The sequence below is a fragment of the Manduca sexta genome, chromosome 4 (genome assembly GCF_014839805.1).
Source record: "Manduca sexta isolate Smith_Timp_Sample1 chromosome 4, JHU_Msex_v1.0, whole genome shotgun sequence".
Classification (NCBI taxonomy): Eukaryota; Metazoa; Arthropoda; class Insecta; order Lepidoptera; family Sphingidae; genus Manduca; species Manduca sexta.
In genome coordinates this window covers 7034225-7322582 of record NC_051118.1, presented here as the reverse complement: position 1 = coordinate 7322582, position 288358 = coordinate 7034225, and the positions used below count along the sequence as shown (strand labels likewise).

Sequence of the window (288358 nt, the reverse complement as noted above, 5' to 3'; positions counted from 1 at the left end):
GGATATCCTGTTTCAAGTCCCCAAGTTGACATTGGCGTAGCACAGCAACTCAGTGCTTGTAGCCATATATCAGAAAAAAAAATCCCTGAGGCTCTCACTGTCATACAGTTCTTGTAATTTCAGGGATATTTTAATAGTACGTAAATATTGACAAAAAGCCTATTATGATTCATCCTGGCTTTATTAAACTCTAGATTGATAATACTTTTTTTGTCACTTATTTGGTCTTGTACTATCAATATATAAAAATTATTCAATTCACCAGTGGCAAATTTTTAAAATTTTCTGAAAACGAACACTACACAACATTTAGGTACTAATGCATAAATATAGTTTGCAAATCATACTAATGATAATTACATTTAAATTTTTTATATAAATTATAAAAGGGAAGCTGATAGGAATTTTGTTATATGGACCCTTGGCTACTGCTATTCGCCAAGACTCTCACATATAACATACCAATAATTTCTTATATCCTATATTTCTAGGTGTATGGTAGAGTATCAAAAAAATGCACAGCGAAATTCAGCCCACCCAAGCTGACATTATCAGGAAACTTTACAAAGGATAGCAAGCTGTTTGATATCTCTGCACCATTGAAGGAACGGCGCGAGAGCATGCGCCAGGATATCTTGGAGGCAGTCATGAAGAAAACTGGAGAGGTGATAAGTCAGCGTGAGGATGATATGTATGAGGATCCGAGGGATGTTATAGGTGTGTGATGCAGGTTTTATCTTTACTATACTACTCTTAAACGCAAAAAAATAAGTCCTCAATTTTAACATTAGGCCTTCTCTGAGCCTAATTTTAATATTAGTTATTTATTTAGTTAATAAATTAATGATCTCAATTGTCCCTTAGATTTGGTAATTTTAAAAGAATTATGATGCAATAAAACTTTAGACTATTTGCAGCCAGACTCTGTCAATCTATTCCTTAAAGTAATTGCTATATGTTAATAAATATAAACAAAAGCTTAATCTAATCTGGAATTTAAAAATTTGGATGTGAAACCTCTTATATCCATCAGTGACAGAAAAACCAGCAAAACCACCTAGAAAGAGGAATGTTCAAGGCATAGCTGTGAGTTCTCCAAGACAGAGCAAAGAAGGAAAGTCTCTTCTTAAAGAACAGAAGAAGAAGTTAACAAAGAAGTATGAGAGTTTGATTACAGCATTGATGGAAAGATGTGAAGAGAATGTACTGGTGGTAAGTCTTCAGCAGTTTGTACTAATAAAGTATTTGTAATGCTAAAATATTGCAAGCTAAATTAATTCTATTAGAAAAATATCATGTGTATATATTTTTTATATTTGCAAATGAATGATGACTTAAATAAGATTGTTCCGCAATCATTAATGGCATCATAAACACTAGCAACACTGCAATAATTTTGAATTATATAGCACTATGTGGCATTATACTGCACTGTTTACTCTGACACATTAGATATTAAAAAAAATATATATTTTTTAACTTTATTAACTTTGGCTAATAAATATATTATATATTCTAAAATATAAAGCTGAAGACTTTGTATGAACTATGAACGAGATAATGTCAAGTACTACTAAATCGGTTTTGAAAGTTTCTCTAAATGAAAGCTACATTACTTCTGAGTGCTATAGGCTATATTTTATACCAGGAAAAACTTGTTTACATGGGGCAGAGCTGCAAGCAATTACTAAATAAAATTATTTTAAACCTAAGCACATAGCAACATCAGTCTAATACAACTAAACTTAAGATTTCAGAAAGAGATGCTCACATAACAAAATTGCGGGAGAAATTGAAAAGCGTATTGGAATACAACAAGCTGTTTGCAGAAGAGAATGATCAATTAAGGAATCAATACTCAACTCTAGTCAAATACGTGGAAGAGTGTAAGACAGTGATCAAAGAAGAAAGAGAGAAGAATAGGGATTTGGAAGAGAGAGTTAAGAAGTTCGAAGTTCCTGATAGGGGTTAGTATTTTTTGGATGTTGTTCTTTTTGATTAGTTTAAATTAGTTTCCAAAATAAACTTAAATCCATTGATATATATTGAACTGCAATCCATTCCAACTGACTTAATATTGACAGCTTGTGGTTGTGTGCGGAGTGCTGTTCATCATATAAGAATTCTAGTCTAAATGTAAACCTGGATTTGAATAAAAAATATTAGTCAAATAAGTAAAGGTATTTGTTGTTCAAATGAATAAATAGGTTATAACAGTGACGTTTTGGTTTCTATTTTAGTTCTGATTTTGAACAGTTAGTTTATATGGACGTTCGTGTCTATACAATATATGTTAATGCTTAAATCTTAATAAAATCCACAAACTAATTTCATTTCAATATCTAACATTCAAAACTACAAGAAACATACCAGTAATTAGACAGCTTCTCATTTCAGATGGATATCCGGAGCCGTCCACAGCTATACCGCTAGTGGAAGTGTGCATGAGCTGCAGTAGCCGACAGATAATACTCAACCAGGCGAGGGAGCAAAACACGAGATTACAAAAAGACATGCAGGCTCTGAAGGATGTCTTGTACAGGTGCAGTGCATTATTACATAATATCAGCCCTGTATATACTGTCGCACTGCTGGGCATTGGCTTCCTCTACTATCAAGAGGAGTTAGGCCTTAGTCTGCCAAAGCTACTACTAGTTGTTGGATAGAATATATTAGAAAGCTGATATTAAAATTTATTATTATTGTTGAAGTCTTACCTCCTTATTCATAGACGTTATTTATCTAAGGACGGAGTATTCCTGTGATAAAGTCTGTTTTTCAGTGCTGACGGCATGGCAGCTTTCGCAGTGCGTAGACGTAGGGCCGTTGTGATTGGCTAATATTGAGATACAACTTGAATCTAGTTGGCTGTCAGATAAACAAAGCTGAACAAACAACAAGCCGTCAGATAAATAAAGCTGAGAAACAGACTTGTAATCACAGCAATGCTCCGTCCTTAGATAAATAACGTCTATGAATAAAATATAACTACTGATAATATTTTAGACTAAATGTCCAACTATCACGCTATCAAGAGAAACTTCGAAGTCAAGGCACTTCTAAGGGGGATGGGAAAACTGAATTCAAACTACGCGACAAATACGACGGTCTGGATTCACTTATCAATGCCAGCTTAGGATATAAAGCAGGTACGGTTTTTTTTTAATTCGCGTATATTAAGCAGTATTTCTTTAGATTACAAATATAAAGATAGTTTATATAGGGTGTTGTTAAAATGTGGTATCAATAAAAAAAAATAAAATTAAAACAATTATTTTTTACATTTATAAAAAAAAAACAAAAAATAAGTATAAAAAAGCATATGTACAGCTAAAAATACTTTACAATGGACTTACAAGTTTTTAACAGCTGAAAGAGATTTTAGGCCCGAGTATTTGATATAAATTTTAATTTGATACCTTGAGGCTTTCCTAAGAAAAAGTCTTCACACACAGACAGGTGTAACAAAGCGATACTATAAGGCAGGGATGGCGAACCATTGGCACGCGTGCCAGTGGCGGCACGAGACAAAATAATTTGGGCACGCGTTTAATATGTTAATCAACAAATATAAAAAAGCTAAATGGGAGCACTCCGGTAGATAATGCCGGCCCTGGGGCCTTATTCTATATCCCGCACGTTATTTTGACAGTGCGTAACAAGCACATAACACAACGCGTCATGTTTAGGACTATAGAGATTTGACTTACAGAATACCATTCCACGCACATTTCTCGGAGATAACATGACACGGCCGCGTTACGCGTTTACACTATCATACAGAATAAGGGCCCTGGATTGGCACTTTACCGGCACATTATTATTTTTAAATAATGGCACGTTAACCAATAAAGGTTCGCCATCTCTACTATAAGGGTTCCTTTTGAGGTACGGAACACTAAAATGATTTTTTTTTCCAGAGACAGGCACTACAGACGAAGCCCAGTCACAGAAGAGCGAAGAACAACCCACCACTGCAAGGCTTGTAGATCTATCTGGATTGCTGAGTGCTCAGGCGATAGGTAAGTGGCGGAGTTTCTTTAAGGCCGATTAGTGCCGGCTTTAGGACACATATTATATTAGGGGCAGCCATAAACAGCACTAATTATAGTATAAGAATACTACTTGTATTTGTGTATTGTTTTAATTACGAATAGTATGTATTTTATTTTGCAAATTATTATTTTTTTTATCACAAATAGAGCATGTTGTGACTGCCTTGAGAAGATGTTAGTTATATTTTATAATAGTGTTTTCCTTTTATTTATTGTAAGCAACTACTGGCTGTCCTAAATAAATAAACAAGACTGGAAATATTTAATGACACTAAGGGCCTGGGCCCTTATTCTCTATCCCGCACGTTATTTTGACAGTGCGTAACAAGCACGTAACACAACGTATCATGTTTAGGACTATAGAGATTTGGTTTACAGAATACCATTCCACGCACATTTCTCGAAGATAACATGACACGGCCGCGTTACGCGTTTACACTATCATACAGAATAAGGGCCCTGTTTCATAATGTTTAAGTAAATGTCCATCAGTTAACGTATAATACAATTATCGCGGATGGTTATCTTTTGTTTATTATTTATTTGGGAACATGACTTTTGTATTTGATCGTCTTATATTTGACGCTTGGCGTTTATTCATACATCGTGAACCAGGTCCTTCTTAGGTTTTATAGGAAAAGAAACGAAGCAAGACCTGTGTTTATATAAATATATGGTTGTAAGGCTAGAAGGCGTAGTACAAACATGACAATCGAGTAATTCTAATTAGTCTGTCACATATTCTACATTTCTTTTTCTAAGTTAACAAAGACGTTTTAGCAGCCGTAAATGTACCTAAAAACAAGCTTAACGGCGGGAACTGCGATAATACAGGGTGTTCTTTTTTCTAAAAATACCGGGATTTATTGTCTTGCGTGTTTAAGTTTTCTAAATTTAATTGGGAAGCTCTAATTTTTATGATAATCATCCACAAAGCATAGTATTTAGATTTACACAAATCAAGATAATTTACCGTGGTAACGATAATGTAGATATACATGTTATTGTATTTTCCAGCACCCCTATTCGACGCCTATCAAGAAAACCTCCAAGAAAAAGACAGTCTTATCCACGATTACGAAAAGCAATTCGAAAATATGAACAAAAAGTCCAAACAAATAGTTTCTGAGAATAAAACGCTGGCTGATAGAGTAAATAATTTGGAGGAAGAGTTGGCGCAAGCGAGACAGAACTATAAGAAGATGCTTGTTGAGAAAGAGACGGCTGATATCGAAAAGGCGACGTTGGTCGAACGAGCGGAGAAAGCCGAGATGAAATTGAAGGAGGTCTACGAGTTATATGAAGACAAAAGTAAGTATCAGCTATATTTAAATCTTTAGCATTTTTTTTTCATCTAAGACTATTGATTTATCGAAAATTTCAAGAGTTTTATTTTTTAATAACATAGGTCCCGTTGCTCCTTTTGTGTACATACTTTTTGCTTTTACTCATATTATGAGATTTCGTTCTGCATGCCTATTTGAAAACTTCAACCTATATTATCGGCGCTTTATGTTCTTCTGGTGCGTTATGTGCTTCCTGCGTTCCTTATATATCTATTTTTAAATATTATTACGGCAATTTGACCCTATTGCACTTGGTGGTAAGCGTGGTGGGGTTCATGAAGATTGTTGACTGACGAGAAATGATTACTCTATGTCAGTCTATATAATTACGCCGGTCTGTTCGAAAACGGATAGGCACAGGGTGAACATAGGCCACTATAGAGGGATACGAATAACCGACCAGCATTCTGATGTGTATTCTTTGTGAATTTATCGTTCGCTTTCACGGTGAAGGAAAACATCGTGAGGAAACCTGCACATCTGAGAAGTTCTCTATAGGAATTTCGAGGGTGTGTGAAGTCCACCAATCCGCACTAGGCCAGCGACTAAGGCCTAATCCCTCTCAGTAGTAGAAGAGGCCCGTGCTTAGCAGTGGGCAAGTATATAATACACGGCTGATATTATTATTATTCTGATGTGTTTGTGGTTCCCCGCCAGTGTCGGCCATGATGCGCGACTACGAGACGGTGCACCGCGAGTACTTCAGCGTGAAGAGCGCGCTGGAGACGGCGGAGGGCGAGCTCGGCGCCGCCCGCGTGCTGCGCGCGCGCACCGTGCCCGCCGACCTGCACGAGCGCCGCCTCGACCACTGCAAGCGGTGCGCGGTGTGCCACACACTACACGTACACACGCACACGATCATCTCATTATCATACCTATTACTACTGAACGTCTTCATATTATTCTTCTATCAATAACGTTTTTAGATTTTCGTCAAGCTTTAATCTATTTTACATAATAATATAATAATTCCATATTTATCATGTACAACCTTTTGGTATTCCAATGCTGAACAGAAACTTCTCCTAAAGGATTCCAGACCATGTTATCCATATTATAAAGTATCAATCCTTATATTTTTCTAGGCTTCTAGAAGAATTAAAGCATCAATACAACATGGAGTCGGAAAGGAAATCGGAGCAAACAGCGAAACTTCAAGAGCAGTTGAAGGTCGTCGAAGAGAAATATACGACGCTTTGCACAGAACACCAGAAAACCAAAGATGAGCTTGAAGCCGCGCTGAAGAATGTTAGGTATTTAGCTTATTGTATTTAGCGCCTCATCATTTTGTCGGAGCTCGCGCACTATACCTGAAGCTTGGTCTGGTCTAAAAGGTCCCCTTTGTATCCGCAGGTTGTACCGCAAGGCGGCGGTGATATTCCGGCAGCGGCTGAAGTCCCGCAGCGCGCGCCACTCGCGCGTGCGCAGTGCGGCCGCCCACCCCGCGCCGCTCGCGCACGCGCTGCACGCGCTGCACAGCATCAGACACGAGATCAAGGTACGGGGTGTATTCACCATTCAAAATAAACTCTCATCATGATGACAAAAATAAACCTGGTCACCTGGCAGTACCTTAAACCAAACAATGTTTTTGGATGCCGACCGGCGCTATGAATTTAGAAAGGTTTGTAGCGGGCATATCTTTTCACGTGGGAGAAACCACGAGCAAGACTTATTAAAAGAAAATAAACAGTTTTTATTAATTTGGACTTGAAATGTGATGAGCTGTGTTTTCATTTTCAAAAGTCAAAACGTGTGTGATCGTGTACTTAACTACAAATGAAAATGATTGTAGTTTAAAAAAATTTTAAACGCCAATATAAAAATTATATTATGAAAAAATATTTTAATGGTATATTTCGCCTGCAGATGGTGAAATCCCGCGCGTACACGTCGCTAGAGGAGTTGGAGCGTCGCATAGTGGAGCAGGAGCGCAGAGCTGCGCACGCGCATGTAGAGTACAAGCGCGAGCTGGACCGCGCCGCGCTGGCGCTCGAACACAAGGAGGCCATCATCCGCAGCCTCATCGACAAGGTCGCTGACGTGGAGGAAGTCAGGTGAACGTAGTACTATATCATAAACAAAATTTCGCTCGCGGTTTCACCCGTTTGGAAGTATTTCCCCGAAATAAAAGTCTTCGTTCAATATTAGTAGCAGTTATGGTTATCTCTTACCAGTCATCTCAATCATGCCGGAATCTTTAAGACCAAATATACACGGATGGATCCTACAAACCGACCTTTAAAAATTCCCACCTAAAAGGCCGGCAACGCATGTCTATTCGCACTGGTATTGCCGATGTGCATGGACGGCAGTGATCACTTACCAACAACTGACCCGTATGCTCATTTGCACCTTATAAAAAAAATAAAATTGTACGCGATATATTTAGACAATATGGCGGGTTAAACACCTTGTGTACGTTGCTCGCTATCCGGGCGTATACAAAAATATTACCACCAGCAAATCTATCATTATTCTGTTCACAGATTGAGTCAAACTAACACGCACAGGTTGCAAGGTATAGTGTCGGATTCTTCGCCCGAGGGAGTGTCCCCGAAACTCGAGCGGAAAGAGTCGAAGACCAGCGTGAAGTTAGTGCCGGGGTCTGGCGGGTACTTCCAGGAGAAGAGGAAAGGAAAATAGACTTTATGAAGTAGGGGCCAGAATGTTATTAAAGTGGATTATTGAATAAAGCAACATTGATTTGAACTGGTGACCTCAACACGATAGTCGTACGGCGCACGTAACATAACTACACATAATAGGTAGATATTTAGAATGGCAAATAGGTTCCCATTTCTAGGAATAACATCTATTAGGGATTGAAAATTAAACTAATTTTCCGGATTCTATCGCGGATTTTGTTTTTTTTTTTTCTTCCGTGACCATGAAGGCTGCAAAGTCTTCGAAACGTCGGGAGAAAAATAAAAAACAAAAACCGCGATAGAAAATTAGTCTAATTTTCAATGTCTAACATTCGCGTAAACATAAGAAATCATTATCTATTAGGGAATTAAATTATTAATAAAAATATGGAGTACTAGCTTTTGCTCGCGGCTCCGCCCGCGTTATAAAGTTTTTCAGGCTAAAGTTTTCCGTTATAAAAATAGTAGTTTCCCGGGAGCCTATGTTCTTCCCAGGGTCTCAAACTGTCTCCATACCAAATTTCATCTTAATACGTTAGGTAGTTTTTGAGTTTAACACGTTAAGGCAGACAGATGCAGCGGGGGACTTTGTTATATTATTTAGAACTTTTAAGTGAAACAATCCCGTCATACATCATTGTTGCATAACTTTAACCGTTTACGCAGCGCAGGCAACGGAAGCTCTCAAAACTCATAATTTTCCCCGTTTTTGCAACATGTTTCATTACTGCTCCGCTCCTATTGGTTATAGCATGATGATATATAGCCTATAGCACTCCAGGAACAAAGGGCTATCCAACACAAAAGATTTTTCAGTTCAAACCGGTAGTTCCTGAGATTAGCCATTACTGCTCCGCTCCTATTGGTCATAGCGAGATGATATATAGCTTATAGCGGTACACAAATAAAGGGCTATCTAACACAAAACGAATTTTTCAGTTGAAACCGGTAGTTCCCGAGATTAGCCATTACTGCTCCGCTCCTATTGGTCATAGCGTGATGATATATAACTTTGAGCACTCCACAAACAAAGGACTATTCAACACAAAAATATTTTTTCAGTTCGAATCGGTAGTTTCTGAGATTAGCCATTACTGCTCCGCTCCTATTGAATATAGCGTGATGATATATAGCCTATAGCTCTCCACGAACAAAGGGCTATCCAACGCAAAAAGAATTTTTCAGTTTGGACCGGTAGTTCCTGAGATTAGCCATTACTGCCCCGCTCCTATTGGGTATAGCGTGATGATATATAGCCTATAGCACTCCACGAATAAAGGGTTATCCAACGCAAAAAGAATTTTTCAGTTTGGACCGGTAGTTCCTGAGATTAGCCATTACTGCCCCGCTCCTATTGGGTATAGCGTGATGATATATAGCCTATAGCACTCCACGAACAAAGGGCTATCCAACGCAAAAAGAATTTTTCAGTTTGGACCGGTAGTTCCTGAGATTAGCGCGTTCAAACAAACAAACAAACAAACAAACAAACAAACAAACTCTTCAGCTTTATATAATAGTATAGATTCGCTAAGTATGTAGTATGAATGCAAACTATTGGAATGGTTGGTTCTTGTAAGCTATTTTAAGATAAACAATATATAGGGTGTTCTAATTTTGATGGGCCTGATTTCATTGGCAGGATACGAATTATTTTCTAGAGGAGACAGTTGGTAGGAGGGAAGGGGATGAAATAAGGTCACCGAATTTAACGAAAGGTTTGCACCAGGCGCAGTCCCTGTAAGAGTAATGTTTTTTCTACAATGCGAGGACTACCCTCCCGCGCAGAAAGGGGGAGGCCCCTTCTCTCACCAGCTACACCCATGCCTGTTTTATAATTTTCAAGTAAATTACATCCCGCAGTGTATAACACAATCAATTACTCGTAGAGATGCTCTTTTTTTTTAAATTAATTTGGGAGCTAGAATTTTTATTTGGTCACCTTATATTCGATGATTGGCGTTTACAGATGTTTTTTTTACACGTGCGCGGCAGTGATCCTACTGCAGCTGATAGTGGAGTCCTATAGAATGTCGATTGGCGAGATGATTACTACTCAAGACAGTTACGCCGGCCAGGGCCCTTATTCTGTATGATAGTGTAAGCGCGTAACGCGGCATGTTATCTTCGAGAAATGTGCGTGGAATGGTATTCTGTAAGCCAAATCTCTATAGTCCTAAACATGACGCGTTGTGTTGCGTGCTTGTTACGCACTGTCAAAATAACGTGTGAGATAGAGAATAAGGCCCCTGTTGGAACAGCATATACACAGGCTGATCCCGGAACGTGAAACACTTACTTGAGCCATCATAGGGGTTTTAACACCCTGTGTACGGTGGTCGCTATCCGGGCGGATATAAAACACATCCTACCACCAGCCAGATATTGTGGAACATGCTCTATATAAAGTATATTTATAGTATGAACTTTAGTATTAGCAAATTGTTTCCAAAGAGTTTAAATAGTAAATAATATTGTCTAATTTCTAGTCATATACAGTCTTACTTATAAACTTGTTTTAGTGTTGAGAGGTGGTTAAGAATTGCTTATATAGCTGTCAAAAACATCGAAGGCTCCTAGTTTAAACCTTATTATAAGGCAAGATGGCGGGTTTTGCCCTACAGCTGAACGAATAAATTTGTGTTTCAACTAGGTGTAGCTTTGCGAAATTTTTATAAGTAAGACTGATAAGTTCTTAGAAAACGTATGCTTAGCATGTAGTATAGCATAGTTTAAATGTAAGAATGAACCAATCAAAATAAGTCATTTGAAAGCATGTCAAAGAATTACGAAAATGCACAGAAGATAATAAACTTTGTTACGCTATTTTTAAAATTTATTATCTATATATATAAAAATCAATTGCTGTTCGTTAGTCTCGCTAAAACTCGAGAACGGCTGAACGGATTTATCTTATCTTGGTCTTGAATTATTCGTGGAGGTCTAGGGAAGATTTAAAAGGTGAGAAAAATTCGAATAATTGCCGGGAAAATCCTCAAAACAGCATTTTTCTATTTCCCATACAAACGTTTTCTAAATAAAATGGAGAGTCAATTTGTAATTTATTACCGCTGCATAAAGTTCAAATTCGCGTGCGCGTTGGAGGATCTAATATCGCGTTCTGAAACTCAACAAAAGTGAAAGTGAATCGCGAACGCGACAAAATTGCATAGTCTCAAAATACATAGTACATAAATAGTGGTCGGCTTCGAGAAACTCAATTTTAGCTAACTTCAGTTGTTAATATAATATATAACTCAAAGGTGACTGACAGTGATATATCAAGGAACAGCCCAAACCATTGGACGGATCGGGCTAAGACTTTACATGCATAAAGCTACATGACGTAGGCATCCCCTAAGAAAGGATTTTGATAAATTCTACCCTTAAGGGGATAAAATAGGGGATGAAAGTTTGTATAAATGTTCTTAGATTTTCGACTGATTGAACTGAAATTATAGATTGGGGATAAAATTAGTTTGAACCTATAAGTACCGGGAAAATATGTAGCAAGACTTTTATCAAATAGTGGAATTTTATCCTGGAAAACACCTTCACGCGGGCGAAGCCGCGAGCAAAAGCTAGTTTAATGATATAATTTGTAGGAGTTATATACGAGACAATTTAAATAACTATGTAAATATCAATCCATTTTCAAAAATATTTTTTAGATCTGTTAACTCACGGTCGCTGGATGCGGGCCGCTTCCAATATTTATTAATTATTTTATTTTTATTTTTATGGATTGCCAACAAAATTCACAATGTTACAATTATAATTAAAGAATAATTAGAAAACGCAATGCACTATTGCAATTTCGATTACAGGCAACCACAACATACTCTGTAAAACAATAAAATTAGAATAACAAAAACGAACTTAATAAAACTCTACACAATCAATTAAACAACTAAAAAAATGAATTATATTAAAAAATTAAGATACAAATTACCGTTATCAGAATACTATAGGTCTTCAACATTGTCAGATAATATTTTTTTTAATGAGAATAGAGGGTTATCGTAAATGTCGATGTTATTTACTTTAGAACAAAGATGGTTACAGTAGGCAGACATACGTGGGATGGGAGAGTGTTTTCCTACATTGGTTCGACAACGGCGAACGTGTAGTACGGGACGTGGTCGATCTGGAAGTCTTTGGTTGAGGCCCTTGTTAGTGGTGGACATCCTGCGGCTGATGATGATCATGATGAACTCTTTGACACTTAATTAATAATATTATTTTCATTTAGGTAACAAAAACACGGAAATAAAAGATGTTATGAAATATATAATTGTACTTATTTTAACCCTAATGCTTACAGCTCATCATAAAAAATATAGCAGCTTTAAAATAAAAAATAATTTTTATATTACATCTTTGTAAATTACGAATTTGGATACATATTCGTTTGTATATTTTTGCATGTCTCAGTAAATACACATCATCCACCAGTTTTCCTTGACCTTTTGTTTTTGTTAACCCTTTTACGTGTTATCCCGTATATACAAGTAAGGGTTTACCATTAAATATTGCTGATTATTCTAAATGAATAACAGAAAAGTTTTTGACGCATAAATCGACCTTATGTACGAGCCTAGTTGAAAATCAGTTGATACTTATGTTTTTGAGTTAACCCGAAAAGTAAGCTTAGGTTAACTTCTTATGAGGGAATTTTCGCTCTCTGGATCAAATTAACAATATTAAATAATAATAATATCAGCCCTGTATTATATACTTGCCCACTGCTGAGCACGGGCCTCCTCTACCACTGAGAGGGATAAGGCCTTAGTCCACCACGCTGGCCTAGTGCGGTTGGTAGACTTCACACACCTTCGAAATTCCTAGAGAGAACTTCTCAGATGTGCAGGTTTCCTCACGATGTTTTCCTTCACCGTTAAAGCGAACGATAAATTCACAAAGAATACACATATGATTTTAGAAAAGTCAGAGGTGTGTGCCCTTGGGATTTGAACCAGCGGACATTCGTCGTGGCAGTCCGTTTCACACCCAAATAGGCTATCGCCGCTTAATTTTAAAGCAAATTAACAATACCACCTTGCTACTGCGCAAACGGATCCAATCAGGAAACGTTGCTAATAGCTAGTAGTTACAGCTTATAATACTAAACACGTGCTTGTTACATTCAGTTTACTTGAAAATATTGAGCGGAAATTTAAAAAATCAAAGCAATGACCATTTAATAAAATAATATAGCAAATAGAAAATTTGCGCTAATTAATATTAAATAAATTTAGGCGTAAAGAGAATATTGGTTATTCATAGTCACTACATAGTATAAAACAAAGTCGCTTTCTCTGTCCTTATGTGTGCTTAAATCTTTAAAACTACGCAACGGATTTTGATGCGGTTTTTAATAGATAGAGTGATTCAAGAGGAAGGTTTATATGTATAATAATAACATCCATTAAGGTGGTAGCTCAAGGTCCATTTTCATACATTTTGTTTCGGCTTTAATCTGGGTAACTAAACAAGTATTGGCAAGTAAAGAATTTAAATTCACGTCTAGTTAGTGAACGTAAAATAATTAATAATCATGGATATTTCGGCCTTTAAAATTTAATATGACGAAATTTTAAAGGCAGAAATATCCATGATTATTAATTATTTTACGTTTTTCTTCAACTGCGAGAACTAATCACTAACTAGACGTGAATTTAAATTCTTTACTTGCCAATACTTGTTTAGTTACCCAGATTAAAGCCGAAACAAAATGTATGAAAATGGACCTTGAGCTACCACCTTAAATAGTCAGCATTGCACCCGTGCGAAGCCGGGGCGGGTCGCTAGTGATATATAAAAATATATTTAAAAGTAGCTTCCGCCCGCAGCTTCGCCCGCGTGGATTTCGGACTTCAAAAATGGAGGAGGTGCTCAATTTGTCAGGATGTTTTTTTAATGTATGGTGGTATGCAGGTGGTCCGATTGTCCGGTCAGGGTCTGATGATGGGATCCTGGTGAAATCAAAGGAAGCATATAGCATGATTCAGTATCCACGCGTGATGGTTTATTATTAGCGTATTTCATATATAATTTTGGTGTTTCTATACCGATTTCTATGATTCTTTTTTATGGAATATTTAATAATGTTAACTTTTTTAATTAGGGATGACTGAGAGTGTTATAAACGTAAGAGTAGACAAATATAATGAGAAAGCTTCGAACTGCTAAGCTATAGGGAGTTACACGTGTTATTGTGAGTCAACCATAAAAGATAGACATATGCTGTCGTGGGATATTTTTTATATAATTTTAAGGAGAACATTTCCGTCATACATGATTTCTGTGTAGCTTTAACCAATAAGGTTGCACACGCGACGGAAGCTTAAAAAATGGAGTAACTTCTCCCGTTTTCTCAACATTTCCCTTCACTGCTCTGCTCCTATTAATTGTAGAGTGATGAAATGTATACTATAACCAGCTCAGGAGTATGAAAAAGTAATTGTACCAAGTTTCGTTAATATCCGTCGAGTAGTTTTTGTTTCTATAACGGTTATACAGACAGACAGACAGACAAAAATTTTACAAAATGCATTTTTGGCATCAGTATCGATCCCTAATCACCCCCTGATAGTTATTATTTTGGAAATATATTTCATGTACAGAATTGACCTCTCTACAGATTTATTATAAGTATAGAAGAAGAAGAAGAAGAAGATAAATAACACAAGGAAGCCAGGAGGAAGGGTGCCTTTTCTCTCTGTAACTCGATGCATTTTATACCAACCAAAGCTCCGTGGAGGCCGTTTTCAGCGCATTAGAGATTGCTCCAGGTTATTCTGGTAAGGAGTCCCTAGTCTTCTACAGCCACATCTCCTGGGTTCCCTTCCATGAGGTCACAGCACACTGCCGTCTGTCCCGCCTTCCGGGGTTTGTTATCTGTCCTGAGAATCAGTCAGCACTTTAGCCAGCATTTACAATACCGAACTTGCCCCGATTTCAATCAACAACTCCAAGGTCTTTTTTGATCCGTAGCAAAAATGGATTAATCCGAATATTGTTTTTTTTTATTGATTCAAATCGAAATTTAAATTGAAAGTAGAAGTTTATGTTTGGAACAAAAATAAAAAAATAAAAACACAATCCTACGTAACTTAAACAATTATTGTACCAAAAATGGGCCTCCCATTTAGCTATATACTGCAATACCACCTATGTAATACTGCAGCGCTTATTTTCATTGAGCTGCCCATGTGACGTACAAACATCAAATCGGTGTACAGTAGTAGTAACTTAATAATAATAAAAAAGTAAAAGCATGTCCAAGCACTTGCGAACATTTATTGAAATTAGCTGTTAAGCAGCATATTTACACTAAACTACTATTAGATAAATAAGTTGACCCAAATACTGCAGAGCCATATAGCTAGACGAATGACAATATTTTTTCACAAAAGCAGCTGGCGTTAATTTCTTCATGATAACTGAAAACGGTCAAGGGCAGCACTAAATTTGGAGATAAATGACTATATTCGCCCATATGTAGTAATTAACTCAGATTAAAACCGAGGTTGGTTTGTACGTCACACCTTTACTGTAGAGGTAGGCAGAGGAACATCTATATCGAAAAAAAATAATTTTAGACTCTGATAATTCGTTCAGAAACGATTGTCTGAAGTGGGGGGCGAATGTAAGCGTTGCTGTCGTGGATTACAGCGAGGAAGAACAACGGACGCTTGTGGTATGAGTATGAAATAGTTTCCGCAGTAATAGGAGATATCGACTAATACCTGGTGCCACTTGGATGCCGATTCTTATGCGTCGAAGAATGGTACGTCAAGATTTTAGGCATGGCGCAGACGTCGATAATTTTTTCAATAGAGAATATTACAATATAACTAACAGTTGCCCAAACTGAGGCAACCGATTTCATGATAGTTTCTCGATAACTGGTTGACGGCGTTTGCGCGTCCTACGTCTAGTTTCTATAAGTCTATATCAGTCAAAGTTACTCTTACTTTTGCAAAAAAATCTTCTGTGATGTGGCAACTCTTATAACTTTACTTTTACATTAAGAAAGTGACTGTTGGTTTTTGCTTATACTAGCTAGGTAAAGTGACCGCACTCTACCGGAGGGTATTTACCCTCTAATACACTTGAATTCGGGTACAGACAGTATCGACTGACGAGAGATGATTACACAGTGTCCACACAACTATGCCGGTCTGTTTATTGTGTACATTATAAGCGTAGGTAAGCCAGAAAGCCCTACATACCCTTTATAATCCCCGTCCGTCTATACTCCGTGATAAGTGTTAGACTACGCCCAAAGTAGTATAGCGTGATTCCATTCATAGATTTTCTTCAACCAGGTGACTATCTATATGTTATCAATGGCAAAGCCTTCACTGTTATCAGTAATTGTCGCGAGCGTGCTTGTATTTATAACAGTTGTTTGGCTCATTTGTGCTACGTGCGGTGGTGGTTTGGTTTGTGGGATTGGTACTCGAATTAAGGTAAGTTGAAGTGATTGTTTTCTTTTATTACTACGTTCATATTGGGTGGGAAATGTTAAGTCAGTGTTCCCAGCAAAATAGCGCTACCCGTATTTTTAGGAGCCATCTATTCGCAATTTATTTAATAGAGAAAAATGAAAATTAAATATATGTCTGTAATATTATGTTTACTTCGGTTGTTACAATTTTTTATAATGTGATATTGTTTTGTTTCTTTTATAAATTCTTCATTTCGGAAATCTTCTAGTTGACATATTTTAAATTTCAACCAACACTATTAAATAGACAATTTAATACGGCTCATTTGTTAGTTTAAACTTTTCAAAAACACCTTTTTTTTATAAATTAATCAGAAATCTTTGCATATTCCCGTGATTCATGTGCCGTAACTAATAAAAACCATATTAAATAGTAACTAATGTCAAATCAAATATCAAAATACGTCCAAAGAGACGTTAAATGTGAAACGCCTGATAGTGATTTTAAATTATTGCGATTTCGTGTCAACAGTTCTATAATGCGTCTCGATTACTTCGATAATTAATTCCATTAGTTGTGAGGGTGTCTCAGCTTTGTAAGGACAGTGATGTATGCGAAATCACTTATTTGTATGTATTAAAACGACTAAAAAAGATAATACATAATATACCTCAATGGAATTTCGGTGTTGGCTAGATTTAATGCTGGCACTATGTAGCTGAATTTAGGCCACGGCGACCAATTTCGACGGTGATCAGCCAGATGTTTTTTTTATATTTTAATAGGCAAACAAGCAAGCAGTCCGTCTGATAGTAAACAGCATCCAGCGCCCATAGACTTTGCAATGCCAGAGGCACGACCAAGCCGTTGCCAAAGGTGTGCAGAAGATATTATAGTGCACAAGTGTGTGCGATACACATGCACTCTCTGTTCCTTTACTTTCATAGTCGGATGAGACGGCAATCCGACATGACGGGAGAGAGATCAGGCGCAGGACCAACGGCTTTACGTGCTTTTCGAGGCACGACAGTATCACACCGCCGACTTCATGACTCCGAGCTACGACTGAGTAATGTTTAAGATGGATGAACCCAGTCACAAATATTTGTGGCCCAACGCTTCGAACCCAGGACCTCGTGTAAAAGTTTTATGGGATAATTTTTTTCACTGGATAAAAAGTAGCCTATAGTACTCAGGACTACTGTGACTTCCTATTAGTGACCAAAAATTTTCAAAATCCTTTTAATAGTTCCTGTATTAGAACGTTTAAACAAACTAATTCTTCAGCTTCATACATTAGCGTAGATGTCGGCAGTGCTTTGGCTGAGTCCCTGGTATTACCCAGACTGCCTAAGTGGCGTAGTTGTAATTGTATACGGGACAAGTACGACCGCGCTGAGGTCCTGGGTTCGAATCCCGGGTCGGGCCAAAATAATTGTGATTGGGGTTTTTCACCTTAAAAATTACTCAGTCGCAGCTCGGAGTCAGGAAGTTGGTGGTGTTATACCCGCGTGTCTCGGAAAGCACATAAGTTGGTCTTGTGCCTGATCTCTCCACGGTCATGTCGGAATGCCATCTCAATTATGAGAGTGAAGGAACAGAGATTGCATCTGTGTTTTGCGTACACACCCGTGCACTATAGCATATACCTATATCCTGCGTACCTGGCCGATCTCCGTTGAGATTGGCTGCCGTGGTCGATATTCGGCTAGGAGTGATTCATTCATTCATTACCCAGTCCGACGTCCACGGGCCATGGTGGCCAATTACCATCAGGTGGCGTTAACTCGTCTGAATTCCAAGGCAATAACAAAAAAGATGTTTCGATCGGTAAAGCTATTATTTTCATTTAAATTTGATACTATTTTTCTGAATAATACGTTTAATTTAAATTTAAATAACAACACATGTGTCAACACTAATTAAAATTCAATGAAGTACCTAAATAATTTAATATATATATATTCTAATATAATATCATTGTATAATAATTATAGGAATGTCAAATTCAAGAATTCAATAGATATAATGAACTCGCTAAGTATTATGAAGAATTATTCCAGAGGTCTATAAAAGATCCATAATTAATTATAATTATTAGGAACTTTTTGCGGCGATAGCCTTATTGGTTGTGGAATAGACTGCCGAGACGAATGTCCGCAGGTTCAAAAACCAAGGGCACACACCTCTGACTTTTCTAAAATCGTGTGTGTATTCTTTGTCAATTATCGCTTGCTTTAATGGTGGAGGAAAACATCACGAGGAAACCTGCATACCTGAGAAGTTTTCTATAAGAATTTTGAGGGTATGTGAATTCTAAAAATCCGCATTAGGCGAGCTCGGTGGACAGGGCCTAATCACTCCCAGTAGTAGAGTAGGTCCGTGCCTAGCAGTGGGATATTATAATACAGGGCTGATATTATTATTGTATAGGACCTCTATTGGACATCGGACGTCCATCTGCAGGACAGACGTCGTTATAAAGGTCGCTGGAACATGCTGTATGTAGGTAGCTTTTGAGCGAGGGGAGGGGAGGCCTATGTTCAGCAGTGGGCTTCATATGACTCATAATGGTGAGCCTGACCTTCGGCCTTTTGGCCAGTTGGTAGATTGAGGATCTGTAAATATTTCTACTTCGTTATCCGTCTGAGCCGACCCATTCATTTAGTAATGTAGACAAATAGGTTGTCTCTGCCATTCAATTCAAGGCAAATTATTTAATCAAGTGTTTTTAAGAGTTGAGTACCATTCAATGAATGATATCGAAAGTTTCCATAAATATATGATCTCGGTGGAACAAGTTAATATTTGAGCGAGTCGCAATGCTGCTTATTTCGATTTCCATGGCGTAGCGTCGGATTTTTCTTCTGGGGCGGAACCAAGATTAGCTGCTCCTTTGCGCTAGATGAGAGAAAACAAAAGACTCATTCAATAAAACAAAAAAAAAAGACTTGCGCCCATCTATCTATGAAAAAACGTATGAGAGACTTAAGATTCCATTTTTGATGCATATGCTTACCCCATAACGTCTTTAATATTTACTTAGGTATTTATCTAGTTTTGAATTGCACATGTAAAATAAGCCAACTTGATAAACTATGTACTGTCAAAATTAGAATAATTAACGCTTAGCTAAAATACCTTCTTATATCCTTTAAAATACAGTTCATCTTTAGTTAACGCCCTTATAGAGGCCTGAAATATACCAATTTATTATCTACCTAAAAGTTTAAAATAAATTACGATCAGAAAACAATCTTTGGCCATCACCTTGTCTTCATACATTGTGATGACGCTGAAAACGTCGTTTATTCAGATGTATTTGTGAAACAAAGCCATTTCATATTGTAATATCATTTTATATATTATACAGACTCTACAGTCAGCCACAAAAAGAACTAAACAAATTACTAAAAACATTTTTTTTGTTCTTTTCGTCTTTTCATATTTTTTACAATAAAACTTAGAATAATAAATAATCCTTTATTCTACTAAAGAAAAAAAATATTTACTTTCTTCTCAATAAAATGTGTAATGACGAATTTAAACAAATAAATTGGTTAATAAGTAAACTGCGGATCACAGTGATGTTTTTCAAGCATGACCTCAGTACCACACTCCGTCTTCTTATAATAAGAACTATAACAGCAGTGCCGAAAATACAATATACACTGTGTTTAGTGTAGCCGATCTGCTCACATCTACTATTTGCCGCATGCTCGTAGCACTTATTTTGACACGCTAGGTGTGTGGAGACCCTGAGTTAGTGTTGCTACGCGTCTGCGGAACAACACACCTGGGGCTTTAGACAGGACCCCTTTCTACAATCATTTACTGTGATACAAATAAAAAAAACTATAGGAATGACGTATCCCACCAATATATCACGTGGTTAAAGCGAACGAATAGACAAGAGAAAACTAGAAATAGGATAAAAACGTTTGCAATTTGTTTAAGAGCTCTGGGGCTAACGATACCTATTATGAGAATGATATCTCAGCAATACCCCCATCGTTAGTATATGCTATTCCACCGTAATTATTAATGTCTCATCCTCTCCCAGTGACCGTCCTGAGCCGAGGTTCGTAAATCGTTAGTGAGTTGCCCGCAGCAGTGGCGAAAGGTGACATTTTCCCAAAAGGAACCCAACACAACATTTAGGTACTAATATGAAAGCGATCTGTAAATCGTTCTAATGATAATTAGATTCTACATAAAGAGAAGCCGACACGAATCGGGTTATATGAATACTTCACCACTCGCCCGCAGCATTATTGCTTAAAGCGCTCCCAATGGCGAAGGGTCTATATCAGGGATGTTATGGAGCTCCGTAACTGTAACCGAAACTACCGGATATCCGAAATAAAAGTATATCCGTAACCGTATCCGTTATAAAAGTTTCGGATAAGTTACGGATAATATGTTCCGACATATGTTGTTTCACTGCTCACGTGCTACGTGAATTTTGTAAAGCTTGTTTGTTATTTTTAATCATAACATAACCTCATTCAAATATAGTATTTTTTATTTAGTAAAGTGAAGGAAAAATTTTGTGATTCGTACTAAATTCATTAATAAGAACAATATGCGACCAAAGTAATTTAATTTTGTTCAAGTGAAAGGTAATTTTGCAAAATGAACACTGTGTGATAAAAACTTTTCACGGAGAGGAGGTGGCACTACTTCACTGAAACTTCATCTCAGATTGAAACAGAGGTTTTCCGAACACCCATGTCCTCAAATTAGTTCATCGATAATTAATAATCGACGATGACGACGAACGATAGTTAGTATTCGTCGCCCTACTGTATTACACAATATTTTTTTTTTATTTATTTTACTTTTACCTTATATCCGTAAGCGAAACTATCCGAAACTACCGGATAATCCGAAATAATTACATAACCATAACCGTATCCGAAACCGATATAATTTTATTCCTATATCCATATCCGAAATTTCATATCCATAACATCCCTGGTCTATATAAGTGGATTCCTACCGGCTTCCCTTTCATAATATACATATGTAAACAACTATTAAAATAAATTATACAATTAGCTAATAAATGATTAATATCTATGGCATAGTGGCCTAAAATTTAATTATAATTAGTATCAGTACCTACATTGTGTCGGCTTACCTTTCGGAAAATTTCACCTTTCGCCACTGTAGTGCTCACCCAAAAGTCCGGTCTTTTTGTATAAGCCGGACCTTGCCAGGGTAACAAGCGTATTATCAGGTTAAAAAAAATCCCATTTTATTTTTTTTATTTCCTATTAGCATTAACGATTGTCGTAAGGCATTTTGGCTACGGAATCTGGTGTTAAGCCGCGTGGGTGGTAACTATTAACTCTGTCTGACTGTACATAGTGTTTTCTCTTCAGTATGATTGACAAAGAAGCACATCTTCCAGTATATTATAGGTTGTATGAACGAGCTGTTTGTCTCTATCTATTGAATAGTGTTTTGTGAAAAAATCGTGAACACACGGTACGTAATATATTGATATTGAGAGATTAAAATTAATATTATTTTTCGCATATATTCATGTTTGGGCAGCTATTGTTTTGTACATTTTATGCTCTAAGCACTAATGGAAAGTTTTAATATAAGGAAGTAGTCAAAGATATAACATATTTCTATTTAGCGTTGATTATTAAATCAACATTTAAATACGTTCTTATTTTTTTAAAATCGAATGTAAATTAGTTGAAAATAGCTTTATTATAAATAAAATAATTATTTATCTTATTTTCACATTCAGCCAGTTTATGCGTTTTTTTTAATCTTTATTTAAGGAGTTTGGTCATTATTTCACGTTATTTTTTTAATAACGTCCTAGCCTCTTCCGATACAGGAACCGACAAAAAACAATGAAGCTCAAAGCATACCGCACACCAGTATATGTCTTATTTTTGATAGTTTTATAAGACATAAATCAACATCGAGGCGGGTATGTCAGGGTTACTAGTCAGCATTCTAGATAGGAACACTTTAACTTTAACTAATAAAATTCCTAACACTGATTGTCAACATAAAACCAGTGGCGTTATAATTCATAAACATGATTTTTTGAACATAAATTTGTTGTTTTTTTAAACATTTAAGTACATTTATTTACTGGAGGTTAGAGAGGCCATCTGATTCATTCGCCGCAAAAAAAACACATACATACCAGATAAAAGCTAAGAAAGTTTTAAATCCATCTCTTATAGGGTATGCTGAGATGTGTTAGGGGAAAAGCTCCAGATCTAATGCAATTGATGATTTAAGTCATTGTATGTAGTTTTATAGTGGTCCCCATATATAAGAGTGCATACTGTGTCCGTTAATCGATTTTAAAACATACTTTAATTAAGAGATTAAGTTACTCGGGATTTGTGTTAGATACTACGATTAGCTCGGCAGTTATCATGGCGTCCGTACGAGACGAACCTATCTCGGGGCTCGTCAACGTGTAGCACTCATGTTCAAGTACTCCAAGAAATAGATTATTTGAAACAGTACCTTTTTCAGATGTTCACCTTCACACTGTTTGCTTTTTTCGTGGTCCTGGAATTCACATCAGCACAAAATGGTAATTGCGACTTCTTTCAAAGGGTAAGTATAAATGTAAATAGCTAGTAACTCTGTCTGTCTGTTACGCTTGCTTCGCTCAACTACTGAATCGATTTTGATGAAATTTGATTTGGAGTAAGCTTGAAAAGCGACAAAGGATATAAGCATATATTTGATTTTAGCCGCTAACCAAATTGCATCGAACGAAGTTTCAAGTAAATTTGATTACAGTTATCGTATTAAACAGCTTATGTAGATAGTACTCATTTTATTATCATTTATTTGGGAGCATGGATTAGAGTGAGGCTTCTGTGTATAGTCGGCTTTTGTATTTATGTGAAGAGTGTAATTTACTCACAAGTTGTGAAACAGACCCTTAGTATACATACTCATAGATAGATGAAGTTCTGGATATATTTTTTAAATTTATTTTATTGAAGTTGATGAAATATACATCTATACATATTATAAAACGAAATCTCCTTTTCTGTCTGTATGTTATCGATGTTCTCAAAATCCATAGATCGGGTTTTTATGAAATGAGGTATGAAGATAGTTTAAGTATTGAGATAGTTGCAAAACTTATATAAAATATCCTGAGAAAACCCGAGAGATTTCCATAATAATTTCGAAAGTTTGTGAAGTCTGTCAATCTGCATTAAGCCCAAATCCCCCCGAGGCTCGCGAACATTTCCCGGCCTTATCCTTCCATCCTGAGAGGCTTCCTTATCTTTCCCCAACAATTCCTTGCCAATTATCCCCTCCCAACTATCCTCCAGGGCCCTGCAGTCGCTAATCCAGAGGATTCCTGTATCCCATCTGCAGGATCCCTCCGGTTGACTGCGAGGTCCGAAACAAAAACGGATTAAGCCAATGGTAGAGTAAGACCTGTCATCAGTAGGTAGTATCTCAAACTTACTCATAATAAATCATTGTTTTATCATATTATCGTATAATCACCTTTTAATCTTGATCTTGGTATTATAATTCTCGTCAATGTGTTACTCTGACGATAATTGTAATCGGGTGTCATTATAATAAGGAATATCCTGATGGCATCTTTTCATGTCGGATACACAAGATTCCGACTTTAATTATTTCAATAGTGCCATCTATTAGCTTTTGCCTGCTGCTCCGCCCGGGAAAAAAATTATTTACAGGAAAAAAAGGAGTAATGTAGCTTTCTATTAGTGAAAAAAAAATCAATATCGGTTTAGTATTTCCTCAGATTAGTGCATTAAAACAAGGTCTTCAGCTTTATATATCATTATAGATATCTAAATATATATTTCCTTAGAAAATGATAGACAAATCGTACTAGATCTAACGATAAACAGCATTTTTTTACAATTAAAATTCTAGATCATGCATCGAATATTTCCATTCCCAGGTTCAAGTTGGTGTTGAGTACGTAGTAGAAAGTCCCAACCACCCAGCCAGCTACCCTCCGGGAGTAACTTGCAGGTGGATCCTATCGTGTCCTCCTGGATACAATTGCAGATTGGACTGTAATAATATGAAGATGCCAGCGGTAAGTTTGGGAGGGTAGGCAATGTCAGAGATTAGTTATCGATTAAAAAATAATGTCATGTGTCCCATCCCTACACGGCCCGCTCTCTAGTTCCGGTGCTCATGCATGTAACATGCCTGTACAATAAGATAATTGTAATGTGTATTAATCATAATAAACTAATCCTAATCATAAGGCTATCATTATTTTATAGACAGGTCTAGCACATTTTGCTATGTAGATATATTCGTTTAACGTTACTGACATATGTTTTGAAAACCAGACGATCGTAAATTTCCACACAACTGTTTTTAAATTTACGTCAGTTTACGAAATTGTAATTGTAGCATAAAATTTGGTAGAGGTTGTGGGGTCCCTTGAGGAGGACAAGCATGAACAAAACACTTCTCTATTCCTATTTAGGATCCATGATGATGTAGTCAGCTGCAAAAAAAAAAACTATTTTATAACTTTTTGCGCGTTTATCAATATTTCTCCACTAAAACAACCTGCCTCGGTGTCGGTTGTCTTGCGGTACAACTAACTCGTTAAGATCACGGGTTCGATCCCTGGGATAAAAGAATATCAAGTTGTTTTTCTCAGTATCAGCCTGGAGTCTAAAAATGTCCGATATACCAGTAGATTCGCCCCCTATCGCATCACGGCACAAAGTACATGGAAGGTGGAAAATATGGAAAAATGAGTGCACTACATGCGCCTCTGCTTGCCTTTTCTATAATGCCGTGCTAAGATCAAAAGCGGTTTCTCCACAAAAAAAAATACTTAATCAAAATCTTGATTTTTATGTCCTCAGATAGTTTAAAGAAATACCCATCCAATGAACTTACCTAAATAACGGTATCTTAAGAACTTGTTTAAAAAAAACTTAAAAGAGTTTCTCTATCTCAGTTTTACATACAAAACTATATTTACAAAACTTCAATTATTTCGAAATAAGGTTTCCCTGACATACCAATTTTGCGCTTAGCACGGCAGCAGAGACCAATAAACTAGACACGGCAGTATAGGTGTGTGTTTTATTTCAGACGCCATCATGTAGCGGAGATAGACTCCTGGTGTCGGAGACGGGGGACCCTTACTTATATGGAGCCACGGCGAGATGTGGCAACAATCCTTTCGTTGTGGTGTCGACTAACCAAGATATCAGTATAGGTGAGTGTTTTATTTCTTCTTTATTTCTTTCCATTTTAACTCGTGTCGGTAATAGAGGGGTGATATTGTGTTACTTGTTGGCAGATGATTGCTTACCTGACACAATGAACATTATTATTACCTTATAATTTGATTTATTTGCTGATGGTAGGATATTTTTCATATCAGCCCGGATAGCGGCCACCGTACACAAAGTGTTAAAGCCCGCCATATTAGCCCACGTAAGTGTGCCGCGTTTCGGGATAACCGGTTCCAACAGGCCGGTGTTATTGTGTTGACTGCCAAAGGGTAATCATCTCTCGTCAGTCGACATTCTATTGGACCCCATTTCACATACGATTAGGTGCAGAGGGGTCCCTTTGCTGTGGAGGTATATAACAAAATAATAATAATAATTTCATGTTGGTATTTCGGTTGTAATCAACATTTGCATTTGATAAAACTACCAGCGTCATGAATGTAATGATAAGATAAGATAAGATGATGGTTAGCATACATCTTATTTTATTGGCACTTGGCATAAACGTAGATAGAGGGGGCTGGGAGGGCGTGCCCAACCCAGAATAACAGGGGTCATGTCCATGATGTCAAGCCTACTAATAACTTTAAAATCACCATGATTTTCTAATCTATGATTATGAAGAAAATATACAGAAACAGTTTTCGTATCACAAGCTACGCCCATAGTTCCTACGTGGGAAGGAGCATATTTGCTGGTTCGCTTCGTGGTAGTTTAGTGATGCTGGATATAATTTAAAGTATTTTCAGACTTCTAAGTATGTCTAACAAAGTGTTTTTAATTTTTTCTAAGGTCTTATAACGTCCACATCGAGTCCTGGCGGTGCTTTTCGATGCACGGTGAGGGCCCAATCTGCCGCTCCTCCTACGACCAGCTGCAGATGTGGAGAACGGAAACAGGTATTACAATTATTCGTTGTGGGCTTTTAGCGACGTAAATGTTGACGCCGCTGTAGAGGAACAGATGGTTACGTTCCTCTATGGAAGGGGAAGATTTCCAGTCAGGCAGATGTTGCGCCTGACCGGCCGCGGCCCCTCCGACAGTTCCTATTCGGAGGTGGTATATATTCTACACGTTGCTCAAATTGTGCAAGCGTGATTCAGGATCGATGTCGCCATCTATCGTGATTGCTGTGTGATATCACTCCAGTTGTGTCACTGCATCGATCCTCTTGCAGTTCCGGCGATGTGATGTGATATGAGCTAAAACAACCACCTCCCTTCCCCCCCCCCCCCCATAGGAGAGAGGCCACAAAAAGCGGCACCGCGCAGGGGTGGCTGCGGACGACGACTTAGACACTTCAGTCAGAGGAAGTCTGGAGCCGTCTCTAATGCGCCGAAGAGGGCCACCGCGGAGTTTTAGTTGGTATGCCGTGCGTTGTATATAGGTTAGGGACTCGGTCCGGCGGTAGCTTAAAGGTCATCATGGAATCCGGGTTCACCGCCGGGACCTAAGGTACGGTGACCCCAATATAACCGCTTAGTCGTCTGGTAGTCATAAGGCACTTTCTGCGCGAAACAAAAAAAAGGTATAACAATTATACTTTCAGCGCCACTTTTTAAATTGAAAGATACAATTATTCACCTAATAAACTATAACCTGACTGAAATTAAAAGTAACACAATGGAGCAATATTATTCATGCAACTTTTATTTTTAATTTGGTCAGGTTTTATTTTAACCTACGAATAACTTTACGGTTTAAACAGCCCATGCAAGTTATTCGTTGGAGAAAATACATCACAGACAAAATAAAAATTACAGTTGTACAAATAAAATAGTTCAAGAGTGTCACACATATTTTCAGTCATCATAATTTATATATAGACATTGTAGTCAGAGTAATAAATAGTAACGGGGCTTTTGTGAGACAGGGGCGCTCGAGCTGTAGAAGCCCTTTCTGGCCCATACTTACATTGAACTAAGCCCAAAAGTTCGTACTGCTCTGAAGGGGCCCCCAACAGATTTTGAAGTACAGTTCCTCTATAGAAAGTTACGCCACTATTATAATACTTAACATCAAATCTTAACATAAACCTAGAGCACCAAGCTATGATTATCAACAATTCCAAAAAAAGGACGACGTTCTTAATTTGGTTTTTAGATAGGACAAGGGTTTTTAATTATCTTTTTCTTATACATATTTTTCATTATCTCTCTAGACCAACATATTTCTATATATCTTCTAATTTACAGGTTATTCTAATCTATGTATCATATATTATATCCTATTACTAGCTGTCGAGATGCTTACAGGCGAGCAGTTTGCTCGTCTCTTCATTCAATTGTGTATCCAAGTAGATCTTATCTAAGCTGGGTAATCATGCCACCGAAAAATAATCAACCGTTAAACGTTTCTGAAAGGAAATACTAAACGCATTTATCAATATCGATAATCATTAGATTATTTATAATTTATTATTTACATCCTCTGTATGAGGTAACATAATAAAGGATAAAAAAGTGATCTTATCTGTTTATATTTTACTTGGATTCTATATCTATGTTGTGACTTAAGTATAAACGGATGTAGGTACGGTTTTTAACCCCGCATTAGGTTTGAGATAATATTTTTATAGCAGAAGGTTTGAAAACGAATATCAGCTAGAATCTTCAGTAAAAGTACCTAATCTTGAAATCTAAAAGAATCCCACAACACAAACAGCGCCAAATTAAAAGCCTTAGGAGTAACTACGACAGAACTGTCAAAGCGAAGGAGCGTGGCACCAGGTAGAAAACAAAAAAGGTCCCCAAATTCAAAAAAATCGTAGGTTGTTAAGAGTAAGTTAACAGGGAGGTGATCTAAAAGAGGTCATTAGCTGAGGCATCATGTTAAAACCCTAGTAAGCGCAAGGGCTTGGGTTTTTCGCACCCCCTGCGCCTCCCTTTCAAGACTGCCGCTGAAGATCTAGCTGTTAGAGTCACCTAGTGGTAGAGCAACGCTGTACTCCATGAATACTTCGTAATAATGTTCTATTGCTCTCGAATGACAAGGCGACTATACCGCCTGATGGACTTTTATAGAAGTCTGAAAGCCTGGCATGGCGTAAAATTATTTACGTTAGTGCACAAAACCAAATATGGAACAATAACAATAATTTTACGGTAAAAATATTACGAAATATCTTTAAAATGTAGAAATTCCCGCGCTATGGGTCGCTGCACCGGTTCTACTTGATCATTTACAAACATACCATCACATCCTATCACACCATCACCATATTCGTATATAAGCATTTAGTTTATAATACGAAACACGCGCATAAAGTATATTCTTCACTCTCTCTCTCGTTGGGTTTTACGGGGCTTTGTGCCTCAATACTTCTATCTCTTTCACCCTTATATATAAAATATGGGTTAGATGCTACCGTGTATAACCATAGTAGGTTTCTAGAGCAATCAGTACTAGAAAATAAAAAAGTTTAAGGTGTTTGAATCTTTGAACACAGATGTTATATGAAACGGAGACACAACCTTTGGGTGTTGCTTTGCCTTGCCCATACCCAAAACTGTAGACACGCTGATTTTGCCAGTATGAACGAAGGCCTAAAATCTTTCAGTACTAGAGGCTCGTACTCAGCAACGTGCAATATACCCAGGGCTGGTTCCTACTAATAGCATCATAATGACATATATTGTTTCCCCCTAGAACCGCATCGTAGGCGGCGAGGAGACGGGAGTGAACGAGTTCATCTCGATGGCGGCTATTGTCACCGTCGCTACTGCTAGAATCAAATGCGGCGCCACCATCATTGATAAACGTTGGGCTACCACCGCCGCACATTGCAGTACAGGAGAGACGATTAATACAATTGTATTGCTCGTCGGTGACCATAACGTGACTACTGGTAAGAGATAAAGGAGTACCAGCACAATAACTGGCTTAGAATTTCTTATACACGCCTTTTTTATCCCCGAAGGAGGAGGTGCGATTACTGCAGGGATTTCGATATGTAGTTCTTCTCAGGATTGATTGATTCCTTCCTAAATAATTTCGGCCACGGCGGCCAATCTCCACAGTCAACCAAGGAGATCACCCAAGTATGCAGGTAATATTATAGTGTACAATTGAGTGCGCAATACAAGTACACTCTCTGTTTCTGCACTCTCATAGTCCAGTGAGACGGCGATCCGACATGACCAGAGAGAGATCAGGCGCAAGATCAACGGCTTTAAATCATCAAGGAGTTTGCGTGCGTCTCATGAGGCGGTGAACTTATCGCCTTATCCGCTATACATTCCAGACTCCTTGCTGAAACTTAGCTTAAAACCCAACATCACCCGAACCTCAGGGCGATAGTCATGAAATTAAAGTTTTTTGTATGATAAACTGCAACATGAACAAATTATATATATTATAACAGTTTTTGAAACAACCAATCAATTATCTCACTTTTATAGAATTTATTTGACAGATATCGTAGATAGCAAAATGTAAATTATACTGATTTTATAATTTAGTACCATTTATCTTATGTAAAATCTAATTAAATTATAATTAGAACGATTTTCAGACCATATATATTTATGCATATTAGTACCTCTGTGTCGGGTTCCCTTTCGGAAAATTTGACTCTTCACCACTGAAATGGGTAGAAGTCAGCTTGCCGCTCAACGGCGTCGCCAAGGGGGGCCAGGAATAGGCAGCTGTCCCCCCCGCACCCGAGAGATTCTAAAACTCGAATGAATTCACCAATTCCGTACGCTCAGTTACGCTCTGCTTTGTTATTGTTAAAGCGGGAGAGGTGTGGGGGAGGAACATGTGCTCTCGACTTTACCTGCAATTCATACTTTTCTCATTCTCCATATCAACTTGCCCCCCCCCCCCCCCCCCCCTCCGGGCCATCGGCTGGCGACGCTCTTGTTGCCGTTGTTTAGACTATCAAAATGGTTTGCTAAAGTTGTTTTTTGCAAATTTTCTTTCTAATTTCTCTCTTCTGGTCCTAAGTCCCCACGACGGGGCAGAGGGTAGACACAAAGTTACGCCATTCTTATCTGCCTTGCGCCTTCCGCTTAACTTCACTCCCGGTGAGCCCGAATCTTTCTAATCTAAACCTCGTCTAATAAAAGTATATTTCAGGTTCAGACACAAGTGCAGCGAGAGGTTATCAAATACAGTCTATCATCATCCATCCACAGTACGACGCGTAAGTTAAACATGTTCAGAAACACCATTAATGTCAGAAAAAACGCGAAACTACGGATTTGATTTGAGTTAAAAAGCTAAAGAAGCGTTCACATAGAAGTTATTTTTTATACGCTGGTCGTATTCCACATTGTTTGGTATTAAACTGCGCTCCCCATCCTGAGACGTGAGATGTTAAGTCTTATTATGTCCAGTAGTTACACTGGCTACAATTTTACCTTATAATTTGCTTTATTTACCGGTGCTAGCGCCCGGATAGCGGCCACCGTACACGTGGTGTTTAAATCTGCCATAGTGGCCCACGTAAATGTGTCGCGTTTCGGAATTAGCCTGTGTATATCCAGTTCCATAAGGTCGGCGTTGTGTCGACTGTCGAGGGGTGATCATATGTTGTCAGTCGACATTCTATTGGACCCCATTTCACATACCATCAGATGCAAGAAATATTAAAAAATATATATTTAAAATTAAGTCTTAATAATATAAAAAATGTCCTAGATAAAAAGCGACGCAGAAGTCTAGCAATTACTTTTTTTTGTCGTTTAAATATGATTACATTTTAAGCGTCGGTATGTAATTCTTAATTGTGTCTACAGGTCCACATATAACAACGACATAGCCCTGGTTAGAACAGTGACAATCATAGAGTTCAGCGGATTGGTTGGGCCCGCGTGTCTCCCGTTCAAATACTACGGGTACAGCTTTGCTGGCGACTATGTTACTTATTTAGGTGAGTTATGTCCCGATGCGGGCAATAGACTGGACATATATGGCATTCCGTATTTCCTAAACTATACGGTGAATTAGGGTAACCCAAACACAAAGTTTTCTTTAGTGATTTGTTATGTTTGCGCGAATGTTAGACAATTAAATAAAACTATTTTGTGCATTTGGGGAAGAAAATTATATTTACTTAATATAAAGAAACTGCGATAAAAACCGAAAAATTGATTGATTTCAAGGTTTAGTTATTTTGACTCTTTTTAATCGTCATCTAACATGATTAGATTATCATGCTTTGGAAGGTCTTTTTGCTGTGAAAAAGCGACGCAAGGAACTCCCTTTGCAACACGATCTGTCAAAATGATAAAATATTATTTTTTTAACTAAATTTCATTGTTATATCTACATCAGAATTTTTTAAACAATAAAACACAATAGTTTAATCTTGAAGATAATCTATGATGAGCTATTTTGTGATAAGATCGGATTACAGGGTACGATCATTAATTCAAAATAACTCCTAAACCCGATAACATTAACATGGAGAACACGGCATTAAGTGCTATTATAATATAAATTGTTTAGCCATAGATTAGTTTTAGTTACATATTAGTAATAATATTACAACGGCTTTACTCCGTAATCCGGTGTTACCCCAAGTCACAGATATAACAAATACCAATGTTGCCAGGCTGGGGGACGCTGTTCCCTGGAGGGCCGACATCCAACGTGCTACGGAAGGTGAACGTGGCAGTGATCAGCCAAGCGCAGTGCCGCGCCACCTTCCCTCAAGTCACCAACAACCAGATATGCACTTACACTCCTGGAAAGGATGCTTGTCAGGTATCCTACTATCATAATCTTACTCCTCACTATTATATACTAGCTTTTACTCGAGTCTTACCCCCTTATTCATAGACTTTTTTATCTAGGGACTGAGTAAAGCTGTGATAACGAGTCTGTTTCTCAGTGCTGTTTGCTTGCGAGCTTGTTTATCACAGCTTTACTACGGCTTTAGATAAAAAATGTCTATGGATAAGGTGGTTAGTCTTCCGGGATAAAAGTGCCACCATATATTTTCCCGGGATAAATAGCCTATATCCTTCCCAGGGTCTCAGACTATCGTCATAACAAATTTCATCAAAATCCGTTCACTAGTTTTAGAGTTTATCGCTTTCAGACAGAAGGACAGACGTGATGAGGTGCTTTGTTTTGTTATATGTAGCGTTGGGAAAGTTAGTAAAGTTTGGATGTTTCTTAAAAAGGGAGAAAACGTTGAACAGATATGGAAGAAACTTGGCTCATGGATAGATCATTTATCCCGGGAAGCCCATCAAGTCCTGTTTTTTTTCGTTGTCTTTACTTCTAATATCCCAAGTGAATTAACATATTCACAAACTTTCCTATTTATAATATTAGTGAGAAGTAAGATAAGGTTATAGCGGTCTTGATGGTAAGTACTGCCAACCAAAAAAAATAAAAAATAATAATAAATAATGTGAATAAAGCATCCACATTTTACATGATCAAAAAACAGTTTCCTGTCCGTACAAAATCTATCGGCGCCATGGCCCAAATTTGCACCGCTTCTCGCATTTGATAAGCCTTGAACTAAACTTCTCCGATAAAATTTGGCAGTTCGACTCCGGCGGCCCTGGACTGTACACTGAGCCTAACACTGGTCGGCTGTACCTGGCACTCATCATCAGCTTCGGTCGTTTCTGCGCCTCCACCGACCCCGCGATCAACACGAGGGTCACGGAGATGCTGAATTGGTTGGTGTACGCCACTGGAGCCGATTTCTGCAAATTATAATTGAGTGTAGTAAAAAGTTGCCAGTAATAAAAAAAAATCAAATTCCAAGTAGGTATATCCAACCTTCTTTGATAATGTTTGGTTAAAGAGGTGTTAAAACTATGTATTTATTTTGTAATCTATTAAAGTTCCATTGCTTGAACTTGACAAACTATTTAAGGCTGATTACTGTAATGTCATTGTAATTGGCTAAATAAATTATTGTAAAGAAATTTGTTGCTTTGAAAAATTGCATGTTCCAGCTATATTTAAAAAATATATATATCTACATAAATGTGTTAACTCCAAATCAAAGATGGCCAAAGGGATAATACGTATCGAAAAATCATATACTTACCTACCTATATCCTATTGTGGAAAATTAAATGTTGTAAAAAAAATATAAATTGAATTTTTATTTATGCTAACATAAAAAAATACCTGCCTAGATGTCTAGATCTGTCTAGATCTAAATACCTAGATATCGCCATTTTTGTTACTCGGGAATTACACAATTCACAGATTCTGCAAACACGGTGGCAGTTCATCTTATGTGTTGAGATTTCATAATTTAGAATGACGAAGCTATTTGGATAATTTATTACCGATACGATATTGAGAATGCCTATAATATTTGCATTGTGATTGAAGTAAACCTTTTGGGTTAATACATAAATTCCTGAATATAAATATTTTACAACGAATTGCTTAATTACCCTCATATGTAATTATAACTATAATATAGCCAATCCATGCTACCTAATCAACCTTCATTGTATTTCAATGTCCTATTGACAGATGGCGTTAAACGAAGTTGTAGGTTGCGCGATACATTTTCTTTAGGACGCGAAGACAGCCGCGGTTTTATTGATCCGTCTGCAGACCACTTCCCAATTCGCGCTAACTTCGTCCCTTCGCATCATTAATACAAAATTACACGAATTATTTATTCGGAGAACTCTTTAGTTTGTTTTAATTTGTGATCCGGTCAGCCTAACGTAACAAAATCATGTAGAAAAGCGATTCCAATCAAAATTTCTTTTTATAATGCTGATTTGACAAAAGTATATATGTGTTTATATTTTTACTGCAGTGTTCTTTATTTTTTTTAAGTGTAGCAATGGAAGTCAATATAACATCTGAATTGAGAGTCGACAGGTAGAAACTGTGAAAAATGCCGAAACGAATACCGTTCCACGTCGTTTACGCAACTAGTAAGTAATGTTTGTTTTTTAATTAATATAAATCTATGAAAGGAATAATAAAAATATTTTAATTTTTATTTGATACGGATAAATAATTTAAGCATTATTTGTTTAATTGTACAAAGATATTAAGTATTTAAATGCTAATAAAATTTACTAGTACTTCATTATATAAAAAAATCAAAAATAAACCAAAGACCGTTTTAAAATAGGTTAAACAATATTTGCTCACAGCGCGCTAGGGATACGTCGTTTCAAATCCTAAATGGAGACATATAAAATTGATTGAAATCTCTTTGTCTAAGAGCAAACACGATTTTCGGATGTTGCTAAGAAAACTTTTGAGTGGGAACCCTGGGCGTTATACTGGCCTTAAGAAATATAAGAAAATACTCTCACAATAAAAAAAATTGTACGTGCCTACGTATTAGTCGCGAAGGGTTCATATATTCCGATTCCTGCCGCCTTCCCGTACAAAGTACAAATTGTTCCGATAATTAGACCACATAAAGATGTAGAATCAAATTATCAGAACAATTTGTACAATAAGTATTGTAGATTTATACGTATTGTACCTACATATTTATCGGGTTCCCTTTTAGAAAATAGCATCTTTCGCCGCTGCTACGTATTATTGTCTATTACTTTAAAAGCAGTTGCATAAATGTACTGTTTCAATATCGTTTTCAATTTCTTGTTTTGAGGTTCTGCCACAGAACTAGTATCAAGTCATCTTAGAGTATATCTGTAAAGAGATGCTTTAATCGCCTGATTGATTTTTCTCCGTGAATTTAGACCAACTTGTCCCAGTATCTTCTAGTCAATTAATATTGCATTAAAATGTATAAACAGTTCTCTAAGCGTATAAAATGACTTTAAAAATAAAGTTAAACTGTATGGCTTGCCTACGACTCATGATTGTTTTTTATATCTTTGTACTTTTAAATCTAGCATCGATTACATCATATTATTTTTTTATAATTTAAGTGCCGTACTTTTATATACTTATATTATGTGTAAATACATAAATTATGAATTTAATTGGGCCTAGGTGGCGTAGTTATGTTACAATACGATTGCTGAGGTCTTGGGTTTGATCCGGGTCGGGCAAAGTGATACTAGGAGTATTTCAATTCAGTGTTAGACTGGTGTTTGAAAATTGTGTCTGATAATAGGCTCGCTCTCTATCAAATGGGACGGAAAAAACATGATGGAAAGTGGGTGTACCAATCGCGCCTCTGCCTACCCTTTCGGGGAAAAAGGGAGTGAGTGCATGAAATATACAAGTTCTTGAATATGTTTGTTAAATCTAAATTTATAAGCCGTTGGATGGATTCTAAATCCATTAAGTAGGTTCCATTAAGATTAGGGATGTTATGGAGCTCCGTAACCGTAACCGAAACTATCGGATATCCGAAATAAAAATATATCCGTAACCGTATCCGTTATAAAAGTTTCTGATAAGTTACGGATAATATGTTCCGACACGTTTTTGTTTCACCGCTCACACGCTACGTGAAATTTGTATAGTTTGTTATTTTTAATCATAACATAAACTCATTCATAAATAGTATTTCTTTTTATTGAGTAAAGTGAAGTGAAATGCGTCCAAAGTATTTTTTTTTTGGTCATGTTAAAAGTAATTTTTGCAAAATATAAACAGTGTGATAAAAACTTTTCACGGAGAGGAGGTGTCACTACTTCTAAAACACAGAGTTTTTCCGAACACCCATGTCCCCCAATTAGTTCATCGATAATTAATAATCGACGATGACGATGAACAATAGTTAGTATTCGTCACCCTACTGTATTACATAATATATATATCTATTTTTTTTTTTATTTTACTTTAGTCAAATATCCGTAACCGAAACTATCCGAAACTACCGGATAATCCGACATAATTATTATCCTTAACCGTATCCGAAACCGATATAATTTTATTCCTATATCCATATCCGTATCCATATCCGAAATTTCATATCCATAACATCCCTGATATAGATCAATCCTGGATTAAGTTAAAAGCAATGTAATTATTTGTTCATTTGTTTTTTTATTCATTCATTTTAATCATGAAAAAGACAATGCGCGGTCTTTTAGGCAGGCAAAGACCGGAAAACTACGCCAAGGGAATGGGAAAAAACTAAAACATGACTTACGTGTGAATTTGCGAGCAAAATCAAATAATCAATAAACATCAATCATAATAAACGTTAACCGTTTCAATTTGTTTAATAAAGCCAATAAAGATTGAATTCGCAGCAAGATTGATCGTGCCTCGTAATAAATTGATTGTTTTGTTATTTCGAAGGGTTTCTGTAAGTTGATAGAGTTTTAATCATTGTGTAAAGGTTATTAGAAATAATATCAGCCCTGCTTCGATGGCGTTGTGTGTAGCTGAGGCTCCGGGTTCAAATCTCCGTCAGTGATTTTGGCTTCTTCTGTTCAGTATCAGCCTGATATGGCGATAGGCTCGCCCTCTGTCACATATGGGAACACAAATGGTGTTAAGTGAGAGGCCTGGTTGCACCTCTACCTATCCCGTCGGGTATAGAGTCGTGGTGTGTGTTGTATATTAGCCATGTGGTATAAAGATTTAGGTAATATCCTGAATGGGCTACTGAGAAGGATATTACATAATTTTGAAAGAGATGATATGAAAATAGAGAATAGATTAATGGTTGAGAAAATCGCAGCCGTTCCAGCTGTTATACTGAGACTAAACTTGGTATATTTGTGAAAATATTTACATACTTTGGCCAAAGCAAAATCGACTTTGTAATATTTTTACAAAAATGTCGGATTGGCCTAATAAACAAACTTTCACTGAAACGCGGCGAACATGGTGCCACTATAGAATGAATACGAAATTACGATGGGCAACTAGCCGTCTCGCGTCAGAGAAAACCGGGACCAGACCCAAATCATCATGCAGACCACCACAAAAATTTGATTGTCACTGTGTAGGGTGTATAATATTATACTTAGTAAGGGCTCGATTCAGCAGTCGCTCGATGTCTACCGTCTCTCCGGGGATCAATGCTGCGTCGTAAGACCGGTGACTTATATAGTTGCTCAGTCGTCTGGTTGATAAGGGCGTCTGAGCGGGGAAGTGCTCATGATTACCAGGCGAAAATAAAAAAGGTAGTACGCAGGGCCCTCGTTTGCGTGTTTCCAGGCTCCGGCTGGGTAGATGCCATGACAATGTTTATTTATGCCGTGAAGCATCACTATTCAAGTACTGTTATCAGACGAGAATTGTTTCTATCGTCATTAACTTAGTTTTTCTCAAATTTTCTGTAAATATTAATAACTCATTGAGTACAATAGCAAATTTAATATTTAATTAATAACATCAGATTGTAAAATCAATATAACATGCCATGCCTTGTCATGTAGGACACAGGCCTTCTGTCGACTATTGACCTAGTTTCATTGTTGAGAAAAATGCGATTAGGGCCAAACACATTTATTTTCTTTATGTTGCTGTTTTGGCGGACAGGAACAATGATATTGTCTTATGATGTATTATAATATGTAAATAACTTACTAATGATATAACCATAGATAAATACTATGCCATATTTATGAAGGAAATTAACTCGAACCTTATAAGATCTTCGTTTCGATTGGTCAGCTATTATCGTACTTATGGTGAAAACGAGTTTGCAGTCTGTAACTTTGAGATTACCGCCATAGCTTCGATGTTGATTATAGCATTTTAATCAGAACAACAGTATTTTTAGACAAAATGCCTCTCAACAATTGTTAACACTAATGCAAATCAACAAAGTTATGGAAATGACATAATATTATTGTTTTCTATTAGCGTCAACGATGATAGAAAAATAGTGTTGTAATAACAAGATGACGGGCAATATGTCCCGGACCTCTGGCTTAAGAAGCCCAATAAATTTTAACATTTAAGTACGATTTTTTGTGTCTGAATACCTAAGTAAGGTCGCCTGTAAAATATAGGCATTAAACAGGTGTTTTACTAGGGATTCCTTATTCTAATAATTTGCCACGGGCCCTTCATGATGTGGTTACGCTAGTGAAAAGCCATTTTGTCTAAAGCCCGTTTCTCTATCTTTTAGGCGAAGACAACTCGTACCCAGCATGCGAGCTGAACGCGCAGGGTCCGGCGGCGCGCGGCTGGCGCAGCGAGGGTCCGCCTCCGCACGAGCTGCTCCTGCGCCTCGCCTGCGTCACCAGCGTGCACAAGCTGCAGCTACTGGCACATCATCAGCTCATACGTCAGTATCAGTCATGACTCAAAATATTGCTTATTTTAGTTATTGGTAAGCGGTTGGATGAATTAAAAAAAATACTTTTTAAAAGTTAGAAGAACTAGAAAATGTGTATTTAGGTGATAAATAGGTTTATTGAAAAAAAAAATTGTTGATGTCTTCATTCATGTAAAATCTTCTGTAAAAATAAATATGTTTAAATCCAAAAAAAAATACTAAACGAAATTAGTTTATTTTAGCCCTCGTAGTTGAGAAAATTTTACACAGAACATAAAATAGGTTAGTTCACTTTCATATTTTGCGATCTGAACACAAGTATGAAAAAATATCTCAGCTATCCGAGCTAACCTAAACTTCTTAGTTTTTGGTCTGTAATGTTGATATCACTCGATATTAGTTGTGGGTTAGAACTTTTATCTATTTCTCCAGCCGCTTGCGTGGAAGTGCTGGTATCTGGAGGCCTGGTATCCGAAGGGGCAGCAACACCATGCGGAGCCACGTACACCAGTGTTGGAAGGGTCACCCTCGCGAAACCGGCACCGCAAGCAAGAACCAGGGAGCTCAGGTAAGTTCCACATTTGTATTCAGAGGTATGTGACAGATCCCGAAGGTGCCAACGGAGCCCTGCTTCTAAACCTCCGCTTTCTACATCAATTGTCTATCTGTAATACCTTCATAAGTTAGAGGAAAAGTTTGTGAGTTTATTTGTTTGCATGGACCAATCTGTGGAACTACTGAACCAATTTGGACAATTCCTTCACTAATAAGAAGCTACATTACTGCGACGTGCTATACAACTTTTTTCGCGGGAAAATATAAAACGGGACTTTTATCCCGGAAAAAATGTCACGTAGCCGCGGACAAAAGCTATTATTAAATACATAGAAAATGTATTTTTATACAGATCAGCGGCGCTTCCCGAACCAACAGTGGCTCGTTTCGTCAAGTTAAGACTCTCAGGACCGCATCCTCCTGCGAAAGAAAATGACCAGGTCTGAAAATATTGGTTTTCTACTTTATTTTATTTTGGGTTATCGTAGAGTTAGTTGTTTAATAGGTCTAATGGGGATGTACCAGGTTTGTGGACCAAGTGTTTTGAGTTAAATTCCTACGACAGGAAATGAAATCTGTTATGTGTTTCATATGAGCAGTCGTCGCATTTATCGACTTCCGGAAAATATTTGTTTGACCTCGCAGCAACCATAACAATTTTGGTAAATTCAAGTTTTGCGAAATATTTTCATTGTACTTCAAATAAGACTCAACAAAAATGTCTGCTAAATGTTTCAACAAAGAATTAGAACCTACTCACTAAAGAGCTATTCCAGGTAGCGTTAATGGCAGTCAACGTGCTTGGAGAGGAAGTGGAAGATGCAGACAGACCCACTCCTACAGTCAAATCAGAGCCTTCGTACTCCCCCTACGATGACCTGGCCTTCGTCATGTACGTGGATAATGAAATAGCTGACCTGGTGAGGAGTTTGGATGAGAAGAAAAGGACTGCTGTGGCTGGTAAGGCTGTCTTTTATAGCAAAGGTCTAGAGACGAATTTTATTATCTGGTGGTTAACGCACATGATAATGAGAAATTGATAGTATTTTGAAGGAATAAATGTATTAAGGGTAATTGGGACTTAAAAGTGAAAAGACTTGCGTAGATAACACACACTACCAGTATTTATGCGAGATGTGATAAGAGTAAATAACTATAATTGTATTAGACATGATTAAATAATTTTGTATCTTCAGTATGCATTTTTAAACAGATCTTTGTTCTGCTTTATTTTTAATTTATACTGATTAAATACGTTATAATAAAACTATAAACATAAGAAATCATAATGATATTAAGTTATAATCAACTATGTTTTTCGCCCCATGATGTGATAGGGGTCGCTTCCTATCGCCATTTCGGGTACAAATTTCAGACTCCGGGCTGATAGTAAACAGAAAAACTCAATATCACTTTGACAAAAAACCCATACAATGATAATACTATATTCTTTCAGAGGAGCGCTTCGAATATGCTCGACGGTTGAAATCGGCTGGTTCAGCGCTTGCCGCCGCCGGGATCAGAATAGGAAGGTGGCGTCTTCGCAAACGCACTGCAGCTGCGAGGGATGACTTCGAGCTGGCGAGACGGATGAGGGACAGGATCGCTGACGCCCTCGCTGGAGTCAAAGAGGATCCGCAGCTGTGCCGGCTGTTTGAGGATGACGGGGTTAGTAGAAAAAAGATATAGAGAATTTACCATTCATAAATCATGTCTAGTAGGTATTACACTTCCCACAAGGAACTTTTGTGGCAGAATAATAATAAACACTGCTTATCACTGAGCCTTAGAAACTTTCTCAGTAACATAGGATGACGGGCATCCTATGTTACTGAGAAGGGTTGGACCATGGGTTGATACTGAAAAGCCTCGACGACCATCTCTAGAAGCTCTTAATAGGCCTTTGAGTCAGAGACTAGATGCAGAAGGGAGTATTCTTGCACATGGCACGCTTTGTGAAGAGATTCCTCACTTTGAATCCCTAACCACTGGTGGCTTGGGTTTTAAGCCTGGCCATTAATGAGTGATGAGTTTCTTATATTTTTATATTCATTAATGTATTAATATGTATAGAAACAAGAACAAAATACTCGAAATAAAAAGAATAACAATAAATAATGCTCCATTTCCATTCTTAGCATGACTCGCGCAACGATTCCTCAATGCCGCAAGAGTACGATTTCTCCCACCATCTGTCACCATCCGTCGTAGCTGGGTCCTTGAGCTTGGACATACCATCACCAGTACCTCCGCTGGAGCCGGCCCATGGACACGAATATGTTAACGGCGATGATGGCGACGATGAAGAAGAGATTAATCATGTGGAGAAGGTAGCCAGAAATGTGGCATTAGATTTTTAATAGGAAACATATCTTTTTTGTATAGCGATGGACATAAAGGAACAAACGTCCTAAATGATGTTAAGCAGTTGCCACCGCCTATGTATTTAAACAATGCTTGGAGAAAAGCCAAGCTGCTAACGCTCATTATGATGTTATTGCTTTCAATGAATGATTAGTTAATTCAGTAGAAGCTAATGTCAAGTAATCTGGTGATTAATTTCAAATTATATTTAAAGCAAGTCTGCCTTTCATGTTAATGGTAAAAAACCGAGATATTGATGGCTTGCTAATATAATTTTGTCATAATTCAGGCCTACAGTTGGCCTTTTAAGACTGCTTAGAATCTAAATCTTATTTTAAGTCTAGATTCATTATATGCCTATTCGAACTTGTTGCCGAATACCAAACTCTTATAAAATTGATAGTTGCTGAAGCACAAACAAATAGTTGACTGTGCGGCGCCTTTCATACAAAATATTTTTTCGCCATTATAACCTTTAAAATCTAAGCCGTAAATACCAAATTACAGTCGCCAGCTCACATACTTCAAGACGACATACCACCGCAGTACATAAACCAGCCGATACAACCCGTCCAAGCGCAAGAGGAGAAACTAGACGAGCAGAAGAAAATAGAAGAAGAAGAGTTAAGAAAAGAGACTGACAGTCCGCGTAGAAGTATCACTCCTAATGCTGCTAATGGTATGACTTTGATACCTAAAATCTTATAGCTGATAGCATCGTAAGATCTAAGGAATTCGAATGATGTTTTTGAAATAATATAGAGGGATTATACTAAGGCGATATTCATTAAATTCTATTCACTTTATTAGAGATTTTTTCCTTAACATTTTGAGTACTATAGTTTCACTTCCGAAGAAACGTTGGAAGTAAAACCTAACCACAGGTATATACGATATTATGATTATACTAGCTGACTCAGAAAACGTTGTTCTGCCATATAAATTATTTAAAGTTATGATAATGTTTTCACAGACACAATAGGGTCCAAAAATTTTTGTAATGGCGATTGCATATTTTTTAACGGGCTCGGTAAAATGACCTCACTGCACCTAAAGCTGCCTGGAAATAGATCTAGATAGTCGACTGACGAAAGATTGCCCCTCGCCAGTCAGCAATTCCCAAAACTGAACTGTTGTGCATTTATTCCCTTACCAGGTTCACTAATCAGAAGAAGGAATAAAAGCGCGGGCCCACGCTCTACATTCGAAGCTTATGAGGAGCGGCTTCTACCAGCTTTGAGACAGTAAGATTAAATAACCATCTAAACATAGATTTTCATTCAATCTTACAGATAAATATATGAGACTCCTAGATACAGTAAACTGAAAAATACCTTAAGATTTCTTTATTGACTCGCTAGGCGGTTTATCTATCTCCAATACGTTAAGAATATTTCGAGAATTCGCTATTGTCCGCGTCCTATTCTGCTAGCTTCATTCTTTGAAGCAGTACTGATATCACAAAATATTATGGTTTTCTGGATTCGTTTTTTGTCAACTATTATCAGCTGTGAATTATATTTCATTGACGCTGTATCCCAAATACTAACAAAAAATTATCTATAAATTGTATTTCATTTAAACTCTATCCCAAATGCTAAAAAAGAATTTCTTTAAACACATGGACTGAATCACATCATCTCACATAGAACTAAATCGTCTTTTTCTTTGGTTTATTCTTATGGTGGTACAGCTCTCACACCAACGAGTACCTCCGAGAGGCGCGGGAGGAGGAGTGCAGCGGAGGGAGCGCCACCTCACACGCACGACCTCCGCACAAACTCAATGAGAGGGAGAGAAAACAAGCTGCTCTGCCGATATTGATATTTGGATATCCACTGGTGAATGTCTATTTTTTTATAGTTTACTAGCGTTGTATGCCCGATGAGGTTTGATTCCAAAAAGGGGATAAAATTTAAAAATTCGTTTTTAAGCCGTTGCATAACTAACAAATAATTTATTCATCACGCGAATATTACAAAAGCATATTAATAGTACGTCCCGTACTTAATAAGATCAGATCTTTGTCCCCGAAAAGGTAAGCATGGCGTCTAGTGCACTAGCTGTTCAATTTAATTTCATTTCTTGTTATATGTATGTGGCGATCGCGGCCACATTTCGCATACAATAAAATGCCTGGGTAATTTATGTGTGATAATTCTGGATTGTATAATCAAAAAATTACAATTACTGATGATTGGACATATTAATTGGAGATAAGTAGTGTGGATTTAATATTTTCTTTTCAGTCCTTACTTTCTAAGGAGTAATTTTATCTTCCACCAAGTGCATATCATGTTTTCTACATAGGTAACTCTTTTTTATTCTAGGTAGAAAAATTCTTCTCCAAAAACTACCTGGACAAAGAAGAAGGGTTGGCACGACTGCGGGCGGAACTGACCTCCCCCTCCAACGGGAGTACGAAGACCTCCCCGAACAAGACGGCCAGAGCCGCGGCGCTGCTACTCCAAAGGGCGCTGAGGGACAAGGTCTTCTCGGTCTACTCACAGGCTAACGAGGTCGTTCGAGTGCTGTTTCAAGAATTCGTGCCGGATAGGTGAGATATTTAGTTGGTTATCTAATACTCGCTTTTAATAGCAGGACAGAGAAGTCAGTCTTTAAATATCGCCGTCTCCGTAACGTTATTATTGCATTAATAGAAATGGAACATAATTATACTTACGACATATCGAGAGTATTTCGTATTAGAAGATAAAATCCGTCGCACCACAGATATTTCCATTTTTGCTGACAGTGGCGTAACTATTGGGGTGTATGACAGGCAAAATGTTAACATTAGACACACATGTCGCAGGAAACTTGCAGCACTGGTGAGGGATCTCATTCGATGAATTTGCCACGGACCTTACCACTGTCTGTCGCTAGATTGTACCACTAAGAGTTACTAATATAATTACTGAGCATCGTATGAGCGCAGTGCAGATTATAATTGTGGTGTAACTATTTATGGGCAAGCCCAACGATTATTATATCTGAACGTCTTGTTCATCAATTTTTTTTTGGAATTACTTACTTTGTACATCCCAATGATTCACAATTTTGAATTCTAGACTATCTCTGTTGAGACTTAAAAAAAAACTTTTTAGAGTATGTGCAGCGGAGATTGGTAGGTGTTTGGAAAAGATCCTCCCAGAGCTGCTGCGTGCGTGCGGTGACCCCGCTCCGAGGGTGCACTCCACAGCCCAACATACCGTCCTTACTCTGGCTGACTGTCCACAAGTTCGGTAAGGAAAATTTTAGATTCCACTAACTTGTAGTCCGGGAAGGTAGTCTTGTAATGCATTAATGGAGTCTTAAAATTGTAAGGTCGATGGTGTAAATGGAACCACAGTCGTATCAAGTGACCTTTACCGACTTCGAATTCTTTCTTCTATGTCCATATTTTGGAAAAACTGACTGTTTGTTGAGTTTGACGGAAAACATTCTTGTATTACGAGTTGCGACCAACAGCTTTTAGTTCCTTTACTTCTTTGACATTTGTGATCTATTAGGCTGTGCCATGACTAAAATTGCTTAAATTAGCGTTAATAAGTAGTGTCGATAACGAAGGCTTAAATTGTCTCCCAATAATGACCACAGTGCTTTGTAATTCAAAGTGCCTAGTGGTGTTATAACTACAAGGGCAGTATCAATCTAATCTGGAAATAGGACAAAAAGATATTTCTATACGTGCTTAGTATGTATGATATGTTTTCCAGGGCTCTCCACATAATTCCGCAGCAATTGGTGCGACCAGTGACTGCATCCATGCACCCACGTCTCGCGCTGTCGCGGCTGCAGATGCTGGAGCAGTTGATACTCACACACGGCATCTCCACTGATAAGAACAGGTAACAAATGTTTGCAAACACTGGATATAATCAACTTTCAAGAATGGAGTACCATTTGGAGTAATATATTGAAATGCTCGTAAACCCTGGAGTAAGAAGTATTTTACCAAAGGTAATTCAATCTAGTTTCGTATAAAGATGTTTGTAATTAAATGATTTTGAAGAAATGACGACTGCAAAGATTTTAAGTATTACTATATTTGAACATTCACTTAGGATTCGCAAAGGTAATGAATTAAATATGAAAAAGAATCAAATAAATTGAAAGTACGATTTAAAATAAGACTTATCGTTGCCAAATGGTAAAATAAATTTTGTGTTGAAGAATTACGGAGTAACAACTTAATCACACTTCGTGATACGAGAGTATAATGAATAATGTCGTCATAAGTTTTTAGGAATTTTGTAAAAAAAACAACTAGGGGACACCCGGATTTGAACCAGGGACCTATCGATCTGCAGTCGGTTGCTCTACCACTGAGCTATATCCCCACTGTCTTTATTGTAGAAATTAAGAGACGTATCCAAAAAGCAAGTTTATATATATCAAGACTTGTGACCATATTTGATCGAAAGAGGTCATCTGTGGGTGGATAGTAATGTAGAAATATTTGCATAGCCTACTTAGGTAAAAAACAACCATTTTTTTACTTCTTTTATATTATAAGGATATAAGTAAACCTAGGACGCACATCCTATTTCTACAACTTCAAGATCCAAGAGTGCAGCCGTTGGTCATCAATTAGTCACAAAAATGTAATATAAAGCCCTTGGTTTGAGAGCACTGCTTATCCAAGTTTATGTAGTCGCTGACTGCAGCCATTTTTTATACGGGCACAGCAAATTGACCCCACTGTACTTTATGGTAAGTGAAGTACGGTACAATGGAATGTCGACTGACAAGAGATCACCCTCCCTCACAGACCCCTCGGCAGTTGACACAATTATGCCGGCTTGTTGCAACCGGATCTACACAGGCTGACCCCGGAATGCAATACACTTACATGGGCCATTATGGCGGGTTTTAATACCTTGTGTACGGTGGTCGCTATCCGGGCAAATATAAAAATATTCTACCACTAGATAAGTGTTCTAGCGCTGGTAATTTATCTGGAACGTATAGTTTTTTAAAATCTACCGCCTTCCAGCGGTCTGACGGTGCGTCGCATCGCGGAGTGCGGCGCGGCGGGCGCGCAGCACGCGGGCGGCGCGGTGCGCGCGGCGGCGGAGCGGCTGCTGCTCGTGGCGTACGCGCGCTCGCCCCGGCTCGTGCGCGCGCAGCTCCCGCCCGACGACGCCGTCACGCGCAGGAACCTCATCTACCGACATCTCTTCCAGCAGTTCGATAGGATTGATATGCAGGTATGTGCTGATCGAGTTATTGGTGTCCTTATCGTGGTCCTAGGTGGTGTGGTGTTTTATGACTAGCGAGTAGATAATTGTTAAATATAGCTCTTGATGGTGAAGAAAATGTTTTAATATACCCATAATGGGTAGAAATAAGTGAGATCTTATACGAACTATATTCCGAAGGACAGTTACCGATAGTCCATAATTGTTTTACCAACATGTAGAATAGTCCTTAGGCCTGTTATGTATGTATTATAGATATTATAAAAACATGCAAAAAATACTTAATTAGATAAATATAAAAGACAAAGGTACCGACATGAAATTATTTTTTCCTCTTTAGAAAATGCTCAACCAAGTACCAACAGAACAACAAATTCTAAATCCTGATCAACCGACCGATAATCAAGACACTGCAAGCGTAACACCGTCCATTCGTAGCGGAACAACTAGTGGCATGACGACTTCATTAGGGATGACATCATCCATTGGAGCCACGTCATCGTACAGCCTTAAATCCATGGCTACCAATACCAGTGGAGTGACTTTAGCGCCTTCTAGTCTGAGTGGAAGTTATACGACTAAATCAAAGAGCAGTTTGAAGAAGTCTCCAACGAAGAGATACACTCCAAGCAGGACCGCTAAAGACTTCTCAAATTATCCGGGTTATAATAAGCTGAGGCTGGATAGTGCTGTCAGTCCGAAACATTCTCCTAAGTCTACTGCTTCTGGGGTCGAGAAGGTAGATATTATATTATTATGATTAACTTGTTCACATTTTTCAATAAAATTTTATATTGAGATTAGTATATTATGTAAACATAAATAGCATTTGAGCGATTGGACCAGTCGTTGAGAAAACTACCTAGAAACCGTTAACTAGTGCAGTTTTGTATAAATTCCTGAGTTAATAATGATTTCCAAATGGAATATCACTGTCGAAAACATGTAATTTTCCAACTTACCTATTATTTAATGCTATCAGAAACATGCATCAACAATTTGAAGGAGGATTTTTTGGTATTGCATTCATGATTCGCGTTTGTTTTAAACAGGTCCACTTCCAAGAAAACCAAAACGACCAGGAAGTGATCTTTAGAAGAACCAACCGCAACTCCGAGAACCGTCACTCTATGATCCACTACGACCACGAAATCTCGAAGCCACAGCTCAAAGAGCGACCCGTTACCGTCTACGAGCCCCTGCATTTGGACTATCGGGAATCTCCCACTCTAGGCTCCCCTAAAACCTCCAAGAACGACATAAGAAGCATGGACTCCTTACCTATGGATTCTCCCCAAATGTCCAGAAATGATATGAGGAGAGACTCGGATTGCAGGAGCCTTGATTCTCCGAAAGTAAAGGCCGAATATTTTAGAGAGGGGGTGTTGGAGTCTCCGAAGTTGGTGGCTGGATTGAGGAATCTGCATTTGGATGAGAGCAGTCAGATGGACGAGAGCGGGTATTATAGTCCAGGTAATTTATTATACTCATCAAGATTGTAGCACTGAATGACAAAACAAGGGGCCTTATTGTTTACGCCATACTTTATTTAAATAGTGCGTAACACGTAACACACCGCGTCGCGTTGGAAATAATTGAAATTATAAAACAGAATACCATTACACAGAAATCTCAAGAAGATAAAAAAGCAGCCTTTAAGAGTTTACACTGTCATAGAGGATAAGGCCCAAGCAAGTGCACTAACAATATCCATAACTAAGGTTTACAAGATATCCATTGCAGGTCCTCTTAACGTACTTTCAGAATGAAATTAGTTCAAGCAGCCTTTAAGTTGAGACTGGTCTAGAATTTGAAACCGAATGAAATTAGAATTGTTTGTTTGCAGGTAGAAGACAGCAGGTGGCGAACAGTGAACCTCCATATGAAGGGTACGATGGCGCTGATTGTGGTGATCATATGCCAGAAAGCATCAGTTTGCAGTGAGTAATATGCATTCATTTGGGTTACCAGATTTCCAGTTTCTTTAGCTGATGCGTTTATAGTTACCGATATTTATAAAATTTGGATCAGAAGTTTATAATAATTAAAATATGACCAACAGTCAATATTATCCGTTAAAAACGTAATTTTTAGAATTACATATACCTACGACAGCTTGTATAGCCCTAAATAAATTAATCGGTACTAGATTTACTTCGCCGGTCGACAAATTGCAATATTCCAGTACCATACGATAGCGTCAGAACCCCTAAAAATAGCAGCTATCAGGTTTGTGATCGTCACATTTAATAATTTCCAGCACAACATGCACGTGGTGCGGCCGGCGCGTGCGCGCGGAGGGTCTGGAGGCGCACTACTGGCGCCGCTGCGTCGTGCTGGCGCGCTGTCCGCACTGCAGGGTCGCGCTGGAGGCCAGGACCCTACACGTGCACCTGCTTGGTAAGCGTCTTTTGGTATGGAAGGAGAGCTTCCAAAATGTCAGAAAGAAACAAATGTTTCACTACTATACTTAGCCTGGATGGATTCCATGATGTGTCTTTGTTTTGTGTTTATACTTCCCTTTTTTAATAACAAATTAAAAATAATGGTTATTAAGGTTAACTTTGCCTCCTCAGAAGAATGCTCAATGAGCGAGGGATGCTGGAAGGCGTGTCAGAAGTGCGGAGCGGCGCTCAGGGCCGACGAGAGCGACTACCACATTAATTGTATTCGTAAGTGTTAAAAATTAAAACAGTCTTTATAAATCAAACTTAAATAAGAAAGTACTTCGGACGTCTACCGATAGATGTCACATTTTTCATTTTTAGAACCTTAGTAAATGCATGACAAAATATGTTCTAGTATATATGCAGCAGTTATATGTCCTCAAGATAAGAGGCACTAAAAAGAAATATCAATGTTCGTATTTCCAATTTACATTTGTCGACTGTTCTGTAGCTTGACCAAGAAAATAAAAATCCGCGCCATGTGTTTAAATATGGATTTTTTTATACAGATAACGATAGCTTAAAACAAAAACCTAATGTGCCGACCCCAACTCAGGTCTTTTATTTTCTTGGTCGGGTTAAAGCAGCTTACTAGTAACTGTCCATAAATGTTCATTTATTTATAGCACTCGGTCTTGACGAATGGAAATGTCCTTACTGCTTCACGAACGTCCTGGCTCGAGACTTGCCGTGGCAGCGCCACCTCATGCAGTGCCCCAGGAACCCCAGGCTCACGCAGTCCTCCTAGACTTTTTATTTAGCAACAAAAGTTATTTGTGAGGTATTGATATAAATGTTTTAATTATAACCGAATTTTAATAAGAAAGGTGAGTTCTAATTGCAAAGATAAAGACTAATACATTATATGTTTTCAAAACTTTGACCATCAAATATTCGAAATTATATATTTACAATTCTAACGGCTTTTTTTTTCTATATAAGTTGGGTATAAGTGCCTACTTGAATATGAGCCTAACAAACCCAATGACTCAAGAAGTGATGCCTTTCATTAGAAAAATATTAAACACCATTTTTTACCCCTAAATTATTTGTTACTACGAAGAGAAAATTCAACAAAAGAAGTATTTTACAAATAACAAAATTAATAAATTAAACAAAATATATTCAATGTCAGATAATCGAAATAAATTAAAGGCTATTTATATTTGTTACAATTAAGAACTAACCATAGTATGATGTAAATACTATGTTGAATATTTCCTCACAAATAACTTTTACGTAATGGCTGGCCATCTTGGTCTAATTTATTATAATAAAAATTGTTATTGAAAGAATAATTAATGGTAAACTACGCAATCATCATGCTCATCATAATAACTTTTTGCAAAATTATACACTTACTAACACACAAAATACAAAGGATTTTTGTTAGTTTACCAATTTTTATAGGATTTGTGCAGATAAAAAATCTTTAGTATAATTCTATATTCTTTTTAAAGTGTATTATTTAATATCTGTTTTATTTAAAGTGTTATTCGTTTAACGATAAACCATGATCTCATTAGTTAAGTAGTTAAAATGATTTTCTCGTTGCGCAATACCGTCATTTTACTAAAAATAATAAAAAAATCGATGCCGTCATGAATCAAACAAAATATAATATGCTTACTTGTGCACTATTTTATGTACTTTTCAATAAACTTCTATTATTTAAATTATAATATGTTACGGAGACTTTAAATCTAAAAATCGTTTTCAGAATTGATTTTGAATACCTTGATTAAGTATTTTCTTCTGAGTACCTCTGGCTTGATGACTTACACCTTTGAACTACTTTTAACACAGATTTAATGACATATAATTAAACTTTACGTACGCCTTTGCTGAATTGATTTTTATGTTTTAAGTTATCATCCGTAACATATTTTAACTATCGAATAATCGATGACAAACTGTAAATTTAATAAAACCTATTTGCAAGCAACAGCTCAGCTTCTTAGTCCATGACTACCGTCCATTGGTTATGAAATCCGTCTTGTAAATGCTCATTGCTCATTCTAAATGGAACCTTTTTGGTGTCAAAATCGATTTTTATACTGTTCTGCGGATTTTTATTTGACATCAATATTTACTCGCTAGTTGCGTAGATTTTTTACTTGAGGCTACTTTTACGGTTGAACTTGCGAGCTGTATAAATTAGTTATAGTAATTAAACATATTATTACTATTTTTACTTTTCATTAGCGCTTTCTTAAGCTTATATAATTACTACAGATTGTGGAAATAATTGATAAACTTATAGAGTTACTTTTAAACATTAATTTTGAATAGATTTTTCAACTCGCTACCTACTATTACAAATATATGATATGATGTAAAAATGTTCTTTTTATAATTTAATTTAGAGCATTTAAGCAATGAATAGGTTGTTTTATGTAGATAAAATTCGTTAGTCAAATGGATTTTATACGAACTTATTTATTGTGTTTATTTATTAGTAGTAGATAAATAGATATAGTTTTAATTAGGTTTTCATCTCTGTAGTTGTCATAATCATATAAATGCCTTGTTGGCAGCGATTTTACATTGTACGAGTAAACATGTACAGTTTGGGTTTGACCCGGTTTTGAATTTATATGTGAATATCTATCCAAATTTGAATTGCGTAAAAATATTCATACCGTCAGGAGTAATTACATCTCTAATTACTTAGAGATATCTTTAAATATATAAATACGTAAAAATCCATTGTACCCCCTTTTAAACACATGAACGCGCTCGGAGTAGTGTGAATTCGACGTTAAAATTTCGACCCATGGGTGACTCTTAGTGTATACTTAAGATCAAATTTGGTTTAAATTTGGTTATGACAACAACATCGAAGAATAAGTACCCCTAAATACATAAGATATTAGATTTTCTTTCTCCATACTATCTCTACACTGTTCCTATTTGCACCGTTCCTATAATATATTACAATATTCGTAAGCGCATTTTTAGATCATCAACATTTTGTCTAAAGTAGTGAAATTGATGTTTCGACCATTATGGTATAAAAGAAGTATTTATGACATTCTTTACATGTCTCTGAGGAATTTTGCCTGATTATTTTTAATTGAGGTTATAAAATTAAATTGTTCTATATTCTTTATAACGGTTTGCCAATTAATCATTAAAAAGACTAAACAAAACTTAATTTCATATCTACAACAAAAATTAAATAATGAACGTCTTACAAATAAGTTGTGTACTAAAAATATTTATTTTCAAAGTCCATCTCTCTCTTATATTTTAACCTAATAATTAGTCATTATGTAAGGTAAGTAAGTCAGTATATAAGATTAGTTATATAATATACCACATCACCCCCTGTGATATTGGGTTGAGATGTCGTTTCGGTTAAGGAGTGATCGTGAGAGTTATAAGCAGTCGGAATTAGATGTAATTTAAATATATAAGATGTTTTTACATGGTTATATATCTACTTATGGCTATTAGGGTTACTTGTACGATGATACGACGATGATGCTTTGTTAGACATTTTAGGCAAAACCTATAACCTATATTCTTTGACTAATCACCGATTTCAATATCTCAATTTTTATCGTCGCATTAAACCTGAGAATAAAATAGGCAAACTATTGTAACCACTATGTCAAACAGACTCTACTCTGATTGGTCAATTATTTCGATCGATCTAAAGATAGCGATTGCGTTATTGAAGTCGGCCGTAAATATAACTATTGATTTTCTCGCTTGTTAGTTACTTATATTAATATAAGTACATATAAAATCATGTAAAATTAGGCTAGTGTTAAAACTTCAGTATCCTTTGACATTTTTCCATAGTCTTTGTTTGAAGGTTTTTGTTTGCAATTAGTAACTGTGAAGTTACGAAAATAAATTGTACATGCACACCCAGAATAGTACTTTAACGAGTGAATATTAAGAAAAATAAATGGCAAGGTCCAGAAATGTGCAGTTTAAAAACATTAAGAATATTTATCAAATTATCATACCCTGTCTATAAATTTCACAAATAATAATGATAGATTAAAATTATAGTAAATGACCTAATTATGAATACAGGGAGCTTGAACAAATATTTATTTACTTATTCTAAAAATATACAATCCATTTGACTGATGCATTTTTGATACATCTATATGACAATTACTTATATGTATGTACCTATGTTTGTACTTTGTATGCATTCCTATTGAGGTAATTGGAATTTTCATAATGATAATGAATATTATTTATAGGCGTAAAGGATTTCTGTAATTATTTTAAAAATATGTTCGACTTTGTAAATTCCGCCATACTTATTTTTTGAAAATCGAATTTCGATGCTGGCGAGAATGTCTGTATTAAATATTTTTCATTTTTATTTTTAAAGTGAACAATCATTGTCAACCAGTATGTTACTGTAATTTAAAAGTTTTTTTTGTTATATTATTCCTTATTTTTGTAGAAATATATGCGATTATGAAGAAACTTAGATGTTTTGTAGATACTCAAGTTATTTATAATGTCCCCAAAGTAGTCGTTACGACTAGTTATAGGTATGTTTTATTACGAATTTAAAGATGCACATAATATTATTTATTTTAAAATAAACTAATTACCCATAATTTGTTTAATAGAATTTGTATCACTTATTGTTAATGTATGCATGATCGTATTAATGATGCGAATGACGAAAATATATTTTATTTTATGCACGCAAAATCAATTTGCTTTTCCTAAAATAAACGGTAATCGTCCATTAGATCTGTACATTATTTAATATTATCATTATAAGACATTATTTTCGCATTCGTAAAATCAAAGCCTGTCTTCGCTTTCGCAACTGTAAAATTATAATATTGTATTCGCATTTATCACTCATTGCATCCGAGCCACTTATTATCGGAAGAAATTTCATCGTTTCGCACAAATTATTACGACAAGAGTGAATATGCCAACATTTGGAAAACGTATTTGAAATTAAGTATTATTGTAACTAATTGGACTGATTGTAAAAAAATATATTTAACCTTTTTCATTTGTCTTCGTCAATATTTTCAAAATTTATACATTATTAAATAACAGCAATATTTCACTTGTAAGTATATAATTTTAATCTCATATTTAAGTGATTTTAGAAAATCACTTTCCAGTTTCAATATTTTTTTTATTTTGCAGTGGGTTGATACTTGATTCATTAAATTTAGAATTGATTATATTTCAATAATCTAAGTATGGAGATATAATGGAAAAGGTTCGTAAAATAGAAAGCAGGCGCGGTTAGTTCGTACGTTATAGAATATCAACAAATGATTTAGGTATTATAGCCTTACAAGGAAAAATAAATATATTCGTCATGTTTTGGTAAAACGTGGAACTTCTTGCACTGGTAATATTAACTTTAAAAGGAAAAAACAAAGACGGCGTCCCCAAAGCAAGGTTATCCTGGTTAAGCTATAAATATGTTCTGTATTATAAAGGGATGGTAAAGGTAAATCAGTAGCCTGTGAAAGTTGTAGGTATAATTACAAATAGACTATAAATACTGTACTGTAGTCGAGAGTGGAACGGACTGCCGAAACAAATGTCCGCAGGTTCAAAACCCAAATGCAAACACCTCTCAATTTTCCAAAATGATGTGTGTATTCTTTGTAAATTATCGCTTGCTTTAACGGTGAAGGAAAACATCGTGAGGAAACCTGCATACCTGAGAAATTCTTTATAGAAATTTGACGGTTTGCTGAGTCTACCAATCCGCATTAGGCTAGCGTGGTGGACTATGGCCTAATCCCTCTCAGTAGTAGAGGAGGTCCGTGCCCAGTAGTGGGACAGTATATAATACAGGGCTAATACGATATTATATGTATAAATACTGTCATCGATGAAAATGAAGTTAAAAGCCGTGCTGAACCGCGTCTGATAAGTTAAGTCGGGATGACGAGTCAGGGTTAAGGTTACCCTCATTTGTAGTATGTTGTTTGAAACGCAATGTTTATAAGGCTCTTGGATATCCAGGCTAATTCATATTTGAGAAATATTAATAAAGGTTGATTATGAAATTGCATTACTAAATAAATCCTCATACTTGTCTTCTTGAAAATAACACTGTATAATTAATAGATGTAAAGTAAAAAAGTGAAAGTTTCGAATATAAATAAAAAGTAATTTGTATATATTTGCACCAAACTACGTGATCAAAAATTCAGAAAAGATAAACCGCGATTATTGGTGATAATATTCGTATGGATGTTTAGTTATTCAACGATTAGGCACAATGTTAGCAGAGGTAAAGACGACTATGTGGTTCCATTTATTAAGGCAATATCAAAATGCTCCTGTAGAAGATTCCGCGCGCGAACTCCGAGGAATTTTATGGAATATTTTAATATTACATTATCGATGTTGTAAAGGTATTTCGCACTTTTAGCGTCTGACCGGATTCTTCGGAGCTCGCGCGGACATTCAGTATGTATGTACATACCTACTATTTAATATTTATATTGTGTAAATAATTTAAGTTATATTATTGCTATATTAAAATATATGTACAAACCAATGTATAACAAAATACTGTACGCATGTAGATATTATTATTTGATATATTATATTTACTTAACAATATTTGTTGACGTCCAAGTCGAATTTGTCTGAGTACAAGAGTCTTATAAAATATTTTATTTGTTAAAAAAGTTTTGGAAGCTCGAAATTAAAGTCAATTTAAATTATTAACGAATTCAAGTCGTTACATACCCCATAAACATATTCATGTTATAAACAATTCATGCATTAAAAACAAAATTAAACCTTGAGATATTGTTGAATGAATGAAAAATAATATTTTTAAGGCGATACCTCAAGGTTCATTTTCATAAATTTTTTTCACCTTTAATCTGGGTAACTAAACAAGTATTGGTAAAGAATTTAAATTCACGTCTAGTTAGTGATTAGTTCTCGCAGTTGAAAGAAAAACGTAAAAATAATTAATAATCATGGATATTTCTGCCTTTAAAATTTCGTCATGTTAAATTTTAAAGGCCGAAATATCCATGATTATTAATTATTTTTACGTTTTTCTTTCAACTGCGAGAACTAATCACTAACTAGACGTGAATTTAAATTCTTTACTTGCCAATACTTGTTTAGTTACCCAGATTAAAGGTGAAACAAAATGTATGAAAATGGACCTTGAGGTATCGCCTTAATGTTATAATATAATGATCTTTGTCATAACTGATATAATGATTTCTTATGTTTACGCGAGTTTTAGGCATTAAAATAAAACTATTTTGCGGATTCTATCGCAGTTTTTATATTATAATTCTCTCCCAAAGTTTCGAAGCCTTCAGCCTTCGGGCGGCCTGCCCGCCCCGTGAACACGAAGGCGATTTTTGACCGTAAAATAGTTTTATTCTAATAACTCTTATTTATATTTTTGTTTATAAAAAATATTCAGTAGGTATTTGTGTAATATAAAGTAATTGTGTATTGTGTAAAATTATTATTTTATTATAGTTTTTCATTCATTCAAGTCAAATTAGCGGTACCAACTGGCACTATTTATCAAAATTTTTACTATATTGGAGATGTAAAATTGTGCCATAAGTCAATAATCTCTTGGTTTAAATTACATAAAACTAGCAAATTTTCATATTGAGCTTACATTGTAGCGTTCGAGATTGTTATCGCTAGTTGCGAAGTTGGAACGAATAAAGGAAGTTTAAAGTCGATGTTTTGTTTTATTTTGTGGCAACACTTGTCTTAACATACATGGGTGTCGGGAGGGGGATGCAAGGAGGTGCAGATGCGAACCCTGCCCAGAAATATATAAAATAAATATGCCACTGAATGAATCTGCCACGATGAGAACTATCGACCACAGGGGTATTTTTAAGATAAAGCATTTTCAACAACCCGTGCGAATTGAATTTGAAAAAAGAAACTGAATAAAATTGCATAAGTGCAGATGCACCAACCTAATACTAATCTTAGCGGCGAACATATTAGCACTATAGAAGCCGGGCTTTGTGAACCACTATCAGCGTCATGGGATGCTTAAATTAGAAAAAAAAATAGCACTATCATTTTTTGTATACTCCTAAATCAAATCAAAATCAACAAACGATTCCTATCCCTATCTGTTGATAAAATATGTTTTTTTATATGTGCACGGCTAAGTGACCTCACTGCATCTGATGGTAAGTGGGTCCAATATAATGTCGACTGACGAGAGATGATTACCTCTTGACAGTCGACACAATTATGCCGGCCTCTTGGAGCCCGATATATACAGGCTAGTCCCGGAGCGTCACACTTACGTGGGCCACTATGGCGGGTTGTAATGAAATAAGAATTCGAATTTCATTTATCCGATATTCTTATTAAAGGCCAGGTCAAAAGAACCCTGAACCGGCGGAAATGAAAAGATTGAAGGTGGAGAAAGCGAGAGAAATTCCAGAATCGTGCAAAGTGGCAATTCAGTCTCTGCCTACCCATATGGGATAGAGACGTGATACTATGTATGTGCAAAAATCATACCTACATTGTCCCTACAACACATTCGTATTCGTGATTATTGATTATTACTTTAGTTATTACATTTATTGTACAATTCATTAGGCATTAACACCGACTATACAAAATTTGACCTGGAAAATGAAACCTATTACGACAGCGCCAGTTTTGCCTTTTCGATTTAGTTATTGTCAATACAAAAAAACTTTTTACTGCTAAATGACGAGGTCTTTTATCTTTCTGGTCAGGCTATACTGCCGCGCTAAGCTCAAAAGCGGTATCTTAAAAAAACAAAATATTGATTTTTATGTCCTCAGATAGCTTAAAGAAATACCCATCCAATGAGCTTACCTAAATAACGGTATCTTCTTTAGAACTTGTTAAAAAAGCCTTAAAAGAGTTTCTACCTCAGTTTTACATACAAAATTATATTTAAAAAACTTCGATTATCTTGAAATAAGGTTTCCCTGACATACCGCTTTTGCGCTTAGCACGGCTGTATGCATGGTATATCAAAGAAAACAAATAGTTTAAATAGCAATAATTTTATTATATTTGTCAATGCGCAGGTCAAACAGATACATTAAATAGCATCCAACATCACGACCCGCGCCTGTACATTATTTGCTACTCTGAGCTTCTTCTGCGTCTTCTATGCTCTCAGTCTGCGTATCTTCTTCGTTATCTTCTACGCTCTCTGTCTGTTTCTCTTCAGCGTTTGACACTTCCATTGCGTCGACATTCGAAACGTCTGTTTCCGATTGTTCTTCTGCCGCTTTGAATTTGTTTACCTCTGAAAATATATCAATGAATTATAATCTTACTTCTTGGTAATATTAAAAGTGGATGTAGAAAGTTTTGTTAATTAACTAATGATGAAATTTGATATACAATGTCTTGGATTGATATACTACTAATATTATAAAGGCAAAAGTTCGTGAGGATGGATGTATGTTTGTTTCTTTTTCACGAAAAATCTACTGAACGGATTTGGATGAAACTGTACAGGATAATTAGTTATACATCAGAATAACATGTAGGCTACAATTAATAGTGATTTTGTGTATGTTAGTCATAATAATACATATCAAGTAAGTCGCAAAAAAATGTATCCCGAAAAACTCCTTCACGGGAGCGATGCTGCGAGCAAAAGCTCGAACTCCTTTATCTCCGAAGGGGTAGGCAGCGGTGTAATTAGTGCATTAGCTTTTCGTCACGTGTCTCCTGCCATGATGTGATAATTGGCGAGCTTATCGTCATATCGAGCAAAATTCAACACACCGGGCTGATTCTGAGAAGAAAAACTTATCACTTTGCCCGACTCGGGATTCGTGCCCGGGACCTTAGAGCGGAAATCGTACTGCGCGTGCAATACAACTACACCACCGACGTAGTTAAAGTTAGAATTTAAAAATATTTTTTATCCGAGCCTAAACTCTTTCAGGAGTTTGGTATTTATTTTAAAATAATATAAGTACCATATTTGCTTGTATCAGCTCCGAGTAGCCTCAAATAATGCACGGTGTCGGGTGTGGCCGTATAGGCTCGTAGCGAGTGAACCCCGCGCCACCCCACCAACGTCAGCCGCAGGTTCGATTCCTTATCCTTGTACTCTAGCACGCAGCTGCCGGTTGCTGTAAACATTCATTTGTATATAGATCATTTCATCCACGAAGACGCGCCCACTACCTTCCCTAATCGCTTACAGTGCGCGTGAGCAGCATCAGTGCACACATACACTACGTTGAATAGCGACGAGGTTGTGCCTTGGATCAGTCCCCTTATCTTGCAACATTTCCTTTAAAAACGTGGTGACACATATTTATGGATGAAATGACTTATAAATCATATATCCTCTAGTAAAATATTTTTCGTGGTATAACTGTTGGAAGTCATTTCTGCACACAAATACACAGCACTATGTATAGAAATTAGTTATATATACACGCCTAGACATGCGCACGCACAGATTCGTGTATATACGCACGCGTACACACGCATACGCACGAGCGTCACAAGTTATATTTAGAAAAAAACACATCGATGTTTCGGTACATTCATAAATTTATAATTAATGTTCAATATTTTTTCGGATCGATATAAATAATTTAAATCGATGTTGCGTGTCCGAATAAAAATTCTTCAAATACTACACTATACTACTTTAAATTAAAAAAAAAAAACTAACCTAACTCCTTGAGCTGGTTTTGCGTGTGTTCAGTAAACCTGGAGATGTCGGGCGGTGTGGAGGGGTTGTCGTTTTGCAGCACCACGATCAGGTCTTCCCTTAGGATGTCCACCCGCCTCTTTGTTCCTATGAACTGTATTATGCTTTGCAGACCTTCTTGGGATAATCTGGGAATGATTTAATTAAATTAGTAATTTTACATAATATGTATTTCACGACTTGCCCTGTTTGGTGTCACCTCTCCTGTGGAATCACACACACATCACCACGCATTTATATCCCGAAGGGGTATACATAGGCGCAACTAGGGCACCCACTTTTCGCTAAGTGTTCTGTCCCATGATGTGATAGGGAGCGAGCCTATCGTCATATCGGGCTCCAATTCCAGACTCCGGGCTGACATTGAGTAAAAGTCCCAATATCACTGCCCAGCCCGGGGATCAAACCCGAGACCTCACCGCAGTCGTACCGTAATACAACTATAACTAATACACAAACTAATAATAATTTTTTTTGATAAAACCTCACCTGAACGGACATGTCATATTCTTATTGTCACACCTTACAAACGTCTTCACACCAGTGTTTATCACCTTTATATTAGCCTCATTCTTCTTTAGAACATCTTTCACTATCGGTGACACCAAATATATATTCTTCTTTTTGCCTACATAACATCTTGTTAGCAGGCATTTCGCGTCAAAATCTTCTTTCATTTCATAGAACTCTTTTATCGACGGGTATACATCTTCTTGATCGCCAGAGAAGAATACAAAAGGGTCTTCTCTGTAGCCGCCTATTCTTCTTTTTTTCTGAGGCGGTTCTTTTTTCGACTCTTTTACTTCTGATTTTTCTGACTGTGGATCTTTTTCGTTTGTCCACGGTACGGGGGATACCTTCTCGAACACTGCTACGAAGAATCCACCTGTGTCTTGATGGTGTGGCAGTATTCTTATGCTGAAAATATATAAACACTATCACGTCTGAGGGGTAGATAGTATTATATCAACGGTTAAAGGCTAATTTACTTAAGCTACTTTTTTTCAAAGTTAAAATTTTCGAAAAAGAAATACCGCTCCACTTACCATCAGGTGCAGTGGGGTCACTTTGAAGTGTTCATATAAAAAAAGTTTTATATTGATCGGAATCGGATTGATTATTCAGATTGGGATCGTTTATTAAAAACGATTGATAATAGTGCTATCTCTTTCAATCATTACACAATACACATAAGAGAGAGAGAGGAAGAGAGAAAGAGAGAGAGAGAGAGAGAGCGAGAGAGAGAGAGAGAGAGGGAGAGAGAGAAGAAGAGAGAAAGAGAGAGAGAGAGCGAGAGAGAGAGAGAGGGGGGGGAGAGAAAGAGAGAGAGAAGGAGAGCATACCATTTGTCCAAGTGGAACTTTTCAATCTCCTCAGGAGTCGGCGGGAACATCTGCGGCCGCACCACAGTCTGCCACCGCTCCGGCACGTCTTCGTATTTGTCGTAGAACACCATGTCTTTGGATGCTGGGCGCCAGTGGGTCATGCCTGAAGAAAATAGATTAATTTATGTTCGATAGTCTAGATGGGAGTGGAACGGACTGTCAAGACGAATGTCCGCAGGTTCAAAACACAAGGGCACACATCTTTGACTTTTATAAAAAAAATATGGCAATCATTGAATAATTTTGGTTTTTTCTGTACAAGGTAGTACAATGATGTACTACCTTTTCCTTCTTAATAATAAAAATAACCAGAAAAGCGGAGCATGAGTATTATTTTCCCATCATATCCCTACGAAACAATGGCGAAGGGTGAAAATTTACAAAAAGTATTCCTGAGGCAAAAAATGACTTAGTAAACATATCACGGCTAATTTAACGGGGAACAAAAACTAAGACAAAAAGGGAAGCTGGCACGAATCAGGTAATATGAACCTTTCGTCATTGCACTAAATACCTATTTCTAAACATTTACAGTCGTATACTTAAGCCGTTCGCATCCACACTCCAATATGCATAACTGACCTTTGATGTATTTGAGTCCGGGCAGCTCCCCGGCCACGTCCCGGAGCTGGAGTGAGCAGTCGGCCTCCCTCAGGACCCTCGCCACCACCGCCTCGTTCTCCACCGGGTTGAAGGAGCAGGTGGAGTACACGAGCCGCCCGCCCACGGCGAGCAACTCGCATCCGCGCTTCAAGATGCGGTATTGTATGCTGTGGATGCCATAAATATTGGTAAATTAAATTGCGCAGTCTTTTTTTGGTTATAAAGTGCAAATTTTGGAGCAGAAAGGTTGTCATTTATTAATATATAAATTACACAGAAAAAACGAAAATTTGGTTATAAACAAAGACAAATTCTATTTTTAAAATCATCAAATAGCTAAAATTTCATTATTTAAGAAAATAACCTTCGATTTATTCTGATTTTTTACACTAATAGTTATGGTTCAATGGCTGTATGGATTCGCTTCCTTTACCAATTCAGAAAAAAAAAACATTCACCCAAACGTAAATAATAATAATTACCCATGCAAATTGTTCCCGTTGCCGACGGACCACTTGAGCCATATGTCTGGGTTCTTGCGGAGCGTCGCGTCACCTGAACACGGCACATCGCACAGCACTCTGTCGAATTTTAACGGAATTGTTTTGCTTGGGTCCTGGAATAAGAATTAAGGAAGTTTAAATTGTAAGCAATTAGGTTGTTCATGGTCAATTTCATTATAGAGCTCGTAAAAATGTCTGCTCATGTTTCCTGATAATTCTTTAGTGCATAAAAGAGCCTAATAAAAAACAATCAAACGAAAAAAATGTAGTAATATTTTTTTTTTATTTAAAAAAATATTTTTGTTCATTTTTATAATATTTTTTGTATTAAGAAATAACCCACATCCACAAAAAGCCAAAAAAAAATAGCAATAGATTTTTTTTTGCATTAAAAAATCAAATTATTTTTCTTATTCACTTTACCTAATATATTTTTGGGATCCAAAGATACTTGCATCCAAAATTTTTTCCTACCAATATTACTCATTTTCCATAAATCTTACCTGCGGATCGGTGACTCGCAGCGCGGGCATCACCGCCGAGTCGTGGTTGGTGATGATGATGCACGGAGAGTTGAGCCGCTTGGCCTGGTGCACCAGCATGTAGCACCGGGAGTTGTCCACATCGTTGGCCATCACGAACCCTGGAACATTCCTGTATATAGACTGCTTGTCGATGTATAATTTTTAAAAATATATGGGTTATATGTTGAAGGGCCCCTTTTTTCCCCACTTAGCCAGTAGTAGGTTGTGCGTTGAGAGAATATATGGGTGAGGGGTTTTCATTTTTTTTTTGAAAGGCACAACTAAAACAAACTGCCCCTGATGCTGATGCTAATTTGGAGTACAGTCCAGATAGTGTGGACTGACGGGAGATCATTATACATTGGGGGTCGTCCATTACATGATGTTTTTTAATAACTTAAACCCCCGCCCTCTCCTTGTCATATTTCGTAATCTTATTTCTGAACTCCTCCGCCCCTTTCGAGCGTCACGTGATTATTGGACGACCCCGTGCCTTAAATAGGCTGATGATAGAACGCGAGATAGTTACATGGGTACTGTTATTATTATATTGAGTTTTTCTCTTATTGTAACTCAGAATATGGTAATAGGTATCATGGGACAAAATCACACAATAAAAAGCATGCACATTGGTTACACATCTACTCTATTAGGGGAAAAAGGTGTTAATATATGTGCTATATTTGTACACTATACCTGTAGGCATCTTGTCTTCTTCTGCCTGTAGGAACTCTATCAATTGGGCTGTTTTTGAACCGGGAGCAGCGCACATATCCAATACCTTAAAAAAAAGGAATTTTAGAATCATGATACAAATTTTACAAATTGCATTTTGGTTATTTTAACTTTTTTGTTTACTTATGACAGCATGTGGGCTGTGGAGAACGAGGCTTTGACTTCAATATTCCACTCAGAAAATATTATACTATATAGTTTTTTATAACACAATTCGCCCAGGATTGAGAGGATAAGACTCATTCACTTAACCTTCCATAAGACACTTTTCACGCTTAAAATATTTAGTCTCTTTGATAAAGATTAATTAAAGACAGCAAATTATTAAGTAAAAGGCAGTGAGCCAGTATGGGATGATCATTTCGTAATAAACAATCTACCTTGTGATGTGGTTTGACATCAAGAGCCACAGGTGGTATCATGGACACCTGCTCCTGCCTCGACACACCGCCCGCAGCGGTCTCTGCTACCAAGAAGTTGTGCAGCTTGTACAGAGTCTCGCTACGTCTGATGTCTGTGCGGGACAGCTTCACTTGCCATGCAAAGCCTCCAGGATACCTGGCGAGATAACGGATTGTAAGGCAATATAATAAATATAATATAACAAGTAATTATTGAGATGTGACCAGCATGTGCTTACTCAATCAATAAACATTATTAATAGCATAATATTGTATAACAAGAAACTAATATTAAATGTAAAATTTAAGTTTAAAAATGTTTGATTGATCTCTTTCATAGATTGGAAATACAAACACTGAAGTGTTGTTTGTTATCCAATTGTTTTCAAATATGATATGGAATATTTTTTTCTACTAATAACCTATACTAATATAAAAATAAAGTTGTTTGTTTGAATGCGGTAATCTCAGAAATTTGTAAACATTTTTTTTAATAATAGAAAGTTACAACAGTTCTAAATGTTATAGACAACTATTTATCCTAGGAAATATTTAAAACAGATTATTTTTCACAGACGGAGCTGTGGGTAAAATATAGCTATAAGAAACGAATTAACATTCTAACCATGGCACATTGACTGGCTTGATTATCTCATTGGTCCCATCATCTTTTACTTCTCCGTTCAACAATGCAGAGAAGTAGTTACTGCTGATAACCTTCATTAATGCATCGGCTTCCGCTTTTGAACCAGTTATCCTGAAGGCTGTCGGGAGATTCTCCTTGAGGGATGCCATGAAGGTGGACCATTCTTCATCGGGGCATACTTTTTGAGTCTAAAAGATTTTTTCAATAATGTAGTTATAGCTGAATAGTCTTATTGAGTGCCAATTTAACAAAAAAGTTGTTTATCTAAAGGCTAGTATTTTTAATATAATCAAATTATTTATGTGAAAAATAAATAATTTTTGTTTTTTTTTGGGTTGTTTTTTAAAAAATATTTTTTAACCAAAATTACCTTATAATACTGTTCAAAAGTCGCATTTTCTCTCACTATTTCTTCGTAATCCTTTCGTGTGTCACCACTTGGTTTTTCTTGTGGATTTTTTTCCTAAAATACAAAAAGATTTTAGAGTTTTTAAGTATGTTTACTAAATTTTAGGTTATGATTTGTACTTACCTGTTCTCTCTTTTCACGTTTACGTTGAGCAAATTTATTGACATTGCGATTTTTCCTGCCCATTCTTCTTAAATAATCACCTAATGATACTAATCTCTTTTGTGAAAAATTATAAAAACATAACATAAAAGAATACCCAGCGATGTAGCAAAGAATTGACAATAATTGACATTTGCAATAAAAGTGAGGTTATGTTTACGGATTGAGTTACGTTCAAATATTGAAATTTCATAAAAATGTTATGCGAAAAGTTATAAATTTTTACATGAGAAAAATATTTTTAAGTAAATAGGGAAAAATAATGAAAATTTGAAAGGATGGAATAGTCGTAAGTTTTATTTCACGTAAAATAAAAAAGAGTCAAAATTTTCAATTGATCAGCTGGTCTATAATAGAAGATTCTCAGGGATTCCATTAAATAATATGTCAGTTTAATGACAATTGACATAAACGTCGAGAAAGAGATAGCTTATCAAAAACTGCACTCGTAAGAAAGAGAAAATCGAAATAGTAATTAAAAGATAAATGATTACATTCAAATCCTTTGTTATCAGTTATCTCATATCAGTTCAGTGCTTGCTGTCGACACTTGTATGTGGTGATAATAGTGGGCTATTAGAGTTCAAACTGCGAAGGACTGTTCTCATAGAATTAAGGAAAGGTAATGAAAAAACAATTTGTAACCTTGTAATTTTACTAGGTTTTAATTATACATTGTTTGAGTAATTAACTTTTGTATGAATATATTGAACTTATAGTAATAAAAAGGAAAAGCACATATTTTTCAAAATAGTTTATAAGACAATAAAGGATAAATTGTATTTTCTATGTTAGGAAAATATATTTAAGGATATATTTTGGGATAAATACCTTCTTACACATGTAATAATTAATTGTGAAAGGTATTTAATGATTACCAGTGGTTGTAATTCGACTTATTCTTTTCTTATACTTGTATCAATTTACTTATATAAATTTAACTTTTTTGCACTTCTCTCCATTTGAACTTCACATTTTCCAAATTTGTAAAAGCCTTCATGTACACAATATGTACTGACACAAAATTTGCCAAAATTTATTTATTATAATTAAGTAACTCTTTAATAATGAAAAAAATGCTACTTCGACATTTCAAGTCTTCAGGCATTGACTAAGATAGTTAATTACAAGCAACTATGTGAGATATTACATTAAAAATATAATTTATTGTTTAACTTAAGTATTTGAAGCCTGGTTTTTGGAAGCCCACGGTTTATGTTGCTATAGTTTTTGTCAATGGCTGAATGCATCTTAAAATCCAATTGTTCAATCAGCTGATATGGCGCTCAAAAATTAAGTGTGTCTGTCAAAATCCATTCAGCAGTTTATGATCTACCAAACATACTTTTTTTCCCCAAATTTTCAAATTTTTACTATAACTATGTGCTCTGATTTCTGAGAAATTTATCAAAATTATTGTGTAATAGAAATAATCACACAATACCTTCTTACAAATCAAATAAGTCTATTTTAGAAACAGCATATTCATTCTGTTATAAAATGGCAAGCAAAAATATTCTTTATCAAACTATAATAGAGTTTAATTTCCTTGTCCCATTCTTTATCAGTACAGATTCAGTTTCATCTTATTAGAGCTCATTGTCAGATAAGTATGTTGTAATACTCCATTGAAAATTTAGACTTTTATGAGGTTTGTATATTGATTGATATCAAGGATGAGTGTTCTTTGTAACAATTCAGATAGTATCAGATTTGTACTATAACAGTTAATTCATATCATATATAGAATATAAATATTGATGTTGAGTATAATCTTGTTTTCACCATAATCAACTTGGTAAGTAGTCTACATAAATAAATAGATGTAGTAAATTTAAACCTATTACGATAAGGTTTAAAACAATATTAATTATTTTTAAATCAGGAAAATCTATAATCATAACTACATTGAGCACCTTTTTTTGTTGAGCATAAATTTTCTCGGGTCATTTATGGTACATAACTGAAATGATATTATATTTTGTTTATTATTAATTACGCTCAGAATTGTAAAATAACTATACCCAATTTTTATTTCTTAACATAGTTATTATTCTATGCTGTTGGTGGTAGGATATAGTTTATATCCGCCTGGATAGTGACCACCATACACAACGTGTTAAAACTCGCCATAGTGGCCTACGTAACTGTGTCGCGTTTCTGGATCAGCCTGTGTGTATCCGATTCCAACAGGCCGGCATAATTGTGTTGACTACTGAGGGGTAATCATCTCTCGTCAGTCGACATTCTATCGGACGCCACTTATCATCAGGTACAGTGAGGTCGCTATGCCGTGCCATTATCAAAAAAATGCTAACTATAAGTATATAATATTTATTGTTTCTTGACATGACACAAACAAGCTAAAAAAATCAAATAAAAATCATTATTTTTGGTATAACATTACGAATTACAGTATAATTTCGTAGAATAAATAGGGGGTGAATTCCTTCTTTCAGATTTAAATAATGGGTACCAAAGGTTTCCAGTTTGCCTTAGACCGTGGAGGCACTTTCACAGATGTATATGCCAGATGTCCCAATGGAAAAGTTCGCGTTATGAAGCTGCTGTCTGTCGACCCACAGAACTATGACGATGCTCCTAGAGAAGCGATCAGACGAATTTTACAAGAGGTATCTTAACACTAACTGCGTATAAAAATATATCCATCCCTTTCTCTTGGTTAATTCAAATGACTTATTTTTGAGTAAAAGAGTGATGTTCTAAAAAGCTCTTTTTGAACATTGGTGTAGTTTGTCGTAAAGGAGCCCTACATCTAATTCTTAGCCCTATACCTAAGTTATATTTTGAGTCTATGCTTAGATATGACATTCTTAATAGTTCCCGTACTGATTCGCTATCACATCATGAGACGGAACTCACTTGGCGAAAAGTGGGTGCCCTGGTTACGCCTATGCATATCCCTTCGGGGATAAATGTGTGATGTGTGTGTTTAATAGTTCCCAGAGCCAATACGTTAATATTAGATTAGGCGTATTCAATTATATTAAATTCCACAGGAAACAGGTAATGCGTTAGACAAAGACGGCAAAGTGAATTCTTCGCTGATAGAGTCTATAAGAATGGGCACAACAGTGGCAACTAATGCGTTGTTGGAAAGGAAAGGAGCCAACATGGCGCTGGTTATTAACAAAGGATTTAAGGATTTACTACTTATAGGAAACCAGGCTAGGCCGCATATATTTCAATTGGTGAGTGTTCCAACTTTGACCTGCTTGCCAAACCGCCATTATGGGGTGCTCTTATGAATCTACCAGTTATGGTTTATGATTTTCAATTTGGCGTCAAGTTAAAAAATAATATTTCAGTCACTGTTTTGTATTGCATTAATAAAATGTAGTTTTTTATGGATGTATATAGAAATACTATGCAAAAAAATATACATAATAATATTACATATAATTGTCATAAATTACAGTTGATAATTCGAAATAGTAATAATTCTAGATGTAAATATTTTAAAGCGCAACTATTTCATAATTCATTCAACTGTTTAAATGTTTCACCTATTAGCCGAGTTATTTCATATCTCTTTAAACATCTGGGTAATTTTTTGTACATCACTAATTTAATTCCAGGATATCAAACGCCCAGGAATTCTATACTCCGAAGTCGTAGAAGTTGACTGCAGGGTCATTCCAGCATTAGAAGATAGATGTCAGATGAAAAAGGATGTTAACTGGAAGGCAGTGGTAGGCACTACCGGAGAGAAGATGTTGGTAATCAAAGATTTAGATGAGGATGCTGTGAGGAAAGATCTGATGGCATTAAAGGAGAAAGGGATAGAGAGTGTGGCGGTGGTGCTGGCTCATAGTTATACGTATCATGACCACGAGCTGAGGATAGGGAAAATCGCTGATGGTATAGGTGAGATAATTTAAATTTAAAATATCACACATGGACTCCCAATTCCACAGATTTTTATTTTAAATATCTAATCACACGAGAGTTTAGTAAAGTATTATAAGCAGTTTGGATGGGCTGCCCTGCTGGAAAAAAATAAAACAAAAAAATCACTACCTTTTTTGTACACATAGGTAGAAACCTTAATATTTCTTGATAAAGAACTAAACAATGTAAAAACCAAAACGCTTATCTACTGATATAAATATTACTACCAGGCTTCAAGCAAGTTTCCCTCTCACATTCCGTGACCTCCATGGTCCGCATGGTGCCACGAGGGTTCACAGCATCAGCAGATGCTTACCTTACTCCTCACATCAAAGAGTACGTGAGGAGCTTCGCTGATGGATTCTCAGATGGACTGAAGGGAGCCAATGTGCTGTTCATGCAATCTGATGGCGGACTGACGCCTATGAATTTGTGAGTTATGTATTGAAAGATGTTTCATCATTACTATCATAATCATCTTTATCATCGTCATTATTGTTACCATAATAATCATCACCTTCATTATTATTATCAGCCATTGATGTCTGGTCATAAATATCTATATTACCGTTATTATCATTATAATGTAAATCAGAATCATTAACGCACACACTTGTGCACTATATCTCCTGGGTACCTGGCTGATCTTCGTACTGATTGGCCGGCGCGGCCGAAGTTCGGCTCGAAGGGATTCACATATTTAAGAATTTACACATGAAAATAACTATGCTTATTGTAATCACAATTTTATTTTTAGATTTAATGGATCTAGAGCTATTCTGTCTGGTCCAGCGGGAGGCGTAGTTGGTTATGCTATGACGTCATATCAAAAGGAGACTGGCTTACCGGTTATTGGTAATTATTATATAATATAATACCAGCCCTGTATTATATACTGTCCCACTGTTGGGCACGGGCCTCCTCTACTGCTGAAAGGGATTAGGCCTTAGTCCACCACGCTGGCCTAGTGCGGATTGGTAGACTTCACACACCCTGGAAATTCCTATAGAGAACACCTTAGGTACGCAGGTTTCCTCACGATGTTTTCCTTTACCGTTACAGCATGCGATAATTCACAAACAATATACACATAATTTTTATTTGTAATTACAATTTGATATTTAGTTAACTATATTAAAGTATGTGTTTATTTATATAGCTCTATCAAGTAAGAAGTGGCAACACAAGAGTTAAAAAGGTAGTTTCATAATTTTCTAACTTGAGAAATTCAGTTCCTGATAATATTATAATAGGGAGTTCTTGACGATCCGGGCTAACCAGATTTGCAGTGTAGCGTATAGTGGTGGGCTGCATACCTATTTCGTACTTAGATAATTTACTAGGAGTGATGTTTATTAAATTTTTTAGAGGTGTTTTAGAAGTTATGGTACCAAATATTCTAGGTTTCGACATGGGTGGTACGTCTACTGACGTGTCAAGATACGCTGGTGCGCTAGAGCATGTACACGAGGCTACAACAGCCGGAGTCACCATACAGGCACCGCAGTTGGGTAAGGAATATAAGCCTTGTGTACAAAATTATTTATTGTATAGTAATAGATAATGTTTCTTATGGAACTGAATGACTAATGGTGTATTGTTTTTGATGAAAGTGCAATGTTTTTCTGGTATTATGAAGAGACACTTAGAAATTACTACATAGAGCAGCACTGCATTAATTACTACAGTAATACTCACTATTTATTCATGATTCGATGGTTTTCAGCTAAAAAAGGTTTGATTTTGATTGCTTGGAGTTTGATTGTAAAAGTCCATAAGGTAAGCCTTAAGAAATTCACTCCATTGGTTACTAAAGAAACACATATCACGCCTTTACCCTCGAAGGAGTAGGCCGAGATGCAACCAGAACATCTGCTTTTCACTGTGTGTGTTCCGTCCAATGAAGTGATAGGGAGCGAAGTGCGAACCTTTCGTAGTAGATAGAAAAATCCAAATGTCACTTTGTCCGACCTGAAATTCAAGCCTAGGATCTTAAAGGGGTGCCACAACGTGCTGGCAATACAAATATACCAAGAAGACACTCAAGAAATAATGACGTTAATTATTCTCTTCCAGATATAAACACAGTAGCAGCAGGCGGAGGTTCGATGCTGTTCTTTCGTTCGGGTCTGTTCGTGGCGGGGCCCGAGTCCGCCGGCGCCGAGCCCGGCCCTGCTTGCTACAGGAAGGGGGGTCCGCTTGCTGTTACTGATGCTAACCTGCTTCTAGGTAAGATATATGTAGTGTATTAGGGAACCGGCCTATGTTTGATTTTGTTCATTATTCTATATGTAATGGTTAATAATACGAAAAAGAAGCACGTCTGCGAAAACTGCATAAAAATTGGTTAAAGAATGGACTAGTAATTCATATTTCAAATATTGTAACGTGCAGGGCCCTTATTCTGTATGATAGTGTAAACGCGTAACGCGGCCGTGTCATGTTATCTTCGAGAAATGTGCGTGGAATGGTATTCTGTAAGCCAAATTTCTATAGTCCTAAACATGATGCGTTGTGTTATGTGCTTGTTACGCACGGTTAAAATAACGTGCGGGATAGAAAATATAGCCCCAGAAGTGGGCGCGTTGTGAGGATATCGCTTCATCTCTTTCTTTCGAACGCGTCGCAATAGGGGACCGGCCTGTGTTCGATTTTGTACATTATTCTATATGTAATGATTGATAATACGATAAAGAAACCCTCCTGCGAAAACTGCATTAAAATTGGTTAAAAAATGATCCAGTAATTCATATTTCAAATATTACTATGTGCCGAAGTGGGCGCGAAGTAGGGATATCGCTTCATCTCTATCTTTCGCATGCGTCGCAATGCCCGATGACGTCACACGTGGGTATTGCGCCTCTTTTCTGTTTCTTGTTACTTACCCCTTCTACCGAAATTAAAAGACTTATAACTTGTTAATTTTTTACCGGATTTAAATAATTCTTTCTGTGTTATAATTTATATAACGTAAATATTTGATAATAATAAAGAACAAAAATGAGTCCGGTCCCCTATTCCCGATGACGTCAAATGTGGGCACTTCGTCTCTTTTCTGTTTCTTGTTAATTACCCCTTCCTCCGACATTCCAAGACTTATAAGTTGTTGATTTTTATTGGATTTTAATAATTCCTTCTGTGTTATAATTTATATACAGTAGGTAAATATTTCATAATAGTAAAGAACAAAAATGTGTCCGGTACTCTATTGTCGTCAAATTTCGAATTTATTTCAAAATTTTAGTTCTATGCGTGTACTATATGAAACCTTTAATTCGAATTAGGAATTTATCTATACAATGATTTGGGCTTAAATTAGTTTTGATATTGTTCACTGTAGATGGCAGATGACTATTAATAAAATGCTGGTGGTAATGTTGATAACGAATATAACAATAATGATGATGTCATGATGACGGTAATGATAGTGCGCATGATGGTATTTAATTTTATTAATCATTGTGATGACGGAGTTTATATTATATTAAAGTTTGTTTACGATCAAGACAATGACTGGCGATTGTGGCGATTATAAGTATTTTTGTTATAATGCTAGCAATAATTATGTTTGAATAATTAGTCATCGGATTTTTTGTTACAGGTCGACTTCTCCCAGAATATTTCCCGAAAATCTTCGGTCCGAATGAAAACGAAGCGTTAGATAAGGACGCTACGGTCGCAGCGTTTAATAAAATGACCGATGATATAAACACTTTTTTAAAACAAGATGGCGGAAAAGAGGTAAAACTTTTTTAGTTTTTATAGACTGGATATTGGTCCTTTGAGGCAATTTAAATAATATGGTTTTTTTTTGTTATTATTAAGCAATATGGTTTTATAGAGTTGTGATGAAATAATTGTCTATGTTATTTGAATTTCAGATGTGTATGGAAGAAGTGGCAATGGGATTTATCAATGTTGCGAACGAAGCTATGTGTCGTCCTATTAGGTATGTTTTTTTTATTTATTGAGCGATTTTTTTTAAGATCCTTTGTGGTAGTATTGTTTCCTAGGTTTTAGTCCATGTTGCACTTATTGTATAAGTAAATAAAGTTACATAAGAAATGAGAGGCGTAAAGTTTTACGTAATGACATGGCAGAGTTTGTGTTTTTTGACTTTTTAAACTATCTTTATATTTTGTCAATGTTTGTTTAACAAGAGAGAAATGGAAAATTATATCAGAAGTTTATTCGTTATCATTCTTTTGGTTTATATAACAAGACACACATCACCTTTTTTCCTGAATGGGTAGGCAGGAGTTCAAAAATTCAATGCCAGTTAACTTCAGTATGACTTTGCTTATGCGAGATTGGTATCTGAGATCTCAGAGCGGTGTGCAACCGCATACGTACCCAACTACGCCATCGAAGCAGTCCAGTAGGATTGTGATCGAAACCAGGTCCGAAACATCTTGCACATGTCTTACTAACAAAGCAACTAAGAAAAGATTATAGATTCAAGGCCAGGTGTAAAACGCGTTGTGCCGCAGGAATGGAAAGTATATAAAAATCCGCGTCGCTTCGAAAGTGTTAAGATTGTGTGACGGTACAATCGATGTATACCATCTCAACATCGATGGCGACATCGATCCTGAATCATGCTTGCACAATTTGCGCGACGTGCAGCATATATACCACCTCCGAATTTCTTTCACCTTTCCGCCGCTAAAATAGTATTTATAATAATCCCTCTAAGTCTGAGTCCCGTCCTTCCTCGATAATAACAGCATGTGTTCCCAGGGCGTTGACAACAGCGCGTGGTCACGACGCGGCGCAGCACGCGCTGGCGTGCTTCGGCGGCGCGGGCGGGCAGCACGCATGCGCAGTGGCGCGGCACCTCGGCGTCCGCACCGTGCTCATACACAAGTACGCCGGTGAGGACTCCACTACATAGTATAAAACAAAGTCGCTTTCTCTGTCATTATGTCGCTTTGTATGCTTAAATCTTTAAAACTACGCAACGGATTTTGATGCGGTTTTTTTTAATAGATAGAGTGATTCAAGAGGAAGGTTTATATGTATAATAACGTCCATTAAATAGTGGAGAAATACTGTTATTTTGTTATGTTATACCCGATTATATATACAACGTTCACAGTTTTTCTGTAGTGTATTTAGTATCAGCATTGCACCCGTGCGAAGCCGGGGCGGGTCGCTAGTCTTTAATATTATGGCTTCGATTATCTTTTTGTTATGAGGTACGGCAAAGTAACCTCACTGTACCTGGTGGTAAGTAGAGTGGGGTCTACAGGGCCGTAGCGAGGGGAGTGCATTGTGGGACAATGCCCTACCTTAAGGTTATAGCTTAAGATCCATTTTTCGATATTTTTGGATTTTTTTTTTGGATATTTCTGCCTTTAAAATTTAATATGACGAAATTTTAAAGGCCGAAATATCCATGCATATTAATTATTTTTACGTTTTTCTTTCAACTGCGAGAACTAATCACTAACTAGACGTGAATTTAAATTCTTTACTTGTTAATACTTGTTTAGTTACCCAGATTAAAGGTGAAACAAAATGTATGAAAATTGACCTTAAGCTATAACCTTAACATACTAATTTCCTACCTTAATAATCAAAAAAATTATACATAATTACTCAATCAAAATATATGGACTAGCGGGTTTTTTATTTTACGATTTGGAAGTCCCATAGTAAGAGAACTCTCTTTCGATATTTAAAGGAATTTTGTTACAAGTTGTTGCAAGTATTAACCTGAAGTTACAACTCAAGAAAGCCAAAAATCGATAAACCAAATCATATCTAGTAACATTTTTACTTCTGCCCTAGCTGTAACCACTGCTGTCCAATCTTAAATTCAAGTCTAGCTACGGCCCTGGGGGCTAATAGAATGTCGAGTGAAGAAAGTAGAAGACAAAAATAGTCGAGACAACTATGTCTGTTAAGCTGGTGGTAGGATGTATTTTATATCCATTTCGGATTCCATTCGGATAGCAACCACTGTACACAAGTTAAAACCCGCCATAGTAGCCCATATAAGTGTCTCGCGTTCCGGGATCAGCCTGTGTCTATCCGGTTCCAACAGGCCGGCATAATTTTATCAACTATCGACGGGTAATCATTTCTCGTCAGTCGACATTCCATTGCCCCTACTCACCATCAGGTGCAATGGCCGCACCAGTATAAAAAATACCGTTAAAAAATTTCTTAGGTATATTATCAGCGTACGGCATGGCCCTAGCCCACATAGTGCACGAAGCGCAGCAGCCGTGCGCATGCGTGTACAGCCCAGACAATTACGCGGAGTTGGACCGACAGTTGGACGTGTTGGGAGCTGTGTGTAGAGACAAACTGCGGGCGCAGGTGAGTGTCGACTGAAAGAAGGGTTAGTCTTTTATAACTGCTTTGTTTTATACTTCCACTGCTGGATACGAGACCGAGATGATCCAAGTCACAGCTGGGAATAAGCTTCCTTTACTGCTGCAAGGGATTAGACCTTAGTCCATCACGCTGAACCAAACCGGTTGGAAGACTTTTGTATTTAGACTTTATCATATATCTTTCGAAAAATTCTGTCACCTTGATTCGATTGATCTGTCACTAAATCTGTAATTTTTACATGAGTAACTGAACTATTTAGGTCAGTATTTCTCAAATCTAATTTTTTTCGTAAAAGTTTGCGTTTTTGTTAAAGTTCGTTTTGAAAAGTATTTTTTTTTACTTAAAATATGATGAATTATTGCTTGGGTGTATTGTTTTAGTGCCTCGTCGGGGCAGGGAGAATTATGCCAAACCACTGAGTTCCAAATATGATTTATAATACACTAAAAACCAGTTTTACAGCATTAAGTAAGAAAAACAGTGTAGGCTCAAGCGTACGAAGATTATATTTTTGTTTTGTAGGGTATTCCAGACGCTCAAATAGTACTGGAGCCGTACCTCCACCTGCGGTACGCGGGCACCGACTGCGCCCTCATGGTGTCGCCTGCAGCTGGAGAGTCGCCCACCGCCTGCAAGCATGGCGACTTTTACACTGCTTTTATTGATAGGTAAAATTGATTTTTATTTTATATGCCTATAGGATCCTTTTAATTAACATATGAGTGTTGGTAAAAAAAAATATGCATTAATAATAATATTAGTAATTAATGTTTCTAATAAATTTTATTTATTTCTAGACGGTTCTTTATTAGTGATGTAAAAAATGCATTAATTATTAGTATTTTCATAGGTCTAAAATGACCCGTTAAAATCTGCAACGGGTCTCGTATGACCCGGACCAAATTCCTCAATATTTTAAGTAAATATAATATACAATAAAGGATTTCTAAATTGTTTGTAGTTTTTTTTATAGTAGGCTCGATTTTGTCGATTTTTTTCGACAACCCTGTATTTATACTGTTTTAAATACCTATTTCTTAGATACAAAAACGAGTTTGGCTTCACTCTGTCCAAACGCGATGTTATCGTGGACGACGTGCGCGTGAGAGGTATTGGCATGAGCGAGGTACCGGCAGAAGTGGCGCCGCCGAGCGGGAAAGGGACGCAACCGGCGTCTGAGAAGGTAAACAATCATTTTTGTTTGAAGATTACCTTAGAACTAGTTTTAATGATTTTGTCGTGGTTTTATTTTTGACTTCTCGAAAGTTTACAGCCTTTAAATGTATGGATATTAACAGTCTTATAAAAATTTCGCAAAGCTATGCTTAGTTAAAACACAAATTTACTCGATCAGCTGTAAGTCAAACCCGCCATCTTGCTTCTTAATAATGTTTAAACTAGTAACCGGTGATGTTTTTGACAGCTATTTGAGCAATTCTTAACCACCTCTCAACGTTAAAACAAGTTTATAAGTAAGACTGTAAATGTATGTACACACGGACTCATGCCTTTTATCCCCGGAGTGGTAGGCAGAAGCGAAACTGGCACACCCACTTCACACTGTGCGTATTCCGTGACATTATAGGGATAGCCTATCGCCATATAGGGCATAAATTCCAGACGCCGGACTGATAGTCAAAAAATCCAATATCACTTTACCCAACTCGGGTATCGAACCAGAGACCTCAGCATACGGTCTTACCGAAATACAACGCCACCACAGCCTGAAGGCAGTCATGTCTTACTAATCTAACTCTTTATAGTCAGTGAAAGTGTACTTCGAGGGAGGGTATCAGGACACAAGTATATATTTGTTGGAGAAGCTCCTGCCTGAGCAGGTCATACCAGGTCCTGCTATCATCATGGATAGCTTATCGACTATCCTGGTTGAGCCTGGTAAGTTTAAACACCATTAAGTAATTTATATGAATTGTTATATAAAAAAGCTGTAAAGGTATATTTATTAAGTTTCGAAAGGAAATTTGGATTTTTTTTAGATCATAATACGGAATTTGAATGTGTTTTATTTCAATATCAATAATTTATTAGGGTAATAAATTAAATAATATTTTATTATTTTTCTATCGTTGAATAATAGGCAATTAGTTTTGAAGTTACGTAGCATGGCTTTTGTGATCGATCAATTGATTTATGTTTGTGTGTTTTTAAACGACTTGCTTAAATTGTCAGCCAAATAATAAAAGAAAACAGTAACGAAATTTTGCATCGTTGAATAATAGACAATTCATTTTGAAGTTACGTAGCATCTTATTTAAGACCAACAAATAAATTTTTCCTTGGTAGTTACCAAGGATTTTTTTTTATAAAAGTTTATTTATGATAACACTTAATTAAGGTATCCAGAAAATTGTTAGCTAAAAAAAACAGTAAAGAAGTAAGTCATTTACAGACTGTCGTGCTGAAATAACAAAGTTCGGCGACATCAAGATCACGATCGGTTCAGGACAAGCGAAGAAAGTGACAACAGAGCTTGACTCGATACAGCTCAGCATTTTCTCGCATCGCTTCATGTCGATTGCTGAGCAGATGGGCAGGTTAATAAAATATCATTTTACTTTTTAATAAGGGGTTGTCCATTAATCACGTGATGTTTTATTAGTGACTTTTTAATCTTCCTCCCCCTCGGTGGTATGTGGTGAGGTGTTAGACTACCCCTACCCAAAATCATGTGTTTTTTTTTGGTACAAAGTATATTGAATTTTTTAGAATATCAACGAAAAATATATACAAGTGATATCTCATTACCCCACATTTCGTGATTTTATTTCCGTACCCTCATTTCGAGTCCCACGTGATTAATGGACGACCCCTATTAAATCAAATCTTGGGTGTTTTTGGACAATTAAACCATTGTCTAGTGGTGGGTTATTTGTATTCGCCCGGATGGCGACCATAGTTAGGATTGCCAGCTATGTATTTCTTCACGTATTTTTCGTACTGTATATTTATTCAACAGTATATAATCCGTAGACCTGAAATATATAATATAGAATAAAATATACATATATAATATATACTTAGTACGGTTGGCAACTCTAACCATAGTGTACGACGTATAAAACCTGCCATCAGTATCATCAGTGGTCGACGTAAGTCGCGTTCCGGGATCAGTCTGTTGGCATATATCTGGCTGCGAAGAGGCCAGCATTGTTGATTAGCGAAAGATCTTTTATCAGTCGATACTTCATCTAGACGCCCTTTTATTGACCATCGAGTACAGTTTAGTCACTGCCGTAATCGTGTAAAAAAAGAAAAAAATAATAAAAAAAGTTACGAAAAAAGCATATCTGAGTCTGAGTGATATAACTACACACGTATTATGCTAAAAAATGTATATATATTTTATTTTACATTTTTTTAAATTTTCATATACAGGGTGGTCCAAAGAACATCAATATCGGTCAACATAAAAGAGCGGTTGGACTTCTCCTGTGCGCTTTTTGGAGCCGATGGCGCGTTGGTATCCAACGCTCCGCACATTCCAGTACATCTCGGTGCTATGCAGGACACTGTGCAGTACCAGGTACATATCCTGTGCATCTTTAATACTTTTGGAACAGTATATCTGAAGAATTAAACCAAAACACGAGCTATACCTCAAAATAGGCAGCCATAATTAATTATTATGTTATAGAAAATTGAAGTCATAATAACTGCTTCGTTTTCACATTATCAGCTGGATAAATTGTCAGAGAATAAATAATACTCAACAATATCACGGGGGTTGGAGTTGGGTTGCCTAATTACACCTAATAAAAAATCACCATCTATATAAATGTTTTGGTAATGTTTAAAGCAATATCTCCATTTTATTTCTAGATGCGGCGATAGCCTAGTTGGGTGTGGAACGGACTGCCGAGACGAATGTCCGCAGGTTCAAATCCCAAGGGCACACACCTCTGACTTTTCTAAAAAAAAAAATCATGTGTGTATTCTTTGTGAATTTATCGTTCGCTTTAACGGTGAAGGAAAACACCGTGAGGAAACCTGCACATCTGAGAAGTTCTCTATAGGAATTTCGAAGGTGTGTGAAGTCCACCAATCCGCACTAGGCCAGCGTGGTGGACTAAGGCCTAATCCCTCTCAGTGGTAGAGGAGGCCCGTGCTCAGCAGTGGGCAAGTATATAATACAGGGCTGATATTATTATTATTATTATTTCTAGATGAAAGTCCGCGGTGATTCTTTGAAACCAGGTGATGTGTTGCTTGCTAATCATCCGAAGGCTGGCGGCTCTCATCTGCCAGACTTGACCGTCATCACGCCTGTTTTCCATAAGTAAGTTTATTTTGATCCAAATTTTGTATTATTAGGGTCTTATACCAGTTTTTAATTATTTATTTTCTTTCGAGAAGTTAATAATCTAATTTATACTTGTGTTTTTCAACAGAGTGTCGGTGTCAATCATTTCGCTGTTGATTATAAGAAATGTTGAGTTTAAGACGTATTTTTTTTAAAGCAAGTTCAATATTATCTTATATCCCTCTATATTAGGACACTCTGTATACACCCGGGTTTTATCATTAAATCCCGTCACTTCGAAACACCCTATACAGAAGTCAGTCCCGTCCGATCTTCTTCGTGGCGTGCCGCGGCCACCACGCTGACATCGGGGGGCTGACCCCAGGGTCGATGCCGCCGCACTCCACGCGGCTGGCGCACGAGGGCGCAGCCTTCAAGTCAATGTTGCTTGTCAATGGGGGAGTATTTAATGAAAAGGAGCTTGTTGAAGGTAGGTCGATAAAGGCGTTTATAACAAAGCAGGGAATTCGCTGATACAAGGATTTTTTTTTTATTATTACTTTGAATGACGAGACGAGCTTGCCGTTCGGCTGATGGTAATACGACCGCCCATAGACAGTAGAAACACCAACACCTTGAATTGCAAAGTAATGTTTGGTAATCACCGAGCTCGCCATCCTGAGACATGAGATGTTAAGTCTTATTATGATCATTGGTGTGTGGTCAAACATACACATGTTTAATGAATAAATTGTACGCTAAAGTTTTTAGTTGACTTGGTTTTTTTCTGTAGAGCTGATGAGGCCTGGCCAGGAGCCAGGATGTACTGGCACCAGAAATTTGGCTGACAACCTCTCCGATTTGAAAGCACAAGTTGCTGCGAATCAAAGGGTAAGTGACAAGAGTATCTTTTATCTATACTATTATATAAAGCTGAAGAGTTTGTTTGTTTGTTTGTTTGTTTGAACGCGCTAATCTCAGGAACTACCGGTCCAAACTGAAAAATTCTTTTTGCGTTGGATAGCCCTATGTTCGTGGAGTGCTATAGGCTATATATCATCACGCTATACCCAATAGGAGCGGAGCAGTAATGGCTAATCTCAGGAACTACTGGTCCAAACTGAAAAATTCTTTTTGCGTTGGATAGCCCTTTGTTCGTGGAGTGCTATAGGCTATAAATCATCACGCTATACCCAATAGGAGCAGAGCAGTAATGGCTAATCTCAGGAACTACCGTTTCGACCTAAAAAAATCATTTTGTATTGGATAGCCCTTTGTTCGTGAAGTGCTATAGGCTATATATCGTCACGCTATGACCAATAGGAGCGGAGCAGTAATGAAACATGATGCAAAAACGGGGACAATTTATTAGTTTTGAGAGCTTCTGTTGCGTGCGCTGCGTAAACGGTTAAAGTTATGCAACAATAATGTATGACGGGATTGTTCCTCTTAAAAGTTCTACAAAAATATATCATAAAACAAAAGTCCCCCGCTGCATCGGTCTGCCCGAACGTGTTAAACTCAAAAACTACCCAACGTATTAGGATAAAATTTGGTATGGAGACAGTTTGAGACCCTGGGAAGAACATAGGCTCCCGGGAAAATATATAGCGTGACTTTTATAACGGAAAACTTTAGCCCGAAAAACTTTATAACGCGGGCGGAGCCGCGGGCAAAAGCTATTTAAAAATATAATAGTAAATAATATATAGGGTGAAGTATTTTCAAGGGATTTTTTGCAAAGTATAGCAATTATTGGATGTGAAAAAAGTTGTTTTATAAAGCTATACAGAATTTTAGAGTTATTTTATGAAAAAAGTAATAATAATAAATGCAGCTGCTTCGAGAAATATTTTTTTACGTTTTTTAATAACTGTTAAGGTTAAAATCTAAAAAAATCTGTAAGTCACGAATAGTATAAATAATTTATTTCCTTTTTCCTGAAACTTGATACGTGTTGGGGAATGATAGTTCGTCTTGAAAATAAAGTTTATTTGAATTTGAATTTATAAAAATTGTGCATTGTGTTCGTGACCGTTGTTGGCTGCCAAAGAGACGCTGCGACGGGGGTTCCCGGCCGATCCTCACACCCGACGCGCCGACGCTCCGTTTTATTGGCCATCACCGGTCCGCCAATCTTGTGTGCGCGTCGGTTCAACTGATGCCCGCGAAGCGACGGTGATTCGTTGTTTTAAACTGCCGCGTCGACTGCAAGGTCGTCGGTGCGGCCCGTTGATCGCCGTGTCACGGCGCAGCCCGCCGTGTGGCAGAATAGCGGGCCGCATAGAGCTTATTAAATTACGGCGCCAACATGCCCCCGCCTTGGAAGGACCCTCTTCCAATGTTGAGTCCTGCAGGGGCATATTGTAGAGAACGAGCGCCGTACAATTCCTGACGCGGTCTTTATGACGGCTGTCCTGCTCACGCCGTCTTTGCCTGGAACAGTATACAAAATCCGCCCGAAACTCCATTTGAGGGGCGGAATGTTATCTTGTTTTAAAACGACAAGTGTGTTAGGTTTCAAGTCGGGTTTCTTCGTTTTCCATTTAGTTCGAATTAGCATTTCCGAAATGTATTCACGCACCCATCGTGCCCAGAAATGTTGCCGAGTTTTTTCGATTCGTTGATAACGGTTGAGATTCAATGTCGGAGTATCTATGTAATCTGCCACAGCTGGTGCGGTGACTGGTCGTCCAATCAAAAAATGGCCAGGACTCAACGGCTCAAAGTCGGATGGGTCTGAGGACATTGGACTTAAAGGACGAGAATTAAGGATTGCTTCAATTTGTGATAATAATGTGGTTAACTCTTCGAAAGTTAAATGCGAATTGCCTAATGATCGCAGCAGGTGATGTTTGCATGACTTCACACCAGCCTCCCAGAGGCCACCAAAATGGGGTGAATATGGAGGAATAAATTTAAAATTAATATTTTGAGTAGTTGCGTATTCAACGATATCAGCTGAGCAGGTTGATATGAATTTAGTGAATTCTGTCATTAAACCTACAAAATTTCTACCATTGTCTGAGTATATATCAGAGGGCTTACCCCGACGTGAAATGAATCGTTTTAAAGCTAATAAATAAGCGTCTGTGGAAAGGTCACTGACCAGCTCTAGATGAACAGCCCGAGTTACAAAACAAACAAACAGACATATGTAACCCTTGATGAGCTTAGCACCCCTACCTTTCCGATTCAATATAAGAACTGGCCCAGCATAATCAACACCGCAGCGCAAAAATGGAAAACTGGGTGTGATTCTATCCTTTGGCAGATTGCCCATTATAGGAGTCAGTGTTTTACCTCTAAATCTACGACAGGTGACACATTCATGTACAATTTTCCTTGCCAGGTTTCTGCCTGCAACCGGCCAGTATGAATCACGCACGTTGTACAGAAGTGCCTGCGGCCCTGCATGCTTCAACCGTTGATGCTCAAAGCGAAACAAAAGCACTGTAAACCAATGTTTGGAAAAAATTAAAATAGGATGTTTTTTATCATACATAAACTCAAGCGAGTTGGCTAAACGACCACCTACTCGCAGTATCTTGTTTTCATCAACGAACAAGTTTAAATTTGACAAATTGCCTTTTACCCTGTTTACATTATTTGTGTTGGTATTCAATTTCGAAGTAAGTTCAGTACCAAATGATTCTAATTGCGATAATCGAGCTAGCATTAATTCAGAGTTTCTTAGTTCGGCGACAGAGATGGCGCCACTGAGACGGTTGTTCTTGTGGCGTGTATTGAATATAAAACGAAGTACATAGGCAGCAGCACGTCGCATACGATTGTATTGTGAAAATCTAGAGAAAGGAAACAGAGACTGTGGTAATTTCACATTGGCATTTAATGAAATTGTTGCTTTTGATTTAAGCTCTGGTAAATTTTCACTCTGACATAATTGAGAATTATTATATTCATAATTATTATCCATGTTAGGCTCACTTAAAAATGATGGACCATGCAACCAATGGTTAGAAGTTAAACACTCAATTCGCGTTCCGCGAGAAACTATGTCGGCAGGATTGTCCGTGGTACGAACATGACGCCATGGATGTTCCTTTGTAATTTCATGAATTTCAGCAACTCTATTTTGAACAAATGTCTTTAATAAATTAGGGGTCATACGCAACCATCCTAATACTATTGTGGAGTCACACCAAAATACTACATTTCGAAATTCGGTGTGTAATGATTCGCGTACCTTGTCATAAAGTCTAGCCCCGAGTAAGGCCCCACACAATTCTAGTCTAGGTATACTCACTGGTTTTAAAGGAGCAACCTTGCTTTTAGAACATTGTAAATTGCATGATACAGTTGAATCGGTGTTAACGGTGCGTACATAGACACATGCGCCGTATGCCGCTTCTGAAGCGTCTGTAAATATATGCAATTCAATATAACTGGGATTAGAACTTACTACATGTCGTGGTATCTTTATGGTGTTTAGCATAGGCAAAGAACTAGCAAACCTATGCCATACTTGAGTAACATCATTGGGTAACTCGTCATCCCAATCTAACTTTAGTAACCATAATTTCTGAAGCATTATCTTGGCAGTAATAATCAACGGGCTAAGTAGGCCTAGTGGATCAAAAATTTGTGATATTATGGATATAATGTAGCGCTTTGTAATCTTTTGCTCAGTGTTAATATAATGTGAATTAAAATATAACTCATCACTTGAGTTATGCCAACCTATACCTAAGGTTTTTGCATTGACATTTTCGCCTAATGTTAATGATTTCAAATGACTTGATAAGTCTAAATCTACTTCTGTTGTATTGCAATCAAAATTGTACATCCACTTGCGTAGTGGAAAACAACCAGACTGTAGTAGCTTAGAAATTGCCAAACAATTATTTAACAAAGTTTCTTTGTTATCATGTCCCGTGATCATGTCGTCTACATAAAAATCCTGATTTATGACGCGCTTAATTTCAGGATCTTTACTTTCGCATGCGAGCTGCTTTAGACATCTACAGCTAAGAAACGGCGCGGACGCGGTTCCGTAAGTGACTGTATTTAAGCGATAAATGCTTAACGGCTCTGATGAATGATTTCGCCATAAAATAAGTTGCAGGTCGCGTTGATCGTTATCAACTAAACACTGCCGGTACATTTTCTCGACATCTGCGCAAGCAACGTACTTGTGTTGTCGAAAACGTATTAAAATGGATACTAAATCTCCCTGAATGGGTGGTCCTACCATTTGCAAGTCATTCAATGAGATGCCGGTGCTGGAAGGACAACGGGCATCAAATACTACACGCAGCTTAGTGGTGGTACTGTGTTCGCGTAATACGCCGTGATGCGGCATGAAATAATGATCATTTCCGTATTTCTCTACACGAGTCATGTGCCCTAGACTAATGTATTCGTTTATGAATTCTGTGTACAATTTTTTGTAATTAGGATCGCGCTCTAAACGTTTTTCTAATGATAAAAAACGTTTCTTAGCTGTGCAAAATGTTTCGCCTAACTTGTCAGCTGATAATTATTAAAGGAATACGTACAGAGAACCTTCCATCATCACCACGCGTTGTAGTTTTGACGTAAAGCTCCTCGCACGCACGTTCCTCTGGAGTAAACTTATCAGCACCTGACCTGGGAAGCTCCTCCAGCTCCCAAAATTGTCTTAAATGTGTTTCAATAGACTGTGAAACGTTACAATTTATGTGATTATTTTGTAAATAATTTTTTATTGGGCCTGATATAATCCAGCCTAGATGTGTGTCTTGTAAGATGGGACCGCTGGACAATCTTATCCTATCAGTTTTTAATAGGTCCCAGAATAAGTCTGCGCCTAACAATAAGTCTATCTTGTGACATTTATAGAATTCTGGATTGGCCAACTGAATATTGTTGGGTATGTCAATAGACCGTGCACATGTATTTGCTGGTAGTGTAGATGTAATGTTGGGCAAAACAAAACATTGTGTTTGTGTGGAGAATTGATGATTGTGTGATTTGAATTTTATTTGACAGGACTGTGTTGAGTCTTTAAATGATTGGAAACAGATTGTGTAGACTCATCGCTATTGTGTACTAGTGTGTTGTGTTTCTTGTTGCATAGCCTACATGACCCAAGTTTGCAGTTGTTGACAGTGTGCCCGGAGCGCAGACAGTTAATACATAAATTGTTTTTCTTAATTAATGACAACTTTGATTCTAAATTTAAATTATGAAATTTTTGGCAAGAATAAATAGGATGATTAGAGTTGCATGCTAAACAAAGTTTCTTGTGTTGATTATAACTGCAATACTGCTGCGGCTTGGTGTTTGTAACATGAGCATGAATTTTATTGTTATTGTGCATAATAACTTTATAATTGCTCTGCTTACCATGAGAAAGCTGTAATGATTCTAACATGTCTGCTCTGTTTTTTAAGAAATTAATTAAATCTTGAATATTTAATTTTGAGTCACTTTTACTAGACAATAAATCACCTTTTTTCTGCTCCCACTCACGTTCAGTGGTTATGTCAAGCTTAGAAACAATTAAATATATTAATAGAGTATCCCAGTGTTCTGTGGGCTCACCTAATATGCTTAAGGCACGTAAATTTTTGAGAACATTGTCAATGAGTGCTTTAATTAAGACGGGTGACTCTTCATTCAATACATTCATAGTAAATAGTGATTTTACATGACTCTGTGTAAGTAACCTGCTATTGTTAAATCGGTTCAATAGTAACTCCCAGGCAACATTGTAGTTGTCACTAGAAAACTGTACTGAATTGATAACTAATGCTGCACTGCCCTTTAATGATGATCTAAGATAATGGAACTTTTGAATGTCGCTAATATCTTTGGAACTGTGAACTAGAGACACGAATGTATCGCGGTACTCGAGCCAGTCCTCACATGAACCATCAAAGGTAGGCGTGCGAATTGTGGGCATTTTGATGTGTGAGTTTGTGTGCTTGGTATTGTTACCCTCGTCATGATTAATAATGGGTTCACTTTTAAAATTGTACGCACATTCGGCTATAGCTACGGTATTGTAATAAATGTCTTCAAATGACTCCCTAAGTGTTAGCTATTCATCTATGTCTGATTCAGGTGCACATTCCTCTATCCTAGACTGAACAGAGTTGAATTCACAAAATAAGTTCGCGGCACCTTGAATACGCAACTTTCGGTCCTCGCGCTTTTGATCCGTTAATGCGACACTTGAGTCTAATGAGTTTACGAATTTAGTGAATTTAGTTAACCTGCCCTTTAGAACACCACGCTTTCTAATGAGTTCCCGGGGTATGGCGTCATAAGTATCAGTAGATTTTTGGGGTGATTCACCGGACAATCCCATTGTGGCGGCCTAAGTAAGGATAATGCAAAGTTCTTACAGTGAGCGAGTTGATAATTCCTGGTTGCGTCTCACGATGCGCACTCGTAGCTCAGCAAACACACCGCGTCTCGAGCTGCCTCGCGATGTGCACGCGTAGTTCAGCAAACACACCGCGTTTCGAGCTGCTGCTGCGATCACTCGGCAACCCGAACCCGGAAATACCGCTGGAATCAATTTATTGTTGCGATTAGTATGAAGCAAAACTGATCGGGTATAGGTGATGGGATGGGTGGCCGGCCGTATGTATGGCTGTGAAGGTGATCGGGCTGCTCGATGACGGCTTTTTGATACTTGGCAGTCTTGACTCTTGAATTGTTCGGCTCGACGACGGTTCTTGCGATTAATAATGTTCGGCTCGAAGGTCCAGCATGTTGGGGAATGATAGTTCGTCTTGAAAATAAAGTTTATTTGAATTTGAATTTATAAAAATTGTGCATTATGTGCCTTCATAAAACACACAGCGTTGATGTGAAGAAGCTGTCTATGGTTATGCTTTGTCTATAGTTATATACCTGTATAATCTGTGGATTCTGTTTACTTACACCTTCTTCTCACCAGAGGCGCCACTGTCGTGACGCTTGTGGCGAGTTGACAGTTATTTGAATCATAGCGTTTGTGGTTTTGCTGTGTTTTGCCGCGAAGTTTCAGTGATAAAGTAATTGCAAACAACTTTATGTGCAAAATTAGTGCATCAAGTCCAAATTATTCATCATTTACTTCGGTAAGTCTTTAGCATATTTTAAGATGAGTGATAATCGTGTTTATGACCAAGATAAGCCTGATTTTGTTGCTCCGGAGGGGAGAACAAAACAGGGCTACGGGCTCGCGTGAAGATTTACACAGTTCATCTTCTTCCTCATCTTCGGAAGATGAGGAGGGTTTCGCTAGCCCACCGCCGAATAAGCGATCAAAACACGATCACCGACATAGCTCATCTACCGTCAATGATCCACGAATAGACGCATTAATGACTCAGGTAGCTTGTATATCAGATTATCTTACGAATTTACCGTACCATTTACATACTGCAAACCAACCTTCGGATAATTTAATAGGAACTCCATCAACATCACAAACACCTTTTTAAATAATCCTACTCAGACGGACGTTAGTTTGGGTGAAATTCACGTTGATTTTGATAGTAAGATGGTTATTCCTGTAGCCGATAAAGATCGTCTCAGGAATCTAGAACAGTTGCAAATGTTTGATTCACCGGCTTGGAAATCGATCCGTTATAAAAAAGGCATTACAAACGTGTGTTGCTAGCCCAGGGTTTACAGCATTAAAAGTTAATGAGGAACTCTGTCATTTCAACAATCAGAAAGATTATTTGCAGTCCACAGAACAGGTGTTAGCAGGCTTGTCAAATTCTGTCTTGGAGCAACGGCAGCTATTACAAACAGGTCTTCAGAGTCTGGTAAATTGGGCTGCCGCTAACCCTGAAAATATAAATTCTAATACCTTGGTAGAAAAACTAACGGGTCTTTTGGACCTAACTCAGAGAGTAATAAGAAGTGGGAGACTATAATGCAGGTTATTTGTGGCAAGCGGGGAGAATGTATACAGACTAGGCGTGATAGAATTTTAAAAGAGATAGCCAATCCCAATTTAAAAGCCACATTACAGAGAATCCCGCCAAGCTCTGAGTATTTATTTGGACGTGAGAAATTGTTGCCAGTCATACAGTCTTTGGGTGGTACACAGGTTTGGTTAAATACTCCAAGCTACATAAAAGAGGACAAACCATCAACATCTTCTTATTCTAACCGTGTTACACATAATAAGGATGTTAGGAAGAACAAATATCATGATAATAAGTTCCACCGCACTCCAAAGAATAAGCCAGATTTTAAGAAGAATCAGCCCTTTCGTCACAGTAAAAAAGGCTCAGAATACAAGCACAATCCAAAGACATCACAAAAGTGACTATCACTTCGAAGGGGGTTGTTTAAGAAATCATTTAAAAGTTTGGAAGGAATTGGGCGCAGGCCCATTTATTCAAAAGATTATAACCTATGGCCGTATACCTTTCAAACGAAAACCCCCTTGCAGTATCCATACAGCCATATACAAAGAGCTTTAACAACCAAGACAACGGACCAAATGTCAGAGGTCATAATCAAATTAAAATCCCAGAATATTCTAGAGAAACCATTGGTAATAAATTCTGGTTTCTTTTCAAAAATGTTTTTGATTCAGAAGCCAGATGGGGGGGTACGTCCTATTTTCGACCTCCGGAACCTCAACAGTTATGTTGCTACAAAAAGATTCCAATTAATTTCTCAGGTGGACGTTATGGATTTCCTTCAAAGTCAGGATTGGTTAACGAAGATAGACCTTCAGCAGGCTTATTTTCATCTACCCATAGCGGAAACACACAGGCGTTTTCTGCGCGTCATATACAAGCAAGAAATCTTGCAATTAACAGCCTTACCTTTCGGTCTATCCTCTGCTCCTCAAATTTTTGCAGCCCTATCAAATTGGATTGCGGAAATCCTTCGGGCTCGAGGAATCAGGATTATAGTATATTTAGACGATTACCTTTTGGCCCACCAGAATTGTCTCAGCCTTACCAAACAGGTTACGGAAACCGTGACTCTCTTAGAGTCTCTAGGATGGCATATAAATTACCAAAAATCAACACTAATCCCTACCCAGCAGTTAGAGTATCTGGGTCTCAGGTGGGATACTCAAGTCCAGACAGTAAACTTACCCTTCAAAAAAGTTCAGTCAATACAAACGAGCATTCGGGGCATTTTAGAGGTAGAGAGTTGTACCTTAAGACAGGCTCAGAGCTTGCTAGGGCAACTAAATTTTGCCAACCATACAGTACCCAAGGGCCGTTTACATTGCCGCCAATTCCAGGTTTTTCTCAGACAGTTCAAACAGACCAGACCTCGGGAGAGAAGGCTACTAACCCCCTGTGTGATACAAGACCTAAATTGGTGGCTGAAAGAGATAGAGCACAGTACGGTCTCTCTTCAAAGAAAGGAAATTACTCATTTCCTCACCACAGATGCATCGGATGCAGGCTGGGGTGCCCAACTAAATGGGGTGTTCTTGGCCAAGAGGTGGACATCACGCCAGCGGAACTGGCATTCCAACGTAAAGGAATTGTACGCAGTTTTGCGGCCATAGAGAGTCGGCAGGTAAATTTGTCAAATGCGCATATCCTAGTGCAGTCAGACAATCGTACACTAGTGGCGTATATAAACAATCAAGGTGGCACTCGCTCAATAGCACTGCTAAATCTCACCAGCAGGCTTCTGGAGCTAACCGAGCAGCTCAACATAACGCTGTCGGCATGTTACCTCCCGGGGAGGCTAAACGGCATTGCAGACCGCCTGTCGAGGGGTCGGCCAGTACCCGAGTGGCACTTGTTACCCCAGGCCACGGAAGCCATATTCAGACAATGGGGAGTTCCGGATATAGACCTGTTCGCATCCGAAAGCACCGCCGTCGTTACCAGTTACGTCACGCTGGATTCACAAGATGGATCAGCAGTATACTGCGACGCATTCAGTCGCGAGTGGGACTACAATCTTGCTTGGGTGTTTCCACCACCCAATCTAATTCCCAGAGTTCTATCGCACCTCAATACCGCGAAGGGTCTTTACATAGTGATAGCACCCCAGTGGACCCAATGTTACTGGTTACCAGACCTACAAACTCGAGCAATAGAGGATCCAATAACCATATTGCACCTGCAGAGGGTACTCATAGATCAGACCACCAGGCAACCACCTACCCAGGTGGACAAGATACATCTCCAGGCTTGGAAGGTTGGGGGTGGTCGGAACACATCTCGCATTGGAGTGTAGATGAACAAAAATTATTAAATAGCAGCTGGCGTTCTTCAACTCTGGAAACATATAAGGCTCCGATTAAGCGCTGGCAATCCTGGTGTAAATCAAATGACACTAATGATAAATCTCCAAAGGGTGAAGATATTGCTCGATTTTTAGCAAACCTTTTTCTTAAAGAAAACCTAGCATTTAATACAATTCTTCTACACAAGTCAGCCATATTTACTCATTGTAGACCGTGGAAAGAAAATTATAATAAAAACTTTTTATTCAGCAAATATTAAAAGCCATATCGCTGGCTAGGATACCAACTAAAAAGACGCCTATCTGGGATACTAAAATATTATTTGACTGGCTGTTAGCTACTCCGCATTGTGAGACACTTTTGACATATCAAGGCGTACAGCTTTAATATTGCTTCTGGCATCTGGTCGCAGAATACATGACCTAACCTTGCTAGAGGTGACTGAGGAAAGTCTTGTTATTGAAAATGACAAGATTATTTTGTGGCCTAAATTTGGTTCAAAAACTGACACAGGAACACATCAACAATCAGGTTGGCTTTTGTTAAAGAACCAGAATGTTAATATTTGCCCAGTCCGACATGTCATGAAACTCTTAAAAATTTCCAAGAACCGTCGAGCCAGTGGTGGTAATATAATAAGCCTTTTTATTTCCATTATGGGAGTCATTAAACCAGCTTCTAGGACAATTATAGCTGGATGGATCAGGTCCATTTTCAGGGAAGTTAAAATAGATGCACCCCTGGCAGCATTCGATCAGCAGTAGCATCAAAGAGTTGGGTAGAAGATAGACCTGTACAAGAAATATTAGACAGAGGTAATTGGAGGAGTATGTCAACATTCACCAATCATTATTGCCGCAGAGTACAAAGACGGAATGATCATTCTGAAGATTTGTTGCAGAGAACATTCTCAGTTATATAAACAATAGTTATTATTTTATTATTATTGTTATTTTTGTTGTGTTTTGTTTGATTATTTTACCTTATAATAAGGAATTGTTATTTTATTATTATCCTTTTGTTTTGTTTGATTATTTTACTTTATAATGAGAATAGAATTTATAACTGTGATCAAAATGATAGAATTATATGATTTTCATTTTTATATTTTCTACTTAAATAAAATATATATATATATATATATATATATATATATATATATATAATTGTGGTAAATATAATAATCACATAGCGTTTGGGTATTTAATTTCTCCCTTCTCACCAGCAGATAACAAACAGGTCTTCACATCAACGCTGTGTGTTTTATGAAGGCACATAATAGCACTGTTTTGCATTCCAACAAAACAGATATTATGTGTAGAATAAAACACACAGCGTTGCAGCAAGACTCTTGCAGGTGAGTGAAGACACGTATGATTCAAATAACTGTCAACTCGCCACAAGCGTCACGACAGTGGCGCCTCTGGTGAGAAGAAGGTGTAAGTAAACAGAATCCACAGATTATACAGGTATATAACTATAGACAAAGCATAACCATAGACAGCTTCTTCACATCAACGCTGTGTGTTTTATTCTACACATAATATCTGTTTTGTTGGAATGCAAAACAGTGCTATTGTGTTCGTGACCGTTGTTGGCTGCCAAAGAGACGCTGCGACGGGGGTTCCCGGCCGATCCTCACACCCGACGCGCCGACGCTCCGTTTTATTGGCCATCACCGGTTCGCCAATCTTGTGTGCGCGTCGGTTCAACTGATGCCCGCGAAGCGACGGTGATTCGTTGTTTTAAACTGCCGCGTCGACTGCAAGGTCGTCGGTGCGGCCCGTTGATCGCCGTGTCACGGCGCAGCCCGCCGTGTGGCAGAATAGCGGGCCGCATAGAGCTTATTAAATTACGGCGCCAACAATACGTTATAAAAAATACTCATTTTTAACCATTCAAACTATCCTGTCATCTAATTTGCAAAAATCAAATTAATATTATTATATATTCAAGGGTATACAGCTAGTGGGCGAGTTGATAGATCAGTACGGCTTGGACGTGGTGCAAGCTTACATGTCACATATACAGAAGAACGCTGAAATTGCTGTAAGGGATATGCTTAAGGTATATTCGAATTATATTTTTAATTACTTTGTTTTCTTAATGTATTTGTGATTACAGGTCAATTTAATTAGCACTGTTTCTGTTGATTGAATTTAATAATTTTTAATAGAAGCGGCATACAGACAGACAAGCCTTTAATATTTTTTTTCCTGGTGGTAGGATATATTTTATATCCGTCCGGATAGCGGCCATACAGATGTTAAAACCCGCAATAGTGGCCCACATAAGTGTCGCGTTCCGGGGTCAGCCTCTGTATATCCGGTTCCAGGCCGGCATAATTGTGTCGACTGCTGAGGGTAATCATCTCTCGTCAGTCGACATTCTATTGGACCCCACTCCACTTACCATCAAATGCAGTGGGTTACTTTGCCGTTCACAAGAAAGTTTTAAAAAAAAGAACAGAGAAATATGCGTGTTTTTAAAAAAATATTAATACATGTATCTAAAAGGTTACTAAAATGACCGCTAGATGTCGCTATAATAAATTTCAACTACGTATACCTTTTTTAAATTTCACAACCGAGTACCCTCATAATGTTATTATTATTAAAGGAGATAGCAAACAATGCTCTAGCGAAGACTGGTACAACAGTTTTAAAAGCCACTGAATATATGGACAATGGGACGCCTATAACACTCACCGTAACACTGGACAAGGAGCTGGGCAGCGCTATCTGTGATTTCACGTAAGATAAAATCTTTAACTAGTTATTTCCCGCAGCTGCGCTTGTGTAAAAAACTATTTCCGTAAAAGACCTTCCGTGTGACAATTTAAAAAAAAACGGTTCAGTTTCAACATGTTCAAAACTTCAATTGTTTCAAAGTTTTCTAAGATAATTTCCTTTATAATATTAAAGTATTTATAAGTAGAATAGAAATGGTATCGTGTGAAGGGTCGTATGTTTGAAAGTTATAGCACAAAACCGCTGATTTTATTTCGATGTTAATCAGACTAAAGGACATATTATCATGTTAAGATTATATTATCTGTTGGCTGTTTTGTTTAACTCAAAACAATGCATTATGGGACTCTTATATTGGGAGAAGTTTTACATACAGGCGAAGATGTGAACGAAATATTTTTTTTATTTAATATAGATTATATTATTATTAACTATTAGCTGTTTTATTAACTCAAAGGAGTACGCTATGGGACTCTTATATTGGGAAACATTTTACACAAAGGGGAAGATGCGAACAAAACCTTTTATTATTTAATAGATAACCAGAATAAAATACTATATTTATTGTATTTTCCAGTGGCACCGGTGTGGAAGTGTGGGGCAACCTGAACGCTCCCAGAGCTATTACTATGTCGGCTCTCATATACTGCCTGCGTTGTATGGTCGGACACGACGTGCCACTCAACCAGGTATTTATACTATAAATTATTTAATACAATTTATTTCTATGCCTCCTCCTACAAGTTGAACGGACGACCTGGCTAACGTCGCAGGAAGTCGCTGGATGCAGGCTTCCAACAGATCGAAGTGGAGATCCTTGGGGGAGGCCTATGTTCAGCAGTGGACTTCCTGTGGCTGAGATGATGATGATGATGATTTCTATGCCTCAGAACCAGAATTTTTTTTCGGATTGAGAGTTCTTTTATGTGCACGATAAAATGACCCATTTGCACCTGATGGTAAGTGGAGTGGGGTCCAATAGAGTCGACTGACGAGAGATGATTACCCCTCGGCAGTCGACACAATTATGCCGGCCTGTTAGAACCGGATATACACAGGCTGATCCCGAACACAGTAACATGGGCCACTATGGCGGTTTTTAACACCCTGTGTACGGTGGTCGCTATCCGGGCGGATACAAAATATATCCTACCATCAGTAAGGTTCTATATGTCCTGTATTGACAACGTATATCCAAAATTGATGTACGAATTATAAGTAACTAGTTGACCCGACAGACGTTGTCCCGTCTTAATTATGAATTTGCAGCGCGCATTCTGTCAATCGCCGACAGTTATCTCAAACAATTGACAGTTATATAAAATCAATATTGTCGTTAAGTTTTCTTAAATTTTCTAAGTTTCCGCGCAATTTTTTGATTTTTTTCTTTTATAAGAACCTTCTCCTGACAATAACAAACACAACAAAAATAAAACAGTGAAATCGGTCCAGCCGCTCACACTTGATGCGATGACCAAGGGAAATAAGGATTCATTTTTATATATATAAATTAATAAGGATCGTATTTTTGTAATTAGTACATTCGTTTGGGCTGACCATATATTTGTGTTTTTTTACAGGGTTGTCTGAACCCGGTAAAAGTTATAATTCCATCCGGGTCCATTTTGGACCCATCGGAGGGCGCGGCAGTGGTTGGAGGGAACGTACTCACATCACAAAGGATTGTAGACGTCGTTCTCAAAGCATTCCAGGTGACAATAATATCATAATGTTATATTAGGCATGAGGAATTTCTCTGTTATTTTATACTAGCTTTTGCTCGCGGTGTTACCCGAGTGAAGTGATTTTCCGGAAAAAAAATCCGACTTGATATGTATCGTTATATTATGACCAAAGTATACAAAATCATTATAAATTGTAGCCTATGTTATTCTGATGTATAACCAATATTATTGTAAAGTTTCATCCAAATCCGTATAATGATTTCTTATGATTACGCGAATGTTAGACATTTAAATTAAACTATTTTAAGGATTTTATCGCGGTTTTAATATCTTACTGTGAGCTCATTCTTCGTAGATCGGACCACCAACAGCTAAAAAATTTAAAAAGTTGTAGATATATTTGTGAAATGTAGGTAGATATCAGTGGCGAAGGGTGAAATTTTTCAAAAGGTAACCCGGTGTGAAATATTTGGCGTCAGTTAAGATATCGGGAGCAATTTATGGGAAAACAAAAACTAAGACAACGCATTAGTCTTGCTTCGAAATCGTCTAACTTTGACATACCTACTAAATTACCTATTATGCGTAAATAATTGAAAAATTTATAAAATCGAACAATAAATGTAGATAATTCTCCTTCCATTAATCACAAACATAAGTACTTACCTATTAATTTGTTATAAAAGCAACAAAAGTAAGTATTAAAATTATAACCACACTACCTCCAAATAAATATCTGTTATTTTTTTTCAAAATAAAACTTTAAATGTAATTACCCCATATAGAAATAGGTATCACGATCGTCAAACAGACCAACAGTTTAAAGATACTTTCATGATAAACGTATATAATTATCAATTAAAATAATAAAGAAAGGTTATTCGTTAACTTTTGCTTCTATCGTTTTAAATTCAGTAAAATATAATAAGTAAGTGCTTATTTTTTCTAACACACATTTTGTGTCTAAAATCAAAAACTTTCAGATCTACTTTTAATATTTAACCATCTAAATACTAATATGTGAAATTACAGACTAATAATATACTTACGTAAAGGTAGACATTAAACTGATCACAGGTAGTTAATTCCATTATAATACACATTTACTTGTAGTTTCTAAATAAACAAAGCGCTGGTTACTTAATATCACAAAACTATCAAAAAATAAAATGAACATGACAATTTACAAACACCGCAACTTAGTAGCATAATAAATTATGATGTTTAATGGACGTAAAAAGTGACAACTATACAAAGTCGGTTAACATGAAGCCGAAAATGCTCGGGTTACCTTTGCCCATATCTTCCGCGCGATTCCGACAAACACTGGCATAGAAAGTCATACAAAGTGCTGCCATCTATATTAAAAAACATACTACGACATTAAGCCGCTTGACAGCGGGTTACCTTGCGCCAGTGGCGTCACAATTTCACTTTGGTAACGGAATTTCTGGGGAACTAAATACTAAGTGCGCCATCTAACGTTATTTAAAATAGGTAATCGATATCGATTAAATTAACAAACAATGGGCTATTCGCCGATAGATGTCATTATTAAGTGATCATTAATTAATAAGTTAAGCTATTATAATTATTGTCCACTGTCTGGTATGTTGTAAATTTATATTTGCCTATTAAATATTTTGTTTAGTATTACCGAAAACCTAAAAGGGAAGCCGGTGGGAATCGGCTTGTATGGACGCTTCGCCACTGGTAGATATTATAACTTTGACTTTACGGATGAACAACACCTCAGTCCCCCCCGTGACCATGAATGCTGCAATCTTCGAAACGTCGGGAGAAAACTAAAATTTTAAAACCGCGATAAAACCGTAAAAAAATAATTTAAATGTCCGTTCAGTATTATTTTCGTGAAAGAGGAACAAACATACGTACATCCTCACAAACTTTCGCATTTATAATATTAGTAGGATTTTCTGTTGAAAATAATACGGCGCATAAATATATTGATTATTATAACCCTTTGTTTCTAGGTGTGCGCGGCTTCACAAGGCTGTATGAATAACTTGACGGTCGGTGAAACTGATTGGGGCTATTATGAAACTGTCGCCGGAGGCAGCGGGGCAGTAAGTATACATTTACTTTTATAGGCACTTGTGACATCACTACATAGTATAAAACAAAGTCGCTTTCTCTGTCCCTATGTGTGCTTAAATCTTTAAAACTACGCAACGGATTTTGATGCGGTTTTTTTTAATAGATAGAGTGATTCAAGAGGAAGGTTTATATGTATAATAATAACATCCATTAGTCAGCATTGCATCCGTGCGAAGCCGGGGCGGGTCGCTAGTAATATAGTAAGTGAAACATGCGTGTTACACTTTTGCCTCTAAAAATGGAACATGGATAATACTCTGGTTAGTAATGTTATGTATATTATCGTACACACTCATTGCGTTCCTTTTCTGTTTTTTACACTCAACCCTTACACCTAATTTCAATGGTTTATAACTTGAAGATTTTTCATCAGATTTCAATGATTTCTTGTGTTTCAGAATAAGACGTACGTATTTTTAAAAGTTATAAATAAAAATAAGTCACATACCCTATTGTAAAGTTACCAACTAAATCATCATTACTATACCAGAAATGGTCAATACAATCATATCATCCCAACGTACTACTGTGGGAAACGAAACGTGACTTGTGGGAGTGAGAGGGATGTATGGGAAAGAGGGAGTAAGGGGATAGGGAAATAAGATGGCGTGTGTGGGAATAAGTCAGGGGAGGAGGACGTGATTTTATTAAAAGACGTAGTTTAAATTGAGTTAATTATAGTGATTTGTATGAAGATGGTGTTTTGTCTCGGCATTTTATCCCACACTATTATATAATCCATGTCCTCCCAGGGTCCAGGCTGGCACGGGACCGGCGGCGTGCACACACACATGACGAACACGCGCATCACCGACGTCGAGATTGTGGAGCGCCGGTACCCCATGCTCGTCACCAAGTTCTCGCTCAGGGACGGCTCGGGGGGACGAGGTACGACTCTAGACTTAAAATAGAGTAACTTAAAGTGTATTTCTCTTAAACTTAAAATATGGAATCGATGTATAATGGAGTACGGGTCCAATTGGTCCAAGTGGAACCGGGTTAGGGTTGCCATCTGTCCGGAATTCCCCGAATTCGTCCTAGTTTGAAGGGCATCCGGGAGCCGTCCGGTAGGGGTTGTTAAAAAGTGGACACTTTTGTTATCAGTGGATTTTTTTTTTTTTTTGTAGATAAGCGATAAATTGAAATAAATCTTAGTTAAAAATTATTTAATAATAACCCGAATTCTAGAAGGCACGGCAGAATAATCGACGATCGAACATCCACACCTGTGCCCCGTGCGTTGCAAAAAATATTTTTTCAGAGGTGCCCGGGGAAAAACCCATATTTCCCTCAAATGTCCGTGATTTTTGCAGTGTTTGCCCGGCGTCGGCAATTTAAGTGATGGCAGCCCTAAACCGGGTCCAACGAGACCCGCTGTACGTTGTATTAATGTGTAAACAAAAATAATTATAATTTTAAGTATATAATTTTTCAGGCCGTTGGTTAGGAGGTAACGGTGTGGTCCGCGAGCTGGTGTTCCGTCGCACGGTGCAGCTCTCAGTACTCACTGAGCGAAGGGCCTTCCAACCGTACGGAATGAACGGTGAGATGAGATTTTATCATCTAATAGCTGACCCGACAGACTTTGTCCTGTCAACTATGAATTTGCTGTCAATCGCTGATCTAACGTCCGCTCAACTTCATTGTATTTTTCTTTCATAAGATCCTTCAATAACAAAAAAAAATTGTGACTTCGACCCAGCCGTTCACGCGTGATGGCGTGACCAAGGGAAATAGGGATTCATTTATATATATATATATATATATATATATATATATAGATGATGAGTTATTTCTGACTAGTTGATAATTAATAACTATAAATAGTAATTTCTTGTTTTGAAACTGTTTTCCAATAGCAACAATACTATAAAAACATAATATGAATCTGCAGAATTTGTTAAAACGCGCTTTTTTCGGGAACTATTAAACCGATGTTGAATTTGTTTTTCAATTGAAGCTACATTCTATCCCGTGAAAATATAAAGACGGACTTTTATCTCGAAAAAACTTTTTGAGTCAAAAAAAAAATACATTTTTGCAAAAAAAAAAATTCTAGGTGGCGAGCCAGGCGAGCGTGGTTTGAACCTGTTACTACGAACGGATGGACGTCTCATCAATCTAGGCGGGAAGGCGTCTGTAGAAGCGTACCCAGGGGTGAGTGACTCGATCACTGTATTGTTAGGAAATGAAGCGATTTTTATTAAATTAAAAAGAAATATCACTTAAATAATTGTGAGTAAATATCACTAATACATCTTAGTGCTATTTCTTTTCATTTTAAATTTTTTATTAAAATAAAGAGAAATATCATTAGGATATACTTCCACAAATATTACACAAACCGACCAACCGGTACAATTGGTAATGAACAACTGCTCGCTGCTGACTGACGACTGCTTCGGTCTGTCAAACGTTATGTGTTTTATAGCAAAAGGTATCAAATACCCTCACAAAAATATTTATATCCTCACAGTATTTATAATGTATATATGGTTTTTATTATGAGTTTTTTTATCTCGAGGGATCACCTCTCGATATTCGAAGATGACGAGAAGTATGCCTGAATTGTACAATGTGGTAATCCACAGTCTCTGCCTACTATGGGATATGTATGTATGCTAGTCGATACTCTATCTGGACAACACGCTACTTACCATGAGCCGCAGTGAGAAAAGATCGTGTGGACATAAAAAAAAATATCGCATACTATACGTACATAAAAATGATATTCTAACATTAGTCAGCGCGGACATAAAAAAACGTCGCAAAATACGCTCATAAAAAATATATTCTCAACTTTATTGAGAAATTTCTTGGTTTATAAGAACAACATCGATAATGTAATTTTAAACAATTATTATACACGCATAAAATATTTTCTTCACAGGACAAATACATAATGAACTCACCCAGCGGAGGCGGTTACGGGCTTGCAACAGACAAACAAACTGACGAACAAACAGACAAGCAATTCACTGGATTTGTAGAAAGGGGCAGTATTTACGAGTACAGAAGTGCGCAGGAGTCTGTTTGAATAACTTTAGATGTAAGGTGAAGGAAATTAAGAACAAAGTTAAGAAATCCAATATTTAATCATAATTATAATTGGTGCTATATTTAAATATCTTAATGTTGAAACATCAAATTCAGTTTCACATAGATATCCGTTCTAAAGTATATCAGGCTTAAAACTGAGTAAAACAGCATGGAACAAAGATAAATATCCTCATGGCAATATTTAAAAATTGTTTTAAATTATAATCATAAGCTTCGGGTCACTAATGACCCGTTACGTGTTAAAAACAGTCATCGGGTCATAAGTGACCCAATTTCATTGTTACAATCATTAATTTTAAATTGTTTGCCAATTTACGTGATTTAAAAGCATAATATTACCTTTAAGTACAATATAGACATTGCTATGTTAATTTTATGTTAACAAAGAAATGTTAAAATAACATCTAATGTTTTTATATCTGCATTATTGCATACTCTAAAAATGTGGTCAGTAATCTTTGTAATATTGTTAAAACACAAATTTTGAATAGCTTTAGGTGCAATATTATTTGTATACAATCGCAATACTGTTACAATATTGGTGCTATTTTATTTTTAATACCCAGTTTTACATTTTTCTTTTAAAAAATAGGAACAATGAGTCAAAAGATTTTAAAGTAATTTTTAAATATACTCTATATACAAATGAATCACGTGATTTTTCTAATATTATTTTGATTTATCATAATTTTAAGTGATCAAATATTTTTAAATATTACTTTCTACTTTATATTTTTATTGTTACTCGACAATTGTTTACTTTAAACTTTGGATGGAATCGTTTCTTCGAGCTATTGTTATAAAAATATATTGTTTTAACAAAAAATTGTTTAATTTTCGAAAACCTTTCCTTACTTAATATCTCAATGCTTATTTTTTACCTTATACTTCACTCTACTTTTAAATTCTACACAATTATTCTACTATTATATAAATTTATAAAGATACCAAGTCTAAATTGATAGCGCATTTTTGAAACAGCGAATCACACACGAGCATCATTAACTTACTTCTCAAGTGGCCAATAAGGAAGCAAGCATTTCGTGACCTTGAAATAGCCATATTATTTTTTTATTAACTCTTAACATCTTTCAATTATTTTTTTGTTTATACGGATACTAAAACATCAAGAATACACTCAATATCTCTTAGCAATACAAGTAACCAATCATATGCGAGCATTCTGAGCCCATATTTGAAACGACCAAAAGGAAAACACGCTTTACATTCCGTCTTTGAAACAGCCAATGACATAACCGACTTTCAAAATTTTTAAAATGCTGTTTTAAAATTTCATAGCTGTCATATCAAAACGTATGTTTGGTTTTTATTAAAAAATGCAAACAGTCATATGTTTCATTACCATATAAATAATTACAATCAGTTTTTAAGGATATTATGATTGAATAGACTCAGCAAACTATGCCTTTACCGAAAAAAAAATACTCCTTATATATTACCATAAAAAAAGTGTTTCCTGAAACAGTGAATTTCAACGTACATTTTGATATGAAAGCGATGATTTGTCTTTGATATAATATACCACTAAAAAAAGCGGCGATAGCCTAGTTGGGTGTGGAACGCTCTGCCAAGACGAATGTCCGCAGGTTCAAATCCCAAGGGCACACACCTCTGACTTTTCTAAAATCATGTGTGTATTCTTTGTGAATTTATCGTTCGCTTTAACGGTGAAGGAAAACATCGTGAGGAAACCTGCACATCTGAGAAGTTCTCTATAGGAATTTCGAAGGTGTGTGAAGTCTACCAATCCGTACTAGGCCAGCGTGGTGGACTAAGGCCTAAACCCTCTCAGTAGGAGAGGAGGCCCGTGCTCAGCAGTGGGCAAGTATATAATACAGGGCTGATATTATTATTATTATTATAATAATCAAGAGGACGCTCAATCAATCTTCCTCTTGGCAGTAAAGTCCAAGTGTCAGGAGTTGTGGTCACCAGCTGCAGCCAACGCTTCCCTGTTCTCATACGCCCAGAATCCGTGGAGCTCCAGCAGAATAGACACGGCCGTGTGCCCGTGCCCGCTGCGGACGAGGTCCTTCAGCGTGATGCGAGCTGGATGTTCAGGTCTCACCATGTCGAAGATCTCGTCTTTCACGTCTTCGAAGTTAACCGGTTCGGCGCCGTGCGCTATCATTTGTTCCTGTATGGCCTGTGGGGATATATTGACATAAGATATTTCAATTCTCTAATAGTATATTGACCGCGCATTCATTGTTCAACAATTGCGTGTAAAATAAGAACTTGATGTAATTTATTTTGTTCGTTATACCTATTTTTTTTACATCTACAATTCAAGTAACTTATAATAATTATTATACAAATCATAAAGGAGAATTCCCATTTTTGTATGAAAGTTGGGCTACGCTTGCGTCTGTACAAAACCTTCACTAAACTATAGGGAATATATCCTAATTCTTATACAAATTGAAAACAATTGGATATTCGATGGGAGTTCGGAGTATTCAGAATTTTTATAACGCAGTTATTTTGAGGTTAAGTATGGACTGCAATAATGTACGGCAGAAAGTAACTACGTGCCTAATTAAGTTCAATATTGCAGAACCTACTTGTTATTGCTATAAGCAATTATTGGACATTCTTTTCACCCAGCTTTAATTGCCATCATAAGAAACTGATAGATACTAACATATCTGATAAGACGAAACTCCAATAAAACTTAAAAAGATAGTATGACGGAATATTAGTTTTTCCACGGAGCATATTATGTTATCTGACCTTTTATGTACTAATATATTTTTCTGACTTACGACTTATTCTATTACATGGATTACCTAATCTTTAATTCCCCCTACCATTATCTCATTCCAATATGGCGTCAACACATATTGTAGAATAGATTCAGATTAGTTTTTATGACCGGCCTATGCCTGACGCCAACCCTCTTTGGAGGATTCCGATCCCAGGCAACTCATGTTAGAAACACCGAGATAAAATGTTGCTTGGCCTGGAAATTGAACCCAGGAACTCACTTCACAGCCTGATTACGCTAATAGTTAATTATCATAGGGAAAGAGAAATAAAACGAGAAATACGAAATCGGATGCATATTTTTATATAGATGTATATTTTTATTCGAGGTATATATTCTTGGCTTCCTAAAATAAAAACAAGAATTTGATATAGCTGCAGCATGTTTATATATACTCCTGAAGTGAGTGCATGACTTCTTGCAGCGCTGGTCGGGTCATGTCATGTTGTTGTCTGTGAACCTCTCTATTAGCTGATCTCCAACAAGCAGCACAAACTAATTCCCGCCTTGAAATCTAAAATATAACGTAAAAGTTGATTAAACATGTTCAGATTATTATTATTGTAAAACTGTTTTCTTTAACTTTGGCAAGATGTTTCCCACATTGTGGGTATGTTAATAATAATCTACAAAACTTACAAACGGGACAGCTCGTCCAAGAAATATACGTGTCGTTGCTGTGGCACCGCAAAGGCGCAGTTAATACACCGCCGGGATATGCCGTCTCGATTAACTGTCCTGGGTCTAGGTGCTAGACGACATTGTGTTGCTAACTAAAAGCCTTCCGTCTCAAAGTTCGAAACACACACTATACACGTTGTTTTTTAACAGAGGATTTCTCGACTCAACATTAAAATACATAAGAAAAACACTCCGATCTTGAATAAGATAAATATTATAATATTTTAATGATTTAACATTCAAACAAATCTGAAATGTCAAAATGTCATTGATTTCAGTTGCCAGTGGAATAAAAATCTCTACCCATATATTCATAATTTAAAAATAAAGTCCAGACATGTTTTAGCTGACTTTAGTATTTCTGTCAATGCAAGTACAAGTCGCCATTTGTTTGTTTTTGGAACGATTAATATTTTCTCTTTTTTTCCAGCTATTTGGTCATAATTATTAAGTAAAATATATTATTTTATAACAATATATTTGAGATGAATAAATATATTGTTATAAAATAATATACATATATTAATAATTCAAGTACAAGCACATTTTTTGTACATATTTACTTTTTTATTCCATCTAAGATGGGAATTTGTTATAAATTGGTATCATTTCGCCATATTGGCAGTAAATTATCGGATGTTTCATTTGCAACAATTAAACAACTTTTTTTTTCATATCTTTTAAACCCCCATTCGCTTATGACTGAAATAAATACAAATAAAGTAATAATTAAAATGATGATTTTTTGTGGATATTTGGTTGAGACGCATGACTGACGCAAAGATAGCCTGGTTTTGGGCATTGTCCTTTACATATCTCATAAATTATACATTTCAATTGGCAACTGTGGCGGAAAGCTGGAGTTTTGATAAATTATTTTGATTGGTAACATTGGTCTGTACTTTTGGGGTGGGCGTGTTGTGAAGGTTAAAAGCAAGTTAAAACATGACGTCTTAAAACTAAACAAGTTTTGAGTATTTTTTCTGTTTGGGGTCTAATATCTTAAATAGTACATATTTATTTCATAATTAATAGCAAATTATTAAAGTCGCGAGTGAAGGAATCACTTGTCGATAGATAAAAATAAATTATTCATTTTTATACAAAACTAGATAAAACATCCATTTATAAAAAATAATCATAAACATCTTAACCACATAAATAATAAAATACCAAAGAACTCACCTTAAAAAAATAATTCAGCGTGAACGCATCCAAATACCCCACAGAGTTGATATCCAGCACTCTGAACAGGTACGCTAGTGCTGCAGGCTGTTTCCTGTTCTCTAGTGCCAGAACTAGGTCTAAATAGGTCTTGTAGTCCATCTCGCCGTCGTAGGTCAAGCATTGTTGGAAAACGCGTTGCAGGAACGCACGGGTGAGCGTGCCTGAGCCGTATCTATGGGCGAGAATGATTGGTTATCAAATTTTTTCATATGAAACATATCGTTGTAATGTAAGTATAGTACGGCACAAGAAAGAGAGAAATGATTGGCCCATTGTTGAGACAGATCGAAAAAAGGGATTTGGAATCGATTATTGTAAACAGCGGTAAGAAACTAATGGCCTGTGTCATCAGCGTGTTGGACGTGAAACTGACCAATCACAAGTGTGCTCACGACTTGTGCCTTTATCTGTGTCTCTATATTTTTCCCTTGTTATAATATATTATTTTAATGTCGATACTTATTAAAATATCTACATTCTAAAAACACATTATCCTTCAAATATCCAGCAATATTTAAATAGATTTCCTTCTATTCCGTTAACACATTAAACTGTGTGCTAAACCTAGAAAATAATAAATGTTTCTGAAATTCATTTTTTTACGCCGTTTCAATTTTCCTTTTTATCTAAACAACATAACTGTCAAGATATCTTATAAGTGAAACAAATATTATCTAGAAGAAATGACTGAAAGAAATTTATGAGATTTCTTTTGTCTCCAAGGTCCATACCCGGCCAGCTCATTGATGCTGAGCATCCCGTTGTGGTCCCTGTCCAGGTTGAGGTACTGTCCGTACACGCGCAGGGCAGACGCCGCGCTGAACCAGTTCTGTTCCTGCAGCTCCATTGGGAGATCTTCCTCGCGTAACTGTCAAAGTATATTAACCATTGATATATGTACTATGTACTAGATTTGGCGATCGGAACATTCACTGTGTTCAACTGTATTGAACTGCAATCCATTCAAACTGACTTTAGTATGATCATTATTGACAGCTTGTGGTTATGTACGGAGTGGCGCTCATGATATAGGAACTCGAGTCTAAATGTAAACCTGGATTTGAATAAAAAATATTATTTGTTGTTCAAGTGAATAAATATGTTATAACAGTGACTTTTGGTTGTCATTTTAGTTCAGATTTTGAACAAATAGTTTATATGGACGTTCGTGTCTATAGAATATATGCGTCAATGAAATTAACAACATATTCTATCGGTCTGTTTACGTCAGTGGCGTAGTTGTATTGCATGCGCTGTAGGACCATCGCAGCAGTGTGCACGCACTGATGTTGTCAAATTTATAGGACACTAGGTTTTGGCCGCGGCTCTGTACACGTTAAATAGTTTTGCCGATTTGGGATAAAAGACTATAGCACACAGGAGTAATGTAGCTTCATATTAGTGAAAGAATTTTCGAAATCGGTTCAGTAGTTCCAGAGATTAGCCCCTACAAATAAACTCACATATATATTTTTTTATAGTATTAGTACAGATTATATTGTTCTTCTTTTAAAAAAAAGCAGACGCTCCCTTTCTCACCTCAAGCAAATCATCAAGGAAAGAGCAGGACAGCACATCCCTTATCCTGACTCGTCCGATCCGCAGCGGGTCCAGGAAGAACAGGAACTTCCTTGCAGCGGTGCACACGTAGAACGACGTGAAGGAAGAGTCCAGCCCATCGAGCGCCGCTAGGGACGGCACCAACTCCGCTATGTAACTCTCCAGGTCCTATGGCAAATGGACAGGTAGGTTATGTATTATGCATTGTGTAAATACAACTACGCCTAGGTATGTATATATATATATATATATTTACAGACCCCGCAGTCTACACCCAGGGAAACCTGCGAACGGTATACTGGTTCCCCCCGGCTAAACGACTGCGGGGCCCTGGAGGAAGAGAGGAAGAGGAGAAATAGGGAAGGAAAGACGGGGAAGAAAGAGGAAGTATTAGGATGGGCGCAGTGAAGTGGAGAGGAAATGTTCACGAGTCCCTCATAGGCCTCAATGTGTTATGCACCCAAGACTGCACTGTGTGCCTAGGGCCGCGACAAATGTCCCCCCGTGCATGGGCGTGCATTCGGTGTGGAGACCGAGCGCACAAGAATTGCCTCAGGGGGGAGAGGGGGGGCTAGATATAATAGGTGCATATTACTACTTTCCGAGATGTTAATTTCAACTAGATGGTGGCATTTCCAGCCTCACATGAAAGGAACAGAGTTGATGAAGGGGATCGGCTTGTAAAAAAAAAAAATTATTTACTTAATACTTGCCAAACTTTACTAGGTGAGAATGCTTAGTGCTAGACTGAGTGCTAAACTCTCTAGAAGTAGATATTCTGGAGAGGGTTTAGTATTCATATTTATAGAGCCCCACTCCTATATATATATATAGGAATATAAGTAAGTATATTATATGTCTAGGATGAGAAGCAAACACTGAATATCTCTCTTCAATAGGAGTTACCTTACACTGGACTTACCTTATACAAATACAAATAGCCTGTATTTCTGATAGCAATATATATATATACATTTCTTAATAGTTCTTATTATAATTTTCTACTTTTTTGAATTTTTGCAAGAGAAATATAATAATAATCAAAATATTTTTTTTTTTTACACCGGTAACATTATTATCAGCTTGCCCTTTGACATACCTTACACTCTGTATAATACAAAGCAGACGTAATAATGTTTACTATAGAAAATACATAATTATTAACTTACATGTTCAGTTAGATACCCTTGGCCTGTAACATCATACAGAGACAGGCCGATCCTGGTCTGCTGAAGCCACACTCGTCTCATTACATAGTTGAACAGGGATACAGCACGAACCCTGCCCACACCGCCCTCAGCGGCCTGCAGCCTTCCGAATACTTCTGCTGTGAAGTATGGTCTGAAAAAATAACATTAGAGAAATTGTATTTCCTTTTTTGTTATTATAATAAATGATATTTAAGGTGTTTGATTATTACATAGTATTGCTGAAAGATGAAATTTTTGGATAGGGAACCCGACGCAAGAATTAGACGCTAATATGCATAAATGCAGTCTGCAAATCATTGTAATGATAATTAAATTGTACATCAATTCTACATAAAGCTGGCAGGAATCGGGTTATTCGAGTCAGGTATATCGAGCCTTCACCACTGTTATTTAGTATAAAAAAATGGATGCATTTCTTAAAATATATAATTTCAGTTTAAAATAAGTGTTATGGGATCAATAGATCACTTTCAAAGATTCTGATACTTATGGTACTTAAATAAAGTAATTTTATATTGTAGTATTAGAACTTTGATAAAGTTGAACGTTTTGTTAATAATTTATAACGCCAAATAATAACTACATGGGAAACAATATTAACATCACAAAAAAGTAAATTGTAAGAAAGTTAAAAATATAAATTGCAGTATACAAGCATATCAGTTAAACAAACTGCCTGCCTGATAACCAATGATAATAATCTTCTTCAGATGCCTCCATTACTGTAGGTTCGCAGTCAGTTCCGTGAACCTCTCTCTGCTCATGGCTAGACAGTTCTTCAACTGTTTAAATAATAATAATAAAATAAGAAATACCTATATTTAGGCCCAGCTTCATCTCTAATCTTTTTAAATTGAAAATAATCTATAACAAGTTCATCATTGTTAGCTGTGCTGTAACTCCCATTAGACTTCTCCAATAAACTCCAAAGCTGTTTCAATTCACAATTATCGAGCAATTCTTTGCTTTTTTTCTGTAGGAATTGGGCTCTTGTCTCCTCTCTGAGTTTTTGTGAAAGCGTATCGTCGTTTCGTGGTAGTTTGTAGTAGAACTTCGGTATTGTCCTGTACGATTCTGCATCTGCATCTAGTTTTGGTTTGTAAAGTTGTCTGAATGTGTCTGCTTCTATTTTCTCACTCTCTTCTTTTGTTATGCTTGTATTAGTTTCTGTAAATAACATCCAGATATAAGTTTTAGATGTAAGAAAACATAATGTAGAATCTTGAGATGCAATTCCCTATTTTGATCAACCTTTTTACTTTGAGTACAAAGCATTTCAAATCTTAATGTTACATTCATGAGTTTGGATGTTCAGTTGTCTTTATTCTATTCCAATGGGGGTTTGGTGCAAGGTTGAATCATTAGATCCAACTCAGTTTAACTCTGAAGGGTAATATCAGCTGAAACAATGTTAAAGTCAGCATTTAAGATGTGCTATTTAATAAAATCAACATCTTAAGTCAAAGCATATGACGGATTTTGACTGCTTATGTTTAAAATATTGCTGACCCAGCTGAGAACAAGATCTTGAGTGACAACTTCAGTTTTGTTTATTAAATAGTTTCATACATAAATCTCTACTAGAAAACTTAATTTAAGGTAAGATTGACGTGTTTATACGGCCCTTAATGTTGAGCCTGCAAATATAATACAGGACCACACTGTTCACAGTCTATATCCTCCTCTTAGCATTATTTTCCTTATTGCTGAGAGTCCTGGAGGAACTAGGAGTAAACTTTATTTTGATTAAGTTATCCCACCTGTGACTATCTTTGGCATCGTGAAGAGTACCATGAAGTCACAGCTCCTATATGCCGTCATGAAACCAAAAAAGCAATATAAAGAATCGAGCTAAAAAAATTTGATTTCATTTTTATATGTAATATAACCTAATTAATATATTTAGTTCCTTAACTTTAAGGGAAATTATATTATATACCATCTAATTTCTTGATGTACTTTCTCAAGCGATTCTTCAAATCATTGTTGATTTTTATGTCTTTCTCACTCAGCGGTTTCGGTTCGGGGCTGGATACTGTTGTACTTTGTTCACTTTTGTCTTTCGTATTTTCCGACATGTTTCTAGAAAAGAATTATAATTTGAAAATGTTTCTAGAAATTATAATTGTTTTGGAATGTTTATTTACGCCATGTTGTCATAGCGACCAATTAATGACAGTTTGTCTTGGTGTGACCAGAAAATTAAATGATGTATATAAAATGATTTTCGTTTTTATTTTCAAGAAAAATATATTATGTTATCTGTAAAATAGTAATATAATTTTACAAATATTTGCTATGTTATGAAATTATACTTACAACATAAAATTGAATGTTCTTCATTAGTTAAAACTATTGGCCAGCAGATGGAGCTGTATTCAAAATGGAAAATTGCCAAAAATCGAGTTCGTTTAAGTCTTTTCTATCACCAATATGTATTTTATATACATTCCAATTTTCTAGTTAGTTGTCGACGAATTATTGCTATTGTACATTTCTTTTTACCTTATCAAACGTAAACCACTGCATTGTCTTGAGCGTCAATCGCAGCCACAAATTGTGGTTAATTTTCCAATTTAAAAACTAACATTACACCATTGGCGACGTGACGCGTTTGATGCGAGTGAAAACTATTCATTGGCTGAAATCACGGATTTATTAATGTATTGAAGTAACTGATTTGAAATATAGTTGTGTAATAAATAGATAAATGAGGTAACGTGGATGGGAGGAACATTCTTTCTTCATTATCACTATCATCAGCTCGTCGCAGCCCACTGCTGGACATAGGTCTATTGAACATTCTTTAACTAGTTTTTATTAAATTGAAAGGCATATTATATCGCTCATGTCGGTTTATGAATTTTAATTGTTTCTTTAAATATACTAAAATTTTGGAAAGTAGATGCTATTTGATTCTTTAAAATACTATTTTTTAAATAAAACATTTAATACGCGGTTGTAATTATTTGTCTGAAAGCTACAACTCCGAGAGCAAACCCGAGAGCAAAAGTTAGTACCAAAGTATCACTTCTAGAGATTCCTATTCTCTGTAACAAGAAATGGCAATATTAAACGCTTTCTTTAACACTTCTTTCGTTTGAAATTTCACTTGATGCGTATGTTGTGAAATGTTTATATAGCAGATTTTTATGTAGGATAGAGTCATGGAGAAGATCAGTCAGAGTTTCTTCATCTTGGGGAAGGAATTAAAATACTTGACCACTGGGTGATATATTGTCAGATAATTATTAGAATAGAGCGGTAGGCAGTTATAAATGTCTCAGACGGGTCAGATTTACCAGGATGTTACTGTTTTCAGTAAATAAATGTAGAGCAGCTTTACAGTTACATTGAAAATTGGTGGTAATAGAGATAGTCAGATAAAATTTGTCCCTTGAAACTTTTCCATGAATATTAGCTGTAATTTTATTTAGGAGCTCTTCTATGTTAGGTATTTTTACCTGATACGCCATTCAGAATCATGGGAAGTCCCGAGTATACGCTACGTCGTTTGACCTTCCAGTCGTATCTGGTGCAAAACTGAGATCGAACTATGATGCTTCTGCTGCTCTACTAAATATTTTTAATTTTAAAATATATTGACTTTTAGAAAATCATTCGATTATGGATTGCAATAAATATTTTCTATTTAAATGACGTGATCAAACCATTTTTATAACTGCAAGACGTTTCTCCCACCTCTGACTATTTGAAGAGTTTATGCAAATTAAAATTCCCACTGCGTATTTCTCACGGCTAAAAAGTAGCTTATTTGTTAATCCACTACCGATCCTATCTGTTTGCTAAATATAATTTAAACTGGTCTAGGGATTCCGGAATTTTCCTCTAATATACATCCAAATATACAAACATAATTGTATTTAAATATTCGTAAGAATTAAGTACATTCTAAAATCTTAACTCATTGTGTTACTATACATCAACATGACAGGTGTCGGAACATTATTGAAGTATACGTAACGTTAGTAGGTAGTACGTATGTAATACAAATGATTTATAAATCGACATTGTTATGATTATTTTTAATCAGGGATTTGTAATGGAACTATATTCTTTAGGCATTTTATGTATTTCTAGTCTCCAGAGTTTTAATGAAAATTGATAGACTTTTTTAAATAAGATTGATTGGTAAACAAACTAAATTTTTATTTTTTTTCATGTATTTTTAGTCTCCATACCCTGATTAATGCATGCTTCCCTTTCGTAATTGATGTAATATCTAATTACCATTAGAATTATTTGCAGACCGCATTCATCCATACCTATAAGTTGTGTCGGGGTCCCTTACACAAAATTTCACGCTTCGCCACTGCTCTGTAAATTAAACGTAGCTTTAATGCCTTTCTTAAGTTAGATCGAAGTTTATAATACTGGGCATTACGAGATTTATGAAGATGTTTGTATGTTTGTAAGAGGTCAACTTTAAATTTGTATGAAATTTGATAAAAAGAATAATCAAGTGGTAGTTTAACGTGTTACAAAATACAAATAGAATATGTGTTACTGTTATTGCAGAAAAAAAATTCTTGCGAGCAAACCCGCAAACAAAAGCTAGTACAGTATAAATCAAAAATGGGGTTCCTATTGTTTACTACCGGAAATGTGACCTTTTTTATTAGTAATAAAATATTTTACTATTACTATATTGAGTCATCATAGATCTTGACCTGGCCAAATTCGACCCCGATTGATGCAAATGTATGTTACATAATGTCATATTTCACGCCACAAACACGGTTAGCGCGTTATAAATAACGTTATAATTAGCGTTGAAAAAATACGTTATGCGAAATGAATGCTTTCTATTCGTTCGAAATTCTTCCGATGGTTATGTATGTTTGTTCACGCGTGTTTTGATATATTTATGATTAAAGCCTGTTTCATAATGTTTTTAACTTATTACTTAGACTTATTTTGACGCGATCCGGATCTGCTCGATTCGGGCGGGCTCAGGTCGTGTCAATGTGGCTAAAAACTTAAAACTTAAAACTTTATACTTAAACTTAGCATGATCATCACTTCTTTTTAGATATTATGTTACTATAAGTGAAGACCTTTTATTGGGTGATTGTATTGCAATATAGCTCCTAAGCTGTGTCATTATGTAACCTGTAGGACTTCAGATTAAATATAAATAAATTACAAAGGTAATGTAAATACATTTCTGAATGTTACTTAGACTTGTCGGCTTCAGCCGCATGAGATCTCATTATAGAAGTCGGCCTGTTAATGCGGGATTAAGTAAAAAAATATGTTACTTTAGAAGTATATGCAGAAAACACTGAATAAAGTATGGAATTTGGCACAGAGATAGACCAAGTCATAAATGTAGACTACTTTAAAAAAATACACAGTGAGACTTCTACAGCGGGGTTTCATTCCAGTGAAGGCGACAATAAAAGATATTTAAATTATCTTAATATTTACATTACTTTTATAATATAGTGTATAAATGTTTAGTTCGACTTATAAACACTGGGCAGTATTGCCAGCTTGCATTAATTATTACCCATAATACGTGGCTAGGCTGACAGTATGCCCCAATTACCATCTCAAATGCTAGGCCAGTGTTGTCATCTGATAAATGGCACTTGTCCTCTGCCCTGCGATGGATGCGTTATTTCAATAGGCCTTAAATACCGTCACTATATATAGTATTTATAAGTCCACGCCTCAATCTCCGATGGGTAGATTGGAGTGAAATGAATTGTCAATAATTTCTTTTTATGATGGGGATGACGAGTTTATAATTATGTAGAGCTCAAATTACAATCATTTACAATTTATAATGGTTTTCGTTATTTTCACAAAAGTTGTTAAAATCATTAAAATTATCTAGAAACTGGATTACTTGATTATTGGATTCTACAGAATCAAAGATTTTTTATATCAAAACACTAGTAGTCTATTTTTTGTCAAAACTCAAATAAAATGAATAAAACTAAATTGATTTATGACTGACAAAATTTACAACTAATTCCCCAACCGGTTGGTCAACAATTATGTAAACATCATAAAGAATACACAAAACGACTAGACATTTTTCTGAGAACGATGACAAATTCGGTTTCAAGAAGTATTAGATCAATATGAATGACTGAAACCAATCCAACAATAATAAAAAAAAAAATGCATTTTTTTCTCTATTTTGTACTGTAGTTTTTAATTAAAACTGATTTTTAAAAAAGCAACACCAGGGTTTCTTTGCCCGTTCTTCTCTGGTGAGAACTGCTTTATGAACTGGTGGTAGAGTTAATATTGAAGGAATCTAAATAATGTATAACATATTAAAGGGTTTAATAAATTATTTCATTTTATTTCAATGGCTTTGTATAATTAAAAAGGTAGAGTTTGAAATAAAATCTTAATTTCTTATTCATACTTACTGATATAAGGAATAGTTTTTAGATCTATGTATATGTACAAGTTATTAATGCAATAAGCTTCTACGGAATGTACAAAATCAATAAGGTACATAGAGCTTAATTAATGAATGGTAGAGCAATGATAACCTTAGGTAAAAAAAGTAACATGATTCACGACCATTTAATAAGAAAAAATAGGCAATGAAGGACCAATGTTCTGCGTAATTTCTGATGCTAGTAAAGCTTATTCATAGGTTTAAAACTATGTTTACAACAGTGACCTTATAGCTTCATTCTATAGGAATGTGCAATGTCACATTCTATTAAAGAAACTACAAAGTTAAAATTGACAGCGAAATTCACGAGCCACAAAAGATTATCAAACCGAAATGACATAATTTTTGTATATATTCAGTGTGACAAAAGGCTAGGTAACCGAAGGTAGAACCGGCCGATCCGTTGGGTGCGCGGGCGCATACTTACCGGACAAGTTTCTGAACCGCCACTCAATAGTTGCTAGTTACGCGTGTGCCTCTGCGGGGAGAGGTGGTCCGCTTAGCCGTGTGGAAACAGTGTATGTGTCTAACAATTTGGCGTGATATTAAAAAATTGTGCCCTGGTCAATGGATAAATGCGCGCAGTTCCACGGGAATCTTTAAAGGTAAGATAACCCTGTAAAATTACGTAGGTCATCGTACCCAATTCAGCCAGTGTTATTATTTTGATATTGTAACTTTTGCAAGGTATCAAAAACGTTTGTCAAGTGTTGTGCAAGTATATCACGGTGTGGCCCTGACGATAGAGAATGCTTAAATACCTTTCCTGTTTATGTTCCGTTTGTTCCTGTTGGTTTAGAAGAAATATAAGAGTTGCAAGTGTGTAATGTGTTTGCCAACTGTTGCTAAAGAATTCGTAGATAGACTTAAGTTATATACAACTGCAATTGTATTTGAAGCGTATATTTTTTGGGTTTAACTCTATCATCTACATTTTGGATTTTAGATAAAAATATGGTTAATTTAATCGCAGGTTTTTTAAATCAGTGATTTTTATATTTTTGTATTCTTAGTTGCAAATTGACGTAGATAGATTTGACTTATAAGCAAGTGCAATTGTGTGATCTGTATGTTTTTGAGTTTAACTCTATCATCTACATTTTGGATTTTAGATAAAAATATGGTTAATTTAATTGCTGTTTTTTTTTAAATTAGTGTATTTTATTTTTCAAATTGAAATCCGTAGATACAGCGTGGGAATATGTATAATAATCATAATGCTATTTGGTCATTCTCATCTGTCAATGGCCTCAATTAGTTCAGGTGTTTTAACATCACTGGAAGCATTTTCTTATTACACATATAACCTAAATGTCTTGAATGCTTTTAACAATTTTAAAGTATCAAAATATCTCAATTCGTGTTGGATCACCTTTGGTCCTTCAAAATTAATCCGTAAGTTATTTTAATTGGGAATAAAACAGCTTGCTATTAAATGATCTTAAAAAATTTAAAGCATCAAAATATCTCAATTCGTGTTGGATCACCTTTGATCCTACAAAATCAATACTTAATTTATTTTGAAATAAAATAGTTTCTATTGAAGAATTGATTCAAACATTAAATATTACAACATGACAACGTTTACCCAACTCTCACATCCAAGCCAATTTTTGCTGTGGAAATGGATAATTAATATATCTAACTCCTTCATAACTATTTGATTAATTTCGTTGCGTGCAAGACAGATTAGTGTTCTCTGAGAGTAGGCGAGCTTCATCGCTCGGTGTGACCGAGTGTCATTGCCTACCCTCTCTTACAGGTGTAGTGGATGGCGTGATAGTCTAGAACATAGGCGTACCTATATAGAGCGAGGAGGGTGTGAGCCTATTTCAAAATGGCGTGATACCAACTCAAAAAGTTTTGAGGCAGTCTACTACTACTATAAATTTTTTAAACGAAAAATAAAATTCGTCTGCAAGTACACAGAAGTAATTTTATTTTTTTAGTCTAGCACTCTGCCTCCTGGAAAATAAGTAGGTATGTGGTCTCAAATAAAGAAAATTTTATTACAATTTTATATCAATCCATAAAATCTTAGTCGTGTGGTCAAATGTGTCGGTTTTGATAGAGCTGCTTTTTCGTAAGCATTTATGTAATGTTTATCTAAAATCAGTTTTGCGCTCACGAGTGCATTTTACGTGCCTAAGTTTTCGGTTATGTGGAGTTATGTAAAATCAACGTGGGAGCGTTTAGAATTAGGATAATGTCTGGATACAATACCTATAAGCATATACATAGCAATGTATATAGGTTCTTAGGATGTTATGGTGAAGTGAGGATGTATTTTGTTTAGTGTTGGTTCTTTTGTAAAGTTAGATTCAAAGTTGGTAAATCAAAATTAATGTTAGTTTGTTTGCAAAATACATGTTGCCCAGGATTGTATTTATGGAATTACCGATCATTTCTTAGGATTAAAATTACTTGGATAAATTGTACCATACCATGTCTACTTTAAAAAGTATGCACTAGTCGCTTTGTGTGTTCAAATTTCAGTGTATAAAACATGCTTTATTATACTTCAAAATGTATTATTTTACTTTTAACATTTAGAGTTACAAAATACAAGCGAAAATATACTTTAAAACCAGTGCAATTAACAACGTGGGTTACAATTTAAAACGTTAATTTAATTAATAAATAATAGACGTATTTAAGATATAATAATTACGTTTATATGTCACTATCGTATACAAGGTTATATCCTGCTGAGACAGTACGCAGGATGTATTACACATCGTTGAAGTATTTGTAACAAACGGACTTAGGATTTTAGTAGGGGGCAAAAGATTTTATAGGTGTTTATTATACGTGCAGGGCATAGTAACTCCACTGCACCTGATGGTAAGTGGAGTGGCGTCCAAAAGAATATCGACTGACGAAATATGACTATCCGTTGACAGTCGAAATAATTATGCCGGCCTGTTGGAAGGCTGGCTGATCCCGGAACGCGACACACTTATGAGGGTTAGTATGGCAGGTTTTAACACCTTGTGTTGGAAGTTGGTGGTCTTAGGTATGTGGAATTTGGAAAACGTAGCTGAGTCATCGCTTTATTGTTTTGAAGCATATAAAGTAACTTAGGCTTACTCACCTTAAGTGATCTCCGCCGAATTCCGAATTACAAGGCTTACCATTCTGTACTAAAATTATTTGAATTGCTTGAGTTCCGATAATGGCTTCTTTACAAAGTTTGTTACAAAGTTTTGAGTAATTTTACACTATCCTTCAATCCAGAATCGTGTTTGTACTTTGTACAGTGTTATTCATAGGAAATGCAAGACATTGTTACCTCCTACAAGGATTCTTAGATAATAAGGATCTACCATATAGTAAGCTAATAAATGAGGACGGAAACACGTGATGTACATACAGAAAACTAAAAACGTTGGCTTATATATTTCCTTATTTAATATTATAGGGGGCAATAATCCCCTTAATATTTTTCTAAGTACGTCCCTGATTAACGTAGGATATAACAAATAAGAAAAAATATTATGGATTATGTCCTTTACATGATAGAATTGGAGTTTTGTGGTCAATTATAAACTAGAAATAATTAGATAATAATCAGTTGCCAAGCAATATCAAATTACTGATTAGTTTTATCGACATTTTGTTTTAAAACTGTCAATATAGGTTATGTACACGACAATGCTTTTAATGGTCTTTAAATTGTTTAATTATTTTGTTTTTTCTTTAAATATCGTCCTTTACTTATAAATCTAATAGATGTTACATTCAATCCTCAAGTCAATCAAGCAATATAAAGAATCTTTGAAAAAAGATGTGTAAGTCATAACGTACACTCTTCAGAAATTATCTCGGGAACAATTGCCAATTGTGTTCTATACACTTGTAAAGGTTTGTCACCTAGAATAAGAGCCTATTATTGTGGATCTTTAACATGTAATTTTTGTGTGACAAATCGTTGTCTATTAATAAATAAGTAAATTTCATAGCGTTTGCACGATGCCTTAGATTTCCGAGTTTCAAGAATATTATCGTTTAAGAGATATTCTGTCGCATGAAAGTATTTGATGTGGGCATTATTTTTGGGCAGGCATTATCATTGCATCTATGAGTCATTACACCTGTCCGCCATTTTGAGAAAACTAGTACAATGGACTGAAAAAAATGAATTTAATTGTTGGATTTCGGATGAGTAAGCATTATGATAAGTGTAGTGGTCAGTTTGGAGAATTTTAACATGGTTTACTGTAATCTAGATACAAGATAATGTGCATGGTACAGTGAATTAGTTTCTTATAATCGACCTTGACATTAACATCTTTTAAAAGATAGCTCGTGATATTTTTCAACTCATCTCTTATTTTAATGATATGTAAGATATATTTCTCAAATATTTTCTAGAAAGGATTTGGATTCGTTTTAGGAAACGTGTGATCTAGTTTCGGATAAATTGTAAAAAAGTGTTTCTCGATTTGAAAATGGAACTCGGAACACAATCCTCTGCCTATACGGTACCCTTAAAGGTAAAGTGACCTAACTCAAAAGTTATATATTCAGATTTTGTTAAAAAAGATGACCATCCAAAGCATTCTCTATAACCCTATGTCGAGAAAAAGACAAAATTATAAAATAGAAACAGAGATTCTCGCTTTCGACGACCGTTCAAATCACAGCTTTATATTGTTATCAAATCTTTTTATTCGTTTTCATCAAATCGCCATTATATCGCCATATATATTCTGCCATATAACCAATGAAGCGACTGCTGTCATTGATTATAAACAGGCTATATGTAGGTCTAAGCTCACTATGTAACCTAAGTTACCTAACATTTATTTGTCTACCAGAACTGGTTGAGTTAATTGCCGCGTAATCAGACTCTTGCGTGCAGAAGGATGCAAGTTGCGTGACGATACGTTTAGGCTTTTGGTAAATATGGATTTTATTACTTTATACACAATGGATTGATGACGTCACAATATTTACCTTTAATGTATAGTTTTTAAAAATAGAATACTGATTGGTTTTTTTAAATTGATAGAGATTGCTTTAGACAAAGTTATTTACACTATGGATAGTTTTTAAAAAGAGAATATTGGTGTTCTAATTTTGAAATTAGTTCAGTCCCTCTAAGGATATATTTGATCGATAGCTTAAGCTCTAACTCGACCCCCCAACCATCCAACATCCTGGACAATGCAACCACAAAAAATAATGTGAGCAAATACAGGATTGTGATCACCTCAACAAAAAATAATAAGCTATATTAATATTTTAAAAATAAAATACCGAATTTCAAATTTTGAACTGGTAGAGCCATAGACAAAATATATCCAAAGAATAAATGAATCACCTTAATTGGCTTGTTATGATATACAGGGGCATAAATCTCTTAAGAATTTATCAGGTGTTCTTGCACGATTTTCAAGCAATCGCACAGGGAAAATTATTAGATTCTCTCTACCTAAAGTTTTTATGAGGCTGTGATGTTTATAAAAAATATGGCTTTGAGGTATCAAATTTAGCGCTAACTCGCGATATTGATACATCGCATTCAATTAACTTTTAAATCCATGACAAATATCGTCAACGATCATAAAGATAGAACGAAAGAAGTAATCGGTAGTTAAAAACCTTTCGTGACTAATCGACGGCGTGGTCGAGACAAGGCCGCACGGGTTGATGATCTTTGCCTATGTCAAATATTAAATTTAAAAGTTAACATTGATTTGAAAAAAGAATTCATGTACCTACTAACAATATTCTTTTTTTAAAAAATGTTTATGAATAAGACATGATTGTAAAGAAATATAAATGGCAAATAAAGTATTTAAAATTTAAACTGGCAGTTAATAATGTTGGCGAGTTTTGGCGCGAAAATCGGCGATGCAGTTGGCTGCATATTTTAATTATTTAATGAACAATTTTAAATGTGTTTGTATGTAGTTGTTATATTACTCAATTAACAATAATTAGCAACATAGAATTTGAATTGAAGTCAGGTCATTGAAAATAAAAGATATTTTAGGCATTAATGTTTTATTCTTTGAGTTTTTTCGGACATGCGAGGCCGTACAATCTTATTTTTTTAAATAAAAAAAAAACACAGAGCTGAATGAATGAGATGCCTAACCTTTGTGTCAGACGTCGATATTCGTTAATCAATTCGGAAGCGACTTGGACCTCTTTCGTAGTTTATTTTTAATGTGTTTTTTTTTTTTATTTAATACGCGCCGTAAACTGCCCCTTATGCTAAGTGGAGTAGAGTCCATATAGTATCGTCTGACGAGAGATGATTACTTCTCGCCAGTCGACACAATGCTGGCCTATTCAAATCCGATATACAATGTTGATCCCGGAACGCAACACACTCACGTGGGCCACTATGGCGGGTTTTAATTCTTGAGTACAGCAGTGGCGAAAGGTAACAGTTTCCGTAAGAGAACCCGACATAATTATAATTAAACCCAGAAGCAAGGCATTGAAAATTAAATGCAATATCTTGAAGCAACTTCTTATTCAATTCGACTGTTCTTTACGAGTTTCGAACACAGCATACTTCCGTGTCAACCGTGTGCTATATAGTCATGTCGAGTCAAAACACTTCTTTTTTTAAAAATAAATTGTACCCACCTAGTCAATTGACTTTCTCAAAATTATTAAAACAGTCAATTGAAGTACTTTATTAATTATTGAAATATTACATTTTTATTAATCTCTCGTATTTCTTGTTATTTAATTGAATACATAAATATTATCAATAATACTACTCAATTCTTAATATATAACATAATATAGGTACTAATACGCATATTTGTGGTCTAGAAATCGTTCTAATGATAATAAGATTCTACATAAACTCTACATAAAGGGAAATTGGTAGAAATCGTGTTAAAACCTTCGCTACTTATTTATGGTGATAGTTAACAAATAACCTACAACATATGACCAACTTTCGTTTAAATAATGTATGTAATATTACGTTTAGGATGCTATTGCGTGTTTTCCTGTAAGTTATAAATTGTAAAAAATTAAATGTTAATTGTATCGACCTTACTAACATCCTGCTGGGTTTGTGGGTCATAGCATTAGAAACTCGTGATTCTATGGATGGGTGGTTACGTTTGATATAAATTAATGCAAATAAGAATACGAATGACCTTCCGCCATATTGGATAAGGAATTTGCAGGAGATTAAGATAGATGGCGCTGCATACAATGGCCGTAGGTGTCCGTTATGTCATTGGTGTCAAAAAAATTATAAACGAGGTTCCAAATGAGGTAAGCAGAGGTGCATCCAGGCGTCCACTTTTCGCTGTGTAAGTTCCGTCTGATGAAGTGATAGGAGCGATCCTATCGCCATATCGAGCATACATTTAAGACTCAGGGCTGATACTGAGCAGAAAATCTCAATATCATTTAATCCGACTCGGGGAATGTGATTACTCAAAATCGAGATGCCTGGAAAAAGTAATCATTTCGCTTATTATTCCGTGGCGTTATAGTAAGTATGCTGGTATGTAACATAGTATTGAATTTTAAAAGCTATGAATCACTTTTAGTCGAATTTGGGCCACGGCGTTCCACCACAGCGGAGATCTATGCAGGAGATACTATAGGGTACAAGTGTGTGCCCAATACACAAGCATTCTCTGTTCCTTCGCTATCATAGGCAGGTGAGACTGCAATCCGACATGATCGGAGAGAGATCAGGCGCAGGACCAACGGCTTTACGTGCTTTCAGAGGCGCGGGAGTATCACACCACCAATTTCTTGACTCGAAGCTGCGACTGAGTAATTTTTAAGATGGAAAAATCCAGTCACAATTATTTTGACCCGACCCGGGATTCTAAACCAGGACTTCGGCGCGATATATTCGTGCCGCGCATTACAACTACGATACCGAGACTATATAATTAACTATTCCCTCCCACTTCATAATTTAAATAGATAACACTTATATGTAAATATTTATCAACATAATGGATGAACCCTGTTTCATTTTCCAGTTTTACAAAGCTAGTCTATCGTAATTTGCAAAACGTCGCCATATTTATAATTTACATATTAGTAGGCCTTTTATAAAAGATATAATATTGGAATTTCCTTACATAATTATAATAACAATACGATCAATCTATCGATATTGGCAGCAAATCTAACTATACATTATATAAAACAAAGTCCCTAAAAGCTGTCTGTATGTGATCGATCTTCTCAAAATCTACTGAACGGATTTTCTAAGATTTTCACTAAAAGATAATGCAATTATTGCGGAAGATTTAGGTCAATAGTACATTACAGTTTTATATAAATTGACTGAAATATAACGATTACTGTTAAAGAGGTTGCGTGGTTGTAAAAAATCTCGTAGGTCGTGATTTACGCGGGAAAACTTTGGCACATTAATTTACATACGGGCAAAGCCACGGTCACAGCTAGTAAAGAATTAAAAAGAAGAAGCCTTAATCTTAATATATGAGTATTATGTAACAAAATGTAAAATACCGATATTCGTATATTTTTATCGTCAGCAAAATATCGTAAAATTCCGGTTTTTTCAATGCGCTCGGGTCACTGCACTATAGTCGTGACAAGTGACATGTGTTGCGATCAAACGTACGAAATAGGCAATTAGGTAAATTACTATTTAAAGTAACGTGCATTGGGTTCAAATTAGCTTTTTATCGTGGATTACTTGAATTGTTTAAAGATTTTAGGTTCGTTTTGTGAAAAAAAATTACTTGTTATTGTTATAGAGAATTGTAAGTATTTTTAAAAGTAGTCATTGTTTTTTTTATTTATGCCATCAAACACTTGTTGGCTTATTAATATTAATCATAATTAAAACGTTTTTAATCAGTTTATTAGTAACTACCGTTTGCCCGCGGCACCACCCGTGTTTAAAAGTTTTTCTGTGATAAAAAGGAGCCTATGGCATTAAGGAGTAATGTAGTTTCTTATTAGTGAAAGAATTTTATAAATCGCTTAAGTAATTCAAGAGATTAATCCCCACAAACAAACTCACAAACTTTTCCTCTATATTAGTATAGGTTTTCATGTTCTTAATTTAAAGTTTCCAACCCGTCTAGAAAGTTCTAGAACTGCATCGTCCCCAACATTGCTCAGTTAAGCCATTGTACAAAATTTGGGTGCAAGTGGTCTTGCGATTTTTTATCATTTAACTGTACCTCCGATGCAATCTTTTGTGAGTTCATTTATTTTTAACATTTAATGTTATTTTGTATTAAACTTTTTAAAAAGTTATTGTTATTGATTTTATGGTTTGGGACTTCATTTTTACTGAGGTGTGGCTTCTGGTTTGATTTCGATGTTGGGTTGAATTTGTTTGAGAGCAATAAGTGAAAATGTTAGTTCATAAAAACACTCCTTAAAGGAAGGAACCCTTAAAATACAGATAGACAGAAAACTTAAAAATTAAGCTATTGTTTTGATTTTTTCGCGGAATTTATATATAAACACCACGATAAAATTTGAAAAATAGTTTAATATTAATGTCTAACATTCGCGTAAACATAAGAAATCATTACACAGACACCTTGACAAGTAATGTTACTAATAGGACAAGCATTTAAGTCCGAAATACTAATTTCATAAAAAAATATCTCCCATCAATCTGATTGCTGACTGATACTGAAGTGAGGTTTCGGGTTGGATCCCCGGGTCGGGCAAAGTGATATTGACTTGTTCTTTTAGAGTCTTGAATTTGTTCGCGATATGGCGATAGGCTCGCCCCTATCACGGCGGAATACACACGAAGGGTGAACATGTTACGCCTCTGCCTACACCTTCGGGGATTCCCTCATTCCTCCCTTACTCTTCCTTCAATCCCTCCCCATTTCCGGTACCCTGCAGTCGTTAAGCCAGGGGAATCCAGGATCCCATTTACAGGTACTCCTCGGTGTTTACTGCAGGAATACCATTAAAAAAAAACATTTCGGGAATAAAAGGAGAATCCTACTAACATCGTAATTAATTATATATTTGCATTAATAAAGTTATAATGAAAGATTTATGCGTTCGATGCGAAGTTTTATAGTCCCCTATAATGTATTTAACTATTATTTCTACTTAGTTAACTCGGATCATTGGCCAGTCATAAAATTATCTTACACTGGCTCCCAGGTATGGGGATTAAAATAAAACTGACGGTACTAAGGGTACTCGATTTGCTGTCAGTTCGTATCGAGTTTGTTTTACGTTTGACGCAGTACATTTATATCTTTTTTAAAATGAGAAAGGAATGTGTGAATTAATGTTTGAAACATGCTGTGTTATACATTTTTTTTTGCGAAAAATATGAAATGATCATTTTTGTAACTGTAAGTAAAATGAATTCTATTTTTTTCTTTTCGATCCACCAACACCTGTCCTCCCCGTGACCATGAAGGCTGCAGTCTCTGAAACGTATAGCTTTATTTCACTGGTATAAGTAGAATAGAAATCTGGGAGAAGAAATAGTGTACGTCCCCTTTTCTGTCTGTTTGTATGTTATAGATTTTCTTAAAATCTGCTAAACGCATTTTTATGAAATTTGGTGTGGAGATAGTTTAAAATCATGGAAAGTTTATAGGCTACTTTCCATCCCGGGAAAATATAGAGCGGGACTTTTATCCCGGGAAACTCTCACAATCCCTATACGTAGTGTATAGGAATTGTGAGATAATGAAGGTACTGATATTTGTAACGTCTATACAATCGAGTTCCAGTGGTAAGGGCAAGCGAGCTCATCTCCGCTAGGCCATGTAGTGAGAAAAAAAAGCAGAAAACAAACAGCGAATTTGCATTAACACTAAACGTAATATCGTTGCAAAAAGTCTATCATTCACGTAACAAGACCGGATCGTGGACAAGGCTTTTTATATAGATTATCTTAGCTATAATGTAAATCTCTCGGATGGTTATGGCGTCCTGGTACCTTCGGAACTCTAATTATTCTGGAATGGATTCTTCAGCAATGAAATCATATTGTTGGGAACCTAATATGTCATTTATTTAATTATCTGGGATAAAAAGTAAATTAATCCAGTACAATATGATCTATTTAAATCTCTTGAATGGTTATGGAGTCCTGGTACCTTCGGAACTGTAATTAATCTGGAATGGCTTCTTCAACAAAGAAATTATATTGTTGGGAACCTAATAGTATAAATATTTTAAATAACTGTTATTTTTTGTAACCGTGAATTCGTAGGTCTTTCTCCGATGCCTTTTAACAGTGACTTTCTGGGACATATATTAGGATATATCCTTATATAAATTTCTCGGTGATAGCGACACCCTGCATATTAAAAAAAAAAATCTGGTTTTAATGTAGTGGTACCCTTCACATTCATAAAAGTCCTGGTTTAATGTCTCCTATGTAATTATGTGGGATAAAAAATAAATTCATCCAGGGCATGATCTATCTAACTCTGTGTCTGCATTCACTTCTAACAAACATCCCAACATTCAAATATTAAAAATAAAATTATGATATTAGTAAGATATGAAACAAAAAATATGTAATTCAAAGAAGCTTTGGTCCACTCTAGTCATTTTGCAGAAATGGGAAACGTCATACATTACATAAATCGCGCAACATTACATACATTAATGTAATGTATCATCACGCTAAGCGGCTCGGGAGCTGGCATTTAATGATCATCATTACACAGACTTAGTATCTAACTGTAAGTTACTAGGCAGCTTTCGTTTGCGAGTAGCTGTTTTGTGTATTTCGGCAATAAAGAAGAATTGTATGAAACTCTATTTTTTTATTGATTTTGTTAGCCTGGCAAAGGCCGGCTTATACAAACAGACTGGACTTTTGGGTGAGCGCTTTAGACGCTCGCAATCCAAACTCCTGTGATATTGCTAGTTATTATCGCGACGCTTACCATTAGGCAAGTAGTTTGCTCGTTTATACACTTATTGGTATAAAAAAAATCAGACAGTTAAGGGATCCAGCTTTTGATAAAGATAGGTATAGAGTATTGCACGAGAGATGTTTATTTCTCGCCTGCTAACATCATGCCGGACTGTCTTATTTTTTTACTTTATCATAATTTATTTCCTTATGAATTTTAATATAATTAAGCATAATAAATTGTATTTAACTTAATTTGTAATTGGCTTATTTTTGGATTTAGTTTTTTACAATATTTTCTTATATTTACGCGAATGTAAGTCATTAAAATAAACCTATTTATTGATTTTAATGCGGTTATTTATAATTTTTTAATGTACAAGCTTATAGATGTGAGTCACGCTAATAAAGTAACATATAAATTGTCGATTTAACGTTACTTGACCATAGTGAAAGGGGCTTTATAAAATAATTTACTAACATAAGTATGCGTGTAACACAAAAGCCTAAGGCTGTGTCGCATTCCACACTGCGTCGGTTTTCGTGCTTCTCTCACTTACTCATTGTTTTACCCGCCCCGAGCGATGCGCTTTTTTCGCTCGCTAAACGGTCTAGTTGTACGTTGAGTGGTGCGCTTTTTTCGCTTTTTACGCGCGGGATAAATAGATAAGTTGCAGTTTTGTGCCACGGGGCATAAGACGGTACGCATGCTAATGTGTGTTCTTTGTTTTTCAATTATAATATTATGTATTTATTCGTTTTGTGATTTTTTATTTGCATGTTGGGAATATTCATTAGTTTGTTTATAAATTATTATGATTTTGTTATGGTTAGTCGAAGTTTAGATAAGGAATTAAACACTGTATTAATCTTTAATAATAATGCCGTAGCTTTCCACAGACGGGCCCTATATCAAAATTTGTTGGGAGTCTTCAGGGCAGTGCGCACTTTTAGGCGTCCCTTTAAGTGTAACGTAGGTTTTGTCTAAGAGAGGCCCCTAAAGCCTACGGGTTATGTATTATTGGCAGTGTGTATTTTAGGTGCCTACTTAAGTGTAACGTAGGTATAGTCTAACAGGGGTCCCTAAAGCCTAGGGGCTCCACGTCATTGATACCATTATACATTACTGTCTCACTGAAATGGATTGTTTTTTAGATAGAAATAAATTATGGTTATTGCTTGTGACTGAAAGGGATTCTGCAATATTTTGGGTGCTCGCTTAAGTATGGTGTAAGTCTAAGAGGAGCCCCTAAAGCTTAGGGGCTTCGTACCTTTGATAACATTATGTAGTGATGCCTCATCGAAATTGATTAACGTTTTTAGATAGGAAAATCATCATGCTTATTGCATATGATTAAAAGTGAATTTGTACAGCTATATTGTTCTCTGCACAGTGTGTACTATGCGTGCGAAATCCACCAATCAGGTCGCTGGATTTCCAACTTCCCTTAGATTTAGCAACTTCACTAAAAAATTGAAGATTTACTGGTATGTTTCGCATTCTCAGCATAGTAGTATTTGTTGAAAGGATACAAATATAAACATATGTCTTTAGAAAGCTGGCCATTTACAAAATTGTCACAAACATGACACTCTCGTAACATAGAAAGTGCGTGAACTACCACGTAAGAAGGTTTTTAGTGGGAGTACATTAAAGGTATTGTGTCCGGTAATGAAACTTTCGCTTTATTTGAACTTATGATAATGACAATGTCCGCAAAAGGTTTGAAGAGTGACGTCAGAAACGGTAGTCATTTATGTAAAGTTATATTTAAAAAAAACCTTTTTGTGTACATTTTGGTATGAATAAATAATTACAATTATAAATTTTACTATCATTTGAAATAGAAAAGAAAGCAATAATTCACAAAGATACACACATAATTTTTAGAAAATTCAGAGGTGTGTGCCTTTAGGTTTTGAACTTGCGGACATTTGGCTCGGCAGTCCGTTCCACAACCAACTGGCTATCGCAGATTAAGTAGTATAAATGACTCCTTTTAAAAGATTAATCTTTGCTAGAAGTAATTATTTTATATTTGTTAGCTCCACTATCTTATTCATTGTAAAATATTGTCAACATTATGATATTTTGTGCACGCGAATGTTAGATATTAAAATAAATTAATTTACGGATTTTTCGCAATGTTTTGTTTAGTAAACAACTTTGACTGCCGACGTTTCCAAATTGCAGCTTTCATTTATTGTTAATATGTAATTACGATCTCCATAATTTCATCTTTGCTTTCGAAAAGTAAATATAAATACAAGTTCCCCACTTAACCTAAAAATAGACGATCTGATATAACAAATATTTTTAATTAAAACGTTCAAACAATCACATTCAGAGATCACAAAACGAAACTAAAGTAATCGCAACACGCAATAGCATTCGCTTTAAAGTTTAAATGAACTTGTTTAAGTAGAGAAACACATTGTTACTAAGTGTTGTTTGCGGTTTCGTTCACATCTACCAAACCCATTCAATCACTATACCTATCCAAAGCGCATCTATACGATGCCAGCGCTATCTATTTGAAAAATTACATAAAATATTTTGATCTAAAGCGCCATCTACATGCCTGCGCACACAATTTTTTTTTTTTTATAAGGTAATACCCACGGGAGTAAGTTACAAGAATAAAAATATATCTTAGTCTTAATCTAGGACATGATTTATGTGTGTGTCAAATTTCATCCAAATCCGTTCATTCGTTTTCAAAATGAAACATACAAACACTCGAATATATTCACAGACTTTCTGATTTATAATATTATGAATATCTTTAATATCTTTGAAGCTATACTAAACTTTTGGCTATTGACTTCGAACCAATGGCGTGCTTCTAAAGACGGCTGAATACAAAAAAATCCGCTCGTTGACCTCGGCCTGAATCTGTTAACTATTTGCTATGACCTGCTATATATTGTAGACATTTGAACTCATTTTAACCCATAATTAGGTTTGGTAATAGATTTGTTTGATTTAACATTTACTTTATGTAAAATTGGCATATTGACTAGAGGTCCTACACTGTTATTAATATGAGAATTGCTTTAGTAACTTCAGCCACGATAGCTTTAGCAGCAAGTCTAATAATACGGAATAAATCGATAGACAATCTAGATTTTATTAAGTGTTTGATATATTTTTTGTCAAATTTCTATCAGACTTCATTCTAATGTTAATGACATCGATATTGTCAAGCCATCTCTCTCTAACATTGAATCTACATCTTTTTATCTATGCCATCTTTCTTATTCTACATGTGTAGATATTATAAAACAAAGTCCCCATTTCTGTCTGTCTGTTTGATATCGATTTTTTCAAAATCTACTGAACTGATTTTTATGAAATTTGGTGTGTAGATAGTTTGAGACCTTAGGGATGTTATAGGCTCTTTTCTATCCTGGGAAAATATGTAGCGGGACGTGTATCCCAAAAAAACTAATTTACGCGCGAAGCCGCGAGCAAAAGCCAATTTTCTAGATAATTTATATTCAAATTACGAATGTCAACGCTATAAGTATGAAAAATAATTTTACGAGATCTTTTAAACAGCTATTGGCTGGCAGTTTTTCTTTTTAATTTTTATCCTGTCCGGCCACCTGCCTAGTAATGTTGCCAGGATTAAAGCACATTTTAATTTCTAATTACAGTAATTTGCGACAGTGTATTTTGACATCGCGTGGGAAAGTCTTGAGCAGAAAATATGTCTATGCATATTTAAAGTAGGTTTTTATAAGTAGACATAGGTTAATTAAAAACGTATTAATTCGTACTGTATGTCTGATTTGTGACATAATACTATAACTTTGAAATTTAGGTTCAAACTTTGATTCCTTGTTCACGGTACATCAATAACATTGCTCGACTTTGGGAATTAAACCAACAACCTTCAAGTCTACTACCCATTTCGATTACTTAAAATTACACTCTTTTTTTTGTGTTGAAATTTCCTTACCTTCCACCATTTTGTTTCAAAAACACAGGCTCAAAGAACCTATAGCCTATTTGTAGCGATTAAGTTATTATAAATTCATCATGTACTATTACCGGCCGGTAATATGCTGCGGTAATTAGCCAGGATGGGTATGCATTTTAAAGGATACTTCCATTAAAAATACATACGCCTGGTGCGGAGGGGCAATGCTCCCTATTATCTCCAGTATTGTGGATAGTATGGCGTATTCATGTCACGTGATCGTGTGCTGTTTAGTGTTCGATTTTCGAATTTGTTGCGTTTAGTTATTGCACTATGATTTTAAATTTATTTATTGTTTTTCAATTTTGTATTTTACGTTTAGTTAATACCTCATAACAACCTTCTTATTATAATCAATTGGACAGATTTTACCAAAACCATACATAAGTCAGAATCGATAATTTTCGATAAATCTAAATCAATACTTTGACCAATTGCGAATAATTAAGTAACACAATGCAATTGTTACTCATTACTCGTTTCAATACTATCTCTTAGAATTCCTGGACTCTAAAACGGGAACTCAAGTACCGTCACCATTATAATCAGTTTTGCACATAAAAGGACTGTCCTTTTAAATGTTTCCTTCGGGACAGGTTAGCCAGGATGCGACTTGTCCGTCTGTAACGCGCTCATTTCCTTAGCTTTTTATGTTCGAGATCTGTTTGATGTATTGGAATGCGATACCGGTAAACAGGAAAGAGTATACAAGCACTTATTGTGTTTAGGTTAGAGTATTATTTTATTAGATCTAGCTGTGCCTACGACGTCGCCTGTGTGGAAATCAGTGTGTTATAATAAATAATAATAATAATATCAGCCCTGTATTATATACTTGCCCACTGCTGAGCACGGGCCTCCTCTACTACTGAGAGGGATTAGGCCTTAGTCCACCACGCTGGACTAGTGCGGATTGGTAGACTTCACACACCTTCGAAATTCCTATAGAGAACTTCTCAGATGTGCAGGTTTCCTCACGATGTTTTCCTTCACCGTTAAAGCGAACGATAAATTCACAAAGAATACACACATGATTTTTTTTTTAGAAATGTCAGAGATGTGTGCCCTTGGGATTTGAACCTGCAGACATTCGTCTCGGCAGTCCGTTCCACACCCAACTAGGCTATCGCCGCTATAAATCAGTGTGTTAAAAAAGTTTAATATTATTATTATTATATAAATCACGACCCACGAGATTTTTTTACAACCATGCGACCTTTTTAACAGTAATCGTTATATTACAGTCAATTTACATAAAACCCTAATGTACTATTAACCTAAACCTTCCTCAAGAATTGCACTATCTTTTAGTAATAACCACACAAAAATCCGTTCAGTAGATTTTGAGAAAATCGATCACATACAGACAGCTTTTGGGGATTTTGTTTTATAATATTTATAGATAATTATAATTTTATAAGTAACAATTATTAAATTGCACTAATGAATTATTTGACAATATTTAAGGTAGCGGGCGAAACGTGCGTTCGATTTCTGCCTACCCCGAACAGTGTAGGCGTGATGTATCTGAAATGTCTCAGACAGGAAGATCAATGTCAATATTACGAAATGATTTTGGGTCGGACCGTTATGTTGCATTTGTATGAGTTAATTAACTAACAGCATCCTGTGTTCGCTTTCCGTTTGCGTATACTCGTTAGTAAAAGTATTTAAGTGCTGCGCAGACGTCTTGTGTCGAGAAACACTTAAGAATCAGTCAGTTGAAGTTGCAAATATTGATTGTAGTGTGAGGTTTCGTTAATAGACTATGTTTGATTTTATTATTTTTTTAATATATAACAGCAATAAGTACAAAATGAAATCCTTCTGTGAAAAATGGCTAAAATTCGATAAGAAATGTGGCAGTAATTCAAATTTCAAATGTTGCTACGTGCAGGAGGTACTTTCTTTCGCTCGCTGACGTCATTTGCAAGCATTTCGTCTCTTCGGTTTTTTGACACTCGGTCAATTCAATTTCAATGGCTTATAACTTGTCGATTTTTCATTAGGTTTCAATGATTTCTTCTGTTTTAGAATTTACACGACGTACATATATTAAAGTTATAAAAAAAAAGTTAAAACCCCTATTATACTAATCCAGGGCATGGTCTATCCGTCTGCTAAATTTTATCCAAATCCGTTCAGGTTTCTGCGTACTTTGAACACACTTTCAAACGTCATTAAGTAGTGTATTTGGAATACGCAAAAGGTTATCATTGAAGTACCAATTTAGATTATTTAGCATTACATTAACATTTTATAATCTATTGTATTATTTTTCTAAATAATTTCAATATAACAAAAGAATCGAATGTATTTATTCATACGAAGCAACAGCTGGCATTACAGCTGCATAACCGTGATACGGAAATTTAAACCTTATTGTTATTATGTCAGAGTTAAATATTAAGTGTGGTATGTTACCAAAATATTTGATCTTTGACGGTACTTCAATGTATCTATGTGTACATATTTGGTGATTGTTGTTTGTTCATTGAATATTTATTAAGCCGATTTAGATAACAATTTCCTTTACTTAGATTTACATTTTAAGTAAATGGTTTAATGGAAACTAGTTTATGTCATCGCTTCACATTTGTCAAGCAACTTTCACTCTTATTATTAATAATAATAACAGTCAACTGTCGAATATTTACATTGTGTTTCTGTCATATTAAATAAGTAAGATATTTCACTATCATATCTTTCTGTACCTATATCGTTATCGAAAATCGTATTTTGACAAGATGGCAATTATTTAATAAGTCTTTTCCCAAACAAGAATTAGCCAAAAGTCTCTCTAAATCTGCCCCTACAAATAAAAAATACATTAGTCTCAGCCCTAGAACCGAATCTGTACCCAGCTGGCTACAATCGCAAACATTTGCGGCACGCGCCTTCCCGATGCTTTGTTATATTCACATCTGTTTCCAGATGTTACTTTTGTTATAACACGTGTCTTTTTTCTTGCTTTGAATGAGGTGACGAGCTTGCCGTTCGTCTGATGGCAAGAATACTACCGCCCATAAACAGTAGAAACACCAACACCTTCAATTACTTAGTATTGTTTGGTATTCCACTGCGCTCGCCATCCTGAGATACGAGATGTCTTATTATGACCTGTAATTACACTGGCTATAATGTCCTTCAAACGGAACACAACAGAGATAGTTTCTGCTGATATACCGCTGCTTGGCGGCAGAAATAGACATTGCGGTGGTACCTACCCAGGCGGACTCTCACATATGAGAGTCCTACCACCAGGAGAATTGAATGAGAGTGTCTTTTGTATTTGTCCATTTAGGCTATGAACAGTTAGAGAGTTCTTCAGAATTAATGACAAGACTTACATTTATATACCGCTGTCGACAAAACGCCTTTCTATTTTATTAATAACCTAAATTAATTAACCGACTTCAAAAAAAACGAGGAGGTTCTCAATCTGACTGTATGTTTTTTTTACTCATTTATTTTTATTTATTTATGCACTTTATATACAATGTATATCGGCGAATTTAATGCCAAAAGCATTCCCTTCCAGTAATGATTTATTGTTATTTGTGTTATTGAAGTAATGGTGTGAATGTTTGATCAATTTGTAAAGTAGTTTTTATTAACGTCATGATGTTTCTTTACTTGCTACACTAAAGTACTTGAATGTTGATAAAAGCAAAGACCAAAGGTCTGCACGCCATTACACAAATAAACTCGAAACAGTAGATTTTTTATGGCAACACTGCGTAACGATCGCTGGCACGTTCGCTGTCATAATTTTATTAGGGTTGCCAGCGTAACCGCAAAACTACTATTTAGTTTTTTTGTATTTTCAAGTGTTATTGAAGTAACGGTGTGATGGTTTTGATTAATTTGTAAAGTTGTTTTTATTAAGGTCATGTTTTTTTAAATTCACAGTAGAAGCTTTAAGAATGACGATGCTAATTATTCTATTATAGTGTGCCTAATTCTTGTAAGTTGACTGGAGCTAAAAATAGTTGGATACAACTGTATTCTGGTATAATTCAACACATTTTTATATATAAAAAAAGTGATCATTGATTTAAGTCGATTTTAGATCGTTGATGTATTCCCAGTCATGTAGTTTGAACGTCCTTAGTTTGTTAAATACTATGATCTTCAATTATATGTTTTGATCGTACGAATAGACACTCTTACGCCTTTTCAAGCGGTAGGCAGAGGCGCAACTAATGCATCCACTTTGCGTCGTGCGTATTCCGTCCCATGATGTGATAGGGAGCTTAAATTGTACAAATTTCAGGCCCCGAGCTGATATTTAATAGAAAAACCCAATATCTTTGGTAGCATTTTTGCATATATTGAACTTGAACCAATGTTTAATTTCTCAAATAAACCGTTGTCATAGCTCTTCATAAATATAACTAAACAGAGGGAAGATGATATGAAAGAGGTTTGTTCACAACAGTTCAGAACGATTGTAAAAATGTTCTTAGTTGATCATAAGTCAAAACTACCCACAATTTATTGTAAGTTTAATGACCTTCGATGTTAAGTCCAATTTACGTTGAAGAATTGCCAATATGCATGGTTAATAAATTTTACTTTGGAAAGAAATCGCATGGCTTAAAGTAATGGATTTCATACCGAGCCTTACATATTCCGAAAAAAAAGTAATGAAATAGTCCAAAGCAGCTGTTTTGCTTGCATCCATTGCTTATCTGTGTCAAAGTCATAAAAAATGCAATCCAAAATGGTTTTACACAATATTGAACAATTCAAAGTCAAGTGTCAAATCAATCCAGTTTTTGTGAATGATATCCAATTGAAAGAAACCATTCATCGTAATGTCACGTACGTAAATTTCTTATAATCTTGCAAAGAAGTATTTACTGTTAAAATCTGTTTTTATTCATTCAATTTTATGCATTAATATATTTCATTTAAAGCACAATTCAGCTTGCAGAGCTATCGAATCAAACCGCAACGCTATCTTGGTATGAATTAGTCCATGTAAGATTTTCATTGCGGTCATTGTGGTACTTATAATGATAGATACAAAGTCTATTTCCGCTTGAATAGCCATTATTCTCGTACAAGTTCAATGAACCAAATAAAAGCTAAGTAAATAAATAGGTCCGACGGATGCAAGTGTGAAAAAAAAAATGCGACGCGCGTACTATTACGGTACTTTGAATTCGTTGGATGAAATTGTGAAAAGGGACAACCAATGGACGGATAATTAGTTTTCTATCGCTAATTAATATTGGTTTGTCTTTTTTGCGACGTTTTGCAATGAAATGGGAACGATTGGACTCACAATTAATTGGATAAACGGAATCTATTTAGATATGACGATTTAATTAAATCAGCATGGGGCTGATCGGAAAACGTATTTGTGTTTATGTTATTGATCTGTTTAATTTAACGGCAGGGGTACATTGATAAATCGCAACTTTAGAATTACAATGACGCGAGTACAAAAAACTGAGAAACTGACTTTAAAATTCACAACATTTGAAAAGTGACAAACTATCGAATGCATTATCATCATCGGCCTCCAATATATGCCATTTTACCTTGTCTTCGGCCTGTCGCATCCAGTTCTTACCAGCGACCTTTCGCAGATCGTCACTCCACCTAGCTGGAGGGCGTCCTACACTACGTTTGAGCCGCGTTCTCCATTCAAGATCTCGTTTACCCCATCGGTTATCGGTTCTTCGACAGATATGCCCTGCCCCCTGCCACTTCTGTTTGCTAATCCTGTGTGCTATGTCAATGACTTTGGTTGCAACATCTACTATCGGTAATTACACGAATAATTCCGCGTAATTATTATTCTAAAGTGTGATATGTACTACGTATATACCTTAATGCAGAGGTATTGAATAAAATTGATACTTTTTCTGATCTTGGATATATTTTGAGGTTGTTTTAACTGATTTATTTATAAAAAATATGGGCTGTTGAAAAGAGAAATGAACATATATATACTATAGTTAGATATAAAGTAAATATTTATGACATAAAATAAAAAGAGAATTAATACATTCAAAAAATAATTCAAGTTATTAGTTCTTCATTTATTTTAAGTTTGAAATTTGTGCTCGATATGGCGATAGGCTCGCATATATCACATCATGGGACGGAACACACTTGACGAAAACTGGGTGCCCTGGTTGCGCCTCTGCATACCCCTTCGGGGATGAATGCGTGATTTGTTGTTTGTTTGTTTAATTTTAAGCTGGAATTGAAACCATTACCGAAGATACAACTAAGAGTAATAAAACCGGACCCGCAAACATTCAAACAATCTGAAATATGTGCTGATAGTAATATAACGATAGCCTATTTAAATAAACAAGAATACATTCATATTTATATGGGCAGCCGGCGTGTGTTATCGATTTAGGAGACTCCGAGTATCGCGGTTTGGATTCCTGATTAAAGCCCCATATGGATTCCGGTATTTCTTGCCTTTACTGCAGTAATTTTGTGTTTGCACACTATTGTATTGAATGCATATAAATATTATTGTGATTTAATGATATCAAGGTGGATACATCATTTTGATTTATTTGTGAAATTCGGGTTTCATTAATCAAAGAATTTCTATTTTATTTGGCACACACATCACGCTTTTATCTCCGAAGGCGTATGCAGAGGTGCAACCAGGACACCCACTTTTCGCCAAGTGTGTACCGTCCCATGATGTGATAGGAGGCGAGCCCATCGCCATATCGGGCGCAAATTGCAGACTCCGGGCTGATACTGAGCAGAAAAACCGAAATCTTACTGCTACTTTATTTAACTTCTTGGACAATGACCGTTACGATTTTTTATTTTCTCAAAACAAAGTTTTGAATTAGGACTTTGGGTTAAATAATTTGCTGGTGATAGGATATATTTTATATCCGCCCGAATACCAACCAACGTACACAAGGTATAAGTACCCACCACAGTGGCCTACGTAAGTGTGTCGCGTTCCGGGATTAGGCTGTGTATAACCGGTTCCAACAGGCCGGCATAATTGTGTCGACTGTCGAGGGGTAATCATGTCTCGTCAGTCGACATTTTATTGAATCTAATTTTGCCGTCCCCGTATAAAACACAATGTATTTCAGACAGGACCTGTATGTAAGCTATAGCATATAAAACATAATTGACACGTTATAAAATGCTAAAAAACTTGAAGTCTTATAGACATAATCTATAATAAATTATCTAAAATTTTGCCATAGCAAAAACATTAACGGATGCAGGAAACATCATTACGGGAACTTAAAATCATCGCATGATCTATTGACATTACTGTTATAATGCAGTTATCTGTTTCCTCTTTACTGTTGGCTGTACAATTTGTACATCACTTACCGGTAAAAATAAGAGTGGCAACCCTGATAAAGATCGCAAATGACAGCTAATTTAGTGTTGCTATGCTTTGTAATTTTCTACCGTATTGTCTTGGCCGGATGTCTTAGTAGATTGTTTTAAGATATTTGTGAGTTTTGATGACGGCTTATAGTTTTGCAATTGTATTGTATTAGCCTATAATGTCTCAATGCTGGGCAAAGGCCTCCCTAAGATCCTTCCATGAATTACGATCCTGCTTTATGTAATAATATCAGTCCTATATTATATACTGTCCCATTGCTGGGCTCGGGCCTCCTCAACTACCGAGAGCGGTTAGGCCTTACTCCACCGCGCTGGCCTAATGCGGATTGGTAGACTTCACACACCTTCAAAATTCCTATAGAGAACTACTCAGGTATGCGGGTTACCTCATGATGTTTTCTGTCACCGTTAAAGCAAGTGATAATTCACAAAGAATACACACATCATTTTCGAAGACTCAGAGGTGTGTGCCCTTGGGATTGGACCCTGCGGACATTCGTCTCGGCAGTCCGTTCCACAACCAACTAGGCTATCGCCGCTAATTTTGATAAGGTTTTTTTTGTATATTTTGCAGGACCATTTGATGTGTTGTCATTACTATCAAATTAAATTTATAATAGTATGCGATTTAAAACGTGTTTTTGTTCAATAACATATTTTTTGCACGTCAAGAGCGTTTAGTAAACCTGATGTTTTATATTATGTCAGATTAGATTTTTTATCAATATTCGAGACACGTGTTTTATATGTAACAGTCTCGGTGGCTTCAAAGTTTAATTTTCTCTTTAAATATATAAAATAAAGGACTATAGAGCTATAGTTATCAGTCGAAAGATCAATATCAGATGCTTTTGATAATGTTTATTAGACTCTATTCTGTTTCACGAAGGTAATTATTTAATCAAACACGTCATGCCTTAATCCTCGAAGGTTGGAGGTGCAACTAGGTCAGCTACTTTACCACGTGAGCTCAAACTTATGATGTGAAGGTGACCTATCACAATCGGGCACAAACTGAGGGCTGATATTGAGTAGACTAATTCTATACCACTTCGCCCAACTGGGCCCTTATTCTGTATGATAGTGTAAACGCGTAACGCGGACATGTCATGTTATCTTCGAGAAATGTGTGTGGAATGGTATTCTGTAAGCCGAATTTCTATAGTACTAAACATGATGGGTTGTGTTACGTGCTTGTTACGCACTGTCAAAATAACGTGCGGGATAGAGAATAAGGCCCCTGGGATTCCAATCCAGAATCTCAGAGCGATTCGTACCGTGCACGCAAAACGACTGCGCTACCAATGCAGTAATAAGCAAATTTTAGTTAATTACTGCTTTGGTTGTAATTATTGTTGTAATTGTTTTGGTTATGAATAAATTAGGCCAAGATGGGTTTATCGATCCTGAAGACATGCCAGTACCAATATTCAACTCAGAAATCACAGCCATTAGCAAAATTAACTAATTCATTTGCACAGTAATTCAAAAATATACTTCGAACAAATAAGGCTACTTTATTGCCTATAGCATTACCTATAAAAATAATTCAATTAAAGTGCCTCCGTACTATACTAGTTAAAACAAAACACTATAGGGTCCGATTTTATTGCTATTACAAAATTACGACACAAGACAAGATGGCACAGGCTCACGATAAAACTGCATGAAATACTATCACTTTAAAATCGTTGTTGTTGAGAGTTTCATAAAATTTTATTTATTAAGGAAGTGAAATTACGAGTTTGTAAACTTGAGAATGCTTGCTTATTTAACATGGTTTAGTTTTTTTGGGTAAATCATTATGAATATATGAGGCTGAAGAGTTTGTTCGTTTGAAAGCCCTAATCTCAGGAGCTACTGAACGGACCATTATATAACCAGCCCATTTCTACGTGACTTTTTTATCTTACAGTTAGATAAGTACATCTTAAATTTTCATACGTTTCTTGATAATTGTTTATTTTTTTTTTTGGGGTAAAGCAATGTATTAATGGAAGGACTTGCAATCAATAACAAATTATTATTGTTGCTCATACATCATTCTCATAAATCTAATCAAGACGCAAAGGTCCTAATTGGATCTTCGAAGTCGGCTTGTAGTCATATATTTACTTATGTTAAGGTAAAAGAGAGAAACATTTGCATAGAAGTATAATGTATACTATTGTTACCCAATTTAAATATGATTTAGAGCGAAATTGTATATTTACCTGTATCATAATAAAATAATATAATGCAATAGAAAATACTAGTAATTTTGTTCTATTTACACAATTACAAACAAATTAGTTGTCTTACAAAATTATTACCAAATCACAATTATTTTTTTAGTCTGGCAACATATTGAAACTGCGCGGGAACCGTCTGCCGGTTATTTGCTATTGTTGTTGATCTAGTTCAAATTGTAGAAGTGGTGTAAGTTAGTGAAATAATGTAAACAATGCAAGTTAATGCCACGGTGCCGCAGTTGTAAAATTGCCGCGCTGTGGTCTTGGATTGGAATCCTAGGTCGGATAAAGTAATATTGAGTTTTTGTGCTGTATAAACTCGGAATCTCGAATTGTGGTTGATAATCTACACATCTATAGTCAATACTCATATAGATATAGAAAACAGTGTGGGGAGACAGAACAGTGTGGTGCGCCGTGCCGCGTTTCGCGCCCGACTCCCTTAGCTCGTTTTCGTAGCTTGGCCCTAACATACGAATTTCAAGTATATCGTGTTTAAAAATTCGTGCAAAATGTTTCTCGACTTAGGTATTGAATTCAGAACCTCCTATAGCATATCCAATACTTGCTCCCACTGGGGCCAAGAAGGCATCGGCCACCACCATAAAACTCAGTACGAAAATAAAAACAATTAATGACTGATGTGCAATCATTACTGACGTAACGCATTATGTGATGTTTCCCACGGCACCGCATTGTCTGTGATCTAATTTTAGGGTTTTTGCATTACCGTAATTAGAATGAAAGTTTCATCTTGATACTTCCTCTATTGTTATGATACCCTGGTACTTGATAGGTATTCTGAGTAAATGATTTATGTGGAATTGCAAAAGACGAGCGAAGAAACAGCAAAAGGCTAGTGCAATTATAGTTTAGTAAGTAGTAGTAGACGAACTATGGACTGAGAGGTCTTAAGTTTGATACCCATCAAGATTTACGTTGGTTTTTCTAATCCAATTTCCTTTAAATTTTTTTCAGTGACGGTTAACGTCAAGCAAGCAGCTGGTCAAATAAAACAGTTAATTGCATTAAATCAGGTTTTCAAAACAAAAGGCGAGCAAACGAGCAACTGTGTCATGTGTTATAATCACAGACCATGAACACCCACAATACCACATGTGGGTGAGCCGACCTTTGCGTGAAGGAATGGCTATTTATGTTAGGTTTTGGGCTTGCTGCAATTTGATAGAACAAAAAAAAACATGTTGGTCTGTAGTAAAGTAATACACGGATATCGTAGTTCATTAGTAGTATTGCTTTTGCTCGCGGCTTTGTTCGGCTGAAAGAGATTATCCGGAATTAAAACTAGCCCATGTCCTTTCTAGAATCTCAAGCTAACTTCATATCAAATATCATCAAAATCCGTTTTTTAGGTTTTGAGTTTACCGCGTTCAGACAAACGAGACGGGGGCTGTTTTATAATATGTAAGAATTCTGAAGTGGCTATCCGTATGCTTGGTTGTTTAATGTGGCACAGCAAGTGAATTTTTGTTTTGAGAAGTAATCATCTATTGACGATCTGTCTAAACGCTGTACTCCATTATTACGCGGTCACTTTGCCTCCCTAGTCTTATTAGATGTTTAAGTTAATTTAAATAACTTATTAGTCTTAAGGCTAGATTGTCGAAATGGTATATTGCCTACAGTACATCATAGACAAAAAACTTTGCCGACTTCAAGTATAAACATGCGCGAATGCAATTTTCGGGAATCAAAGTAATTTTATTAACCCAGGAAGCGGTCCAAGAGTGCCGAAGAATTTGACCCAAATTCATTGGTGATTTATACATGACTAAAAAACAAAATATTAAAAAATGTACACATATTAATAGTATTAATGAATTAGGCTAAAGTGCTTAAGAATGCGCTAACACGAATCACTTTCCTCATCAGGCCATTGTGTTGCGTCAGCTCGTGGAAACTGTGACATTCTGACGCGAATGTGAGATATGGTTTAGGGATTCTTGGATTATAGTATAAGAATCCTATTAGAATGTAGGTACATATGTCACGGCTTTTTCCATTTTCAGAGGTAGACAGAGGTATTTTGACTTCATTGCCGGTTATACTATAATTGCAAGTTCCATGTTGCATGGACCGATTCCATTGCATTTATCGGGCACTGTTCCAAACTTAGACAAAAATTGACCAGAAAACACAACACATATAATTATACTTATTGAGTATATCAGCGGAAAACCCTAATTATGATGACACCGGCCGGGCCGTTTTAACACTTCGTTTAATAAAACAAATACGGTAGAAGGAACGTGTGTTGAAGATTGCTATTTCGATGGGCTCTAAAAAGCATTAGTTCAAGTCAAGATAACGAAAATAAACTTAAACCAGTAATATAGATATTGCAAATTGATCTAGACTAGATAGTGTCGTCTAATTTTATTACAAGCATAAACAACGAGAAACAAAACACTTACAAATAACGAACACGCTTCGTATATTTCAAAATGAATGTCGTAAACCGTGTAGGCGTGTTACACGACTAAATTAAGTAGGTGATCGTTGTATGTTAAATGTTTAGGGTACGGGTAATTTTGCATTGTCCGAGTAATCGCAGTGAGGTGTGCAGACGACCTGTATGCAAACGAAAGTTTGATACAGCTTTGTAAATCTGATATTGCGTAACCTGTGTTCATTGTAAGCATGTAGAGCTACTTATTTTATAAATGTAGCATTGTTTATGTTTACATTTTGATTTGTAAAGGAAATATGTTTCACGCCTTTATTTCGAGTCTTTTATAGCGAGAATGTCTTTTCACACGGGCAAAAAGCCGGGCAAAGTCGAGGTCAAAACCTAGTATTTGATAGATAGAAAGTAAAATTACTGTTTTTAATTTTCATTCCTAAAACTATGAACATAAAGACGTTAATAATTGTTATTTTAAACTTTTGAGTACAAAAATTTGCTCGTCAGAGGTCAAGCCTAAAATTATCGTATTTTTTCCAGGAAACATTTGTAGTTTAAAATTGCTGTAATAAGCAAGAAAAACAGCACATTTTTTTAATATATATAATGACATTGTTTTTTCATAGCTCAATTGTTTGAAACAGTTATAAAAAATGTGTTTATTAATGTTTGTTTAAGGCCACAGATATAGTACTTATGTTTATTTTATTTGAAGACGTTGATAATTTATTAATTTGACAGAAAAATATATCGCATGATTTTAATGCCAGTAGATTTTAATTTAATTTGTCGTAATGTAATGAATACCTACAGGAGTAATGTAGCTAGCTATTAATGAAAAAAATCAAAATGGGTTTAATAGTTCAACATTAGCGCATTCAAACAAACTCTTTAGCTTTATATATTAGTATATATACATACAAATCTCAATTACGTTGGTCTGTATATAGGGAATATACACGAAACAAAATATCAAGCAAAAAAAAAAACTAAGTTCTATCAAGGAAGATAGAAGCAGCCATGTTTTTAAATCTCAATTACGTTGGTCTGTACATCATAAGGGAATATACACGAAACAAAAATACAAGCAAAAATAAAACAAATCCAATTCCTATCAAGGAAGTTACAAGCTTGTTTTTAAGAAACAGCATATTGATGACAAAATGTTACAATGTAGCCACCGATAATGTCTAACAATGTAAACCTCAATAAACATGTAGAAGGAACCATAAAAGCAGTAATTTAAGGCTTAAAATGCATTAGACCTGTCATAAACTTTCTATAACTTCTATTACATAATGCTCTGAAAGGGTGCTTGCTCCCTGGTGGGTTCATTAGGGATAGTGCATACAACTGGATTTGAGAAGCAAAAATATTTAACAATATTAATATAGACTAGCTTTTGTTCTAGATTTGGCCACGTGAAATTGTTTCGGGATAAAAGTCCTGCTATTTTTTCGGGATAGAAGGAGCCTATTGTACTTCCGATGGTCTTAAACTAAACAGTTTCAATCTACCCACCGGATTGCGATGTTTGATATGGAAACCCATATCAAACATCGCAATCCGTTGGGTAGATTTTGAGTTTATCATTTAGCAGGCAGATGCAGCGTGGGACTTTATTTTATAATATCACACTCTTAATAAAATAATGACCCATTTCAAAATTGCCAATTTATGGGAATCGTCCAACTACCAATTTCTGTTTGCGACCTTTTAGTTTTCTTCCTTTTTTTTTCATGTTATAGGTTTCATTTTTTACCTATCTTTAATAATTTCAATTTTATAGCGACTACAAAAAAAAGGTAGTAAACAAAAATTAGTTTTCCGACGACTGCCACAAATTATCAATTTTGAAATAGATCATTATTTTATTAAGAGTGCGATATATTTTTTAGATTTTTTTGAGAGAAATAATTCCGTCATACATAATTGTTGCGTAACTTTAACCATTTACGCATTGGTGATGTGTTTTTTATTTTATTTTCATTAAATATTGTGACTGGCAGTTTGAATTATATTTAACAAAAAAATAAAACAACGTTTACATAGTTTTATTTATCTTAAAACCGTATCTCGACCAGCACAGTGTGTAACGTCTAGTTACCTAATGGTGCAGTAACTTGCGTCATTACTGGCTGTACACTGGGCGTGGATCACTCATCTGTTACGTGGAGGTAAATGAATTAAATTAGGGCCAGTTAAGCTTTAGAAAAAGATATATTGTATACACAGAATGGTGTGCAATGTATTAGTTAAATATAATTTGCCATTGACATATATTCTATATTGATTGGTCCGTTTTAAAATTGTATGTAAACAATTGTTGGCTAGTCAAATAAATATATATAATACTAGCTGGCAGTTGTTGTCCCGTCTTAACTATGAATTTGTAGCGCGCATTCTGTCAATCGCTGACAGTTATTTCAAACAATTGACAGTTATATAAAATTAATATTTACGTTAAGTTTTCTTAAATTTTCTAATTTTCCGCGCAATTTTTGAATTTTTTCTTTCATAAGAACCTTCTCCTGACAATAACAAACACAACAAAAAAAAAATTGGTAACATCGGTCCAGCCGTTCACGTGTGACGGCGTGATCAAGGGAAATAGGGATTCATTTTTATATATATAGATATATCATAATGTAAAGACATCGGCTTGTTACAGTTTTATTATACAAATAGTTGTTAACGCAACAGCCGAGTAGTCAACTGTTATATCACAAACAAGAATGAACAGTGCTTACCACAAAAACAAATCCATTCTCATTTCCTACGCAACCTTTAGATTCATATCATAACTCTGGTTGGTAAAAACTCAAGGATTTTCTTACAATTATGTTTGTGGGAACTCACGTGTGATTGTTTATTGTTTGCCGGCACAACAATTGGTCAGTTGCGAACGAGGAATGCGTAAAACGACGGTTCTTAGGTGTTAATTGTAAGTAACATTTTGGTTGACATTTTTTTACGAGTAAAATAATAATAATATCAGCCCTGTATTATATACTCCCACTGTTGTCATCCGTCCCTACTATGTGTGCTTAAATCTTTAAAACTACGCAACGGATTTTGATGCGATTTTTTTTAATAGATAGAGTGATTCATGAGCAAGGTTTGTATGTATAATAATAACATCCATTAAATAGTCAGCATTGCACCCGTGCGAAGCTGGGGCGGGTCGCTAGTTAATACTAAAATGACATGCCTTATTGCATGCTGTGATTACCTTAGTGTGGTTGTGCATTTAGCTGGATTTACAAATTTGTATAATCTTTTTGTAAATGTTTTAATGTACCAATTGTTGGTAATCAAAATAAATAAATAAAAAAACCGTGTTAATGTTGTATTCACATGTAAAGGTTTATCCCCTAGTATAAGTAAACTTGTTGTATTAGCAAAGATATAGTGGTAAGCCGAAGGTGATAACTTGACTAGTCGAGAACGACTAGTCAAGTTTCGCTGGTGGTAGGATTTATTTTATATCCGTCCGGATAGCGACCACCGTACACAAGGTGTTAAAACCCGCCATAGTGGCCCACGTAAGTGTGTCGTGTTCCGGGATCAGCCTGTGTATATCCGGTTCCAAGAGGCCGGCATAATTGTGTTGACTGTCGAGGGATAATCATTTTTCGCCCGTCGACATTGTATTTGACCCTACTCAACTTACCATCGGGTATTGCAATAGCTTTGGCGCGCCCGTATGAAAAAGTGTATGTACCGGTTTTATTTCTGCTGACCCCTTCAGCAATAAAAAGCGTGAGCTTATGTTAGCCCAGTAATTCTAAATGCGTTTAAGTTTCTCGCTTCAGCATATTCCCGTTCCTAAAGTATAGTTTCTAAAATATTTTCCTTATAATTTTTTAGGACTCCCACGTCGTTTCGTCGTGGATTCAAGGTTACCTAGATGGTCTGATGGACGGCCTTTTTGTACCGTCGGCAAAGGCGTACAAAATTTTTGGATACGGTCTGCAAAAAAATGTTAATTTGTTACAGGATAGTCTGAGAAATCCGGGATCGGCGTGACCGCTTTAAAATTAATTGTTATGCAGACGTTACTTTTTATGAGCTGCTTTTTTTAGTATTTGCTTTATGTGTTTGTTATATTTCTATATAGCTTTGCCCAAAAGAGTTTTTCTGGTATAAAAGTCCGCTATATATTTTCTGAAGTGTAGCCTATATTCTTCCGAGGGTCTCAAACTATCTCCATGCCAAATTTCATCGAAACCTGTTTGGTAGTTTTTGAATTTATCACTTACAGACAGACACAGACAGGTGGGGGAATTTGTTTAATAATATGAAAGATTTGGAATGCGATAAATTTTAGAAAAAATGCAATAGCTGCTTACTTACATAAATCAGCGTCCTAATATTGTGGCGGATGGATGAAAATAGTATTAAAATTTTTAACCCGGTTTTTTCCTAATTAACTATAATATTATCTATCTACTATTGCATTGCGATATTTAAGAAGCATTTTTTATAATAAAGCCTGATGTACACGATGACGGATTCTCGCAGGACGAATAAATGATTATAATATTCGATCTTAAGGCCATATCACAAAATTCTTGCGATATATTTCAATGGTAATTAAAGTAATTTTAAACAAATATTGGAGATTTTTATGTAATACTCAGCGTGTGATCCAATACTGCTCACGTTAAGAAAAGAAACTTAGAGCAAATTTTCATGCTTTTAAAGCCACATTAGACTCAGTGTTATATCATGTATGCCAGTCAGCCTGGTGATTTTAGAATTTTGTAAACTAAATTTCCGCTCTTTCTAGCGGGAAAACGTTACTGTACAACCAGCCTTAATTTACTGTCAAACTCACTTCATTACGATTATGTCCGTCATTTTTTATATAATCATAATACATATTTAATAGGAGTATATATTATGACAAAAAATATGTTCAATGTCAAACCGATATAATGAGTCATGCTGATATTATTTATATTATAATGATGTTCAGGTTTTTGTACAAGACAATAAAGTTTTTATTTGCGTGACGTCACGTATTATCTATATTTGATATTGTTATGACCTATGCTCAGCTGGCGAGTAGCAAAAAAATCAGACTAATTTCGCTGTGGATCAAATGTTTGTCGGATTCGCAAATATTGGACGTTTGAGTAAAGATTGATATTATTTTCGATATTTTCGGAAATAATTAAATTTCTTTGTGAATTATTTCTTGCTTTAACGGTGAAGGAAAACATCGTGACAAAACCTGTATACTTGAGAAAGGAGGAGGAGTTTTGAGGGTGTGTGAAGTCTATCAATCCGCACTAGAACAGCTTGGTGGACAAAGGCCTAATCCCTCTCAGTAGTAGAGGAGGCCCGTGTCCAATAGTAAGACAGTATATAATACAGGGCTGATATTAATTATTATAAAATAATTAATATAAAAAATTTAGAATTTCTTAAAGTAAACAAAATTTGAAATGAAGACTCCACTCCCTTGAGGTATGCTTATATATTAAGTTTAGAGTAGCCTGAATGGATGTTTTAGAAAAAAAACTGCTCAGTGCTCGTAAATTCGAAGACATTACGCTTAAAATCAAGTAATGTAACCTTATTGTCCACAATCTCTTAAATTAATATGACCTCTCCACCCACCGTCTATCGCATTTCATCCTGACCGCGTCTAATCACTATAATTCACTGAAATTTGCAATAATTTCGTATAGATTTGTGTATTATTATAACGGATTACGTCCTGGAAAGCCCGGATACGTGTTTTAAAATTACATTTTATTTATTAATATACGGTTACAATTTTTTCATGAAACTTTATTTTTTTTTATACAAAGTGACCGTACTGCACTTGATGGTAAGTAGAGTGGCGTCCAATAGAATGTTGAGTGACGAGAGATGATTACTCCTCAACAGTTGACACAATTATGCCGGCCTGTTGGAACTGAATATACACAAGCTAATCTCGGAATATACACTTACGTGGGCGGGTTTTAATAACTTGTGTATGGTGGTCGCTATCCGGGTGAACATTAAATATATCCTATAACCAGCAAAATTGAATGGTTAAAACTACATATAAGAAAAGTATGATAAGTATAGGTTAATTGTAATTTAGATTATAAAACATTGCATCATTTGAAGATCATGAAAACATTTTGCAGGAAGAAAAAGAAATAACATAGTTAATAATATTATTTTAGTATTTATACAATAAAATTTCAGGACTGTACAATGAAATTTAAAATATGACATTAATGACTGGACAAAGGGATTTTTAAGTTTTTTTTTCATTATTTATGATTTAGGCTGTTACTGTAACCAAGCTATTTCCAACAGATTGGCTTGAAAATCGTGAAGAGATCTACATTCAGTAAGGAAGAGTCTGTGGCTGATGACGGTGATTGACGATTTATGAATGACTCCTGTATGCGAAGGAATTCCAACGTTTCGTCAATCAAATATGATCATCAAAGACTTATCGACTAACAAAAATATTTCACGGCCATGAATACATAAACAATATTGAATGAAAAAACACGTTTCAAATTACCTTTGTTCGGGTAAACCCACATTTTATGCATTTGGAAGCTTTGAGGTCGTAGAACTATGGTTACGTCATCTCGAATTTTTTGCTCCACAATAGAGATGTCGGGATGTCTGGTTCGTTTGTTGCGTTCTTTTTTGAATGGTTGATTGGGGTTTATATATACATATGTATAGCTATTGCGGCATGGACTTATAGATCAAAAAGTTTAAAAAACTGTCTTCAATTCCTTTAGTATCCTGGTAGGATATATTTTATATTTGCCCGGCTAGCGACTACCGTTCACGAGGTGTTAAAACCCGCCGTGGCTCACGATAGTGTGTCGCGCTCCGGTATCATCCTGTGCATATCTAGTTCTAAAAGGCCGGCATAATTATCTCGACTGCCGAGGGGTAATCATCTCTCGTCAGTCGACATTCTATTGGACTCCACTCCACTTACCATCAAGTGCAGTGGATACAATTTGCCGTGGAAATATAAATAAAATTATACAGTTTTAAAAAGTAGCCTGGAAAAGTAATTGACTGATCGATAAATATTGATATAATTGGTACTATCAGAGGGTGATATTTTGGGGTCTCTAATGAAATTTCACATATAAACCAAAAATATAATTAATTAATTACAGTATAATGTTCTTAACGTATATATTTTTTTGAAAATTTGTGCCTTTTTACAGAAATAATATTACTCATATTGTAGTTATAACAATGTAGCTAAAACCACAGTCAACACAATATATATTATGAGCAGTCAAGGAAACTATTATGTTCATATCGAATACATCACGTAGGAATTCTATATAAGTAAACTGAAGGTCGGAGTTGTTTAACTTTTTGTCCGTCTGTATATGAGTATCAATTAAAACTGCCAATTTTGAATATGGAATATACAATTGTAAATCATGTGTAATATTGTATGTAGCATTATTCGCTAGATAATTAAGTATTACGTGAATTAACATCTAACATATGATTAATTCTATATTCTAGTTTCTTAAGCTATCGCGTCGTTTACCTTTATTGGAGTAGCTTGACTGCTGAGATATAAATTAAAAAAAAAATAAGTTAACACAAAAAGGAGTATTGTGCAATGTACTGTCTCGTAGCATTTTAACATTTAAAGTTCTTGTCGATGACTATTGTTCCTGGGCGGTCATGTCGCTTTAATCAGAGACTTACTAGTCTCAGTGTTCAATTATATATATAAAAATCTGAAAGCAAACCCGCGTATCTAAGCTAGTACAATACACAGGAAATCTTTTGATTGTCTATAAAAACAACGAAATCTAACACGTGCATCGTACCTTTTATTTGGTTTCTCACAAAGCCTTGACAATTTTTGTGAATCTCGTTTATTAGAATGTATAGAATCTGATTGGGGCCTTTGAACTGAGTAATATTAGAGGTCATTGATTTGTTTTTTATTTCGTTTATATAATATTTTCCGGCTGATGATTTATTTGGATTGATTTGCTACTGGTTGAGAAATAATATTCTTTTTTTGATCATTTTTTTATTAATTGGTTAAGGAAAGAAGTAGATCATCTTACACTAGGTAATATAACATCCATAAACACAATTTAAAAGAATCAAGATCTTGCTGTCGTTTTTATAAAAGAAATATGGGATAGGAATGAGAACAGACTTATGAGAGTTTCCGAATATTCCTTTTACCGCATAAAATGAACAACAAGCTGTCACTAAGTGATTTTACGAGCAAAAGTGACATTACCTTGATCTAGGCAACAAAATCTTGCTGTAAATAAAGATGTTTAATCGTGGCTTAAACACTTAAAATATCAAATGGGTAATGATTACTACCGTCCATACATAGAATATGAATTAGTGTCTAATATGGCGATGCATAGTTATCCCATTATCGGACAATAATAAACTAAACAGTGGGTATTCTTTACCTATCCTTTTAGGAGTACAACAGTGGGCATATACTGTGCATCAGATCAAATATGTATCAGATAGAAAGCGGTACCAACCTTTACATAGCACAACACTTTATTAAACCAAGTCACCTGCCGCGTCTGTCTACCGCGGTAAACTCAGAACATACGCAACAGATATCGATAAAATTTAGTATGAAGATAGTTTAAGAGCCTGATCAAGACATAGGCTACTTTTACTTTCGAAATAATATATAGCAGGACTTTTATCCCAGAAAAATTCTTTCACGCGGGCTAAACTACGAATAAAAGCTAGTTCAATATACATTTTAACGGTTAATTACGGTATAATTGCATCGTTGGATCTTTACGATCGTTATCGTATGTCGAGAGTCGATACTGCTCGTGCACCGATTACAAAATTGGAAGCCGTGCGGCCACGACCTTAGCAATTAAGATCATTTGTCGGAATGAAAGCAACTATGTATTCTTATGTAATGTTCTACCTGCTGATGAATGGGGCTTGTTGAAACTAATAAAATTCCTTTAAAAATATGTTATACTTTAAAACGACCATGCATCGGTGTTCTCCGAGTGCTATGACTTGTTCTTTAAACGAGGATTAAAAAGAGTGTTCACCTCCCAGTAGACAACGGTTTGGCTGTGCGATGGCACTGCAAAGTCCACGGGCGATGGATGCTGCTTACTATCAGGCGGACAGGTCACAAATTTTGCTAAGACAATTAAAAAAAAATATATGTATACAACTGTTTATTTTTATTTTTGGATTTGGTTGGGTTTCAAATTGTTTTAAATTGGTTTCAAAGCTATTGATCTTTTCGATTTTCTTGTCAAGTATAGATTAGTTAAATAAAGCTAGCCAAATGATTGAAATCTGGGTACTTATTTATTAGTTTGTCGCTAGTAATATAGGTTCATCGTTTATTTCGTTCAAATATTAATATTATTTTCATATTTTAGTGCACACTGCATTTGGAATGTATTAGTTGATAGTTTATCGAGGCTTGAATTTGTTACCGATACAACGCCAATAATACTCTTTTTCTTATCAGCATTTATTATAACTTAAAGGTTATAAATAAAAAAGAAAACCAGAAATCACGTACAATATCGCATATAATTTCTTATATTTTCTATTGAGCGAGAAACTTCTCTATCGTACATCAAGCTTTAATCATACAAAACATTAATAATGATGTGTTATTAATCTATGTCCTGTTTTTTTACGAAATAAGTTGATTTCGGCGAAAAGGCTAGTTCGTTATGAGTCCAAATGATTTGCTATTTTAAATTAGTTCATATAGAATTAATAACAGATTAACATAACAATAAAAGGAAATATATTAAGTATATCTATAGAAAAACAACCGGCCGTGCGAAATCTCCTGCAAACTTGTTTTTGCACCTGCGAAAGTCGTTGGTCCACTTAATTATTCATTATTCTAAGGGATTATGGTGTTCTATCTATAAATCGGACGGCATTTTTAACTTTACATTAAGCCAAGGACTAGTTCTACGAACGAGATGATTATGTTCTTCGAGAATAGAATCCTGATTTGATTGGCTGGTTCTCCGTTTGATTTGGATTTAATTAAAATGTAATTTATGTCTTAAATTAATAAGTTATTAAGTCGCTAATTCAACGATCGCTCCAGTCCGTATGAGTGGTCGTACACGGAGCGATATCAGTTTAATGCGATTTTGTATTTTTTTTTAAAGTATGCTCATTCAGTAATGAACAATGTAGTCCAAACATAATGCCAAGAAGACATGTTACTCCGGTAGATGATTGTCAAAATTAAGCCGGCCCGTCTTACTGGATGCACATTGGGTGATGACATATCTCGACTATTCAAATTGTAACCCGGATTTTTATACAATAGTCAGAATCTGATGAATATCCCACTGCCGATTTCACTAAACGATATCTTAACAATTGCATTTATGTCACCAAGAAGTAAGATATGATAACCTTTACCTGTTCTTTGGATTTCAAGATTACCCTTTATCAAATTTCATCAAATTAAGTTCAATAGCTCAGTCCAGCGCAACGTATACAACATTGGAACAAAAACACCTCAGCTCTACTAATAATAGTCTATATACAGAAAATCGGATACTAACACTTGTATAATTAAAGGCCCCTTCACATGTCGACACATTTTTATCTGCGTGCGAATATCGTAAATAGACTTTTGTCCCTTCGTTATTACGCGAAGACATCCTCTGTATGCAGATTAGATGGAAAATTGGTAGGTGCCACTAAATTGGATGTAATCTAGACGGTTCTTTCCCAAGGGGCTGGAAATTGCCGTGGAATTGGGCCGTGGTGATTATAGAGGCTGATGGCGGCTGCCAGCTTCCTAAGGCGCTGCGCAGACGCTGTATTGTCGCGAATCATTGATACTTCAACTTTAGCAAGGTTTCAGCTAAATAGTGATAGTGGTATGGTACTGCAATATAGGCATATGATGATATTGAAGGTTGGCAGGTTAATTGACTTTCGTTTTTGTTTTTTTTATTTTTATGTACTGAGGAGCGGTGATAGCCTAATTTGGTGTGGTATGGACTGCCGAGACGAATGTCCGTAAGTTCAAATCTCAAGGGCACACATATCAGACTTTTCTAAACTTGTGTGTGTATTCTTTTTAAATTACGCTTGTTTTAACGGTGAAGGAAAACATCGTGAGGAAACCTGCATACCTGAGAAGTTCTCTATAGGAATTTTGAAGGTGTGTGAAGTCTACCAATCCGCACTAGGCCAGTGTGGTGGACTAAGGCCTAACCCCTCTCAGTAGTATAGGAGGCCCGTGCGCAGCAGTGGAAAAGTATACAATACTGGGTTGATATTACTATTATGTACTGATTAGGATGTTAAAAAAATATTATAATTTATTGTTACACCTCATTTTTCTATTTTTGAAGCTGGCTTAGATTGGTCAATTTAAGTAGACAACACGAAAGCGCACGCGCATTTCTTTGATAAGGTATTAATGACTTAAATTATGCATTTGAGTAAGTCTTCCATATTTCTAGTACCCTTATACATTATAGGCCTCCTGTACCCTCATATATTATACTATAATCATTATAATCGCATAAAACTGTTGTAAAGAGGTTAAGATGGTTTATGATGCCGTAAATATCTTATTAGATGGGTCCAGGGTTCAAAACCATGGCATGATTAGGTCTATGAGGTTAGCTGTGTCAGACATTACACTGTCACGCCTTTTTTTCTCAAGGGTAGGTAGAGAAGCAACTCGTGCATCCACCCCTGTGTATTCCGTCCTGTGATGTGATAAGGGCCTATTGCCATAACGGGTACAACCCTCAGATTCAGGGAAATGTCAACAAGTGGTCACAATGTCGCTTGGCGGTAAAAATAGACAATTACAGTGGTACTCACCATGTTCTTATTACTAACTTTAGACATGGTGAAAAAGCAGCCATAGTGGCCCACGAAAATGTGTCGTGTTCCGAGAACAGCATTTTTGCTACACCTGATGGTAAGTGGAGTAGGGCCCAATACAATCGAATGACGAGAGATGATTACCTCTCGGCAGTCAATACAATTGTGCCGACCTGTTGGATACAGATATACACAGGCCCATCCCGGAGCGCGACACTTACGCGGGCCGCTATGACTGGTTTTAACATCTTGTGTAAATTGGTCGCTATCCGGGCGGATATTTTAATATATCCTACTACCAGCATGTATATATACGGTTCAAACAGGCCGTCATGATTGTGTCAACTAGCTAGGAATAATCATAACTTTAGTTAAACGTTTTCGTATTTGATTTACTGAAGTATTCAAATAAAATAAGTCCGTGGTAAATAATGGTTATTAACACAATGATTATGTAACCTTCATTGTATTTCCGCAAATAGTCCATTATGTTAGTTCCCAGGCTTGAAGTAAATTACTTGTAATACTATATATGAGTCACATCCCTAGGTCGTTCAGAATTTTGGAAGGACATACCACGTGCATACAGGGTCATTTTGACATTGCGTTAGTAAATGAAACCACATATTTTCGTGAAAATAACACTACAATAAATTTAACAATTGTAATCATCTCTCAACAATCGACATTCTATTGGACCGTATTTATATAAATCGCTGTAATATTTTAGGGACTTGTAGCAAGAAAGGATTATGGATTGTGAACAACACCTTTTTATAAATAATTTTGTTCTAAAATATAACAATATCAGCCATGTATTATATACTACTGCTGTATATGGGTCCCTCTACTACTGAGTGGTATTAGACTTTAGTCCACCACGCTGGTCTAGTGCCGATTGGTAGACTTCACACTCTCTGAAAATTCATATAGAGAACTCCTCAGATATGTAGATTTGCTCATGTTTTCCTTCACCGTTAAGGCAAATAATAATTCACAAAGAAAACACTCATAATTTAAGAAAAGTTAGGTGTGCCATTGTGATTTGAACTTGCAGACATTCGTCTCAGCAGTCCGTTCCACACCCAACTCGGCTATCGTCGCTCTTATTTCTTGTTATAAAAGAATAATTTACAACCCCTTGTACAGTCGGCCATCAAGAAATTATCACAGAATCTGAATGCATAAACATTTGAAGGTACGTAGCGTTGTTTTAATCGCATTATCCAAGTTCTTGGAAGTGGTTTACACGTAACAAATTATGTAAATTACAGCAATTTTTGATCTCAGATAATTCAACGTAATTAGTCAACAGCAGAATGTAAACGTGAATTGCATTTGTTTAAATATTACATTTTTCTCGAGGCTTTGTTTGAAAATCCTTTAATATTGGTTCTAGGTCTTTCACATGTGAGAGTCCGCCTGGGTAGGTACCATCGCAATGTCTATTTCTGCCACAAATTAGTAGTGTGTAGTCACTGTTGTGTTCCGGTTTGAAGGACATTGTAGTCAGTGTAACTACTGGACATAATGAGACATCTCATGTCTCAGGATGGCGAGCGTAGTGGAATACCGAACAATACTTTGTAATTCTAGGTGTTGGATGGTGCTTCTACTGTTTATGAGCGTATTGCTTACCATCAGACTAACGGCAAGCTTGTCTCGTCATATAAAGCAATAAAAAAAAAAGCGTCAGGCGAGCTGTTTGCTCGTCTCCTTATCAAGTACAAAATCCTTTCCGCTCATAAAACGATTCCCAACAGGTCGCCAGTCCCGTAAATCCCGATGCAATTGTAAAGGTTAATTGAAAAGTTAATTCCAATGATGGAGGATCTACGTCAATGGGTTAGAGTTCAATATCGAGTCGTGCATCTCGTGGCGTTAATTATATAGATGTCCCATATAGTTTAGGGATTTAACGCGATTTTTTTTATCTTTTATTTCTATGAAGGCAATGTCTTTGAAACGTCGAGAGAAAATCTATATATATAAAAGAAAGTCGTGTTAGCTACACTATTTATAAGTCAAGAACAGCTGAACTGATTTGGCTGAAAATTGGTGGAGAGGTAGCTTAGAACCAGGAGACGGACATAGGATACTTTTTATTCCGTTCCTACGGGAACGGGTCGTGACATAACACGTGGTATAACAAAACGAAATTTGGTATGGAGATAGTTTAAGACCCTGGAAAGGTATAGAATATTATCCCGAGAAAATATATAGTGGGACTTTTATCCCAGAAAAATCCCTTAACGCGGGCGAAGCCGCGAACAAAAGCTAGTTATAAAATAAAGAACCGCGATAAAAACACGGAATACTTTTATTTCAATGTGTTCAATAGTAATTTTAAGTTCCTAATATGTTTAAATTAATTATGTTTTGTTTGTTTTTGTTTTGTAACAAAGACTTACTCAATACTTATTTATTTCTGAAGCTTTCCAAAATAATCTCATATTAGCAGTGTTCTATATTAGTAGAGCGCGGTTACCAACGTAGCAAACAGAGGCGCGTCTAATGGAGCGTTAATTGTGTGTTTTGTATAGATGTATGTATTTAAATAATATATGTTCAACAGTTAATCACATAAGTAACGTTGAGTCCAAGAATATCGAGCCCGCACGCTTCTTTTTCTATTTTGTTTTTTTCACGCACTGCACAAATACCATCCGTTCGCAAACCTTTATATCCTCAAATGTTGCACCAATTTTGTCATGCATCCACTTTGAACTGGCTTTTTTTTACTATTTTATTTTTGCAAGGACAAATAACATTCGTGCGCGCTTGTGCACCTTTATATCCTCAAATGTTGTCATCATTTTATCATACATGCGCGCTGAACCATCAATTTTTGTAACTTACAGTATCTTTATGTTTAACCTGTGCAGAATTAACAAATAAATATCTCTTGTTCCAGGAGGCGGGAGTGCCATCAATGGCCTGACACGATGTTCAGAACGGCGTCAGTCGAGGGCTCCGGGCCGAGGACGCCGCCCGCCTACGCACCTCACCCCCCGCACCCCCCGTACGTTCCACCCCGCTTCTTTCCCCCGCGGATACGACCACCACCCCCCCAGTACTGCTTCGATGCTGCACGCTTCGCCTGCGACGCCTCGAAACCAAGATATCTTGACGTCGAACGGGAGAGACTTGTAACGCGATGGCTGGCGGAAGCCAACGAGGCTCTAGTACGGAGGGACCGTCCTCCAAGGTACAAGCCTCGGAGCAGCGAGAGAAGACCTGACTATCTCGACAGGAGAGGGCCGGAGTGGTCTGACAACTTTCTGTTAGGGAGGAGGAATGGGTCAGTAGAACCGGAAGACGATGGCAGTGAAGTGATGAGCCTCAAGGAGTTTGTGGATAAGTTCTCGTTGCCGCGTGTTGTGAAGTTCGAAGGGGAGGATAGGCCAGTGCTGCTGTATAGGGTGTTGGAGGCGCATCGGAGAGTGGAGGCGGTGCCGCTGTCGGGGAAGAAGGGGAAGCTTGTCGGCAAGCCGCTTTACATACCGGACTCATATGATGGTAAGTTTTGTAATTTGAATCTTATTATTAAGACAGAAGAATGGAAAATACGGTTTGAGGATAGAGATTTTATTCTGCTGTAATTTGTAGGGTTCGTAAGCATAGAGTTTGGCCGAGTTCCAAGGAGTTTATCATCTCTTACAAGTTACTACTATTGACAACATTATAGTGAGCAGCAAATCTCTCTTGGTGATATCTGATATTCCTTCAATTTACTCTTAATGAATGCCTCGGTGGTGTAGTTGTATTACGGTACGACGGCATTGCTGAGTTCACGGGTTCGATCCCTGGTCAGGAAGTGTTATTAGGTTTTTCTACTCAGCAACCTCAGAGCCCGGAATTTGTTCCAGACATTGCGATAGGCTCGCACCAGTTGCGCGTCTGCCTATCCCTTCGGGGATAAAAGGCGTGACTGTTACTTTGTCGACTGATACCTACTGTTATTGCACTTAATCCAAAAACAAAATAGGAAGTCGACATTCTCGATGGTTTTTTCTAATACAATAATTGTCTTTATAATGATTTCTTATGTTTATACGAATATTAGACATTGAACTAAAACTATTTTACCGAATTTTATACCTAATTTCAATGGCGTATAACCTGTAGATTTTTCACCAGATTGATTTCTTCTGTTTTAGTATTTATACGATGTACATATTTCACATAGGTTATAATTATAAATAAGTCAAATACCTTATTGTTACTGACATTGTGATATTTAAATATTGTTTATAGATCAACATACTCATCGATATATAAAGAGTATGACTAATGTTACACAATAGACAATTGAAGCCACAAATGGTACATAAACGACACAGTAATGATCATCGATTGTAATATTGGAGCGAGGATAATTGTTAATGCATTATCCATTGCCGTAATGTCAGTGGTCGGTTGTTTTGTTATGACGCAATACGGGCAATGTATATCGATTAATCTGATTAAACACTTGGTAGGAAGCGATCCAGGGTTTGAGAGAAGGATGTCGTATTGAAAATCCAATTATCCAAGCATGCTAATAATTATACTTAAGTGCAACCTGAAGGATAAATGATGGAAGAATGAACAAATTCCGTTCCGTGACGGGTTGGAGCTCAAATATTCGCATTTGGATAGAAATACGTCTATTAGAGATGCTTTGTTTTAGTATAGGACTCCGCAGTGAATACCGGGAGAATCCTGCGAATGGGATACTGGAGAACTCGGCTTAGCGACTAGAGGGCCCTGGGAAGGGATAGCTGGGAAGGCAGTGTGGGAGATAGGGAAATCTCTTAGGATAGGAGGAGGGGGAATGCCAGTAAATATTTGCTAGCTTTTATAGGCCTTAATGTGAATTGGCCAGCATGATGTATATACACTTAACTGTGTGGGTGATAGGGGCTAGCACAGATTCCAAACTCCCGTCTGATACTACGTAAAAAAATCCAATATCACTTTACTTGACCTTGGAATCGAACCCGAGACCTCACCACTACAGTCGTACCGATGACTACGCTACCACGGCATAATCAACAAAATAATTATTAAATAAAATTTGGTCGAAACAAACTCATAATATCCAGACGAAGCTGGGCCCTTATTCTGTATGATAGTGTAAACGCGTAACGCGGCCGTGTCATGTTATCTTCGAGAAATGTGCGTGGAATGGTATTCTGTAAGCCAAATTTCTATATTCCAAAACATGACGCGTTGTGTTACGTGCTTGTTACGCACTGTTAAAATAACGTGCGCGATAGAGAATAAGGCCCCTGTTTATCCAAACCGAGCAGATGGTCGCCTGGTATCCTTGGTTGCAACTCACCTTGAAATATGTATGAGCTGTGACGACCCGCGCGGAATACGTTATCATATCATATGCACTAACCATCTAGACTTATAAAGGAACTAGTAAGGATAAGGCATCGCGCAGACGCTACCAACTTGTTATCAAATATATAATAATATCAGACCCTGTATTATATACTGTCCCACTGCTGGGCACGGGCTTCGTCTACTACTGAAAGGGATTAGGCCTTAGTCCATCACGCTGGCCTAGTGCGGATTGGAAGACTTCACACACCCTCAAAATTCCTATAGAGAATTTCTCAGGTATGCAGATTTCCTCACGATGTTTTCCTTCACCGTTAAAGCAAGCGATAATTCACAAAGAATAAACACATATTTTTTTAGAAAAGTCAGAGGTGTATGACTTGGGATTTGAACCTGCGGACATTCGTCTCGGCAGTCCGTTCCACACCCAACTAGGCTATCGCCGTTGCTACTGCCAGAAGACTACACTAATATGAAACTGATCATTACTTTTAATAACTTTAAAACTTATCTTTATAACTGTCTTCAACCGTTACAGCATAGTATACTGTCATCTTAAAGTCGAAATTAACGTTTTAAATCCATATCCTTTTAAGAACGTAATAGGAATAATTAAGCTTTTATATTATTCCAAAATAAACTTTAAAGACTTAATATTATGATATAAACGAATTCACCCTCTGGCACTTCATGGCATGGCATGACAAATTAGTTTTCCCTGAGACTCGCTTCACTGCTCGGTGTCACAATGCGTGCCACTGCTGATCCTGGCTTACAGGAGTTGTAGTGGTGGGTGTGAGGGCGGGAAAGTCTCTGTCACTTCAGTGGACGGAATGCACATGGCTAACAGGCTGCATTGGTTGTTTTCCTACCTATTCCTTTGAAGCATTCCGTCCCATTATGTGATAGAGGCCGAAACAATATATCAAATATGGTGTTCAAAGTATAATTTGAAATAACTTAAAAAAAACATTTATTTTACATGCTTGAAAAAAATATGGATTAAGCTCATTTCGAAAGATGAATGTATTCTGTGGCGGTTGAAATTACAGTCTTAAATAAAGCTAAAAGAGGGTGCCTAGTTTCGCTTCTGCCTACCCTAATAAAATGCGTCTATGAGTATACAGGGGTCTCATTCTCTTTGCCACAAGTTATTTTGACAGTGAACAAGCACGTAACGCACCGCGTCGCGTTTACAATAGAAATTGGCATACATAAGGGCCGGCCTATATATGGCGAGTGCAGAATATTTTACTGCCAAACTATTATCGACATTGTCTTCATTGAAATAATATTCAAAATCAATGAACACAATAATAAATTGCATTACATTGTTGTGTTAATTCATTTTGAATATTATTTCAATAAAAATAATATCGATAGTAGTTTGACAGTAAAACATTTTCTCCGCTTCACTCCGTTCAATTCTCACTAATTTCACGAAGATAACTTAACACAGCCGCGTTACGCGTTTAAATTATCACAGAGACTAAGGCCTTTTAATTAACAATAACTGATGATATTGCAAATATTCCATGAATAAATCCGATATAACATTCACAAATTGAATAACCGAAGTTGCTACAATTATCTCTAAAAACGTAACCAAAACCCGTTTCCAATTCTCCTTAAAATTCAAGGCCTACGCGCAAATATTTGTCGAGTTATTGCTTTTATAGCCCGAAATGGGACAACTATATGTTTTCGATAGTTATGGTGTAAGGTGTCGCGTAGACGGCATGGATTTGTTTTCGAGAACTCTACTCTACTATAAACTGACAGTATCTGAGGGTCTATTTCGAAAAATGAAATCCGCAGTTTCGGATGACGAATGGAAAAGACGGGGCGGAATAGTTCTGGAGTGGCCACCACGAATCGAAAGACGCAGCGTAGGCAGGCCCCCATGAGATGGACCAACGACCTGGTGAAGGTCGCCGGAGTCCGATGGATGAGGGCGGTCCAGAACCGGTCCCTGTGGCGCTCAATGGAGGAGGTCTATGTCCAGCAGTGGACGGTTCCCGGCTGAAATGATGATGAATGATGGATGACGAATCGCACGTTTTGTTACTATGAAGTGTTATGGATCCGATGACGGATTCGACGACGGATCCGATCGGTTCATCGCAATATTTCAGACATGGAATTTGTAAGAACTTATCGTCGTCCCTTTTTAAAACCATCTGCGAGGATAAAGTTCTACTGCTTACTCAAAAAAAAAAATAATACTGGGAATTGATCCCAAGGTAAACTACAGAACGGTGACGGATCCGAAGTAATTTGGTAGTAGAGTTAAATCCGGAGTTCGTCGTTCCTTCGTTTTTCGAAGAAGACCCTGTGATATTGCCGATGTTTTTCTGTTTCATAATTGTTTTTATTCTAAGTAAAGACAAGGCGGTGTATGGGCGCTGCTATAATGTTTGAAACTATATTTTCAATCAACAAACCAAATAACGTGTGTTTTTAGAGGTTTGATTTAACAAAAGCCAAAACCATATAAATGAAATCTTTTGCTACATATTAGTTACGATTATAAAAGATATAAAATACATTTGAACAGACCTCAACACGAATCTTGTATAAGTGTAGACTTCAAAATATCTTAAAACCAGTACGAATGCTATGCCAATTATGAGAGCCGGTTGGTCATTGGAAATTCTTTACATAACCTGAACGAGTCAGAACGTGGTTATGCCAGAGGAATGAGTGGGATTGGACTTTTTCTTTATATGTGCAAGGCATAGTAACCCTGCACCTGATGGTAAGTCGAATAAGATCCTGATAAAAAAAAAATGTAATTACAAATAATAAACCAATTACTTGTCTTTACATTTGCTAATAAATTAGTTTTTTTTAATAAATATTATTGTTTGGAGGTCCATGCTATCTATATCCAAACTCTAAAGAATAATATCAATATAATATCAGCCCCGTATTATATACTGTCCCACTGTTGGGTAGGGGCCCCCTTTACTACTGAGAGGGATTAGGCCTTAGTCCACCACCCTGGCTCAGTGCGGATTGGTAGACTTCACACACCTTCGAAAATGCCTATAGAGAACTTCTCAGGTGTGCAGGTTTCCTCACGATGTTTTCCTTCACCGTTAAAGCAAGCGATAGTTCACAAAGAATACACACATAATTTTAGAAAAGTCAGGGGTCTGTGCCCCTTGGGTTTTGAACCTCCGGACATTCGTCTCGGCAGTCCGTTTTACAACCAACTAGGCTATCGCCGCTTTCCTAAAGAAAGTAAGTCCTTAGGAATGCAAATGTTAAATTAAAATATGTGACATATATTTGTTTGTTTTACCGTTTGTATACAGTTCGTTGTAACAGATATTACAATGGTAATGTTTAGAAAATAAAGCATAAACAAAACATAGTTATACAGATGAACCTTTTCAAAGTGGAAGAACCACTTTGTTGACATATTTGTGGACAGCATAAATATGTCCTAACCGGTTCAACAAGGCAAAGAAAACTAAAGAAAAGTGACAATTTCTTGCGTTTAAAGAAAGAAACCATTTATTTTTATGAAACGTGTAAACATTATCGGAATAAAATAGGTACAAAATTTACAAAAGAAAGTGTGAGTTGTGTGTTGTGTTGTACAGGGTGTTCAGGAATAGATCGATATTCCTGTACTTGCAGATTGCTTACACCATGCCCAATTACACAAACATTTTGTTTTTGTAAAAGTTCCATTTGGGAGATTTGATATATTTTGATATTTTTGTTTTTGAGATTTGTCTTTGACCACTTTATGTCATTTCTACAAATGTTGACTTTTTGAACTCTGTTTCTTTTTAATAATAATATTAATAATATCAGCCCTGTATTATAATGTCCCACTGCTGGGCCGGGCCTCCTCTATTACTGAGAGGAAATCTAATCCTCCTCTATGCCTTAGTCCACCACGCTGGCCTAGTGCGGATTGGTAGACTTCACACACCTTCAAAATTTATATAGAGAACTTCTCAGGTATGCAGGTTTCTGCACGATGTTTTCCTTCACCGTTAAAGCAAGCGATAATTCACAAAGAATACACACACAAAGGGTGAAAAGTGTAAGAAAGGTCAGAGGTGCGTGTCCGTGGGTTTTGAACCTGCGGACATTCGTCTCGGTAGTCCTTTCTATAACCAACTAGGCTATCGCCGCCCTGTTTGTTTACTCATATATATGATAAACTAGTCGCCGCCGTGTCTAGTAAGGATGAAAAAGGTCATTAATCTATGGAGTAACCCGCGCGCTAGGTTGCCAAGCCAAAACCAAGCGCTGATTATCAGCCGGGACCTTACATGTACGGGTGTCCCAAAAAATAATGTTAAGCGAAGGTCCGGAGATAGAGCACCCCTTGGGCTATCCGAGTCATCCTCACCCGCGATTTTTCATAGATGTCGTGTTAAAAATATTTTTGAAATACTTGAAAATTGTGGATTTGAAAAATTTAAGGTTTTTTTTAAAGTAGAAGACTTGTTCATAATTTTTCTGTTGCAACAATATTTTCATTAGTTGTACTTTTTTGCAAAAACCTATCAACTTCGTAACTAATGAAAATTATGAAAATGTTGGTGTAAAGTGAAAAACATGTTCTATGAATTATGACTTAAATTTTCTACTTAATAATATGTATAGATATATGTATCAGTAAGCGCTGTATGAGCGGCGATAGCCTAGTTGGGTGTGGAACGGACTGCCGAGACGAATGTCCGCAGGTTCAAATCCCAAGGGCACACACTTCTGACTTTTCTAAAAAATCATGTGTGTATTCTTTGTGAATTTATCGTTCGCTTTTACGGTGAAGGAAAACATCGTGAGGAAACCTGCACATCGGAGAAGTTCTCTATAGGAATTTCGAAAGTGTGTGAAGTCTACCAATCCGCACTAGGCCAGCGTGGTGGACTAAGGCCTAATCCCTCTCAGTAGTAGAGGAGGCCCGTGCTCAGCAGTGGGCAAGTATATAATACAGGGCTGATATTATTATAAGCGCTGTAAAAACGAAACGAGTTGTACTTGCTAACTACATGAAGTTAATGCCTTTAATCGCAATATCCGGTTCCTAAAAGCTACTGTAAGATAAACATCTAAATGATGAAGATATTCGGAATATTAACTGCGCATCGGGAGTTGAACCTGTGACCTCGCGGGGCGCGCCGTTACCTCAAGAAAATTGTAAGTGTGGGGAATAGTTTAGCGATTATTATTTTGTATGAAACATAATTAGGTCTTAAGTTTAAGTTTTATGAGCATTATTTTGTGTAAAATTAGCTATACAAAAATAAAAAAAACTAGTTATTTGCATGTCTAAATATTTGTACTTACACCATTGTATTCAATAATAATATTACCCCTGTGTTATTACCTCTACTACTGAAAGGAATTAGGCCTTAGTCCACCACGCTGGCCTAGAGCGTATTGGCAGACTTCATATACCCTCAAAATATCTAACCCTTATAATGCGTAATAATATAAAAAAAAAACAAAGATAATAAAATAACCAATATGTATAATATTGTATTTTTTAATTTCCCTGATAGCAGCATTTAAAGGCTTTGGACCAGAAAATTTAATCAATAGTCAATTGCTTTTATTGTCCTTGCAAATGACAGGATAACGGTATAGTGGTCTGAAAACTAGAGGTCACAGATTCAGTTTAAATACAGCACAATCTAAAATCGATAGGTAATGACTAAATTCCTTGAATCTAGAATCTGTACAAATAAGAAAAATAGTCATAAACTATCAACTCGAACAGAAAGTAAATGTTTAAATTTCAGAGTCATCACGCAACTTTATATGGATTTTCGAACGTACCCGCGTTGCTTGTGTCTGGATTTTGTATCCTCCTTAACCTGTCAGGAGTCTATGCAAAAATACCCTTAATAAAGTTTACCATTCAACTCTGTCAGCTAAGGGCCATCAGCCTTGTCGCGGCCTTACCGCGTGGGAGAACCGACTTAATGGTAAGCCTTATAAGGCTGAAGGTCGCAGCCTTAGGATGTACGCGTAATGTCTCATGTGAATTGTTTAGGCTATTATTTTTTTTTAATTTGACGTGACAAAGGTTGATTACGTTTTTTTTTTTTAAATAGAAGGAGGCCAAAGTTAACTGCAAATAGACGTTAAAGTTAGGTAATTTGTGAGTACGAATATAATTATTGGTATTTGCCATCAGTCTAGATATATCAGTTGAAATCATTTATATTCAAAGATTTTCATATTTTTTATTTATTTATTTATGTTTTAAATCATGCATTATATTAAGATCATTTGTGTCAGCATGTTTCTCGTTATGTCGCATGTAATAACAAAGAATGCCTACACAACTCTCAGTAGTCAATACTTATATGAATTAGTTGCCTATGGTTTTTATGACTTAGCCTGAATTTTTATACTATACTAGCTTTTGCCTGCAGCTCCGCCCCAGTGAAAAAGTTTAAGGGATAAATATATTCCTGGGATAAAAAATAGCCTATAGCACTCAGGAGTAATGTAGCTTCCTATTAGTGAAAAAAATCAAAATCGGTTCAGTAGTTTTTGAGATTAGCGCGTTCAAAGAAACTCTTCAGCTTAAATGACTAATAAGTATAGATTTTAAACTTAGACAGTCTAACTCATAAACTTGTTTTAGCGTTAAGAAGTGGTTAAGAATTACTTAAATAACTGTCCAAAACATCACCGGTTTCCTAGTTCAAACATTAAGAGGTAAGATGGCGATTTTGTGACAGCTGATCGAGTAAATTTTGGTTTTTAACTAAGCGGTTTCCTAATTTAAACATTAAGAAGCAAGATGGCGGGTTTCGACTTACAGCTGATCGAGTAAATTGCCTTTAACTAAGCATAGTTTTGTGAAATGCTTATAAGTAATACTGATATTGTAGCTGGTTATTCTTCCAATACTTTGAACTGTATTTACTTAACTATAATGCTGTAGAGGTAGCGTGCCTGCATTGGCCAGCCAGTAGGGCTAAGGTCGCGACCTCGGCATACGGTACTCCTAATAGTACGTTGCACTCGACCCGCGGACTCTGTAAACAAAAAATGTTACGTTCCATTACACGTAATTAAATATTGTTTATGGTATTTTTGGGATTGTGAGGTAGTAAAATAGTTTTGCTTCTACATTATAGTTCATTTATAGTACATTTATATTGGTGGACTTAATGCCTGATGTTTTCTATAACAGTTAATCTTTGGGTAATGCAGATGAGACAATAATAATAATAATTTATTTATTACACACAAAATTGGTTATAATTTGGTCCAGTCTCCCTATTCTGTTTTCTAAACTAATAAATTTGTATTTTAGGAGAACAGTACTTTCTCATACAATTTTCAATATTATGTGGCCAATACCAAAAATAAAATGAAAAGGAAAACAATAAAAAAAAAACAAAAGGCGATAAAAACATTTTAGAAGATTTTAGTATACTATACACGCTTGTGTGTAAGTGTATAATAGTATACTGTTGATACTTAAATAAAGCAAAAATGATTTATAATAAGCTTCAACAAGAGTGAGACTATACAAGGCAAATACCTCTTTAATGCATGTTTCCTAGTACGTCCTATATAGAAATACACGAACACTGAAAATCAAGGATCTCTACATAATGTAAAGCGGGCGTTATTTATTTAACCGACTCATCACTAACTAACTAACGGTGAAGAAAAACATCGCAAGGAAACCTGCATACCATAGAAGTTCTCTATAGGAATTTTGATGGTGTGTGAAGTCTACCAACTCGCACAAGACCAGCGTGGTGGACTAAGGCCTAATCCCTCTCAGTAGAGGAGGTCCGTGTCCATCAGCGGGATAGTATATAATACAAGGCTGATATTATAATTATATATACTGCATACTCTGATTCAAGTATTTTTTACTATTACGATTTGAAAAACTATTATACTTGAATGCCAGGCTTTTTATGCCGATTTTTCGACTTGGCGTCTCACCGAACTATGAGAGTGAAAGAACAGAGAGTGCACCTGTGTACTGCACACACACTTAAGCACTATAATATATCCTGCGTATCTGACTGATCTCCGTTGAGATTGGCCGCCGTGGTCGAAATTCGGCTAGGAGGAGGTTATGGCGATTCAGGTATTTTTCACAATTATGATTTAAAAAGGTCTACATTATGCTCAAATTCCAGGCTTTTATCCCACCAATAGGGCTTTTACATGTAGCCGCGAGTTCTCTACATAAAATGGCATAAATTCTTTAGCACGCGTGACGTGGCACCGTTGGTTTGTTCATAAAACGTAACTTATCGTAGTGCACCTCTGTTTACATGTTGTCGTAAAGCGAAACAATTGAAAGAAAGGCAGGGGTGGACTCAGGGGATATGGGGGATATATGGGGGCTTTATTTCGCGATATATAGACGTGGTCGGTTATTTTTCCGAGTATTTTACTGAGATATGATTTTTCTGAATGGTGGGAAGTATATATGCAATTATTATAAAATGAAGTTATAATCAATGGTAAAAAAGATAAAGTGTAAGAATCGATTTTTTTAATACGTAATTATGTGCTTTTATAAATGTACTAAGAAGAATAATCTTCCTTCATAACCACAACTTGTAGAGTAATATTAAATTAATTCTAAACTCTAATTCCAAAACTATTGGAACTAGCTCGCAAATAATGTTAAAGTGCATAAAACGCCCACATATCCCTAAACTAAATCCGTCGCAACTTAACTAATTATGCATGCGCCGTCATGATGTACGAGATGAATCATTTTATGGGTTGTAAAAATACAATAGACACTTGGAAATTCCAGTCTTAATTATTTCCTTATAATAATGAACAAGTCCTTCGTCACAGGTTACTTGATAATCTAACAAACCTTATGGCATTAAAGAATGAACGGTTAAGAAAGTGTCAGTATGTGGGGCAATACCCCCAGTCTTCCATCTAAATACCTCCCACACAACAACGCATGCCCCGTCAAAGCCACACGTTTATAATCAAAGCGCTGTAGCCGGCCATGAATTTCCTAATAGCCCCCTTGATGACAATCGATAAGTAAACACTAACGTTTTGATTACTTACATGTTATCAGAAAATCTTAACCTCAGTTTGATTACAGTTTACACAGAATTTGTGAATACAAATTATGCTAATACTTTTGTAATAAGAGTTATAGATAGAGAAAGGAACTCTAAAAGATAAATAATGAGAAATAAGTAATAAAGAGAGATACGCAATATCTATAGGAATATGCAAATTGGCACACAAACATACACTAAAGTCATACACTCACACACCGCGCCTTTATCCTCGAAGGGGTAAGCAGAAGTGCAACCAGGCACCCAATTTTCGCCTTGTGTGTTCTGTCGCGTAATAGGAGCGACCCTATCGCCATATCAGGCACAAATTCCAGACTTCAGGCTGGTTCTAAGAAAAAGAACGCAATATCACTTTTCTCGACCCGAGATTCGAACTCGGAACCTATAGTTGCCGTGCACATAACACAACGCACCGAGGCAACGAAATCACTAAAACCAAACCAAAAAATGACAATAGTCAAAAGAACTAAAAAACAGGGGGTCACTACCCCCGACGTCCTTCCAAATCCCTCCCACAGCGACAATGCATGCCGGGACACGGCTCGAGATTCATTTTATAATCAAGGCGCGCTATGGCCGGCCGTGGGTCCCTTAATGGCTCCCTTAATGAGAATAAATAACCATTTGAAGTACTCTATTCGATGAAGACTTTATTACTACTGGATATAAATGAAGTCTGGACTGAACAGGTTCTGGGTATAGGGCTTTTAGCCATTTAATAGGCTTCGTTCTATCATGCTTAAGGAATATAATATGGTACATTTACTCTCTACTAATACCTCCGGAGTCCAATGACAAAACTAGTTAGACGGTGGTTTTACTGAATGCAAAGCACGTAATACTTAAACAAATTAACAGTTTCCACGGCCTCTAATGAACTACTTCATTCTCGCTCATGAAAACCGTTAATATACGATGAGATATTCCCGTTCTTCTCCAAACAAAATAAATTAAACATAAACAAATCTAGAGCAGTTCGTTACACAACCCATAGACGTCCAAAAAGTTCCGTATAAAAATTACCCCGAAGTCGGCGACCAAAGACTGTATATCGTTCTTCCAAGTCTACGATCTTTTCTCATTAAAAACGTCCTTAGTGTCGCGGGGCGTGAGAAGTATGCTAAGCAAGCATCACTCGGTTCCCGCCATTCCCTTTCGTAGGCAGAACAATGGCATTCCCTTGCCTGTATCATCGGACGATCTGAATCACGCGTGCGCTGCCCGGTGAATACAAATATATTTTTACTAACTTTAAAATTTATTTTGAATTCTATTTTCATAGATGTAAGAGTCGGTGTAGGATATTCGGTTGTAAAGTTATGTTGGTTTTATGCAGTCGGAGTTGGCACGTCCAACCCTCTGGTTAGGGATGTTGTTGAATTTAAAAAGTATAAATTCGAAATTTAAATTTGTTGTTGTCTATGATTTAGGTTGGTGTACGGGATTCTGTCGGGTCAGCGAGTTTTAAATCAATTGTACACACTTAATATACAATAACGCCATCTATTAACTGTGGCACGAAACTAAAATAACCGCGAAAACGAATGAAAAGAGAAACGAATTACAATTAAAAAATAAGTAAATAAAGTTGTCGTCGGGTTGTGAAATGTAGGATTCACGCACATTAAAGCTAAGGTTGTAGGATGTAGACAAACAGATAAAATCCACGTTTCCTATGGTTGCAATGGCTTCCTAACTTGAGCAATGCTGTCAAGGATGCCCATTTATTGTTTGCTTGACGGGTCAAGGAAAATTATTTTTGTGCCATTGATTTTTTGACAATGGTGTTTTTTGTCTAGCATTTATGGGTGGACCGGGAAGTCCTTGGTTCGAAGTCGCATGAATTCTGGACTAATTCCTTTAGATATAAGCCACCAGGCATGAAAATTAACCCTTATTAGTATTGCAACATGGAATATAATCGACCGCAGTCGCCGATGCCACCCGGAACTCTAAGTTTTGGTCATTAGGGGTCATTGAGGCTGGTCTGCATCAACCGTACAGTTACAAGAGATAATATTGCGTGTCTCGTATTTACCCGCGTTACTACGCTGCGAGTGTATTGGCATTTTAGTGGGGCAATGGTACACAGCTTTGTAAAGTGACGTTTATGTAAAACTGCTGCAGCTATGGGGAAATTTTAAAATGCGAATTCGTTTTCGAATTTCGAAAATAATATTTTTATTTTTCGAACAGTAAAGTGTCGTTTATGTGAATAAATAAACTGTAGCTATGAGGGAATTTTAAAATACGAATTCGTATTCGAATTTTGAAAATAATATTTTTATTTTTCGAACAGTTTAAACGTGCCAGAAGTTGACAGAAAGCATCTAGTATAAAAAAAAGCTAAACCATTTCTGAAAAACACAAAAAAAATGTCACAAGCCTTTGTACAGATTAAGATGTAGATAGAAGATACAGTATTAATTAGGTAGCTTTCGGTAGGAGCAAGTTAATTTCAAAATATCCCGTAATGTTATCCCTTTGGAATCCCGCATCTGAATTTCAAAATATCCCGTATTATTATCCCAATGGAATCCCGCGTACAATCTCGACACTGTCCCGGCGCGCACGTGTGCCAGTAATGAGCATACAGTTAGTTAAATAGCGCGGAGCTGTAAGTGGCGACGCGAGGCTGTGTTCCATGCACGTTGAGACGGATTTTAGGGTTCTATACTGGGTACCTAAGGGACTTTTGTAATAGCAGCTCTGTGTTGAAACATTAACGTATAAGTTCGTAAGTGAACAGTTTCTATAAAATTTTAATATAATGTATAACTTTTGAGACGGATTTTAGGATTTTTTACTGAGTACCTAAGGGACCTTTGTAATAGCAGCTCTCAGTCACGAAACATTAACGTATTAGTTCGTAAGTGAACAGTTTCTATAAAATTTTAATATAATGTATAACTTTTGAGAAAAATTTTAGGGTTCTTTACTAAGTACCTAAGGGACCTTTGTAATAGCAGCTCTGTGGTGAAACATTTACGTATACGTTCATAAGTGTCAATAGTTTCTAAACAATTTTAATTATACCAGCCTTAAATAGTATCAATTTATGAAGAACCATATTAAGGTTAGTACACGACATAAAATCAAAGAGGTACACTGCTTTTGAAGGTTGCCACAGCATGCGGTGGAAAAGTTACAGTCACAATTATTATTAAAATAAATAAGACAGGAAAAGTTACATGTATAATATGTAATACATATAGATGTATATATTACTATTAAGTTTCAATGATATTAATACTGACAATAAATTAAATACAAATATACTATCTCAGAGCTGGAAACCGGCTTTGATTACTTCTGGAATGGTTTGGGCTTTATTTCGCCACGCTGGCATGATACGCTTTGGCAGACTTCACGTACTTTCATAATTCTCATTGACAATTTATACGTATACATAGTTTCTTTGATGTTTTCCTTTATTCATCATCAGCCCTGTATTACACACTGTCCCACTGGGCACGGGCCTCCTATACTACAGAGAGATTAGGCCTTAGTCCACCACGCTGGCCTCTATTCCTTTATTGTCAAATGATAATTAACAAATACAAACATAACTTCGAAAAGTCAGATATGCAATGTCGTTTTACAAATAGACGCGTCATACACTAACAAAATTGCACATAAAAACAGCGCAGTATTTACTATAGTCACAGCCCTAGCGGTTCGCATTGATACGGCCCGAGTGTGCCCGAGTATGCCCGAATGAGCCCGAGTGTCGACCGCCCCGTCGCCATGACAGTCGAATAAAATGCATTTATTAGTTAAAAAATAGTGTATACCTATTACTAACATATGAAATGAAACGTTTTTTTTCATTCACAGTTGGAGTATAATGTGTACATCGTTTAAAACACAGGAAGGCATTTTATTTATAAAAATACAAAAGTTAGTAAGCCGACTAGCGGCGACAGTGGTCGGAGGTTGACTAAATGAATGTCGGGCAATTACCTTACTTTCGTCTTGCCAGTATTGAGCTCGGACAACGTATCTATGTAATAAAAACATCTTAGCAGATATGTGTTTTGGATTTTGATACTGCGGTTTTCGTTTCAGCGGTCCGTTTGTCCTAACTAGGCTATTCGTTTTACAGTGCCAGTAAAAAAATAATATACGAAAATATAAACAAGCCGAATTTCTCATATGTTAAGCCTTGCGACACAACAACAATGGCATGAGACAAGTCAAACGCGTTACGACACGCAACACAATGGCCAAACATTCTGATTCAAACTGTGTTGTACTTGCTTTCCTTGAGGTATGAAACGATGTTTAGACTCTAGGTAATAGTTATATCAGATTAGAAATAAATACGAGTTAGCATTCGGTAATGGTTGATGATACATTTTACACCAACTTCAAAACTTTTTATGTTATTAGAAAAATTTATGATTTCTGGTTTGGTGGCGTAGTTGTATGACAGCACGACTGCAGTGGTGAGGTCTCGGGTATGATCCCCGGGTCGGGCAGTGGTATTGGATTTTTTTACTCAGTATCAACCTGGAGTAACTCGCTTTTATCAACACCATGGGATGGAATACGCACAGCGTAAAGTGGATGCACTAGTTGCGCCTCTGCCTACCCCTTCGGGGTGAGTGTGTGGGTGTGTGTGTGTGTGTGTGTGTGTGTGTAGATAAATGAGACGAGCAATTTGCTCACATGATGGCTATTAGTAGACAGGAATATCATTATTTATTTCACATCATATTTGCCATAAGGTACCAGGGCAGCATAAAAACAAAGCAAGTTAAGGCGTTGTCCGGAACAACGCCAACACCCCGTGACGACCTTACGCCGATTTCTCTATTCATTATCTGCAATTAATCATAATTCACTTGGATTAATTCTGTGGGTGCGCCTTAAATGTATGCGTTGCGTAAATGTTATTGTAGTAAACATACTTGGCATGAAGTTTAAAACAGCGAACAAAAGCTGTCAGTGAATGTCGATTAGTATGATTAATGTAGGTTTTGAATCTATCCACTGTTTTTATTTAGTACAGCAATACACCAATAGAATGTAAACCAATAATTTGTCTCGCGTTGGCAGCTTGAGTTTTGTCTAGGTGTTCGGTAGCTGTATTGCTATACAAAACTCTCCCGCCAATTTAAACCAATCATATTTCGAAAATTAGTCATATTTTTTTTACACTAAAAACGCTGGCTGGCTAGCACCCGGGATACATATAAGAAAAATAAATATTTTTGTCATTTAATTTTCTATCAAATGTTTTAAAAAAAGAACTTGTTATGACAACACAGATTAAAAATATTCAAAAGGGTGTTACTCGGAACGCACGTGCGCCACACGTAATGCCAACATTCTAATGATTGGCGTATTTAGCAAAACACTTTCGTTTACGCGCGCACCGGAACGCTACACGCTTCTGGTTTTAATTTACATCGTAACGTAAAATAAAATATTCCGATCGATATTACAGTTATATCACGCGGCGATTTGTTTGATTTGTTATTCGGTATGGCATGTAGATTTTATTGGGCTTTGTTGTTACTATAAGGAACCGTAATGTCGTTAAAAATCGTATAGTGATATCATATAATAATATCACACCTGTATTATATACTTGCCTACTGCTGAGCACTGGCCTCCTCTACTACTGAGAGGGATTAGGTCTTAGTCCACCACGCTGGCCTAGTGCGGATTGGTAGACTTCACACACCTTCGAAATTCCTATAGAGAACTTCTCAGATGTGCGGGTTTCCTCACGATGTTTTCCTTCACCGTTAAAGCGAACGATAAATTCACAAAGTTTGTGAATTTTAGACGTACTTAATAAAAATAAGGACTAGAAGAACCGGGTATCGCAACTTTAAACCGGTTCTTTTAACACCCAGGTTTTTTTGAAATGGGTTGAACCGGATGCATGCTTTACTCACCCTAATGCAACAAGTTGTCAAACCATGTTGGTTTTTGTGAGACAGTGCTATTACCCCTGCCGAGCTGGCCCTCTTATGCCACAGAAGAATATGTTACAGCATGGCGTTTTTGAAAATTAATTTATTATTTTTATATACTTGATATTACAATATAATATATACCTGCTCGCAACTGAAGATTACATCAATGTTAAGAAGTAATTAGGCTCGCCGATGTGGTCACCGCCTACGGGTAACATTGATCATCAGACGTTATGAAGTAGTTCAACTTGTCATCCAAATGTGCAACATTGTGTTATATTTATTTATTGCATAACAAGCAGGTTGGTCACCTGATGTTAAACTCAGGCCAAAGATAAACTTAGCTTTTACGACGACACGTTATAATCCGCACATTTTTAAAAATAGACATTTTAAAATGTTGGCATCATGATTTTGGATATAAAAATGAGCTGTATAAAGAAACACATTGATTTTGATTATTTTATTTTTAACGCGCTGTATGAATATTCCATTTTCAATTTTGAAATTCAAAATACGAATTATTTAATTCTATTTTCAAAAATCTAATCCTTTAACCGCGAACGTAATCTATTGTCCACGTAACTAAACGTAACGTGAGGAATGCATAGTTTTTAATGCGTTGCGTAAGCGAATAATCGAGTAATGAAGTCGCATCGGACAAACCAGTTCTAGGTTCGAGTGTGCTTGATCTGAAACGGGCGCGGAGGTGTGAACGCGATAGAATGGATGCGGTTTGGGCTAGAGGTTGAATGTCAAAACAACAACTACATTTGCAACTTATTTCTTTAGAATACCTGACGTAATATGCTCCAAGTTAAATTAGAATTCTACTAAAATCTTAAAGACGTTGTATGAAAGAAGTATTTACTGTCTTCCTCTATCTCGAATGTTTGATTTACTCAATATACTTTTATCAAACGCTGGAGTAACATGTCATATACAAGTTTTCTGATTTCTCAATAAAAGTTTTTAATTGTGGCTTAGGTTTGAAGCTTTGACAGATTTCTCAATGTGATTGTTCCTGCAGTAGGCTATGGTATATTTCTAAATACGACTTTGTCTGTCTATTGCTTGGTGCGAGTCTCGCCGTTCAGACGCATAAAAACAAATACCGTATCCATTTATCGAAAAGTTTTCCCACTTCCGGACTCCGGCCGTCCTACTTCTGCTGTCGCCGACAGTTTCGACTAACGGTGCTTCGCTTAACTAGCTCGATGCGATAACGCAACGCTGCCATGGTAGGGGTCCCGCTTTCTTCGACATGCGCCTGACCTAATTGGGCTTATGCTATCCTGGTACTAGGTATTTGTTTATGGAGATTTGTATGCTAGAAATGGAAACCTTTTATGGAGAAATGTTTTTATAAAGGCAAAGTGAGTGTATTAGTTGCTCGATGGTGATGCTCTCCTGGTAATAAATATTTTTCCAGAGTACTTATGACCTTTGATGGTTATATGTTTTTTGTTGGCACGCCGTTTCTAAGTAAGTACAGTCTTGTCCATTAAGTTTTAGTTAGAAATTCTTCAATAGTAGAATAATAGTTTCTTACTGTACACCAGCTAATCAATTTGCTCGTCAGGTCAAGTGTCTACGGTTTTGATGGTAGATGCTAGAAGCGCATTACTTTCAAGAATTCTTGAACTTCCATCTCTTATCCGCGAAACATCATTCTGGGAACAAATTGAAATGCCTAGCATATCACTTTAGCTATATTTTTTTGTTATACAATTAAAATGTCGACTGATGGGAGATGATTACCCCTTGACAGGCGACATAATTATGCTGTCCTGTTGGAACCGGATATACACAGACTGATCCCGGAACGCAACACACTTACGTGGGACGCTATGGTGGGTTTTAACCTTATGTACAGTGGTCGGTATCCGGGCGAATATAAAATATATCCTACCAGAATTTCGAAAAAGGATATTGCCATGATCTACTCAAAGCTCCATAAAACACACACTACCACCCACGGAGCTATGTGCAAATATGTTTAAGGAATTCGGTACATGAGGAAACTGACTCAAACCAAACTGTCATGCATAACCGGCATTCGGTTGCACAAAGCCGCGCCATATGAACAGTTTCATAAGTGCTCAGAAATCTGTCACCATTATATGCTAATAGCTAATTGTGCTATTAACGAATTAGTTGTTCGCCACCTGCGTTCAGATATATATACTATTATGTTGCTATTTTTGTCTTGATGTGTAAATGACTGAACCTTATCCGAATTCCGTTCAAATTATTTATTTATACACTCTAATATTTACAGAGACGTATATAATTAATGTCTAAGGTATTTTCTACCAGTCAACTTTATCGTAGTATCGAGATAAACAAGGTGCATTTACAAATGGTGCGATAAATAATTTTACTAAATGTATGGCATGTGTATAATATAAATATACCTATATTATAGCATGATTTAAATAGATATTACGCATATAAGAATAAGATAAATACATAATGTATTGGGCCGGACGTTCATCCGCGAGGTGGACAGATGACCTAATAACAGTGGCAGGAAGTCGCTGGATGCGGGTAGTTTCCAATAGGAACGATCTAGATATTTTTAGGCGAGGCCCATGTTCATGAGTAGACATTCTACGGCTGGACATTTCCCGCGTAAATTCCGACCCACAAGATTTTTTACAACCACGTGACCTCTTTAACATTAATCTTATATTTCAAAAAAATTACCTAAAACCGTAATGTACTATTAATTAAATCCTTCCTCAAGAATTGCAACTATCTTTTTAAATTCCAACCTCGCAGGAATTGTGGGATAAAAAGTAGAATTCAAGAATCATTTTGTAAGAACCGTACAAAAATCCGTTCAGTAGATTTTGAGAAAATCGATCACATACAGATAGACTTTTGGGATCTTTCTTTAATGTAATGTTTAGATTAATCTCAGTTTATTCATAGTCTAGCGACATTAAGCTATTGTCATTTATTTTGTTTGTTTCAGGTAAATACGAAACGAATCGTCCACGTAATATAACTTTTGTGACTTAGATAATCAACAAGCAGATCTCCTTTCCGCCCGTGTTTTGGCGGACGGGTATAATTCGATGTAGTGACGGTTCCGTATGTTTTTAGTTGATAAAAGAGGTTCTCAATGAGCCCCGTATGTTTTTTAATTTGAAACAAGAAGCGGTTCCCAATGTGGCGTGAATTTGATGTTTGTTTTAATGTGGTCATTTGCGTATTCTTTTATAAATTATCGTTTTGTTTTTTATACCTTAGATCACCTGATGATAGATTAACATCGCTGCTAATAAAAAATGCACGGTGATAAATATTTTTTTAATGCTTTTATGTAATTGGATTTGTCAAAATACGAACTCTGAAATTATATATGTGGGAATGAAACGGTGTGATGCGTGAAATGGAATATAAAGTTTGTGAGTGAGATGAAAGAGAAAAGTGATTGACAGACGAAGTTTGGCAAAGACAGACAAAACACTTTAGACTTGAAAAACATTAATGAAACAATTTACTTGAAAACTACATTTTTATTTTGAACAATTCTCATACGGTAGTGGGCATCTAAATTTTATATCAAATTAAGTCAAAATTCATTCGCCTAGTTGTAGTACGGTACAATGGTAATGCCGAGGTCTCGGGTTCGATCCCGGGGTTGGGCGAATGATATTGGGTTTTTATATTCAATGTCTTCACGGAGTCAGGATTTTTTTCCGGATATAGCAATAGACTCCTATCACATCATGGGACGGAATACGCGCGACGAAAACTAGATACACCAGTTGCACTTGAAAAGGCATGTATTTATTTTTGTATTAAGTCAAAATCATGGAATACGTACGGCGAAAACAGGATGTACTAATTATAATATTGAATAAAAAAATCGTTCGTAATAAATCAATATAATATATATTATAACTAAGCGGCGATAGCCTAATTGGGTGTGGAACGGACTGCCAAGACGAATGTCCACAGGTTCAAATACCAAGGGCACACACCTCTGACTTTTCTAAAAATCATCTGTGCATTCTTTGTGAATTTATCGTTCGCTTTAACAATGAAGGAAAACATCGTGAGGAAACCTGCACATCTGAAAAGTTCTCTTTAGGAATTTCGAAGGTGTGTGAAGTCTACCAATCCGCACTAGGCCAGCGTGGTGGACTAAGGTCTAATCTCTCTCAGTAGTAGAGGAGGCCCGTGCTCAGCAGTGGGCAAGTATCTAATACAGGGCTGATATTATTATTATTATTATATTATAAATCAATTTTAATATAACTACACATTCAATTATCACAATCATGTTTAATAATTAAAGGTTTTGTTAAACCGTCCACGGATCTCCACCACTATTTCCACGATTAAGAAATCAGGAAACACGGATTGGCAATCGCATTGAACACTAACATTTTTACACATGAATATTTAGAACTTTATATTAGTTTCAACAAGGTGGACGGACGACCTGGCTACGGTCGCAGGAAGTCGATGGATGCCGGCCGCTTCCAACAGGTCGACGTGGAGATCCTTGGGGGAGGCCTATGTTCAGCAGTGGAACTCCTGTGGCTGAGATGATGATTAGTTTCAACTATGTAGTGATATATTTGGGTTTTTCTGCTCAGTATCAGTCCGGAGTCTGGAATTTGTGCCCGATATGGCGATAGGCTCGCCCCCTATCACATCATGGGACGGAACATACTTGGCGAAAAGTGGGTGCCCTAGTTGCGCCTCTGCATACCCCTTCGGGGATATAAATGCGTGATGTTATGTATTATGTATGTAGTGATATAAGTGGCCGACTACTTGGTGATGGTAGGATATATTTTATATCCGCGCGGATAGCAACCGTACACAAGGTGTTAAAACCCGCCATAGTGGCCCACGTAAGTATCTCGCTCCGGGATCTGTCTATACCCGGCTTCAACAGGCCGGCATAATTGTGTCGACTGTCGAGGGGTAATCATCTCTCGTCAGTCGGCATTCTGTTGGACCCATTCCACTTACCATCAGCAGTGAGGTCACTATGCCGTGTACATATTAAAGAAAACACTTAGTGCTGCCAGTACAGATTTATTTGTATTTAAATATGTAAATTGTCAACACAAGGTACAGATTTGAAATGAATATAAATTTTGAGAATTCGTGAATAATTTATTTATATAGGTTTTACAATTCGTGAGTAATTTATATAGATATTATAATTCGTGAGTAATTTATATAGATTTTTTCTAATATAGATGTATTTTTCGATAATGGTGTAGAAGACAGCGCATGTTAAGGGTAATGCTGTATGTTAAAAAATAGGCGCGGGAAAAAATTGATACAGACTTTTGCGGATGATCAACACCTCAGTCCCGCCATGACCATGAAGGCTGCAAAGTCTTAGAAATATCGGGAGAAAATTAAAATATAAAACCGCGATAAAATCCGAAAAATAGTTTAATTTTAATGTCTAACATTCTCGTAAACATAAGAAATCATTATGCAAATGTTTCATGTTACAAATACACATAATACGTATTGGTAAGCTAGCAATAGTTTACAAGCAAAAATTATAGTTTTCAGACGTAAAAATAAATGTTACTGGAACTAAAATATGCAAATTTCATACAGATTTTAACCGACTTAAAAAAGGAGGTTCTCAAATTGACTGTATTTTTTTTCATATTACAAATACAAAGAAAACGTCTTGGCGGCATTGTACACACTTGTTGAAAATATGCTTCATATTTGAATCAATGTCCCTTATGAATCTTCTTCTTCCTAATGTCCGCTCTAATAATCTCAGAACTTTTTATTTTAAACGAATCGATTGACATTTATTAACATTTATTAACAGTCAATAAAACGTCAAATATAAATTAATGCGATTAATAAACACCTACATTTAATAAATCATAACATACGTAAAGACAATCTCTAAAACGAAGTTCTGGCGAAACACCGGCTATTAAGTGAAGGTCGTAGTCGTTTTGCGTAACAGTGAAATGTAAAAGATACCGTCTTGTCACTATCTAGACCTCTAACGCTTTAAGGAGTGTTTTTGATAAGGCGGAATGCGTTGAAATTGTCGCTAACGGAATTCTAATTTCAAATTTTTGAATTTAAATTATTTGGTACAAACGATTTTTTCTTCCTGATGATTTCTTGTTTTCTTGTTAGATATTGAAATAAAATTATTTGCGGATTTTGTGGTTATCTATATTATTATGACCCGTGACTAAAGGTTGCAGTTTTCGAAACGTCTGGAGAAAATTATAATATAAATAACCGAGATAAATCCGTACATAGTTTAATTCCTTTTTTCTAATTCTGTATTGGCAAGGTAGTAGAGGAGGTCCGTGCTCACCAGTGAGCAAGTATAATACCGGGCTGATATTATTTATTATTATTGGCAAGGTTCATTTTTTTTAATGTTTATAATAGAATTATTTAAAATCATTACATAGTTCTTTTGAGTAATTTTTGACAAAAAACATCTGATTAAATGTGTGTCGACAATGCTGTTTTTTATGATTGGTAACGCAAATTTCGTCATACTTCCCGGGGTTTTATAAGTACTATTGTTTACTGTCTATATATTTGAGAGCAATTTAAATGCGCATAACATTCATTATTACGTTCCATTATTGTGATTGTAGCTTATTAATTTATAAGCATTGTCACAGGGCCTATATAAGGGTCCATATAACCCGATTCCTGCCGTCTTCCCTTTATTTAAAAACGAATTATCATTGGAACGATTTGCAAACCGCATTTATGCATATTATTAATACCTATATGTTATGTTGGGTTCCTTTTAGGAAAATTACATCTTTCGCCACTGCATTGTACATAATATATAAACCGCATATCGAAGTATTCTGCAGCTGTCGAGTGCGGAATCGCATTTATGCATATTAGTAATACCTATTTGTTATGTTCGGTTCCTTTTAGGAAAATGTCACCCTTCGCCACTGCATTGTACATAATATACTAAACGCATATCGAAGTAATCCGCAGCTGTGAAGTGCGGAATCGCACCTTAAGCCAAAGACTTCATACTGCCTAATTGGCCCAGGAGCGACTAGTCGGGTTGATCCGTGTTAAGATCAACTAGCCTGTTATATCAGATTGTTCTATAAAATAAATAATTCAGATCTCAGGTTTAGACAAATAATAAGGTTGGCCTAAATAACACAGTTCTGTTCTGAAGTTAGAAATAGTTTCATGTGATTTTTTATTTTACGTTTTAAATACGCTGTTATATCAGCCACTTATATACTGTCCCACTGCTCGGCACGAGCCTCTACTACTGAGAGGGATTAGACCTTAGTCCACCACGCTGTAGTGCGGATTGATAGAGTTCACACACCTTCGAAATTCCTATAGAGAACTTCTCAGGTATGCAGATATCTTCACGATGTTTTCCTTCACCGTTAAAGCAAACGATAATTCACAAAGAATACACACATGATTTTAGAAAAGTCAGAGGTGTGTGCCCTTAGGTAAGTACACTATTGTTAAGCTCAAATAAAATAGTAAAACAATTCATCCATGATCATAAGTTGTATAAGAGTTGATCAGAATGAATCACTTTGAAAATGAAAGTATGTACAATTTACTTAAACTAACATGGGGGACTATGGCATCATAATCAACAAAAACCATACTCTCTGTCTATCACGCCAAGGATATGCCGTGATGTTCAGCGTTGTTTAGTAGCACGTCATGTTTTTGTTACATTGTTGGTAAACGAACAAAATGTTGGTTGCCCACGCAAATTATATACGTTATAATACCAACAATTTACTACTTTAAATTTATGATATAAGGTCTAAATCACCTTACCGAATCGGGGACGTCGTGGATAGAATTCAGTTGTAAGCAAAATTCTACTGTATAGCTGTTATGTAAGGTTTCAAATCAGGTTGCGTTCAGTCAGGTTTTACCAAGTATGTGGTCGTATTCGCAACAATAAACCGTGTGATTGATTCACAGCCTCGTCGGTTATGAGTGCCTGGTACTTTTGACGCGTAACATATGTTTTTTTTGTATGAGAAATGTTAGGACGTGTTTACGTTGTATAATTTAATCGTAGCGTTTTTATGAATAATTTATGTGTTTTTTATGGTTTGTATTGTTGAGTGTATTTTTGTTGAACTTGAATGGAACTAGTAAGGTAGGCTTTTATTATGAGATTATTATGGTGTATTTTTTAGGTAATGGCAACATTTATTTAATAGGTACTTAAAGAACGTGAGACGAATAATATTGACAAGTAATTAGTGTTATTGCTAGCAGTTTACATTTCTTCCCACCATTATATTTATGAGTGGCAAAACTTGAAATTATCCAAAAGGGAACCTGACACAACAAACAAATACTAAAATGAATGAATGCGGTCTACAAATCATTCTAATAAGAATTGAATTCTAAATAAATTTTACATAACGGGAAGCCGACAGGAATCTGGTTGTATGGACCTTTTGCCACTGATATTTATTGATATTCTGAAAATGAAAACATACGATGATAATTCTGAATCAATATAATTTTTGAGGCCATTTCAATTTTCAATCCCTTGGATACCAATGTAGTATTTTTCGCTACGTTATAGGTGGTATTATCTACTTCTGTAGTTGTGTGTGTGTTTTTCGTTTTAAGAATATTCAAGCAAATAAATCAATAGACATTGTGAAAATAAATATATAATTATATATAAAATATATAATAATTCAAAATACTGATTGGTGTTGCTACTGTTTATAGAATTACTAGCTTATGCCCCCAGCATAGGGCAAACTTATAAATATTGCCAAAAAATAAAAATATTAAAAATACCTAAAGCATTGTTCTAGTTCGATTTTTTTAACGCCTTACTATAAAGACGCAGCGTTTTACTAAACTATGTGAAAATCTCTACTTCTAGTCAATTAACGAATAATAAAAGCGGTTTAAAACACGTTTATAATATGAAACGCAACGTGTTATGTGTTTTGTACGTAATTAACATGCATATGTAATATTTAATGTTACATACCGGTATTGCTTGATTTAAATAGATTTTAAACATGACTAATGACTTGCGTGACTTCATTAATTATAATGACCTAGCTTTTGCTCGTGACTTCGCCCGTTTTATAGCCGTTCCTGGCATATAAAGTAGTCCATAAATCAGGGATGTTGTAGCTTTCTATAAGTGTTTGAAAGAATCGGACTGATTGTCTCCGAGTTCTTTTGCATACAAAATTACAAATTCTTGCTTCTCAAAATAAGTGGTTATCCTTGTTCTAAAATGAACATTATTTAATCTATTAGATCTGAGTATAGATTAAAAAAGAGTGTTTTTTTTTCTCCCGGCAACTATAGTTTTATAGGGCACTAGCTTTTAGTCGCGGCTTCGCCCGCGTAAAGAAGTTTTCCGGGATTAAAGTGCCGCTATATATTTTCTCGGGATAGAGAGCAGCCAATAACCTTTCCAGGGTCTTGAACTATTTCCATACCAAATTTCATATAAATCCGTTCAGTAGATTTTGAGAAAATCGATAACATACAGACAGACAGAACTTTGTTTTATAATAAGTGTAGATGGTAAATTGTCGCGCGCGACGTAGTTCGCAGATTTAAACCCAAGAACCGTAAATATCGCTGGCTCACTTTTACAAACTTATGTTAATTATTACTTATGTACCAAAATAAGACAAAATGTTAATCTTTGTAAAAATTAAAAAAGACAATAAGTCATTGCTCGACTTTAATACGTCTTACGGGATTATTAGAAACTATTATTGAAAAAGAAACAGAATATTTCAATATGTAAACAAAATAGAAGATAGAATCCTGTAATAGTGAGCCAGCAAAGTGATTTGGCTGATATCAATAAATATTCATTTAGCTCTCATTGTAAGTTTGTCAATAGCAGATTCACCATGCAAGGTCTCAGGATAGAAGAACACACGTATAATGAGCATATTGCTACCCAGACAATGTCATCTCGAAGTCATGAAGAGCATATATCAGATGAGTATTTTGCTACGCAGGCAGTGTCATCTCGAAGTCATAAAGAGCATATATTAGATGAGCATATTGCTACCCATACAGTGTCATCTCGAAGTCATGAGGAGCATATATCAGATGAGTATTTTGCTACGAAGGCAGTGTCATCTCGAAGTCATAAAGAGCATATATTAGATGAGCATATTGCTACCCAGGCAGTGTCATCTCGAAGTCATGGTAACTGGAGCAAAACCGTCACGGCCGAGGCCGCCTTACCTGATGATTACGTAATAGTTCCCAATGATGTCATTTGCACGGAGAAAACTTGTATTCCTATGGAAGTTTGCATTTTTTTTGGTTGAAATAGGTTTTTGGGACCGGGAAATAGCTTTAACCCGTATTCTTGTGGAATTGCATTTATTAAAAAATCTGATTTTTGGGACTAGGAAATAGCTTCAGAGGTAATGCATCGATAGTTATAGATTCTAGATGATATAGCCCTCATATGGCAGATCGATTAGTAAGTAGACCCTGGAATAAGACCGGAATAGCGCTATGCAGAAGATGCGAGTTCGTTTGGGGGATTGTGAGACTTCTGTCTATGACGAGCTCTGTATTGTCTCTCTATCTCTCTCTGTGTATATATCTCTATCTCTCTTTATCGTGGCTCAGTGTGCGCCACAATGTGCAAAACTGCTCAGCACCTACAAGCCTATGACGGAACCAATCTGTTTGTATAAAAGACAAGTAGACTATGTACATGAGCTCTAACCGATCCAGAGGACAATATCACTCTGGCAATTCGTCGTATAAAGGGTTCCTAAATCTCACACACGGGACAAGACCGCAGTTTCGTCCACGCCGCGTCCCCTGGTCCCTGTCCCCCCGACCCTTGTAATAGTATGGGCCTTGTCTGGTTGACCAATGTCAGGTTAAAAAAGATGATGAGCGTTAAAGAAGATAAGCTCTTTAACGCTTACACTCTTTGCCAATACGTATTTATTTAGAACCTAAAGAGAAACAGTCCATTTCCAATGTTTATTAATATTGTCATGTATGACATAAAACTACTAACTATGACAATAGCCTAGTTGGGTGTGGAATGGACTGTCGAGACGAATGTCCGCAGCTTCAAATCACAACGGCACACACCTCTCTGTCTAAAATTATGTGTAAATTTTTTGTGAACTATTGCTTGCTTTAACGGCAAAGGAAAACATCGTGAGGAAACGTACCTGACAAGTACTATATAGAAAATTTTGAGAATGTCTTAAATCTACCAATCTGCACTAGGCCAGCGTGGCGGACTAAGACCTTATCCCCCTCAGTAGTAGAGGAGGCTAGTGCCCAGCAGTGAGACAGTATATAATACAGGGTTGATATTATGACGGAAAACAACATCATTAACAAGACAGTAAGAACACAAAATGACATAACGTAGTGACGTCATAACACTAAAATCTACCCACGTACAATATAAAAGTCAAATAAACAAAAGTTATGCGTACGAAAAAACACAATTCCGGTACAAGGAAATACTGAGAAAACCACGGTCCGCCGTATCTGATGCTAGATTATGTAGAGCCGGACATCGAACCCGCATCTCCATCGAGATAACAATTGATTCGAACGGGCCCGGTGTGATTTTATCGCAGATTTAGATCGCTGGATACGGCTAGATAAGTTTAATTCCGCAGTCAACAAATAAAAGAATACACGAAAACTATTTTAAAGACATTCGCAATCACAAAAACAGAGAAATAAACCGTTTTCTGTCTCGTTGGAGTAGTAACAACGCTTGGGCCAAGTAATGAATTCTCGAATGTTCCCAGGTTAGGCAACAAAATATTACTGTAAGATTTTTGATTAACTATATTATGCATGTTGGTTCGACATAACTGTTTAATATGGTACACATCTCACTTTTCGCCCGAAGTGGTAGGCAGAGAAGTACAAGGCACCTACTATTTAAGTGCGTAACATCCCATGATTAAATAAGGGGCGACTTTATTGCCATATGGGACAAAAATCCAGACTCTTGGTTGCTACTATTTTGCCGTACCATACCGCGTACACAATACAAATGCGCCATCGAGGTAGTCTTAATATCACTATGGGCCTTATCACAAAAATGGGATAGGAATAGACTAGGCCAATTTTGGCTACCTCTACTTTCGGCTTTACGTAATAATTTGTATTTTAAATACTATGCCGAATAACGAGAAACATTGCGTCTCTTGCCGGTCGATGACATCCAGTATCTCGAAATAAACACAACTTCTTTGTATTTCGAAGTTGCTTTTTATGCTACCCTAATATTACAAAGCTGAAGGGTTTGTAATTTTTGGATTATATACATTTAAGTCATGAAAGTAATTTTTGATAACCATCAGTAAAATTAATATTAAGTCCTTGCATATGAAATGAAATTTGATTTGAAATATCTCCTCTTTAGTGAAGATTCGAAATTCGAATTTATAAATACATTTAACTGGTACATTTTGGTTTAAAAACGGCATTCATCTGTTTTTTCATGATTGGTAATTTCTTATCTCATTCAGTATCTCTACGCCTAGGTAGTCGTCCATCTGTTAAGCAAGCGCCAGGCAAGTATAATAGTTTGCTATTGTACGCGAACCGCGTCCACGGATAATTTTAACTGTTGATGATCAGCCCAATTATACTAGACCTGTCTTCACGTAACGATGAGTTTCGGCTGGAGGTCAATCACATTGGTATTTTGTTTTCTGTCTGGCATGTTTGCTTGAGTGAAGGTTTTAATTTGTACCCGCAATTCGTAACGTTTTTTAAAACGTCACTTACAGTTATACTAATATTTAAATACTAGCTTTTGCCCGCGGCTCCGCCCGCGTTATACAGTTTTTCAGGCTAAAGTTTTCCGTTATAAAAGTAGTAGTTTCCCGGGAGCCTCTCAAACTGTCTCCATACCAAATTTCATCTTAATACGTTGGGTAGTTTTTGAGTTTAACACGTTCAGGCAGATAGATGCAGCGGGGGACTTTGTTTTATAATGTATTTTTTAGAACTTTTTAAGAGGAATAATCCCGTCATACATCATTGTTGCATAACTTTAACCGTTTACGCAGCGCACGCAACGGAAGCTCTCAAAACTAATAATTTTTCCCCGTTTTGCAAAGATGTTTCATTACTGCTCCGCTCCGATTGGTCATAGCGTGATGATATATAGCCTATAGCACTCCAGGAACAAAGGGCTATCCAACACAAAAAAGATTTTTTCAGTTCAAACACGGTAGTTCCTGAGATTAGCCATTACTGCTCCGCTCCTATTAGTCATAGCGTGATGATATATAGCCTATAGCACTCCAGGAACAAAGTGCTATCCAACACAAAAATATTTTTTTCAGATCGATCTGATAGTTCCTGAGATTAGCCATTACTGCTCCGCTCTTATTGGTCATAGCGTGATGATATATACCCCATAGTACTCCACGAACAAAGAACTATCCAACACAAAAATATTTTTTCAGTTTGAACCGGTAGTTCCTGAGATTAGCCATTACTGCTCCGCTCCTATTGGTCATAGCGTGATGATATATAGCCTATAGCACTACACTAATAAAGAGCTATCCAACACAAAAAGAATTTTTCAGTTCGAACCGGTAGTTCCTGAGATTAGTCATTACTGCTCCGCTCCTATTGGTCATAGCGTGATGATATATAGCCTATAGCACTCCACGAATAAAGGGCTATCCAACACAAAAAGAATTTTTCAGTTTGGACCGGTAGTTCCTGAGATTAGCCATTACTGCCCCGCTCCTATTGGGTATAGCGTGATGATATATAGCCTATAGCACTCCACGAACAAAGGGCTATCCAACGCAAAAAGAATTTTTCAATTTGGACTGGTAGTTCCTGAGATTAGCGCGTTCAAACAAACAAACAAACAAACAAACAAACAAACTCTTCAGCTTTATATAATAGTATAGAAGTATAGATTATTATTTAACTATATACTATGTAACTCTAGTGATACTAGGTCAACAGAGTTCAAAGTACTGAACAAAAGTACCAGGCTCACATAAAAATATAAGAAGCAGTCGAACATTATCGGCACGTCCGAGTATTTTGACAAAGGAAAAAGGTTGGGCCTAATAAAAGCATACATAAATATCATGTTCCCTTTCATTGTATGTCGTTGCATACATTAAGTAGATAAGTAATTTAGCTGGAAACTTGGCCTAGGTTTACATAATTCATACGGTAGTTATGGCTCTTAGCAATTTAAGACACCTCTGCCCTTTAAAATAGGAAGTATGCTTGTCTCATAAAGGGGGCAATACGCTTGATGGTTTGTAATATTTAAATGATTGAATCTGTAATTTGTTTGGATCTTGCAAATTAAGCGTACGTATGAAGCGTATATATGATGTACCTTAGAAAGATCTCTGTTAATTAATAACCATGTATAGCATTATACAAATTATAATAAACTTTAAAATATTTTAATACTTTATTTTCCATGGGTTTATATTATATTAGGCCTTTCGTCGTTAAACAAGTACGACGAAATATATTCTCGTAAGGTTATGAAAACGTACGAAGATAAGACAAAGGTACCAGGATGCCATATTAGAAGGGTATAAAAGTACCAGGCAGACATGAACACAAACGAATAGATAAACGCTATCGGCGCGTCCGGGTGTTTTCACCGCTCTGCAACAATTAGCTATCTACGTGTGAATAGTGAACGTCCCACAGCGCTATGATTTCCTGGTACGCGACTACGCCACGCACTTTCCATGACTTTCCATGTATTTTAATTATCTAATTAATTAACTACCAAAGTAACGGCAGTAAGTACGTGGTAGATAAAACTAAAATGCGTAAATACTTGTTATAAATATTTAGTTAACTCAGCATATAAAGCAATCAAGTCCCTGGTTACAGTTAGTATTTGTGTGGATTGGCTTTAGTAAATTACGCATATGAGCGACCTATCATCATCTAGTACAGGGATTCCCAAAGTATTTTTACTACGCCCTAGCCTAAAATATAAAGCCCATGTTTCCCTTTGCGTCGATGTATTGAAGAGGGAGGCAGAAGACTTACCAAGCTTCCTAGCTATTATAAAAATGCATTTGTTTCTTACGCTTTCACGCCTTAAAAAAATCTATAATCTAGTATTTAGTTGTATGTGATCACTCGTAGCCTATTAGATCTCTGCCGTTTTTATTACTTAAGTTGAGCTTCTGATCAAAATCCAAACAGCCTAGAAAGAAGAAGAAAGAATTTGAAACGGGAAGAAAGAGGCGATTTATAGGGTCTCCGACAATTTTGCTAATTATTCGTCATATTACAGTCTTCTACACTTTGTTTTATATTGGACTAGTTTTTGCTCGTAACTCCATCTGCGTGAAAATTATGCCAGGATAAAAATCTCGCTTTATATGTTTTCGGAATAAAATCGAGCCTATATTTAATAAAGACTTCTCGCAAGACATCGGTAAAAACTGCATTCAATTCCAAGGAGTAATTTTTGCGTGACGCATGTACAAACATACAGACAGACAGACAAAATGCACAGAAATTGGCCACATACAATTTTGTTATATGTAAAGATAACCTGATGAGTTTGCAGTATGACTCTACCATATTAAAACAAACTCTATAGCCTATATCACATATCTGTTTTACCAAACATTTGAACATTTAATTCACAAATACGGTATTGAACAAAACAAAAACAGTGAAAGTGGAATTACGAAAGCATAATCTAGAACAAATTGTACTAAAAAGTAAAGGAAATCCATATGTGTTTGCCATCTGTACGCTCGTATGCCTAATAGGGTGCCGCTTTGACATCCGAGATAAGAAAAGGTAAGGTTTACAATGATTTTGTTTTTTATTTATTCGTGCAAGACTAAGTGATCCCGCTGCACCTAAGGGTAAGTGAAGTAGTGTCAAATAGAATGTCGACTGACGAGAGATGTTTAACCCTCGACAGTCGACACAATTATGCCGGCCTGTTGGATCCAAATATACACAGGCTGTTTCCGGGACGCGACACACTTACGTGGGCCACTATGGCGGGTTTTAACACCTTGTGTACGGCGGTCGCTATCCGCGCGGATATAAAATATATCCTACCACCAGCAAAAGTATCGTGTCGATTACTTATATTACAACTACACATAATATAGCCTTTTGAAACAGAAATACAAAGTGCAACAGTAACGGATATTTTAATAATATCTTCAAAGTATTATGAAAAATAGGGGATTTTTCAAATTAAAACATACAGCTTACATTCTGTTGTAATATACTTGTCTGTTGGGACTAGTGCGTGTGTTAAAAAGTACAGTATGTATAATTTGCAAATAATTCTCAATAATCACACTAGATGGCGTTAGACGATCCTGAATTGCGGTAGCAGAATTTGCGCGACGCGCAGTATATATATCACCTCCGATTAGGAATAAGCCGGGCCCGATCACAAGCAACATCTGCCTGACTGAAGATCTTCCCTTCTATAGAGGAACGTCATCACCTATTCCCCTACAGCGGCGTCTACCTATACGTCGTTACACAGTTTGTCTATAATATAATTTTCTCCGGACGCTTTAAAGACTTTGCAACCTTTATGGTCACGGAGGAGGGAAGCATAGGGAGGACTTCGAGGACTAAACATTAGAAATCACTATGCAGTCCCAACTGAATTTTGCGTCCAACTAAACTGCTAATTGACTTTATTTCCAAATGTCCAGTATGTATGCCTTAACAGGGTCATAGTCCCACGCTGATTACCATAAGCGTACATTTTCACCATGCATCCGCGTTGCGTAAAGACATTTAATTTGGCCGGGTAATGATGTAAACCGCCCACGAAGCATTGTTTCTATATTGAAGGATTGAGATAATACTTCGGTGAATTAAGGAAGAAAAGCAGTGCTTGCAACAGGTTGGAGTAGTTAGCTGGTGGTAGCATATATTTTATATCTGCCCGAGTAGCGACCACTGTACACAAGGTGTTAAAACCCGCTATAGGGATCCATGTAAGTGTGTTGCGTTCCAGGATCACATATCATATACGGGCAAGGATAAGTGGCCCTACTGCACCTGATGATAAGTGGAATTGGGTCCATAGAATGTCAATTCACCAGAGATGATTACCCCTCGGCAGTCGACACAATTATACCGGCCTGTTCAAACGGGACATATACAGGCTGACACTGGAACGCGACTCACTTACGTGGGCCGCTATGGCGGGTTTTAACACCTTGCGTACGGTGGTCGCTATCCGGGCGGATATAAAATATATTTTACCACCAGCAAACTAACATACACCAAAGCCATAACTCACATTCAAATATTTAAACAAAACAAACTTGCGCATTTATAAATTCAAACATCTAAACAAAACAAACTCGGTCATTTATAATATTACTAACTTTTGTTCGCGTGAAGGAGTGTTTCGGGATATTTTTTTTCGACTTACTTAATATGTATGGTTATATTATGACCAAATAACACAAGATCTTTATAAATTATAGCCTATGTGTTATTCTGATGTATAACCAATATTACTTTAAAGTTTCATCCAAATCCGTTAAGTAGTTTTTTCGTGAAAGAGGAATAAACATACATACATCCATCCTCACAAACTTTCGCATTTATAATATTAGTAAGATAGGATTAATAAAAACATTGAAAAGACATATCTTACGTAAAGTTGAAGTAAGATAGGATTAATAAAAACATTGAAAAGACATATCTTACGCAATAAGAAAAATACTATATGTGAAGAAAAAATCTTGATTGCTGCGCAATTTCACAGCTACATAACAAATGTTTGCTCAAACGCATCAACGCCAATATTTGTTTAGGAGTGTTGGCACAAAATATAAACGCTATAGATTCATTGATAAATTCAACAAACATTCTTTCTTGCTTGCACAGTGCAAATACAGGTTTGTGTCGGCTGAATAGTTTTTTTCCTTTGCCTTTATTTTTTTTATAACTATTGTAATAGATAATATGTAGATCTGTCATTATATATATTTTTTTGTAATAGGTCTTCAGTATGCGAGGTTCTGTCTAAAGATTAAAACCTCTTTGTCTATTTATACCATTAAGCCGTGTCGAAGCACTACTATATTCCGATTTCGATGACATAATAGCCGCAATCACTAACCATTTAAATGACACGTGGCATCTAATATCTTAAAATTTGGAAAGAAAAGTTTGTATGCCTTATTCTTTAACGTTATGGGTGATATTGCTATCTGTAGACAGACATTGCTTACCATCGGGCAATCAACCCATTTCGTCACGCAATTGTTTATAATATTTATCCGTTTGACATTCGTGTAGACGCGACACCGAGGGGACAGGCAATACAACATCATGTTATGCATCATTAATCAGCAGCTATTGAGCCATCGGGAGTACGAGCATAGAGTAATTATGTGCAGATAGGATAGAGCATATATCCCTTATTGAAGGTATTATTTGCCTAAAGGTGTTTGTGTTTAGTACAAACTCCGCAGTGGCCATCCTTGGCGCATTAGGGATGGATGCGGGCTTTCTCTGACGGTATATCATGAAATTTTTCATTTGAAACGGTTTCACATAGGCACCATAATTATGTGGACTTATCTCACTGTAAATACAGACTGAATTGGTTTTCGTATAATTCTTATGACAGGTATAAATGTTAATGTATACCGATATGTTACTTGGTTATATCTCATATTTAAAAAAAACATGTAATGGACCTTGCAGTCCACATCGTAGGAAACTTGCTAATGAGTTCCTGGAATCTCCGGCTGTAGGAGTCTGGAGGAAAGTTCGGAGAGAATATCTCGGGGAGGGAAGTGGAAACTTGAGAATGGGACACTGAAATCCCCCGGGCTTAGTGACTGCAGAACCTGGAGGAAATATCTCAGGGAGGGACGAGTGGGAGAAGGATAGGAACCCTCTTAGAATGTGCGGAAGCCTCAATGTGAATTTAGCAACCATGATGTATACACACTTTACTGTGTGCTTAGGGCCGCGACAAATGTCCCCAATATATTATAGGCGTGTATTCAGTATGAATACTGAGCGCACAACAATTGCCTCGAGAACATCGTTATAATATGTACTACGTACTAGATTTGGCAATCCATTCAAACTGACTTTAGTATGGTCAATATTGACAGCTTGTGGTTGTGTACGGAGTGACGCTCATGATATAAAAACTCGAGTCTAAGTGTAAACCTGTATTTAAATTAAAAATATTAGTCAAAGGAAAATTATTTGTTGTTCAAGTGAATATATAGGTTATAACAATGACGTTTCGGTTGCCATTTTAGTTCAGATTTTGAACAAATAGTTTATATGGACGTTCGTGTCTATAGAATATACGTCAATGCTCGGGAGTATATCAGAGATTTAGCCTATCTTCTTTCATACTCTATGCCAACTAATCGCAGCCAATCGTGCGTGTATAATGTACATGTACAATATTGTTACGGACTAACAAAAACATCTCATTATTATGGTTGATGAAATTATTGTATAATTTTCCTGATTTTGTAGCAAACGAATAGGTGAATCACCTGATAAGTGACTTGCCTAAACACAGTAGCGGCCTAATATGAGACTCTGGGTACCAGATCTTGCGAGGCTTGTTTACCTGATTGAAGAAGGATATTTTTTTTTGTAACCTTTGCATGCGTAAGGAGTAAGGACCTTGGTTGCCTCATTCACTGTTTTAAATTTAATTTGGATCGTTTCACTTTTAAATTTTGTATAACCATTTTCAAAATTGGAACGGGCCGTTTTATGAGCGATGATATTTTTTTAATTTTTCTGAGGCAGCTGGCAATGTCTTTCTTCTACAAAAGGGCAGAGACAATAAAAGGCTATATAAACTACGAAATCTAAATAAGAAACTGCAGTGGTGTTTGTTTATAACACTAGGGGATCATAAAGATCACTTTCTCGACGCATCCATTAGAATTCCCCTCGCAGACAGACGGACGGATTTAATGCATTTTATACACTTTCCAAGAAACGATAAACTACTTTTACTTGAAGAAACCTTTGTTCATTATTTTTATGATCCTGATTTTATTCAAGATTTGGAAACTTAGAAGTGACTATCTTTAAAGGGTTTATTGTTGTGGGTTACTACTTCGTCTGTTTGGGCTTCATGAATTAAGGGTCAGGCAGGGTATTTATGGGACGAATATGGTCGGTACGGCTGGCAGGGGGAATAACGAACCTGACAAGAATGTATAAATAGTCTCCGAAAGGGACAGTCTGAAGTACCCTCGACTGGCGAAAATGTATGAGAACTTTGAAGTGGGCGAAACGAACGAGATGTCGAGATCGTAGCATTTGGAGTTTAATAGTTTCTGCTTACCCCTATGGAATGAGGGTGTGACTGTATACCCATAATGGTATTTTAGCTAGACTATCACGGAGCTCAAACATCGCTATTTTTAGAAGAGAAGAAAAGCAGTAGAATATGAATAGTCAAGAAATACCTAGTACTACAAGTTTGGAAATTATAATTGTTGGAGATCTTTCTCTAACAATAAAACGTCTTTACAAAAACACATACACACCGCATTTATTACATATTCATTCTAACAGGTTATAATAGTAATACAGTCTTTACTGTACACCTAAATAAGTTCTTTTTTAAATAGACTATATGCCCACTCATCGATATATATGTACTACGTACATACTCATAATGTTCCATATCAAAATGAATGTTGATTCAGCGAAATTAATTAATAGTTGTTAACAATTTAAAATTTAATTGCAAATATAAAAAAATCAAAATTTTGTATCCCATGTTTGCTCTAAGGAAACGTTTGCGCGGTGCCTAACAGCACAATTAAACGGTCATTGCGCCACGCGTCCTTTAATTATCTTCCAATCAGCAGACATAATAATCAGATGCTCGTAACTCTTCTAACCTTTGTGCAGATTACGAAAAAGGTAGTGGTACATTTCACCGTCCTGAAGCTCGGATGCTAAATGCCCAACCCAGTTGGGCGTGCTGTCCAGTAATGGACGGAATATATGCGGAGCTATATCGCTGGCTGGTTTTAAGAAATATGGTCTTTGATTTGAATTTAGAATTGCGAATGTCAATTATGTGTGCTGGCTGGTTTATACTGTTTGAATTTGGAATTATGAGTTTTACCAGACTTTGGACTATGTATTTTATACGTGAATTCGATTAGTAAAATCATTCTTAATGTTTTCTGGATTCCTGGTAGATTGTTATATTAAATTAAATCAAATCTCTAAACAGCCTTTGAAATTGTATAACGCATCAAATATGTTATAATGTGAAGTCCAGTGATAAGAAATGGGTGACTTGTATCTATTTATATTCCTTACTGGACTTTCTCGAAACTTCTTTTTATATAATGCAGTAAAAGTCATAGCTATAATCGGAGATATAGCACCACATAGCATTAACATTCCATGGACGCACAACCCTATATCTTTCGTTATGTCTAAGCTGAATAATGCGCGCAAATATTTACACCAATCCACTCAATTCTCGCCCCTATTAACATACAGATAGGGTTGGAAGCACGTTTTAAACCAGTTTCAGTAGAGAAAGCTCTGATGCACTGTTGTGAGGCATTGATAAGTGTGCTTCCCGGTTGCTAGGGTTGCCATTATTGAATTTGATCTGGGACGCGGATTCGGGATAATAAATCTTTGGATTTATGTTTTGTGGGTTTGGATTTATTTCAGGCCTGATGGTCTCGTGGTATTTACCACTTGGTAACAGGATAGGTGGTTATTTCTATGATAAACTATGCAAGTGCTTTAATAGATCTATTTATAATAATACTTTAGTTTGATGGCTAATTCGAAATCATGTGATCTCTCTCTCTCTCTTTATCTCTATCTCCTTCTCTCTCTCTCTCTCTCTCGCTCTAGTAATAATGGCAATCTCTCGTTGATCTTCATTACAATGTAAGACTACTATACTTACCATCATCATTGAAATATCGTCAATTTGAAATTTTAGAAGTAACTTTGTTACATGCACGTTTTAATTTATTAATATAGTCTAAAAACTTGTTTAACATATTAGATTTTGATTTGATTCAGGGTACTAATTTTATTCTGCTTATTGTGATCAGATTTTTGGCATTAATTCCTCAGTTATCTAAAAAAGTTTAGTAATACTGCTGTTTAAGAACTTTAACTGACAATAAAAACAATTTAATCTATACTAATATATAAAGCTGAAGAGTTATTTGATTTGAACACGCTAAACTGTTTTTGATTTTTATTTCACTAATAGGAAGCTATTACTCCTGAGTACTATAAGCCTTTTATCCCAGGAAAATATTTATCCTGTAAAACTGTTCCACGCGGGCGGAGTCGCAGGTAAAAGGTAGTAACTAGCCTAGACTAATAAGGAATACTAGATATCTAATTATTACATCACAAACATTTCGGAATGAAAGATATCGTGTTGCATTTGCATAGGAAAATAATATGTGACCTAGTGCTTTTAACTAGGTTAGATTTGAAATAAAAGTCTTAAAGATTAGTATTCAAGATATCGAAAGTGTCTTCGATTTTTGCGTCGTAAATGCTATAAATACGAAAATGAAGATGGTTTGAATTTGGATGTCTAAAGGAAAAGCAGTTCTGCAATGGAATTAGCTGATATTTCGCTATATATGAAATGATATGGCTGAAGAGAGTTGGATGAATTAATTTCGGGTAGAAACCTTTTAGGCATGGTTTGTTTGGATTTTTATAAAGGAAAAGTTAAATTATCGTTGGTTCACACGATGGTAGCTGTCACTGTCCGAGAATGGCTACATTGACGAAGTAATTGCGTATAATGTCAAAACATAAGTAATCCTAAATTGGAATGTGCAAATAAGATGAGATTTATTATTGTATTTTATTTTAAAATAAACTAGTTTGAGTGTTATTTTTATAATCTTATTATACGTAAAATCCATAAAAAACTTCATTCCCTTATTTGTCTATCTTGACCTCTATCTAATTCGGCCTAGAATGCAATCGCAAAAACATAAATCCGAGTTATTTAATACAACGCCATCTTCCGGCACACAACGGAACCTCCAACATATTGAATCGCCGATCATGGCGACCCTATTTGGGTCCATGCAAATTATTATAACCGTTTTGACCTAACTTCGTGGGCGTTGGCTCTTGTATAATCCTTATTTATTGTCCCAACATTCTGTTGTGTTGTGTCGTACGTAACTTTTGCCTTTATTACACACAATTCGGACGCAACGGATAAATCTAGTTCGGTTCTCAATTGAATATTGGGTTTGTTGCGATGTATTTGTTTTTGGTACAAATCTAAAACATAATTTTGTTTTTATTTTAACATAGACGCTTTTATGTTGCGAATAAATATCTCCAAAAAATGTTTGCGTTAAACTTTCAATTAATCTTAGCTTCAAAGTTTTTATATTATATATTAGGCTAATTAGTATCTTAGATAAAATTAAAATTAACTATTTAAAGCAAATATCACAATAGGGTCACATTACATGCGGAAGGGGCTCATATTTAAACTTGGAGCACATATAAATATTTTTTGAACTAATGATGCCAATATAAGAAGCAAATTCAGTACTATGTATTATATTTTTTATCTAATACATTTAAATATTTCTTTTAAAATATACTTAAATATTTTCTAGATCTAAAAATCTGCACAGTTTAAATCTAGCAAACAAATCCCAGTTCTAGCCGTAAAACTAAACCTTAATCCTAGTATTTAAGATTATGAAATTACCAAGGCAGCAGAACGCGTGCACAGGTAGCATATAAAAATTATTAGCGCTCACTAGTCGAGTGAATGTCGGATGAGCCAATAGTTGCACAACGTTTATGTGGATCAACTTATCTTAGTGTTCTTGTCGTGTGTTGAACTTGCCAGGGTTCCTAGGCTTGTGCGATTGGCTGTTTATAATGTTTGAAAAAAAGATTGTTAATTCCATTTTCAAATTTAACATATTTTTTTAAATATTATTTTTCTGTTTTGTTTTTCCAGCCAGTATTTTTAAAAACATCTTTTTATAATCTTTACCGTCTTGATATTCGTCTTTTTTTATCTTTCCTTGTATCTATTTAAACATTTGACGACGCGTTTATTTTTTTTGAGACAGACACGCCCACGTAAGTATAATATTATTCAAATTTTACCTGGACGGTAGTGCCAAAAATTCCATATTTTTTGTATGAATCACTAACAATACTTTAATATAATTAAGTCTGGACATGTAGCCTTGCGGTTTCTCCGTTATATAGATAAATTCTAAAACAATGCATTTTTACACTAACTTTGACACTTGACTTCTGTGAACATTATGAGGAAATAATTTGCTAGTTACTCAAGTGTGTAATTTTATTATAATTATAAATTAATGAAACAAAAAATGAAGAGATTGGGTTTTGTGATTAGGTCTTCAACACTCCAATTCAGTTTAATTTTAATTAACCATCACAATAATCAAAATGTTTGGGCTTAACGAACCTATTTCTCACTGTCATGAAATTTTATAAGAAACTAGGTGTTGCTCGCGGCTTCGCTCGCATTAAAAGCTTACTACAAAAGTAAAAACACTATAGAGATTATTAGCACCTGTAAGACATTAAAGCATTCCATTTAAAATATGATTAAAACATTATATGAGAGCAAATTTCTGGAATAAAAGTCTATGTTTTAATCATGGAGGAGGACATGATTTATCCGTTTGCCAAATTTCATCCAAATCCATTCAGTTTACTTCTAACATACAACCATTTTGACGAAATTTAGCATTTATAATATTAGCAATAAACCCGCCATAGTGACCCACGTAAGTGTCGCGTTCCGAGATCAGCCTGTATATATCCTGTTGCAATAGGCCGGCATAATTGTGTCGACTACCGAGGAGTAATCATCTCTGGTTAGTCGACAGTCTATTGGACCCCACTACGCTTACCACAGCCTGTGTATATTCAGTTCCAATAGGCCGGCATAATTGTGTCGACTACCGAGGTGTAATCATCTCTCGTCAATCCCCACATACCATCAGTAGTGGGGTCACATCATTGTGCCCGTATATATATATATATATATATACACATTAGATATCTAACACTATAAATGTAACAGACAAACTGACTATAAATACCAAGTTGATTTAAACTTCCACATTGTTTTACCGTAAATGCAAACAATTAACAATAAATCAAGCCGCAGAAAACAAAATAACTGAGTGGAATCACAAGTGAGATTCGGTAGAACATCCGCCATGTCCGATTCTGGGGTCAACGGCTTTCGTAGATCGCAAGATCTGCGTTTTTGGACAATATGTCTAGACCATGTAGGTTGTATAGGAACCTTTTTTCAGTGGACTATAAAATATTATGATAACATCAGCCTGGTTGTGTATGAATTTATTATTCTGTAGGCTTGAGGTCTAGTTTGTTCCAAGTTGGATAATTTCTGTTTGTAGGTTTGAAGTATATTCTGTCCTATTTGGATAATTAAGAGTTAGTGGCTTTGAGAAATATTTCTATCACGGGAACATTATTATTACCTCAATCCGGAACAATTACATCAGCATCTTATCATAATTGTATCGAATTCAGGTTGACACGTATTTTCATAAAATTACGTCGCAGGACCAAGGAAATTAAAATATTATTACAAAATTCAATAATGCCTTAATCATTTAAAAAAAAATACAATTTATGAGGCCGTTCGGCTTCCTATATTTTTAAATTAAAGAACCTTAGCTGCGGCAGAACTACAGCTATCTACAATCGTTAACGTTAACTTTGTGTATGAGAGTAACATTTCCTAGCGATAGACTTATCGATACGATATTTCATTCCCCTAAATTTTTCTGTTTTCTATTAGCATTTAGCATCGGAATGTTTGCCGGCAAACATGACAGTTACATGACATTACGCGTGTCACGGAAAAAGAATCTTATTATGTAGTAAATAATAAGGTTATATTCCCGTGACACACGTAATGTCATGTAACTGTCATGTTTGCCAGAAAACATTCCGCTGGTAAATGGGTTAATGACAGTAAAGAGGCAAGTTGGCTACTGCCTTTCAAATAATATGACTAGACTCAACACAGTAGGGACTGTTCAAGTATTACGTAACGGAATTTGGAGGAGAGGGGGGTCATGTAAAATGTTACGTTGCGTTACAAGCGCGGGAGGGGGGATTCGAACAACGCGTTACGTAACATTGGATTTTTTATTTTAAAACAATAACAAAGGTATTTTAGCGTTTTTTCGGTACTTTGCGAAACAAAATGTAATTTTAGAGTTGCATAACTATTTCCCTCTCAGTAGTAGAGGAGGCCCGTGCCCGGCAGTGGGACAGTATATAATACAGGGCTGATATTATTATATTATTATTATTATAACTTTTTGAGGGGGTCAGGGGCGTACAGGAAGACGTCAAAAATCTTCAAAAAATTGCGTTACGTAACACTTGAACGGCTCCTTATCTCAACTCCTTGTTTCCACTGTCTTCGCTCGATCTATGCTTGATCCTATAGATAATGTTGCTAATGTATTTCCTTGCCAGCCCTGATAGCGGTTATCAGCCGAGTGCTAGCTCTGGCGCCGACAGTAGGAATCCGATTGTACAAGATAGCGTTCAAAGACTAATGACCTGGATTTTTGATTCACTCCGGTGTGGTTTATGTTTGTAGGTTGTTGGGAGGTTTCGGGTTCGATACCTAGTCGGGAAGTAAGGACGAAAAAGTTTTACAAACAACGAACATTAAATAATTGAAAATAACATTTGGATACACATCTAATAAATAAAATTAAAATTTTAAGACTATAGGACCTAAACAAATGCGAATAGGGTACCGGACTCATTTTTGTTCATTAATATTATCAAATATTTACATAATATAAATTATAACACAGAAGGAATTAATAAAATCCGGTAAAAAATCAACAAGTTATAAGTCTTTGAATTTCGGTGGAAGGGGTAATTAACAAGAAACAGAAAAGAGACGAAATACCCACATGTGACGTCATCGGGAATTACGACGCGTGCGAAAGAAAGAGATGAAGCGATATCCCCACATCGCGCCCACTTCTACATATTACAATATTTTAAATATGAATCACTAGCTCATTTTTTAACCAATTTTAATGCAGTTTTTGCAGGAGTGCTTCTTTTTCGTAGTATTAACCATTACATATAGAATAATGTACAAAATCAAGCATAGGCCGGTCCCCTATTGTTTTTTTGTTATTATAGTACATATTTACCTACTTTGGATTGTTCCTTTGTATGTGCTATAAGACTATGCTTCTTGCCAAATTTTAAGACTTTAGGTCAACGGAAAGTACCCTATAAGTTTTGATACGTTTGTGAAATCACAAAATATTCGAAATAAACACATATCTTGATCGCCGGGACTTATTAATTTTATTTCAAATCTGAAAGAGTAGTGAACCCGAGTAGGTATTTGCTATAAATTTCAACTTGATACTTCAAAACTCTAAGCGTTCCTGAGGAGTAGGCGCATAGTGGGATTATCGCTTCATCTCTTTCTTTCGCACGCATCGATACCCGATGACGTCACGTGCGTGTATTGCGCTTCTTTTCTGTTTCTTGACATTTATCTCTTCTATGGAATGTAAAGGCTTATATTTCTTACCAGATTTTAATCATTCTTTCTGTGTTAGAATTTATATGAGGTAAGTATTTGATGAATCAAGCGCAGCGTCGGACATACACGAGATGGACAGATGACCTCATAAAAGTTGCAGGAGGTTGTTGGATGCGGGCTTCCAATAAGGTTTGGAAACCTTTGGAGGAGGCCCATGTTCAGTAGTGGATATCCTGCGCTGATGATGATGACGTGTTTGATGAAAGTGAAGACAGCAATGTGCCCTTCGATATATATGTACTACGTACTAGATTTAGCGTTCCGAACATTCACTGTGTTCAACTGAAATGAACTGCAATCCATTCAAACTGACTTTAGTATGGTCAATATTGACAGCTTGTGGCTGTGTACGGAGTGGCGCACATGATATAAAAACTCGAGTCTAAATGTAAACCTGGATTTAAATTAAAAATATTAGTCGAAGGAAAATTATTTGTTGCTCAAGTGAATAAATAGGTTATAACAGACACGTTTTCGTTGCCATTTTAGTTCAGATTTTGAACAAATAGTTTATATGGACGTTCGTGTCTATAGAATATACGTCAATAGTATCCTAAAACTTCGTTTAAGGAACTGTTAAAAACCACTGATTAATGCAATAAATCATACATAAGTGATCCACATCGCCTTAAAAAGCGTAAGCGTAAAAAATTACAAAATGAAATATGCAATTACACAACAATTTTCGTCATCCATCAATCATTTGGACAAAGTCAAGTCGCTCGTTTCGCTCGCAGCACTTTTTGCTCGCGATGGAACGTGGGCGTCCTTGGCGCGAGGTCGAATGCACCGGCGGGCCAAGCGATCCTGTTTTTTGTTTCGCCCATAAAAATTACCCATAAAACGTTGAGCGATCCCGAATAGTGTGGTACGGAGTAGAGATTTCAGCTATTAGAAAATGTCGAAGAATAATATGTGCGTTAATTTTTCGTACGCGCATTGTTGAAGTCAATTTTTTGTATGTCCGTCAAACTAGGGTTAAAAGGGATACAATAAATGAGATTATGATTCATTTTCAATAGTGATAATTATGGCAGCACCCTAGTTCTTCTTTTATAAAAACCCAGCTGCATCAAACAAGCGGCTGGTGAATGCTTTAAAATGCATAGATTTACAATGAAATAAAAAAAAATGAAATTATTTTGGAATGGTACTGTATAGGTTAGGTTAGGTTAGAAAATTGTTCTGTTATAAAAAAACATATACATTTGAACGCATAACATAACCCCAAAAACACGACAAGATTAAAATCATTATCGGAAGCCCTTATACAACAAATTAATAAACAGTCGTCAAAACCTGTTCTTTGTAAGTTGCAACGCGTACAAAGCTGACATTACGTTGAATAAAATTTTATTTTCGTCTTATTGTCACTGAATATGCAATTTAAAAATGTATTAATTATCGCTGATAACTGAATGTCGAGTTTAAAAGACTACAAAGAAAATGAATATTTAAATTTTTGTTCAAGGTCTTTGTGAAAATCTTTTCTTGGAGATATCCCACTGCGTACTTATTGCGTCTCTCAATACGTGCTTCGTCAGTGTACGTTTTATCGAAATCTATTCAGTGCGCGTAGCCAAGATGGCTTTTTACAATCGTTAACGCTAACGTAATGCATGAGAATGACATATCTTAGCGATAGACTTATCGATACATTATTCACCTGAACTAATATCTATGTGTATTGTTAATTATAATTAGAATATTTTTTAATTTCATTGAGGATATTGTGAGACTCCGTGGTGATGAGTGAATGAATATGGTGAATGAATGAATGACTGCTAGCACATTGCCAGCACTGTGGTATTTAAATTTTCACGATATTGTAGTCCAATGGCTAACATTAACTAATAAGATAGCACGATTCGACTTGACTTGCGACTTGGCAATATGAGTCAGAATGCCAACCGCAGTTCAAAAGCATAGCCTCTTTATTCAATGTTACATAATGTTCAAATGAAGTTCCTACTGTATATTCAGGCGAGCAGTTACCTCGTCTCACCGTTCAGTTGTATTGAAAATAAAAAAAATAAAATAATAATATTAGCCCTGTATTATATACTTGCCCACTGCTGAGCACGGGCCTCCTTTACTACTGAGAGGGATTAGGCCTTAGTCCACCACGCTGGTCTAGTGCGGATTGGTAGACTTCACACACCTTCGAATTTCTTATAGAGAACTTCTCAGGTGTGTAGGTTTCCTCACGATGTTTTCCTTCACCGTTAAAGCGAACGATAAATTCACAAAGAATACACACATGATTTTTTTTTTTAGAAAAGTCAGAGGTGTGTGCCCTTGGGATTTGAACCTGCGGACATTCGTATTGGCAGACCGTTCCACACCCAACTAGGCTATAGCCGCTTTTTTTTTGTATTGAAAATAAATTCACGAAAAACTAGGTCGATGCAATAAAGAAGACTCAACAATAAACTCTAAGATTAATAGCCTTAAGTTCTTATTTACATGTCATTAGTAAGCAGTCGCAATACAGTTTAAAAATCTCATTGTCTGCAAGTGTTTGACGATAAATTGCATTTGATTTTTATTGCGCAATTTATAAACATTATTCTTATTGTTTTCTGTTTATTTAAACGGTTTGGTACCATTATTATTATGTAGGCTCTGAGACGGGACTACTTAAAATATTAGGAAGAGAAAAAATATAACCTTATTTTATTTTAACGGAATATTTTAAACCAAATACTGAGTAGTTTAATTTATTTTCAAAAAGTCTGGAACAGTTGAATGGATGAACTAACGGTCCTCAAATAAACTGCAAATATAATTATTGAACTGGATTGACTATTATTTTATTGCCTAATGTCTCCATTTATATATTTGAGTGTGTAGTGAGGTCTAACGATGTAGGCCGTTGTCGTCAACTAAAAACATCAAATTAATATTAGACAAAACCTCTGTCCGCGTCTAGTCTGTGCCAGTGAGAGTGCCCGATCGCAAGCCAGAACTTTTTGTTCGCGTCCACTAAGGGTAACGATCTAGTTATATCCGACCGGCTGTGTCTGGCCAATGGCGTTTGACAGCGTACACTATTGTGTCTAGCTGTTACCCTGGTACAAAGACCTAGTCGATACCAGAAAAAAAAAGTCTTTTTCTGTCTATCCGGCACTTGTAATTTATTTTTCATAGAAAACAATCTAAGCGACTGCAGTTTTTATTTATTTTTTTTCCTTTTTGGCTTCGCAGTTGAGATGCATTTAGCCAATGTCGAGTTATTATTTATTTATTTATTTATAGCACATCATATACAAAAGTATATAGGCGGACTGAATGCCATAGGTATTTACCAGTCAATCTTAGGGTGGTGCAGAGTTAACATGGTAGGTGCATGAAAAGAAGGTAGAAAATTGTGAAGCAGTTTTTTTTAATTTGTTTCTGAATTCATTTAATACATGTGTAATACGGAATTAGGACATCTGAAAGCATGTACTGTTGTAAATTGCTGTTATCCTAGTCATGCACAGCTGCAATTTGTACTAGGGAACCATAAAAACTCTGTCTTACATCAAACATTGTCTACAATTTATTAATTAGTTTATTATTTAACTTAAGACCTTCCTCTAAGCAAATGGCCTTGAGAATTCCATCCATACATTTTCGGGGCACGAGTGACTGCGAGAATATCCAAAGATTTACGAATAATGCGATTAAAAATCAATTATAGGTCTTTTTGAAAATTTTAAACTACGAAAAAAGTCCCCATTGAATTAACTATTTAATAGTATTGATTGCATATTGAAATTATGTGTACTTTAGGAGAAAATGAAGGGAATCAACAATTTTAGTAGTATTTTTATTGAAAAAATAATGATACAATATTCACAATAAAAAAAAATTAAGCTACCAAAGTATTACAGAAGTATGGCCCCATTCTACCTGATGGTAAATGGAGTGTGTTATACATTACTTAGATGCCGTCAATATTAAGTCTACCACCAGTTCGGGAAGCAATTCTTACCAGAGGAGAACGGGCAAGAAACTAGCGTTGCTCTTTTCAAAATCAGTTTACGGTATAAACTACAGTAAATGATACAGAGAAGAAAACATACAATTGTTTTTTTCGTTGCTGTTTATAAGTTGATTTATAAGCTCGCAAAATAGATAATAAATTAATTTTAAATTTCCATACGAACAACCCTCTCACCACGAAATATACGTCATCCCATCGAACAAAGGCATATTTAATTACCAGTTTCCCCAAAAAGGATCAATGGGTTAAGATGTCGGCCGGACGCTGGCCCAAAAACAAAACGAGATTTGGATACAAAATATAAAACCCGTTCCACACTGACCTGCATTTGTGTTCGTATTTGATTGAGAATTAGGTCGCGTTAATTTACTCTTTCAAATGTCGACGGTTAAAAGGATTAATAACTTAAGCGACATTCTTTTCAAACAATTTTAATTGCCTCGGTGGCGTAGTTGTATTGCATGCGCGGTACGACAGCGCTCTGAGGTCCTGGGTTCGAATCCCGGGTCGGGCAAAATTATATTTGGGTTTTTCTGCTCAGTATCAGCCCGGAGTTTGGAATTTGTGCCTGATATGGCGATAGGCTCGCCCCCTATCACATCATAGGACGGAACACACTTGGCGAAAAGTGGGTGCCTTGGTTGCGCCTCTGCATACCCCTTCGGGGATAAATGCGTGATGTTGTGAGTGTGTGTGTGTGTGTGTGTGTGTAATTTTAACTTATATTAGCGGGATCGACGGTTGAAAGGTTTGACGAAAGCAAAATATTTTTAAAAAAAATTACCTAATATTACCGGGTATTCAGTTACTATACGTTTATTAAACTATATAAGTGGGCACATACAATACGCATTAAAACAATACAAACAATTGCGCGCACCCACGTCGCGTAGCTTTGCCGCCGTGACTCGCGCGCATTTCATGTATTTGCCAAATATTGTTGTAATGCATATTGTTTATGCACTTATATACTGTAATACACATATACTCGATATAATCCTTTATGAATGAAATACAATATTGTTACTTTTTTACATCTGATAATGTAAAACAGGGTCAGTAAGATTAAGAGTTTATTTGCATTTTTAATCGATATTATAATCAGATGCAACACTAACTTCGAATTAATATTATGACTAATGCTTGAACGTAAAGCTCTGGAAATCATGGCTTACCTATGTGAGAGATTTGTTCGTCTTGTCAGAGTTTTAAAATACTGTGCTACTAATATTTATTCACAAATACTTTCCGAGATTTCTAATTTTGTTCTGTTGGTAGGATATATTTTATCAAAGTGTTATAACCCGCCTTATTGCCCACATAAATATGTCGCGTTCCGGAATCGGCCTGTGTATCGGTTCCAACAGCCGGCATATTTGTGACGACTGCTGAAGAATAAGATCCAATATAAGGCATCTTGTATATTGGACCCCAGACCATTTTCGAGTGCAGTGGGCTCGTTTTGCCGCGCTTGTATAAAAAATATCCAAGCCTTTTACATAACTATCCTTTGTAAAAACAAAAGCTTGCGTGTACCACATAATCGGCACTGACATTTAGATAGGTGGACTGAACACATTAACGGCCGGCACGCGACCCCGCCAACAAATGTGTTAATTAAAATACTAGACCAGACTGGTATTTAATGGGAATTTTGTGAAGACATTTGGGTAATTATGCACTACGCTTAAAAAATATGTAATGTTATTGAGCGCCATCTTTGAGAAGGACAGTGTCTCGTTCGAAAGTTTGAGTTGTTCTAAATTCAATTTTTTATAAGAGCAACGTTTCCTATTCTTTTCGTTCGTAAGTTTGAGCTGTTCTAAATTCAAATTTTTATGCCATAGATTCAAAATTTTGAGTTGCAGGCTACAAAAGAAAATTTATATATTTTTTTTATTTTTACTAGGATATTAAATCCTATAAAAGAACTGGCACAAACCGGAAAATAAACAATTCATAATTAATTAACCCATCACAACAAACGTAAAAAACATAAAAAGGTAATTCTTACATGTAAGAAAGTCGTAAATAAATTCCATAAAACCGTAGAACAAAAGATTATTCCTGCAACTAACCTATAAATGTCAGAATACCATGCAATTAACCTTTATTTATCGCAAAAAATATGATGCCTACAAGACTACTGGTGTTGACATTATTATAATAACTTTTTACCGACTACAAGGGTGACAGAATAAAAAATGTATTACATCAATGTTGCCATAATATTAATAACGATAATCTACAAAAATAGTAGTTTTATTATTTTATTTACACGTTTAAAAAAGTCTGAACGGATGAGGTTTTAATGTGTTGGGAAATTAGCTTTATTGAATTTTTTTGCTTGCGTTATTTTTAGACTGCGATGAATTCAGAATTTACGCTACACAAAGATTGGAATTTGCTCTCGATATATCTACAGGCTAGATCGATAATATAATAATATACGTAACTTCGGCGAAACTAGATGCCCTCGTTATTCCTCTACCTAACTTTTCTTAGCTAAAGGTGTCAGCACTTATTATTTCTTTGTTATTTTTCATTGTACATACATATTTAATGTTTTTTTTTTTATATTATTTTTACATCTCCACAATATTTCGAAAGAAAATATATCAAAGTTTCTTTTCACAGGGTGGTTTTCGGCATGCGGATGCCGCGGCGGTGCGCTGGCTTCGCCGCGCGGGTCCATCTCGGCTCTGTTGCGCGCACGCGCATTCGCTCTCGTCTCCCCGCGGGCCATCTCCGCGTACAGGGCGCGACCTGCTTCTGGTAAGGGATTGATAAGCTGTTTAATAAATTCCTTGTTAATGATTCTGTGAAGAGCTAAATAAGTTATGTCAAAGGAATTATTAAATCCATAAATAAAACCTATCACTCTTGTTGAAATTGTTTTTGCCTGACTATTGATGAAAGTAAGTATGTTTTTATGAAAATTACAGAAATTATAAATCCCTATCATCCAATCTTAGTTCCTTAAAGAACAAATCAGCATCACATTTTCCTTAATCGTTTTTCATTCCTTACTGTATTACATATATGATTATCAACTTCTCAGAGGCCATCAAATTCACCATACTCTTTCTTCACACCTATTATCAGCTTACTTCTCTACAACCATCTACTTCCTTCTAGAAAGCGGCAGAGTGGGCGCGCAGTACGAGCGGTCGGCGGCGCGGCCGGGCACGCCGCTCCGACTTGCAGGCGTGTTCGCGGACGGCAGCAAGGCGAAGGCACCCAAATACGCACAGCTTATCGACCCACAGGGGAATGTGAGTAGCTTTTTATTTATTTATTTATTTATCGGTACAGATACAGACAACAGAAAAAAAATTACACTTGCGTCCATTTACTACTGTACACAGCATTCAATTACACAGCTTATAAAAAAAAAAACAATAGTTACATTAAGTTTTAACACTAATACTAACAATAAACATTAATTAATTGAATTAAACCAATTTGAGATCTTAAAAAAAAAACTAGAAGCATTAAATAGGTGATTTGGTTTAAATATCTCTGGCATTGCGTTATACACGTGTTAGATCTTAGACGGTTTTTATGTATAGCTTTATTATAGTATACTTGACTGGTGTTAGACGAGTCCGAATAGCGAAGACCGTACACAATTACCGATATATTGACCGTAAATAATTCATTTGGAAGCATACCAAATATATTTCGTTCTGATTGGTTCATTTTTACTGCCTACCCGAAGATAGTTGATAGGATTATTTGAAATTGGCAGTAAACCAAAATACATACATAATTTTTTTTTGTTTGATATTTATCATTCTTATTAAAACGCAGGAATCAAACAGTACACTCGCAAAATTCATTTTTCATAACCAAATGAACATTAAATATTTTTAATTTACAATGTTACATCTATTAAACAATTTAAATGTTTCTTAAAGGTTCAAATGCCACAATTGTTTACAACTACAATCTAATAAGTTTAGTGGCCATTTCTCTACGATACCTTAAAAGCCCTTCGGACCCTCAATTCCGTGATAGTCATAAAATCTATGCTGCAGGCAACATATTACATACATAACATACTTATATTTTTTAATATAAATTCAACACCATTACATGAATCTACAAAGCTAACAATGGATTTTTTTTGCCATATTAGCGTATTTAAGGGGAGAAGCTATAATGATTTCTTATGTTTACGCAAATGTTAGGTATCGAAATAAAACTAGCTTTCGGATTCTATGATAAACTTACTCACGCCGGCGGAGCCGCGGGCAAAAGCTGATATAATATAATTTCCCAAAGATACAACAATAGTCTTTACTTGATGTATGCACCAAAGTAACTAGTAAAAATCATCGGTTTGTCTATAATTACATGATCTCTACCTTCCATAAACACCCTTAGTGGTGTGCGGAGTGGACCATAAGGTCCACTCATTGAAACCCATAGTATAAACTATGGGTTTCAATGAGGACATTATAAACAGTATTTTGTTGGTTCCTGCGAAGGAAGTGGAAAGAGTTTTAATAAAAAAAAATTACAACGAGAAAAGTGCATGAACATTCGTAAAAGCGGATACACGGAGCGACATGATCGTGAAATTAACCAAGCTTAATTAAAGTTAAATATAACCCACAGTGGGTAGGGAAGAAATATTGGAAAAAGTGGGTTTTAGGCTTTCAGAAAAATCACCCATGCATGCTAAGAGCTAAGAGAAATACTAAAAAAATAAATCATCCTTTCATACTAAGGACACAAGAGAAATGCCTAGAAAACAAAAATAGTGTGTGAATAAACTGTAAGAGCGGTTACATAAACTTAAAGACGCCTCATGTTTAATTTAGCTGACTGATGACTTCCTTATTAACATGATTGAGTTATGAATTATATTTGAACTTATTAATTTCACTTATAACAATAAGAACATATTAAGTTCCTGGTCCTATAGATACAAGCTTTATGGATATCAATAGGTCAAACCTGCTTTACTTGTTAAGTTATCAAAGCTTGCCGAATAGTTTTGGATGAAATTTGACACAAAGATAAACAAATATAAGATATGTCAGAAAAGTTAACAATAGAACTTTTGCTACGGATAAAAATTCTCGCAAATGCAATAAAGACGTAAGGAAAATCATGTGTCTCGAGTTAATATTATTATAAATGCTAAGTCTGATGAACTATAAAAGTCGTTAGTCGCTGGATGCGGGTGGCTTCCAATAGGTCGATCCGAAAATATTTGAGGGAGGTTGTTGTTCAGCAGTGGACATACAGCGGCTGATGATGATGATGATTATGTCTGTCCATTTCGCTTTCACAATTAAATTTGAATCCCAAGAAAATGCGCTACTTTTTTAATATTTGTCACAACTCATTCTCACGCAAGCCCGGCTGCGAGCAGAAGCTAGTGTTATATGTATTAATCAATTATATAATAGGTATAACGGAAACTACGATTTAATTATTAATAATGTAACTTATTTGATTAGACAATTACCTTCTTACACATTTTGTGATTAATGCGATATAAATCTTAGAATATGTATAAATTCATTATACTAGTAAATACGAGTAAAATAGTAACATGTTTGTAAGACCAATGGACAAAACAATTGCAGCAGAGATTTCGTTATGTATCTATAATCAAATAAGAATGAAAAAAAAATATTTAAAACACACGTATAAAAAAATTAAAAAACAATTTAATTTATACACGAAGCACATCCCTTTAAGCAAGTATTCATACGAGAGTTAAACTTGTCCAAGTTAATGTGACTGCGCAGATAGAAGAACGCATTGATTTTATACTGCTGTAATGTAATGAATCGTCAATGGACGGTTTAAGTGATGAGCGGTAGCGGTAATCATGAGCGGTAGCGGAGCGGAAAATTATTTGGTTGCGTTAAAATAAATCTGTTAGATGTTGTGTTTCAAAATATTTTAGATGGTATATTTTATTTATTTATTTAATTAATATTCGATAAATATAATTTTGCTTTAAAATAAATTAACACTAAACGTAACACAATCCAGCAAAATATCCACATTAAAATAGCAATTATCAAGCCAAAAAGTGAATAAAAACTGGAATAAAAATATAAATAAAAACAAGAAAATCTGAAATATTACATAAAAATTTAAACCAAATAGTGCCATGCCGTGATATTACCTATATAAACGAGCAAGAGTCTCTTGATCAGTCAGCTGGGCCCTTATTCTGTATGATAGTGTAAACGCGTAACGCGGCCGTGTCATGTTATCTCCGAGAAATGTGCGTGGAATGGTATTCTGTAAGCCAAATTTCTATAGTCCTAAACATGATGCGTTGTGTTACGTGCTTGTTACACACTGTCAAAATAACGTGCGGGATAGAGAATAAGGCCCCTGATGAATATAATTAGTGACGGCCGTGTCTCTATAAGCTTATTACCTAATGTTAATTAGCAAAATATTACTTTTAGCACCATTTATATATTTTAGAACCGTGAATGCGATGCTAGACTTCATACATTGCATTCATGCAGGCTAGCATACATTGGATTAGGATTGATTATAATTAATTTCGGGCGTTAAGGAATAGGAAAGGTAGTCAATTATTCCGACCTGTCAGTAACATTTACTACTAGGAAGATGGCACATTGTTTTTCTGGGCGACAAAGGTGCTATTTTAGCATTTTTTAAACTTAAAAATATTATCATTTTAAATATAATGGCCGTGGTGACAACTTTTAATAAGGCTAGGTGCGTCCAACCGCAAGCGTTAGCATCGATCTATATGTACTACGTACTAGATTTGGCGTTCCGAATATTCACTGTGTTCAACTGAATTGAACTGCAATCAATTCAAACTGACTTTAGTACCTATTATCGATATTGACAGCTTATGGTTGTGTAAGGAGTGGCGCTCATGATATAACAACTCGAATCAAAGTGTAAACCTATATTTGAATGAAAAATATTAGTCAAAGGAAAATTATTTGTTGTTCAATTGAATAAATAGGTTATAACAATGACGTTTTGGTAGCCATTTTAGTTCAGATTTTGAACAAACAGTTTATATGGACGTTCGTGTCTATAAAATATGCGTCAATGAGCGTTAGCGGAACATCCCAAAACAATACCCGCTTTCTCCCCTGACTTCTCCCACACACGTACGTAACTTTATGGCCGTGCGAGGGTCGATTAATCAGGTGCCCAGCCCGGGACAAAGCGTACTTCCATTAGAATAGTCCCGGCGATTTTTATCATTACTTATTGAGTTGAACAAGAGTTACTGCGCATGCACGTTTTTTAAATGAATTATACAAACACGATAGTTAGAATACTTACAAACCGTATAAGCCAGGCCTTTATTTATTTATTTATTGGATTTTTAAGGGAAACACACAAGCAATAATGAATAACATAAAGCAAATTAAGTCGCACATGGCTCAATTAAGTTTCCACAATTATTTAGCTCTTTTATTAAATTAAATAATTATTTTTAATTCTCAGTTTTATGTTTATAGGAAATTACCCGCCACCAAGAACAGTTTATAGAGTTATATCCCTGTATACAAGAAGTTAGTTCCTTTTCTTTTCCTGTTTTTTGACACTCACTACTTACCTAATTTCAATGGCTTATAACTTGCGGATTTTTCAACAAAATTCAATGGTTTCTTCTATTTTAGACTTTATATGTCGTATATATTTTTGCTACAACCGGATAATTAGGCTAATCCCGGAATGCGACACTCACGTGGGCCACTATGGCGGGTTTACAAAATTCCTACAACGATGATTTTTTCCCTTTTATTTGTTAATTGTATTGAAATTAAACTAATTTTCGGATTCTATCGCGGTCAGTATTTTTTTTTGTCTCCCGACGTTTCGAAGATTTTGCAGCCTTCATGCTCACGGGAGGGACTGATGAACAACACCTCAGTCCCCCGTGTTAATTTCAATGCCTAACATTCGCGTAAACATAAGAAATCATTGTCAATTGTAGTTTTTGACGATTTCCTCGGGACCATATCTTGAGTAATTTCTGAAGAGACATTATAAGTCTTACTTATAAACTTGTTTTAGCGTTAAGAAGTGGTTAAGAATTGCTTTAATAGTTGTCAAAAACATCACCGGTTCCTAGTTTAATCCTTATTAAGAGGCAAGATGGCAGGTTTGACTTACAGCTGATCGAGTAAATTTGTGTTTTAACTAAGCATAGCTATGCGAAAAATTTATAAGACTGTAAGTATATGTCTAGATAGACATTTTAAAAATGCCTTAATGATATCTATAGCTAACTCATAGTTGCAATCTAAACGATGCAAAAGTTTGTTGTTTTAAAAACCTAAAGACTAAGGAAGTACTAAAAATAAATCGTAAGAAGTAGAGATTCATTTTCATTCTCTGAGAAATATATTTATTATAGATTATACATTTTTGTTACTCTTTGAATATAAAAAGTTGCAGCTTAAAGATCCCGTATCCAAAATTATATAAGAGTGGCCGTTCCCCAAAAAGTCTATATTTTATTTTAAAATCCCATTTGCCATAACGAAAACAAATCAAAACACATCATTATTAAAGAAACGTAAAATTATATTCCAATCATGGACACCATGAGATTGCGTTGTGCATAATCAAAAAAAAAGTAATAAAGTCTTCACACTCAAAAGAACATAGCGTTCTTTGTCTATTTTTGTTCGACAACCCATAGTAACGCAACAGGATCCCTACAGTATAGTTCTTGCAAACTTACCCCGTAAACGCACACGCGAAAACCATCCCTACTATACCGGTATAACGCCAAACCAACCGCAGTAATTGTTAAAGGAATGCACGGGTCGTGCAAAATTACTATTACAGCTTACACAAGCGATACCAAACCTTACCACATACAAGTAAAGTCTAAAATACGTTGTAGCGTTATTGTTTCGTTTGCACAGGGCACTGTCCTCGATGAACCTTGTTGTTAGGACTCCGAGTAGGGTTGTCACGATTTCGAAAAGAAAGTGTTCGCCTTTTTTTATCGAGTTCTCGGTAATAGGCAGGTTAGTTAGAATTACTATTGTATAAGTGGCCATTTAGGGATAAGTAGGTGTGATATGTATTCCGGTAATGAGAATACGGATTATAGTAAAGGTTTTTGCAGGGCAGTTTACTGATAAATTTGTGTCGAAGTATGGTGAATGAGGTTAGATACAAATGCAGCGACACGGCATAATTGAATTGAGCATAATGGTAATGACTTTTATCGTAATTTAGTAGACATTTGTGAGGGTTTTTGGTTGTTTCTTTGAAGTTAATGCTGACAAAGTTTGGATGAAATTTGGCACACAGATAGGGGGTCATCCGCTTTGAGGAAGACAGTCGATGGCAAGCTGGTCTAATTTGGCATTTGAGCAAACAGATTATAATCAAGTATATATGTACTCAACCATGTTTTATATAGACACATAGCCTATTCTATAGAGTTAAAGTATAGTGGAAGTTTTATATCAGATCATTTCTTCGTGGGAATACATGCTTGAGATTTCTCCATAAGAATTTCAAAGGTATGTGAAGTCCGTCGACACTATTCCAAAGTTGTGGACTAAGGCCTAGATCCTCTATAGTAGAGGCCCGTACCCAGCAGTGGGACAGAATGCTACAGGGCTGGTGTTATTATAAGAGACATTTATATTGGGACAAGAAATAATTTGTGTGTATAAACAAGTTTATCGCTCGATTTGAGTAACGAAATATACTACTCAAAACAATTAGGTGGACAAGATTTTGATCCTTTCTATTGTTTAAACTATAACTAGGTTTAAAATGTTTTTAAGATAATCGTTTCATCATTTTTTTATTACTACAATTAATAAAAACACCTCATTGTTGGTGAAAAACTCATTAGTCATAATTAAAATCTTAAGCAAAAAGTTTAGTTCTAATTTAAAGTTTTGTTCACCTAACTGTTTTGAGTGGTAAATGAATTGAGCAATTAGATGGCCTATTGGCTCCAATGTCCAATAACTACATTAGTGACAGACAAAAGAGATAGAGCTATAATAACTGTCTAGAGGGATTGCCACTTTTAATTACCTTGTAAGTCATTTTCAGTTATTTATCCAATATGTTTTTTTTGTTCTCTCTTATCTATACTAATATTAAAAATAAAAATATTCGGGAGTTTGTAGGTTTATAGCGGCTGATTAGCCGCTATAAACTCAAACCTCTGAAACTATTGAACCAATTTTGAAATTTTTTTCTCTAATAGGAAGCTACATTACTCCTGAATGCTATAGGCTACTTTTTATCCCTGAAAATCCTTTCCACGCAGGCGGAGTCGCAGGCAAAGGCTATAAGTAATATTTATAAACATCTATTTATACAATATTATTAGCGTAGCTTTTAATAGCATCTGTGGAGATCGGACAGAAAAATGATAGGTCGCGAATTCGGTTTCATATTTTTTTGCCTGTAAATATTAATTTCTAGTATGTCTCTAAAAATTCTAAAATAATTTACGGTGCTCATAGTAACTAATTTTTGGACTGTTCTGTCATAATTTTTAATTTATAGTTTTCATAGTTCCTAATACGAAGTATAAAAGCATTAAAATTGAATCTAGCTAGAGGTGAGACTGTTTTGAATAAAAAAAAATCAAAATTTCTGTAGTTGTTTCTGCGAACTCAAACGAGCGTAGCCTTAAATGGATGGATGAACTTGGAAAGGTCGCGGGTAGGGTTGTCACTTCATGGTTTTTATAGAGAAAAATATTATATATTTTATGAAGAATGTACTTATTATAAATATTGCATTGACGCTGGTTGCGTCTATATTAGCATCAGTGCGGGCTAAGGTATGATTTCATTATCAAAAAAAATCTTTTCTTAGATTTTAATAAATTTTTTTACCAATATTTTATTTTTATTAATACCCTATAAAAATATCTCTCCATCAATTTGTACTCGGAATTATTTCGAGACAAAATTCTTAGATTTTTTTATAGCTTTAAAAGCAATAACCCTTAAACATCGCAAAATAAACACTCAATAACCCTAAAATACAGCTTAATAACTACCTATCCAATACCTAAACCCTATCTCTAAATTGCCGCAAAATATCCACGCCATAACCCTAAAATGCACTTCGTCCAACCCTATAACAGAATGACGTGAGGTGTCTTTTGTTTATGGTGTAATGAGACCCTTAATTATTTAAAAGTGCCCGTTTAAGTCCCGTCTGTGGTGCACGAGGCATTATCACACATGCGTACGCGCACATACATACTACATGCATACGATTACAGTGAACTCTAGACTCCAGGAAAATGGGTTTAGACGCTAATGATTTTGAACTTTCACATGCATTTCTTAAGGTATATTTTAAAACATAATACAAATTCGAGACAGCTTCGGGAAAATAGTATTTTCTTAAAAGATTTAGAACTTTATTTGAAAATTGATAAGGTAGATTTTTGTATACAGTTCATGGCGCAGCGATTGTCAACCTGTGGAAGTCAGGTTGGATACTTCAAATAACAAATGTAGTATAATAGTTTTTAGGGGTTTTGGAAAAATATAGTCCGTAAAGTCCTACATTCGGCTCCTAGTTTAGTATATTTTGGGTTTTAAAATGTGCCTTTCAGTATTTTCGAATAAGGTCATGGTTTGGGGTATATTCTTTATTTAGCAGCAAAATCCAAAATATTTGCCGTGAAGTCCTACATTCGATTCCTAGATCATTATATTTTAGGCTCTAAAATGGTGCCTTTCAATATTTTCGAATAAGGTCACAGTTTTGAATTATCCTAGCATGAGATGAATGTACCGTTGGCGCAGTGTTCAAATGTGGGTGTACTGAAGCACGTGGGTTCAAATCCCGGACGAGTCCCACTTTAGTAGATAACTGTTTAGTATTACATAATGAAGATATAACTGTAAGTTCCGCTTTGAACCAATGTTTGCTGGAAGATTTTAGCCTATGGATGGTCTGGTCCAAACGTTTGAACCGAGTCTGGTCCAATGTTTGCTGGAAGACAGCCTATGGATTGTCAAGTCCAGACGTTTGAACCAAGTTTGGTTCAAAATTGGCTAACTAAGGCAACGAGGCAGTTACATTTCTTTAAAAAAGAAAAACAGCCAAAACTAAAGCGATAATCACAGATTACAAATCGTTCGTAAAAAACAAATCAACGAAATGATAATTATCGATTTTGTAAATCGATTTTATAACGCGTAACACTACAAAAAGTGCAGATGATTTATGACAGGTCCCGATAGCGTGGATAATCTATGAGATTTCTCGAGATCTTGATTCGTTGATATTGCGGTGATCGGTGGAAGCGTGACGTTGTGGAATAGGCTTTATATCGATTTTATTATTTGTATCGATTTAACAATTATAATATCGATTTTACAATCGTTTATATTTTTCTGGCCCAGTTTAGGGTTAATCAAAGCTCCCAGTCAACCATACAGATCCACTTAAATATTTCAGTAACTGCTTCACAAACCTACCTCTATCCCCCCCCCCCCTCCACCTCTGAAGCAATTCTTGTGCGCTCCGTCTCCACACCGAATGCACGCCCATGCGGCTCTAGCACACAGCTAACCGTGTATACCTCATGCTTGCCAATTCACATTGAGGCCTGTAAGGGCTCACGAACAGTTCCTAGGCTTCTCCTACCATCCTAAGACGTTTCCTCATCCTTTCCCCATACTTTCTTCCCAGCTATCCCCTTCTAACTTTCCTGGACCCTGTAGTCGCTAAGTTGGAGGATTCCAGTATCCCATTCGCGGGTTTCTGTTTGACCGCGGGGTTTAAAAAAAACCTACGTTTATTTTTATGTTTTAAATTTAGCACAGCCTCATCTAGTCCAAACTCACCTAGACCGATGATCGAATGAAAAAACTTAATAACTACAAAGTCACCAGCCCTATAAAAAGCGCAAGTCTGTAAGATAAATAATGCCCCTACACAAAAAGCATGCTATTTTATTCCCTTTTTAATTTTACACCTGTCACATCACAAGGATAATTGGACCTTAGTCTATAAATAGCTGATCCCGGTTGACTTATAAACACGCCTTTATAATGTGATGTTTAAGTAGAGTTATGCGTGAGTCAATGTTTTTATTAAAATTGCTTACATCGGTTCATGTGTATTAAACATTTTTTTCTTATTTTATAATCAACTGTAATCTTAATATTACTAATTGTTTGCGTAACATAGGATTCTTTGTAAATGCTTGCTTTAATGGTGAAGGAAAACATTCTGAGAAAAATTGCATACCTGAGAAGTTTTCATAGGAATTTTGAGGGTGTGTGAAGTCTACCAATCCGCACTACAGCGTGGTGGACTAAGGCCCTCTCAGTAGACGAGGCCTGTGCCCAGCAGAGGGACAGTAAGTAACGTAGGATATAAAAATATTTATATTTAAACTCTTGCAAGAAATATAAAGCATTTTTTTATTTATATTTCAGTCCAATACTGGCTGGTTATCAATATTAAAATAAAAAACTAATATATACTACCGCAGCCTTCCCAATAATGTTTTCAGAGAAATTGTTTAACTCACAAAAGGGGTTTCGGAACTTTAGACTCCTAAGAATTAGATTAAGCAACACCAACTTACCCCTAATTCCATGAAATTTACATCATACCTGCTTCCATCCCGAACTTTAATAAGAACGTCAAATTGGTCAGTTTTTATGAGTCTAGACCAATTTAAAAATGTCTGTCCCTAACCTAGCGTTTAAGGTCTGGTTTCCGATACAAACTGTTTTCAAAGTGACGTGTGATGGTGAAAAATTGCCTGGCGGTAATGGTATTTCTTATTTATAATAGGGGCTGACCCCAGGTTCAAGCTTGACTGATAGCTTCAGGTAATAGAACAGTTTTACGACTATAAAAATAATTTGAAAGGATTCTAATAGTTCAAGTACCAGGGCATCAGAATTGTGTATGATGTAAATGAAACAAAATTAAATTATATCAATTAAAATTGATAAAATCGGATAATATTATATTGTCATTTTTTATGAATGCTCAAGAAGCCGTTTTAGGTGAAGGGTTCCTCCAAGAACTGCCATGCCTCCTTTTGTATAGGGATGATAAAGATTTAAAAAACTAATCAATACTTTTGTACATGAGACGAATAATTTCGAAGAAAACAATATGACTGTTAATGTAAATATTCATGTTTTTGAAATTTATAATTATTGCTTGGTTTAATGATGACGAAAAATAAAGTTTTCTACATAAGAATTTCGGAGGTATGTGAAGTCTGCGAAGTGTCAATCGGCCAGCGTGTTGAACTAAGGCCTAAACTCTCTCAGTATTTGAGAATTCCTGAGCTCAGAACTACAGTATGTAATGTAGAGCTGATAATATTATTATGTTAATATAATTTGAGTTTCGCGAAAAGGTTTCCAATTGATATATAGCTAGTGCTCGCGGTTTTGCCCGGTGGAAAATTTTTCCGGGAAAAATAGCCTATAGCACTTAGAAGTAATATTATAGCTTTTTATCCCTGGAAAAAGTTTCTGAGGTTAGCACGTTGAAACAAACAAACTCTTCATGTTTATAACATTCGTATAGATTTGCTAATTCCCCTTTTTTAGGCAAAGCTGCAAACATAAAGCTTCTTTTAGCACGTAAATATAATTTCAATTCTCATACAATTTTACACTTTATTACCAAAGTAATTGATGTTAATATTACATTAAAAGCACAAGTTTACGGCCGAAGTAATTATTTTGTAACAATTTCCTTATTACGGCACGGGAATATTTATTGTTTAGTTCATATTAATTTGACTGCCTTGGTGGAGGATTGTCTGCGCGGTAAGATATCGCACTGAGGTCCCGGTTCAAACCCCGCGTTGGATAAAATGTTTTTTTTTAATGGGGGCAAACGAGCTTACGGTTTATTTATTTATTTATTTTGAGAGTTTACAACAGAGAACACACATTACATTATTTTCACATGTAGCAGTATAACGGCAGAAGATAGCTGTGTTTCTCTACTTACAGTAAACTACAGCATGCATCATAACTTACATATTATTAATTTAGAATTTAAAAGATTATTATAATTATTTTTTAAATTATTATTATTTTTTAAGTTAATATTAATTTGCATGGTTATCTTTAAAGTGATCCAGCAATAGACTGTTGAATGTAGACATGGTATTGCTAAAGATATCTATTGGTATTGCTAAAGATATCTATCTATGTCTTCCGAAACAGAAATTTACCTGATGGTAAGTGATCAATGTTCATGATCATCTGCAATATTAGAAGGCATAGAGATGCGTTGCTGGTCGTGTAGGTGGAAATACGTTTTTTTTAAGGTAAATGGAAATGAGCTTGCATCCTATTACATGGGTTATGTAGCTGTCGTCTGATTGCCTCGATATTTGTAATGCGTACGCGGTACGAGTGGGACTATCGCACAGCGGGCCTGGGTTCGAATTGGGCTAAAAATTATCGTGACTGGGTTTTTCCATCTGAAAAATTTAGTCGTAGCTCGAAGTCAGGAAGTTGGCAGTTTGATACCACCGTGCTTCGGTGAGTACGTAAAGCCGTTAGTACTGCGCCTGATCTCTCTGTTCATGTCGCATAGCCGTAGCACCGGACTGTGAGAGTGAAGGAACAGAGAGTGTACCTGTGTATTGCACATACTCTTGTGCACTATATCTCCTGCGTACTTGGCTGATCTCCGTTCAGATTGGATGCCGTGGCCGAAATTCAGCTAGGAGAGATTTATTCATGGCTCTCGAAATATTGGTATACGTCTACCTACCCTTTAAAAAGGCGTGATGATTTGTTCTCCAGTCCGGCACAAATCTCACAAGCAAAATACTTTCGTAAACAATTTTTGTAAATCATATGCTATTATAAACTTTCTTTTGTCATCAAACACCATAATGGCGTCCAATCATAATGTAATTTCTCATGCTGCGAAGACGTTTGTAGTGGGACAAATGTTTGCATGATTAGCCAATGTTTGTGCCATATATGGGAAAACACTTCAAAAAACAGCAATTATACAGGGTCATTTTGACATCGCGTTACTAAATGAAACCACATACTTATCTACTTGGGAATAACACTTTACAATAAGTTACTTGAGCCATGGATGTAAAATAAAAGAGTTTAAGTTTCGAACAAAATAAATATTAATAAAAAGTAATTTTAATTTGACGCCCCTGAAAGCCACTACTACTACTCTAGGAGAACACGTCGCAGCGGCAACATCATACTTTCAGTCAGAAATACACTCACACACACGCCATATTCGCATTAATCTATAAAATGATCAAAAAATCACAAAACTAAAACCAGGATTTTTGGTGAAAATATTAGTTATTAATGGATAATTTTTGGCACAATGTCAGCAAAGGTGAAAACGAGTATGTGGTTTCATTTAGCAACGCAATGTCAAAATGACCCTGTATATTGAAATAAATCTTTCGGAGTTTATAACGGTTTTATATTATAATTTTCTTTGGACGTTTCGAAGACTTCAACCTTTATGGTCACGGGGAATTGATCCATTTTGTGAGCTTCCCTTGCGTACTTTGCGTAAACGGTTAAAGTTATGTAACAATTATGTATGGCGGAATTAATAATAATAATATCAGCCCTGTATTATATACTTGCCCACTGCTGAGCACGGGCCTCCTCTACCACTGAGAGGGATTAGACCTTAGTCCACCAAGCTGGCCTAGTGCGGATTTGTAGACTTCACACACCTTCGAAATTCCTATAGAGAAGTTCTCAGATGTGCAGGTTTCCTCACGATGTTTTCTTTCACCGTACGGCGGCGGAATTATTTCCCTTAAAAAGTTCTAAAAACAACAACACGATAAACCCAAAAACTACCCAATGGATCTCTATGAAATTTGGTATGGAGATAGTTACTTTAGGAAGGACTTAGCTATACTCTATTTCTATATAAAACAAAGTCCCCCACCGCCCTGCCTATCCGAACCTGATAAACTCAAAAACTACCCAATGGATCTCTATGAAATGTACGGAGATAGTTTGAGACCCTGGGAAGGACATAGCTATCCTCAATTTTGTGAAAATATATAGCACTTTTATTTCGGAAAACTCTTTCACGTGGTCGAAGCGAACATATGCTATGTTTTATAAACAAATCCAAATAGATTAATAACTATGGATTAACCAATAGATTGCTTAAAGCAGATTCAAATGCGCGGGCATGCGCGACGGCAGCTAATTTTCATAGCCGAGCATGTTGCAGCGTTCTGGTTAAACCATCTTTTGTCTTCCCACGGGAATATCGACATAGGTCCAGCGACTAACAGCTAGAGTCTGGCCATCGAGTCGTGTTACTGAAATATAGCGGCAAATTAAAAAAAAATCTACGCTTTGTAACCCCTTGAAAATTAAAAAGATGAGTTTATCTTATAGTTGTATTTTTATAAAAAAATATTGTTTATTTTAACGATCTTAAATAAAAACATTAGTCACTTGATGTTTACCCGCGGTTATAAGGTATATATTTTTTAATTTGTCGCCATACTTTCTGTGCCGCGATTTGTTGGCCAGATTCTATGTGATTCTGGGTTCGATTTTCGTTAAAACCTAATTTTAAGCCGTCCGCATAGCGGCCACCGTACACAATTTGTTAAAACTTGCCATAGTGGCCCATGTGTGTCGCGTTCCGGGATCTATGCATATTCGGTTTAAGCAGGACGGCATAATTGTGTCGACTGCCGAGGGGTAATCATCTCTCATCAGCCGATATTTTCTTTGGACTCCACGAGTCCACTCCACTTACCATCAGGTGCAGTGGGATCAATTTGTCGTACTGTATAAAAGAATTGTCTTTGGTTTAGTAGCAACGTATAAAAGGGCTTTGGGACTAGATTTATGCATGGGAAGTTGGACATACGGCGATAAGTCAAGAAATCCTAATTTCGATTCCCAGGTGACACAAATATTGGGATAAAAAGTAGCAGTCCTGTTAATCCTGAAGTTGGTTAAAAAATTGAATTTATGCTTATCTTTATTCAGGTTTCTATTTTTCCTTATTTTATTCTAAAATTCGAAACTAGTTTATTGTATTCTCACGTAGCGCCATCTCTTATTAATGTCCTGTAAACAAACAAAAATTCAAATCGTGCATCACGAAACATTAAATTCAATTTACAAAGGTCACCTCCCTGATTCAATGACTTAAATGGTCAGTTAATAATGTGGGAACAGTGCTCACCTGCTTAACAATGTAAAACAAAAGCATTCTTAAAAGAAAGAAATAAGGTCGGTTTTAGTGTAGTTGATTTTCACTTATTGGTATTCGAAAATTATGGGCACGTATGAGTGACAGAGTTGGGTCGCGTTCCTTATGCATCGCACGAAATCATCACTCACTTATCCAATTAATCATACAAAAACAAACTCTATTAATTATAACTTACAATTCAATTTACGGTATCCAAAAAAGGAGGAGCGCCATCTTGCTTTTGCTGTCACAAAATGGTGCACATGGGATTGTGAACTTCATTTTAATGCAAATAAAGACGTTATTATTTGTTTTGTTTGTCTGTTTTGGCGTTGACAACTCTTTGTTTCGGCCGACTTTGTTGTTTATGGTTGTGAATACAGAGTGCGAGGTGTCACAATTTTATTACACTCAGGCAAAGGAAAACAGAACATAAAACTTCACAAGTGAACATAAAAAGGCGGCACATGTTGCAAGTGTTCATAAGATGAACTAGCTAGATATTGCTGGGTAACCCAAGCAATATCTTATGCACACTTCAGCTGGACCGTGTATTTTTTATATAAAAAATAGCCCATGTTATAAGACCAATCCAAAAATTAACCAAAGAATTATTAGTATTAGTATTAATGATTTTTGGGTAGATAAGTATTATAAGTATTATTTAGTCAATCTGTTGCATTGTTGTAAGGTTAGACAAACAGAAGTTTAATTATATTAGATGTAGATAGTAAATTAACAGTTGTTTATGTCAACTGTGTATGAACCTTCCTATCTTCCTGTTTACGAAACGTCGCGTCGGGAGAAAATTAAAATATAAAAACTGTGATAAAATCCGAAAAAAATAGTTTAATTTTAATTAACAATTACGTAAACATAAGAAATCATTGAACCTTCCTATCATTCGTTTATTTGAATGTTTTATGCTACTTTCTATTCCAAAAACTGTTTTTTACGCAAGCCGAAACCACGGCCAGAAGCTAGTTTTAGAATGTCTATATGAAAAAGCATAAGGTTTGATAAAAATGTCAAACTATCGTCTTAACTTAACAGTCCCAAACATATCAAAACCATCGTAAAAACGAGCCAATCAGAACGATTATTTTTTGACATGCATACAAATGATTTACTGATTGGTTCATTCTCGGGATCGCGTTGGAGATTAAGATTGAGAACATTTATGGCAAATTACATGCCTTACACCGTCTAAAAAGCGGCGATAGCCTAGTTGGGTGTGGAACGTACTGCCGTGACGAATGTCCGCAGGTTCAAATCCATGGGCACACATCTCTGAGTTTTCTAAAAAAAATATGTGTGTATTCTTTGTGAACTATCGATCGCTTTAACGGTGAAGGAAAACATCGTGAGGAAACCTGCATACCTGAGAAATTGTCTATAGGAATTTTAAGGGTGTGTGAAGTCTACCAATCCGCTCTAGGCCAGCGTGATGGACTAAGGCCTAATTCCTCTCAGTAGTAGAGGAGGCCCGTGCCCAGCAGTGGTACAGTAAAAGAGGGCTGATGATGATGATGTATACGGTCTGATTTTTAATCCATCCTGGATTCCGGGGGACTTTGACACGGAACAAGTTATTCCTTAGAAAAATAAATAATTATGCAGTTTGTTGTTAATGCCACGTTTCAAATCCCAGACAGTCACGACATGGGGAATGCCGGCATTGTATCCGGGATTATATGACGGATTTATTACATTAATGACGTTACATTAAGAATCATCGGTCAGTTCCCCTAGGTACAAAATTCCTTGGGAATATTTCGAGAAAAAAGGTTGATATGCTAAATTTTGTATCTGTGCGAATATTGACATCATAAGGTGTTAAATTCACCATAGTAACACACGTTGTTGCGTTTCATGAACACCCTGTATATCTGGTTCGGTTAGTATAAAAGAGGCCGGCATAATTGTGTCGACTCGCGAGGGTTAATCATCTCTTATCAGTCAATACTGTTTGGATCCCACTCCACTTACCATCAAGTACAGGCAATCTTTGGCGTGCCCACATACAAAATAAAATATTATAGTGTGCCTTTCTGGGAAAGTTTGATAATCAAGGACATGGTCTCTTGTGTGCCAAATTTCATCAAAATCCGTTCAGCAGTGTCAGCGCATACTTCGAATAAACATCTTCACAAACTTCCTCATAATGTTAGAATTAATATTACTAAACTATCAGAATGCGAATAAAATTAAAAGTACATTCAACTTCGACATTCTGTTAACTGGTTCATTCAGTATGTCACGTAAGGTTATGCTGATTCCGTTTGACCTACTTATTATGTTTTAATGAATATATTAATATTGTTATATAATTATAAGCTATGTATTCGTAAATTAGTGGTAGGATATATTTTATATCCACCTGGATAGCGATCACCGTACGCAAAGTGTTAAAACTCATAGTGGTTCACGTGTGTCGCGTTCCGGGATCAGCCTGTGTATATCCGGTTCCAACAGGCCGGCATAATTGTGTCGACTGTCAAGGGGTAATCATCTCTCGTCAGTCGACATTCTACTGGACCCCACTCCACTTACAATCAGATGCATCGGGGTCACACTTCCGTGCACGGATAAAAAAATACCAATAGAATGACGTAAATATAGAGAAAAAGGAAGTTAAAAGTGTACGGTCATTGTGAGGTATAAAAAAATGTCGAACATAATAACTTTATTTGCTTAAATATAGAGCTCGTGAGTTTGTTTTTTAACAATATAGATTGTAGAAATTATTTCACAAAGCTACATATTACATATCTATATCTACTAGATTAACTACGTTGTATGCTTTGGCGCTCTACCTAGAGTTTATTTGAATCAGTATTTGCCCTATAAATACAATTTCAGGAGCTACTACTTAATGAAGTGTTAAAATATACATACTTATAAATTTGTTTTAGCGTTAAGAGGTGGTTAAGAATTGCTTAAATAGCTATTAAAAACATCGCCTGTTTCCTAGTTGAAACCTTATTAAGAGGCAAGATGGCGGGTTTTGACTTACAGCTGATCGAGTTAATTTGTGTTTTAACTAAGCATAGCTTTGCGAAATATTTATAAGTAAAACTGTAATGTATACTTCGAGAATAAATACTTAAATATGAAATTATTATGATGAAAATATTTTACTCGGTATAAACAAATTTAAAGAGGTTTCCAAACTCAAAAAAAAGTTACGTGTCAGATTATGACTGACATAAAAAGATATTGTCGAAATCAAATAAAAAACGCATTATTTAATTAAGACACAAGCGAATTACAACTTAAAGTTTAAAAGCTTTCAACATGACTACGCCACAAGAGTACTGGCAACCTTACAACTGTCTCGCAGAAGCCACAATCTACAACAAAAGAAACGAAATTGTCCCGTGGAATTGGATTATGGAGAACGCAGACGTTATCGCCCTCCTCTTCACGGCCAAGGGAGTAGACAAGGATGGCATCATTGAGAAATTCTACGGAATATACGAGAATGTTAAATATGTAAACATGCCGATCGAAGTGATATACGTGCCGATGGACGAGTGCGAAAGGGAGGCGCGATCGTGTTACGACGAACAAGCGAATTGGTTTACTCTAAAGCTTCATGATCCCCTGGTACTAACGCTCAAATTTATGCACGGTATCACCTGCATTCCACACATTTTGGTGACAAAAGTCGACGGCACTGTAGTGTCCAGTCACGGTGTGATGGATTTAGAAGAGTATGGCAAAAATGCTGTTATAACTTGGCTGTCAATTTCAGCGTCTGCCAAACATCATAGGAGGATGAGCAAAGATGCTGAGATGTATGGGGAAAAATGGCACTACTTAGGTGCTGCCAAAAAGGACCAAGAATACCATAAGAAATATAGTATCGTTGAGGAAGCCTCCGTGTAGTTATGCTTGCCTGGTGCTTTGGAGATTATTTTAAGAATTGTTTCAGATTTATTCACGAATTAATTTGTGGTTAACCTACTATGACTAGGTTTTCTATGTCATGGCATACTATGTTGGAAAATATATTGCTATAAAACTAAAATCATGTATAAAAAATGTGTGATAAAATTACAAAAACTTAAATTAAAAAAATACAGATAAATATGTTGGTAGAGATGTGTAAGTAATCCTAATATTCTATATGTAGCATATTTGATATTTTATTTTTGTAACTGATTAGAATTACATGCGGTAATAGAGTATGTACCGTAAAATCAGATGTTCATTAGTAACATTAATCCAACCGTTATACCTCACAGTATTTTGGAATGTAATAGAATGGTCAAGGCAAACTAAAGAAAACCATGTTAGCACTATCATAATATTATGACTTTCACTTTAAAAGTTAAATGCTCAAAAAAATGTGGGTTGTATTTGTTTAGCCTCATACAACCGTTCATGTGTTCCATCCTTGTCAAGGGGAGTGCTAACCGTCTCTCCTTTTCAATAGACACGATAAACGTGTTGTGTGCTTCCCTTATATACGAAGTAACAGAAAAATATTACTACCGCGATGCAGAAGAAAATACTATAACATTAAGTTCTATTGAAAATATTATCAAAATTTATTATTTTACTATCGCAAATACATTTCCACTTTTAAAGGTTAAAAATAAACAAATAATTTAATGAATAAAATAGTTTTAAATTAAATAAAGGTCTTTCAGAAATGTAATTTGTGTACAGCGCCATCTATCGATTACTACCGACTACTTCAACTTGTTTTCCTTTCGTTTATTTTTTCATTCTATGAACAATAGGATGAAAAGTTGTTTTAATTGTTGCTAATTATAAATCATTTTTCTCTTTATTATATTAGACTATAAAATACTTAAATCTATTATTACTTACTTAAATATATTTTTGCAATATTATTATGAATATCAGTAGCGACGATTATTTTTTATTTAATTACGATCTTTACCCTTAGTGGCACCATGACGTATATTTTTTTATCGGTGACAATTTATTCTATGCCGGCATTTTATATTTAGCTTTTCATGTTTCAACCTTCAACAGTACATCGATAAATTATGGAATAAGTTTAAATGTTACCATATATTTATATATTACATATATTACATGCAATAAATAATACGACGGTACACTACACGAATGACAAAACAATAAGACAGGCGTTTAAACCATTTGCATAATTAACTTTATATTTTTAACTTAATATTAAACCGTTAAAATACAAATATAAAATTACATAAACAAAATTATAATTAGTAACATAAAAATTAAACTAAAAATGAAAGTCGGCTGCAGCTCCTTTTAAAGGCTGAATGAATAAGGGTTCCTTAGAAATACCTGCGTAAAAAATGAATTATAATTAAGACGGTAATGCTTATGCCTATGCACATAAACTCTGTTACTACGCTATAAACGTAAATTTAATGAAAACAATAAATAACATTAATGTAAACAATAAATTGTTATCTCACGATGCGACGGTTTTTCATAACAATCCACTTACGGGCGATCATCCTCGCAGATAATTTGTGCCGGAAGCGATTGACGCCTGGCTCCAAGGCATTGAAATGAACCACATCCTTGTTACAACGACCTTATGACAAGGCACTTATGCCTCGAGGTTTGCTAGTTTCCATAGACAGCCGTGTTAATTCTATAAAAAAAGATACTGAGGCTGTATGTTTAAGATTCCTTTGCCTTTACTACACATCGAAGAGACAATAAGTGACGCCCTCGGCTCGCATGCGGGTAACGATTAGGTAACAAACCGGTATCTAAATCTAGATGGAGGTAAAATTGCACCATTGTTGGATGGAACCCACTTTTTGCTTACGATAACTAGTTCTAGATTGTGTCTGGCAAGTGTTATTGTTAATCCATCATCAGATACCTGTCTTGTTATTGCTAAGCTTAGTTCTAAGTATTTTATGCAATGTAGAATAGGTTGTTTTACAATAATTATTATTGCGATATGGTGCAGCGCCATCTATTATTGAGTTTATGAGTTGTGAGCATCACTAAAAATTATTAGTATGCGAAAAGCTACAGGTCTCCACTACAAGTGAATACTTGTACGATATTTTAGCTTCAAATAGATTTGCAATAATGTGTTTATGCATTGCTATATCGCCCTTTTTATGCCAAAATATTTATTTCCAGTGCAATGTAAAGATTTTTCCTGTTAAATATATTTTTTTACGGTTACTGCCTTCTGATTTTAATCAAAACGTACAAACAGTAGTAGTAATAGAATGCATGGAAGCTCGTAAATATCAAGTTTGTATTTCATAAAATATAAACTGTGCATTATACTTCGTCTACAAGACTTAAGGGGAATATTTTAACAGCGCGTTCATGCGTTGCCTTTTCCCCAATAGAAAATAAACCCTAAGTGCATGTTGTATGCACTAAAAAAAATCATTATCTTTTTAATATAAATTGATATTATGTTCAGAGTGCTTGAGCATTTTTATTATAATAGATTTTGTATGCAAATGAACACGAGCTTCACTTGCTTGGTAACAAGCATCGCGACTGTCAATTATTAATAAGATTACTTTGAACTTTGGGTTACAAAGCACCTCGTCATGCTGGACTTCGTTTGCCACACTGAGAAATTATGTCAAGTCTCATAATGTATAGTAATCAGATTCTCGGGTGAAGGTATTCTTCATATCGGAAGGCAGAACTTACATGATACTGCTTGGAGGTCGATATACATAGGCATATCATTACTATTTACACAGACTGTTGTTTAGGTATACATTTTGTAACCCTTTAGCTGTTTTTAATAACGGCTCTTTACAATAAACAATTAAAATCTTGATTTTCGAACCCATTTTGAGAATAAACCAATTGAAAAAAGTCATTTGCATGTCATAAAAAAGTCTGATTGATCCATTTTTGCAATAGATCGGAAAAACAATTGGGATTGTTTATTAAATATTGCGGTAACGTTGCTCTCATTCAATATAGAACTGTTAAAAAATATATCTAAAACAACATAAATTCACATTTAACACCACAAGATACACCATATAGATGACAAAAGGTCTTTAACACTAAAGATATTAATAGTATGTTATTTAACATTAAATAATGGCGCGAAACGCACAATGGCCGCCGCGTCGGCATGCGGCGCGCCTGCGTGATGGCGAATGCGTTAAAATGAATGGTTCGATAATAAAACTGGAATGTCCACTTGTTTGTTTTTGCCCATGTTTTATACATTAGTGACATGGGTTACGATTCGCTTTTTAGTGTAATTTAATTGGTAGGCCATCTCGAGGCTATTTGAATTACGAAGATTGGTTAGAAAATATTATTCGCTTAAGTTAAGAATTGCAGCAATATTTTTAACTGTACAGTGTCGATATGTTGTATTCACTATTTCAATAGTTCTATAGATATATGTGCGTATCTTGAAAAATAAGTTGCAAAAATCCAACTTGGATATTATATACGCATGAACAAAAAAATATTGTGTTTATTATCATTCTGTTTGCATCTGTTTGCCTCCCCTTCTGTAAACAAGAACACATTTACGGTTTAATTTTATTTACAGCCTGCCGCTTGTCACACTTAAACATGGACTCAAACATATTTAACCGTTTCCAGGAGCTGTTCGTCCCCCTAAATACAAAGGGGGAGCTGTACGAGGTGTGTCCGGAGGAGCTGTCACCGGCGGAATGGGAGGCAGGGGAGCCGCCTGCTGTGCCGCCCCCAGACGCCGGGGCCCGCGCTCACCGGCTTCCGCACCTCTTGAGCCTCTGGCGGCTGCCGACGAGGGTTCGGCTGCTCGCCGGCACGGTGCCTATCGAAATGGCGCATGATGTTGGAGGTAATGGATAAATTTTTATACCTAGCTAGAAATAGGCTGAGTACAACATCCATACGAATCATATTACTATGACCATCCTTAGATATTACCTAGTTAGAAATTCGCTGAGTATAATCACATGGTTATTCATCATATTATTCTTAGAAAAATGGTTATGATTTTTAAACACCTATGTTTAATATGTACATGCACGTGATGATCCTGTATAATAAGCCTATCCTTATATAATTTTGTACGCTCAATACATTCTATTGCGTTTTGATGATACTATTAAGTTTAAAACAAAAAAAAATTGTTTGTACATACTTTATAAAGACGTGCTCAGCAATATTTAACATGCCATATTTTCAACTTCTAGATGACCTTCTGCTGCGGGCAGCGGTAACGGAACCAGTATTAGTGATGTGCAGCCTCCCGGAGTACGGCTCGATGCCGTCAAGCCCGAGCAAGCAAGTCGACCCTCGCTACCACGCCAAGGAGGCGCTGCAGCTCCTGCCCCTCAACGGGAATATCAGGGTCCGTCGCACCCAGCTCGGCTTCGAGAGCGAGAAGCGCATGTTCCTCTCCGCCCGCCTCCAGAAAGCTCTAACCTTCTGTCAACTCAACGTTGACAACTGGATCAGGCAGATCTCCTACGCAAGCTCCGCCGTCGTCGGCAAAGCGAAAACCGCCGAGGACATCATCAAGGAGGACCACGAACCGGTCAAGTTTGAGAAGGAACGGAAATTTACGCTGCAAGGCTTGAAGATCGACACGTCTAGACTGTTTGGGAAAAGTGAGAAAGTGTTGAAAGATATCCCAGATGAAACTGAAGGATCTATCATATTTTTAAGTAAGAACGAGTTGGAGCATATGAATTATGACGTGTATAGTGATGATGATAAGGATGAGAAATCTGATGACAAAGTAGAGCAAGAACCGTTCTCTAATGAAAAAATGCACGTGTTCAGAGAAGACTCTGGGCAGAAGAAGAGTAAATGGTTTAAGAATTTGAAACTATTGAAAAGTACGGAGAAGTTAACGGATGAGAAAATAACAGCGATTGAAAGCAATGAAAAAGGTACTGATATTAAAGACCCGTTTGATCCGTCAGCCGAGAAGCATAGTTCGATTGAACGATACCAGGATATGGCGAAGTTGATTGAAGATAGATTCGGCGCGTCACGAAAAAGTGATGGCACGGCTGAAAAGAGTCATTCTTACAAAAGCCTTACCACATCTTCATCTGATATGGGAACTAGTCAATGTAGTTCGAACCACAAGAAACCAGTGTTAACAAAATCCGTATCAGTTCAGACTGGAATGCCCGACAACTCAGAAGATGATAGCGGCATAAATATGAAACATGGTAGGAAAAATCTTAGTGTCGATCACATTAACTACTGCGGATCTATGGAAAGCGACTCGAGTTCAGGCCGAAAATTAAAATCTTTAGACGAGAATATGCTTAAGAAATCGGCAGGCGTAAAATCTTCATCGAATCTTGAAAGGCGACAGAGAATACAGCCAGATTTAATTCCAGAAAAGGCTATAGTAAAATCTGAATCGTATAACCAGTTACAAAGTTGTGAGGAAATCAATATGTTTGGTGTGGGATCTTTATACAATGATAGTGACTTTGAAATTAACTACAAACAACACTCTTTTATAACGGAGAAGCTTTGCTCAGAATTTCACGTGAAGACTAAAAGGGTTCTTAGCAAATCTACTTCTAATCTTCTTCATCCGAAGAAATCCGCGGAAAAGAAGGAGCAGAACAACAGTAACAGCATGCCAACGAAAACTGAGCGATCGAATGATGGCGAGAAAATCAACTTTAGAAAGAAAATCGATAAGCCTAGAGCTCCTACTCCCAAATCCGAAGATGAAGAATTAACGGTTGATATTTCGGAAGAAGAACCTCAAACCAGGGTGAAAATTCGAAGATCTATATCATCAATACAAAAGCGTAAGTTACCTGTCATTGAAGATCTCCCGTACGGCCAAGTAGCTGACGCAGTGCATCTAGAAGAGGAAACAGTAGAATCTGACACCGTGTCCGACAATATATATGCAGAAATCTGCACTCTAACGGCAATAAAGTCAGTGATGATGATTACGATAACAATATTGATGTATTAGCCAATGATCCCGTCATCTGCAATGTTAAAAAGGAAGTCATAATTCGGAACGATGAACGTGCGAGGCAAATGATCGAGAATCAAGAAAACCCGTTCAGACATATAGAAGTTGTTGTTATAGAGAAAACAACAGATTTCGATCTGGACAATTCCAGTATTAGCTCCAGTGATATTGAGGAAGAAAGGAATGACGTATCTATAATAGACTCTTGGGAAAGGGACAAAAACTCTGATCAGAAAATTCATGCCATCAGACTTGAGATAACTGGTAATGAATACCCCAACGAAGAGAATCAAAGTATAGATACGAATGTGTTAAGTAAAGATAATTTGAGTTTTAGTAACAGTATACAATTGAATGGTACATATCCCAACGAGGCCATTTATGACACTTTAAAGTAAGTTAGTTTTATAAATTGGATAGACACGAGCTGAAATAATCTTTGACGGTCAGTAAGTGCTTACTTACCAATAATAAACATGGCTGGTCCAGTAATATTAAGAGTACGTAGTGAAGTAGAAAATTGAGTCTTTATCAATCGGAAACATTATAAAGAAGGTTATGAATTGAAAGATTGAAAATCTAGATAGACAACGAGAACGGATACGTTAGATTACCAACATTGCCATAAAATGTTAAAGTCCTTATAGACATTAATGGGAAGTGATAGACCAAGCAAATAATTAAGATAATTTCAGCTCGTCTAATTAACACGAATTAGTATAACACGGTCACGTAGCAAATAGCGTTTGTAGTCATATTTTTGAGGTACCAATAAAAATATAGCCTACAGAATCTGCTTGAGGTATTTGTATTTTATATCGAATTTTTCTTCGTTTAAAAACGATTTATTTTAGCTTTAGTTATGTAAATAACTTCTCAGTAACCAGGGAATGACTGATAAGTATGAGTATTGACCTACAGATAAACATTTGTGTATTAGTGCTATAGGAATCTAGTGATATTATAACTCAAATATTACAAACGTCAAAAAAAAATATTGCGTTTCATAAAAATTATTGCGTTTCACAAAACAATCCGCTTGTAGCGACGATATACATTTTTTTTTTTTTTCAAATAATGCCTTGGGTTTTGATAGGAATGTTTTTTATATATAGATTGGTATATCACGCAATATGGAACCTTTTTCTGTAGGTGATAAGGAACTGAGCTGTTAAATATCATGACAAATCGAATCAAATCAGTCATAGGGAATAATAAATTCTAGTTTTAATTATAATACAACCACCTTCTATTTTACTTATAATATTTTATGTGAAGAGCTGATACAAAAAGCGGACAAGTCAGAATACTGATTAAAAAAATCATGGTAAAGGCAAACATAAAAAAATATTAATATATTATGTAATTTCGATTACCTGATACAATAGTTGAGGAAAGAGTAATAATCGTTTACAAAAAAAAAAAAAAAAAACTAATAGACAAGACTTCTCCGCTTTTTAAATTGGTCACAGGAAAAATAAAACATAGGTACATTTCCTCACATATTATTTCAAAATAGAAATAAGGACATATTCTTATCAGTATTTTATCTCAATTTATTGTACCTATTGTGTGCACAAAGTGTACTGCTATGTATAAACTTAAAAATTAATTCAGCACCTCAAACATCCAGTCATTGGTATAGTTTCGTGGTTTTGTTAATAGATGGCAGTGTAATAATAAAAGTAAAATGCTTTATTGTTTTAAAGCATAACAAATTGATTTTTCAGTTTCAATATTACGAGCTTATTATTTCTTAACATTATGACTTGGTTAGGTATTTATTGGACTACGAACTACTATTACTTTACACGAGGTGCAGTTCAAAGTACATTCAACAATTTTGTGCCAGAAACTTAAATCAATAAACCTCACCATGTTTCAAATATTTTATATTATAAGACTAATTTCTGCTGCCTAAAGACAATATAATATAAATTAAACCATACATAAAACTTAAGAAATAGGTATTGAACAGACTTCTTCAATCATAGCCGTACATAATTGTGTAGAAAAATTAAATGATTAAATACTTATAAAATTACACTGCCTTCGTATACGCCATGCCAGATCCAATGTATGGACGATTAGAACGAACAATTGGTGCTAAAGTAGGTGCTCATAAACGTACTTAGTGTAAGAGTGCAACACATATCACATGACACTATGTATATTTGTACCATATAGATATAATGTATAAACGAAATTCGATTCTAAGTCTGAAGTATCGAAAAATGTGTAATAATTGATCGAAATATACGAAATTATTAAATATGACTTTTATTTCGTAGTTACTTATTGTTTAAGACCCAAACCATTATACAAGTTTGCTGTATAATTGAGCTTCAATTGCATTATTTACGCGAGGCTTGGGTGAGGAAGAAAATTTGCAGTCGACTCCTGCAAGTGATTTTTGCTATGTAAATTATTCATTTTTATGATTTTTTTATTGCTTTGAATGACGAGACGAGCTTGCCGTTACTCTGATGGTAAGCGATTTGACCGCCCATAAACAAAACAACCATCATCCAAAATCTTAATTACAAAGTATTGTTTGGTATTCCACTGTGCTTATCAGCCTGAGACATGAGATGTTAAGTCTTATTATGTCCAGTTGCACTGGTACAATGTTCTTCAAACCGGAAGATAACAGAGATACACATTACTTGGCGGCAGAAATAGACATTGCGGTAGTACCTACCCAGGCGGACTTTAACATATGAGACCTAGCACCAATAAAGCTTTTAGGATTTGAAGTGAGAGGCATGAGTATAGAATAATTGAAATATTGGCGTCAACTTAAACGAATCTATAAGTTCTTGCGAGATATATTGGTGTAAGAATTGACTTATCAATGTTTAGTTTTAGGGAAAAAACATCAAGTTATTTACACCACTAGATGGCAGTGTATTCCGTAAAGCCAGTTAATGCGATTGTAGGGAGAAAACTCGTAGCAGGAACATTGGATATTAAATTCTAATTTTTTTGATAACGTGAGAACTAGTTTTGCACTTTGAAATAGTCGTCACAGCATATCAATATTTACAGTATTAACAGAAAGTTTAATAATGTAAAGTGCATTACTAAGGATACGTTAGCTTGGGTATTAGCTTTTCTTTTTTTATATACTCCCTGATTATCATAACAACTCAATTAAGATATTGAAAAATATAGGTGTTTGACAATCAAAAGATATACATTTTTGGTCCTTCGAACCATTATTTATTACCAGGAGGGGAAAAGGGTCAAATAAATAAATCAATTTCATATGACAAATATATTGTATTTAATCAAATAAATTACATTTAAAATTAAAATATACCGATAATTTTAGTGACGCTAACATAAATGATTTCACAACAAAATCATTACAATTACAAATAAAATCTCGAAAATCGAACTCCCAACAGTTTGTGCGTCAACTCAATGGTGGAAATGGATACATTCAAATTACATCGGCTAAATGCTTATAATATATTTATATATTTTTCATTAATTTTTACAATATACAAGAATATTCAACACGATGAGATTATACCTTATACTGAACACAAAAACGTCAGGGTCGCGTTGTATTAAGAATTCCCACTGTCTATGGTAAATTCCTAGTTACATTTTTCTTAATTTCCCTATGGATTTTGTGGCTTGAACGTTCTTAAAACCGGTATCTACAAAATATACATTTTCTAAACACAGATGCGGGCGTGTTGGTTAGATTTTTTAGCATATATCCGTCCCGCTCTAACGCTGTACGTGTGAAAGAGAAACAAATCAAGCCACAACGATTGCACTGTGGGTAGGTACTAAATTATCAGTCGGGAATCACAGAGGGTCTTAGGCGAGACGTATTGATTGGATTATTTGGAATATGGCGGAGCCGCATACGACGAAAATGAAGAGAGCCAGCAACCACGGCGCGACGGGGTATTGGTCGTCCTTTTCCTGCAAATAAATTGTAGAAGAATATTATTGACATATCAATGACTCGCTTCTTACCTTCAAAAAGAAAATATTGAACTCGCTTGTTGAAACCTAAATCTAGTTTTATATTCAGTCTTATATATAGATTATACTGCACTTATGGTGCAGCCAGTTGTTTATTGTTATGTAATAATATGTTCATGCTGTAACAGCACTGCAGCAATTATTTACTGAAATGTAACAAATAACTTTGTATGGTGTAGGTTTTGTTGGGTGTCCAAATAAATAAATCATTTACGATTATTTTACCAAAATTTAATATGACGAAATTTTAAAGGCAGAAATATCCATGATTATTAATTATTTTTACATTTTTCTTTCAACTGCGAGAACTAATCACTAACTAGACGTGAATTTAAATTCTTTACTTGCCAATACTTGTTTAGTTACCCAGATTAAAGGCGAAACAAAATGTATGAAAATGGACCTTGAGGTATCGCCTTAAGTAAAACGACGTCAGCAGATGCAGTGTCTTATAAGGGTTTTACCAATACCGTAACTAGAGAGATGCTAACGGTGTCTAGAGACAGGGCGCTAACCCTGAAGAGGCGAAGAAAAGACCATGACCAAGTTTTGGGTCATGCATGGGTGAAGTTTACGAATTATCGCTTGCTTTAACGGTGAGGAAAACATCGTGAGGAAACCTGCATACCTGAATTCTCTATAGGAAATTCGAAGGTGTGTGAAGTCTACCAATCCGCACTAGGCCAGTGTGGTGGGCTAAGACCTAATCCCTCTCAGTAGTAGAAGTTTCCCGTGCCCAACAGTGGGACAGTATATAATACAGGGCTGATATTATTATATTATTATGGGCGAAGTTTGCACTGGGCATAGAAAAAGCTAGTTACGGCCCTAGGTTTTAATTTAAATTACATTTACTACAGCATATATTGCCGATAACTGTGACTATTGTACAGATCCCTTAGAATCTAATTTAGTCATTACCTATCGATTTTAGATTGTGCTGTATTTAAACTTATATATGTGACCTCTAGTTTCAAGAACACTATCCTATCTGTAACCTTTATATGAAATAAAAATAAATTATTATTATATATTTAAGACATCTGGGCTGTGGCAGGATAAATTTATGGCGAATAAAGGTTGTAAACATACAGCTAAGCAAATGCCACGTACCGTCATTGACACAATAGGACTTAACACAAGCCGCAAACCAGTATAGCCGAGTCTTACGTGCCGATTGTCACATAGCTACATTTAGTTAAAAATTGCCTTACTGTTTACGTCAAAATTCCGAATCAAATCTGACTGACTTTTCAAACGCTGTGCTTTTTCTAAAACTTTACATTTTATAAATTTAGGAACAAGTTTTGCCGAAAAATATGCTGGGGCATTAGATTGTATAAAACTATGTTTCCAACAAATATCACCAACAGTAAGAGAAATGGTTTTCTTTCCTGTTTATTATCAAGCAATCAGTCACACAACAAACAATTTAAAAAAAATAATGATTTTAAAACCTTATCAGACGCTAAGTTAATCAATGTAAATCAACACAAGTTATTTAAACGAATGTGTTTAAAAAATCAATCAAGTTATTGGACGTAGATGACTGTGAAATCGTGTTATTCACAGTGTAAGGCGTAATTCAAATTGATGACGTCAAGACAAATATATAGATAAATAAACGGTTCAGTGTCACAGGTGGTATGATAAGGCTGTTTATGTATTATAAAATTACTTCAAAAGATCAGCTTCAAGTAATTGTATGATAAAAAAATATGTGACAGACTTTACATTATTTTTGCCACCACTTAATAATATGGGATATAATAGAATGTATAAAAGCAATTTTCTCTATATTTTTCAACAATAATTATGTAACAAAATTATTGTCCCAGAAAAAAATTTGATATGCAGTAAGATAACATAATAAAAATCTTTTTTTCATGGACATTTGGAAAAAATATTAACATAGTGTACAATTCGGGGTCTTGTCTTCCAGAGAACCATGGTATGGGGACAGAAGAAAGAAAATGGGTTGTTGTGTATGAAACAGGTCTGAATACAACTTGCAACTTTGGTAGACTTAAGTATAGCCCTTGGTCTTCAATCAACAATACCTGATCGAAGCCTGTGGTATAAATATGTGAGCACAAAGCACACTGGTCAAACACGGTCTTCCTTTATTTCTAGAATATTTTGAAGATTAATTGGATCTATCAGATGATCTAAAGTGATGACATAAAGTTATTCCTGTGGACTTCAATTAGTGAAAGCCCTAACTTACACCAAAACCAGGGCAAAAATGGTAGCACAACAAAAGCTATGTTCAATTACCTTGGTGGATTTCGGCACATTTCCCCTCATAGTGATGTTTTTGCTTGCAATCTCGTTGGCGATACGCATCCTCTGTTTCGGTGCCATTTTACTTGATTATATATATTTGTCCTGTAAATAAACACATTATAATTTAATAAGGAAAATACCATTAACATACTTGATATAAACAACAACACCTCATTGTTTTGTTTTCATTATGAAATTGTTTCATGTAATAGAATGTATACTTATATAAGCTCAAGAGTTTCAACATACTAATCTCAAGAACTACTACACCTATTTTGAGTTATTTTTCACTAATTGGAAGCTACAGTACTCCTAAGTTCTATAGGGTCCTTTTATCCCAGGAAAATATAAAGTAGGATTTTTACCATAGAAAACTTTTCCATACAGATGGAGACGCAAGCAAAAGCTACTAGTTCTATTATGCTTGATATGAATATGACACTTATGTATGTCCCGTTCTAACTAGTTTAAGACAACTGGTGAGAATCGCACCTTATGCCAGTATCACATAGCCATTATATATTACATAAGTGGCTTTACTTTTCTATATAAAAAGCATAAAACATTCTTGTATTTAAGTACTTTTACGGATAAAGTTTGCAGAAAAACGTACAAAAACAAACATAATATGAAGCATGATAAAAATGTGATATCAAAAACCTGTTCCAAAACCTGATCAATGAGGATGAACATGCCAAAAAATTCAAGTTATTTGCATAGTATTAGAACCACATATTTAACAGTTCTTGAGTAAGATATGAAGCTTCAGATTGGATTCAGACTTTGACCTTATAGGGTTCAAAGATTTTGTTTTGAGTTCTAGGTGGAGGACCTTTGAACACTTCAAATATTCAGCCATTGTTTAAAAATAAAGTTATTATATGCGACAAATTACAAACAATATAGTGAATTTCATGAAGATTACACAAATTTTAGTAGTATATTACTTGAAACATATAAAAACCAATATAAAAACACTGCATTTTATTAACACTATCCAAATTTAGTTTGAAATTTGTCACTTAGCAGTTATTTATATGAAGCAACAAGTGCCAAATCAGCATTTGTAAATTTTCTTAAACAATCATGAATGAAGTGTGCCAACTCATCACATTTACAAACAAAACATACTGACTTATAGCGAGGTCTTTTGTTATTGTTATAATTGTAAACTATTGTGAAAAGTTGGAAAAATTCTCAAACATATGGAACAATTATCAGTTTATTTACTATCTATTAATTAAAACCAATAAATAATTTATTACTGCGTTCTAAAAAAATCACGATAATTGCACGCCGTTATAGATAATCATTAGATAATGGCGTAATTATAGAAAATACGTTCATTTAACTCAAGGACGCGGGATTTCACTTTGATTTCCGTAATAAGTATTTAAAATTACTGTACCGTGAAATAAAAACAAAAAGTAATGTCACAGCTGCTAACGATGTAGAAAGTTCCATACAACTTGTAACTTTTACATGTTTATGTATGGGCCATTTAGCGTAAAATTAAGGCAATTTATTACTTATTTTACACTTCAATGGTGAATTAAGACGCTAAATCAACCGTTTGATTACAAATTATGTTACATTACAGCTAGAAATGGGATAAAACACGAGAGTTGAATATTGAAGTAATACTTACCTATTACACGCAGTTTTACCAAAATAATTTTTAACCAATTACTTTCTCCTTTACTTTTACGTAAAATAAAATAAAAAATAGGGTATACTCACAATTAATTCTTAAAAATAAAGGCCGCGATAGCGGAACGCGCAAGTTTTATTGACACGTATGTAAAAAGTGAAGTGACAGAAGTGTCAAACGCGTCATTTGTACTCGTTCGTATTGCGCAGAGGTGCGACACGCGTCAGTTTATGGGTTGCTATCAGTAAAATATAATTATTAAATACTATAATTATGTTTTAATATTTAATAAAAAAAAATATTGAACGTAAAATTTGAAACAATTTTTATAATAAAGATAAAGAAATAAGAATTTAATTGAAGTTATAATATATTTAGTAATAGCGGCATCTATATATCAGCAAGAGCAACTTATACTCGATAAGTAATTATGTATGTTACACATACTAGATGGCGCTATATAAACAAACTGTCATAATGTATCAATAGATGGCATTGGCTATCATTGATCAATAAAAACAATTTGAACCGATTCGGAAAAGGAGGAGGTTACTCTATTCATCGTAGTTTTTTTTTACATTTGTTAGAAAAAGATAGCGAAACATAAATTTGTAAAAAAAACGAATGGCGTAGTGACTACAAATTTACTTAAAGATTATTTCACCTTATCCGTTAAACTCGAGTCGCAGTGACTAATCACCAGATTGTCACAATTTCATGGGATCAATTATAGAATCTAAATTAAACATAGAAATTATATCGAGTAAGTGTATTTCCAGGTTTCCCAAACATAATAGAGCTTATTCCATAAACTTTTGCAACCACTTAACAACATTAACTAGATCAAACGGATAGTCGGTAGACTGGTAGGAATGCGTCTGGCATTGAACCCAGCTTATAAACGTTATAGTATATTGCCTGCAAGATCACTTCCAGTTTCAATCCTTGGGAAAAATAATTATAACACTGAAAATCCCTTTACAAAAACGACGGTCGGATTCACAGGTATAGATCGACATATCGAATCTAATTCAAACTATTTTGTTCGCTAATTACTTCAGAAACAAGTGCTTAAGCATGCAGCCTATTGCCTTATTACACAAGTTTTTTTTTTTTTTTTATTAAACCGAACAACATTAAATTTGTCAAAAATAGAGTCATTGAGAGATGATTGTGTGGATGTTATGGATTGTTTGGTGCAACACAGCGTAGTGGTTTTAGTATCAGAGTCAGGCAGGAGGATTCAAAAATTATTCGATTAAAATATGCATCGAATAACATTAATATTGGAAAAAAATAACAAAAGTTTGTGTCTTAAAAATTCTAAAAGTAATCAATTATTGAATAAACCAAATTATTTCAGTAGGAAGGCGGGGGAGTTGGGGAATCTCTTAACCCCGGCAACGCCTTTGGTTAGCATTATAATTTCTAGACATTTAACGCGCCCACTTATACCTGTATGGCACCACCACCCACCCAGAAGCCATTCCTTGAAGCCAAAAGCAAACATCGATAATTTTACCTACTTTACCTAAATATTATCAATAATCACTACATAGTATAAAACAAGGTCGCTTTCTCTGTCCCTTTGTATGCTTAAATCTTTAAAACTACGCAACGGATTTTGATGCGGTTTTTTTTTAATAGATAGAGTGATTCAAGAGGAAGGTTTATATGTATAATAACATGCATTAAATAGTGGAGAAATATTGCACCCGTGCGAAGCCGGGGCGGGTCGCTAGTATTTCTATAATACATTAAAACAAAAGTTCGTTTATACATTAATTAATTTCATTGCTCCAAAATGGTATTTTTTTTTACAGGGCTCACCAATTATTGGACTTTCTTTAATATTACATCATGCCGGTTCGAGGACTGGATCTGAATGTCCCTCCACGAGAACTGTTTATTTCCTTTCTTAGTTGACGCTTTTTAATGCTTTGAATTACGAGACGAGTTTGCCGTTCGCCAGATGGTAAGCGATACGACCGCCCATAAACAGGAGAAACACCAACACCTTGAATTACAAAGTATTGTTTGGTATTCTAATGGATTCACCATCCTGAGACATGAGATGTTAAGTCTTATTCATCCAGTATTTACACTGGGTACAATGTCCTTCAAACCGGAATACAACAGTGAGTATGCACTGCTGCTAGGCGGTAGAAATAGACAATGTGGTGGTGCCTACGCAGGCGGACTCACAGATATGGGGGACCTACCAACAATAAAGCTTCCACGATACTAAATTTTATCAAAATCAGTTTAGTACTTAGCCGTGAAAGAAACAAACATACAGAAAAAAAAAAACTATCTTACTGGAAAATATACCGAACCGCAAACGATTCGACATAAAAAGCAACAATAGTTGCTTTTACAAGTAAGATGTGTAGTGCACGTTTTTTTTCTTAAAGTTTTTCTATAAGGGCGTTTTTTTTTGCCGGCAAACTTATCTCGTTCACGTAGACCAGAAACGCTGTTTTAGACATTTTAAAATAGTACTTAAGATATACTAATATTCTCAATGAATAATTTGTAAGATCTGCCCTTGTTTAGCGTCATTTATATTTTATGCTTATAATTCAGAAAAAAACTATATTTGAATCCAAAACAGTTTCATCTCTACATCATTCGTAAATCGCAACGAAAAACAAAACAATTGAAACAGATGAAATTAATTTATACCTTAATACCTCAACGTACCTAATACCACGTTAATCGATCACGTGCCGTACACCAACGTGATGGACAAGGACAGCAACAAAACCCATGTACGACAGAAAGAGACAACATCAAGGATCATCAGGACATCGTCAGGTGTCAATCCATCAGCCAATCACAACCAATCGTTATCCTTGGAGGGTAATCCGCGGCTTCTTATTGGTGGGAACAGATAACGCCTGTGGTAGAGCTACGCCTACGTAGAATCCATTTGAATTTGGATTTCGAACGCGGACGTTGGCTCTATATTCGTTATGGTAGATGTTTTGTGTTTATGGATTTTGTTTGTATAGGTGTCAATTCCGGTAATGTTATTACTATATGCCAACTTATGTCTTATTTAGTTGTTACGTAGTCATAATTTACATGTTAATATGGCTTTATTTCAAGTTGTAATTTCATAAAACTATACTAATAAAATGAAGAGATACGTAACATGCTACACATTTTTTTAATGGCATTGAATAGGTACTAAAAAAACAAATGTAGAGGTAGGTAATATAAATATCACAATGTTTATGGCTATTATAGATTATATTTATGTGAAACAATTGAAAAAAAAATGTAGAGTCTGAATATTTCGTTAAAGGCTTGAAATATCAACTGAGTAAATGTTAAGGATTTCAAAACCGCGATTGTCGATCGTAATTATTTTGTCAGCTTAATATGGAGTAGAGTACATAGGCCACTTCAAAAGATTTCTAGGCCAAAGACGGGAATAGGCATCTCCAACATATTTATGTAGAGATCTTATTTATTAATAGACTACGCTTGCAGCTTATGAATTCTATTGTATTACTAATGGTATTTTAGAATCCATGGTTACAAAGGTCTCAAGACCAAAAATATTTAATAATTAAAATACGGTATAGATCCAGTGGCAAAAGGTAAAATTTTCCGAAAGTGAACCCGAAATAACAAGGCTAGTAATATACATAAATGCGGTCTGCAAATCGTCCTAATGATAATTAGATTCTACAGTAATCACTACATAGTATAAAGCAAAGACGCTTTCTATGTCCCTATGTCCCTTTGTATGCTTAAATCTTTAAAACTACGCAACGGATTTTGATGCGTTTTTTTTAATAGATAGAGTGATTCAAGAGGAAGGTTTATATGTATAATAACATCCATTAAATAGTGGAGAAATACTGTTATTTTGTTATGTTATACCCGTGCGACGCCAGAGCGGGCCGCTATGTTGTTATATACAACGTTCACAGTTTTTCTGTAGTGTATTTAGTATCAGCATTGCACCCGTGCGAAGCCGGGGCGGGTCGCTAGTTCTACATAAAGGGAAGCTGTGCCGGATTTATATATTTTATGAGTATAGGCCATTCTATTTCTGCTGCCCCATGTAGTTAAGTTTATAATGAACTAATTCATAATTTTCCATTTTTTTTTGTATTATGGAAGGCACTAAAGTTAAAGGAATGATTAATTAAATCGAGTGAGCGTCCTCTAAAATCTGCCCTAAGAGGCTGCCGGCCATAGGCCGCGGCCTATACGGCCTATTTACAAATTCAGGGCTGAAAGGAAGCCGGCAGGAATCCGTTACATGGATCCTTCGCCACTGATAGAATACAAAATTCAAAATAATTCACTTACAACTAAATTGTACTAAAGCTGTTTAGTATTAACTCCATTATGGGGTCGAAATACAGTTTTTTTCTAACATAACACAAACAATATTTACCTTAGTGTTAAACCCGGACAAAATCAACATAACAAAAACAAAATGAAAATTTCAAATCGCCTATACACGTTAAGTTGAAACATTCTTTTCTTCGCGTAAAGTAAAGACAAACTTTTATTTATTTATATTTAAACGGAAGTCCTACAGGTTTCACAATGACACAACTTAGAAGCTATATTGTAAAACAGTCACCCAATTAAAGGTCTTCACTTATAGTAACATAGTATCTAAAAAGAAGTGAACATGCTAAGTTTAAGTTTTAAGTTCTAGTATTAAGTTATAAGATTTTAGCCACATTGTCACGACCCGAGCCCGCCCGAACCGAGCAAACCCGGATCGCGTCAACGCGACTTTACATGCAAATAGTAGTTAAATACAATGTAGGTGTTACATCTCGACAAAAATGAGATAGTAGATTGATATGAGAACGCTGACTCGAAAAGCAAACGTCTCACTTTGATGACAAAAAAGAAAGCCCGGAGTTTCTTTCTGCCTTTCTTCTTCGGGTAGTCATCACTTAGGTAGCTAGTGAAAGGCTGGTAGGTTAGCTAGGCTAGGGCTCATGTCCTCACCGGTGAGGATCGCGACGCGTTACCCTTCTATTTCCCCCTACTTGCCAGCCCGAGCTGGTTACTTCGGTTTGTACCTACTCTTTTGTATAAACTTTATCCCTAATTTAAAATCTCCATAGTTATATAAGTGATTTTAATAGTTGTTTAGATATAATAATAATAATTATTCTTAGGTTTTGTTTTGACGTATCATAAGTGCAACTTTGTTCGCCTACGTGATAAATAAAGTATTTTATTTTATTTATTTTTACTTTAGTGACAGTTAAGTTAGTTTATTTAAATACAAAGAAAAAACGAATATAAGTTAGTTAAAGTTTTGAATTTGTTCAGCTACTTATACGGCTGACTATACAAGAAAGTAACAACATTAAAAATGGGTTGAACTACTTATGCGGCTCATTACAAAAAAGAAACATAACATTAAAATGGCAACATGGGATTCAAATATCTAAATGCCGTGCCGTAAAGGTTTGGTACAACTTAAAAACGAAAGTTATTTACTTTGCCAAACCTGACGCCTAAATGTTGGCCTAACATAACATTTCACTAGTAAGACCAAGATAAACATCCTCTGTATGCCATTCTACCAAATGTATAAGGATGTAACATCTTATAAATGCCGATAAAGATGTTTTTATACTTACACGGCAAAATGACCCTAATGTACCTGATAGTAAGTGGAGTGGAGTAATTTAATAAGAAATTGAAAGCATATATTTCATTTAATAAGATGAATTATTTAAAAAAGTTTTTTGGTGAACCTAATATTTTAGTCGGTATACTGGTGTTGCGTACAAATTTTAAACAAAATCTTGCAAAATATTTATTTTATAAAAAGTTTAACATTGCTGCTTTTCTATAAAAATCCCGATGACAATTCTTTTGCAACAAAAGATGGAAGATAAAACAGGCTCTTCATTTAAAAAGATTTTCCATGCGCGTGCGCATATCCCTTAAGCCCTAGATTAAACAAACAAACAGCACATTGTCGCCCGAATAATGCCGGCAGCGATTTCAGATTGCATTTTTAGATAAAATTTGTAGATGTTTTTAAAGATATGGAAACAGTAGAAGTTCGGCATTTTTGAGATAGTACACTTTACAAAAAAAAAAATAATAATAATAATTAAAAAAAACTAAAGTCTTAAATTGTTGACTCTACATTTTGCCAGATTAATGTATGAATCTAGGGTCCATTCACCTTAATCTTGAACAGTAAGTTAAGTTAATAAATGTATACATACATTGCATTGATAACAATATAACAGTCAAGAAAATATTAAAATGTGTTTTAAAGATTTCTTATGTTTACGCGAATGTTAGACATTGAAATAAAACTATTATTCAAAATTTATCGTATTTTTTTTATATGATAATTTTCCCCCGACATTTCGAAGAGTGCAGCTTTCATGGTTACAAGGCGGAGTGTGTTGTTCGTCCAAAAAGTCAAAGTATTCACATGAAATATTCAAGCAGTTGTCCGTCCAAAAAGTCAGGCTTTACATGAATTATTTGAACAGTAATAACAAAGCATTGTTAACGTAGGATACAGAATGTACTACATTAATTTGAGCTCCGGTATCTTATCAAGCAAATTGACTATAAAAATGTATATTTAAAGTAAATATAGTAAGACCGGACATCAAGAATTAGTGCTTCAAAAGTTATTACCAATTGGTAATTCGTTGTCTTATTTAAAATGCCCGTGTGACAAACTAAAATAACATTATTACAGAAAATAAGCGCATTAAAAACGTGAAATCACGATACGGAAAAAATATGAAGTATTTTACATAGGTGTTTTGCTATTTGTGTAGGAAGACACTCACCCATCCCTCGTCTGTCATTTCTCTATAACCGGCTGTCTATTAAAGTAAAAAATTTAGACATTTACCATGATTCCTTGAATTAAAACAAGCTATTTTGGCAAATATTGATGAAGTATTATATGCATTCTGATAATAATAAACTTTAATATTAGTTATTAGGTATATAGAATATAGATTTATATTATTAACAATTTCTCTTTTTTATTTTTATATGTTTAATTTTTTTTTTCTAACCTTGCGCAGGTTGTGGTTGCCTGTTATTAGAATTGCAATTAGTCCAGATGTTTTTTTTTTGTTTTAGTTATTTGTATGTAATATTGTAAATTCTGTTGGTGATCCCTAATAAATAAAATAAAAACTAAAAAAATAAAAAATATTTCATGGTATATTGAGTAACCATCGCATGAGCGTAAAATTTTTGTAAAATCTTTCCAGTATTCGCTCTATATCATCATAGAACTCTATAATACTTACGTTCGAAATACAGACTTATAAAAAATCTAATTTACTCTAACATCGGCGCCAACATGTTTATCTACAACTTGTCTTTGCCAATCATGAGTATTGTGTAAACGAGCGTACAGACAGACAGAGAAATGTTTTTTTTATAATCCGCAAATCCGAACGTCGAGCGGCGCCAGCTTCTTGCGATGGAGTAAAAGTTAAATGTTTGATAATTGAATTTAGAGTTTGTTAAATTATTAATCTCAATTTAAATGGTATAAATAGTTATATGTGTATATTATTAATTAATTTATTCAGATATTAGTCGCATTTTAAATAGGTAGTGTAAATAATTATAAGTAAAAGTTATGAATAAATTTATGCAGCTTTTTAGAATTGCACGATAAAATTGCTTGTCGCACTCGACTTCTGCAAGTTTTCTTGCTAATGAAAAGCTCGCTTAAGATACTTTTTCTTTTTTCTTTTATTATGGCTGCCATCGTTTATTTATCGATTTTGCCAATGTCGAGTAATAGCAGATACAAAATAAAAAGGGACTATAAAATCAGATCGCTATTTTCATGTGCAAAATATCTTACAAAACGTTCCTTAAAATATTTAAAGGAAACTAATCTTAATTGTACATAGTATGAGTACGACTAAAGCGCTTAGGCCTTGGGTCAGAATTCCGGGTTGGGCCATAAAATAATTGCGACTGTGTTTTTCCATTATAAAAATACTCAGTCGCAGCTCGGAGTTAGGAAATTGGCGGTGTGATACACCCGTTCCTCGCAAAAGCACGTAAAGTAGTTGGTCCTACGCCTGATCTCTCTCCAATCATGTCCGATTGCCGTCACCAGACTATGAGAGTGAAGAAATAGAGAGTACACGTGTATTGCACACACACTTGTGCACTATAAAATATTTTGCGTGGCTAATCTCCGTTGAGGTATCGTGGTCGAAATTCCGCTCAGAGGGAATCAAAATGCCGTATTATTACCAAGATTGCATGACTGCACACAAACCAAACAGCAGTTTTAAGTAAAAATCAGTCAACAAAAAACTGGAGCACTCGTTTTGCATTATTTTTTGTCGTTTCCACGTCATCGGCCTCGGGCCACCGGGCCGCACTGAATCCGATTTTATCCCGGTTTATAACCATTTTGTTACATGATATTTTTGGTTCTGGTGGATTATGGATGACTGGATGTGAGGGATTTTCAACTGTTTATTATATTTGCTATGGAGGGAAGTGGACAATAAACATTTCCAACTCCTATATATTTCTATTTGATTTCGTTGCGGGATAATGACAAATTAGTTTTCCCTGACACTCGCTTCACTGCTCGGTGTCATAATGCGTGCCACTGCTGATCCTGGCTTACAGGAGTTGTAGTGGTGGGTGTGAGGGCGGGAAAGTCTCTCTGTTTACTAGATTTGAGTTGTAGTGGTGGGTGTGAGGGCGGGAAAGTGTCTCTGTTTGCTAGATTTACTTGATTGAAGTTATACATATTATAAAACAAAGTCCCCAGAAGCTGTCCGTATGTGATCGATTTTCTCAAAATCTATTGAACGGATTTGTGTACGGGTTTACTAAAACATAGTGCAATTCTTGAGGAAGGTTGAAGTTAATAGTACTTTACGGTTTTATTTAAATTGACTGGAATATAACGATTACTGTTGAAAAGGTTGCGTGGTTATAAAAAATCTCGTGGGTCGGGATTTACACGAAAAAAACTTTGTGGCACACTGATTTCCTGGGCGCAGCTAGTTGGCTATATTTCCCTTACAATTTTGGTCTTCTTGTTAATATGCAAAGCGAAAATTTAAAGGTATTTGGACGATTATAACAACTAAACGCAAAAAAATGCTGAACTTTTTGATGAAATTTTTACCCTGACCTGAGCATGTTTGTAACACTACATCTATTTATAGAAGAATTACTTATATTGAAAAAATCACGACATAATAAGTAAATTCTTTTTGAAGTCAGTTAAAAATGTCATCTGAAAACCCGCGGTGATAACAATCCAGATTATTAAAATTAAAGTATTTTCGGATTTTAAAGCAGTTTTTATATTTTAATTTTCTCTTGATGTTTCGAAGACTTTGCAGCCTTTATGATCACGGAGGGACATAACCACAAAAGCTTTAAAAAAGGCTTTAAAATAGTTTAATTTTAATGTCTAACATTGGCGTAAATATAAGAAATTATTATACTCCAGTGAAATTACACTAATTTTCGGATTCTATCGCGGTGTTAGTATTTTATTTTCTCCCGACGTTTCGAAGACTTTGCAGCCTTCATGGTCACGGGGGGGACTGAGGTGTTGTTCATCCGTAAAGTCAAAGTTACAATATCTACATTTTACGATTATACAACTTTTTTTAAATTTTAGCTGTTGGCGTTCCGATCTACGCAGAATGAGCTCACAGTGTCCTGAAGTCTGTAAGTATTATTACACTCCAGATTATGCTAAACATTCTACATTCACCATCTATTTAGGCCTACCCGTACATTCAACAATCAAGTTACATTTGCAAATTCGAACCAGATTTCCCCACACCCCTCAATAAAAAGTGCCCCAAAAGCGCAACGCTACGGGGTGGGGAGACGGGGACAATGGGGCACATTGGCCGGGGTACAGGATGCTCATTTAATTGTGGTAATACGATATTTTATTACTGGCCATTGTTTAAACAATTGCGTAAGTGATTGTACGGGCGGCTCTGCACCTTGTCATGGACGGTTTATTTGTAGGGAACCAAGAATTTTAGATTGATGCGAGTTGAGAATGATGGATGTGTTTATTATTAGTATCAGCCTATTGTATTATATACTGTCCCACTGCTGGGCTCGGGCCTCCTCTACTACTAAGAGGGACTAGGCCTTAGTTCTCTACGCTGGCCTAGTACGGGTTGCTAGACTTCACACATGCTCAAAATTCCTACAGAGAACTTCTCAAGTATGCAGGTTTTCTCATGATGTTATCTTTCGTTAAAGCAAGCGATAATTCATAAAGAATACACAGATAATTTTAGCAAAAGTCCCAGGTGTGTCCTTAAAATTTGAACCTGCGGACATTCGTCTTGGCAGTCCGTTCCACACCCAACTAGGCTATCGTCGCATGTGTAATGTGTTCATTACCTGCGTATAAACTGTAACACAAGTCTAACCATTAGGTACATTCTTAAACACATAATATTATTCCACATACAACTTGTTGATTTTAAAGTTTTGCGGCTATAAACTGTCCTAAATTCAAGCATGTAGTACAAATTTTTGTAAAAAAAATCTCGCTGTTTGCTTTAATCATGATGCTTTTTTTGGTGCTTGTCCTATATTGTATAGTCTACCATAACATCGATCAATATTTCTTAACGTTTAAGTTTTCAAAACATAGGTATGTTGTTTTGAAATAATAATAAAGGTATGTTTGAAGTAATCATTTAAAAAAATATAATTTACTTGAATTAAAATTTATGTTCAAGCCATCAACTCTAATCGATAAAAATTATAATTAAATTAACCTACATTTCTTTTATAATAACATATCTCTAATTTTGCAACCGTTAACCATAGCACAAGTCCATCTCGCATAAACACATCACATCAGAATATCGAGCGAGTGCGGGTTCCGTCGGGGGTTGGCGGCGGTGCGGGGCGCGGGGGCCGGTGTCGAGTTACAGACAGCTCCTACCCGCGCTGCTCTCCTGCTTGTCTGTTCCACTTCACGCAGTACAAACCGACGGCTTTCGTATTGTTATTACTTAGTCTGGCCATAAATACTGTTACACTTAATTATAAAAAAATATTACATTTGAATTTCGAATCTGTCATTTTTATACGATTGTTCATTGTGTTTTCTCATTTTGGCGCCAATACATTGTAAAATATTTTGCGATATTAAAATGGTGTGGGGTGATAAAGAGAACCGAATCGCTGTGATAGCATTACACAAAGTAGGTATGGAGCCAAATGCAATTTTTAAAACTCTCCATACACTTGGTATTAGTAAAATGTTTGTGTACCGGGCTATTAATAGGTACAATGAGACCTCCTCTGTTTGTGACAGAAAAAGATCTGGCCGTCCACGTAGTGTTCGTACGAAAAAGGTGGTCAAAGCAGTAAGGGAAAGAATTCGAAGAAATCCTGTCCGAAAGCAAAAGATTTTATCTCGGGAAATGAAGATAGCACCTAGAACCATGTCGCGTATTTTAAAAGATGACTTAGGACTTGCAGCCTATAAGAGACGCACTGGCCATTTCTTAACTGATAATTTAAAGAAGAATAGGGTGGTAAAATCGAAACAACTACTGAAGCGGTACGCAAAGGGAGGTCACAGAAAAATTTTGTTTACGGATGAGAAAATTTTTACAATTGAGCAACATTTTAACAAACAAAATGACCGTATTTATGCTCAAAGCTCTAAGGAAGCTTCCCAATTAGTCGACAGAGTGCAACGTGGACATTATCCGACTTCAGTGATGGTTTGGTGGGGTGTTAGCTATGAAGGAGTGACTGAGCCATATTTTTGTGAAAAAGGTATCAAAACATCGGCACAAGTGTATCAAGATACCATTCTTGAGAAGGTAGTTAAGCCCCTTAACATCACCATGTTCAATAACCAAGTATGGTCCTTCCAGCAAGACTCGGCGCCGGGTCATAAAGCTCGGTCCACGCAGTCTTGGTTGGAATCGAACGTTTCGGACTTCATCAGAGCTGAAGACTGGCCGTCGTCTAGTCCCGATCTTAATCCGCTGGATTATGATTTGTGGTCAGTTTTAGAGAGTACAGCTTGCTCTAAACGCCATGATAATTTGGAGTCCCTAAAACAATCTATACGATTGGCAGTGAAGAATTTTCCCATGGAAAGAGTGCGTGCTTCTATTGATAACTGGCCTCATCGTTTAAAGGACTGTATTGCAGCCAATGGAGACCACTTCGAATAAGCTTTTTATATTTTTAATTGTTTTATATTTATGTATTAAACTGACACACTGTAAAAGTAATAAATGTTATTTGCAGTTAACAATTTTCTTTTTTCTTTATTACAATATTTATGGCTAGACTAGGTATATTGTTTAATAAAGTTAAATACGGTTATTTATTAATTATCTATCGCTTTAACGAGAAAACATCGTGAGGAGACGTACGTAAGAAATTTGAATGTGAAGTCTGTCAACCACTAGGCGAATCTAATCGACTTAGGTCTAATTCCTCTCAGTAGTAGAAGAGGCCCGTGTTCAGTAGTTCAGTGTTCAAAATCAATCGTCTCAATGGTGTAACGCCACTGTCTTTAATTTTAAACTAGATTCTATTATACTACCACACGATGAACGCAATTGTTGACAAGTGTCGGCCGACATCTTGTCTCCGTACACACGACACTGCTGGTTCTAAATAATGACGTATTAAAAATCCCATTCTCCGAAATTAATCATATTGCATAACTCTACCTTACATTTTAGGACTATTATTCCATGACACGGCGAATGCATTTAGTGTTGAGTTTCGAACATTATGACACTTTCGCGACACCGCTCGTGCAACTTGTCAACTCACTTTCAATTGTTATTTTTATGTTGCATTACTATTGTGCTGGTGTGCTATCTTTTGAAGACGTCTTCATGGTTTAGTGGTTGTATAGGGTTCCTGTGTTCAATACTCATCGGGTAAATGTTTAACAAAATAATTTGCAATTGCAAATCTGTATTTGCATACTCCGTAATGTTACACCGCTTGGAGTCATTCCAGCTGTTGCTCCTGACTTACAGGAGTTGCAGTGGTGGATGTGAAGGTAGGATAGTCTCTCTTTATTTTTTCTACTTCTTTGAATGACGAGACGAGCTTGCCGTTCGCCTGATGGTAAGCAATATGACCATCCATAAACAGTACAAACACCATCCAACACCTTGAATTACAAAGTATTGTTTGGTATTCCACTGCGCTTGCCATCCTGAGACAAGAGGTGTTGTCTCATTATGTCTAGTAGTTACACTGGCTACAATGTCCTTCAAAGCGGAACACAACAGTGACTACACACTGCAGCTTGGCGGCAGAAATAGATATTACGGTTGTACCTACCCAGGCGGACTCTCACATATGTGAGACCTACCACCAGTAAGTCTCTGCCTAGTCCTACCAAGTATGCGATTAATTAATTTAATTCGTTAATTCCAGTTGCGATTCTGCACATTTTTATGTTTTTGAAACTAGTCAATTTTTTCGATTTTTTTGCATTTCAATAGTCGATAGCGTATGGAACCAACTAATTTGAGTTCTACCTATTCTGCAGTATTATAGCTATTAACATGACCGGTGGTAAAAACTTTCTTTACAAAATAAATCGTCTGTGATACGCGAAAGTGTAACTTAAGTACTTTTCATCTCACAATGCGCTCATTCTACCCTGAAATTGGTAATAGCAGTGACTAAACGCAAATGGCGCCAAAATTCTGGGTTACGCAACCTTAAATGTGCCACAAAAACTTTGACATTGTGTAAGAAAATGCATTTTGATACTTGATATTATAAATGTTGGAGTATAATGCTTTTGACAATGGAATTCGATGGACTAACGAATGTCCTCGCGTTCCTGACAGTCGACAGAATTATGCTGGTCTATTTTACTTTCAATAGCCGGCAAACAACTTAAGCAAAACTGCGTGACGGGGGATTTTTTAAAATTTGATCAGACACAAAATTAGTTGATTATATTACTAACTTTAAAACTCTTCTGCACATTAACGTAAATCTTATTTTGTTTCTATCTAAAATAAAGTAATCATCTTTCAGGTTTTTTAGTTAATAAAAACTATTGTTGATAAGCACGCAAAAGTTTAAAGGCGATTCGAAGTTTTGAATTTGTTCAGCTAGTTCCAGACTGACTGTACTTACACTGGCTGAAACCAAAATACTAATTCTCAGAAAGAGCTACTAAATATGACATATTTTTGCTAGAGTGGACATTACCCAGATCAAGTTAGGTACAAAATACTTACAAATAATAATCTACCCATCTTATTTAGTTCTGTACCACGATAATGTCGATTGGGAGAAAATGCCTTTGGTATTAAAGCCGCTGATATACTTTTGTATATAAAGTGCAAATTAGTAAATAATATTTTTTATAAAACGCCGGAGCTGTTTTTAATATAGTGGTAAACAAGTACCAATTGACAAGGTAAATATTAAGTAATGTGAATAATTCAAATATAATATCATACTAAATACCGGTGACATACTTAAAGATCGAGAGAAAACATTCTTATTTAAGTAAAAGTGTAACAAGAACACTTGAAGGACACATTGACATTATAATTGCGTACTCAACGACAATATGGCCGCCATTGTTATTGGCGCCAAAATGTACAAGAAAAACTTTACGCTCGGCTACATTTCAAAATGTATCACTTTTCGTGTTCATTTCGTTTCTTATTATGAGTATTGTACAATTGTGGGACTTAGATATTTTTTTTATTTGTCTGCAGTTTTTCGGTAATAGATGTAATCTATTGGGTACGTAGACTAACATGATAGAGATTGCCTACGTACTATTTGTTCTAATATACCGCTCAAAGTAAATCATGAGAACCACGCTATGCTAATATTCTTCATGTATGGGATCATTTTATATAGAGACCATAGCTTTAATTATTTTTGTCTGTGCTTTGTTATTGTGATGGGCATAAAATCGACAAAGCAAATGGGCTTATGATCATAATCAGCTGATTTAGGAAGCCCACTGCTGAACACAGACCTCTAAAGGATTCTAGTTTATCACAATTATGTTATGTTAAATGCACTTACAACAGAATGATAGATCATTTAATTACGTACAATAAAAATTGTTGCTACGCGTCTCGCTAGGTATATTGCTCGTTCAAACACGAAAAAACGTAAATTGTTCAACCTGTTTACAAAATAAAAAGGAACTTTAATTTGTGCGGCTTCCCAACCCTTCCGCGGGGCTGTTTTTAAAAAACAATGGGAAATGTACACCGTGAAACCTTTTAGGAAGCACCTTCCCTATTTTTATGGGGTAAAAAAGCTTAAAAACTTTTTTCTTTAACGTTCCAAGTTTAAGTTTAAAAATAGAATTGTTTTGGTGAATTCGTTTAAGTTAATAGTAGTTCGGGATAAATGATCTCTTAAATAAAATGTCTAGAATTTATGATGCAAGCTAATAGAAAATAAAAAATATAGGAATGACAAGCATCTTGTAGTTTGAAGAAGCTCTGATAGTCCGGCATAATTGTAACGATTATAGTATATATGTATTCTTCATAAATTTCACAGTTTTCCTATGTTGGTATTTTTACTGTGCCTCGCCGAAAGAAGCTCAAGGAAATAATACATCATGTATAATTGCTGAATATTACTTCAGTAATTATATTTTCTATTAATTAAAAAGTATTATTATTAATCCAAATGTAATAATAAGAATATCAGCCGTGTATTATATACTGTCCCACAGCTAGGCACGGGTCTCCGCTACTACTCAGAAGGATAAGGCCTTAGTCCACCACGCTGGCCTAGTGCGGATTGGTAGACTTCACACACCCTCTAAATTCCTATAGCGAATACCGATTCGATCAAGTGGCAGTCCCAGCATAGGCGAAGGGTCCATTCCCGACTCCTGCTTCCCTTATGTATAATTAACGTATAATCTAATTATCATTACGATTTGCAGATAGCATTTATGCATATACCTATATGTTGTATCGGATTTCTTACCCGATTCCTGCCGACTTCTCTTATGTAGAATCTTATTATCATTAGAACGATTTGCAGATAGCATGTATACATATACCTGTATATTGTATTGGGTTCCCTTTCGAATAATTCACCGTTCGCCACCGGGTCCCAGGAATGTCCGACGCGGTACAAATCACGTGGGATAAGTTCATTACTCCCACGGATTCTGTGTATAGAACAAACATCACGTCTTAATTAGTTATTGATCCCAACTTGACAGATAATAGACCAAGTGGCCAACGTGCGTTATGCAAATAACTTTAGACTCCTATCCCATAATAAACAAGAAGCGATGACGCGACGTTCGATATTTTTTTGTATATTATAACTTGAAATAATAATAGTAAAATTAAAGATATGAGAAAAAACGGCACCAACTAGATCTTTCTGAAGAATCATTTTTGACCATTGTTCCCTCTAAGAGGAGGTGTTATAGTCTTCCAATTTTTTTAATTAGATCGAAATTAACAAATAGGTGTACTGTATTAAGGACATATATAAGATGAGTATTTGATTTAAATCTTTTCTAAACTGTTTTCATTCCTTTCAACCAATCTATATAAGTGAAGACTTGTCATTGGCTATTTGTTCACCTACATCGTTATTACTCTTTAATGTCTTAAAACTGTTAGTATTCCATATAATAAAAATAAAAACTTAATTTATGATGAAAAAGCGGTCTGGAACCTTTCTGTATAATAGTAGGGTATTTTCATATATTTGTTTAGATTATTTTAAAATAAAAAAGAAATTCTTCTGTAAAATTAGCATCAAAATTGGTTTAAAAATAACACAGTTATTTAATAATTAAAGTATTCTAATAAGCAAAAGTGGGGGCGTGGTGGGGTTATCGTGCTATTACTTTCTCAAAAGCATTTCTATGGCCGGTGATACTCGGAGACTTCAGGGCTTACTCTTACTGCTATTTTATAACAAGCTCTTCCACCAAAATTCAAAGCCTTATTACTTATCAACTATTACGTTGCTTTTCATAATTCTTTTTCCATATTGTTTTGGATAACATACAATATACATTGTGATAAATGTATTTAAAAATGTAGTCAAATACCCCATTATATATTTAATTAATGCATATCAGCAGCATTCATCGGCACCACTATATTATCTATCACATTATGTTTACGCAACACGATTCATTATCTGCTAATTAACTAATCTTGCTCGTCGCTGCTGTGACAGCTACCTTAGAAATAATATTATAACAAAATTTACTATATAGATTATAACATCGTACAAAACTGAAATCAGCGAATTTTTTTATCAAATATATTAAAAATAATTATTACTAGGTTGTTAAAAAAACCTAACTGAGTTGATCTCTTTATCTAGCTCACAAAGATCCCTTTTTAAAAAAATATTGAATTTCAATTTTCGATTTATTGCACTCTACAATCCTACCTATATTTTGTATACAAAATTTCGGGGAAATGAAGTAAGATATCAACCGTGTATGAGTCCACAGCACTGATATTTTCGAGTATCGTGAATGCCGGGTGATCGCACGCAATGTATACAACTGCGCTGAGTAAACACCATCAGTTTGGGACTAGCCGCAAACAACAGCCGGCGATAAAATGACGCCTCGGGACGCAGGAATATTTGAGGCCTTATTCTCTATGGTACACGTTATTTTAATAGTTCCTAACAAGCAAGTAACGCACGTCACGTTTAAGACGATAGAAATAGAACCAGAATACCATTCCACGTTGATTTCACGAAGAAAACGCGGCCGCGTTACGAGTTTACACTGGAATAGAGAATAATGTTTTGGTCAAGGCAATATAAATTGCATCTAATAGGGTTTGAAGTTATTGCTTAAATAAAATTTTGGGCTGTTAATAATATGATTGCTTGTGTACTTTGTTTGCATCGAGTCTTAAAATGAGCTAAAACCGTATAACTAATGGCAGTAACTGGATTTCATACTATTTTTTTTTATTCGAAGTAATAAATATAAAGCCTCTACTTCAATATAAATTCTGGTCAAGGAAGATTTGACCCAAACCTTTAAAGTTATAATACTTCAAACACAAGAGGGCAGTGTCACCATTGACGAAAATATGATATATCAAAGACTGTATTATAAAAAAATCTAACATAATAAGTAATAAAAAAATGACACACAAAATGTCAACAAGCTCAATTTTACCCGTCCGAAAGCACTCGAAATTAAAGACACAATCGATCGAGACAATATTGACGCGGCACGGACGGACAAACAGATTAACGGATAGAACAATGGGCACAAATATGGAATAAAAACTCACCACGCCACTTACCGACGGCTTTTTCGTTTTGTTTGGTTTTGAACTGGTTGTTGATGCTTCATTGATGTCTAGAATTTTTTTGAAAACATGTGCTTTTTGAAGGTAAAAATGTAGAACTTATAAACGGATCTATACCATGATTTAGATTAGCTTTAGAGCGGCGATAGCCTAATTTGTTGTTGAACGGACTGCTGAGACGTAGGTCCGTAGGTTCAAATCCCAAAAGCTCCCTCCCTAGACAATTCTTGTGCGCTCGGTCTTCTCACCGAATGCAAGCCCATGCACGGGGGGATATCATGGCCCTAGGCACACAGTTGAGTGTATTTACCTCATGGTTGTATATTACATTGGGGCCTATAAGGTCTCGCGAACATTTCGCCTCGTTCTCCTGTCTGCACATTCTAAAAATAGTTCCTTCTTCTTTCCCCTTCATTTCCTTTCTGACTATCTCCTCCCCTTCTTTCTCCAGGATCCTGCAGTCGCTAAGCCGGGGGAATCTAGTATCTCATTCCCCGTTTTACTCCGGAGCTGAAAGCGAGGTCTGCATCCAAAAAAAATAATCTCAAGAGCACACTCTGACCTTTTTAAATAATGATGTGTTCTTTTGTTTTAAATAATACTTTGTGAATTATCTCTTGCTTTAACGGTGAAGAAAAACACCGTGAAGAAAGCTACTTACCTAAGAAGTTCTCTATAGGAAATTTGAGCATCTGTGAAGTCTACGTAGTGGACTAAGGCCGATAGTAGAGGAGGACCGTGCCCAGCAGTGGGACAATACAAGACTGATATTATTATTATGCAAATTAACATGATTTATGTTATTTTTTAATCCAGATAAGTAGAAAGGAGAAAAGTCTTTCCTATGCAGCTAACACTCATTTTGACAAAATTTACGAAACCAATGTGTTCAATGATAATATTTTCTTCAAATCGTAGTTTATTATAATGTAGACATGCATCGAGAGGTCTATCGTGTTACAGTAAGTGATACTTGCGTTCCGTGTCACGCAGTTTTTATGTTTGCCTTTTGTTTGTACTATTCATCTCACGTTTGTATTGTTTATGAGTTTTGTGTGTTTGTGTTTTGAATTTTAGATTCCTTGGTGAGGAGTTTGGTCCCATTCTCAGGTATATAGAGTAATAATATCAGCCCTGTATTATATACTTGCCCACTGCTGAGCACGGGCCTCCTCTACTACTGAGAGGGATTAGGCCTTAGTCCACCACGCTGGCCTAGTGCGGATTGGTAGACTTCACACACCTTCGAAATTCTAATAGAGAACTTCTCAGATATGCAGGTTTCCTCACGATGTTTTTCTTCACCGTTAAAGCGAACGATAAATTCACAAAGAATAAACATATTCAAAACCATCTAATGATCCTTAACTTTGTTACTAGATTTTTTCGAGATATTGAAAACCAATATTCATTTTTAAACTCATCATAAATGCAAGTGGAGTACTCGTGTGTGTACAAATATTTGTGTGTAACCGAGTAATTGCTGTGTGCAAGCTTATTAAGGCATGAGCGATGTTTACTTTGCGACCAGAAGCGGTAAATATTTGCGCAAGTGCATTTTGTGATATTTTTCTCTGTTTATGGTAGCCTAGTACATTTTTGCCGTACTTTAGAATAAATCTTTTTCCTTTTCAAGGTAAGCAGAAACGTACGTAATACATACATAATTCGCCAGCTAAGACTGTCTCCGGACTGATTTTGAGCATGAAATTTCGATATAATTTATTCCAGCTTGGGAATGCAACCTGAATCTTCAAAACGGTCGTCTTACTAACCTAATACAAAACTACACTAAAGCAGATCTGAACATTTAAAATTTATTTTTACCCTTATCAATGTTTTATTTTTCAAATTATTTTACAAATTTAATGAGATTTGTTTGATTTTTGTCATTAATAAATAATAATTATATCAGCCCTTTATTATATATTTGCCCACCGCTGAGCACGGGCCTCCTCTACTACTGAGAGGGATTAGACCTTAGTCCACCACGCTGGCCTAGTGCGGATTGGTAGACTTCACACACCTTCGAAATTCCTATAGAGAACTTCTGAGATGTGCAGGTTTCCTCACGATGTTTTCCTTCACCGTTAAAGCGAACGATAAATTCACAAAGAATACACACATGATTTTAGAAAAGTCAGAGGTGTGTGCCCTTGCGATTTGAACCTGCGTACATTCGTCTTGGCAGTCCGTTCCACACCCAACTAGGCTATTGCCGCTTTTTTAGTCATTGCTGTTTCGAAATTTTTCAGGGACGCGGCAAATTGTCGATTTGGTTTTCAAAGAGTTCTAGAGTTATTTTTACTATTCCCATTTTAAAATTACAAATATCGACCTTAGAACTTGATGTATAAGGTACAAAATCTAGAGCGCTAATACCCCTTAATTTTCACTGCAACCCTTACGGGTCAAAATAATGAAAACAAAACAAATTGCATTTATCCCATAAATAAGATATCTCGGAAGTATTTTCCCATCAAATTATGGGCTTTATGTCACACAATGGGGCAAGTCACGTGCCCACTTCATTGTTAACGTGGTATAATAATTACTGGCACAAATTATCAAATCTCAATTCTATCTCAATGGCATAGGGTTGCTTTTGTTTTGGTACTTTAATTCATCGGAGGGAATTGAAATATCAACTTTATATTCAGGGATTAATGGTGGTTTTTGTGTGTTATAATAAATAAAGTTGTAGTAAAAGTGTTATGGTTTTTCTAATGGGTCATGTCACAATTATCTCACTTGGTGAGATCTTACCATAGGTCATGGTTAAATAAATATAAATTTAAAGGAACTACAATAAAATAAAAGAGCATCAAATCTGATAAGAGTCGTTTTTGGTTTTGTTAAATGCTTGTTTTGTCCATACAAATGTAATAACAAACATACATTCATATCGACTATAACAAATTTTATTCCAATTACTTATATAATAATTTTATTATTAATTTTTTTAAAAAATATTCAGATGTAATTTAGCCAAAAGAATTCGACGCAGGCACTATCATTATCGGTCACACACATTGGCACCTTCTACGTAAGAAATTCCCAACTACGTAAGATTTTGTTATTTACTGAAAGATTAGCCGAAAACTACTAAATAGGTAATATAATAGATGTTGTATACGGGCTGTCTAGGTGACATGGTTGTAACACGGTACAACTGCAGTATTGAGGCCTTGGATTCGATTCCCGGGTCGGGCAAATGATATTGAGTTTTTCCCCACAGTGTCAGCTCCGAGTCTGGTTGTTTTATATGTGTACAGCAAAGACCCCACTACACCTGATGGTAAGTGGAGTGGGGTCCAATAGACTGACTGACGAGAGATGATTACCCCTCGGCAGTCGACACAATTATGCCGGCCTGTTGGAACCAGATATACACAAGCTGATCCCAGAACACGACACACTTACGTGGGACACTATGGCGAGTTTTAACTCGTATAAGGTAGTTGCTACTCGGGCGGATATAAAATATATCCTACCACTAGCGAATTTGTGCCCGATAAGGCAATAGGCTCGCTCTGTATCACATTATGGGACGGAATACACACAGCGGAAAGTGGGTTCTAGTTGCGCCTCTGCCTACCCCTTTGAGGATAAACGGCGTGTTTGTATAACACTGGCCACTAATTCAAAACCTATAAATTGGTTGACATAAAAAACTAACTTAAATTCTATCCCGGAATTCTTTGACCTTGTTCATCATGTATGTTGTGGGTTATTCTGTATGCGTAGGAGTTTATGCGCACGTAAAATCGACTCTAAACATTTCTTTTATAAATTTCCAAAAAACGTCTTTTTTGACTTAACTCATAAAAGACGTTTTTTGGAAACAAATAAAAAAGATTTGATAACAATATAAAAGACATGAAATTAAATTATTTTTCGGATTTTATAGCAGTTTATATATCTTAATTTACTCGACGTTTCGAAGACTTTACAACCTTCGCGGTCACGGGGGGACTACGAAGGCTGCAAAGTCTTCGAAACGTCGGAAGAAAATTATACTATAAAAATCGCGATAAAATCCGAATAATAGTTTAATTTTAATGTCTAACATTCGAATAAACACAAGAAATCTTTAACATAAAAGGCAGTGAATTGGGCGGTCGTCGAACGTGAGAATCTGTTTCTATTCTATAACTGTGTCTTTTTCTGTTCACTGGATTATAAAGTTTTTTTTTAACAAGATCAGCAAATATATAAATTTTGAGTTAGGTCACTTTGTTCTAAGGGTGCGAAATATCCCTGTCTTCGTATGTTTTTATTACACTGAATGGAATTGTGACTTAATCAGTAATACGAAGGTGATAAAAATGAGAGGTGAGAAAGTCACTGTACGATGTTAAGTAACTTGATATGTAATGCTTTACATAGATCGAGTAATTTTCTATTATTTTATGTTCATAAAAGACCGATAGCATTTTATGTAATATTGAGTCTTATTATAGAGACTAATTTCAATTTAAGACAGGTTTTGAGCGATACAGACATTTATTTAAACTGAAATAATCTATAAACAAAAGTGTTTGTGTTTTTTTTTTTTTTTTTTTTTTTTAATTTTTTATATTAGACTCGGATTTTGTTTAATATTCCCTATTAAAAACGTGTAGGGAATTTTTAGGATAATCAACAAATCAGCTACATGAAGAATAACTTAAGGGTAAATTAGTTAGCAAACTAAGCTCCTTACTATTTTTTAGTAGCATTGACCAGTTTGTTTTTTTTTTCAACGCATCAATAAGCAAAAATCAATCACACCACCTCGGAGTACCAGGCGTTCATAACCACCGCAGAGACTGGCCGTTCGACATTCGTGCCTTATCGCCGAAGTGGCAGATGTACGGTAACCCGATATACAGGTTGGCGTTTTTTGCTTTATTTATTTTTCTTCGGAAAAAGCTTTCCGCCGCCGTCTGCGGAGGCGACGTGTATTTGGATTTTTTGTTGGTATCTGTTTTAACGTGAACAATATGTTTAAAAGGAATCGTCGCGAAAGATTTGAAATCTGAGTGAGTTAGTTACAATGTAATTTTAATTAGAATTAATTTCTTAACGAAATTATTTTTTGGTTGTTATTTTCTATTGTCAGTATAATGTTAGTCAATCGTATGCTTTAGGGCTGAGTATTAATTGAAAACGTCCTAGATTCCATTTCATGCAGAAATTAAATTTGAATCATAAATGTACTACTTATAAAATCAGTCGCGTTTATCCAATGAAAATTTATCTGCAATTTTAACCTTAAAACATATGTGATTCCACCTTAAAACGTATGTAATCTAGCCAAGAATTTCTGTCTGATAGTTCCCAGCTTAAAACTCCGTAGTCCATACTACTCAATTGAAATAAAACACGTTGTAGTTGTATAAGTAACATGCTTATCTAAAATGAGAACGACATGAGTACTGCACAAGTAGAGAAGTTCGCAAAATCTATCCGCCCTTAAATAGTATAAATTCCTTCTAACACCTTGAATTACAAAGTATTGTTTGGTATTCCAATGCGCTCGCCATCCCGAGACATGAGATGTTAAGTCTTATTATGTCCTAGTCAAGCTGACTTCAAAGTCATTTATAAAATTAGTTTTCACTTCCAATAGTTTACCTTTTAAAGTTCATCCATTTACCGTTAAAAATGCCACACGATCTTAAAAGTATTCTTATTATATCCAGAAGTTGCATTGGTTACAAAGTTATTTACAAAATTAGTTTCCACTTTCAATATAGTAACCGTTTCAAAAAATTTTCAACCATTTACCGTACTTAAGTGTTTGCAGTTACAGCAAAAACTGTTCGCGAAATTTACGACTTATAGTAATTGTCATGTAATTTCGGTTCTCTCATCCGGCATCAGGAACAGGTCAAGCCAGTCCTGAGTGAATGTGGGCAGTGGCTCGTCTGTCGGTGTCGGGTGACGAACGCACGTCCCGCGACCAAGCTTTATGCTCCACCTGCGTTACCGAGTTTCCATTGGCTTTTGTTAACTGTTCATGTTAGTATCATTTTTGATTGATAGAGGAAATGTTAATGAGAATGGCTTGAGGTTTGCTGATTGGGATTAAATTCAGTGTTAGATTTAGTAGAGATTTTCGGTTTTTATTGAGTTCAATTATGTAGGTATTGAATAGTATTTGTCATTTTTATAGTCAAATAGACAACATGAGATTGTGGGACATTTTATTTATTATAAATATGTATTGTTTTTTTCATAATATTGATCATGCTGAAGTTGCTCGTATCAGCAGTTTTCGGCCAAAGAGAATTGCCTCTTCACAATTAACAAAACCATGCGGATCTGCTAATATTTGAATCCAAATCCTCACAGCTTAACATTTTGAATTAATCTAGTAATGAAATACTTCTAAATCATATTGCTGTATTAGTCAGTGAATCACAGCATCCATAATTCCTATTATTACAGCGGTTGTCCGCAGCGGCGACGGGCGTTGCGGTTTCGACGCGCCGCCTTTGCGGTCGCTAGTCCTGCGACTTACCAACTCTATATTTACAACAAAACAGCTTCGTGTATATATAATGTCGGCTTGATTGTACTATACTTAAATTTCCATAACATAATCGTAAATCAATTTATCTTATAATTTAAATAGCAGTAATTGTGATAGGGGAAAGTATTTACTTCTAAGCTAATTGTAACTAATAATACTAAGTCATTATTTTTGTATTTATCCAATGATAATCATGATGATTAACATTACCCCTAAACACCTACAATTCCAAAAGATCTTTGGACGCCTTTCTGACCTTAAAGGAAAGGATAGACATAGAGAAGTGTATCAATTATTGGCTTTCCGCCTGCGTTTACCCTTACTCCATGGGATCGACAAAACTCCCGGCGGTTCAAGCATGATGCAGTAATAATCCCACCTATTTTTATATATGTCTGACATTAGTTTTGGGGAACATAATTCGAGATATACCGTTAAAAACAATCTATAGTGTCGGCTAACTTGGGATTTGAACCCAGAAGTCAGAACCTCATGCTCACAGTACCAGTGTATGTAACACAATATATAAATTTGGGGAATATATAAATACCAGCTAAACAAGAGCTGCGCGTGTTACTAATCCACCTCGGTAATTACGACGCGCACCGGCACGCGCTTGCAAATGGAATTAATTATTCCGACGTCAAATTTCACATCCCCCTGTACTCGCTTGTTATCATAATTTGACGTGCACCGCATTTATGTTGCCCTGGTAATTGATGCTCTAATAAATAAGGTTTTTGGCAGGAATAATTTAACTGTTCTTTTGTTTTTTTACGATATGAGGTCTTAATTATCAAAATAAAAAACATTAATATGCTGGAACCATAAAGGTAGGAAAATTATAACATTATTAATATGTTGGAACCATAAAGGTAGGAAAATTATAACATACATAATAAGTTAAAGCATTCCATGGGTAAAGATGGCTACGTCAACTTTTCATTTAATTTCATAACTCTTACATACTAACAAGTACATATACATACATCCATGCCTTAAAGTGACAGAAAAACAATAAAGTGACGGAATATAATAAAAAAATGAAGGATTTCAAACGTCAAAGGCAAAAACTTATTATCCCTAAAGAAAGGCAGAAGTGCATCTGATGCACTAAGTCACTTAGCTTAAATTATTGGTTGTCTTATGGGGGATGAGAATTTATATACCGGACTGCATAATTTCCATTGTTAGAAAATCACAAATCGTCGGACCTACTAACTGAGCACAAAACCTCAAAATCAAACTTCAATTTTCATGTCAATTGTCATATTTACGAAATTCGCAGTACCCTATTACGTTCATCGTTCTCCAAACAGAGTGAATGCCTATTTGTGTTTGCGTTGGCCCCTTTTAATAGTACAAACAGTGTAATGGCGGGTTTTGGGACGCGCGATCGTCTACATTATAATATTTGTCCAATATACAATAAGGTTTTGGATAATGGAGGAAATTAATTATTTTTCTAAGGCATTTAACAGTTAATGATCATACATTTTATGTTCTTAAGTTTAGATATTTGTTTAATTTAAGTACATCACTTAAATCTATTTTGTAGTTGGTTGCTCATGAATTATGTAAAAAATTAAAATACGTTTTTACTAACTGAAAGAAAACGTGAGCATTCTCATTAGCAAGTTTCTATTGCATTGTCTGGCTGTCTGAACGTTTAAGTTTAATCTTTTGAAACGTCACTGCGTGCTAATATTTTTACAAAATATTGAGTATGTGTTAATATCGGCTTAGACTAATTGGTGCCCAATTCCGACATGGATTTGATCACTTCTTTACACAACTTCTTAATCAAGTTACTAGCATAAATTGCAGGTGGCAGCGCCGTCCCGCCGGCGCCGTTTGTTTGCCGACCACTCCCAACCGCCCCTGCTGCCTTGGTACTTTTGATGCGCAAACATTGGGGTAAAATTGGGGTGGGTTAAATTATGTGGCTTATGGGGTAGTACTTTTGATACCTTTTCATATAAATTAGATTGGTAATATTGATGTAAATTGATGAAGCAAATTATGTTTATAATCATAAAACTTTTTTTTATTTAAAATGTACAATTATATTTTTGAATTTGGAAAGAATCAGATTTTCTTTTAATTGTTGACAAATAGTTGATCGCCTCTTGACCAAGGTACATAATCAAAATTGTTTAGTATACTAATAACTAGCTTACATATTCCAAAACACATGATTCCAAAATGTAACTCCACTGCAACTTTATCAAAATATAATATAACACCATACAAAACCAAGTGCAAATCAAGTGTATGTGACTCCCGCTGTTTACCAACACTTAAGTGCTCACGGCTGCCCGCGTCCATACGTCACGCGCAGGGGCCTTGCCGACCGCCGATTATCTTTTAAGTATCTTCAATTACTTTGTATAAAAGATGCTTTTTCTGGACAGTATTGAGATTGGAATAAACCTTATTTTTGAAGTTATACTTCTTTGCCGCGTTATGGAAAAATGTTGAGAGTTTTTACGGTGCGCGCGCACACTGTCATGAAAAACTGACTCATGAAATTAATTAGTCATTAGTTACATTATTATTTAATATGTAATAAATTAATAATAGGTACTTACAAATAATAATTATTAAAGTCCGAAAAAAATATTTTATGCTATTTAAATAAAATTTATTTAACTAAATAATGCGTTATAATAAAATTTTCTTTCAATGTACGAAATACCTTTTTTTCTATTATTTTTTTAATATAGAAATGTTTTTTTAAAGTTGAAGCAAGAAAGAATAAACTATGACATAACCCTTGAGAAATGTGACGTGACCTAAATTTCATAAAATATAAAAATGTTAACCGTTATTGTAAAATGGTAAAAATATAAATAATTGTTAAGAAAGGGTACTCAATTCTTAAAGGAAAAGCAATAAAAATGGTAAAAGTTAATACGTGACCCCTTGAGAATTGAGACCTTTGAACTTTACACAGTACCAAAAAGGGGTTAAAATATTACAAATAAATGTAATCAACAAAAAACACTGATCATAACAATAAATAAGCAAAGATTGATTTTAGTAGGGTACAAGATTTTTGTAAAAAAATATTTTTTTCCAAAATTTCTTTTCATTCTTTCTTAAAATGTTTTGTGGTTAACCGAAAGGGTTAAGCCCTTTGACCTTTGTATTAAGTTTTTTTAAAGCATGTGAATTCTGACATTTATACGTCTTGAGAATTTTTATATTAAATATTGAAATTGAATTATGTTTAATAAGTATTGTGTCGTAAGGCGAAAAGGGTTAACGTTTTTGACATTTTTAATATCAATAGTTGATTTTTATAGATTTTAATGTACTTCTTATTAAGTGGCATTGATCGAAAAACCATTTAGAAATTTAAGACCCATTTTAATCCACATACCTTAAAAATAACCAGTTTTTTAGTTTAATTTTAATGTCTAACATTCGCGTAAACACGATATATCATTATGCACACACCTTTAAAAAAAACACGTAACAGAGAACGAACCTATCTACATAATACAACTCTATTACTTTTGAAGCAATTTTCCTCTGCAATCTACATATTTGAAAAATTAAGTATATTGTATTTCAACAGAGAATGAGCCTCTCTAAATGGTACAACTATACACTTTCGTTTTTAAGCAGTTATCCCTCTACATTTGCAAAATTATGTAGATAATATTGTATCGTGCCAGTCTTAAAGTTCGACCGGAATTTGTCAAACTAAATGTTCATTCAAAAAATACTTGTGTAAAGTACTGGTTACGGTAACTGGTTCCACAAGAAGCCATATAGAAATCCTGTCACATTTTCTAGCCTTCATTAGACTTTCCATAAAATAGTATATTCGTGTGAGCGGAGCGGTGTGGCCAACCGCAACGACATACATACGTGTATTAGACGCTGCGGTCGCCGCCTAATGTGTGAACTTGCGGTCTCCTAGCATTGTATGCTGTCCTGGTATTGGGGTATGTCATTATCCTGATTATTGATTGGATATCTACAGTTTATGATAATAATATTTATTGTACTATCTATTATTAGTACACTATCAATTCACGCCAAATGTTTACATACTTTTTTTTCCTTTTTGGCTTTGCAGTTTAGATGCATTTAGCCAATGTTGAGTTATTTGGATAGGATAGGATCATAAGGATACAAAGATCGGGAAACTATAAGAATATTGCACGGTTAACATACTTAAATCGTCATGTACGGAATTTCGCTTGGATTTTACTATCAGTCAAAATATAGCTTGATGGGGTGTCAATCCCAATATCTTAAACAGTCAAAAAAACTGTTGAGACCTGAGAATCGAGCCTAGAATATTCCAATGCATTCATACTCTTTCCGTGCTATTATTTTATAGTAGCTTAGACTGGAAAATTCAGGCAATTGTATCACCTGATTTGTAATGTCTACTGCTCATGGATACCCAAAAAACAGAAGAATAATACCAAACGCGACAGCAAGCGTTCTCTTGATGTTTATTTTCTATGAGATACCAATACTACCTTGGTTTAGTCGGCCAGCACATGTCTTTAAGTAATTATAAGTTTTAGCAGCCATTATCCAAGTAACTCGGAAGATTGTCATATTCTCATGAATGTAATTGGAGTTGACGACTTTAAGAGATATATTTGCAATTTTTACCACATTCGGTGACTAAGGGGGTAGTCATGAAATGATACATGCTGTGACTCGACGGATTCCGATGAACAATGACACACGCAGTGTAATACGTTTGACCTTTATCTGTACTTTTAAATTGTTGTGACATTTAAATAATTGAACTAAATTTAAATTTGGAATATTCATAATAGTCGCAGCAGTTTTGTTTGAAGCAATAAAATAGATATTATAAATTGTTTATACAAAATTACTGTTATCAGGTAGGGAAACCTTAGGGTCTGGTTTCTCTAAGGTCGTCTTGGTCGCCGGCGACCAGCGCACCCAGATCAGACCACACCAAACGCCTTTGTAAATAACGCGATTGTCAAAAATCTAACCCCAAATTTTACCCCATCTTTATACATAATTAGTGGGGCCTTCTTCCATCTACCATTATCCTACTTCAGTGTGGGTTTAGCTCAATACACTTATTCAAGTACGTTACCTACAGAATTTGATTTATTTTTGCTATAGGCCGCTTTTCTAACGTCAACTAATTGTGATGAATCTAGGCCGAGAAAATCATAATAGAAAATCTTATTTATACTAACCATACTACAATAATGAAGATAATATTGTTCCCTAATTAATTTGATTTGTATTATACTTTAACTAATAATCACCATTCACCAACCTCAATGCCAAAGAACCTTGAAATGAGGGACTTTCATTTGAATATTTGTGTTGGTGTAATTTGCGTTTGCCAACATAATTATTGGTTGATGAATAGTTGTATTATGATTCATCTAATAAATGAAAAATAATTATTTTTTGTTTTGATACCTTTTTAATTTTTTTCATATGAAACATTTTAAAAATGTTGTCTGTATTCTGATACAAAACTAGAAAAAAGTAAGTCGCATTCCAACATTAAAGTTAAAGTCGTACCGACGGGAAAACACAGGATTGTAAAAAAAAAACACCTCAAAATCCCGGTACATTATATCTGGCAGTACCAGGAGCGCATAGAATTGGAACAACTTCGTTGACAGTTGATTGACGTCTTACTCGCGTTGGCAGCCATGTTTATCTCATTCCGTTCCACCAATTAACATTTGCTTTTTGAAAAATTACTTTTGTTTGATGTAACGACTTGATGTTCAGTTTTGGGAACAGCATATTTAAATTTGTCAGTGAATTGCGCGAGTGGATCTGGGCATTCATTTTGCGGGGGAACGCTTAACAATTTTTTTTACAATTCATTACACACAATTAACTAAGCTAATGTCTTATTAAAAATGTTGCTATCTATTAGAGGGCATATGCATCGGTATTACAATTTTAATAAACGACCCAAAAATACTTTATAACGGATATTGATGTTACTTTACCCTATTAAAATAACATGAACATGACGCTTGTAAAAAATAAAAATATCTTTAAGTTTTTCAATACATACTATAAGCCATTGATTTTGATTAATGTTGGATTAAAATAAGCTTGCTAATTACTGAACTTATTTGCAGATATATATAATAATATAATAATAATTTGCAGATATGTCAATGTTATAAAATTCACTAATTATCATGACATTTTCAACTAAAAGTCATCATAAAAACTAAATTTTGTAACACAACGCAAACTTACAAGAACTTTTCACACTAATAGGGCCCTTGTCGGGTCGAGCCCCCACAACATTCCCGACTCCCTCCCTGGCCCACCACTAATGTAATGAACGACTAACGAGACATCTAAACTAAATAGTTGCCAGAGCCGTTCCATCTGTCCGGGCCGCGGTCCGCACTAAATGGGCAGTAATTGAACGCAATGCGTTGACATTTTATATTTAAATATCTCGTGTTTATTAATTGGTTGTTTTATTTGTGTTTATATCAGAATGATTTATTTTCGCGCTTGATCCTGTGGAAAAAGGTTTTCCGGTACAAGTCCTAACTTTTCCAGGATAGAAAATACATGCGTACTAATGTGTATATTTGATACAAAACCATTTAAGATAGAACGTAAACATACGTTCTTATACTGAATTCTTTTGTATTATAAATGTACTGTACGTTATTTAATGCTCTTTTTAATAAAGAAAAGAAGATTGTTAGGCTCTTCGCAAACTGGGCTGACAATCGACGCGAACTTTTGTACGCACACCTCGTCGTAAATAGCTGTAATACAATATAATTATTTTGACTTTTTTTTCTTTTGAATGACGAGATGCGCACGCTATTCGCCTGATCTTAAGCGATACGACCACCAATAAACAGGAGAAAAACCATCCAACACCTTGAACTACAAAGTTTATTTGGTATTCCACTGCGTTCGTCATCGTCAACATAAGATGTGTTGTAAATATGGTATATGTTCTTAGTAATTAAATAAAGTTAGTAAAAAGATGTTATTGACATGAGTGTTTATTTCGGACTAAAGAGAAGTAACTATGGCAAACAAAATACAATTAGTTCTAAAAATAGAACATATAAAAAATAATAAGTCACGACGAAGGTTACAATCTCCAACAGCCGCCCTTAATCGCAGTTGTGACAGAAACAAAACAAATAAAATAATTAAGTTTCTAAACCTAAGTTAACTACACATCGTTTGTGTGCTAGAGGTCCGAGGGCCTTCGTTAGTACATCAGCAGGCATATCGTTACTTTTATATATTCTAACTTAACAATATTATTAGATACCTTTTCCCTAATAAAGTGAAACCTAGTATCTATATGCTTCGTCCTGCTGTGGTGTACAGGATTTCGAACAAGATTAATGGCACTTTGGCTGTCAGAAGCTAAGTTAACTGAACAAAGTATACCTGTTATCTCGTATATAAACCGACGTAAGTAACACGCTTCCTTCGTGGCAGACGCTAATGCCATATATTCTGACTCGGCCGAACTTAACGCAACAGTAGGTTGCTTCTTGGATTCCCATGATACTGGACCTCCACTTAACTTGTAAACATAACCGGTGTATGACCTTCTGTCGATTGGACAGTTTGCCCAGTCTGCGTCACAAAAACCCTTTAAAGGTTCTCTATTCTTCCTGTAAACCAATGAATAGTTTAGGGTACCTTTTAGGTATTGCAGAATCCTTTTAGCAGCATTCCAGTGTTCTTTAGTAAAACACGTATTAAATTGACTTAAATAGCTCGTGGCGTAAGCGATGTCTGGTCGTGTGTTTACCGCTAGATACATGAGGCATCCTATTAAGTTTTGATAAGGATAAGACTCACCGACTTGACCATCCATTCTTTTTCCATATTCTTTTTAATTAATGGAGTATCCACGGCCTTACAATCCTTCATATTAAATTTTTCTAATATAGAAAGAATATAATTTCGCTGGTTCAACCTTATACTCTCGGAATCACTTTCAACTTGTAGTCCCAAATAATATTTCAGTATTCCGAGATCTTTTAATGAAAAATATTTCGACAAATCATTCTTGACAGTGTCAAATGTCAAATCAGAATTAAAGAAGACTATTATGTCATCAACAAAGATTCCTAATATTACAAGTTCTTTACCAAAAGTTTAGTATACACACAAGGTTCGGAAGGAGTTCCTATGAAACCTATTTTAGAAAGCGTTTCATTTAACTTTTATTCCAAGCTCGCGGTGCCTGTTTAAGACCGTAAAGAGATTTCTTCAATAAACAAACTTTTGTTTTCTTTACCCTTTTCAATAAAACCAAGAGGTTGCTCCATGAAAACTTCTTCTTCTAAATCTCCGTTAAGGAAAGCTGTATCGACATCTAAGTGCTTCATTCTCAACTTCATATCTGCAGCTATCGCAAACAACGTGCGGAGGGAAGAATGACGAATCACTGGTGCGAACGTCTCCTTGTAGTCTACACTTTCAACTTGATGAAAACCTTTGACGACGAGTCTCGCTTTATACTTGGTAATATTACCATAAGCATCCCTTTTAATTTTGTAAATCCATTTACATGGTATAACCTTTTGATAGGTCTATCTACTAAATTCCATGTATGGAGTTTCCTTAAGGAACTATACTCATCAACCATAGCATGTTGCCACTTATGAGCATCATCGGCATGAGTAGCTTCGTAATATGTCGTAGGTTCATTAGAATCTACCATTGACGTATTGTAAGCTTTATAAAAAATTTGTTGCTTTTCTGTCTCTGGAAGGGTATCTGCGCTCAGGGTGCGATTCCTGTTCCAAATTCGCTGTCTCTTCTTCCACACTAGGCAGCCTTAAGTCAATGAGAGACTCTCGCTCTTCCAGAGTCACTGACTCTTTTGTACTTTCTAGATTTACTGGTAAAGTTGCTTCAGCCGCCGGGCTGATACTCTCATCACAGTCATAGAATTGACAGTCATGATCAAACTCAGAATCAATCTCTTTTGCTCATCAAATAACAATATAGATTCTGACTGTGCGACAGATTGCTTCTGCTTTAGCGCTGTAAAGCAATTTTCAAAAAGGTTGCATCTCTGGATATAATAACTTTTCGTGGGTTAGCAGGGTCCCTAAAAATATAAGTGCCTGGATTTTCAGAATAACCGACGAAAATTGCTTCCTGTGCCTTGACATCTAATTTCTTCCTGTGACACGAAGGTATATGGACTAGAGCTCTACAACCAAATACTTTTAGATGGCTAAGATCACCTTTTCGTCCATACCATTTGTCATAAGGAATTTGTCCACCTAAGGCTCGATGAGGAGACCTATTCTTAAGGTAAATGGCAACTTGGAATGCATCTTCCCAGAATGCTTTCGGTAGTGAACTTTCAGCTAGCAACGTTCTTGCCTTTTCTGTAACCGAACGATGGGTGCGTTCCGCTACTCCAACTTGCTGAGGACTATAAGGCGTCGTTGTTTGATGTTCAATACCTTTTGAAGCAAGATAATCAACAAACTCTTTATTCACGAACTCCTTACCTCCATCAGTCCTAATTGCTTTAATTGTTTTATCTAACTGATTTTCAACAAAACATTGAAACACACAAAATATATCTTTGACTTCTGTTTTAGAAGAAATAAAATAAGCAAACACTTTTCGCGTATAATCGTCTACTATTGTCAACATATATCTATTTCCTTGAAAAGAAGTTGTAGACACCGGTCCCATCAAATCCATATGGATCAGTATCCAAAGGGAAGTAGCCCTATTAAACGCTAACCTTTAGAAAGGTTTTCTTGCTTGTTTACCTTCCACGCAAGCGATACAACTAGTTTTATCTACTCCTGTATACTTTATACCTACCTTGTGATTTTTCAGTTGGTTCATGCCTATACGACACAAATGTCCTAACCTCTTATGCCATATTTGATAACTATCCTGACAACCAGAGTGCACATCTTGTGTCAAAAAATTATCCGCCACATTCTCGGAAACATTTACAGTTCCATCTAAAACGTACAGTCCACCACAGGGCGAGGCATGAGCAACAGATTCACCTGTAAAATTAAAAGTATCAGATTTATAAAAGTTACATCCATTTTTATCAAAAACACAAATAAAACCCTTTTCAACAGTTTTATATACAGATAACAAACTAGCTTTCAAATCTGGTATATAAGCAACATCACTAATATTGTTGACCACGTTCTCGGGCGTGTTTATTGAAATATTTCCAATTCCGCAGCACTTAATCTGTTCTCCATTTGCGACAGTAACAGTACCTTGATTCTGTATCGAGATATTCTGAAACCAGTCCCGTCTAGAAGTCATGTGTCTAGTACAACCTGAATCTACATAAATTATGTCCTTTCTTGGGTTTCCAGAAGTATTAAGACTTGTAAATATCGTATCATTGGTATTTACCGCATTGCCTTTCTCCTTCTTGTTTCTCTGTGGACAGTCTGGTCTCTTATGTCCAGGTGTCTTGCACTCATAACAAACTATATTCTTCTTCATTGACTTAGGCTTCTTCTTCGCATGAAAGACAGAGTCTAATGATGTAGCCACATCTTTGGACATTTCATTAAGCAGTTTTGTTTTCACCAACTCTGTAGTCACTTCTACATTGCAATTTTCTAAAGCCATAATGAGAGGTTCATACCTTGGAGTTAGACCTCCCAAAAGTATTGCAGCAATAGACTTGTCCTCTATGACTACATCAATATCCGCAAGATCCTGTGCGGTTGACATAACTGCGTTAATATATAGTTCAATATTTTTGAACTCTGATAGACTCAACCTGTACAGTCTACGCTCCAAAAATAATCTTCGTCCTATTCCCTTATCTTCAAAGGCTTTTTGCAAACAAGTCCATGCCTCAGATGCAGTTTTCGCACATCTTATATGGGTTATCGCTGCACCTTCTACTGATAAGCATATCTTTGCTAATGCCTTTGCGTCTTTGCGTACCTTTGTAGAGGCAGGGGTTGTGTCTCCATCTCGGTATCCACTAATTGTTTCCCATAAATCCTCATGGATAAGGTAATTTCGCATCTTGAACTTCCAAGTCGGATATCCATCTTTTATCCTCAAACAAGGAAATGGAAAAGATGTGATCGACGCAGGGAATTTTTCACACTCGAAACATCTCCAGATTCATGTGACATTTTCAGACTATTACTATTTCCTAGTCACACAAAAATATATTCAACTTTATTTTACCAAAAAAACGTGAAAAAATCTAAGAACTAAGCGTTCGTGCTGATAACGTGTTGTAAATATGGTATATGTTCTTAGTAATTAAATAAAGTTAGTAAAAAGATGTTATTGACATGAGTGTTTATTTCGGACTAAAGAGAAGTAACTATGGCAAACAAAATACAATTAGTTCTAAAAATAGAACATATAAAAAATAATAAGTCACGACGAAGGTTACAATCTCCAACAAGATGTTAAGTCTTATATCCAGTAGTTACACTGGCTATAATGTCCTTCAAACCGGAACCCAACAGTGAGTACACTGGTGCTTGGCGGCAGAAATAGAAATTGCGGAAATACATATCGGGCTTCTGTGTGGGAGTAATAACAGTTTATTATAATTCGAACAAAACATGACGATCACGACAGTCGCAAGAATTTTGCCGGGCCATTTGGCTCATTGGAACATGAGTTATGGGAATGAAGAAGAAATAATTTACCATGTTTAATAATATTCTTTAGACAAATGTCGACAATATAAGGAAAATTGGTAGTTCGAATAAAATGACGAACATTTCCTAAAATAAACATCTATAGCTGCCGCCGCTGAAAATACATTGCTCTTTGTAAAAAAAAATACTAAAGATTGACACTTCCTTTTGTTTCCAAAGCACCTCGATCATACACATGTGTTACAAATAGGGTTCGACATTTAAACTAGAAATATGATATTTTTGCGAAAAAAAAAACAATATTGTTAAAACCAAAAAGTTTTTTAGTAGTACATGTGCATGCGGTTTTAGATTACTTCGAAATTCGAAAAAAACGTTTTTTTTTATTACCTGCCAATTTCGAATGAAAAGGCAATCAGAGAAAGGGTCACTTTTCGGAGAATTGTCGAGTTGATTGTATTGATAACCCTTCGGTTAGTTGACCCTGAAAGGGTTAAAATTTATTTTCGCATTATATCTGACCTTTGACATGTGGGAATTTTTTGGTTAGTAAAGAGTATTTGTAACATTTTTTTTAAAAAATTTATTGATTTTCAATTCAGTTTTTTTTCTTTACCCATGTTAATAACTTGAGCATGGAAATTAATAGTTCTTTACGGCCTAGGGGAAATTGTGTTTTTTTTTTATTACAGAAAGTTATTAAGTTTATTAGATTTATAAAAGATTTAAGAAGGAACATTATGAATCCGAAAGAGAGATTCCCGCTGGTTCTACTGGAGACACATAAGAAATGCTCAATTTTGTGAAGACGTTTCGATATTTGTTAGTAATAAACGCAAAGTTATTGAACGAACTTAGATATAATTTCGCACACATATAGATTATATAACAGACTATTTTTTTATGGTCTAAGGCCTAATCCCTTTTAGTAGTAGAGGAGGCCGTGCTCAGCAGTGGGCAAGTATATAATACAGGGCTGATATTATTATTATTATTATATACTATTACCACAAAGCGTAAGGCACACAGCTACGCCATGAACGACAAATCAATGCCAGTTACATTTAAACTTGACTAAAATCTTTAACATCTTAATTATCAGCGCCAAACCCAACAATAGCAACGTTTGATACAACCCAAACCCCTTTGGTGACATGACAAATATTTTTGCCACCCGACACCGTTCCGTTCTACGTAATGGTTCGAACGTTTCGTTTCAAACGACACGCGCTTTAATGAGCAAACCGAATTAGAATTTAATTGACGTTTGAAACATTTGTATGTTTTTTTTTAGGATTTGGGTTGTTGGGGATGTTTAGGTTTGATTTTGGAGATCTCTACATTTGTATAACGCGGATGTTTTTTTTTATTGCTTTGAATGACGAGACGAGCTTGCCGTTTGCCTGATGGTAAGCGATACGACCGCCCGTAAACAGTAGAAACACCATTCAATACTTTGAATTGCAAAGTATTGTTTGGGTATTCCACTGCGCTCGCCATCTTAAGACATGAGATGGTAAATCTTATTATGTCTAGTAGTTATATTAGTTACAATGTTCTTCAAACCTGAACACAACAGAGTATGTATACACACTGCTGGTTGGTGACAGAAATAGACATTGCTGTGGTACCTACCCAGGCTAACTCTCACATACGAGAGACCTACCACCAGTAAGTATTCTAAAGACTAGACAGACAATAGCCATATATTTCTTTAAACTCGAAATGATGGGTGATTTTTAAATTCGAAAAACTCACACAATACATTGATCGACGTCAATGGATTCTAAACATTTGGTTACATAACCAAAACGCAGTCCATAAAATAATTAAACAATTTTTTGACTACTACAGATCGTTGATTCATTGTAATGTGAAAAACCGAGTTAAGTCATTCTAGATTAGGACCGCTTATCTTATCTAATTAATTAGAACGACTTCCAAGATAAACGTCACCTCACCATAAAGAAACCAGAGACATCATTTTTTATAAACCATCGACACGTAAACAAACGCATTACCTAATTCGGCGCCCAAAGACAAGCTCCGTTCATCAACAAGCGGAACGCACACGATACAAAAAAATTACCACAGATAAAAGTCCTGTGAGTTTATATTCCAACGTAAAAAATTAAAAGTAATGTTAAGTCCGCGCCATACTGTCTGCTATCTGGTTTCCTCGTATTATGTTACGCGGCTCGACCGACGATTTTAACATCGAAATATAATAAAAATATTATAATTTTCTTTATTGTAATAGCTTTGGGAGGCCGTCGGGGAAATTTTTATACTGATGTTATTGATTATACGTTAATGACTTTTTCGACGGGGTCATGGTTGAAAAGGTCGGTTTATGGTTATGGAAATATGATATAGTGAGGGAAATTGGAATCTCGTGCTATGGATTTTATTGGCGGTTAAATGAAATCCCTCTCAGTAGTAGAGGAGGCCCGTGCTCAGCAGTGGCAAGTATATAATACAGGGCTGATATTATTATTATAAATGAAAGTACTAGTATATAATACAGGGCTGATATTATTATTATAAATGAAAGTACTAACTTGTTTGACACATGAATTAGTTCAAAACGCGTCGGGTAACGTTTTTGACACCTGATAATGGGTCTAAAATTTTCATACCACAATACAAGCTGCTCCACTGCTAAGCGCCCGCTATACTATTTTGACTATAAGAAAATTCAAGCCATAAACTACTTAGAAGAAAACGTTGGCTCTTCATACGAAATAGCAGAGATGCAACGATAACCTAGTTGGGAGTTGAACGAACTGCCGAGACGGAAGTTCGGATGTTCAAAACCCAAGGCACGCAACTCTGACGTTTCTAAAGTTATGTGTATATTCCTTGTGAATTACCGCTTGATTTAACGATGAAGGAGAGAAGGAGAAGCCATGAGAAGTCTGCCTACCCGTACTAAGCAAGCGTAGTGGACTACTCCCTGCAGGATCTACCAAATGCCCTGGCCATGATGTTAAAAATTAAATATGTAAATAGCTATTTAGAGATTGAATAAAGTTATATAATAAATATAAAAGAACTAGTTAAAAATCGTTTGATGTAATAAATAAATAAACTAACTACCCAAAAAAAGTAATAAACAAAACAACCTCCGTCTTAGCCAGCCTTCATTTAACCGAAAAGGTCATTGTTAACTGTTAAAATTACTAGGCTAACATAACCGACAAAAGATCTCTTTAATAACCGAGAATAACGCGGCGATGCCCCCTCCCTTCAAACAGTTCAAACAAATTTTAAATTGCTTTGACAATCGAAAGTGGTACATCGGCTAAAAGTACCAGGCGTGCATAAATCAAACGTGGTGTTTCGACTAATCTGAGTCAGCGTTGCGCATGTTTTGTCGACGTGAGCGGCGCCTGCGCGACGCTCTCTTGATACAGAACAGGCCCTTTGTATTTATAGGATCCTGGTATTAAATTATTGTTGCATATATTTTTATAATTAATGTTTATCGCGGACCACATTTATTTATTAATAATAAAAAAAAATATTAATAATGAAATGTCGTTGGATTTTGGTCTTGTTTTGGTTAGCCTTAGTTGATCCAATAAGTTCCGATACAAGCACTAGCTTATGATTATTATCTAAATTGTACTAAATGCCAATAGGCAACATATATAAAGATGAAACAACAGTAAGTCCTTCAAATTTATCATGAAGAAGGACATCAGATAAATCCCAGTAACAGGCTTCAAGTACTAAATGAAAGCAAATTAAAAACAGTATAGACGAATTCAACCACACCAAACTATATCTTTCCTCTCCAACCCTTCCTATATTTTAATACAAACAAAACGTGTCAATAGGTTAATAAAACCTATATTTTTATAAACACTTCTTTGTAACGAGACTCCTTTGCGGTTCTAAGAACTATGCTTGTTTATGTTGGCACCATTGATGTGCCGCGGTAGTTTTGAAATACTTATCGCGCGTATTTCTTGTCCGGTAAGTAAAAACTTAACCTTGGCAATGGTCTGACGCGTTTGGCCAAAGACTAAATAATAGTAATTTATATACAACTAACAAACTTGGTAATATTATAAGTGCATCAAAAATATCCCACCTCATTAATTTTCCTAATTGCTTACAGTTAAAGTGTGGTATCTTCTGTTTATGTTTTAGTGCAAAATAGACAGTGCTTACAACAAAAAAAATCAGTCTCCTTACCCCGCGAAACGCGCGCTCAGAAATTAACTGGCCTCGTCAATGTGGATGGCATTACCCATAGTTGTTTTAAGCAACTAAAAGGCTGGGACGCATCGAACGATTAGCTGTTAACTATGACTAGTTATGAATGCATCAATACTATACAGCTGTAATATACAGTACAGTAGTATACAGTATAGCTGTTGCAAGTAAAAACAATCATAAAAGGTCTATGGCACAAGTTAGTTTTGACAGTGCGTAACAAACACGTAACGCACCGCGTCACGATTAAGACAATAGAAATTGGGATACAGAATATCATTCCGTGCTAATTTCACGAAGATTACGTAACCCGAACGTGTTACAAGTATACATTGTCATAAATAAGGCTCTAAGCTCGGCTCCGAAAAAATTTTCCCGGGACAAAAGTACTCAACAGTAATATAGCTTGCTATTAATGAAAAAAGAAACATTTTCGGTTCAGAAGTTTGCGAGATTACCGCTTTCAAACAAATAAATTCTTCAGCTTTATATATTAGTATAGATTAAAAACAATTTAGGCATTATTAAAGAATATTACGTTTCTGCATTATATAATCTTTAAAGATTTGTCGATCCAATGATGTTTACTCAACGATTATGAAGTAATTGTTCGATCAGCTAAAACCGTGGGAACGCAGACATGCGCGGGCGTCGTTTTCTCCAGTTTTACTGGTAAGGGAAAATGTAGCAAATACTGTATGCATATTTTTGCGCAGTTGAATGCAGGATTGTAACAATTTACTCCGGAAATTTTATGATAATTTAAAAGAAAATGTTCATTATTCCTTTATTAATTGAGAGCATTTTCTAAGTTAAGAATAGATTATAAAAGAACATCCGCCTTAGAATGTCTCTTCCTGCTGCCAAAAAGTAAAAGGCTACCATGGTTACTAAACTAAAATAAAAGATACGTAAAATCCGTTCAGCAGTTTCGGATATGTGCGCTGTCAAACAGAATTAAAAAATCGCAAATTTGAGTTCTATTACACTCTCTTATTTATTACTTCTCTTTAAATATCCAGAAACATCGAATTTCGATGATTATTTATGTATATAAATAATATATACGCATTCTTACTAAAATAATGACCCATTCCAAAATTGCCAATTTGTGGGAATCGTCAAACAACCAATTTCTGTTTGCGACCTTTTGGTTTATTCTCTTTTTTTTCATGCTATAGGTTTCATTTTTTAATTTGTTTAATAAGCTCAATTTTATAGCTTAAAAAAATGGTAGCAAACGAAAATTAGTTTTCCGACGACTGCCACAAATTATCAATTTTTAAATAGGTCATTATTTTATTAAGATTGCGTATAGCCGTAGTCCGTAAACATCAATTGTTTATACATTATAACAAAAGGTAATATAAGGGAAGCCACCGCATCCCTTGCCCTTGTACGGGCTCCGTCGCTTCCAATCGGTGGTTTGATGCATCACGCTCGGATGTGAGCCGACGGATGCGCTGCGGTGAGCTATGGGGACGCTATCAAGTCTGCGCGTACCTGCCAACTTTGGATTATTTGAAATATTTTTTTAGAGTATATGATGGTTCTTAGAAAGTATTATATGCCATATTGTAATGCCTATTGGAGAATGATTCGTCAAATAACTTGGAAAATGAATATGACTGTTAATTATTAGTAATTAATATAGAGTCTGTCAAGCAAAAGTCAATCAGCAAGTAACTAAATGAGGGTTTAAAATAAACGAAAAATTTATTCTGTTTGCATACAACACACATTCTTGAAATGGAATCGCATTCGTAGACAAATGCTAGTAAAGTATAACATTGTCCCCAATAGGAAAATTTCGAGCTTTCAAATTGCGCATGCTCATTTTATAGCTTTATTATATGAAATATCATTGCTTCAAAGTCCCTATAAAACACCAATAATTGTGAAATTTTGAATAATTATAATTAATAACAGTCTGAAGTCTGGAATTGTGCCCAATAAAAGTCGAAAGCATTGTCCCGCTGTTATAGAGAGGACCTAACATTATCTTTGCTTGCCCCTGAAAAGAGAGGCGTGGTGTATAAACTTATCCCCTTATTCAAAAACGTTATTTATCTAAGGACGGAGCATTGCTGTGATAACAGGTCTGTTTCTCAGCTTTGTTAATCTGATATCCAACTAGATTCAAGTTGCACCTCAATATTAGCCAATCACAACGGCCCCATGTCTTACGACCACTGCGAAGGCTGCCATACCGTCAGCACTGAAAAACAGACTTGTTATCACAGCAATGCTCCCGTCCTTAGATAAATAACGTTTATGAATAGGGGTTAGTGGTCAGATAATAATGCGAGGTCTTAACTGACCCTATAATGGACACATAATTCCTATAAATAATTCGCAGCACATTCCAGATCAATAAAAATATAGGTTTCTTATGTTGCAATGTAACTTGAACCCGCTGACGTGTCATACTATGACGTCTGTGTAAGTCGTAAATATTATTCCGATGTTTATTGTACACTGACGATTTAGCCTGGCTCTGTTCGGATTTGTTTATAAGTTTCTGAATAAATCCCTCGTAGACGAATTTCGGGCACGGCCAATTTCAACAGAGATCAGCCAAGTACGCAGATTATAGTGCACAAGTGTGTGTGCAAAATACGGGTGCACTCTCTGTTCCTTCACACTCTCTCACAGTCCGGTGAGACGGCAATCCGACATGACCGGAGAGATCAGGCGCAGGACCAACGGCTTTACGTGCTTTCCGAGGCACGGGGGTATCACACCGAACAACTTCCTGACTCCGAGCTGCGATTGCGTTATGTTTAAGATGGAAAAAGTCAGTCACAATTATTTTAGGCCCGACCGGGGATTCGAACCTAGGACGTCAGGAAATTCAGCTAGGAGGGATTCATAGAGTAACTCTACCGCATCCGTATAAAAATCTTTAAAATAATAATCTCTGGACTGTCTAGGTAGTGTAGTTGTACTGCATGCGTACTACGACAGCGCTCTGAGATCCCGAGTTCGAATCCCGGGTCGGGCAAAGTGTTGTTTGGGTTTTTCTGCTCAGTATCAGCCCGGAGTCTGGAATTTGTGCCCGATATGGCGATAGGCTCACTCCCTATCACATCATGGGACGGAACACACTTGGTGAAAAGTGGGTGCCCTGGTTGCGCCTCTGCAGATCCCTTTGGGGATAAATGCGTGATGTTGTGTATGGGTGTTAATATAATAATACCAGTCCTATATTAGTATATTGCCCACCATTGAAGTGGGCACCGGCTGCCCCTACTACCAAGGTTTAGGCATCAGTCCACCGCGCTGGCTAATTGGCGGCAAACTTGGAATGGATACCTTCGAAATTCTTATTAAGGTTCTGAGGTATGTAGGTAACGATATTTTTCTTAACTTTCAGAGCAAAGTAGATAAAGAATTTAACAAACTTCGAAAAGTCAGAGGCGTGTGACTCCTGAGCCTACGGACTTCGCACTCCTTCCCATTGTACTAGGCTATAGTGCAATATGTCCACATCTTTTTCCTTGATTTTTTTGTTTTTGCTTATAATGACGAGACGAGCTTTCCGTTCACCTGATGATAAGCGATACAACCGCCCTTAAACAATAGAAACACCATCCAACATCTTGAATTACAAAGTATTGTTTGGTATTCCACTGCGCTCGTCATCCTGAGACGTGAGATGTTAAGTCTCATTATGTCCAGTAGTTACACTGGCTACAATGTTCTTCAAATCGGAACAGAACAGTGACTACACACTGATGATTGGCGGAAGCAATAGATATTACAGTGGTGGCCTACCTAGGTGGACTCTCACATATGAGAGACTTACCACCAAGTGACTTGTTTTACGTTTGTTAGTCTGACAAAGGTCACCTTGTACACACCAGACTTGAGTGAGCGCCTAGACGCTCGCAACCCTCTCAAAAATTAAGCAACCATACTGACACTAGAAACTGAATTAAAATTTAAAATGCTATGTCAACGCACTCTCCGAAATTCATCCGTGGATAGGATCTTACTATTTTGTCGACAAATTGATTATCAAGTTATTTTGAATTAAATATATATGTGATAATAGTTTCCAATACATTATTATAATAAGCAAGCCACCAACAAGTTACGAACCTCGGCTCAGAACGGCCACTGGGGGATAAGACACCAACAATTACCTCATTTCCTATAACATTTTCAACGGCAACGGCATTCAATGATTTCAGCCATCACCAAAACTCCACAAATAAAGTCATCGTAAAACAACACCTCACTAAACAGCTTAGTTACAATTTTACAACATCGATAAGATCTGAGGGTGAACCACCAACGAGGCGATATAAAACTCAGTATAATTTATCCCGCGCCGCGCGGTGTGGGGTTACAGCGCGTCGGTGGGCTCTTGGGTCCTCGGATAGGGCATGCGACTTTGTTTTTACCCGATAGAGGAAGAGAGGTTATGATTTTTACATGTGTATGACTGTTAAAGTAAAGTAAGATATGTTTTATATCTGCCTGGATGGCGATCATCGTACACAAGGTGTTAAATCGGGATCAGCCTGTGTATATCCGGATCCAACAGGCCGGCATAATTGTGACGACTGCTGAGCCGTCGATAGTCGACTCTTTATTGGACCCCACTCCACTTATTATCAGGTGTAGTGGGGTCAATTTGCCGTACTGGTGGCTCTGTCTAAAAAAATCTACATTTTATCAATTCATTATAATTGGGTCCTGTATAACTGTAAAAAAATCTAGTTAGCTGTTTAATACTATGTATATCTCATAAATACTTAATATTAATTCCGAAACAGAAATTTTGAGTTATAGTTATGTTAAAATACTTTAGACAATACTTGAAAATGTATTTTATTGTAACCTGTTTTGGGTGAAATAAAAATAAAATAAATAGTAGTTGATATTAGGACCAGACGCTTTCGCTGGGAAAATATCTGTCACATACCAATTCCTGCCAACCCTTATAGTAAAGTGCGGAGATAGCATCGCAAGGGCGGGGGTGCTAATCAGATCATATGGCGCGTTGCCGGTTCGATTCCCGGTCATTATAATAACACTTGTCGGCTAATGGACTGGATGTTCCTTAGGGAATAGGGTAGCTGT

General features: G+C 35.8%; 10 protein-coding genes and 2 non-coding genes across 18 annotated transcripts in view; 6 read left to right on the top strand and 6 right to left on the bottom strand.

The window, feature by feature from the left end:
- The window catches only part of LOC115444495 (protein Cep89 homolog), an 8869-nt gene extending 756 nt beyond the window's left edge, over nucleotides 1–8113 (top strand). Inside the window, exons 2-13 of one of the 2 annotated variants that reach the window (XM_037442838.1) lie at nucleotides 492–717; nucleotides 1040–1212; nucleotides 1751–1967; nucleotides 2398–2542; nucleotides 3007–3149; nucleotides 3921–4022; nucleotides 5073–5366; nucleotides 6059–6218; nucleotides 6487–6654; nucleotides 6755–6899; nucleotides 7271–7458; nucleotides 7891–8113. In XM_037442838.1, coding sequence (XP_037298735.1) covers nucleotides 492–717; nucleotides 1040–1212; nucleotides 1751–1967; nucleotides 2398–2542; nucleotides 3007–3149; nucleotides 3921–4022; nucleotides 5073–5366; nucleotides 6059–6218; nucleotides 6487–6654; nucleotides 6755–6899; nucleotides 7271–7458; nucleotides 7891–8047 — 2118 coding nt within the window. In that variant the 3' untranslated portion in view covers nucleotides 8048–8113. Of the gene's footprint in view, nucleotides 1–491; nucleotides 718–1033; nucleotides 1213–1750; nucleotides 1968–2397; nucleotides 2543–3006; nucleotides 3150–3920; nucleotides 4023–5072; nucleotides 5367–6058; nucleotides 6219–6486; nucleotides 6655–6754; nucleotides 6900–7270; nucleotides 7459–7890 lie in introns of both variants that reach the window. The other variant, XM_037442836.1, reaches the window with a different exon arrangement.
- An 8259-nt stretch (nucleotides 8114–16372) lies between these two features.
- On the top strand, nucleotides 16373–33820 carry LOC115444491 (venom serine protease). 2 transcript variants are annotated; one of them, XM_030170270.2, is made up of 10 exons: nucleotides 16373–16526; nucleotides 23025–23108; nucleotides 24457–24597; nucleotides 25623–25749; nucleotides 26561–26667; nucleotides 29417–29615; nucleotides 30848–30914; nucleotides 31510–31643; nucleotides 32328–32479; nucleotides 33275–33820. In XM_030170270.2, exons 1-10 carry the CDS (start codon nucleotides 16395–16397, stop codon nucleotides 33449–33451), a joined length of 1320 nt encoding a protein of 439 aa, XP_030026130.2. In that variant the 5' UTR covers nucleotides 16373–16394; the 3' UTR covers nucleotides 33452–33820. The 2 variants fall into 2 exon arrangements, with proteins under 2 accessions (XP_030026130.2, XP_030026129.2); XM_030170269.2 differs by lacking the exon at nucleotides 16373–16526 and adding an exon at nucleotides 21927–21998.
- Nucleotides 33821–33962: 142 nt separating this feature from the next.
- On the top strand, nucleotides 33963–55460 carry LOC115444496 (centrosomal protein of 104 kDa). Its single transcript, XM_037441740.1, has 20 exons — nucleotides 33963–34644; nucleotides 38736–38894; nucleotides 39318–39453; nucleotides 39793–39880; nucleotides 40217–40400; nucleotides 40897–41108; nucleotides 41579–41770; nucleotides 42312–42483; nucleotides 42961–43048; nucleotides 43498–43645; nucleotides 44135–44361; nucleotides 44912–45049; nucleotides 45524–45655; nucleotides 46804–47017; nucleotides 47349–47747; nucleotides 48061–48481; nucleotides 48855–48948; nucleotides 49269–49408; nucleotides 49585–49680; nucleotides 50082–55460. The coding sequence occupies exons 1-20, from the start codon at nucleotides 34605–34607 to the stop codon at nucleotides 50201–50203; spliced, it is 3402 nt and encodes a 1133-aa protein (XP_037297637.1). The 5' UTR covers nucleotides 33963–34604; the 3' UTR covers nucleotides 50204–55460.
- Trnac-gca lies at nucleotides 46076–46147 on the bottom strand. The gene has a single exon. It is a non-coding gene; the product is annotated as a tRNA-Cys (tRNA).
- Nucleotides 55461–58465: 3005 nt separating the features above from the next.
- On the bottom strand, nucleotides 58466–65681 carry LOC115444490 (tRNA (cytosine(34)-C(5))-methyltransferase). The gene is made up of 13 exons (XM_030170267.2): nucleotides 65493–65681; nucleotides 65331–65423; nucleotides 64940–65148; nucleotides 64294–64471; nucleotides 63875–63959; nucleotides 63158–63297; nucleotides 62634–62767; nucleotides 62131–62318; nucleotides 61507–61651; nucleotides 60653–61081; nucleotides 60125–60291; nucleotides 59415–59570; nucleotides 58466–58729 (listed from the first exon to the last, which is right to left on the bottom strand). The coding sequence occupies exons 1-13, from the start codon at nucleotides 65616–65618 to the stop codon at nucleotides 58557–58559; spliced, it is 2223 nt and encodes a 740-aa protein (XP_030026127.2). The 5' UTR covers nucleotides 65619–65681; the 3' UTR covers nucleotides 58466–58556.
- Nucleotides 65682–66001: 320 nt separating this feature from the next.
- On the top strand, nucleotides 66002–100956 carry LOC115444476 (5-oxoprolinase). Its single transcript, XM_037440614.1, has 29 exons — nucleotides 66002–66153; nucleotides 67991–68164; nucleotides 68552–68743; nucleotides 69131–69419; nucleotides 69674–69875; nucleotides 70201–70298; nucleotides 70847–70954; nucleotides 71520–71672; nucleotides 73045–73184; nucleotides 73325–73392; nucleotides 74184–74317; nucleotides 75619–75770; nucleotides 76311–76456; nucleotides 76830–76971; nucleotides 77552–77684; nucleotides 78199–78343; nucleotides 79185–79332; nucleotides 79973–80085; nucleotides 80364–80539; nucleotides 80843–80940; nucleotides 93191–93301; nucleotides 93854–93987; nucleotides 94562–94673; nucleotides 95565–95696; nucleotides 97664–97756; nucleotides 98540–98675; nucleotides 99223–99330; nucleotides 99847–99944; nucleotides 100678–100956. The coding sequence occupies exons 2-29, from the start codon at nucleotides 68000–68002 to the stop codon at nucleotides 100822–100824; spliced, it is 3873 nt and encodes a 1290-aa protein (XP_037296511.1). The 5' UTR covers nucleotides 66002–66153; nucleotides 67991–67999; the 3' UTR covers nucleotides 100825–100956.
- Nucleotides 82025–87523, bottom strand: LOC115441244. Of its 4 annotated transcripts, none has more exons than XM_037440629.1 (3): nucleotides 87402–87512; nucleotides 85569–85709; nucleotides 82025–83502 (listed from the first exon to the last, which is right to left on the bottom strand). In XM_037440629.1, exon 3 carries the CDS (start codon nucleotides 83330–83332, stop codon nucleotides 82343–82345), a length of 990 nt encoding a protein of 329 aa, XP_037296526.1. In that variant the 5' UTR covers nucleotides 83333–83502; nucleotides 85569–85709; nucleotides 87402–87512; the 3' UTR covers nucleotides 82025–82342. The 4 variants fall into 4 exon arrangements, 3 of the variants coding, with proteins under 3 accessions (XP_037296526.1, XP_037296529.1, XP_030021825.2); XR_005112650.1 differs by lacking the exon at nucleotides 82025–83502 and adding an exon at nucleotides 84385–84429 and having other exon boundaries at nucleotides 87402–87523; XM_037440632.1 differs by lacking the exon at nucleotides 85569–85709 and having other exon boundaries at nucleotides 87402–87510.
- Nucleotides 100864–110494, bottom strand: LOC115444477 (serine/threonine-protein phosphatase 2A regulatory subunit B'' subunit gamma-like). Of its 2 annotated transcripts, none has more exons than XM_030170248.2 (7): nucleotides 110254–110494; nucleotides 109130–109481; nucleotides 108273–108444; nucleotides 107083–107271; nucleotides 106275–106411; nucleotides 105502–105715; nucleotides 100864–103014 (listed from the first exon to the last, which is right to left on the bottom strand). In XM_030170248.2, the coding sequence occupies exons 1-7, from the start codon at nucleotides 110390–110392 to the stop codon at nucleotides 102784–102786; spliced, it is 1434 nt and encodes a 477-aa protein (XP_030026108.1). In that variant the 5' UTR covers nucleotides 110393–110494; the 3' UTR covers nucleotides 100864–102783. The 2 variants fall into 2 exon arrangements, with proteins under 2 accessions (XP_030026108.1, XP_030026109.1); XM_030170249.2 differs by lacking the exon at nucleotides 110254–110494 and adding an exon at nucleotides 110075–110112.
- A 4720-nt stretch (nucleotides 110495–115214) lies between these two features.
- On the top strand, nucleotides 115215–236894 carry LOC115444470. Its single transcript, XM_030170240.2, is given in 7 exon segments — nucleotides 115215–115364; nucleotides 157388–157992; nucleotides 209119–209256; nucleotides 209620–209756; nucleotides 232276–232498; nucleotides 232857–234560; nucleotides 234563–236894. Coding segments are annotated over 6 exon segments (3234 nt in total). The 5' UTR covers nucleotides 115215–115364; nucleotides 157388–157418; the 3' UTR covers nucleotides 235021–236894.
- LOC115444471 lies at nucleotides 227866–228724 on the top strand. The gene has a single exon (XM_030170241.2). It carries the CDS (start codon nucleotides 227989–227991, stop codon nucleotides 228580–228582), a length of 594 nt encoding a protein of 197 aa, XP_030026101.2. The 5' UTR covers nucleotides 227866–227988; the 3' UTR covers nucleotides 228583–228724.
- Nucleotides 229039–229136, bottom strand: LOC115444502. The gene has a single exon (XR_003938736.1). It is a non-coding gene; the product is annotated as a U6atac minor spliceosomal RNA (small nuclear RNA).
- A 990-nt stretch (nucleotides 236895–237884) lies between the features above and the next one.
- Nucleotides 237885–242791, bottom strand: LOC115444472 (stress-associated endoplasmic reticulum protein 2). Its single transcript, XM_030170242.2, has 3 exons — nucleotides 242654–242791; nucleotides 240905–241015; nucleotides 237885–238564 (listed from the first exon to the last, which is right to left on the bottom strand). Exons 2-3 carry the CDS (start codon nucleotides 240989–240991, stop codon nucleotides 238457–238459), a joined length of 195 nt encoding a protein of 64 aa, XP_030026102.1. The 5' UTR covers nucleotides 240992–241015; nucleotides 242654–242791; the 3' UTR covers nucleotides 237885–238456.
- Nucleotides 242792–288358: the final 45567 nt, after the last annotated feature.

Coding starts and splice junctions, on each gene's coding strand:
- LOC115444476 (XM_037440614.1), top strand. CDS start 68,000: ATGGGTACCAAAGGTTTCCAGTTTGCCTTAGACCGTGGAGGCACTTTC. Junction 71,673..73,044: donor TGATGCTAACCTGCTTCTAG/GTAAGATATATG, acceptor TTTTTGTTACAG/GTCGACTTCTCCCAGAATAT. Junction 73,393..74,183: donor GCTATGTGTCGTCCTATTAG/GTATGTTTTTTT, acceptor ATGTGTTCCCAG/GGCGTTGACAACAGCGCGTG.
- LOC115444472 (XM_030170242.2), bottom strand. CDS start 240,991: ATGGCACCGAAACAGAGGATGCGTATCGCCAACGAGATTGCAAGCAAA. Junction 238,565..240,904: donor ATGTGCCGAAATCCACCAAG/GTAATTGAACAT, acceptor ATTTATTTGCAG/GAAAAGGACGACCAATACCC.
- LOC115444477 (XM_030170248.2), bottom strand. CDS start 110,392: ATGTCGGAAAATACGAAAGACAAAAGTGAACAAAGTACAACAGTATCC. Junction 105,716..106,274: donor AGCATCAATGAGCTGGCCGG/GTATGGACCTTG, acceptor TCTCGCCCATAG/ATACGGCTCAGGCACGCTCA. Junction 103,015..105,501: donor CGCTGAATTATTTTTTTAAG/GTGAGTTCTTTG, acceptor ATATCCCCACAG/GCCATACAGGAACAAATGAT.
- LOC115444496 (XM_037441740.1), top strand. CDS start 34,605: ATGCCGAAACGAATACCGTTCCACGTCGTTTACGCAACTA. Junction 43,646..44,134: donor TGATATTTGGATATCCACTG/GTGAATGTCTAT, acceptor TTTTTATTCTAG/GTAGAAAAATTCTTCTCCAA. Junction 45,656..46,803: donor ATCTCCACTGATAAGAACAG/GTAACAAATGTT, acceptor ACCGCCTTCCAG/CGGTCTGACGGTGCGTCGCA.
- LOC115444490 (XM_030170267.2), bottom strand. CDS start 65,618: ATGTTATGTTTTTATAATTTTTCACAAAAGAGATTAGTATCATTAGGT. Junction 64,472..64,939: donor AAGCCAGTCAATGTGCCATG/GTTAGAATGTTA, acceptor TTATCTCGCCAG/GTATCCTGGAGGCTTTGCAT. Junction 61,652..62,130: donor CGGACTCAAATACATCAAAG/GTCAGTTATGCA, acceptor TATTTTCTTCAG/GCATGACCCACTGGCGCCCA.
- LOC115444491 (XM_030170270.2), top strand. CDS start 16,395: ATGTTATCAATGGCAAAGCCTTCACTGTTATCAGTAATTGTCGCGAGC. Junction 16,527..23,024: donor GGATTGGTACTCGAATTAAG/GTAAGTTGAAGT, acceptor TACCTTTTTCAG/ATGTTCACCTTCACACTGTT. Junction 31,644..32,327: donor CGACTATGTTACTTATTTAG/GTGAGTTATGTC, acceptor CAATGTTGCCAG/GCTGGGGGACGCTGTTCCCT.
- LOC115444471 (XM_030170241.2), top strand. CDS start 227,989: ATGACTACGCCACAAGAGTACTGGCAACCTTACAACTGTCTCGCAGAA.